Source organism: Bombyx mori, chromosome 25, assembly GCF_030269925.1.
Source record: "Bombyx mori chromosome 25, ASM3026992v2".
NCBI classification, from domain to species: domain Eukaryota; kingdom Metazoa; phylum Arthropoda; class Insecta; order Lepidoptera; family Bombycidae; genus Bombyx; species Bombyx mori.
The window spans coordinates 11,590,619-11,811,153 of NC_085131.1; the positions used below are offsets into that span (position 1 = coordinate 11,590,619).

A 220,535-nucleotide genomic window follows, 5' to 3' on the forward strand; every position below is an offset into this window, starting at 1 on the left:
TTAGCAGCCATTCGCGATCGATAAGCAAAGTTTAAATGTTTAATTAACAATTCTACGAGCTCAGTAGTTGTAGGGCGCCCATGTTTGATTATAACTATTGGACATAAATTTACATAAAGTCTAGTGGTAATTCAAATTTAAGTTTAGTTCGATTTGGAAGTTGGCTGGCGTGATGAAATAAAAATCGGTGGTAATATTAATTTGAGGTCACGTACAAATTATGAGATTTCTATCTGTAGCTATCTCTGACTGTCTCGGTGGAGCAGTGGTTAGCTCCTCTACCTGTTGCGCCGAGAGTCGTAGGTTCGATTCCCATATCGGGCAAACGTTTGTGTGATGAACAAGTTTGTTTTCTCTCTGTCATCATCATTATCATTATCCTGCCCTTCTCCCAGTCACCTGGGATCGATGCAACATGTTTTCTCCTTCCATACTCTTCTATCATATACTATTTCTTCACTCACTCCCCTTTTACCCATATCGTCTTTCACGCAATCCATCCATTCATTCTCAGATCTATCTCTTCCTCTATATCCTTCAACATTCGTAGTTAACATTCTCTTACCTCATTTTCATTTCGTCTCATCACATGTCCATACCATCCCAAACGCGCACTTCTCAGCTTCTTTGTCACAGGTGCCACTTTCAGACTTCCTCTAACATATTCATAAAACAAATATGTCAGTATAAAAGTATATATGACAGTTTCTGGTACTAATCCCACAGGGAATCCTAAATAGGGGCAGGATGACCGCTCGCCGGACTCTGTTGCGACCGCCTGGAGAGCACTGCGCCGAAATGGAGGCTGATGGTACAAAAAGCCACGAAGCTTCCAGGGACACGACCTTCAGTAATGAAGTATGCGACTAACAAAGAGAAGTAAAGAAACATGCGTGATTTGTTCCCAGTTGTTTATTATTATTATGTTTATTATACCTACATATATATAGATATGCTCTCCTGAATGCATTCTTATTTAGACAAAATTATATTAACTCTACAATGTTCTAAATCGTTTCATATTAAGTAATTAGCTATTGATATGAAGCTATTATTATTATGTTTATTGTGTATTTTATCAATAAGTAAATTGATTAGATTGTACTCTTCTACCCACTTATGTAAAGCTCTCCCTCTTTAAGAACGGTTAGCCGGTAGATAACTCAATTGTTCAGTTAAGTTCGCCATTTTATAACTTTTCGCAATACATAATTGTATAGTATTAACTGTGTGTACAATAAAGAATAAAGGAAAAAAATAGAAAAGAAGTTTGGGCGAGAAACAATTAGGGTTTGTTTTATTTGAGTACACACAACAATAATCATATACCCAACACAAGCTTTTGAAAGAAAAATGTTAGCAATAACTCTTGGACGACCAACAAGAATTATTGAGAGCACGGCATCTCTAGTAGTAACTTGGGGCTTTATTACACAACTTTGCACTTGTATACGGCAAACAATGAACTTGCTTCGACTTGAATACTACCGGATTACCTTAGTATGTTTGCAGGGATTCTGGATAACCTAGCGTTCTTAAACGTCCCTTATTTCAATTTGAATTTTAAATCATATGGCTATGTTAAGTAAATTGCAGTTTGCAGTGAGATACGAACTTAATAGTTTTTTTTATAAAAAGTTAATTGGTTTTCGATGTTTCACTAGCAAAGGTGATAAACCGGTCGAAGTCCTATTTTTATTCCAGAATATTCTACTCTATGATCGGTAAAAATAGGTAGGAGGTATCAACACACCCTTACTTTATCTTACCCTCCTAAGTAGTCTTTTGTAGATTCCTCATTGCAAAGAACACAGTCATGGTCATACTATTATATGAGTCACCTCAAATAATACGTAATAGACATATGTATATCGAAGTTGACTGTGATTTTTAGAACAGATACAAAAATATAGATTGCTCAGAATGTTGTTTTGCAAGAATTCATTTTTTTCTACACCAGCTGGGAATGTGGGGTAGAAATCGATTCATTAACCTGATAATCATATAAGATTAGAGTTATACGATTGCTTTTATCTGGCTTATTTTATTGGAAAGCGTTTTTGCTGGAGCTTACCACGGCCTAACTGATGTTAAGCGCCTATTCTCAAGTGAAGTCACTACATAGTATAAAACAAAGTCGCTTTCTCTGTCCCTATATCCCTATGTATGCTTAAATCTTTAAAACTACGAAACAGATTTTGATGCGGTTTTTTTTAATAGATAGAGTGATTAAAGAGGAAAGTTTATATGTACAATAACATCCATTAAATAGTGGAGAAATCAATAATAAATTACAGTTTCCGAAGCGAAACGAGGGCGGGTCGCTAGTTTGATATAAAACTATACCGCGCATTCAAAAGCTCTATCAAACTAAAAATTCAGTTTCTTGTCATTCCGAAAATTCACCAGAACTGCTTTGCTCTACAATAACAAATTTCCACAAATTACATCCACCTCGCACGAGTCCTTGACAAAAACAAGAAATCGATGACCAATTACGTAGAAAAACAAAACTAAACGACCTCAAACGGTAAAGTCAAAGGAAACTCGGAACGTTACAAAGGGTTGGAAGACTTCTGTAAGTGGGAGAGATCGTATTAAAAATGTAAAAACGGAACCCAAACGGAATCTTAAGCATTGTTTCATATTCCCGGGGCGGTCTGCTGTCGACAAGGAGCGATGCGATGTGGGTCCTTAAAACTGTAAAGACGTGGACTGACGCAACGCAACTGTAGCACAACTGTTTTAGTTGAATAATGTTTAGAGCAATTCTAAACATGAAGTTTGTATAACAATTTTTTGAATTTTGAAACCGAATAATAATTTTGACAACACAGTCATTGAAAGTCAATCAAAAATTCAGGTCGTACGTGCACGTGTTGTAACTACATTAAAATAAAATAAAAATAACCTTCTCCCTGAATATATATAATTATTGAAGCGATTAGGCAGCGGCTTGGCTCTGCCCCTGGCATTGCGGACTGCCATGAGTGACGGTGACCACTTACTATCAGGTGGGCCGTATGCTCGTCTGCGTACAAGGGCAATAAAAAAAACGATTTTTAAAGGATATTTTGACTAAGAGATAAACAGACGAATTCATTACAGTTTATAAAGTATATACTGTAATTTTCCGCGTAGGACCGACCGCAGTGTTGACACAATGTCTGGGAAATATTTGAATTATTGAATTGGGTACGCGCACAAAGGATTCTAATTAAAACATGATCATCATAATTGAAATTTACGTTGAGACGCCATAAAATTGGAAGTTATTTAAGACGCTTTCGTGAAAAAGATTTTAGTTACATTAATTATTTACTAGAGGTCCCGCAGTAGTCGAAATTCGACTATAATTAATTGGAATTGTAAGTTTGTACACTATTATGATTGTATTTTATACTTCTATAATCACAAATTGTGCCAAGGCTACACTATAAAAAAATATTAGTAAAGACAAACAATATTTAATCTATTCTCAATTTGACAACAGACGTCAAGAACAAAAGTTTGACAATAAATAGTATGCATGCTTGTGTGCGTCAAATACATGGTATGTAGTGTGTGTAATGTTTTCTATATTGATTTAATGTATCTTTTATGCATTATTAAAAAAAATTTAGCATTGTGCACTTCTTCTCTATATTCTCTATAAGTGTGGAAAATTTCATACTCCTCCGTAAGCGCAATTTTCGTAAAAAGGGATACAAAGTTTTTGCTTCACGTATTAATATATAGATTTTAAGACATCTTTTTTACTGACACAAAGCGCCCAGCCGTCTCGCGGTCATGACATTTTTAGTTCATTTCTCAAGATGGGTAGTAGAATTCGCATTATGATCTGGTGTCTGCTCATAATATTATTATCTATACTAATATTATACAACTGAAGAGTTTGTTTGTTTGAACGCGCTAATCTCATGTACTACTGGTCCGATTTGAAAAATTGTTTCAGTGTTAGATAGCCCATTTATTGAGGAAGGCTATAGGCTATATAACATCACGCTGAGACCAATGTTTCATAATCGTTTTTTTTACCCTTATGAGAGCTTCCGCTGTGTGCGCTGCAGAAACGGTTAAAGTTTTGCTAAAATAATGTATGAGAGAATTGTTCCCCTTTAAAAGATCTAAAAAAAGTCCACGACAGCGTATGTCTATATGTTGGCTCACTATAACGTTTTTTATGCTACCAAATTTGTTCAAAAATAAAGCATTATTCTTAAGCTATTCCACGCGGACGAGGTCGCGGGGATTAAAAAGTTATTTCGTGTCTTTGTAGTCGCACGTATAGACACCTCCTTAGTTTTAAGAACTTTTCTTACACGTTCGATAGTTCTGTCGCCGCAGTACTTACTTGCAAGCTACACAGGAATTTCTACAAGTCTGTCAAAAATTGAACTGTTCAGACAAAGTCGGTTTAGCAATTCAGATCGTTTTCAGAGGAACATCAAGCAACATTCTTTCTGCTTGTTATCTATTTGTGTACTTATAATTACTTGTACGAGCCTAAGGAGCTCCTTCGATTACGCGCGGATTGGAAACTAACATCTTTACTAGTGGTAGGACCTTCTGTGAGTCCGCACGGGTAGGTACCACCACCCCGCCTATTTCTGCCGTGAAGCAGTAATGCATTTCGGTTTGAAGGGTGGGGCAGCCGTTATAACTATACTCGAGACCTTAGAACTTATATCTCAAGGTGGGTGGCGCATTTACGTTGTAGATGTCTATGGGCTCCAGTAACCATTTAAGACCAGATGACAAAAGCATGCTCACATGTGAAGCACTATGATGCAGTAGAGCCAATTACCAGTTCAAGGTTAGGAGCAAAAAGAAAATCCGTTCTAATATTACACTTTTTATATATACCACATCGTAGAACAAAAAAAAAAAATGCGAGTAGTAATTCTAATTCTATCCACGTAAAATTTTGCGTAAATTATAAATTTGCGTATCTAGATTTTAAGCAAAAGACCTACGTAATAGTTTCTGTTACCAGTAGGTACTAGTTGTCGTGTCTAATCGATATTAATATAAAATTTTCAGATCATTAATTAAATAGAAACTGCACTGCACTTTCTGCTATGCACAAACTCATTTATAATAACAGAGTTTGCTCGGAGTTTGAGATTTTTAATAATATATTAGCACTTAGCTATGACCATGGTCGTTTGTATGAGAACACAGAGAATATTATGTGCAGGACTAAAATTTTCCTCGTAACATGAAGACTTACTCTTTCTATACTTTAAACTCAAATGTGAATTGGGTTTTGATTATAGATACAATAATTATAATTCAAACTACTATTACTGACCGTCTGTGACGAAGAAAAAAGTATTCGACATGTCGGAAATTTTTATTTATTTAAAAAAATGGTATTTGGTATAGTACAGTCTCGAATGGTGAATTTCTTCGAACACGTTTCGCGACGAGATGACCGGTCCATAGAACGCCTTGTTGTACAGGGAAGCGTTGATGGTACAAGACCGCGCGGGAGGCCACCAATGCGATGGACCGACCAAATTAAAACTGCAGTGGGAGGTCCCCTAAATGAGTGCAGTAGAATGGCCTCGAGCAGGGAGAGATGGCGCGACATCGTGAGACGCATCAAGTCTGCCCCTTCCAACACTACATGACGATCACGACCACTCTGTCAAGAGTGACACGACTGAGAAGAAGAAGAAGATGTCGGAAATAATAAGTGCTACACTAAATAATAAAAGCAGTATTAATTGTATCCACGACATGCGGAAATCGATGAAAACACAAGAACCATAATTGCTAGAACTTAAAACAAAACTTCTATGGCTGTTATTTTTAGTTGAACGAAAGAAATACATTTATTTAGTAATGAAAAAAAAAGACGTGTGACACTCGGGGACTGCCGCGGTAAAGCTATTGCGAAGCATTTTTTATCAACTTATGCAATTACAATCAGACAATAATAATTTAATATTAAAACAATAATAAAAATAAGACCACGCTATATTTTTAAACATTAACAAAAGCATAACATTAACTGTCCCCTTCACAATCATAAGCTAGACCGCGTGAGAGAGAGATGGGCAGACTTTTCATGATGCTCATGCAGTGCGACGACACGCTGCGCGCTTATTCACAAACACTACACCAGCGCTACGTGTAGGCGTAGTGGGGGTGTCAGGTTATTTACGTTACGGAATTTCTTGATTCAGACGCTGCGCTCAAGGCCCGCGATAGAAGCTATGCAATAGCTTAAAAACAAATATTCAAAATTAAAAGAACAAAAATATTGACACGAAACGGCTGAATCGTATGCTGCAGTTTTGGAAGACGTAACCCACTGAGTTTCTCACCGGATCTTCTCAGTGGGACGCGATTCCGATTCGATTTTCTTCTTCATAACCTTTAGATAAATATATTTATTGTTAGCAGAATAAAAACTTCAGAACAACAGTATCCATTGTGAGCACTTTAACATTAAATAATTCTGTCATTCTCACAGTCTAGTTGTAGTAGTTACGTTACAAAAAACAATTTTCACTTAAATGAAGTAAAAACAAAAGGCGTAGATAATTCGCTTGGCGGCGCGGCGGCGTCAGGCCCGGCGGCCATAGCTTTAAAAAAGTTAATGAAAAAGTAAAACTGTTCTCACTTCCGTTGTAGGCTGGCTTGTAGGTTTTATGCCGGTTTATGACGGGAAAACGTAAGATTGAGTAATATTTGATTAACAAAAGTTAGTTTTATAGGTTCAGCCAAATGAGTGTGTCCCAAAATAAATGTTACGTATTTTTTACATGTTTTTATTATGAAGCATTTCTATTTCTAAAAGCAGAAAGTTCATAATCACATATTACATAATCAGGTCATAAATTCTGTCACATGTTTAAGGTAAAATAATTGAAACAAGTTTATTCATTATGTAACCATTCATTTACCAAAATGAACTTAACAAAACATAGATTCTTATGACACTAAAGTTTATTCAAAATGACCTCCGTGATTTTGAATACAGGCCTTCAATCTGCGCGGCCAGTCGTCTATTGCAGCACGAACGAGGTCCATGTCAATATCGGCGGCTGCCTTAATCAAGGATGTCTTGAGTGACTCCAAATTGGGATGAGGCTTTGAGCACGCCTTTTCCTCCAAGTATTGCCATATCTTGTAATCTAACGGATTGAAATCTGGACTGGAGGAGGGCCAGTCTTCGTGCCGGATGAAGTCGATTTCACGCGCCGCCAGCCAGTCTTGTGTGCTCTTTGCTCTATGAACTGGCGCCGAATCTTGTTGGAATACCCAGTGCCTGTTATTGAACATGGTATGAGAAACAGGTTCCACAAGGTTCGTCAGGACTGTATTTTGATACACAACTGCATTCGTTTTTACACCTTTCTCACAAAAATGTACCTCTGTTAAGCCCCAATAAGAAACTCCCAACCATACCATGAGCGAGGATGGAAAATGACCTCGTTGGACACGCGGAATACGGTTGCTCGCTTCTTCATTACTGTGTGCGTACACCTTATCATTTTTTTGTTGTAGCTCTCTTCTACGGTAAAAATTTTTTCATCCGAAAAAAGAATTTCCCGATATTTTTTTCCCGCGTACCGCTTCAACAAAGCGCGGCATCTCTTCAGTCTCAGGTCCATTAGACGAGCATTCAAACGATTTCCTGTTTTTCTTCGATATGCCCGAAGCCCTAAGTCTTCATTTAACACCCTTTTCACCGTGGTTCTGCTTAACCCCATCTGAAGGGCCAACAGTTTCTGCTTACGTTTGGGATTTCTTTGAATTCGCGCCTTCACAGCTTTTATCACTGCTGGAATCCTAACAGACCGAGGGCGACCACTTCTTGACCTGTCATCTACACTAGAGTCTTCATTGTATCGTTTGATGGTACGATAAACGAATCTTTTGGTTATATTCAAATTTTTCAGTATGTTAAAAATTTGAATTGGCGCGTAACCGCAACGATGCAACGCAATAACTGCAACACGGTCTTCTTTAAGCGTCCACTCCATATTTAAAAAAGAAGTAAAATTCTAAATGTATATTATTTTTATTTTCATGAACAATTCGAAATTCGAATTTAATAAACTTTTTTGTGGCCAGCATTCTAAAAGAAAAGTTTTTACTGTGTGACAATACTTATGACCTGACTAGGTATTGATTGACCTTTAAAAAAATAATTGGTTAAAGAAAAAATAACACTAAACAGCTAAATAACATTAGTTGAAACGGATATCGAAAATCAGAAAACAAATATCAGAAATTTGACAAGAAAGGACCCTCTGAAAAGAGAGGAAGAAAGAAGACACGAAGAAAGAATGAAGAGAAGAAGGAAGAAGAAGAATCCCACCCACCATCAGCTCAGACCTAAATCAGTGCAATCCCGCAGCTCATCACCCCTGCCTCGATAGACAGGGAGTCACATGCCCTCACAAGGGGACGCGAAGACCCGATAGTAAAAGTGGTGTATTCGCTAGTGAGCACATATCTAAAGATTGTACAAGTGAAGTTACAAATAAAGCAATATAAAATCAAGTGAACTATTGCAATCTGTGTATTTATTTCGTTGCAGTTGGAAGCGACGTCTACAAATCATACGATAAATTTGGAAATAGTCGATGCAATACAAAAGTAACATTTTAGAAAAAAAAAAAAAACTTTTTAACCAAAACAAAATTATAGTACGATGAAATTAAGAAGCCCTTTGTTGTATTCTTAACAGAGTCGCAATGAAGCTTCACTCAATGTATACTGTACCAACACGCATAATTTTGTAGAAACATAGTCCAAAACTTAAGATTTTTGGGAAGCCAAATGTAACGAAAACTTCAGTTATACTTCTGAACCTAAATTAATTTTGGAAATTGTGTATAATTATAAATATAATTTTGGAAAATGTGTATAATTAAAAATACATTCAGTATGTTTTTTTTTTACCACACATCGTCTTTTCGCATTAAAAGTGTACAATTTCCTAAAATATTCGAAATGGAGTTAATATGCGGAATCATTTATTGGTATCACCAGTATTTTTCTCATAAATACTGTCAAAAGAGCGTAGTTTAGTTTTATTTTTTATTTATTTTTAGTTTACCTTTTTTTTGACTACTATTAACAAAATTAATACATAATTTTATCTTACTTTAAAAGACAGATAATATAACTGGTAAAAAATAAATGTTGCAAAGATGATTAATATTAAAAATATCACTTGTTAAACCTTTAAGACACTCTTCCATAAAATTAGTAAGTTTGGGATTGTACAGTTTTAATGCGAAAAGACGCCATGTGGAGGACTGGACCAGAACCTACCTAGTATTAAGTGATTCCAGACATCAAGTCAAAGTATGAATTACCGTTAATACAACTGTCATACCAACCTTCAAACCATAGGATATGACTGCTTTACGCTAGGAATAGTAAGAATAGTGATATTAGCCCTATTTGGAGGTGGAGTCGAACCTCACTTCTCAGAGTAAGCGATGGTATGCAAGATGTGGTGGTATCTTGTTACCATTTAGCGGCAGGTGAAGCGAGAGCTCATCTATCGGTTTTGTGTTATGAAACAAAAGATGGAGCATGGCTAAGACGAGTCATTTTAGTGAAGTTCATGGATATCGAAGGTAAAAAAAAACATCTAAATTTTTTACTTTAATTTAATTGGCAGGGCTTCAATTCTTCAAATTTTGAAGTGATAACTTCTTATGAGAGGGTAAGCCGCATCGTTACGTAGGTAACGCGTTACGACGCCAGTCTGTCTGGCGTCCCTTTCTCTCACGCATGTGGCAGCGGTACTGAGAACGTATGTAACTCCTAACTGTTTATATATCTTTTTCAATTGGTTTTTTTTTTTTTTATTGCCCTTGTAGGCAGACGAGCATACGGCCCACCTGATGGTGAGTGGTTACCGTCGCCCATGGACTTCAGCAATGCCAGGGGCAGAGCCAAGCCGCTGCCTACCAAATTATGTTACAATTTTCCTTACATTAGCATATTAATAAACATAAAATTTAAGTAATAATCTATGCTTTTCTCAGGTTAAACAATTTAAATATTACCTAAATAGTTCAATTTAGATTAGTTTAAGTTAACGCTTCTTCCGGGCGTCCCGAGACGCATAATTTTCATATTAATTTATAATAATAATTTATTTTATTGGTTTTATTTATTTTATTACAAATGTCCGAGTGTGTCACATTTTATCAATGATTTGCAGAAGTGAAGAATACCTAGAACTCTATTTATCTTCAGGTTTAAAATGCTCAGCGCACGTCCCTAGTACTGCCTAACGGTTGAGTAATTAAAATGCCAGGAAAATTGAGAAACAAACCGGGAATTTCCATGAAGCGAATTAACTGTAAGATCAACCGCTTTCGAAGTTAATTAACAAAACAATTTAATACCGAATAATTTGGTTTTCATTTTTTTGGATAAATTTTTTTGGAGTGTCATAATAAAAAAATCGGTTGTCTGTAATGTTGGCTTACTGACGATAGTTGAACGTGACAACGTCATAAGAAAATACTGATGGAATGGTTTCATTTTTCAAAAGAAAATTTTAATTTTATTTGTTTGATAGATATTTTGTATGTATATATAGGTAAGTATAGAGCAGGAGGTAAATGGAAATCACTATTGAATTGATCGTGACGCTTCAATTACTCTCATGACGTTTTCAATGTTCAAATTAGACTCGAATTGACCTAGTATAGTAGGGGAGCCAATGTCCTACGTATTTTTAATAATGTATGTATGTTAATCTGATCGTTTGCATGGTGGTGGTGGTCGTACGTAAGGGTTGAAAATGAAAAAAATAATTTAATCGAGCGCGTCAGATTTTCTAAGGGGGTGTTAAGTGAACCTAAATAAAACTATCATTCAATAATCTGACGATTTCGATGTGACGCAAACTCGTGGCCATTATTATAATGTGCAAAAAAAATCGCCATTTTGAAATACTCGAGCGCGTCGTTCGATTCTGGATTATATAGATAAAGCGCGAGTTTGAAAAGTAAAAGTGATTTTGATTACGTCTAGAAATCGCAAAAATCGAAGTAAGCGAATGACACAATGAACTTAGGTACGATATAGGCCAATTTGTTAAAAACTACTATTATTGTTTCCTAGTCTCCTTGTCTTATTAAATATGCATATCCTTTCCTTCAAGCAGGAGCTATGATTTTGAATTTGTATGAATAGTTTTTCTTGAATTCTTTAAGGTGTATGCGATAATAATCTCTTTTGAACTGTTATGAAGGATTTAAGACGAAAATTATTTGAAATCGGCCCAGCGTTCTCGAGTGATAAAGTTCAAAAATGAACACTCCATTTTTATGCGTTAATAGCTGACCCTGCGGACTTCGTAGTGCCCTAATCGCTAAATAAAAGACCTAAGCTACGTATAAAATAAACTTAAAACAAACAAAAGGAATCCGTCCGACGGGGGACACATCAAAGGAAAAACATAATTGTTATATTTATTTAATACTGAACATTTTCATATTTATCTACTTTTTAAACCTTCTCTGGACTTCCACAAATAATTTAAGATTAAAATTACCCAAATCGGTCCAACTGTTCTCGAATTTCAGCGAGACTAACGAACAGCAATTCATTTCTATATATAGAGATTATTGTTAATTGCCATAAAAATTATAAACATCATACTGTGCTGAGGAGCTAGTATCCTAGATACTTATATACCGCGAAGGTCCGGATTCAATTCTTGGATTCCATTATCTTTATGAATGCTTCTGTTATATATTCGCTACTGTGCTTGAATCGTGTGTTTTTGGATCATTTAACGCATTTAACAAAACCTGAAATCACCTGAAAACCTGAAAAATGAAAACCGTTTTTACACGCTTTATATTAGCTTCACTTGTATGTATGTTCGTATGTATTGTAACTGACTCCTTTAGACGCGATTTTTACCCACTTTAAACGGCCAGATTTCATTCAAACTTTGTTGATTTATCGAGGATCGATGACAATTCAATATTAAAAAATATATGTATATTGAAAAAAATAGAAATTCAACTAAAAAATGAAAAATAAATAATAGTTTAAAAAAACTAAAAAGCACGCTTTATATAAAATTCGACTAGAAAACAGAAAATAAATTTTAATAAATTTAAATTGAAAATAGTAACAGACTAACAAAGAACTCTTACAAAGAAACATACTAAAAGCATAAACTTTGTATCCCTTTTTACGAAAATTGCGCGGACGGAGGAGTATGAAATTTTTCACACTTATAGAGAATATAGAGAAGAAGTGCACAATGCTAATATTTTTTAAAATAATGCATAAAAGATACATTAAATCAATAAAGAAAACATTACACACACTACATACCATGTATTTGACGCACACACGCATGCATACTATTGATTGTCAAACTTTTGTTCTTGACGTCTGTGGTCAAATTGAGAATAGATTAAATATTGTTTGTCTTTATAAATATTTTTTATAGTGTAGCCTTGGCGAAATTTGTGATTATAGAAGTATAAAATACAATAATAATAGTGTACAAACTTACAATTCCAATTAATTATAGTCGAATTCCGACTACTGCGGGACCTCTAGTTCTAATTAAATTATCAACTATTTTATACGACCATTTTGATTGACATTTCACTAATGAAGGAATTTGTTTAACGAAACATAGCTTCTAAGCGTATTACTCCTAATGAGCACGTGTCATAAATATTACTTTTATTATACGCACGTTCATCCAATTTCGTCTGTTATAAAACTCGCGAATGAGTGTCGAAGTTCTTATTAAAATAACTTTGCTAACAAAATAAAAACATCTATGGGTAGTAATTTTTGTTCTGAGTTTAATTATACTTAATGGTTTGTTAATATAGCTTTTTTTTCCTACCTAAGCTGATAGCCTTGAGAGGCTATTTCAGCGTAACCTTAACTAGTAGGTGAGCTCACGGGGCTCAAACCTGACGACGTTGCTAACACGAACCGCGACCCACTGAGAAGATCCGGCGGAACTCAGTGGACTGACCCGCCTGTGGGATTTGAACACTGGCACAGTTGCATCATTTGATTCGTGTACAACGGACGTCTTATCCTTTAGGCCACGACGACTTGAACTACCATATAGTCTCTACGAAAATCTTGAGCGCTCCTCTTCTTTACGAGGCGACTCTCATACTTCCTTCCTTTAGGTTAGAGTTTTAACCTTATTGTTAATCCGGTTAATGCACAATAACTTGACCCCATAAACACCGCTAAGGCTGCGGGTTCTTGAGACATTGAAACGAACGTCGTGTTTAATATATGTTGTCTATATGTTGATTATGGAAAAGTTGTTGATCATAGAAGCAGTAGGTCACGATTCGTTGACCCATCCATATACAGCATTTTGACATGCAATTTATCTAATCCAATACATAGTTTGCTTGTTCGTCTCTCCTAGTTTCGTAAAAGTCTATGGGATTAACTGTTGAACGAGCAAGACTTCTCTTTGAGTTTATTTTTATTTTTTATTGCATAGATGAGTGGACGAGCTCACAGCCAACCTGGTGTAAAGTGGTTAGCGGAGCCCATAGCCATATATAACGTAAATGCCGTCACCCACCTTGAGATATGAGTTCTAAGGTCTCAATACCTATAGTAACCGCTGAGTTTCTCGCCGTATCTTCTCAGTGAAAGCCGGAAAACCCTCCGGGCCACTAGTAATCTCTCAAACATAAAAAAAAACTATAGTAACAATTTACGAGTATTTGTATGTTGCGATCGTAGACCAGTGTGACGGGTAGCCATCATACAACATAAGATATTTGACAGATGCCTGAATCTCGCTTACGACATTTTCAACATAAGCTTGCATATATACAAGTTCCGAACCACAACATTCGGACCGTTGGTCTATCGAGCAATATCACCCGCTCGGTGGAAGATCTTCCCTTCGTCGTTATTTCCACATCCAGCATTTGCTGTTGGTAGGACGTATTGTGAACCCGCACTGGGTTTCAACATTCTGCCGTATTCTACCGCACAACCTTCATGTCTTCCAGTCTTTTTTTTATTGCTTAAATGGGTGGACGAGTTCACAGCCCACCTGGTGTTAAGTGGTTACTGGAGCCCATAGACATCTATAACGTAAATGCGCCACCCACCTTGAGATATAAGTGCTAAGGTCTCAGTATAGTTACAACGGCTGCCCCACCCTTCAAACCGAAACGCATTACTGCTTGACTTCAGAAATAGGCAGGGTGGTGGTACCTACCCGTGCGAACTCACAAGAGGTCCTACCACCAGTCTCGTGAAATACCTGTAATGCAATAAAATCAAAGCTGCGACCCCACGTATCTAATTAACTTTGATTTGCCATAAGGACGGTAGAGGTTATTTTCAAATGATTTTCTCGTGATAACTTTAATCTAGTATAAAGGTCGTTACGTCCATTTGCAACAAAGACGAACGAATAACGAATTTCTTTCTTCGCTAAAATGTCGGTAAAAACTAACTGACAGCTATTTCTGAAATCTAAACAATCAGATTTAATTACTCTGAAGACTTTTCTCGAGGGGCCCAGACTAATCTCCCGTAAAAATCCAAGACGAATGTGACCTAAACGAAAATCTTAATCAATTAACTTCATTTTAGCGTTTTTGTTTCTGTGAACCCTGAAAATTTTATTTAGGGATGGTCCACTTTTATTATTTTTTAAATGAATCTTATCGATCGTCATGACAATAGGCAAACATAATGAAATAATTTAAAAAGTGGTTATACGAGACGTTAATGAAAATTATCTATATTTGTATATTATAGAATATGAATAGTCAAAGAAAAAATACAATTTATGTTTGACAAGCGAATTTGTATTATTGGTCAATGGAGAAACAGTCAGTGCAATGCTCTCTCCTCTCTGCTACCACGCAATGAATATAATACAAAACATTTTGATAAAATATGATGACAATATGATGACAGTATGATGACAGTATGATGACAGCATGACGACAGTATCTGGTTACAGTTACTGGTGGTAGGACTTCTTCTGAGTCCGCACGGGTAGGTACCACCGCCCCGTCTATTTCTGCCGCGAAGCAGTAATGCGTTTCGGTTTGAAGAGAGGGGCAGCCGTTGTAACTATACTGAGATCTTAGAACTTATATCTCAAGGTGTGTGGCGCATTTACGTTGTATATGTCTATGGGCTCCAGTAACCACTTAACACCAGGTGGGCTGTGAGCTCGTCCACACATCTAAGCAATAAAAAAAAAGTATGATGACAGTATGATGACAGTATGACCACAATATGATGACAGTATGACGACAGTGTAATGACAGTACGACGACAGTGTGATGACAGTATGATAACAGTATGATGACAGCGATAGATGACAGTAATGCCAGGTGTACAGCTGAAGATACCTTTCAAATTTGTTTGAAAATATTTCGTACAAGCTGTCAAAACTAATATAGGTCTGACCCACCATAAATTAATTAAAAAAAATTAAAACTACTTTTACGTTTATTATTATTTTCGTGTGATGATAATTATTATATATTTCCGTCGTTTCTGGTATTTCGAATAGTTTTCGGGGTCATGGAGTCGTCGCGAGCGTCGTGTCGTGAAAACCGAACAATATGTCACCTATATTTAATAGATTTTTTTTAATATTTTTATTACATAGATGGGTGGATGAGCTCACGGCCCACCTGGTGTTAAATTGTTAACTGGAGCTCGTAGATATCTATAATGTAAATGCCGCCACCCACCTTGAGATATGAGTTCTAAGGTCTCAGTATAGTTACATTAGACAGTGTTTGAATTTTTTAACGGTCACTAGACTCATATCGAGCCTTTCCCGGGAATCATTTCTCGAAATAAAATGCAATGTTCTGTGCAGGAATGAGGAGGCTCTAAATAAACCTTGAGCAATACAAATCTAATATTTAAATAACACGCGAATAAACAATTTTATTTCCGCATTCAAAGGTCATTTGAACACGAATTGTTTTATTTAACGTAATTATTATTCAAAGAAGGGTCCATTTCTGTGTACTTTATTGGTCAGTTTTACGATATTACAATCCGCAGCCCGCATTATTTAAATTCCATGAACATTTCGAACGTAAATAATAATGTCCGCTTATGGAATCTTCGTACGAAAGTTTCATTATAAGAGATGTTTAATAAATGTAAAATATTTAATGATCAAAAGTCTATTATGGAAATTTCGTTCCACACATTGAACTTTAGATGTTACGAATATTTCGTATTTATATGCTTTTTTATTGCTTACAACGAGCATAAGAGCTGACAATCCACCTGCTGTTAATTGGTTCCCTAAGTCCAATACTATCATAAACTGAATGCATCTACTCACGTTTGAAATATGTGATATTATTCTATTGTCACATGTCTTTCTTACAGACCAGAACGCACGAATGCTATACTCAAGAAATAGGTAATGCGATGCTACATTTCCCCCCCTACTTAATCATTTGTAGCCTTAGGAGTTATTCCACCTACGTTGGGACGCGCTCACGGGCCCAACCTAAGAGATTTGCTAACATTAACCATAGCAAGAGTAGTGCTTCGCTGAATCTACCACCAAATCGGAATTGCGACCCACAGATCCGGCGAGAAACTCAGTGGGGTCGATGCTACGGTGCGAGCTTATAATTAATCCTATTACCATAAAAATCAGAATGCCCCGGATCCTTGAAGAATCTTGAAGGAAAAAATTATCGAGCAGATAATATTGTTACTATTAATAAGTCAGAACTGGGCCGACAGATTCAGGGCCATTAAATTTATGATATAAATTGATGGACATGAACTCTATGAGAAAGATCTTGAATCTACATTTAGATATGTGTTCGAAGTCTTTATTGCAATCAAATGGTGACGGCTCTACTGTTCAAACTTGAACACGGGATATTTCGAGGCGAATATTATATAATCTTTACTGGTGGTAGGACGAGCTCACAGACCACCTGGTGTTAAGTGGTAACTGGAGCCCATAGACATCTACAACGTAAATGCGCCACCCACCTTGAGATATACGTTCAAAGGCCTCAAGTATAGTTACAACGGCGGCCCCATCCTTCAAACCGAAACGCATTACTGCTACCCGACCGAAATAGGCAGGCTGGTGATTTTTAAAAGTCTATGAATTTGATCTATAATTCACATTCATATTACAATTATATTTTCCCCATTGCTTTAAGTTATATCTCAAAAAACACAGCTCGCACTCTACCCAGTATCATTTCGGCAGTTTACTGCTCCCAGACCTCGCGTTATCAATACGTTTTCCCAAAACGGACATTTGAAAGGTACTCCATTTATTAACGCGCTCCTTATTTCGTCTTGTTTATTTGTCTTTGTTGCGCAGTATTACTGAAGTTTTTTGTTTTTAAATTGAATATAAAGAAAAGTAATGAACCACGTGCCACTTTTTAAGCAAATGTCTGGTGTCGTGGGACACCGGTTAGGAACGAAGTTCCTTATTATAAAAATATTAATCGTTCTATTCGAGGTATAAAGAAAATAAAACTGGAGGTTTCGCAGCAGCCCACGGTCATTCGGTAACGTGCGGCTTATTGTGGTACACTTCATTCACGGTTGTTTGCATAAGAGTTAGTGTATTGCGCAAACGAACGCTCTGAGATCGTGGTCAATGAATCCGAAGATCCGACGAGAAACTCAGCGGGCTGATGTTTAGGTTAGGTTGCACGTCGAACTCTTTGCCGAGTTCGATGAGTACGGTTACCGGGGTCCCTAGGCCTGCTCCTAGTGTTAGAGCTAAAGACGTCTAATGCAAGGGTCATTGGATCTGATGGATCCGTAAGGACATGGCCCCATCAGTGAATACTGTGCTGCCGACTCCACGAGTCAACAATCATATACATTAGCCCAGCCCGACGTCCCGATATATAAATATTTGTATTAAAAACGATTTATCTTTGTTCATTTATTTCTTTCTTATTGTCTTCAATAACTAATGTCGTAATATTTTTATGAAGCTTCCACCCGGTCATTCATCTATGTAATGACTTTGATTACAAAGATTTTATTGTAGAATGCTTTAGTCTAGAGGCGGCTAATATTTCTGTTTATATTTTTTTAACTAACCGTTTTAATAGAAATTATTGAAATTTTGGTACATTATAAAAAACTGTTTTGTATCACGATACGCAATAATATTTACTTGTAGATTATAAAATATCATATCGAGGGGCAAAAGGGTATTTGGTTTAAGCGACATTTCGCTTAACACGAGACATTTATCTTTGTAATTGATGTAGGTAGCGTTTTATTAACATCAACAGATTGTTTATAATTGAACTTCAAGTTTTTTTTATTGCTTAGATGGGTGAACGAGCTCACAGCCCGCCTGATGTTAAGTGGTTACTGGAGCCCATAGACATCCACAACGTAAATGCGCCACCCATCTTGAGATATAAGTTCTAAGATCTCAAGTATAGTTACAACGGCTGCCCCACCCTTCAAACCGAAATGCATTATTGCTTCACGGCAGAAATAGGCAGGGTGGTGGTACCCACCCGCGCGGACTCACAAGAGGTCCTACCACCAGTAATTACGCAAATCATAATTTTGCGGGTTTCATATTTATTACACGATGCTATTCCTTCACCGTGGAAGTCAATCGTGAACATTTTTTGAGTACGTATTTTATTAGAAAAATTGGTACCCGCCTGAGATTCGAACACCGGTGCATCGCTCAACACGAATGCACCGGACGTCTTATCCGTTAGGGCACAACGACTTCAGAGTAAGTTTACTTTCTTCAAATAGCTGAGTTTTTTTTGTCATGGCATTTTCTCCAAATTGTACAGTTTAAATGCCTTTCCTGTAAAGTTGTAAAATGTCGCTTAAGCCAAATAACGTTTCACCCCTCGATAATATAATTAATTAAATTTTTCATAAAGCACAATTACAACAAATCTTGTTAACATCTGTATGTAATTGGGTATTGTATTTAATACAATAACTTTAAGTATTTCTTAGGAATTTATTTTTAAATGTAAGCGGCTATCTACAATAAATTACAAAGAGAAGTCATTAAAAGCACAAATCATGTTAAAAACCCCTCAAATAATAGTATTTAAATCTCTATATATAAAAATGAATTGCTGTTCTTAGTCTCGCTAAAACTCGAGAACGGCTGGACCGATTTGGCTAATTTTGGTCTTGAATTATTTGTGGAAGTCCAGAGAAGGTTTGAAAGGTAGATAAATATGAAAATGCTCGGAATTAAATAAAAATAACAATTTTGTTTTTCCTTCGATGCGTCCCCCGTCGGACGGATTCCTTTTGTTTGTTTTAAGTTTATTTTACACAAAAGTTTAGGTCTTTTATTTATCGATTGAAGCACTACGAAGTCTGCCGGGTCAGCTAGTAGTATTTAAATATCTCTGCTTTTACTTTAAAATATTGTATTAATAAAATGTACATGTCCGTTCGCACAACTATCATCGGACACAAAGAATGACCTCACAATAGCAGCGATTCAGATATATACTCAGGTAAAGGCTCTATAATCCGTAAACAAAAATTTCGTATACACGTTTTGACGTGGCTAATCCACGTTTTGCGTTACGATAAAAAAAAAGAGGTCAGTGACCGAAAGATTTTAATTCTTCTCGAGCCCTCTCGACAAAGGCCGCTCCTTTCATTAATAACACATGAGATCATCGCGTTTCTATCAAAGTCCTTTCGCGATCGCTTTACTTACGTCAATTGCGCCAATATTGTTTTGTGTCGTAAACTCGATTGTTGTAATTTGCTCCCCGTAGCCTTTATACGACTCAGTTTACTCGTTTCTCTACTATTCTTGTGTTATTTTTATTGAAAATTGTTCTCGTGTTTTCGCTGAAACAATACTTTAATAGTGCCAACTGAGTTTTTTTTAGTATGTCATCAAGAATATTTAATAAACTACCTATAAAAATTTTGAAGACAATAGATTTACAAGATTTGAAGCAAAAATTGCAAGTATTTTTATTAGATAAGGTATGTCAGAATATTTAGACGATAACTTTAGATAATTTAGATAATAAAGTAGAATAGAGTTCAATAATTATAATTTAAGTTTTTTTTATTTTTATGTAGATTATACTTACACCTAATATTTGTACGCTTTACTAGCAGGACATAGTGATACATTTATTAATATTAACTTATTAATCTTTGTTAACCTATGACCACAAATAATAAATAAATAAATAAATAAAAACTAATTAGAGATAGCTTGTGTTCTTATTGTTACGCCGATATGAGTAACGCCATCTATCGCCGAATAGTCGAACGAATATCGAAGGATCTAGTAGCACCTAAAACGCTCGAGAACTTCAACGCCATCTATTGTCAGATAGCGGAAACACAATACTCGAAATGTGTTGAATATTCTCGATAATTCTAGGGATGTGGTCTCGACTATAAAAGCGTTGCAGAGAGGGCACGCAGTTAGCAATCGGAACTACTCGAAGCGAAACAGCGAACGGATCACCTGAAGCGAAGCGGAAGAAGCGAATAGCAATTTTTAAAGTGTTTATTGGGTTTTTTAAGTGTTCTAAGTGCTAATACAGTGTTGTAACTTGTAATTCGGTAGATTTTTTATTTATCCCGAATCCCAGCGCGTAACATTATTTATAGGTTAATAGCAGAATTAAATAAGTTATAAGCTAGTGAAGCTGTATTATTCACAAGTTTTCTTTAAAAAAACATGATTTGTTCTTAACAATCTGGGTAGGCCTGAAACAACCTGAACATTTCAATATGTGTCGTGCTTAATTTTTTTGTTGGAAACCACAATAGGAAGGCCTTCCAATGAGCGGGTAGACTTGCTCGGTAGACCGACGGTCCGAATGTTGATGTTCGGAACTTGTAATAAGCAAGCTTATCTTCAAAATTTCGTTAGCGAAATTCCGGGATGTGTCAAATATCTTGTGTTCTATGATAGCTACCGCCACAAAATCTGGAGAGATTTGCATCATTATTAGATTACACTGTGTGCGTCCATCCATCAGATTTCACAAATATTGGTTATTTGATTATTTTTCAGTTCTTAGTTGTCTGTCAACTGAGACGAATCTAATGAGACATCATATTATGTTAACGGTGGACAGCGGCTTGGCTCTGCCCCTGGCATTGCTGAAGTCCATAGGCGGCGGTAACCACTCACCATCAGGTGGGCCGTATGCTCGTCTGCCTACAAGGGCAATAAAAAAATCGGTTGTCTGTAAAGTCGGCTTACTGACGAGAGTTTAACGTGACAACGTCATAAGAAAATACTGATGGAATGGTTTCATTTTCCAAAAGATTTTTTTTATTTTATTTGGATATTTTGTATGGACAATTGACACCACATTCACTTTTCACTGAACTTCATACTTGACGAAAACATGTAAATTATTGCTATATAATGTATTATTGTATAGCAGCTGTCCATGCGGATGCATCGCTCACTCAAGTAGGAGCGCCTTAGAGCGAGGTAACGCCGTATGAGTCATGTTTTTTCGTGCGTGCAGCCGGCTCCATCGAATTATAAGACGTTGTCACGTCAAAAAATATACTAGAAAGGTAAGCTCTAAAAAATGCCAAAAACATAGGCCTTCATACATGATACGCTTGAAAAACAATAGACATAAAAAAATAGCACGAAACAGGAAATGGTCCGTTTTCTTCAAATCGGTCACTATCTTCGTCGAAACGCACCCACAGCATGCGTGAAACAATGAAATCGGCAATGTGTTCGTGCGTCTAAGCTAATACACGAATGGTTTTTTTCGTGAGCAGCCTTGAAATATTACACCATACGATTCATACCCCACCCTGTATATATGCGTTCGAGTGCCAAGCAAAAACTAACAGATCAATAACCTGATATTTGTTGTGTGAACTTGTTATAACGTTTAGGGCTAATACATACCGTAAATCACTATTCGTAAGATACGTTTGAAACAAAAAAAAATCTTCAGAACTATTTAAAAAGAAACACAATGATCTTCCACCACAAGTATGTATATTTGTACTATTTTGAGCATCTCCCAAGGTTTTTACGGGTGGTAGGACGTCTTGTGAGTCCGCGCGGGTGGGTACCACCACCCTGCCTATTTTCTGCCGTGAAGCATTAATACGTTTCGGTTTGAAGGGTCGAGCAGCCATTGTACTGTAAAAAACTGAAACCTTAGAACTCATGTCCCGAGGTGGGTCGCGGCATTTACGTTGTAGATGTCTATGGGCACCGGTAACCACTTAGCACCAGGTGGGGCGTGAGCTCGTCCATCTACCGAAGCAATAAAAAAAAGGTAATCTTTATATATGTATCTAGCTTCCAATATTATTAATCAGGTTACATCTCGAAGGAAGCGGTTGCTGTCGGTACACTACAGCTAATACTAATTACTTAGTAGCTTTTGGGCTTATCCGTATTTATTCTCAAGGTACATAAACAGAATTAGTATAACTATAACTAGTTATATCAAACGCATTATAAAAATGTTGGTAATGCTTTTCGGATTCGCGGTAGAAGTGGTTTAAACGCTGGTACTAATGTTTTTTTTTACTGATTAGATGGGTGGACGAGCGCACAGCCCACCTGGTGTTAACTTGAAACCTTAGAACTTATATCTCAATGTGGGTGGCGCACTTACGTTGTGGATGTCTATGGGTTCCAGTAACCACTTAACACCAGTGAACTCGTCCAACCATATAAGCAATAAAAAAAAAAAGTTACATGTAGTTAATGTGTCACGTGTCCAAAATTTTTTCCACAGTTACATTACCACGGATGGGTATCCCAGGGTTCACAAATTAGCTTTGATTTGAGCAAGTAGCTCAAAAAAGCCTGAATCAGCATTAAATTTTAAGATTATTAGCGCCGACATAAGTTTTCGTGAACTTGATTTAAGAATACTATCCCTAAACAGTGTTCAACTTCGCGAATTATTATTGACTAGCGACCCGCCCTCGCCTCGCTCCGGAAACTGTAATTTATTATTGATCTCTCCACTATTTAATGGATGTTATTATATATATAAACCTTCCACTTCAATCACTCTATCTATTAAAAAAAACCGCATCAAAATCCGTTGCGTAGTTTTAAAGATTTAAGCATACATAGGGACAGATATAGGGACAGAGAAAGCGACTTTGTTTTATACTATGTAGTGAAGTATTATTGTTTATATCTGTTATTATTCGGTAGTTCAGGTAGGTACAGAACGAGGTTAACCAAACTCTATTTGGGTCGACGGCCGCACGAGGCGACATCGCGACCCATTTACAAAAGATACACTTTCAACAATTTCCTCAGCTAAACAAACAAAAATTTGTCTTGCGACTGTGTAGGTAGAGAGAGCCCTTTCATCTATTTCGTCTACGCCACTTTAGCTAATACAGGAGCGTCTTAATTGAAAAGCGGTCATCTGGTTGTTAGGATAGGTACATAATTATTGATTGCTTTTATAAGATTTTATATACATGTATATTTATTTGTACAAGTGGTCCCCCCGTAGTCGAAATTCGACTATAATTAATTGAAATTATAAGTTTGAATATTATTATACTTATTTAATCACAGATTTCGCCAAGACTACACTATAGACAAATAATATTAATTTATTCTCAATTTGACCACTAACTTTAAACAATAAGAAAAGTTTTACCCTAAACAAATAGTATACATGCGTGTGTGTCAAATACATGGTAGTGTGTGTAATGTTTTCTTTATTGATTTAATGTATCTTTCATGCATTATTTTAAAAAAATATTAGCATTGTGCACTTTTTCTCTATATTCTCTATAAATGTGGGAAATTTCAAACTCCTCCGTCCACGCAATTTTCTTAAAAAGGGGTACAAAGTTTTTACTTCACGTTTTAATTTAAGGATTTACAACGTAATTTTCACTGACTGCAAGGCGTCGGCGAACTTGAAAATTTGTACACGCATTAAGGACCAATGACAATAAAGTAATTTTGTAAATTCGCTTAATATCCTTACCAGTAATAATAGGATAACATAAAAGGCATTAATTATTAGTTCGTTTTCCTATTCCAGGTAGGCGTGTTTTTAATACGCTTTTATTAGCTTCAGACGTATGTATGTTATGTAACGGAATCTTTGAACATGATTTTGACCCCTTCAAAACGTCGGATTAACTCGAAATTTGGCATACTTATTAAGTACCGATGACAATTCAATATTTAAAAAAAAATTGAAAAAATTTAACTAAAAAATAAATAAAAAATATATAGGTTAAAAAAACTAAAAAAATACGCTGTTATAGAAAATCCAACTAAAAAATAAAAAATAAATTTTAATAAATTTGAATTAAAAATAGTGTAAAAAAAAACTATTTTATTGTAAAAAAGCCATATAAGATTGCCCTTGCCAAGCCATTGCCCATATAAGATACGAGCTCCAAGTTCCAGGTCAGGTTTTTTGTAAAACTCAATCAAAATCACATTTAACATTTAGTCTTCTTAAAAAAAGATCTTTTTGTATTTAGAGCGAAACCTGACCCTTTTCAATGACCCAAATTCACGAGCCTTTTCTAGTATTAGTATTACATGTTATTACTTTTTTATTGCTTAGACGGCTGAACCAGCTCACGACCCAGCTGCTCTTAATGGTTATTGGAGCCCTCAAAATACCACTACTCATCTTGAGACTTGAGGTCTACGTCTCAATTGCTTAGTAATTACGCATCTTACAATTTAAAAATTATTCGTGAAGATGTCTTAAGTACGTATATCATTTGAAAAATTGGTACCTGCCAATGGGATTTGAATACCGGCACGGTCGTATCGATAGGAGTATAAGGGACATCTTAAATTTTAGTCCGCGATATCTTTTAAAAACTTTATTTAAAATAACTTAAGACATGCGTGGATGAAGGGCATATGATACGATTCGTTAATTTTGAGAAAACGGGCAACAAACTTGATACTTGTGCTTTTTCTTCGTACGTAACTCCTTCATTACATGCAATTTCTAAAAATATCATTTAAACCCGGAGTATTAAGGTCTAATATGCTCTATAAGTACATAACACCTTCGATCAATGTTGAAACTCAAAAATCTTAAAAATGGTACTTAACCCCTTCATCCACTCATGTCTCCAATTAACTGTAGTAAAATTTTGAGTGGTTACCACGTGGCAAGAGAAGAGCTGGTCGCCCTGTACACACTTGGCGACGCACCGTGGACAGCGAGATGAAGACTGCCGTCCTGACCTGTTTGCTTAGTGCGAGTTTTTTAACGTTTTCGATAGCGTAAAAGTTAACGCATTTTTTTTTTTATTGTTTAGATGGGTGAACGAGCTCACAGCCCACCTGGTGTTAAGTGGTTACTGGAGCCCATAGACATTTGCAACGTAAATGCGCCACCCACCTTGAGATATAAGGTCTAAGATCTCAGTATAGTTACAAAGGCTGCCCTACCCTTCAAAAAAAAGGAAAAGGGTTTTGTCGGCGATGCCCCATTCCATTCCACATTTAATGTGGATTTCAGCAATGTAAGGGGCCTACATAGTAACCTCGACGCCGTACACCACCATCTTGAGACGGCGCAGCCTGCCCTCCTTTTTCTGACGGAGACACAGATATCTGCTCCGGATGACACTTCGTACCTTGAATACCCCGGCTACGTATTGGAGCACAACTTCCTGCGTAAAGCCGGGGTGTGTGTATTCGTCCGGGCTGATGTCTGTTGTCGCCGTCTACGAGGCCTCGAACAACGGGACCTGTCCATCTTGTGGCTGCGCGTAGATCACGGGGGTTGTACCCGAGTCTACGCGTGCCTGTACAGGTCCCACAGCAGTGATGCAGGTTCAGCTCTGATAGAGCATGTGCAAGAGGGGACTAACCGCGTGCTTGAGCAGTACCCATCTGCGGAGGTGGTGGTTCTTGGAGATTTTAACGCTCACCACCAAGAGTGGTTGGGGTCCAGAACCACTGACCTCCCGGGTCGGGCTGCCTACGATTTCGCCCTGGCCTACGGCTTCTCCCAGCTGGTGACACAGCCCACCCGTGTCCCAGATATTGAGGGGCACGAGCCCTCTCTGTTGGACCTTCTGCTGACCACCAATCCGGCCGGATACAGTGTGGTGGTCGACGCTCCACTTGGATCGTCTGATCACTGCCTTATCCGTGCTGCGGTACCGATCTCTCGTCCTGGTCGTCGAATGACGACCGGGTATCGAAGAGTTTGGCGGTATATGTCAGCAGATTGGGATGGGTTGCGTGAATTTTACGCATCCTACCCATGGGGGCGGCTCTGCTTTTCCTCTGGTGATCCTGACGTCTGTGCGGACCGACTTAAAAACGTGGTGCTTCGGGGGATGGAACTGTTCATTCCTTCTTCCGAGGTGCCCGTCGGGGGTCGCAGTGGACCCTGGTATAACAATGCCAGTCGGGACGCTGCACGCCTCAAGCGGTCCGCATACGCGGCATGGAATGATGCCAGGAGACGCCAGGATCCTAATACCTCAGAGGAAAGGCGGAAATTAAACGCCGCTTCTAGGTCCTATAAGAGGGCTATTGCCAGGGCGAAGTCGGAGCACGTTGCCAGAATTGGCGAGCGGCTGAAGAGCTATCCCGCCGGGAGCCGTGCTTTCTGGTCGCTCGCTAAGGCTGCAGAAGGTAACTTCTGCAGGTCTAGTCTCCCACCACTACGCAAGTCTGATGACAGTCTGGCCCATAGTGCGAAAGAGAAGGCTGACCTTCTGGTCAAACTCTTCGCCTCGAACTCGACTGTGGACGACGGGGGTGCCACACCACCGAACATCCCCCGGTGTGACAGTTCCCTGCCGGAGATCTGCTTTACACAGTGTGCAGTCAGGCGGGAACTCCAACTCCTGGACGTCCATAAGTCGAGTGGGCCGGACGGCATCCCTGCTGTGGTTCTGAAAAGGTGCGCCCCTGAGCTGACGCCTGCGCTAACGCGTTTGTATCGCCTCTCTTATTGCACTAACAGGGTTCCGTCTTCATGGAAGACCGCCCACGTCCACCCTATCCCCAAGAAGGGTGACCGGTCGGACCCATCGAGCTATAGGCCTATCGCGATAACTTCCTTGCTTTCCAAGGTGATGGAGCGAATTATAAATATACAACTCCTGAAGTATCTTGAAGATCGCCAGCTGATCAGTGACCGACAGTACGGTTTCCGTCACGGTCGCTCAGCTGGCGATCTTCTTGTATACCTTACTCACAGGTGGGCTGAAGCCTTGGAGAGCAAGGGCGAGGCTCTTGCTGTGAGCCTTGATATCGCGAAGGCCTTCGACAGGGTCTGGCATAGGGCACTTCTGTCGAAGCTACCATCTTACGGAATCCCCGAGGGTCTCTGCAAGTGGATCGCTAGCTTTTTGGATGGGCGGAGCATCACGGTCGTTGTAGACGGTGACTGTTCTGATACCATGACCATTAACGCTGGCGTTCCACAAGGTTCGGTGCTCTCCCCCACGCTTTTCATCCTGTATATCAATGACATGCTGTCTATTGATAGCATGCATTGCTATGCGGATGACAGCACGGGGGATGCGCGATATATCGGCCATCAGAGTCTCTCTCGAAGCGTGGTGCAAGAGAGACGATCAAAACTTGTGTCTGAAGTGGAGAACTCTCTGGGGCGAGTCTCCAAATGGGGTGAATTGAACTTGGTTCAATTCAACCCGTTAAAGACACAAGTTTGCGCGTTCACTGCGAAGAAGGACCCCTTTGTCATGGCGCCGCAATTCCAAGGAGTATCCCTGCAACCTTCCGAGAGTATTGGGATACTTGGGGTCGACATTTCGAGCGATGTCCAGTTTCGGAGTCATTTGGAAGGCAAAGCCAAGTTGGCGTCCAAAATGCTGGGAGTCCTCAACAGAGCGAAGCGGTACTTCACGCCTGGACAAAGGCTTCTGCTTTATAAAGCACAAGTCCGGCCTCGCGTGGAGTACTGCTCCCATCTCTGGGCCGGGGCTCCCAAATACCAGCTTCTTCCATTTGACTCCATACAGAGGAGGGCCGTTCGGATTGTCGATAATCCCAGTCTCACGGATCGTTTGGAACCTCTGGGTCTGCGGAGGGACTTCGGTTCTCTCTGCATTTTATACCGTATGTTCCATGGGGAGTGCTCTGAGGAATTGTTCGAGATGATACCGGCATCTCGTTTTTACCATCGCACCGCCCGCCATCGGAGTAGAGTTCATCCGTACTACCTGGAGCCACTGCGGTCATCTACAGTGCGTTTCCAGAGATCTTTTTTGCCACGTACCATCCGGCTATGGAATGAGCTCCCCTCCACGGTGTTTCCCGAGCGCTATGACATGTCCTTCTTCAAACGAGGCTTGTGGAGAGTATTAAGCGGTAGGCAGCGGCTTGGCTCTGCCCCTGGCATTGCTGAAGTCCATGGGCAACGGTAACCACTCACCATCAGGTGGGCCGTGTGCTCGTCTGCCTACAAGGGCAATAAAAAAAAAAAAAAAAAAAACCGAAACGCACTACTGCTTCACAGCAGAAATAGGCGGGGCGGTGGTACCTACCACAAGAGGTCCTACCACCAGTAAAAGTATGCAGTTGGAACGTTTGCCTACGTTTGCCGCTAGGGGCGCTGTTCCAGCTGCATACAAATTAGCGTTAACTTTTACGCTATCGAGAACGTTAAAAAACTCGCACTAAGCACACTGGAGCGATGTTAAAGAAGAATCGCAAGACAGGGTGAAGTGGAAACAACTTTTTTTTTATGATTGAAGGATTACTGGTGGCCCGGAGACCTTTCCGGTTTCACCAGGACAGGTGGGCGAGCAAAGGCTCCGCCAGGAGGGGTTGGATTTGCTAACAGCTACCCGAGCGCCTCCGAAGGAGACCTAACAACTCCAGAGTAGCTGCTTCGCGAATGAATCTACTACCGGATCGGAATCGCGACCCGCTGAGAAGATCCGGCGAGAAACTCAGCGAGCTGATTCATGGGTTAGGTTGCACGGCGAACTCTTTGTCGAGTTCGACGAGTACGGATACCGAGGTCCCTAAGCCTGCTCCTAGAGCTGAAGGCATCTAGTGCAAAGGTTATTGGATCTGATGGATCCGTAAGGACGTGTCTAGGGCGTCGACGGTGACTGGCTCCTGCATGATCAGGATTCGGGCAGTAGTCAGCGGCGGCTACGATAAGGCGATTATCATGACGCATAGCCTTATCGAAGTACCGTTCCGACGCTGACTTCATGTATTTCTGGATAGATTCGAGGCCCAGGTCGTCGTATAGGTCAACGTTCCTCACGAACCACGGAGCTCCGACGGCTAACCTGTAAAAGCGGGATTGTAGAGATTGAAGGGTGTCTATGTGTGGGAAACAACTTGTGAGGGCCCTACATATACCAGCGGGATACCCTAGGACTATTACCAATAACTTCTATATTTCACATAAAATTCGTGTATTTTTAGCTATTAATCATAATGTTTTTAGGCGTTAATAAAATATTTGAGTTTGGCGCATTTTTATTTCATATTTTTTCCTCGGTACAGTACTAAACCCGGTTTAGGGGTACGTTTGACGTGATAAACACAGATGTCTGTCTGCAAGGGTCGCGCGCTTCAGGAATATGCGAACACTTTTTGTAATACAAATGTTTTTTTTTTTGTGTAAACGGGCAGACGAAGGCTCCCTAATGCGAAGCCGCGTAGAAGGGATGTATACCTACATATACTAATATCATAAATGTGTAGGTTTGCGTGTTCGGATATTTTAACTCGATGACGTAAAAAAGGCCTGAACCAACTCAGATGATATTAGGTACACATAAAAAGAGATAAAATCTATACATGAAATAATCGGCCGTCTGGTGTTGTGGTAAGTGACATGGTCACTACACAAGGGGGTCGCGGGTTCGAATCCCGCCAAAGGAAGATATTTGTATGATAAATGTCTTTTCCAGGGTTATGGATGTTTATTAAATATATGTGTGTGTATAATAAAAATCTTACATTTATTTCCGTTATCTGGTGCCTGTAATACAAGTTCTTTACGAACTTAGTACGGGACCAGTTAATGTGGCGTGATTGTTAGTAAATATTTATTTATTATTATTATTATTTTATTTATTATTAATTCAGTGGATTACATATTAAATTATAGAAAAAACATCCTCTTTATTAAATACGACATCGTGTTCTCTGACACGATGTAACAACAGATCTACTTATAATTACGGGTCTTGATTACTTGTAACGTGTTTCTTTATTTCTGAATTACAAATTTAACATGATTGAAACGTAACAAATGTTTTCATTTATTTATTGCTTAGATGGGTGGACGAGCTCACAGCCCACTTGGTGTTAAGTGGTTACTGATGCCCGTAGTAATCTACAACGTAAATTCGCCACCCACCTTGAGATATAAGTTTTAAGGTCTCAGTATAGTCACAACAGCTGCTCCACCCATCAAACTGAAACGGATTACTGCTTCACGGCTGAAATTGGCAGGGTCGTGGTACCTACCCGTGCGGACTCACAAGAAGTCCTACCACCAGTAATTACGCAAATTATATTATTTTATAATTTTCCGGGTTTGATTTTTATTACACGATGGTATTCATTCAGTCAATCGTGAACATTCCTTAAGTACAAATTTCATTAGAAAAATTGGTACCCGCCTGCGAGATTCGAACACCGTTGCATCGCTAGATACGATTGCACCAGACTTCTTATCCTTTAGGCCACGACGACTTCATTTCTTTTTCATGTCTTTCTATGGCTTGTATTCATGGATACAGACAATACCAAGTACGGTCAACTAAGAAAGGGTTGAGTACGAACCTGAATTATACGCATTAAAACTCTTAATGAGGACGATTTGTTTGTAGAAATTTTAGGAAAAGTTAGGGGAAGCTTAAAAATCCGCAATATATTAAATGAGCGTTGTTGCCAACCCTAGGAACAAGTGCTGACCTGAATACGAGACTACACTTGCGTAAAACTAGTCACCAAAAATCGTAGCGAAGTCGTAGCAGAGCCGCAGTGCCGTATATAATATTTGCAATGGCGGGCCACATTCAACTGTTTCTGCGGAGCAAAGTTGAAATTTCTTTTGTTTTAATTTTAAGGTTAGAGTTTGTGAACTTAGAGAATAATTTCAAATAGTTTACTTTTCGCAAACTGTATAAGATGCTGTGTTGTTTTTTAGTAAAAAAAACTAGCTGACCCGGCAGACTTCGTAGAGCCTAAATCGATAAATAAAAGACCTAAGCTTTTGTATAAAATAAACTTAAAACAAACAAAAGGAATCCGTCCGACGAGGGACACATCAAAGGAAAAACAAAATTGTTATTTTTAAAATTCCAAGCATTTGCATATTTATCTACCTTTTTAGCCTTCTCTGGACTTCCACAATAATTCAACATCAAAATTAGCCAAATCGGTCCAGCCGTTCTCGTGTTTTAGCGAGACTAACGAACAGCAATTCATTTATATATAATAATATATAGACAATACTTACCTAATCGTTAGTAGCTTTAGGGACTGTTACAGGTGGACTGGTAGTTTGAGCCCCAACCTGAGATACCTTGCAACATCTGCCCTAACAAGGTTAGTATTTCCTGAATCTAGCACCAGATCGAAAACGCAACCTACTGAGAAGATCCGGCGAGAAACTCACTGGGTTGTGTGTCTATTTGGTAATTATCTGTCATCTTTCAAGGTTTCTGCGGCACCGAAGTATGTTTGGTTTATAATAGCTATGTAGGATTGGTAAGAATGAAACTTATAAATCAAGTGTGGAAATTGTGGAATGTACCGTTAAGATGTGAGTGATAAAAAACGGTAAGAAAGGGATAATGACAAACAGAACGACAGAGAAAAGGAAGTTAATTCTCAAAATATATTCGATATTTGAACTAGGTTTCTTGACATTTCCAAACATTTGCACACATCACTCAGCTTGAACATAACCAATCTAGTCAGAAGTAGTTCGTTCGCGCTATCATCCGATTGAATTCTTAGCTAGACTGAAGGCAAGCTTAGTTATCCCTCGGGAGTCCTGACCTTTTCCATTTTGCGTCGTAACGATGTCACAGCTGCCGAATCCAGGATACAAGAGAGTTAATGTTATTGTCGAAATGAGGGAAGAGTTGAAATACGTATGGCTTTTTTGTAAATAAAAGTCAGACGAACATTTTATGGTAATCTTGAATTCAGGGTGTTACTTTGTGTATGGGTGTGTGTACGGCACACGAATTTAAATCTAATATATAAAATTCTCGTGTCACAATGTTCGTTCCCATACTCCTCCGAAACCGCTTGACCGATTCTCATGAAATTTTTTATGCATATTCAGTAAGCCTGAGAATCGGCTACTATCTATTTTTTATACCCCTAAGTGATTAGGGCTGTCCATCCCTAACATATTATTTTTATTTGGACATTTTTTTTGTTAGAATGAGGTATTGTGTAGTTGAATGAGGTTTTGTTATTTTTATTATATATTTCCTCATCGTTCACAGCACTACATACCTCTTTCACTCATTTACCACATCCTTACACACTTACAATAAGTTATTTTTTTTTTTCTACACTAGAAATTCCCTAGAAATCTTATATATGGCAAAACAATGTTTACCGGGTCAGCTAGTATGTATGTGCTTATTTGTGTTGTTTACGAGCATCTTCGAGAATAACAGGGATTTAGACCGTCTTATCCGGATAACAATTATAAGTCGGCCGGTTTGAAATAATATAGGCTGTTACGGAGAGTCGTGTCTACGTCTGACTTTTTATTAGCTCACGTTTCATATAGCTACTGATGGCAATGAACTTCATGACAGGAATACCGGTCGCCATTTTTTTTTTTGTTAATATTGTACGTATATTTTTATATCTTAAGTAATATATTATAATACTAGCGACCCGCCCTCACTTCGCTTCGGAAACATTAAAACACACATGAAACAAAACAAAACAAAAAAAAAATAATAAAAAAAGTAGCCTATGTTCATCAGGGACAATGTCGGCTTCTAATGGAAAAAGAATTTTTCAAATCGGTCCAGTAGTTTCGGAGCCTATTCGAAACAAACAAACAAACAAATCTTTCCTCTTTATAATATTAAGTATAGATATAGAGTAGTATATAAAGTTACATTAAACATTATTGCTGAACATGAGGTATTCCTTCGCCTTAATATAACACTTAAATAGTAAAAATATTATGTAAAATACGTTGTTATATTGAACGTACATTTACCAAGAAAATATGAGCGCAAATTGGGTTTTTGTGAATAAATGCGAGTAGTGTGAGAAAGTTTGTAAGCAATAAGTTTTGTTTGGGTACGCCTTTTAGTCAATAAGTTTGTTTTAAATTTTTCTATGTACCTAATTTATTTTTCTAGTCTAGCTCAGCGTAACCTGATATTTTGTTTTTTTTTATTGCCCTTGTAGGCAGACGAGCATACGGCCCACCTGATGGTGAGTGGTTACCGTCGCCCATGGATTTCAGCAATGCCAGGGGAGAGCCACGCCGCTGCCTACCTAATTTAAAGTACTAGTGTACTCTAAAGCAATGAAACCGTGGTATTGGTGATATTTTTAACACCTCAGGAACATGGGAATTAGATGTTCGGAAATTTCAGCACTAAGAAGAACAATGAGGCCTCAACCATATGGAAGTCCTTTTTTTTAATTGCTTAGATAGGTGGACGAGCTCACGGCCCACCTTATGTTAAGTGGTTAACCGAGCCCATAGACATTTGCAACGTAAATGCCGCCCCCCACCTCGAGACATGAGTTCTAAGTTCTCAGTTTTTACAGTACACTGATCTTTAGTTAATGTCAGTAATGTAAATTATTCTTAACAATACTAAAAATTAAAGCCCTGGAAACAATCGAGCTGTGCTTAAAAGTAATTACGACATTGTATTTTCTTCAGTGTTCGCGTGTCGTAGAAATAATTAAAACAAAATTTTTTTTTCAATCTTATTCAATATTGTCATTACAATATTACAGAGCACGCAGCACAATAGTAGGGGAGCCCAAGGGGGGATTTCAGGATTTACTAAAGCGCAGCAGATTAATATACAAGTGGATACCTTTGAATATGAACCTCATAAATAAGGCCGCGCGTCCAGAATAAAGGATCAGATTAATAATAAAAAAACAAAATGTGTGCAATTCACACGTGGTAGAAGTGAAACCTTCCAAAATTAAAATACAATTATCCTAAACGTCATAAGTATATGTAAAATTTTGTCATTAGTAAATAATTGTAAGGTAGCGCCCTCTGTGAATTGATATTTTAATTTCACGTATAAGCCTAAATTAAAATTCACTACAAGAGCTTTCATACACACGTTAGTATTAAAAAATCTCACAGATGGCGCTGTATTAAATAGTATGTATATTTCTGTCTCATTCTTTGCTGGCTTCATCCTACACATTTTTGTATTTGTGTCTCTTACCTGTCGTTTTTTCCGTTGCATCCGGTTTGAAATCACAACGATTCTAAAGAAGTTTTCACTTCAAAATTTATCATCAGAAATTCTCGAGCGCGTCAGCTTAAGATAGGTTGAGTTAATTACCTGCTAAAAAGTGTATATTCCACTAATCTGACAATTTGAAAGTGACGTAAATAAAGGGGGAGGGCTACAAAGTTGTAGAAAAAAAAACGTCATCTGGACATTCTCGAGCGTGGCTCAATTTTTTTTTATTTTGATGGATTCAAGGATAACGAAAAATATATAATCTGACGATTTCCACAAGCCGTAATAAGAAAAATTCGTCGATAAAGTTGAATGCGTGCAGCTGCGTCATGCCTAAATTATTTTCTTGCAAATACAAGGATTTTACCTAAAAAACATATTTTTTTATTTGTACGCTATTTCCTGAGCTTTCCAATTAATGAAGGTCAATGATTAAAAAAAAATATTGTTTTTGTCAGATTAAGCGAATCCCTTTAGATAATCGTCAGATTATGAGACAGCACGTCTAGGACATAAAGATGAACCATATATGTCTTAATCTGACGCGCTTGAATATTTCAAAATGGCGATTTTCTTTTTCATATTTTAATAATGGCCGCGAGTTTGCGTCTCATTGAAATCGTCAGATTCTTGCATGAGAGCTTTATTTAAGGTTCGCTTAAGACCGCCTAAGAAAATCTGACGCTCGATTAAATTTTTTTTTTTCATTTTCAACCCTTACTTACGACCACACCCAACATGCAAACGATCAAATTAACATACATACATTATTAAAAATATGTAGGACATTTATGCTATCAATATCTGACGCGCTCGAGTATATCCATGCAACAGTTTTTATTTATTTACAAATTAGAAAATGTATAGCCGCTTACCCCACCGATGAAAAGGTATACATTATATGACATTTTTTTTTTATTATCATCTACGCTTCGCAACCCAATAGGTCTCTATGACGCTCGAGTAAATCCCCATTTAGCATCGTGGGCTCCCCTACTACAAGCAAGGGTCGCTCGTGACCATGAACACTCTAAAGCATTTGGAAACGATACAAAGATAGTTTTCAGTTTTCCAATTACGACAATTTCCTTAAAGTCCGCGTCTATGTGTTTTTATTTATTTATTTATTGCTTAAATGGGTGGTGTTATGTGGTTACTGGAGAACATAGACAATTCAACGTAAATACGCCTCCCACTTTGTGATATAAGTTCTATGGTCTGAAGTATATTTGAAACGCATTACTGCTTCACGATGCGATGCGATGGTATCTATCCGTGTGGACTCACAAGAGGTCCTACCACCAGTCTATGGTGCGGGTTACGGTAGCCATCTAGGACACAAGATATTTGACAGATGCCTGAATCTCGCCAAGGACAATATCAATATAAGCTTGCATATATACAAGTTCCGAACAAGTAACCTCTGGACTGTTGGCCTACAGAGCAAATTCGCTTGGTGAAAGCTCTTTTTCTTGGTCGTTATCTCCCAAACCGCCATAATATTTCCTTTTTTTAAACATGGTAATTCGTTCCATAATCACACCACACCCAAAATTGAATAAGTCTAAAAACATTTAGACGCTTTCAAAGCGCTTTAATAGACACTCTACGTAATAAAATGTCGTATTTAACTTCGCGAAGATAAAACTTCGCACCTCGGAAAAAGTTATCTGAAATTGGCCATCAGGTTTTATTCGTCTCTGGAACCTGGGTTTTTTTGTGAATCAATCGTCGGACTAAACGAAAACCGACGGAGCGAACTGAACACGGATTTGTGTCAATCGTCAAACGATATCATGTGGATTATTGATGTCGCAAAATAATTTCGATATGAAGGCTACGATTGTTTATGGTATCTTATACGTTACATTATTATTATGATTATTTTTTATTGCTTAGATGGGTGGACCAGCTCACAGCCCACCTGGTGTTAAATGGTTACCAATGCCCATAGACATCTACACCGTAAATGCGCCACCCATCTCGACATATAAGTTCTAAGGTCTCAGTATAGTTACAACTGCTGCCCCACCCATCAAACCGAAACGCATTACTGCTTCACGGCAGAAATAGGCGGGGTGGTGGTATCTATCCGTGCGGACTCACAAAAGGTCCTACCACCAGTAAAACATAACTACATGTCCACATTATAACATGTAAACGAATCTGTCTATTCTCTTTCTTCTCTTTCTTTCCCTTTCCTTGACAGACCACTGCCTCTTTAGGCAACGTAATTCCAATAACATCATCAATCAACAAAGTTATATTAGAGTTCCACTACACGCAGCTTTTAACACCGATAAATCAAAACATATCGTCAATTAGTTAAACGCCATTAAGATTTCGGCCATAACTCTTGTTTGGTTCAAATCGTGTTGGCGTCTATGACTCGTGTATGCCCATTTATGCAAAATAATAAATGTACATTTTCGCGCCGTATAGTATTTTGCTCTCACTGAGTTGCTTTATCGTTTTTACTGGAATTTTTTATGTTAAGCTGTTTTTTTTTTCAATGTTTATACAATGTTTATTTTCCTCTAGCGCAGTATCGATTTTAATCGAGGATAAGTAACAAATTGTCGCAATTGCTTTTGAGCGGTACATGATTTTACAACGTATATATGTAAATTTTAAATCGTAAAATTTTATCGATAAGTGTGTATTTACACACTATACACTGTAAGTATACTTTACATTTCTTTCGGGTTCTCGTATCCGGGAGGAGCTTTCGTGATAAACATTTGAAATTCTTCACGAATACTATTCAATGGGCCTTTGGGGGAAATTAGATTATATAGTAGGTACCACCGCCCTGCCTATTTCTGCCGTGAAGCAGTAATGCGTTTCGGTTTGAAAGGCGGGGCAGCCGTTGTAACTATACTGAGATCTTAGAACTTATATCTCAAGGTGGGTGGCGCATTTACGTTGTAGATGTCTATGGCTCCGGTAACCACATAACACCAGGTGGGCTGTGAGCTCGTCAACCCATATAAGCAATAAAAAAAAAAAACTAGTCTCACTAGTTTCCTGTACTACGACATACCCGTATATTCACTAACATTGTACCGAATACTCCGTTCAAGTGATTCAATCACATAAAACGCTGAATCGCTCTAGTAATTAAATGTTTTTTTTTTTTTTTTTTTTATCTATGCTCCAGGGAGTTTTAAAGGTAATTAATTTTGCTTCGTATACTTACCTCGTGAAGTCACTCTAGAAGCTTCTGTTAGGCATAGAGTTATTTGTTCATCCCAAAAAACGTATCACACAATGCGATTTAGAAAATAGACCACCCACCACCTCTGAATAACATATTCTCTGAAGCGACATCAAATTCACTGGCCTCCAAAATATCGCCTTACTTATTATAGAATAGACGGCGAGAACTGGAAATCATTAATAATAAAATACCAATGCGTTTTAATGATGTTCCTACTAAAGCTTATAGCGCGAAATGGTATTGTACAAAGTCGAAGGCTCCGTCACAAGCGGCTTGTTATTTAAAATCTTGTTCCACGCCGAATTACTCTGCGCCGGTATCTGTCTAGTTTCTACTTAATCTGTGTCCAGTGTTGAATTGACTCTCGTTAGGGGCGCACGTGCCTATCGCGCGCTTTTGACTTTCCGGAACACGTGACGATCAAAGTTAAAAGTTTATTTATTTCTTTATTTAAAACGTATTTACGTGTTTTATTGTTTTTAGTGAGCATTCCAATGTGATTGTGAAGTTCAACTCGGGAATGTGTGTTTGGTGATTTTTTTATCTCTTATTTTGGGAAAGCATTAAGATTGTGAGTAGCTTTACTTATTAAAAAAAGAATTTATTCTAATTCATGTAAAATAATTTATTTTGTTTGAAGTGTTTAATAAATGCGTTTTATCTTAAATCCGATTTTGAAAAAATGTTATACTTTTAAATATTTTCGGACCTTGAATGTAATAAAATAAATATTTGCATTTGTTTATTTTTAGGTTTTAGTATTTATTCATAATGCTACAATTTCCCAGTGAAAATTGGAATTGAAACAAATACTACTATTGCAATAAACACGAATAATAAACTAGCTATTGTGAACCAAACTATGTATTAATTTTAAATATTACTAATGTTGAAATCTCGAAAGTGGATTTTTGTGGGTACGTGTATGGTCAGTTTTTTTTAGGATTCAACATCTAGCCTATAATTTTCAGCTAAATAATAATAATAATAAAAGTAGAATCGTTTGTTAGAAACATAAAAACACGAGGACATTAACAAGGATATACAGAAAAAACAATTTTTTTTTTTTTTCTTTTTTTTTTTTTTTTTTTCCTTCCTAAGCTGATAGCCCTAGCGGCTATGTCAGCGTAGCCCTAACTTTAGTAGGTGAGCTCACGGGGCTTGAACCTGACGTTGTTGCTAACACGAACCTAAGCAAGAGCCGTGCTTCGCAGAATCTACCACCGGATCGGAAACGCGACCCACTGAGAAGTTCCGGCGAGAAACTCAGTGGGCTGTGTCTGAGAGTTAATTTACTCGTCGAGCCCTTCGTCGCAAGCGACGGGTTCGACGAGAACGGTGACCGGTGCTTGAAGTACCTAAAAGCACCGTTAGTGGATCGGGAGGATCCGAGATGACGTGTTTTGGGCGACGTCGACTGTTTTCCATTCTGTCCGCAGGATCGGGAATGTAGTTACCGGCGGCCACGATGAGAGGGTTCTCGTGTCGTGCCGCTTTATCGAAGTGGCGCATGGACGCCGACTGCAGATACTTTTTTTATCGTTGTCAGCTTAGAAGCTTAGAAGTGACAGTTTAGCATTATCTATCCGAAATGGATGCAATGAACAGTTATTATTGCTATAAATAATTAGTTTATTAATTAATTAGCTTATTAAATAAATATTGATATACTTACTTGACTTTGAAATGATGAAAAATAAAACGCCTTTTTGTGGGCAATGGCAAGAAATGTCAATAAAATGTAGACAGACTACTAAAGACGTTTTTCCTTTTGTCTTATTCGGGTAAAAGACGAATTTAAAAACGATATTCGGCGTGATGACATCTCTTTTACATAAATACCACGCCGCGCCAGTCCCAGGGTCACTTACTAAAAAGTTTAAAGTTCTAGCATATCGCACCTTTAAAATTGAAGTGACTAAATATTTCAAGAAAATTAGGTTTGTTTTTCGAACTTCGACTTTATAAAATTAATGGTCTATTTTAGTTCAGAAAAGGACAAACGTACTCTTTCTGTCTCTTTTAAATCAATCGCATACCTTAAAGTATTATAATCAAAAAACTAAAAAAATTCTAGTTCTTCAATTACTTGTGGTTTTTTTACTGGTGGTAGGACCTCTTGTGAGTCCACGCGGGTGGGTACCACCACCCTGCCTATTTCTGCCGTGAATCAGTAATGCGTTTCGGTTTGAAGGCTGGGGCAGTTTTGTAACTAAACTTGAGACCTTAGAACTTATATAACAAGGTGGGTGGCGCATTTACGTTGTCGATGTCTATGGGCTCCAGTAACCACTTAACATCAGGTGGGCTGTGAGCTCGTACACCCATCTAAGCAATAAAAAAATAAATAAAAAACTAAAAAAAATACAATTCTACAATTACATTTTTGGAGCTTAGCAATAAAACGCGAATTTTGAATTGAACCACTTCAATTCTAAAGGTGCGATATAACGTTATGAGTTTGAACGATTAATGATTTTTTACAACTGATTTCTCGCGTTCACTGACCCGACGACGTGGATATTTGCCTGCCAAATCATTGATCGATACGGTACTTTAAAAAAATAAACACGTTCTAGATCGCTATACGAGCTTATGAGCCATCTGGTGTTAAGTAACCAAAGTTTCAGCCGTACTTTGTAATCACTGTCTCATCCTTCAAACTTAATGACTTCATGGCGGCAGTAATAGACAGGGCGGCATAAATAGGCTCACCTTTTTTGTCACGATGAAATCGCCAGATTTCCGTTCTCCACTGGGGATGGGGCGCGGGGCATGTCGGGTCGAACTGACTAAAACCTCCTGTCACTCAACAACCCACTTCCGAACTCGTGAAAAGGCAAAGGGTGGAAAGTGAAGTGTTTAGTGCGGAGCTCTCCCATCACTCTCCCCCTCGGGACGCCGGACCGGCGGTCGACGGCGCCACGACCCCCAACCCTCTCAGTCGGCAGGCTATCCGAAGCCCGCCTTGATGGCGCCGTTTAGACTAGGCTATCCTACGGAATACCCCAATGGGTCAGAACCTGCGTGGGTCGAGGATAGTCGGCCTTCCATCACCCAGATGTTCTTGCGTAAAACGCGTGCAGAGCAGCTTGCACGTCGTCTTCTTAGGCCCCACTCGCCGGTCCCCAGACCGTAATGTCAGGGGGGCCCGCTCTCCGGCACCTAGGCATCTTTCGTGCGGGTAGATAAGTATACTAATGTTAATTCAATATTTACATAAACGAATGGTTTATATACCTAATAATAATTTACCTTTTCTTCTTCTTCTTGTCCTTATTCCACGTTACTTGGGGTCGGGGCAGCGTGTCCTTTTATCCTGCTGCATAGGTGTTTGGCATAAGTTTTACGACCCACCGCCTGCCTGTTATATCCCCATATATTTATTGCAACGTTCTACGAGGGTTTTTTTTTCTGTTTTTTCTTTCTGTGTTTGTTTTAGGTACGCAATTCGTTTTCGTTTCTGTGATTTGCATTTTGTTATTATAAATATGAACACTAAAATTTAAATTCTCAAATACCAAAAAGACTAATTTACCTACCGCAGTAGTAATTAAAAAATAACCGTCTCTATAGAAAGCGAAAACTGACATTTAAAAAAATATTGAATTCTTGTCTATTAAGTCAAAACAATAAAATTATTGTTTTTATAGTTGTTCGATACGTATGACAATTTAAATTTAAAAAAGTATTCTGAATGATTACATGTCAGGTTAAAGTATTCTTTATATTTTTTATTACTCTTTACTATTTTTTATTTACCTGCCTGCCAGGAGCACCGAGGGTCTGGCTTCACCCCAACTGGAAGGCTAGCTCACGGGGCTGAGCCTCAAAGATTTCTAAGAATTCTGCAAATATCTGGCCAAGCAATACTAGTGCTTCGCTGCATATACCAATGACTCGGAATCGCGACCCACTGAGAAGATCCGGCGAGAAACTCAATGGCTTGCATCTGTGGGTTAACTTACATGTTTAACCCTTCATCGCATTCGACGATGCCGGTGAGGGGTGCTTGGAATGCCTAAAATAACCGAGAATGGATCGGGAGGTCCCGAAATAACATGTCTAAGGCGACGATGGGTGTTTGTTGCCCCGTCGTCTGGGTCAGGGATGTAACTTACTATTCTATATGTTTGCTTTTCACTCAAGTTCTCCTAAACGGGTGGACCCAATTTGTTAAGATCAATTAAAGAAACATTTTGGGCACGTTTAAGTGTTGGTCCTTCGATAGATTTACAATTGGACCCGGTAGGCGGTTCTGCAATCGCGTTCTAGATTCAAGATAAGAAGATCAGATTTCAAGGTAGTTCTACGTCTTCCGGGCCCTTTAGCTTTAATGTGTTACAATTATACGATATTTAAATAGCTTTATTTATTATCATTAATAGATTAGAATAGATTAGAACCAAATGAGAAGAACTAGTCCGTCAATTTAGAGCTATAAGCAATGATATTTTTTTGAGATCCAACTTTAACTATCTACTATCAAAATGATTAAGCTGATAGCCTTGAGACTCGAGAGGCTATGTCAGCGTAACCGGGCGAGTAGGTGAGCTCACGGGGCTTGAACCTGACGTTGTTGCTAACACGAACCCAAGCAAGAGCCGTGCTTCGCAGAATCTACCACCAGATCGGAAACGCGACCCACTGAGAGGATCCGGCGAGAAACTCAGTGGGCTGTGTCTGTTTTTGGGTTGAGTTTGGTTGAGTTTAATTCTATATCATATTCGACTACCAATAACGCTAAAGCAGATGAATCAAAATGAAAGCCTTTTCCAGAACGTACCACGTGTCATCGTTGAAGTATAGTTGCATTTGAACCCGCAAAGATAAGTACGGAATTTGATATTTATTTACAGCATATTAAGGGTGAGATTAGATCGTTGAGGATATATGATCTTTTGGGGTCGAAGGTTCCGAGATCGGTATAATGTAGTAACAAATCTAAGGATTTTATTAGCGTTTCGGAAATGCCCCGTAGCCTTATAAGAGCTGACAAAGGGAAACTGGGCGAGTTTGACTTTTCTCATTTTTTAATACATTGCAGCGTCCTTTTGTGTCATACATGCGCTCAATTACCGTATTATTCCAAATTTATTAGGAAAAAAAGAATATTTTTTTTCGATAATTTGTTCGTAATCATTGTTTACAAAGAATTTGAATTTCAATTCGTCGTCATGGCCTAAAGGATAAATAAATAATAAATAGGGGTATACTTGTATCGAGCGAGTACAATTTTTTCTAATGAAATACGTAATTAGCTCATGTTCGTGAATTACTTTTACAATGACGGAATTAAGATCTTAAGAACGAAACCCGCAAAATTGTTATTTTCCCAGTACTTACTATATAATTGAGATATAGATGACAAGCCTCAATGACCGTCTTGTTTATGAGTGATTTACTGGTGGTAGGACTTCGTGTGAGTCCGCGCGGGTAGGTACCACCACCCCGCCTATTTCGGCCGTGAAGCAGTAATGCGTTTCGGTTTGAAGGGTGGGGCAACCGTTGTAACTATACTGAGACCTTAGAACTCATTTCTTAAGGTTTGTGGCGGCATATACGTTATAGATGTCTATGGGCTCCGGTAACCACTTGGCACCAGGTGAGCAGTGAGCTCGTCCACCAATCTATGCAATAAAAAAATATCTAAAAAAATATTTTTTGCATACTCTTATTGGCGGCAAGCTGAATTGATAGAAAAAGGTCTTACTTTCCTATATGATCTGGGAAGTGCCTTAAAAATCACTGCAAAAATATGTTAGTTTTTCGTGTAGGTTTTTCATTGTTACCCTTTTTTGGGTCTAGCTCCCTCAGTCCGGAAACAAAACATACGATTATTAACTCCATTTCCAAAAAAAAAAAACTAACTTTTACCAACAAAAAAGGCCTCTAAATTCTTATTAATAAACGCTACATTTCTACATCTAAGTAATGAATACATGCGCCCTTATGCTTCGATTATCCGTGTATGTAAGGCCAGCCGGATAAAATATTCAAAACGTACACTGCCCGGCTCGCTAATAAACTCATTAGGGAAGGCCAACACGCAATTAGCCGGATCTCTTCATACATCTTATGTACGAGGTTTTTAATCAAATGAGGCAGGCTATCTGTTTCTAGTGTCGCCTTCTGCATGTTTCTTTTGTAATTTTACTAGCTGACCCTGTAGACTTCGTAGTGCCTCAATCTATAAATAAAAACCTAAGCTTTTGTATAAAATATACTTAAAAAAAACAAAAGGAATCCGTCCGACGGGAGACACATCAAAGGGAAAACAAAATTGTGATTTTTATTTACTTCCGAGCATTTTCATATTTATTGAAACATTTTAAACCTTCTTTGGACTTCCACAAATAGCTCAAGACCAAAATTAGCCAAATCGGTCCAGCCGTTCTCGAGTTTTAGCGAGACTAACGAAGAGCAATTCATTTTTATATATAGATAGATAGATAGATTAGTTTGTAGGGATTTAACGACGAATGGAAGATCTTTCACCGAGCGAATGATATTGCTCGATATACCGACGGCCCAAATGTTGTTGTTTGGAACTTGTGCGGAGCACTTATTGAATTTCTTTTTTTGCTCGTTTTCTTTTTCTTCTCTTTTTTTCTTTTCTCCTTTCGTCTTTTCTTTTTTTTTTTCTTTTTCTTAACTCACGGTCCAACTGGTATAAAGTGGTTTTCGACTACATACACATAAACAACTATAGCGAATAATATATGTTATATATATCGAATAGCATAGACATCAACAATGTAAATACGGTTAATTTTGCCAAAATCAATCATACGTCCCCTTTTGATGGGTGATAAAGACGCTGCGGCTTCGAATTCATTTCTCCAATTTTTCTCCAGGCTTTTGACGATGATTAGTAATAATGATTTAAAAGTACCCACTATTTAGGTTTGATTCAAGTTATAGTCTGTCAGCTCCGGTTGTGGAGAGCATCTTATTGTCCTCCGTAGCTTAATAGGTCTACGGTGATCGAACACAATGAAATGGTTCATTTTAGAGCTACTATCAAATTTGTCCTTTGGGCTGTCAGACCATTGTCTTGATTAAAAAGATGTCAGAACAAAATGAAATGACGTGAAAACAACAAACAAAATATTTCATAACAGACCTACCTACCTAGCTTTGATTTAAAATACATTGGAATTCGGAAATATACAAACGCCAGATATATTTTTTTGGAGTTTACTCCTTAAGAATCGATTTACATATATAGGCCCGGGGTATGAAAATTATGGGGACCAAAATCGTACTAGAGAGTATAGCATGTCACACGAAATGCGTTATGCGCCTGATTGGCTCCTGATTGCGTGATGCGTGCGCGCGCCAATCAGGAGCCAACGCGCGGCCGCGTTATCGCAGGTGACGCCGGGCTGCTGCGCCGGCAGTCCGCCACAAAGCCTCGTACTGATCGCGCGTTTCTCTCATTATTGTATTTTCATATATTTGTTAGTCGTTTGTTTTGTGTCTCGTTAATTTGTTAATAATCTGTAGTGTATCGTGTTGTCGTAATATAGAACTATTTCTCGTATTGTTTCGTTTAATTTACCGACATCGTTTTGCTTGTGGCCGGACGCCGTTCGGGTTCGATTCCTGAACGTATCAACTGTTAGTGGGTTGATACCCGAATATAACCCGCTACAAATCATTTATTAATAAAGCTTATTAAATATAAACAATTCCTTCTATCAGTGAATGGACAACTTATATATTAATTGTAAAAGTGAATTATATAGACTTACTTAATTACCGCATCCACGTGTTCCGCAACTCCCGGATCATTCTCACTAGAATACGTAACTTCCATATTTTACTGTATTCAACTGACACAAATTTATATTTATATCCAGTAAACTCCAGTCGTGCGTCGGAGCGGACACACACACTTTTTTTTTAATAGATTTTATGACCTAGTAACTAAGACCATGTCTTATTTTAATTTATATTCATATTTTTATGAAAAATGATATTATGGAGTGAAATGAAATGAAGATGATTAATTTGAGACATTAATCAACTGACATGAAATTAAATGAAATGAAATGGGATGAAATATAATCTCAGTAAAATGATGGTCATTTACTAAGATTTTTTCAGTGGACTTTTTGGAGGATCCCGAGAAGTTACGTCCAGCAGCTTTGTTTCATTTTCCCACATTTGTGCACTTTCACAGACATTAAACAGTTAATAAACCACCATTATTACACATTTGAACCCGAAGAAACACTAAATAGACAAAATAAAACAAATCACACAACTTCACTCCTCGCGTTCCCGCCAAAAAGTCAACGCCAAATATTAGAGCCCAATGTTGCCAGTATTGAGAATAGGAGATATCATACATATACCAAACAATTAGATAATGTTAATTCTCGGAATTTTAAACTCCACCATATTGTTTCTTTCGGTGACCAAAATGTTATTTGCGGACGATAAAATCTTTCAACGCTTGCAGGAAATAAATATCGTAATTATAGCAGCAATGTAAACTAAAACACTTAAGTATTTCGTACTTAGAGGTAATTTAGATTATAATTAATGATTTATAATATTTAAATAACCATGCCGTTGACCCGTACCTTTTTAATAGCCCAGCTAAATAAAAAAATATTAGAATAAAACTGTTAAATTTTAAAGCAAATACACATACAATTGTTGTAAATATTAAATAGAGTCACAAAACAATAAAGCAACCCTATTATTGTGACGTACTGTTTCAAACTCAAAGTGACCTCAATTTTGATCTCGGAGATGACACTTTGTAAACCAGTTGACTGTTGAAATTGTTTTAAATAATTACACAACTATAAATATATCAAATTATGTGTGGCCCGCGATTTCACTCGTGCTTAATTTGTATTTTTAAATTAATGAACACATTGCGTCAGATAAATAAATAAATAAATATTTATTAACAATCACGCCACGTTAACTGGTCCCGTGATAAGTTCGTAAAGAACTTGTGTTACAGGTACCAGATAACGGAAATAAATGTAAGATTTTTATTATACACATACATATATTTAATATACATCCATAACCCTGGAAAATACATTTATATTTATCATACAAATATCTTCCCTTGGCGGGATTCGAACCCGCGACCCCCTTGTGTAGTGACCATGTCACTTACCACTACACCAGACGGCCGTTAAAATATAATTATGTAGATCGTTCCGTTGCTGCCTAAAAGAATGACAAACCAACACGTTTCATTATTCTCCTTTTTTTTCTTGTAAATGATGGAAAGAAATGTTTCTATTATTTTTTTATTGATAACCCTATTCAATTTTTGGTAAACCACAAATATCTTTACCAACCACCGTCTATTTTTCAACATGACACAATATTTGTCTTCTGCACTAGCGCACATCTTCAAATAGGATCCAAGAGACCGAACTAAGATTTTCCTTGTTTCTAAATGGTAAGACGAATGGTATTCTCGTTGCCGTGAACCTCTGGTATTATTCAGTAAAGTAAATAGGTAAATAACATGTAAATGAAACATAAAAATTTTATTACAATTCTGTGAATAGAGCATTTTTGTTAATACTGAGCAAAATAAAAGATATAAAAAGATAGACCGTGAATAGCATAGCAACCCACGCAAAATCATGTTATATCAGTTTAGACAGTGAATTACCATAAAATTTTCGCGATTTTTATTTTCGTATTGAAAATAATATATGGATAAATCTAGAAATACGTAATTATGAACTACTTTTTAGGTGTTTATCCAAATTTATGTTTGGCTATGTAAAAGACTAATACATACAATACATCGAAACTAGTGTTCGCTCTGTCAATTAAAATTTGACATTAATCACTGACGCCTCGTGATTTTAATTCTCGCTCCAAATCTATATATTAATACGTGAAGCAAAAACGTTGTATCCCTTTTATACAAAAATTGCGCGGACGGAGGAGTATGAAATTTTCCACACTTATAGAGAATATAGAGAAGAAGTGCACAATGCTAATATTTTTTCAAAATAATGCATAAAAGATACATTAAATCAATAAAGAAAACATTACACACACTACATACCATGTATTTGACGCACACACGCATGCATACTATTTATTGTCAAACTTTTGTTCTTCACGTCTGTGGTCAAATTGAAAATAGATTAAATATTGTTTGTCTTTATTAATATTTTTTATAGAGTAGCCTTGGCGAAATTTGTGACTATAGAAGTATAAAATACAATCATAATAGTGTACAAACTTACAATTCCAATTAATTATAGTCGAATTTCGACTACTGCGGGACCACTAGTATTTTGAAAAATATGATATGATATTTCAATTTTTTTTATTGATTGCAAGCTTGGCAATAGCTAATTAAAAAAAATTTAGTCTGTTTTTCACATATAAGAAAAAACGGTAGACCCACTTAATGAGTTTGTCTTTGGCTATTTTTATACATACTAAGAAATTGATATTCATGGCCTCTTTGATTCGCTTGTTTTCTTGCGTATTGCTATACATTTTCATTATAAATACATAAATTAAATTTACCTAACATCGTCTGTTGTATAACTCTAGAATGAGTTTCGAACTTTTTAATAAAATCATTTTGTTTGGAATGTGTATGGCTAATAAGCACTGATGTCTTCTAATTATTGATTTGAGTTAATTCATTGTTTTATTATTATTATTTCAGCGACAGTTGAACGAGCTCACGGCCCACCCGGTGTTAAGTGGTTACCGGACGCGATAGTAATTTTGACGTCGTTTGCTGTCGCCTACCTTGATGCTTGAAGTGAAACTCTTAATTTTATTATATGCTGGCTGTTATCTATTCTTCTTCTTCGCATGATTGCTTTGGGACATAAACCTTTAAAGTACTTAGCAGTAAAACGCATACATCCTCCTCTTATTACTGGTGGTAGGACGTCTTGTGAGTCCGCACGGGTAGGTACCACCACCCTGCCTATCTCTGCCGTGAAGTAATGCGGTTTGACGAGCGGATAGGTCGTTGTACTGTTAAAACTGAGACTTTACAGCTCTTATCTATGCGCTCCGGTAACCACTTAACACCAGATGGGCCATAAGCTCGTCCACCAATCTAAGCAATAAAAAATAAACTACATTTTATTCAAACTCTAGAATCGACAAGTGGACGTCATAGTACAATAAAGCACCAACCACGATGAGATGAGATGAAATTCATCTAGTTAAATATATCACAGAATATATTATATGCTTGAGCTACAACGTTATTTAGTTAACTCTAAGCGGATAATGAAATAATTTAATTCATAACATAGGGGAGAACCCAATTCACTAATAATTTCATAATATTATCTAAGTTTTGGATTGACAATTTGAAGGTGTTATACAAATTAAGTTCTGTACAAATCAGAACGATAAAACAGTCTTATTACAATGAAATACAATGCGTATAACATATTATTGTTGATACAAAAATATCGAAAATCACAACCTTGAGACGCGGCTCAAGCCTCAAATTTACCCATTGCATCGGTATTCAAACGTCGACTTTTATATAACAACCTATTCGTTCATGACCACGAAAACTGTATTCGAAACAAATAATATTAAATCGTAAAAGTATTTTTAAATATGTCTATGACTCGCGAAAACTGGAAAAATACAATTAAGTGTAAAAGTATTTTTAGACTAGCGCTATAACGTGTCCTTTTTCAAACAAAACTTGCTTCACTACTCAGCTGTAGACAGCAACTTGGCTATGCCGCTGGCATTACTGACATTCCAAAGGGATGGTAACCCCTCATCATCAGGTGGGCCGCATGCCCGTTCATCATCAGCCCGTATCTCTCCACTGCTGGATGTAGGCCTCTCCCATAGTCCGCCACAATGAACGATCCTCCACCTTCCGCATCCAATCTTTTCCAGCATATCGCTGCAAGTCATCGGTCCAACGGGCAAGGGGACGCCCAACGCTGCGCTTACCTGTACGCAGTCTCCAGTTCAGAACACGTCTGCTCCCGTTCGTCTACCCACAAAGGCAATGAAAAAAAATGCCTATATTCTGTACCAAACGAATTTCTACCTATGATAACGAAATAAAAATGAATTTAGCTTAGAAGATAAGCGCGAACCAACAAACCGATAAATACACAGACAACAACGCTAACAAACGTTGATTTATATTTCATTAGTCTTCTTTGATTACACCCTTTCTAATTAATTGAATACCTTCTACGCTTAATCCTACTGTTTGTATAAAAACATTTTTACGTAATTAAATAGCAAACAACCGAACATACAATATTCATAATATTGGTTTATATTACGTAATGTTTAAGCCAATGCGAATGCAAATTGTTCTCAGAGACGTGATTTCAAATGTTGGGAGATCGAGATGGAACTTGGAATAGATGGAATTTGAAACAGCACGCGAGGCAGTTTCCTTGTTTCGTTGAGGAAATTGATTTTTTTAATCCTACCGTCAAACTTTGTTTGGCTGGTCGAACCATTTCTCCACGTTCCAATGTTCTAAGAGGCTCTAATTTGTTCCGGCTGTGAAATTGTTACGTCACCATGATTAATTACTTTAAGGTCTGCATGAATACTCTTTGCTTTTGTTTACGATGTGTGGATCATCTTTAACGAAATATGTTACTACGGAGTCGTGTCGTGATTTTGCAAGGCACGTTCACGATTTCAATGAAGTTTTTTTATTGCTTTCGTAGGACGAAGAGCATACGCCCCCCCCTCCCTCCTGATGGTAAATGGTTACCGTCGCTTATGGACGTCAGCAATGCCAGGGGCACAACCAATTCGGTGATTATCTTTGAGTACTCTCCGCAAGCTTCGTTTTGTTATACTGGACTTTGAAAAACTCTTTTTAAAAAAGATTTTATTCACTTTGAAGATACAAAATTCTACTTAGAAAGAGTGTGGCTCATAGTAACGACGCAGAGTGACTGACTTCGAGCCAACGGGGCTCTAGTATATGTTAGGCCGGAAAGTGCTGCTAGAGGCACTTTTCGGTCTTAGGTAAATTAATTAATATACTAGTTAATATTATAACAGCTCCCCCTTTTAAGCGAAAACTTACGGCTTTCCGAAGTTTTCGATGATTATTTTAATATAAAGTTTTAATGGATTCTTATTCGCGGTTGGGTATTTAGTTGAATATTTTCTTGTGGGGGTGTGTTTATTTGCGTCGTGTTTTCGTTTGGTTTAGATTTACGCACAAAAGCCACGCACTTTCTATGACAAAAATAATAACATATAAAAATAACAAATAGTATTACAAATAAGTATGTGACAATGGAATGGGGAGTGCTTATCGAAATAGATTCGTTCTGAGATTTTAAATGTTTTAAGGTTTGTAGCATGTTATCAGCTTTGTTGATTATTTGGTCTAAATTATTCGATTCTAAGTTATGCAGTCCTATAATAGATTCGGTATAATTATAATTTTCAAACACTGCTGGGTTACAACATGTATCGTTTACTAAATTGAATTCTGAGTGTATGTGACTGAATTTATATTCAGGATAACTTTTACTTATTAATTTTATGTTTTTGCAGAATCCAGTGCAGTTTGGTTTCAGGGATAATATGCCTGTTCCTGAAACTATATATTCGGTAGTTTCGTCTGTGCACTCAATGTTGAGTTTAGTGGGTTCAGATAGTGTGAAGACCCATCTATTATTATTTAAGGATTGCCATATATTGGCATGGCCGTATAAAAATTTAGTTTTACACTGTTTCGGAAGTGATTTCAAGACTTTTGTCATTATTTCTGTTTCACAAATGGGGTAGTCTTGTATGTCTATTTCATCTAATTGTTTACAAATATGAGTTTCCTTATTAATAGATTTACATTTAGAAAGATTATCGAGTTTAAGATACTTCGATTTTCTCTGATTTAAGGCCACATAAGAACATGTAGGTAGTATTAGTGCAAAAGATTTGGATGTTACATTATGGGGTACTGGTATAGGTACTGTCTTATACAAAGTATAAGTATCAATGAGTACTAGAGGAATTTTAAGACTAAATATAAGCTTATTTTCTAAAATACATGTAATAATTTCCGAGAGATTTATAAGTACATATATGTTTTCTAATTCTAAACTTACAGCTAATTCCGAATATCTAGGTAGATATTTAACATTGTTAACAAGGTCATAATACAAATCTTTGGGTGTTATGACTGATGGATGTAGCGTATTGGTTTTTGAAAACAAAATTGAGTTTATGATGTCTTCTAGTTTATAGGACAAGTTTAACATATTTGATTGAATAACATTTATCATGTCATGTATTGTAGATTTAAACAACAAGGCATTACTTGCCTTTGTTAGGTTTTTAATACTGGAAGATAGGTTTTCAATCATTTTGTTTAATTTATGTTCATTAGTGTTGATTTCAATTATGGATTCGTTGAGTGTTATAATTGCCGACTTGGAGATAAGGATATTTTCTTTTATCAAATCTAGAGTTTTTCTATTATTATCTTTAAGTATTTGAATGGCTTTATTATACCTTATAGCATCATTCTCATCCATGGTGCCTATTATATGTTTAAGAATAGTGCCGATGCCGGAAATCCACGCAGACCTCTTTGATTTACTTTGGATAAGATGAGAAATGGCATGGTAGTCCCTTGAGATATCATTGAACATAGATAAAAGGGGCATGAACATATTCTCGCACTCTAGGTCGTCAACCACATTGTTTTTAGTACAGAAGTATCTGGCTGAATGCAAAACCGTCTGAATGTTATCTATATGGGGTTTAATGTAGTCTATGTCCATTGGTACTAATACATGTAAATAATCACTAATTAACCTAACAGATCCCGAGGGATTAAAGTAGATGCCAGGGCTTTTCGTAATTTGTTCGATATTGGTAATTTCTCGAGTGCGTGATAGGCCTTGACATGGTGCCGACAGGCTGTAAGAGAATGTATTTATTATTATTTATGTTTTACGATAAATGTTTTTAACTTAAAGGCTACTGAGTTAAGTTATACTAGAGAGGAAATAAAACTAATAAAATAGTTAATCATATTAATTACACAATCATACTTATTAGGTTTCAACTTCTGCATGTTTAATTTCATCATAATGATGTCTTACGTGTCGTCGATTTATGAGAAGGGAAAGTGTGTGGTTTCCATGTATTTTTACCACTTTGTATGGTCCTTTCCATAAGGGTGATAATGCTTTCCGTAGACGTAAGTGGTTTTTTAGATATACCATATCACCGATTTTATACGTGGAAGGGCGAGACCTTCGGTCATAATAGGTTTTGGAGTTTTCTTTTGATTTCTGGATATTTTCTAAAGCTTTATCGCGTGTTAATTTGAGGCGATGATTTAGCATTTTAACATATTCATGATAGGTACCACTAGGACTAGGATCGTAAATAGAATCGGGTAGATAGGGTTTATGGCCGAAGAGTAATTCGTAGGGTGTGAATTTTGTAGTAGTATGTACATTAGTGTTGTAGGCTAGGACATAGGTGTAAACATATTTGTGCCAGTTGGTTTGATTTTCGTTAACGTATGATTTTAAATATTCTTTTAGTGTAGAATGGCTCCTTTCCAAGGCTCCTTGTGTTTGAGGATGGTAGGGCGAAGACCATAATTGTTTGATTTTGAGGAATTCACAAGTTTTCTTAAAAAGGTCGGCGGTGAAGTTTGTACCCTGGTCTGTTAATATTATTTTTGGTATTCCGAAAAGGGATATAAAATGTATGAGACATTCGCAGCATTCTTCGGCTGAGGCATTACTAATAGGGTAGGCAGTAGAGTATTTTGTTAGGTCGTCTTGCAATGTTAATATATATTTAAGCTTAACTTGACCAGTTTCTGGTAATGGTCCGACGATGTCTAAGGCGATGCGTTGAAATGGGGCTGTTGAACTAGAGGTTATCTGCATCGGTTGCCTGTTTATTTGTCTTAGCGCCTTATTCGTTTGACACTGTATGCACTTTTTCACATAATTTTCAATGTCTGATTTCATATTTTTCCAATGATATTTTTCTTTAATACGATTATACATTCGTGATGTGCCTACATGACCAGCGATGGGAAGGTCATGATTTTCTTTAAGGATTTTTGAAATCTCGCTAGGGGCTGGAAAAACTACTGAGTTTTTGTAGATTTTAATTGTAATATCTGTGTTGTGGAATAAAAAAGCAAGAATGTTATATATTTTAGAATAAGTTGGTTTAAAGAATGGATCATTAAAGTCTGATATAGCAATATTCACTGGAATGTCCTTTTCTATAAGTAAATGATTTCGGAGATTTTGTAAGGATTTAAATAGTTGAGGGTACTGAGGAGTGTCGAAATGATATACTTTTGTGAATAAAAAATAATAAGATTTATCTTTAACATTCAGGTTAAGGAATGAATGTAAGGTTCTTTCTTCATTAAGGAATTCAGAGATATTTTCTTGGTTATTCAGGATTTCTTCAATGTATGGATTAGTTTCATCGAGGTCGATGGATGTTGGAATGACTATGATTTTTGAATCGGTTGATAGTAATGAATTTGCATGTTCGCAAATTTTAGTATTGTAAGTATGGTTATTATTTGATAAAGTTTTCAGAAAGTCTGTATAGGATTCACAATTTGGTTCGGGACTCGGAAGGTTAATTGATGGATTTCTTGGTAGGTTTTCATCATCAATCATAGGGTTGGGAGTACTGTTAGTCGGAGGATTTATGTTATCATTGTTATTAAGATTGCGGTCATCTATTTCATTTTCAGGATTGAACGGACTGTTTGGTAGGAGATCGATATCTTGAAGGGGTTCTAGTGAAGGTAAGTTGTAATCATCAGGGTTAAAAGGACTTGACGTAAGTAAGCCGTCTAGAGGAAGTGTTTCAAGAGGAGGTTCACTATTAGATGTGTTAGAGTGATGTGGATTTTGTTCGGGTACAGGTTGAGAAGAGATCAGAGGGTCAGAAATAGGTAAGACGGGAATTGGGTCAGAGTTTATATTATTTAAGCTTCTGACAGGGTTGACGGGGTATCTGGATAGTGCGTCTGCAGCTGAATTTAATTTGCCTTTTTTATGGGTTATTTCGTAGTCATACTCTTCTAATTTCAATCTCCATCTTTGCATCTTGCTTGAGGGGTCTTTGTGGTTAAAAAGCCACTTAAGTGGATTATGATCGGTTATGATTTTGAATTTTTGACCATATAGGTAAGGTCTAAAAGTTTTGCACCCATACATAATTGCTAATAATTCTTTTTCTGTAACATTGTAATTTATTTCACTTTTGTTTAGGGTCCGGGATGCGTAAGCGATTGGCTTATCTCTATTTGGATCTCCTTGCGAGAGGATAGCACTAATTGCGTAGTTAGAGGCATCACAGGTGAGGGTAAATGGTTTAGTAAAATCGGGATATATGAGGAGAGGAGGAGAAATTAGACGATTTTTGAGTGTTTCAAAAGCGAGTTGTTGTTCGTTGTTCCAAGTGAAGGTGATATCTTTCTTTAATAGGGAAGTTAATGATTTAGCTGTTTTTGAAAATTCTGGAATAAACTTTCGGTAGTAAGACATAAGCCCTAGGAAAGATTTTACATCTTTCGGGCATTTAGGAACTGGAAATTCAGATACGGCTCGGATCTTAGCTGGGTCAGGTTTGACTCCTTCATCAGTGATCAGGTGGCCAAGGTACGAGACTTCCTTTCGAAGGAATTCGCACTTATCGGGTTGAAGCTTAAGATTGAATTCTCGTAGACGTTTAAATACACTTTCGAGGTTATTCATATGAGAGTCAAGGTCATACGAGTATATTACAATGTCATCAAGATACACAAAGCAGCGAGTGCCTTGCAGACCTGAGAGGACAGAGTTCATTAATCTCTGGAACGTTGATGGTGCGTTCTTGAGTCCGAATGGCATTCTTTTAAATTCAAAATGTCCTTGTGGAATACTGAAAGCGGTTTTAGGAGCATCTTCGGCAGACATTTGGATCTGATGAAATCCAGAGGCAAGATCCAACGTGGAGAAATATTTTGATTTTCCGAGTTGATCTAGAATTTCATTTATGTTGGGGATAGGATAAGAGTCACCTATAGTGATGTCGTTTAGTTTCCTGTAATCGATAACAACTCTCCATTTACGCTGGCCGGAGGCATCAAGTTTCTTCGGGACTACCCAAATAGGAGCAGACCATGGAGACATTGATGGTTGTATAATGTCATCTTTAAGCATTTTCTCTATTTGAGTTTGAACTTCATGTTTGTGACATTCGGGAAATCTGTATGATTTTACATGGATAGGATCATTGGTTGTGGTTTTTATGTTATGACGTAGTACGTTAGTTGATGTCAATGGTTCACCAGGTAAGTGGAATATGTCTGAATAGTCAGAGCATATTTGGTAAAGAGAATTAGATTCTTCAAAATTTAGGTGTGATACTCGAAGTTGATTTAGGACTTCTTTAGTTCGTTGGAAGGTATTTTGGGTTTGAACGGTATTTATTGAGTATTGTTCTGAAGTTTCTTTTGAATGTAAGACAGAAGGTTCTAGTGGAATCAAAGTTATGTTGAGGTTTGAAGTTAGAGTTTTAGGAGACTCAGAGATATTTACTACAGTTAAGTTTATTCGTTTGTTTTCTTTTACTTTAACTAGGCAATTTGCGATTAGGATATCCTTTAATTGAGTTTGATCTAATACAAGACCTTGTTTAACTTCAGGGTTTGAAACGGAACATTCGATTATCATTTCTGATCTAGCAGGTATAGTATAAGTTGGTTCATTAAAACGGAGTGGTAAATATGTTTTATTTAATTTAAGTTGATTTTTAGTATAGTCAATCATGCAGCCGAAATGATTCAGCATATCTGATCCGATGATGCCGTCATAAGGCAGATGAATCTTGTCTATGACGTGGAATTTGTGATTTATTGAGTCATGGGATGAACTATTTAGTTTCATTTTTAATGTGAAATGACCCATTGTCTTTGTAGTGTTCACTTCTGGTTCGATACCCTTTAAAGTTATTTGTTCTTCTATAAGTTTGGGGAAATTTTGGAAGCAAGAGTATTTTAATAAACAGATTGCTGAACCTGAATCAATGAGTAAAGAAAGTGGGACTTCCGATATGGGTGAATCGATCATGACGTAAGGAAGTAATTTTTTTGTAGGATCGACGTTTATTTCGAATATTTTATTGGTTTCTGTTTTAGACGACTCAGCGGATTTAGTGGATTCAGGGGACTCAGTGGACTCAGGGGACTCAGTGGACTCAGGGGACTCAGTGGACTCAGTGGACTCAGTGGACTCAGTGGACTCAGTGGACTCAGTGGACTCAGTGGACTCAGTGGACTCAGGGGACTCAGGGGACTCAGGGGATTTAGGATATGTGTTTGATTTCTTATTATTAGGTGACATTATGGTCTTAGTAGGAGCAGCGTCGAATTTGTTAATATTGTGGTGCCTCGCACGACACCTATACGGGCCACCTACTCGTTTTTTGGTTTAGCGTTTTCGTGTGCGTTGTCATTGTTTTCAAGTTCAGTGTAATTGTTCTCGTAATCGTTTGTGTTATTTTTGTATTCACATTTATCAACAAAATTTACGCGTTGTGGTCTGAAACCGGAAGTAGACGGATTTTCGAATTCACGAGCACGATTTTTAAATTCTCTCTTTTTGCAATTTTCAATAGAGTGTCCGGAGGATTTACAGTATCGGCAAAAGCTATTATTAAAATTATTATTACGGTTAAAATTATTAGGATTAGGACGATAGGTCTGTGGACGATAGGGAGTTTGATTAAAATTATCAATTCTGTTAGATTTAGAAAACCTATTTTCCGTATTTACAGGGCGTTTGTTGAACATGCTTTGTTGAATGCGCTCTTCGGAAATTGCAATATTGATAGCTTCATTGAGAGTTTTGGGAGACCTGCATCTCACAATCGTTGCTATTCGGGGATTAAGTCCCATTAAGAAGTGGTGTAGAGCCAGGTCTTCCATGGCCGCTGTCCGACCAGGGAGTTCTTTTACTTTTGTGTTCGAAAGGGAGATTTCTGTTAAAAGTTGAGATAGATATGTCTCGATTCGTAGAGCGTATTGACCAACATTTTCTTGTGTCCCTTGTCTGCTTTCTTGAAGGTCGGTTAAAAGATGTGAGTAATGTTTACGCTCACTGAATTGAGCTTTGAGAAACTCCTTTAACTGTTCCCATGTCGAAAACTCTTTGATGGAACAGGCAATTTCTGCTTTTCCATTTAATTGGCTAAGGATATACTTGAACAATATGTGTTTCTGTGATTCTGATGCTAAATCATATGCGTTGTCGCAATTAACTAAAAATGAGTTGAGGGTATCGCGGCTACCATCGTAACATTTAACAAATTTAAACAGAGTATTTAGGTCGAGTTCGGACATAGTGAGGAATGCGGCGGTCTTTCTTGTGACACGGGGAGATAGAGTAGGCGACTTAATTTCTATGTTGCTTGCAACCTGTTCCGGTTCTGGAATTGGTAAGCTTAATTTACTTTCTTCAGTTTTAGGCACTTTTGGCATAGTATTTAAATTTAAATGTAGATAGAGGAGACGGAACAAATGGCAAACTACTACAACATTACATGGATTAGAATTCAATTACAAAAATTTGACAACCTTAGTTATAAAACGCAACAATGTCCGGAGACTTACAGAGTCAGCAGTATGTAGACGGCGGATATCGGCGCGACGAACAGGAGCATTCCGCAGCGATAAGGCAGGTAACAGGTAACAATTGCTTCGGCCTTGGATTGTTCACGATGAATTTTATTTGCAAGATTTTACGACGCACAGCCACCAACAGGATACAGGTTCTAAAGATGTTGCAGGATGAAATAGTAGATAGATTTCTTCGCAGGAGATTAAGGTAAATGTAGTACGCGCAGATCTTTTCCAGGATTTCCACGGGATGATGAGATTAGTATGTTCAGAATACTAGTAAGTAAATATTTTCTTTTCACTTATTTCACTTATTTATTTAGTTATTTTCACTTTTAGTTGTTATTTTTCACTTTTAATAGTTATTCTCACTTTTATTTTCGGAAGACGTTCCGGGGATTTTTCTTTTTCAAATCCCTTGAGCTGCCACCAATGTTATACTGGACTTTGAAAAACTCTTTTTAAAAAAGATTTTATTCACTTTGAAGATACAAAATTCTACTTAGAAAGAGTGTGGCTCATAGTAACGACGCAGAGTGACTGACTTCGAGCCAACGGGGCTCTAGTATATGTTAGGCCGGAAAGTGCTGCTAGAGGCACTTTTCGGTCTTAGGTAAATTAATTAATATACTAGTTAATATTATAACAGTTTGTAAAATGACATGTCATAGAGCTCGGTAAGCACCGTTCATTCCAAATGTTACATTACGAGTAATTGTTAATCGAACGAACCCGATGGTACTGTGAGGGGCGACCGCGGGCTATACTCCAATCAAACGCTACTCCTCAAGAGGGCCTGACAACAGAAGTCGTTGGCGAAAACGGCTATGGCAGCCCACTATTTTCTTTTTTTTTTTTATTGCTTAGATGGATGGACGAGCTCACAGCCCACCTGGTGTTAAGTGGTTACTGGGGCCCATAGACATCTACAACGTAAATGCGCCACCCACCTCGAGATATAAGTTCTAAGGTCTAAGTATAGTTACAACGGCTACCCCACCCTTCGAACCGAAACGCATTACTGCTCCACGGCGGAAATAGGCGGGGTGGTGGTACCTACCCGTGCGGACTCCCAAGAGGTCCTACCACTAGTTGACTTAGACGATATCGCTGGAGTTCTAGGGCACCATTAGACGAAAATCAACCACATCACAACACCATTGAACACTAGCACACCGTTTTATCCATTATTGATAGGCTCTACCGACGGCATTAACTATTAACTCGAATCGTGGCGACTAATTCGCTTCAATTCACTTATTTCAATTTGATTATAGTCGTATGTATAAGGCGCGTACGTTTCCTTTAATTGATTACACCAATCTAAATAATTACTACAAATCGTACGACATTTATTTTATATGTTTTTAAATAAAATACTACTTATTCAAGATATCTTGAAACAAAAAAAAATATATAAAAAAATTGTGTGGACCTTAGAACTCATATCTCAAGGTGGATGGCGGCATTTACGTTGTAGAATTCTATGGGCTCCAGTAACCACTTAACACCAGGTGGGGTGTGAGCTCGTTCACTCATCTAAGCAAAAAAATAAAATAAACAAATAGTTGTGTGTACGCATCGATCTATTACCAAATCGATGTGTGTGCGGTCTGACAATGGGATTAATTTAAACCTACCGTTATGGCAATAATATCCTTAAGCATACTACATAGTTTGAACAGATATCCGCTATTTGAGTATAATTAAGGCTACCGCGGGCTGGCAATTTGTTTCTGTGCGATTTTATTTGATACACAGTTCACGGTTCATTTCAAGAAATTATTTTCAAAGTTAAAGTCCTCACGTCGTTATTTCGCCTTCTTGATATGTGAAGTCAGTTTTAATTTCATAATAAAATCGCCAATTTATGTATTATTAGAGCCGTCACACCCTTCGAGCTGGAAGGCCTGGTTCGCGGCAGATATAGACAGCATGTTAGTGCCAGTAAATGTTGACTGTAGATTGACTAGTATAATACTTTCTTTTTTTCTTCTTCTTCTTCTCAATTGTGTCACTCTTGACAGAGTGGTCGTGATCGTCATGTAGTGAAGGAAGGGGCAGACTTGATGCGTCTCACGATGTCCCGCCATCTCTCCCTGCTCTTCTTTTTTTATGATTGAGGAATTACTGGTTGCCCAGAGGCCTTTCCAGTTTCACCAGGGTAGGTGGGCGAACAAGGGCTCAGTCAGGAATACTCTGAGAACGTTTCTCCCATTTCGCCGGTCAATCCCTTAGTCGTTTACGACATCCACGCGAAGAGATGGGATGCTGCTATTCTAAGCCACCAAACTGCTGTCACTCAGCTTGAAAAGTATGATGTAAGTATCCATGATGTTGCAAATTCGGAAACACCAGCTAACACGCAACGAACATGATATGCGATTTTGAACTTTTCGCAACAACTTTAGGTGCGAAACTCGTTCGAAATAGAGATTGGACAGTATGACAACTGAGTGTCGAATGAATCAGAAGTTACACGGCCTTGAGTTGAATGACCTCCAAATCGGAATGTGCTAAAATAATACTTAAATATATAAGAATAAAAAAGCAAATCAACTATTAAACATTCGAGTTTCGCTTTATGAATATGAATTAAATGACCATAAAACGTTTTTTGCCTAAACACAACCGTGGAGTACTTAATTAACCAATGAACACACAATACAACTATGTACGAGTTATTACGAAACACTAAACGCCCTGTGATTGGACAAAAAGCACAAAAAAGGCTACATTACGAAATTTTGTTAATGTTTTAACAACTCCATAGTGTATTCGATGTTTGAATAATGAGCACAAAAATAATTATTGTGCTTGGTTCTTTTTTGTAGTTGAACGTTTTCATTGATGCGACTAAACGCACGGTTGCCAGTCGCCGCCCCTTTTTCATCGTCAACAGTCAACGGTCACCGTCCTCGTGGAATTCGTCGATCACGACGAAGAGTTCGACGAGCGAACGGACCTATAGACACAGCCCGCTGCGTTTCTCGCCGGATCTTCTCAGTGAGTCGCGATTCCGATCCGGCGGTAGACTCTGCGAAGCACTGCTCTTGCTAGGGTTAATAATAATAATAATAATCTAAATACCATGGAAACCGTCTACAACAACAGACGTGTCAAAAATTGCAAAATTAAAATTTATTTAATTTTACCTAAATTTTTACAAATATTTACAGAAAAAATACAAATAATTAAATTTTAAAAATGATAAAAACAAAAAGAGAAAGTGTAAAGTTGGATGCAAAAATGAAAATAAAGAATTTAAAGAAAACTGCAATGTGACACGTCCATGTCGACGACAACTGCATTAAGGAAAAACCCAAGTCGACAGTGTAGACAGGTGACCTGTGGCGCACAAAGAACATCACCATGTATTCCGTCGTGTTCGTCGGATGGCTCTCCAAGTCCGACGAGAATTGAAAGTTTATCCAGCGACGAAACACAGCCGTCCCCTGCGCCGCCAAGACCTGTGCGCCGGGGCCGCCCACCATTGGCACGCTTGGGATCAACGAGGCGAAATGCCCCGTCTACGGTCCCCGCTACCAGTGGTGTAGTGCGCTCTCGCATGCGTTGGAACGAAAATATAAATATAAATGTCATGCGAGCGTACTATGAGGCTACGGAGGGAGAAACCAACCTTTCTGCGTATCGCTCAAAAATGTTTTCTGTGTTTCAGACATTGTGCCCGACCGTGAATGTTTCGACACAACGACTGTCAGATCAGGTGAGGGCTATCCAGCGGCTTAGGCTGTTGGACCAGTCTCTTCTTGATCGACTACGCTACGAAGCGCTACCTGTTCCCATCGAACCACAAGAAAACCAAGTGGTAACTGACACCGTCGCCCCAATAATACAACACGATGAGGAAATTCAAGAACAGGTTTGTGCAAGTAACCAGGACTATGAGCGTTTGAGTAGTGCTTTGGAGGATTCTATTCAAGAATATAGGTTAGTCTCCGCCTGCTCTAGACCACGATTACCACGTTTGCCTATACATAGACGTAATGTTTCGCTTGTAGGGGCCCTGGACTCTATTCTAAAACCCTATTTAGAATCAAGTACGGATCTAATTGATACGCACTCACTTCTGTACTGCGGTGCGGTAGCGGTTTGTCGTGTAGCTGAGGTTAAGTCTCCAAATTTAACCCAGACAGCCTATCGACCCCCTACTAAACCACAATGGCAGTGCAGAATTGAGAAGCGAATTGATAGGGCCAGGATTCTTATAGCAAAGCTTATGTGCTTCCAGAAAGGAAATACTCGTCCACGGGTTATGTGTTTCGTCGATCAGGCCTTTGCCGGAACTGGAATAAGTTCAAACGAATACATGACCTGTATTATTGAGCGCATAGACTTCTGGAAGCAAAAAGTTTATGCTTGGGCAAGCCGTATTCGTCGGTATCGTCTAAGATCTGAGCGATACCATTTGAATAGAGTTTTCCAAAGAGATCAAAGAAGTGTATACAGAAACTGGGAGTCGTCTCAATCCCAAGTGACCGATGAGCCATACAATGTCAACGAAGAGGACATGTCAACATTTTGGAATAATATTTGGTCGATACCCATTGGTCACTCTGAAGGGGAATGGATACAAACTGTCAGGCGGGAATGTGAATCGTATAAAGAGATGGATTCAATAACAATTTCCGCCGTTGATGTTTCTCGTGCAGTACGTTCGATGCCAAATTGGAAAAGTCCGGGACCGGACGGACTGCACAGTTACTGGATCAAGTGGATCCGAAGTTCACATGAACGCCTGGCAGCTCAATTCCAACAGGCCCTTGAGTTGGGATCACTCCCAGATTTCATGACATCTGGTATCACTTATTTGATTTATAAATCTGGCAATACCTCGGATCCCAAGAATTACAGACCAATTACATGCTTACCTACTATCTATAAGCTACTTACATCCATTTTGAGAATCAAAATTCAAAATCACATTTTTAATAATAACATTTTATCACCTAATCAGAATGGATGTAAGGCAGGGTCTCGAGGTACAAAAGATTTGCTACTCATTGACATGACCATTACTCAACAAGTTCGGCGGAGTAAGAGGAACGTTCATATGGCTTGGATTGATTATAAGAAAGCGTATGACTCTGTGCCTCATACATGGCTAATGAGAGTTTTAGAGCTATATAAAATAAATCCCATACTATGCTCCTTTCTTAGCTCATGCATGGGTCAATGGTCTACGTTTCTTAGTCAACCAGGTCAGATGACTTCTTCTGCTGCCCCGAATTTAATAAGGATTAAGCGGGGTATCTTTCAGGGCGACAGTCTGAGTCCTTTGTGGTTTTGTTTGGCGCTTAATCCTTTAAGTACATTACTTAAAGATTCAACGCTAGGCTACCGACTTCGCAGAGGAGCTGAGGCTATATCACATCTCTTGTTCATGGATGATCTCAAATTATTTGCTTCCAAAAAACCAGACTTAATGAGTTTACTTAAAATAACCGACAATTTTAGTAAAGCCATTGGGATGGAATTTGGTGTTGATAAATGTGCGTTCATAGATGTACAGAGAGGTAAAGTTGTAAGCTCAGATTGCTTACTACTTAACCATAGTGTGGTCCTCAAGTCTCTTTGTGAATCGGAAACTTACAAGTACCTTGGTATGTTTGAAGTGCTGAATATTGTTGACGCAGATATGAAACAATCGTTTAGAGATCGGTTTTTTGGTCGTCTTATAAAGGTCTTAAAAAGCCATTTATCAGGCGGAAACAAAATCCGAGCGTTTAATGGTTGGGTCATGCCTATGTTAACATATTCCTTTGGCATACTAAGGTGGACGCAATCAGAGCTGGACGTACTGGACAGAAAAGTCAGGCGATTGTTAACGGCATACAGAATGCATCATCCACGTTCGTCTGTAATGAGGTTGTATATTCCTCGGAAATGTGGGGGTCGTGGTATTTTGAATGCCAAGGATCTACATAACCGAGAGATATACAACCTTAGGGAATATTTCCTTAAGATGAACGTGAATATGTATCGGGATGTCGTTGCAGTCGATAAGGGGCTAACTCCGCTATCCTTAGCTAACGGGAATTGGAAGAGGCTGAAGGTAGAGAGTATTTCAGATCGCATAACTGTATGGAGGAGCAAGGAGTTACACGGTAGGTTCTACCGGGCTCTCACAGGGCCTGATGTAGACCAATTAGCTTCCGTGGCCTGGTTACGATTCAGTAACCTCTTTGGGGAAACTGAAGGTTTTATCTTTGCAATTATGGACGAAGTTATCATGACGAACAACTACCGGAAATATATACTAAAGGATGGGACGGTCGACATTTGTCGGGCATGCCACCGTCCGGGAGAGTCTATTAGACATATTGTTTCTGGCTGTTCTCGGTTTGCTAACGGCGAGTACTTGCATAGACATAACCAAGTGGCTAGGATTATCCATCAACAACTTGCTCTGAAATATGGTTTTCTTGATTCTGCTGTACCTTATTACCAATACCAACCTCAACCAGTTCTTGATAATGGTCATGTTACGCTCTACTGGGACCGATCTATTATCACGGATAGGTATATTGTTGCCAATAAACCTGATATTGTGATAATAGATCGATCTGCGCGTCGAGCAGTGTTGGTTGATGTCACCATTCCTCATGACGAGAACCTCGTGAAGGCAGAAAAGGACAAATTAATAAAATATTTAGACCTGGCCCACGAGACCACCGCCATGTGGCATGTTGATTCAACCATCATTGTTCCAATAGTTGTATCGGTACACGGCTTGATAGCGAAAAGTTTCGATCAACATCTTAAGAAACTTTCGTTATCCAGCTGGGTTAAGGGCCTAATACAGAAAGCAGTTATCCTCGATACTGCACGCATTGTGAGGAGGTTTCTCACTCTGGAGTCCTAACCACTGGTGGCTTGTGTCGTAGACACCGCCATCAGCGGCAATCTATTTTTATATAGTGTTTTTTAAAAATTGTATTTTTAATATCTTTTTTAAAAAATATTATGTAATTAATAAGATTTTAAATAAATATAAATAAATAATAATAATAATAAGCCCATTTAATTTCCAAAACACAAATAGAAAAAAAGAAAAAACACCTTATCAAATAAAAATTACAAAATTAAATATAAACTTGTGCTTGAAACCCCATTCGGGTATAGGCCTCCTCCAGCTTGCTCCACTCTTCCCTATCCTTGGCTTTGTTTCTCCATTCTTTTCCAGTTACTGCTGTTATTTCGTCGATCCATCTGCTTCTTGGTCGTCCTCTTCTTCTTTTGCCCGCTGGTCCTTCCCATGTTGTAATTTCTAATGTCCATCTTTTATCCGTATATCTCGCAAGATGTCCTGCCCAGCGCCACTTTTGTGTCAGAGCGTACCTGAGAGCATCTATCAGCTTTGTTTTCTCTCTAATGTATTCGCTTCTTATCCTTTGTATTTTTCTTATATTCAATATACTTCTTTCCATCGCTTTCTGACAGGTCGCTAATTTTGTTTTTATTTTTGTGTTGTAAGTCCATGTTTGGCACCCATATTGCTAGGGTTAGTGTTAGCAAATTCTGTCAGGTTCAACCTGTCAACCCTCACCGTTCGCGAGAAGCTGAAATAGCCCCTTTAGCTACTAGCGAACAGGTAGGGAGAAAACTAAAAAGCTGTATCCCGGACGTGACGTAATTAGTCATCTGTGTAATCGATTTTGTTAGGTGATAATAACGCCCGCCGTCGGATAAGATACATTTTTTTTTTAAATTTTACATTAGATTCTCATTAAATAAAAAACGTATTTAATCCACATCATCATCAGCACTTGTATATAAGTTTCATTTAAATCCATAATACTTGTATTTTCCGTAAAAATAATACTCAATTATTATAATAATAACTTCAATGAAGCAATAAAAACAAAAAAATAAGCATAACACAAAAAGTCCTTTTTTTTGTCTAAGTTACATAATGTCGTTTTGGTCGCCTAACTCAGAACTGTATCTTAAATTAGACTTAGAATAAACTTGAATTTTATCGGCACCAATTTATAACTGCCTTGAACCCTTAAGGCCTCGAATAGTTTTTGAATCAACATGAACGAACGGAAAGGTCAGCCTTAGAATATAAATAAAAATATTAAAATGTGAACAAAGTAACTCAATTTGTTATAATTAGGGACGCGAACATTCTTGAGCATCGCTTCGCTGTTCTAGTATATTGTTTCGATTCTCGATCGGTGTTGATGCGTTAATTACAGATGTTTAGTATCTGGAACACTGGATATGACCTAGGAGATGTATGGAAATAGTATTGCACGGTAGAGGGGGAAGAGGTCGACCGAAGAAGACATGGATGGAGTGTGTGAATGACGATATGAGAGAGAGAGGAGTGAGTGTTGAGATGACGGCTGATAGAAGAGAATGGAAGAGAAAATTTTGCTGTGCCGACCCCACGTAGTGGGATAAGGTGGAGAAAAAAAAGAAGAAAGGATGACCTATGTATTTCTTAGGATCTAGATTGTTTATTTATTTATTTATTACATATTACAGGTGGTAGGACGTCTTGTGGGTCTGGACGGGTAGGTACCACCACCCTGCCTGTTTCTGCCATGAAGCAGTAATGTGTTTCGGTTTGAAGAGTGGGACAACCGTTGTACTGTAAAAACTGAGACCTTAAAACTCATGTCTCAAGGTAGGTGGCGGCATTTATGTTGTAGATGTTTATGAGCTGCTCCTGTGACCACTTAACATCAGGTGGGCCGTGAGCTCGTCCAGTAACCTAAACAATAAATAAAAAACGCGCTCCGCTACTTCTCCCGCGTTCAATTTTCAATTCAAAAATAATTAAACCGGTTGATTTTTTCCGGTATAAAAAGTTGCTTGTGTCAGTCACTCCTTGTTCCTTATGCGACTAATCGATTTGCATATGCGTTGATACGTAAAATCACGAATCGATGGACACAATGCCGTATTTAATATAATAGAAGATACCGGTGTCGCTTGGGTCATGACATCTACCAATGATTTAAGTATCCTATTTGTTATTCCGTGTTACAAAAATATTAGTATAAGTCCATTCAAGTATTTTTAAGACTGTATCAAAAAGGATATGTAAGAGAAGATTGGGAGTGCATAGATGACGTATGATAGATCTTCATTTAACGGGATTTAAGTATCCTAGTTGCTATTCCGAGTGATTAAACTATTTATAGATCTTTATAGTCTTTTTAGGACTGTGTCAAAGAGGATATGCAAGAGAAAGGTGTGAGTGCATACATGACGTATGATAGACTTGAATGGAATGAGAGGAAATGCTTCACCGACCCCACATAGTGGGATAAGGACAAGAAGAAAACTATTATTGAAGTCTCAATTAAAGAACGGTTATCGGACGTACCACTGGTTCGTGGTATATAGGTAGAATAGTGGTACTACCACCAGCTAATGCCTGTTGACATTCGTAGGTGCTCTCCGTTCTCTGGCAAATTCCAGAGTCGCTTTTATGACACCCATTGGAAGAGATAAGGATGCTATTCTGCTATTCTAGAGCACAAGATAACCCAGCCAGCACGTCCTGCGACATTCGAATTCATGTAGAAGAACCACAATAGCACCAAGGAAACGCGTCAATAAAAAACAGGTGCCTCACATAAAATCGATCCGCAGAAAAAACAAACAGCCCACTGAGTTTCTCGCCGGACCTTCTCAGCAGGTCGCGTTTCCGATCCGGTGGTAGATTCTGCGAAGCGCTGCTTTGCTAGGGTTAGTGTTAGCAACGATGTCAGATTTGAGCCCGGTGAGCTCAGCTACTTGGCTGAAATGGCCTCTCAAGACCATTAGCTTAGGTAATAATAATATTGCCTTTAATTAGGTTGGAATCTTTTGATAAATAAACAGACACAGATTAACCTCGTCGAGCGTGTGGTAGGTACTCTTCCTCTCAGGAGGCGCCGGAGTCCGACATAACCCGGTCCGTTACCCCCCTCGACCGGGTATCCGTAAATGGATTCCCCAGCGTTAAAAAAAAAAGGTACATGTGACGCTGCTTTTTTGGCGCCATTGAAGAATCAAATTAGTTTCCAAATCTTGTGATATTTACCAGCCGTGACCTCGAGATAGATGTTGAGATTGTATTGGCATAACGGCCTTCCTATATTTTGCCTACAAATTAGTAAAACTTTAAAAAAGAATGATGGTACCGGACCGCCCGTGCCCAAACCCGGCATACACGGCAATAAAGGTTTTAGTAAGTGTAAAATAAAACTCGTTCAAACAAAGCAATAACTAAGCTATAGCTATAGCTCTTTACTGGTGGTAGGACCTCTTGTGAGTCCGCGCGGGTAGGTACTACCAGCCTGCCTATTTCTGCCGTGAAGCAGTAATGCGTTTCGGTTTGAAGGGTAGAGCAGCCGTCGTAACTATACTTGAGACCTTAGAACTTATATCTCAAGTTGGGTGGCGCATTTACGTTGTAGATGTCTATGGGCTCCAGTAATCACTTAACAACAGGTGGGCAGTGAGCTCGTCCACCCATCTAAGCAATAAAAAAAAAATATATATAAACGAAAATTCAAACTCAATTTAGTTGCCTATTATTTTAGCTTTATCCAATGTAAATTAAGCGCTATATCTGTTTGGATAAGGCTATTTTACAATCGAAGTTGTGGGGTTTAAACGAAAATCCTGGCACGTAGAAGCGCCCTTAAGCTTTTTTTTAAATAAGCGGTCTTCTGAAAGTTCGTTTAGCTTAAACGACTATTCCTACTCAAGATGAGAATTAGGGACGGGGTAGAAATTTTTCTCTTTCGTGATGCGATGTTTGAAAATATACTGGTCATTCCGTCGTACCAACGCTCTTGCTGGACTTGAATATCTAAAGAGACTGTTGTATGTTACTCCAGGGTACTCTAATATTTCGGTCGTATTAACTGAATGAAAATCTTGTGAGCTCATCCTTATTTTTCTTCTCAGTCGTGTCCCTCTTGATAGAGATCGTGATCGTTAATGCGCCACCCACCTTGAGATATAAGTTCGAAGGTCTCAAGTATAGTTACAACGGCTGCCCCACCCTTCAAACCGAAACGCATTGCTGCTTCACGGCAGAAATAGGCATGATGGTGGTACCTACCCGTGCGGACTCGCAAGAGGTCCTACCACCTGTCTAAGTCTTGATGCGTCTCACGATGTCGCGCCATCTCTCCCAGCTCGAGGCTATTCTACTCTCATTTAGCACACAATTAGGGGACCTCCCATTGCAGTTCTAATTTGGGCGGTCCACAACATTGATGACCTCCCGCTCGGTCTTATACCATCAATCCTTCCCTGTACGTAGTCACAGTTAAAATCTAACGGCTTCATACTTCTTAGACTAACCGAATATGCACTTAATTATAAACTGTTTTTGGTGTCCAGACAGCGGCGGTCAGGCTCAAGCAACAAACAAATTCCGTTGAGCCGTAAAAACTGTTAGAGCTCATGTCTCGAGGTGAGTGGCGGCAATTACGTTGTAGATGTCTCTATAGGCTCTGGTAACCCATTCATACCAGATGAGCTGTGAGCTCGTCCATCAATCTAAACAATCAAAAGTCTAGTTCAACTTTCAAAATAGTGATGCCTGTGCTGTGGAACCATTCTGAGTGCTTAAAAGCTCTTCAAGCACCGATCATCATCCTCGTCGAGCTAGTTATATATGCGTCCGGCATTAATTCATCTACAACATGAATTAATTAAGTATAAATGACATACCGGTATAAAATAATGATATTGCAAAAAAAACATTTTTACTGGTGGCAGGACCTCTTGTGAGTCCGCACGGGTAGGTACCACCACCCTGCCTATTTCTGCCGTGAAGCAGTAATGCGTTTCGGTTTGAAGGGTGGGGCAGCCGTTGTGACTATACTGAGACCTTAGAACTATATCTCAAGGTGTGTGGCACATTTACGTTGTAGATGTCTATGGGCTCCAGTAACCACTTAACACCAGGTGGGCTGTGAGCTCGTTCACACATCTAAGCAATAAAAAAAAAAATGCGGTCTTTTGTATTCGGCCTAAACGGTAACATTTCATTAAGCTTTGGTTTACAGATACAGCACCCCGGGGATCGACTCAATGAGGTAGGCATGATGTTTATTTGAGTACTACTAACGCCTTGATGAATTAATTAGAAGTCGGTTCTGACTTGCGCCGTAAAAATGGACCAAAAAGAACGCTTGCTCCGTTAGTTAGGGTTGACAAAAAAATTTAATTAATTAAATATCGGTATGGGTGAAAATCTTTGAGTAACGTAATATTTTTTGGTGTGTAAGAGATATTGGCCGGTAGTTACCACAACGGGAAGATTTTTTTTTCTTGATAACATCTAACTTAAATCAAAACGCATCAGTGATGTTTCTGGTTTAATATACATACTTGTTATAAATACATTTAAATAAGTATATATTTAGAAATTAGACTCCCAAACAGAGAGCAAATGTATATAATAATTCATCACACGAATGCCTGCTCAATGTGGGAATAGAACCCACGGCACTCAGCTCAGCAGTCAGAAGCGATAACTGCTGGACCACGAAGACAGTAAAAATTATCAACCACATTAATCAAGATAGAGTCATACAAATTCTAACACACTAGTACAAACATGTGAAAGCACAAAAGCACTTTACTGGTGGTAGGACCCCTTGGAAGTCCGCGCGGGTAGGTACCACTACCCTGCCTATTTCTGCCGTGAAGCAGTAATGCGTTTCGGTTTGAAGGGTGGGGCAGCCGTTGTAACTATACTTGAGACCTTAGGACTTATATCTCAAGGTGGGTGGTGCATTTACGTTGTAGATGTCTATGGGCTCCAGTAACCACTTAACACCAGGTGGGCTGTGAGATAGTCCATCCATCTAAGCAATAAAAAAGATGTGTGGTGTCGTGGGACACCGGATAGGAACGAAGTTCCCAATTATAAAAATATTAATTTTAAGTTCTATTCGAAGTATGAAGAAAGATAGAGAGACAGACAGACAGACAGAGAAACATGCGACGCCGCACAGCTTACAATAGCTTACTATAGCAAAAAGTGTCGTGACAACTTTTCGTAAGAATTTTTTCCGTCTAGCCCCCTTTCACAACGCGCGATAAGGAACTTCGTTCCAAAAAAAAACATAAAAAAAACGTTTTTGTCAGTTCAAGCCAAAAGTGCATCTACATACCAACGTGCATAGTATTAATTCTGATGGCAGCCCTAATGCAGCATACGTTTGATGTAGCCGCAGCATCAAACAAGCAAGATTAATAACTTTATTCTCGCATAATATTTAATACAAAATCTATCTTCTCCAAAGAGTCGAGAATTTTTTGTATCTTTCAAAAAACAGTTATCGACTCTTTTTTTTTTTCTTTCAAATGTCTTAACTCAAAATTGATGCGTTCGATAAAACTTCGATACTCAGTCGATTTCTGTTTTGTAATCGAATTGATTATTAAAATCGATTCGGTTTCCGTTCGTTGGGATTACGTGAATTGAGGATGTAAGGAATTTGTTAGAATGATAACACACAAGAGGTATTCGAATAAATAGATTAGTAACAAATTTAATAATGAATATCATTCAATGGTGATTCTCAGGTAAACATTTGAAATTATGAAATATGAATAAACTATGGAGGGTAGGTACATTTTTTTTTCCTACCTATTCTAGTAACCTCGAGGGGTTATTCTAAATTCACCGAACTAGTAAATGAGCTCACGGGGCTCAAACCTGATGACGTTGCTAACACGAACCCTAGCAAGAGCCGTGCTTCGCAGAATCTACCGCCGGATCGGAAACGAGACCCACTGAGAAGATCCGGCGGGAAACTCAGTGGGCTGTGTCTGTGGCTTAATTTACTCGCCTAGCCCTTCGTCGGGTTAGACGAGAACGATGATCGGTAGATGTAGGGAGAACAATCTCAATGTATTAAAAACTATCATTTTCTACCGAGATTATTAATAAGACTGTCTACGTGAGATTGTATCATACTAGATGACCGTGATAACGCCATCTTGTTGTGTCTTTAAAGCGGTTAGTTGCCCTCAATTGAGAAAAATAGTATTATTATTCGAGAATAGATGTCGGGAAGAGTTGATTATTGAAAACACGAATAAAACAAGATTTTCGCTATAATAGCTAGATCGATTTATCGCCCCCGAAATCCCCTGTATACTAAATTTTATGAAAATCATTGGAGCCGTTTCCGAGATTCAGATGATATATATACAAGAATAGCTCGTTTAAAGGTATATAATACCTATAATATAAGATAAGAAAAGATTAAATCTGTTTTCAGACTACTCTATACTATAGCATAGCCATATAGTATAGCAGCCTATACTTAACCAATAATATATAGTACAGTACGGTGTGAACGTGTCCATAACAATAAATGGAGTACGATACTGTTGTGCTATGAACTATATACTATATGCTATTAAATTATAACGTAGTCTGAAAGCGGCTTTATACGCAAGTGCTTTCCGTCGCGGTCTGACAATATGCATCCGAATTAAAGGTACAAATTTTAAATTCAACGCACCTCATACTTTGCCAAAATTACAAATTCAAATTACAAACTACGAGTAATTACCTCAAAACCTCCTATTATTTTTTTAAACTCATGTATTATGAACACAATGCTGAGAATATAATAATATTACAATGTCTTTTCGATACTATTCAAGAACTTCTGTTACCGTATGTTGTTTGTATTCGAGGAATTAAATCCTCCTGGCTTGACTGAAAGTCGTTGTTTTCTAAAGAAAAAGACGCTTCGTGTTTTAGTATCACGCGATGCGGGTGTTCAATTTCACCGGGTTTTTTTTTAATTGGTCAAATGGTAAATTAGGTAGGCAGGTTTGGCTCTGGCGTTGCTGAATCCATGAGCGACGGTAACCACTTACCATCAGGTGGGCCGTATACTCCGTCTGCCTGCTTGGGCAACAAAAAATAAATGAAAAAAATTTGGTGGACAAGGTTCAAGACCCGTCTGGTGTTAAGTGGTTAACGAATCCCGACGACAATCAACGACCTAAATGCAACCCCCACCTTGAGATATAAGTTATAAGGCCTCAGTGTAGTTACAACGGCTGGCCTACCCTTCAAACCGAAACGCATTACTGCTTCACTGTAGAAATAGGCAGGATGATGGTATCTACCCGTGCGGGCTCATAAGAGGTCCTACCACCATTAATTACGCAAATTATAGTTTTGCGTTTATTTTTTAATATTAATAAAAAAACTATGATGGACTTATACGGAAACACACGTATTATAAATTCTATTAATAAATTAATTCGATCAACTTACGTAAGGGTTGTCGAGGCGTCTATTGTTCTGGAACTCTGTCGAACACCGGGAATAATGTCGGCGTTGCCCGTATATGCGAAATTCGTGTATCGAGTGCACACGTAACGATAGATACTTTTGTAGGGTTTTAAATTTAATATTCACTTTTATAATTGAGATTACTTTTACCAGGTAACCGTATTTGTAAGGTTCGACGTGATCCCTAACTCACACATCAGCCCGCTGAGTTTCTCGCTGGATCTTCTCAGCGGGTCGCAATTTCGATATGATAGTAGATGCGTTCACGAAGCAACTGCTCTTGAGTTATTAGGTCTCTTTCCAAAGCGCTCGGGCTATTATTAGCTAATCCCAAACCTTCTGGTTGAGCCTGTCGTCGCCCACCTGCCCTGGTAAAACTGGAAAGGCCTCCGAGCCACCAGTAATCTGTCCTTACTAAAAAATACTTTAAATTTGTTAAAATAAAAAAATAAATTTCATATCCTTACCACCGGCGCGTACAGTTTGCAGGCATTAAGAAAATGACGGCTTGTTCTTTCCCAAATAAATGTACATCACGCATGTAATTTACTACACATTGTTTAATCAAAATTTATTATTAATGACTTGAACCAGAACAAGTTCAATCAACATTTATTAACGATGACTTGAACTATAACAAACAGGTCTGCATTAACGAACTAATCAAAGACCTGCTTGCACTACTGTTGATGCGTGAACCGCAAATTGAAAGATAGATAGATGAAGTTGACGTTCAAACTATGACTTGATCGAGGAGAACTTTGCGCTTGGTACATACGTCGTGTAAATAATGAAACGTGACAGACAAAAATACAAAAGATACTCTAAACACGCCACGGCATTGACAATCACAGCGTCGCCTCATGACGGATTACAATTCAAAGCGTAATGATACCGATTCGTCCAATAATGTATTTGAAAAAATAATACAAAAAAGTACTGTCACGTTTTCGACATTTCAGTGCGTTCGGGATTCGCGTCACGCAGCTGGAGACGTCACGCGTTTGTCACGAAAATTCATCCCGAAAAATTGTTCGAATCGCCGCGCCTCGCTTCTGTGTTCCGTGAGCCGACATTCTTTTGCAACTGTGTGTCGATGACGGACATTATTGAATTAGTCTTGTTTTATACATTTAAATACGATGCTAAATATTTTCTTGTTAAATTGTTATTCAGGCTTATTGGATTTTTTTTTTATTGCTTAGATGGGTGGACGAACTCACAGCCCACCTGGTGTTAAGTGGTTACTGGAGCATAGACATCTACAACGTAAATGCGCCACCCACCTCTAGATATAAGTTCTAAGGTCTCAGTATAGTTACAACGGCTACCCCACCCTTCGAACCGAAACGCATTACTGCTTCACGGCGGAAATAGGTTGGGTGGTGGTACCTACACGTGCGGACTCCCAAGAGGTCCTAACACCGGTGATCAAGTTTGCAGTTTGGCTGGCTAGGGCTGGATGAGAAATGGTTAAGATTGTGGTCAGAGGCGCGCAATTGGAGAAGCTTGTGTTCAGCAGTGGATTACTGTAGGCTGATAATCTATATAATATGCAAACGTGAAGCAAAAGCGGTGTGCCCCTTTTTACGAAAATTGCGCGGACGGAGGAGTATAAAATTCCCCACACTTATAGAGAATGTAGATAAGGAGTATAGAATGCTAATTTTGTTTTTATTATGCATAAAAAATACATTAAATCAATTAAAAAAACATTACACCCACTTACTATGTACATGTATATACTCTTTTGTTTATTGTTAGTCTGTGGTCAAATTGAGAATAGATTTGTGTTGTGTGTCTTTAATATTATTTGTCTATAGTGTAGCCTTGATGACATCTGTGACTATAGAAGTTTAATAGTCTTTGAAAATAGAACCATAATAGTGTTTAAACTTAAAAATTCAATTAATTATAGTCGAATTTCGACTACTGGGCACCACTAGTGACGATAAATTAACTGAATTTAATTACTTATAAATATAGTGTAATTCGACCAATCTTGAATGCGAGATAGACGCGAGATGCGAGGTAGAATTTCATATCTACTGCAAGTCGATAAAATTTAGAAAAATCGATAAATCTTACACTACTAACACTTACAGTGTTAGATTTTGAAAGAGACGACTTAATCACGCGACTTGTTATGAATGTACGTCACTATAATGACGAGAATTGTATGAAATATGATGTAGAGAGCGTTCGTGTGTAATTACGTGTTGGACCGTGACGCGGCTATGATGTCCATAATGGTGCAAGGTTCAGTCTTAAGAAAGACGGCGTGTGAACTCGTCAAAGCACAGACTTTATGAAAACAAACAGCTGTAGTTTTAATATTGCTTAGATGGGTGGACGAGCTCACAGCCCACCTGGTGTTAAGTGTTTACTGGAGCCCATAGACATCTACAACGTAAATGCCGCCACCCACCTTCAGATGTAAGTTCTGATGTCTCAGTATTAGTCTAGTCGACAAGTTAAAAATGGTGTTAATTCGACATACTACTGCTAAAATTATGTGGTTTAGCTCATTCGATTCGGAATAATGTCTAGACCATTGTGCTAAAAAATTGAATTAGCACATAAAAAATTCCAAAAGTTATTAACAATTAAACACCTTCAAAAAATAGCGTTTCGTTTATGGCTTATTGTCCGTAAACTATAAATATTTTCGAAATTTGAAAAAAAGATCCTTAAAGAGGAGGAAATTTAGTAAAAAAAAGTTCCAACTCCCGGAACTGTAGCTCCATTATTTATAATTTTAATTTAACACTGAAAATAGCCCGCCGCGCGCCATTGTTAGGTTGCGCGCACGGCCTCGAAAGCGAGTACGTCACTTAAAAAAATTTTTTTCAAGTACTTAAAGTTAATTGAAAAATCTAAAAAAATTATTGCATAATCTAAACACTTTAAAAAATTTATTACCTTTGGAATTTTTTATAAAAACATATTTTTCAATATTCTAGACGATTGTTAATTAAGAAAAAAATTTCCAATTTCCATCATCCTTCTAAACAAAAAAAAATGTGTAAATAATTACCTTAAAATTATTTCGCTTCGTGGACCTCTTCTTATAAATATATTAAACAAGATTGCGTCGTCTAAGTTATGAAATTGTTAATATTTTGTTAATAATAATTTTTTTAAGTTAACAAAAAAGAAAAAGCACAATTATGTTGTAAAGAATTTTTTTTTCTTTATTTACTATTATATTTTCTTTTTTATGTCAATAAAAGACATCTTTTAATAAAATATATACTATATAATAAAATATATAATAAAAAGGAAATCATAATAATAAATAAAGAAAAAAAAATTCTTTACAACATAATTGTTCTTTTTCTTTTTTGTTAACTTAAAAAAATTATTATTAACAAAATATTAACAATTTCATAACTTAGACGACGCAATTTTGTTTAATATATTTATAAGAAGAGGTCCACGAAGCGAAATAATTTTAAGGTAATTATTTAAACATTTTTTTTAGTTTAGAAGGATGATGGAAATTGGAAAATTTTTTCTTAATTAACAATCGTCTAGAATATTGAAAAATATGTTTTTATAAAAAATTCCAAAGGGAATAAATTTTCTAAAGTGTTTAGATTATGCAATAATTTTTTTAGATTTTACAATTAACTTTAAGTACTTGAAAAAAAATTTTTTAAGTGACGTACTCGCTTTCGAGGCCGTGCGCGCAACCTAACAATGGCGCGCGGCGGGCTATTTTCAGCGTTAAATTAAAATTATAAATAATGGAGCTACAGTTCCGGGAGTTGGAACTTTTTTTTACTAAATTTCCTCTTCTTTAAGGATCTTTTTTTCAAATTTCGAAAATATTTATAGTTTACGGACAATAAGCCATAAACGAAACGCTATTTTTTGAAGGTGTTTAATTGTTAATAACTTTTGGAATTTTTTATGTGCTAATTCAATTTTTTAGCACAATGGTCTAGACATTATTCCGAATCGAATGAGCTAAACCACATAATTTTAGCAGTAGTATGTCGAATTAACACCATTTTTAACTTGTCGACTAGACTATATAATTACAACGGCTACCCCACCCTTCAAACCGAAACCCATTACTGCTTCACGGCAGAAACAGGCAGGGTGGTGGTACCTACGCGTGCGGACTCACAAGAAGTCCTACCACCAGTAATTACGCAAATTATAATTTTGCGGATTTTGATTTTTATTACACAGTGTTATTCCTTCACCGTGGAAGTCAATCGCGAACATTTGTTAAGTACGTGTTTCAATACAAAAATTGGTACCCGCCTGCGGGATTCGAACATCGTTGCATCACTAGCTTACGAATGCACCGGACGTCTTATCCTTTAGGCCACGACGACTTTTAAAAACTAACACACAACTAAGTATCTGTGTGTGGGTTGATAAAACTCTGTGATTTTGACACGCGTTTAAGTGAAGCGAAGTGTTCACCGCGGCTTCAAGACGTATTAGTGAATACATTTGCATTAATTTACACCCATAATACGGAGCTGTATGTAGATAAAAGCTTTATTTATGAGAAACATAGTACAAAGCTACAGATAGTATTACAGCTTATTAATTTAATTGGAGCGGGTCGCGTTTCCGATCCGGCGGTAGATTCTGCGAAGCACGGCTCTTGCTAGGGTTCGTGTTTTTTTATTTATGGCTTTGATGGGTGGACGAGCTCACAGCCCATAGACATCTACGACGTAAATGCGCAACCCACCTTGAGATATAAGTTCTAAGATCTCAAGTATAGTTACAACGGCTGCCCCACCCTTCAAACCGAAACGCATTACTGCTTCACGGCAGAAATAAGCGGGGTGGTGGTACCTACCCACGCGAACTCACAAGAGGTCCTACCACCAGTAAGCCTCGCAACCTAGTTAGCAACCTTGGTTTGGTTCATTTCATACAATAAACAGAGAAAATATCACGAGAAAAACAATATCACCTAATCTTCAAAGCGAAGAATTACGATTAAATAAATGCAAAAACCATCCTAAGACTATTCGACGACACCCACAAGAACATAATACGTTTTAAATGGACGGCTCACGGATACAAAATAATACAAAAAAATGTATATACCTATCTAATAATAGCTCCGTGTCAAAACTTACCAAACCACACATCCTTATGTGATTTTGAGACGAATAATTAACGGTCGCTCAGTTGTGGTGTGGGAAAGTGCCGGTCTAGCAAGTTTCCCTGCGCGTACATTTTGTGCCAACTATCCTGCAAACTGTCAAAAAGTTGTCGGACCTCCAAAGATGTCGGAAGCCTGCCGGAGCGACGCGCGCCAAACAGAAATGCCAAGTGGGCCCCCTTGTAAACACAAACATGAAAACAATATGAGCTCAGTCTTGCGACCTCTTTTTTTTAAGGAATTTTATGACCTGGTAACTTAGACCTTTAGGTCAAGTCTTATTTCAATTGGTAATCTTATGTTTATGAAAAATGATACTGTGAAGTGAAATAAAATGAGTTGAGATGATATGGTATGAAATATAATCTCAGTAAAAAAACTTTTTATTTATTGCTTAGATGGGTGGACGAGCTCACAGCCCACTTGGTGTTAAGTGGTTACTGGAGCCCATAGACAACTACAACGTAAATGGGCCACCCACCTTGAGATATAAGTTCTAAGGTATAATTACAACGGCTGCCCCACCCTTCAAACCGAAACGCATTACTGCTTCACGGCAGAAATAGGCAGGGCGGTGGTACCTACCCGAGCGGTCTCACGTGAGTTCCTACCACCAGTAATTACGCAAATTTAAATTTTGCGGATTTTGATTTTTATTACACGATGTTATTCCTTCACCGCGGAAGCCAATCGTGAATATTTGTTAAGTACGTATTCCGATAGTTGTTGCTAGAATTGTGAAACACACTCAGGTTTTTTTGCCAAAAAGCATCATTAAAATGACAAAATGGATAAACAAAAACATGAAAATTAGTTTAATCTGTCTCTTTGATCATTTTTTCCTTTGTTACGGCCTTACCTGAATATCAAAATGTAAGTTGAATATGTTGACCCAAAATTTGTACCTGTTTTATTTAATTATTAAAATGAACCATTTATTTCTATTATTTTACAATTGAAGTGAAGTACGACATTGCTTCGTCTGAATAAAATTGTAACTAACAAACCATATTTTGAATTTTGAAACTGGTGTGCCGATGTAGTTATGATCGTCTCAAGAAGACTTGGATGGACTATTTCAAAAGGATATACGAAATAAGGGTGTGAGATGACGCATGATGACTTGAACGCCCCTCCTGGCTGAGCCTGTGCTCGCCCACTTATCCTGGTGAAATTAAAAAGGCCTCCGGGCCACCAGTAATCCTCCCATCACAAAAGACTTGAACAAAAAAAGAAGATATACTTCTCCAACCTCCCGTAAGACCAAGAAAAAGAAGATGCGAGATTATTTTATACGCCAGCATATCATTTAGCGTTGTAGTAGTATTTCGAACGATAGTATAGTATTTAGCGTCCTTAAATGAGAAAGAGAGAGAGGATCTATTTAATTGTATATCAAAACACAATTAACATTGAAAATAAGTCAATATGTAGGCGTAATTTGTGCAATAGACGGTTTTATCACTAAAAACGATCTCTTCCAGACAGCGGTTTTCAATTAGGGAAATTCAAGAAAGAGACGACGGATATGTTGGTACACTGCAATTATTATTTACAATTTCAAAGATTTCTTAGAATGAACAAAACCTTTGAAATTGTTCTTTAAAAATTAAGTAAAATAAGTGCATATCTACATGGCTGACGAGCTAAAGATAGTGAGTTCGCATCTACATATGTGTATTGTGTTTCATATTTCAAGGTGGGTGGAGATATAATTGTGATCCTCTATCTGACTATTGACTATTGATGTGACTATTTGTATCAATAGCATCAAGATGGATCACTCTCGTATGCTAATCTAGAACAAAAAACCCACCTTTTCTTTTTTTTTACTGTAAACCAACTGTGCTGTAAAATTAAAAAAATATACAAACTAGCTAGCCCGGAAAAAGTTGTTTTTCCATATAAATTATTTCTAGGAAATATTATTAACCTAGATACCGATTGCAGCACCATCTGCCGGGCTGATCTGTAAATTTAAACCATTCTCGACTCCACCTGAAGGTACACAGAAAGTTTCATTAAAATCGGTCCAGCTGTTTAGGAGGGGTTCAGTGATAAACACACGCACAGAAGAAATATATATATAAAGATATTTAACACTAAGCTCCACACGTCATTACGGATCCTCCCGATCCATTAACGGTGCTTTTAGGTACCACAAGCACCGGTCACCGTCCTCGTCGAACCCGTCGCTTGCGACGAAGGGCTCGACGAGTGAATTAGCCCATAGACACAGCCCACTGAGTTTCTCGCCGGATCTTCTCAGTGGATCGCGTTTCCGATCCGGAGGTAGATTCTGCGAAGCACTGCTCTTGCTAGGGCCAGTGTTAGCAACATTCTCGGTTTGAACACCATCTACTCACCTACACATCGAGGAGAAGCTGATATAGCCTCTCAAGGCAATCAGTATAGGTAAAAAAAAAAACTAAACTCTATTGAACATATTTGTGTCTGAGTTGTACTTTGATCTGCATTTACGTTTTATTATCCAACATTATACTGGACACGATCATTTCGATTATTTGAGTACGTATAAGTCGTTTGACAATCTGAATGTCGGACACACCGCTCGTAGCCGGCACCAATTATCTTTCCAGAACGTTCCAACTCAAATATAGTACCTTGTTTGTTTTAGTGAAATATTTGTTTGTGTTGTTTCGTCTTAATTAATGCCTTATGGACATAACGAGGGTCACGGGATACAATTAAACGTGAAGGATCACCTACTAAGGCAATGCGATCGTAAAGTGAATAACTATTACAAGCAGCCGGTATTGGTGTGGTCCATCGGCACTTGGAATCACTATCAAGTTGATTAACTGTAGATGAAAACCTAAGTCTAAACAAACTGCCAGATCAGATCCTATAAGGTCTGTATGCCATGAAACCTAAAGTCGAAAAAATTTTTCCAGATAAAGACGAGGCTTTCTACCATCTGGCTACGTAAAGTTCTGAATTACTTTGGCCACATTGCCTGAAAAGATGACGGCAACTTGGAGAAGCTAATGGTGACTGGCAAGATGGACGGAAGTAGACCATGAGGTAAAGGCTAGATACGTTAGACTGACCAGATCCGCAAGTATCTCGACCCCATAAATCAATCTCATAACACGAACTTACAAACGAAATGCTTTCGTGCATATTCGAACAACAATGGTAGGGGAACTCGCCACTAACTACTACAAACACTACGCCCCGTGGAGAATATTTCCACGCTATGTTTATTCCCTCGACGGAACTGAAATAACGTTGTTCGAAGAAAAACGAGCGTACGTGAATATATTCACAATCATTCGAATAATGAAACTCAATTTGAAGTTAAACACATAACTATGCAATATGTTTAAACATAGCTCTGCGATACGGAGTTATTGTATGGTCTGTGCTATTTAATTTTCTTTGATATTATAGGAGTCAACAATGGGACTTCTCTGAAGGGGCCTCATGTTTCTAGCATGGTTTGGCCACACAGTCGAAGATAGGTCCTAGATCGTATTGTGGTACGGAGTTATTGCATGTTCTATTCTATTTAATCTCTTTGGTGTTGTAGGAATGTATAATAAGACTTCTCTAAAGGGGCCTCATGTTTCTAGCACGGTTTGGCCACACAGTCGAATATAGATCGTAGATCGTATTGTGCTACGGAGTTATTGCATGTTCTATGCTATTTAATCTCTTTGGTGTTGTAGGAATGTATAATAAGACTTCTCTGAAGGGACCTCATGTTTCTAGCGTGGTTGGTCACATAGTCGGTGATAGGATCGTATTGCATAACTACTACTCCAGCCTTCAATTCAAACATGACTACTAGTAATACACAGGATGCATTTAGCTATGGAAGCTCACAATACTCCGTAACACCAGCAATTGGTAGGACGTTCTGTGAGCCTGCACGGGTAGGTACCACCACCCTGCCTATTTCTGCCGTGAAGCAGGAACGCGTTTCAGTTTGAAAGGTCGGGCAGCCGTTGTACTGAAACTTAATTAAATAAAGAAGTCTCCAGGCTGGTAGCGACATTTACATTGTTGATGTCTATGGGCTCCGGTAACCTTAACACCAGATGAACCGTGCCCTCGTTCATCCATCTAAGCAATAAATGAACAAATATACAATCGATCAGATTGTGTATTTCAGTAGCCACTCTACACCGGCAGATCCGTGAGCTTGTATTTTCATATACTTTAAGCACTTATATTGAAGCACAAGTTGTCACGTGTACTTGTGTGGAACGATGCGACTGTGCCAGTATTCAAACCTCGCCAGCAGGTATCAATTTCTCTTATGATATACATAAATAAAGTTATGTCCACGCGCAGTGAAATAAAATTCCATACCCGCAAAAATTGTAAATTTCGTGAACGCTATACAATTATATATATATAGACCTCAAGTCTCAAAGTGGATCGCAATATTTAGGTGGTGCTGTCTACGAGTTTCAGGGGCCTTTTGGTAGACCATGACTTTGTACATCCGTGTCTTCTTCTTCTTGTTCTTGCTTCGATTTCCTCAATACTGAGGGTCGTGACCACCTCCTCGCAACAAGAGGTTATTCCGAATCATTCTAAGCCATTTGATTCTATCTGCCGCCGAGTGTAGAGTATCGTGTAGTGTATCGTAAACTTTCTTACAATGTGGCCAAGGTATTTCAGAACTCTACCTAGGCAAATGGTAGAAAGCCTCGTCTTTATCTGGAGTTCTTGGAGGATAGACACGTTGGTGCGAAGCGCTGTCCAGGGAATTCTAAAAAAAACAAAAAAAGACTTAATTCCGTGCTAAAAGTTTCGACAAATTTGCTTTTGTATTCAGTTATACCTTCTTAAACTTGCTCAGTACAACAAGCATTTTCTTTTAAATTAAATCAAGGAGTTTAGACGGATTTATATCACTGTCCCACGAAGAAAAGTATTCTTTGTCACTGAAGCTGTAAGAAAGTTGCGACACTTAACTCTTAAACTGATTTTTCCTTCTTCTTAATTGCAAGCATTACTTACAAAAGTGTCGACCCAGTGCTATTTATTCATACTCGTATTAGCAATGTTATTATTATTTATTTCTTAAATGAGTGGACGAGCTCACGGTCTACCTGGTGTTAAGTGGCTACCAGAGTCAACGACGTAAATACGGCGACCCACTTTATCGATCTCTGGTAGCCATATCGCAGGGAATACTAAATTGGGGCCGGGTGACCGCGTGATTGGTTCACAGTTGTGATTATTATTATTATTTTTTATTGCTTAGATGCGATAAATAATAGATAAATGCGCCACCCACCTTGTGATATAAGTTCTATGATCTGAAGTATAGTTACAACGGCTGCCCCGCCCTTCAAACCGAAACGCATTACTGCTTTACGGCTCGAATAGGCAGGGTGATGGTACCTACCCGTGCAGACCCGCAAGACGTCATACCACCAGTAATAAATAAATAAACTAGATCCTACGAAATACATAGGCCATATCCAGTGTTCCAGATACTAAACATCTGTAATTAAGGCATCAACACCGATCGAGAATCGAAACAAGATACTAGAACAACGAAGCGATGCTCAAGAATGTTCGCGTCCCTAATACCCAGGGTACCCACCCGTCTATTATTTTTATTTTATTGCCTATGTGTGTGCACGAGCCCACAAAAAAAAAAGACTCACAAGAGGACCTACCACCAGTAAACTAAACTTACTTAACTTTTGACCGCCACTTCTATTGCTACTACAAAATAACAAATTCGCAGTCACGTAAGTTATATCCTAACACTGGATTTTTACAAACTTTTGAGTACAGTTTTGTAAATAAACATTGTCATTTTCCTATACTGAATAAAGCCGTTCTAAAGAATACAGTTTGAGCGATCCTCACAGAATAGGGAGTGTATATAGGCCCTGTATTACATATTTACGATCCATTTAGTATCCGTATTGAAAGAAGGGTCCTTTACATTTCGTTCGGGGTCCTCGTGTCCGGGAGGAGTTTTTCGAGATAAATATTTGAAATTCTTCACGAATACTATTCAATGGGTCTTCGGGGGGAATTAGATAGAATCAATGCCGGTGAGATTTTGTTTGTGGAATTTTTGATGTAACGCAAAGCCTCTTGTCAGGTGTCTGGTGCATCATCATCCTCATACCGGCTTACAAATCCGTAATTTACTAGCATGTGAGAAGTTTACTCTTGGACCACTTAAGATTCATTATATTTTGCTTAGGAAACGCTTGCCTTACCCCGTTATGCAGAATAACAGACAGACTTTGCTCTGGTCTGCTGCGCTGCACATATGCTCGTATACAAACGAAGCGAAACAGAGAACGGATCACCTGAAGCGAAGCGGAAGAAGCGAATTACGAATTGTTAAGTGCTCTGTAAGTGTTCTAAGTGTTAAGTAGAGTTTTAATTTATACTTCGGTAGAATTTTTTACGTGACAACGTCTTATAATTCGATGGAGCCGGCTGCACGCACGAAAAAACATGACTCATGAGGCGTTCCATTTAAGGCTTGAAGTGCAAGCGAGAGCGCGCAACGAGTGACAAAGAGGCACAATCGGCCTCCGCGTTCGGCAGCGTTCGACATCTGTCTCTCTCCTACTTGAGTGAGCGATGCATCCGCGTGGACAGCTGCTATACAATAATACATTTACATGTTTTCGTCAAGTATGAAATTCAGTGAATGTGGTGTCAATTGTTTATAGCAACGATAATTGCGATAATTGAAAAATGAAACCATTCCATCAGTATTTTCTTACGACGTTGTCACGTTCAACTATCGTCAGTAAACCGACTTTACAGACAACCGATTTTTATTTATCCCGAACTCCAGCGCGTAACAATACCAACACAATCACACTAAAACCAAACATAAGATCATACAGTACATTAAAAGATCCGAAAGCTTCGTTATATAGAAAGCGATACTTAATTGTGTTGTACTACAATCACGTGTAATAATACCATTCGACAAAGAATACATTAAGTGTGAAGGGACAACTTTACACCCACGAGCTATTACAAGCCCTTAACAAGGCCGTACTCAAATATCATGTGTTAATAGAAAGTTCGGGTACACACGTGTGCACAAGCGACGCTAAGATATGTAAGATTTATAGTATTTGTAATTTAGGCAAAATGTCGTGATTTCTTTTATTTATATGGGATCTTCTATTCGCGTTGGGCCAGTGAAACAGTTGATGGCCTCACACAAACTTGATTTTTATTCCGTCTTTCTTAATACAAATAACTAAAATATAAACTTCCTACGTCTTCAGAGTTACACTGCGTCTGTTTTTCTTAAGGGATTTTATGACCTGGTAACTGAGACCTTTAAGTCATGTCTTATTTTAATTTATATTCATATTTTTATGAAAAATGATATTATGGAGTGAAATGAAATGAAGATGATTAATTTGAGACATTAATCAACTGGGATGAAATTAAATGAAATGAAATAAGATGATATGGGATGAAATATAATCTCAGTAAAATGGTGGTCATTTACTAAGATTTTTTCAGTGCGCTTTTTGGAGGATCCCGAGAAGTTACGTCCAGCGGCTTTGTTTCATTTTCCCACATTTGTGCACTTTCACAGATATTAAACAGTTAATAAACCACCATTATTACACATTTAAACCCGAAGAAACACTAAATAGACAAAATAAAACATATCACACAACTTCACTCCTCGCGTTCCCGCCAAAAAGTCCTGCGTCTGTTTGCCGTTGCGTCCGTTAACTATCCTCCTTTCACTTAAAAATAAAACTATGTGTTCAACATTCATTCGCCGTCTTTCTTACTTTCTAACACGACATCTCCTATCTCTCTCACACACTCATGCTCAATATCTGTCATTCATCCACACCGTTCCGTTCCTACATTTACTAAGGTAAAAAAGACGGTAGAAGTAAAAACTTTAAAAGTATTGTGTCTCATTGACTCGTAAGCTAAACCCTACATATTATTATGGTGATGATATAGACCTTTCATTTCATCTGGTTTCAAACCACAATGTTACTAAAGATATTTTTGTTATTGCGTCTCACCTGGTGTTATGTAATTACCGAAGTCCATGGACATCAATAACGTAAACGCCACCACCCACTTTGAGACTTGACTTCTAAGTCTCAGTTTTTACAGTAGAACGGCTGCCCCACCAAAGGGATTTAAAGAAACTGGAATGCATTGCTGCTTCACGACAGAAATAGACAGCGTGACGGTATCTACCCGTTTGGGCTCACAAGACGCCCTAGTGATTGTGCAAATTATAATGTTGGCAGGTGTGATTTTTATAACACAATATTATTCCTTCACCGTGGAAGTCATTCGTGAGCATTTGTTAAGTACGTACTTCATCAGAAAAATTGATGAAAGATTTTCTGCTTCACCTGTGGATTAGTAAGTGGTAAGTTCTTAAATTGATTTCCACTGTACGCCACCTTTAAAGATGAACTTAGCATAAGCGCTTCCGTCCTAACTAAACAGTCATTAAGCCGATGTCACAACGCTAGGCAACGATTCACAAGAGTTCAACTTTCACGCGTCTATTGACAGTTCATTAATCAAGCTAAAATTTGTGGTAATACTAAAAGCAATAACGTGTTATCCGAATAACGTATTCAGAAATAAAGCAGTGTCGTTTTTGCACTGTAACTGTTTTATTTATAAAGTTTGTAATGTCATCGGTACGAGGCAAATTGGTTTTTAAGCAATCCCTCGAAGTTATTTCACGTCACTTAAGTGTGTTTTTGATTAAGTTTGTTTTTGGAATATGTACATTTTTTTTTGTCATTGCATAGACGAGCGATTATCGAAGCCCATAGACATCAACAGGGCAAATTTTGTCATCCACTTTGGGACATGAGTCCTAAGTCTCATTTCTATAGTACAGAAGCTGCCCCGCCTCTCAACCCAGAACGCATTACTGCTCCACGGCAGAAATAGGCAGAGTGTGGTGTTTATATTATGGTTTTTGTTTTACGGCGTAAATATGTTAAGGGACTGAATATAGATTGTAGTCGTTCACTCTAGACATATCTCTTTCTCTCTTCTTCAACCCGTGTTGAGCAGGTCTCTTGGAATGCACCCCATTCTCTTCGGTCTGTTGCCTTGCGCATTCAACCCCCTACCAACCACTTTGACCAGGACATCGGTCCACCTCATTGGCTGTCTAGAAATCTGTGAAAGGCCAACTGGCCACTGGTGGTAGGACCTCTTGAGAGTCCGCACGGGTTGGTACCAACGCCATGTCTATTTCTTCCGTGAAGCAGTAATGTGTTTCGGTTTGAAGGGTGGGGCAACTTTTGCAACAATACTGAGACCTTTGAACTTATATCTCAAGGTGGGTGGCCCACTTACGTTGTAGATGTGTATGGGCCTCAGTAACCAGTTATGAGGTAATAAAGTTAAAAAAAAACATACAGTCGAATTGAGAATCTCCTCCTTTTATGAAGTCGGTTTAAAAAAATGTAACAACAGTCGAATTCAGCCGGAAACAATGGAATGTGCGCCATTGCACATATACATAAATAAAGTTATGTCCACGCGCAGTGAAATAAAATTCCATACCCGCAAAAATTGTAAATTTCGTGAACGCTATACAATTATATATATATAGACCTCAAGTCTCAAAGTGGATCGCAATATTTAGGTGGTGCTGTCTACGAGTTTCAGGGGCCTTTTGGTAGACCATGACTTTGTACATCCGTGTCTTCTTCTTCTTGTTCTTGCTTCGATTTCCTCAATACTGAGGGTCGTGACCACCTCCTCGCAACAAGAGGTTATTCCGAATCATTCTAAGCCATTTGATTCTATCTGCCGCCGAGTGTAGAGTATCGTGTAGTGTATCGTAAACTTTCTTACAATGTGGCCAAGGTATTTCAGAACTCTACCTAGGCAAATGGTAGAAAGCCTCGTCTTTATCTGGAGTTCTTGGAGGATAGACACGTTGGTGCGAAGCGCTGTCCAGGGAATTCTAAAAAAAACAAAAAAAGACTTAATTCCGTGCTAAAAGTTTCGACAAATTTGCTTTTGTATTCAGTTATACCTTCTTAAACTTGCTCAGTACAACAAGCATTTTCTTTTAAATTAAATCAAGGAGTTTAGACGGATTTATATCACTGTCCCACGAAGAAAAGTATTCTTTGTCACTGAAGCTGTAAGAAAGTTGCGACACTTAACTCTTAAACTGATTTTTCCTTCTTCTTAATTGCAAGCATTACTTACAAAAGTGTCGACCCAGTGCTATTTATTCATACTCGTATTAGCAATGTTATTATTATTTATTTCTTAAATGAGTGGACGAGCTCACGGTCTACCTGGTGTTAAGTGGCTACCAGAGTCAACGACGTAAATACGGCGACCCACTTTATCGATCTCTGGTAGCCATATCGCAGGGAATACTAAATTGGGGCCGGGTGACCGCGTGATTGGTTCACAGTTGTGATTATTATTATTATTTTTTATTGCTTAGATGCGATAAATAATAGATAAATGCGCCACCCACCTTGTGATATAAGTTCTATGATCTGAAGTATAGTTACAACGGCTGCCCCGCCCTTCAAACCGAAACGCATTACTGCTTTACGGCTCGAATAGGCAGGGTGATGGTACCTACCCGTGCAGACCCGCAAGACGTCATACCACCAGTAATAAATAAATAAACTAGATCCTACGAAATACATAGGCCATATCCAGTGTTCCAGATACTAAACATCTGTAATTAAGGCATCAACACCGATCGAGAATCGAAACAAGATACTAGAACAACGAAGCGATGCTCAAGAATGTTCGCGTCCCTAATACCCAGGGTACCCACCCGTCTATTATTTTTATTTTATTGCCTATGTGTGTGCACGAGCCCACAAAAAAAAAAGACTCACAAGAGGACCTACCACCAGTAAACTAAACTTACTTAACTTTTGACCGCCACTTCTATTGCTACTACAAAATAACAAATTCGCAGTCACGTAAGTTATATCCTAACACTGGATTTTTACAAACTTTTGAGTACAGTTTTGTAAATAAACATTGTCATTTTCCTATACTGAATAAAGCCGTTCTAAAGAATACAGTTTGAGCGATCCTCACAGAATAGGGAGTGTATATAGGCCCTGTATTACATATTTACGATCCATTTAGTATCCGTATTGAAAGAAGGGTCCTTTACATTTCGTTCGGGGTCCTCGTGTCCGGGAGGAGTTTTTCGAGATAAATATTTGAAATTCTTCACGAATACTATTCAATGGGTCTTCGGGGGGAATTAGATAGAATCAATGCCGGTGAGATTTTGTTTGTGGAATTTTTGATGTAACGCAAAGCCTCTTGTCAGGTGTCTGGTGCATCATCATCCTCATACCGGCTTACAAATCCGTAATTTACTAGCATGTGAGAAGTTTACTCTTGGACCACTTAAGATTCATTATATTTTGCTTAGGAAACGCTTGCCTTACCCCGTTATGCAGAATAACAGACAGACTTTGCTCTGGTCTGCTGCGCTGCACATATGCTCGTATACAAACGAAGCGAAACAGAGAACGGATCACCTGAAGCGAAGCGGAAGAAGCGAATTACGAATTGTTAAGTGCTCTGTAAGTGTTCTAAGTGTTAAGTAGAGTTTTAATTTATACTTCGGTAGAATTTTTTACGTGACAACGTCTTATAATTCGATGGAGCCGGCTGCACGCACGAAAAAACATGACTCATGAGGCGTTCCATTTAAGGCTTGAAGTGCAAGCGAGAGCGCGCAACGAGTGACAAAGAGGCACAATCGGCCTCCGCGTTCGGCAGCGTTCGACATCTGTCTCTCTCCTACTTGAGTGAGCGATGCATCCGCGTGGACAGCTGCTATACAATAATACATTTACATGTTTTCGTCAAGTATGAAATTCAGTGAATGTGGTGTCAATTGTTTATAGCAACGATAATTGCGATAATTGAAAAATGAAACCATTCCATCAGTATTTTCTTACGACGTTGTCACGTTCAACTATCGTCAGTAAACCGACTTTACAGACAACCGATTTTTATTTATCCCGAACTCCAGCGCGTAACAATACCAACACAATCACACTAAAACCAAACATAAGATCATACAGTACATTAAAAGATCCGAAAGCTTCGTTATATAGAAAGCGATACTTAATTGTGTTGTACTACAATCACGTGTAATAATACCATTCGACAAAGAATACATTAAGTGTGAAGGGACAACTTTACACCCACGAGCTATTACAAGCCCTTAACAAGGCCGTACTCAAATATCATGTGTTAATAGAAAGTTCGGGTACACACGTGTGCACAAGCGACGCTAAGATATGTAAGATTTATAGTATTTGTAATTTAGGCAAAATGTCGTGATTTCTTTTATTTATATGGGATCTTCTATTCGCGTTGGGCCAGTGAAACAGTTGATGGCCTCACACAAACTTGATTTTTATTCCGTCTTTCTTAATACAAATAACTAAAATATAAACTTCCTACGTCTTCAGAGTTACACTGCGTCTGTTTTTCTTAAGGGATTTTATGACCTGGTAACTGAGACCTTTAAGTCATGTCTTATTTTAATTTATATTCATATTTTTATGAAAAATGATATTATGGAGTGAAATGAAATGAAGATGATTAATTTGAGACATTAATCAACTGGGATGAAATTAAATGAAATGAAATAAGATGATATGGGATGAAATATAATCTCAGTAAAATGGTGGTCATTTACTAAGATTTTTTCAGTGCGCTTTTTGGAGGATCCCGAGAAGTTACGTCCAGCGGCTTTGTTTCATTTTCCCACATTTGTGCACTTTCACAGATATTAAACAGTTAATAAACCACCATTATTACACATTTAAACCCGAAGAAACACTAAATAGACAAAATAAAACATATCACACAACTTCACTCCTCGCGTTCCCGCCAAAAAGTCCTGCGTCTGTTTGCCGTTGCGTCCGTTAACTATCCTCCTTTCACTTAAAAATAAAACTATGTGTTCAACATTCATTCGCCGTCTTTCTTACTTTCTAACACGACATCTCCTATCTCTCTCACACACTCATGCTCAATATCTGTCATTCATCCACACCGTTCCGTTCCTACATTTACTAAGGTAAAAAAGACGGTAGAAGTAAAAACTTTAAAAGTATTGTGTCTCATTGACTCGTAAGCTAAACCCTACATATTATTATGGTGATGATATAGACCTTTCATTTCATCTGGTTTCAAACCACAATGTTACTAAAGATATTTTTGTTATTGCGTCTCACCTGGTGTTATGTAATTACCGAAGTCCATGGACATCAATAACGTAAACGCCACCACCCACTTTGAGACTTGACTTCTAAGTCTCAGTTTTTACAGTAGAACGGCTGCCCCACCAAAGGGATTTAAAGAAACTGGAATGCATTGCTGCTTCACGACAGAAATAGACAGCGTGACGGTATCTACCCGTTTGGGCTCACAAGACGCCCTAGTGATTGTGCAAATTATAATGTTGGCAGGTGTGATTTTTATAACACAATATTATTCCTTCACCGTGGAAGTCATTCGTGAGCATTTGTTAAGTACGTACTTCATCAGAAAAATTGATGAAAGATTTTCTGCTTCACCTGTGGATTAGTAAGTGGTAAGTTCTTAAATTGATTTCCACTGTACGCCACCTTTAAAGATGAACTTAGCATAAGCGCTTCCGTCCTAACTAAACAGTCATTAAGCCGATGTCACAACGCTAGGCAACGATTCACAAGAGTTCAACTTTCACGCGTCTATTGACAGTTCATTAATCAAGCTAAAATTTGTGGTAATACTAAAAGCAATAACGTGTTATCCGAATAACGTATTCAGAAATAAAGCAGTGTCGTTTTTGCACTGTAACTGTTTTATTTATAAAGTTTGTAATGTCATCGGTACGAGGCAAATTGGTTTTTAAGCAATCCCTCGAAGTTATTTCACGTCACTTAAGTGTGTTTTTGATTAAGTTTGTTTTTGGAATATGTACATTTTTTTTTGTCATTGCATAGACGAGCGATTATCGAAGCCCATAGACATCAACAGGGCAAATTTTGTCATCCACTTTGGGACATGAGTCCTAAGTCTCATTTCTATAGTACAGAAGCTGCCCCGCCTCTCAACCCAGAACGCATTACTGCTCCACGGCAGAAATAGGCAGAGTGTGGTGTTTATATTATGGTTTTTGTTTTACGGCGTAAATATGTTAAGGGACTGAATATAGATTGTAGTCGTTCACTCTAGACATATCTCTTTCTCTCTTCTTCAACCCGTGTTGAGCAGGTCTCTTGGAATGCACCCCATTCTCTTCGGTCTGTTGCCTTGCGCATTCAACCCCCTACCAACCACTTTGACCAGGACATCGGTCCACCTCATTGGCTGTCTAGAAATCTGTGAAAGGCCAACTGGCCACTGGTGGTAGGACCTCTTGAGAGTCCGCACGGGTTGGTACCAACGCCATGTCTATTTCTTCCGTGAAGCAGTAATGTGTTTCGGTTTGAAGGGTGGGGCAACTTTTGCAACAATACTGAGACCTTTGAACTTATATCTCAAGGTGGGTGGCCCACTTACGTTGTAGATGTGTATGGGCCTCAGTAACCAGTTATGAGGTAATAAAGTTAAAAAAAAACATACAGTCGAATTGAGAATCTCCTCCTTTTATGAAGTCGGTTTAAAAAAATGTAACAACAGTCGAATTCAGCCGGAAACAATGGAATGTGCGCCATTGCACAGCTCAAAGTATTATGTGCGCATAGCAACATTGCGAGTGCGTAGATACGGGAGATGATAGCATACACATACCTACGACATTACAAAAATGGAAATTGAACTGTAACAGACTATAAAACGCATGAAAGAAAAGAAAAGGAAATGGTAAACATCTTACCAGAGACTTATTTTTGGTTATTTTTGTTAGAAAATACGAAACCCTTATTCATATACTTGTAAGCTTGAGGGTAGATATTATCTTGTTGAACACCAAGTAAAACAATGGCACTATTTGATTCCTGATTTAATCAACAATATGTTATCTTAACAAGTCACTTTAACACTTGTCCAACTTTAACCAGTACGTACAACAGTCACTGAATCACACAACGTAACGAGGATATAGTAAGTGCACCAGGCAAGCGCAGTCCAACGAATGTTCATTTCAAGGCACGTTCCGCCTTTTTATACTAGCCGGCGCAGCTGGCTTATGAGTCACTTCTGTTGCAGCTGTTGTTTACGAGTGGAACGACACGGCCGGCGCGCCTGGCTTGTGTGAGTCACTCCTATTGCACGTGCTATATAACATAAATATCGTTAACGCCGTCATACTTATAGTTTCAATTATATTCGTAAATGTTATTGAATATCGTGTTTCCTTCGAATCACGCCGGTCGTAAACGTAATTAGAACTAATTTCGCGTTAACTATTTTCATTTAATTACATCCATTTCTAATCAAATAAATTACAGCGTATTTGGGACATAAAAAGGTAAGTTTTCAGCAAATTTCGTGAAAAAAGATTTTTGTTTGAAAAAGATAAAAATAAAAAACCAAAATCTTGGTTTTTTTAATTTTTTATATAAATTTTGAGGTTATGTGAAAAAAGTGCAAATACAAAAGTGTTAGATCTTTTTATTACCTACAACTTTGCCATTTGACTTTTTTCCATAGGACTTTTAGTTTTGCCGGAAATCGAGAAAAACCGTTTTTTACCCTAAACCTATCCCCCCCCAACCCCTTCCCGACCTCAGATCGCCCGTAAATTATTTTTCCTTTCAATTTTATAATATTCCTCTCCTTTTGTAATGAGTTTCGTCCTACTATTATTTTTTTTGGTTTTAAAAATTATCGACACTGGTCTAAGCGTATACTTCAAACACCAAAGCCGTCAACTGAGCGGTAGGCTCTGCGTTGGTGACCAGTGACAACAAGCAACACAAATAATCTAAGTCGGGTCATGAGACAAAATTGTTCAACGAGATACAAAAGTAAATATATACAGTCTAGGCGAGGGTAATGTATACATATAAATGAAATTGAAGTGTCTGTTTGCAATATTGAAATAACTGCGTTTTACTACATGCTATGCGGCACATACACCAAAATAACATTTTTTACAATTTTTGTCTGTCTGTTTGTTCCGGCTAATCTCTGAAACGGCTGGACCGATTTTGACGAGACTTTCACTAATAGGTAGCTGATGACATAAGGAGTAACTTATGCTACTTTTTTTAGACTAGCTTTGCCCCGCAGCGTCACCTGCGGTACGAAAATAACCGCGGGTAACATCGCGGGACTCGATTATCAATAATAAAATTTAATGTTTCCGAAGCGAAGCGAGGGCGAGACGCTTGTAAGAAATAAAAACGGTAAGCGAACTGTGCTCTCCCTTGTTATTATGTCGATCGTACTTAATCTGGGACTGTATTAGCTGTCGTGATCTATTGAACACCACTACCTCGCCCGGAAAACATTGTCAGCCAATCCGACATACGAGTATAGATATGTTATTTCTTATACGTAGCGAAATATCGGCACATCCGCTTGTAAACAAACCGGTTTCTTCACAACACATATAATATTACGATAAAATAATCTTTCGTGTTTTGCAAACTTATTTTATAGGCAGGTTTATAATGGCGTTTTAACGGTTGACCTTACTCGAAGCTGTTTATGTAAATGAAAAAATATCCTCCGAGAAATAAATGGTAAGATTGCGTGCGTTAGGAATTTTATCAAGAAAACGTATGAGCGTTCGTTTTTGCATTAGTTTTGAGTTCTTCAAGCTAGACTCGCACAGACGACACACTACTTATAGTCACTCATTCGACTGACAGCTTGCATTGCTATTAGTTGTCCCTCGAAGAAATATATCCACAGCCAACCCGAAAAGAAAAATTCCCCCTTTTTTTTCTCTCCTACCTAAACTGATAGATAGCCTTGAGAGGCTATTTCAGCGTAAACTTAACTAGTAGATGAGCTCACGGGGCTCAAACCTGGCGACGTTGCTAACATGAACCCTCGTAAGAGCCGTGCTTCAAAGAATCTACCACCGGATCAGAAACGCGACCCACTGAGAAGATCCGGCGAGAAACTCAGTGGGCTATGTCTGTGGGTTAATTTACTCATCGAGCTCTTCGTCGCAAGCGACGGGTTCGACGAGAACGATGACCGGAAAATTCCCCAAAGCCATCTTATAACACGGTACTTCTACAACACGATAACGGGATTTTTGTTTAAAATTATTTAGAAAATTACATTATGCACCATGAACACACAATATATCCGAATAACCGAAATTTTACTGCAAATTTTTTCGTAAGCTAAATAACTATATACAGACATAATTAAGATGTTTTATTCAGAAAAATATACTGTCCTTTTTGTACTGACTTCTAGTCTCATATAACACGATTTCGTACAGCACGGGGCGTTTTGGGAACGTATCTACCGTGTTATAGAAGGATTCTCTGTACACTAGAGATGTTTACTTGAAATTCTACTAATATTTTACATGCGATAGTTTCTAAGAATGAATGTTTCTGAGTTTTTTTAGCAAAAACTACTGAGTAGATTTACAGTACAATTTTGTAGCTTATATTACAGAAGAGCACATATGGTGTATGTGCTATTCTGTAATATATATACAATAACAAGATCAATACACGATACGCACGTGATTAGCTTCAAGGAGTCGATATTTTTCATACTATTAGCAACAGACACGACGGAGCGTAAATTAAAAAGATGTGTGGTGTCGTGGGACACCGAATAGGAGCGAAGTTCCTTATTATTAAAATATTAATTTTAAGTTCTATTCGAGGTATAAAGAAAATAATTATTCGGGTATACCTACATTTTTTATAATGATTTTTTTATTGATAAAAATAAAAATAAAAATAAAAACTACTTTACAAAGCTATCAACTTTATTTTATTCAACATGATTTATAAAAAATATTTATATAATAATAATGATATACAAAGAAACAGCTATTTATATGAATAATAATAATAATCGTCATCACGTAGACTATACATTAGAAACTGTATAGCCATCATACTAAGACTATACATAAATAATAAAAATCTTACGTTATGGACGTTTTTTCCCGGTTAGGGTGCCCCTCCGCATCGTCCCATAAGGAACTTCGTTCGAAAATATCAGACAAATGATCAAAAATGAAATAGGTTCAGAACTGACTACTTTAGAAATTAATCAAACGTAATGGTGTAAATAGTTGAGATATAACAAACATACCTTTCACATTTGAATATTCCAAAGTGGCCCAATGACTTCTCCTGTGTTATATCTACCGTAAACACATACGCGTGACAATAAAAAATATACTTAGTAACCGTATAGCTTGAACAAAAATACCCTAAACGGATTCCAATTCACACTCCATAGTATAATAGTCAGATTGAATAAGCTTTTTTTAGGAAGAAAAGTTTATTGGTGGCCCGGAGGCCTTTCCAGTTTGACCAGGACAGGTGGGCGAGCAAGGGCCCAACCAGGAGGGATGGGATTTGCTAACAGCTGCATTAAGATTAAAACTTAGACCGACGAAGTCATCTAAAATAAAGTAACAACACGTTAAAGTTAAGGGCTTTTGTGCTTACGTTTAAATTAATGAAGAAAATACAGTATAGGACAAATTCCTAACACTTTTAGAAATCAACATTGATAAGTATATGAAGTATATGCATAATTACCACACACTGTAGCGATTAATAAGACTCAGATTCTATACATAATTCAATTATATTTGAGTCGAAACCTTTAAGGTCAAGTTTACAATCCGTTAATGAACAAGTATGAAGTTTATAAGAATTTATTATATAAGAATGTCCGGTGTTGTAGTTAGACATAAAAAACAGCAATAGCGATTCTATAGAATCGAACACGGATGTGGGTTTTCGATGGCCAATGAGTCAGTGTTTTACGACTAGTCCAGTGTAATGAGGTCGTTTTTTTATTGTTTAACTGACCAAGCTAAAGGCCTGTCTGGCTTTAGAACTCATAGACATAGCAACACGTATGCTGTCCTTCATTCGACATGAGAATGGTGCCCGGTCGTCGTTCTCGTCGAACTCGTCGCTCGCGACGAAGGGCTCGGCGAGTAAATTAACCCACAGACACAGCCCACTGAGTTTCTCGCCGGACCTTCTCAGTGATCGCATTTCCGATCCGCTGGGAGATTCTGCGATTCTCTTATGCACAGCATTGCCTATTACAAGTGATATAAGGATCAATGAAGAAAACCACAACACCGCAAAAGAAGTTTCACTTCTTTCACGTGCGTGCATCAATATATTTAATTATTATTATTATAACTAACACTCGGAAAATGTATTTTTTTCAGATAGAAAATGAAATGGGCTTATAAAAAAATAGTGACCTGTCATAGATATTATGTTTTCATAATACTCTGTGGCACCTCCACTTCACAATATAGCCATGAGCTTAGTGGAGACAGCTGTCAGAGTTGTTATCAAAGTTTTACTGAACCCGAGAGCTATTTGTTCAGTACGACATTTACTTGAGATGTATCGTGTTTATTATGCCAGTCCCTTGTTAAACAGGAATTCGATATATTTCCTGACAACAGAATAATAAAATCGGTTTTTTTTTCCGCCATCGTTTTTACGCGCAAATTCATCACGGAATAATTGACCTTGAGCGATTTGCGAATTTTATTGACGATCGATATACGTATTGTTCAATCAGTACTAAGTATTATCTGGTACTAGTATTAATACTATATCGGATCTAGATCGGATCTATCAGATATAGTTAAGCTGCTTTCAGACTACGCTATACTATAGTGCCATATAGTATAGCAGCGTATACTTAGACTATAATATGTAAATAGTACAGTGTGAACGTATCCATAACAATGTATGGTGCGCGATATTGTTGTGCTATGAGCTATATACTATATGCTATTATACCTATTATAGAGTAGTCTGAAAGCAGCTTAATAGACTGTGAACTCTGTATCAATACACTATCGATACGATCTAAATGATTATTGATCGATCCGCACTCACTATTATCTAGTACTAGTATGAATATCATATCGAATCTAGATCAAATATATTGATACAGAATTGACTCTGTATCTTTATACTAAGCTGGATTGCTTCTAAAATTCACTTGACTTCGCTGTTCTATGATTTGACACGTTTCGTAGCTTTCATTAAAATACTATATTGATTAATCAGTTAAATTGCTTATGACTTAGATTGTTAGAGGCCCAGAGGGCTTTCCAGCATCACTGAGATACGTACACGGGCTAAAATAGGACAGGTGGAATTTCCTTAAAAAAAATTTTTATTGCTTTGATGCGTGGACGAGCTCACAGCCCACCTGGTTTAAGTGGTTACTGGAGCCCATAGACATCTACAACGTAAATGCGCCACCCACCTTGAGATATAAGTTCTAAGGTCTCAAGTATAGTTACATTACCCAAGCGCCTCATAAAAAGGTCTTCCAGCTCAAGCGCAACTGTTTCGCGAGCGCACCTACTATCGCATCGCAATCAGGACCCGCTGAGAAGATTCGTTCGTCCACTCTCTACTAGATGGCGTTATTTGCTGTTTTCGGGTTTGTTCGTGATATTTATACTAACTACAAAGACACGCTGATTTTAGATATCGGCAGGTGAAAGGCTATGCTACTAGAGTGGTTACCGTCGCCCATGGACTTCAGCAATACCAGGGGCAGAGCCAAGCCACTGCCTACCGCTTTTTTGCAACTTTACAGGAGAGCCATTTAAAGTTTAAGATTTGGAAAAAATATCATAACAAGAAGACTTCTTTAGCTATTTGAATGGTGTAAACACAATTGACGATTATAAACATCGGACTTTTGATGCTGATACCAAATCAAACGGACATTACATGGATAAATGTTGCGTATTACCCGAAATGTCGCTTAAATCACCCCTCGATATGAGTTCTTTCACCCCTCAATATCATTGTACAATGCTCTAAATGAATAGCTACAACAGCACGAGTAAGTTTAAAAAAAAATCGGTTGTCCGTAAAGTTGGTTTACTGACGATAGCTGAACGTGACAACGTCATAAGAAAATACTGATGAAATGGTTTCATTTTTCAACTATCGCAATTATCGTTGCTATAAACAATTGACACCACATTTACTTTTCACTGAACTTCATACTTGACGAAAACATGTAAATGTATTATTGTATAGCAGCTGTCCACGCGGATGCATCGCTCACTCAAGTAGGAGAGAGACAGATGTCGAACGCTGCCGAACGCGGAGGCCGATTGTGATTCTTTTTCGCTCGTTGTGCGCTCTCGCTCGCACTTCAAGCCTTAAATGGAACGCCTCAGAGCGAGGTAACGCCGCATGAGTCATGTTTTTTCGTGCGTGCAGGCGGCTTCATCGAATTATAAGAAGTTGTCAGGTCAAAACTTTTCTCTAATAAGTCTAATATTAGCTCCCTAAGTGTATTAATTCAACGTACATTTTCATCTTAATTAAGAAGTGAGTTCATTGATTGACCCATGAATTTGTAATCACAACATACATTCAACAAGGAAGTTTTCAGAAACGAAACTCAAGTAAAACAATCCCAATTCGTACAGTCGTTTTCGTGTTTAAGTAACGTGAATAAAATTTAATTTATTAATAAGTTATTATGTAAAATTACTCACTCGTGCGAGAACATTAATTTACACGAGAAAATTTTATTATTACGATACTTTAAATTGGAAAGGTTCTTCTGTTTTTAGAACGAAGTTCCTTATGGGACGATGCGGAGGGGTACCCTAACCGGGAAAAAAACGTCCGTAACGTAAGATTTTTATTAGTAATACATACAGTGTACGACTTAACTTTGTAATGACGAACAAAAAATAACATTATTTTTTTAATATCCATTGATAAGATCTCGGAGCGTTCGTTTGCGTAATACACTAACTCTTAAGCAAACAACCGTGAATGAAGTGTACCACAATATGTTAGCACGTTACCAAATGACCGGGGGTTATTGCGAAACCTCCAATTTTATTTTCATTATACCTCTACAGAACTTAACTTCGTTCCTATCCGGTGTCCCACGACACTACAGATCTTTTTTTTTTTTTATGTGAGCTTCATTTATTATGGTAATGGCTTGGGTTTCTCAAATATATCACAACGTAAATGCTGTCATATGCTTCTGGACATAAGGTCAAAGTTTCAGTAGTACGACGGCTGTTCACGCAGTTATTGTAAAGATTGATGCACATGTAGCGAACGACCAGGGGAAGATCTTCCGCAGAACGTCTGTCATTTCTCGGCGGACCGCCGCGTCGTTCCGAAAGCTTTCGTCCGGAACTCGTATGTTTTATGTGAAAGCTCATATTTAGGAATAGACATTAGTAAAGTCCCTGGCTTAGCCCCGTAAGCTCGCCTATGTATGTGAACATGTATGTAAAGCATAGCGCGGCGAGGTTATTAAGAAAAAAAAGATGTGTGGTGTCGTGGGACACCGGACAGGAACGAAGTTCCTTATTATAAAAATATATTAATTTTAAGTTCTATTCGAGATAAAAAGAAAGTAATTATTCAGGTATACATTTTTTATTATGATTTTTTTATTGATAAAAATAAACATAATTACATAGATGTCAGAGAAATTAAAATAAATATTGTTATTTTAAAAAAAAATTAATTATACTCAATAATCTCATAAATAGAAAAAAACAAAAAACAAAATTTAAATAAAAAAAAAAGATTTATTTCTAAATTTTCTATTATAATTATTAAAATAATAATAGCCGTAATCACGTAGACTATACATTAGACACTATATAGCCATCATGCTAAGACTATACATAAATAATAAAAATCTTACGTTACGGACGTTTTTTCCCGGTTAGGGTACCCTCCGCATCGTCCCATAAGAAACTTCGTTCCAAAAAACTTATAAACTTTTCTATTGCGGTTTAGGTGTCAATTATTTCACTTAATAACATTTAATACATATAACCGGTTTGTTAGCGATCACCGGGCGAAGCATTGATCTGGCACGTGCGTCAGTGAAGTTGCCAAATATAATTTTATCAAAATTTCTTGTTATTTATTTCTCATTCAATTTCAAACCAGTTTCGCTGTCGCCAGTACTTTTGCTATTTGGTATAGGTATTCAACGTTCCAATCGGTGAATCAAATCTTTTTTATTGCACGTATTTTAGTGAAATGTAGAGATCGCAAGTATTGCGGAAAATATCAACTTTGTAAACAAGTTTCGCGTAAAATATTATTACCAGTTAGGGCTCAAGATAAATAAAACCTCCCATCGGAATATTGGTTTAAAACTCAATTTAACATTACGATAATTAAGGGTAGACTTGAAATGAGGTGACTTCTCTTCAGATTTTATTAAACGACCCGACCACGTTACGAATATATGTACAGTGACCATTATTTTTGTATAAAAAAACAGGACAAGGAGCACACAAAAAAAACAACAACATTTAGTTATTACATGACATTGACGTTAATCGATTTTTACAGTAGTCTATTAGTCTACTCTATCGGTAAAACTGGTTGTGGATTACACTAAAAGATCGTCCAAAATTAATGTACACAGACCGCCCTGCCTCTTTCTGCCGTGAAGCAGTAATGCGTTTCGGTTTGAAGGGTGGGGCAGCCGTTGTAACTATACTGAGACTTTAGAACTTGTATCTCAAGGTGGGTGGCGCGTCTACGTTGTAGATGTCTATGGGCTCCAGTAACTACTTAACACCATGTGGGCTGTGAGCTCGTCCACCCATCTAAGCAATAAAAAAAAAATTATCAACAGGTCGAATTCCTCGCTCGGATTCATTTGATAAACAATAATATTGAATTTAATGCATTTTCTTGTTGTTTTGTCACCTACACGTTAGCCTCTCAAGCCTATCAGAATAGGTAGGAAAAAGTAAAAAAAAGAGTGAGAGATCGCACAATACACGCCCTATCAAGGATAACTGCTTTCTGTAACCAGGCTCCTAAACTACCGGGACATTATTATTCTATATCAACAATAACTTTCGCAGTATTCATGGCGATTGGAACGCACTGTATGCCATGAGAAGATTGATGACGTGGGTGAGAAGGGATTGTTGACAGCTGATAGAGGAAAATTGAAGAATGGACCGTGTCTTAAACACGCTGCGTATACTGTTAATAGGTTGGAGGAAATAACTGATAATGTATCACAAAATGCAGAAAATATCTTATATCTTTAAACGAGCAATTCTTGTATATTATAATATATATGTCGTGGATAACGACTTTTAGTTGTCGTGGATAACGACTTTTAGTAATATTAAGACGGTGGTTTTGATTATTATTTTAAATGATGAGATGTTGTTTTGATAAATATCACAAAATGAAGGGTAGACTACGTAACGCCACAGTATAAAATGGCGGTACGTGGACAGAGTCGTGGCATTCCGTGTCAGACAGTAATTCCGTCCGTCTCAGTCAGTGAGTCTCTGTCAGTCAGTCAGTCGGTCAGTCGGTCTGTCGGTATATGCAACGAAACTGTCGGTTTATCCTGTCATTGTGAAAGTTGTGTGTGTTGAGTTTCAATAATTGTTATTCAAAAAGTTTTATTAACTAAACTGAGTTCAATCGAATACGAGTGATGACGGAACCTACCGCTCAGCCATCACTGACGCGTGCTGACATATATATAATCTGAATCTCGGAAACGGATCCAACGATTTTCATAAAATTTAGTATACAGGGGATTTCGGGGGCGATAAATCGATCTAGCTACGATTTATTTTCAGAAAATGTTGTTTTAATCGTGTTTTCAATTTTCAACTTTATCGATTGACTCTTCCCGACATCTATTGGTGAATAATAATACTATTAAGCTATTTCAGCAGATGGCGTTGTTAAGTCATGCGAAGCCAATGAGTGTTTGGTTTAAGGTTAGACCAAGAAAATGAATTGTTTATTTATATTATTTCTGTCTTTTTCATATAAAATATAAAAAAAAATACCGAGAAAAGCTCGGTCATCGTCTAGTTATATTTAAGGCATAATATAATATTTTCTTCGGATTTCGGGAGTCATAGACGTAATTAAAACCATTTTAACGGCTTAAATCTGCGCATTTTATTGTCATTATAATCGAGGGGTGAAGGCTGTTTAGTTTAAGTGACATTTCACTTATTCCGCGACGTTTCTCTTTTTAATTAAAGTGCCGTTTTATTTGGTATTGGCATCAACGATTCGATGTTTTTAATTGAACTTAAATTAAAGCTTCAATTAACCCATTCAAATAGCTAGAAGCTAGATTAACGATTTGTTGCTTTTTTATTTTATTTTTTATTGCTTAGATGGGTGGACGAGCTCACAGCCCACCTGGTGTTAAGTGGTTACTGGAGCCCATAGACATCTATAACGTAAATGCGCCACCCACCTTGAGATATAAGTTTTAAGGTCTCAAATATAGTTACAATGGCTGCCCCACCCTTCAAACCGAAACGCATTACTGCTTCACGGCAGAAATAGGCAGGGTGGTGGTACCTACCCGTACGGACTCACAAGAAGTCCTACCACCAGGTTGTTGCTTAAACCAGTTTTGTTTGTCTGTGTCGCGGTGTAAATTCACTGCTAATTAATGCCCGAAACACGTCATTACGGATCCTCCCGATCCGTTAACGGTGCTTTTAGGTACCACAAGCACTGGTTACCGTCCTCGTCGAACCCGTCGCTTGCGATGAAGGGCTCGACGAGCGAATTAACCCATATACACAGCCCACTGAGTTTCTCGCCGGATCTTCTCAGTGGGTCGCGTTTCCGATCCGGTGGTAGTTTCTGCACTGCTTTTGCTAGGGCCGGTGTTAGCAACACTCCGGTTTGAGCCCCGTGAGCTCACCGTTAGGGTGAAGCTGAAATAGCCTCTCAAGGCTATCAGCATAGGAAAAAAAAAACAACCAGCTGTAACTAAACGTAGGTCATATCATCTTCGTTGTTTACCCCCCTCCCAAATCACCCGACAAAAGTAACGCGACTATATTATATCCTTTTTTTATTTCGACTGGTTGCCCCCTCGTTCCGCGTTCACGTAATATTGAAAGAATCCCGGTATTAAGATAATAGAACGAGCGAGATTATTTTAATTACAAATTCTTTTTTCGTTTTTCTTGCGTTTGTCGGCGCTTTTTTCATTATTTTTCGGATTTCGTTTTCTCGAATGCTGCCGCGAATAAGTCGAGAGCATTAGGTTGCTTGAGCAATCGGAGTGCTTACGAGCGGTGAATGCGGGGAATGGGGTTTTTTATAAAAACGGTATTCACGAGCTCAGATTCAGATCATGTGTATGTGTATTGAAATGTTGGATCGACGCTAAGAATTAATATGACGGTGCCAGGGATGGCTGCACGGAAGTTCCGTCGTCATTCGTATTCGATGGAATTCAGTTTGCTGCAATAAAAGTCAATAAAGCCTTTTGAATAATAATTATTGAAACTTGCAACAAATAATTTTCACAATGACAGGGTAAGGTGACAGTTTCGTTCTGACTGACCCGACCCTGTCCAAGTACCGCCATTTTGTACTCTAGCATTACAGCGTCTAACCTATTTTTTTTTTAAATATTTATTAAAAAGATTTTTTCATTTCAAATAATGATCAAAACAATGTCTTAATATTACTTAAGTCGTTTTCTACTACAAAATATATATTTTTGTACAATCCTCCTTGCGTCGATAATCCTCAATGCCGAGGGTCGTGGCCTCATGAGGCTTTCTTGGGAAAATACACATGGCAGTGCTTTTGGAAGAGATTCAGTTCTTCGAGGGTGCTGAAGCCGTATTTGGGTCCGGCTAAATAACCGCCGCCCGACATTTGGCGTTGATTCTTTTACGGTGGAAAGTTCGAACTCCAACTCAACCCTCCTCTTTTCTCATCCGAGTTTGGGACTGGCATTGGCAGAGTTTTATACAATAGCGGGCGAGTTTACGATCTACCGGTGGGAAGAATTTGGGAGCCTTTTTTTTCCTACCTATTCTAGTAACCTCGAAAGGCTATTTCAGATTCACCAAGCTAGTAGGTGAGCTCATGGGGCTCAAACCGGAAGTGTTGCTAGCACTGGCTCTAGCAAGAGCAATGCTTCGCAGAATCTACCACCGGATCAGAAACGCGACCCACTGAGAAGATCCGGCGAGAAACTCACTGGGCTGTGTCTATGGATCAATTTATTCGTCGAGCCCTTCGTCGCAAGTGACGGGTTCGGCGAGGACGGTGAGCGGTGCTTGACGAACCTAAAAGCACCGTTAATGAATCGGAAGGATCCGTAATGACGCGCTTAGGGCTTGGGAGCCCACGCAGGTACCAACAGCCTGACTAGGCGACGGCATTAACGTGGTTAATGTCTATACACTCCGGTAAGGACCTAACACCAGGCGGACCGTGAACCCATTCGCAAATACTCAACATTCGGTGCCAAAACATAAAGTTTACGGTTACCCTTATTTAAATACAAACTACTGATGATTTTATCTAACACACATCGAACCAAATTCATGAACCAAGTCACGCACAAAACAATTGGCAGTTTATTCAGGCGTCAACGTTTCAACTTGTTATTCATTATCCAAGATTATTGTCAAAACGTTGTCAATACAACATTATAAGTCTGATAGACGTGATATATATACAAGTATGTACAATCATTAATCCTCATTACAATTTGTACGACATAACACACTATAAACCATCGACCTCATATTCATAAGGTCGGATATCATGTGTATTGTAGAATAATATGACTATATTTATAGCGTTTTCAAATAATTGATCTAAAATTGTATTTATTACCTTTTTCGATTTTCTGGACACAAATAAATAAAAGTAATTTATTAATTATATTATTTCCCGGGTTTCGAATACCTTTATACTTTACTTGTCCCAAGATAATCGTTAGTAGCCTAAGGGGCTATTCCAACTACTCACGAATCGATAAGTGAGCTCAACTTGAGAGAATTGCAAGAGCAATGATACGCTGAATCTACCACCGGATTGGAATCGCGACCCACTGAGAAGATCCGGCGAGAAACTCAGTGGGCTGTGTCTATGGGTTAATTTACACGCCGTGCCCTTCGTCGCAAGCGACGGGTTTCACGTGAACGATAACCGTCACGTGCCAACTCAACGATCAAATATCTAATCACGTTATAGTATAAAACAAAGTCGCTTTCTCTGTCCCTATATCTGTCTGTCCCTATGTATGCTTAAATCTTTAAAACTACGCAACGGATTTTGATGCTGTTTTTTTGTAATAGATAGAGTGAATGAAGAGGAAGGTTTATATGTATAATAACATCCATTAAATAGTGGATAAATAAATAATAAATTACAGTTTCGGAAGCGAAGCAAGGGCGGGTTGCTAATAGTATTATAAAGTGTAGATAATGTAGTATATGACAAGTCAATTACGTGAATATTGAGCATCGTTTGCTTAATTTTCAGGGTATTTACCCTGAGGGAAATCACTCACTTCGCTCGTCTAATGAAGCCAGCGTATATTGAATTTCGTCGTATCGAAGCTACCGTAAACAGTGCACACTTTAAATAAAGTTTTGACGCTGTTCGAAATAATAAAAATACATAATAATATGTCGTGGATAACGACTTTAGTAATATGAAGACATTGTTTTGATTATTATTTTAAATGATAAAATGTTGTTTTGATAAATATCACAAAAATGTAGGGTAGACGCCGTAACGCCAGAGTGTAAAATGGCGGTACGTGGACAGAGTCGTCTCAGGCAGTCAGTCAGTCTATCTGTCAGTCTGTTAGTATGTCAGTCCGTTTCAGACAGGTCATTTTTTTTTTTTTTTTTTTTTTTTTTTTTTTTTTTTTTTTTTTTTTTTTTTTTTTTTTTTTTTTTTTTTTTTTTTTTATTGCCTTTGTAGGCAGACCGGCATACGGCCCACCTGATGGTGAGTGGTCACCGTCGCCCATGGACTTCAGCAATGCCAGGGGCAGAGCCAAGCCGCTGCCTACCGTCTATTAGTATGTCAGTCAGTCTCAGGCAGTCAGTCAGTCTGTCAGTCGGTCAGTTGAAACGAAACTGTCGGTTTACCCTGTCATTGTGAAAATTATGTGTTGGGAGTTTTAATAATTATTATTCTAAAGGTTTTATTGACTTTTATTGCAATAAACTAAGTTCAACCGAATACGAATGATGACGGAAACTGCCGCTCAGCCATTCCAGGCGCCGTCACATATTTAAACTCTATTTGTGTTCGAGCTCGTAGCCCACCTGGTGTTAAGTGACTATTGGAGCCCGGGTACAAAATTGTAACCGGACCTTCTAACCGAAATTTTTTTTAAATTTTTTTATTGCACACATGGGTGGACGTGCTCACAGTGCATCTGGTGTTATATCCTATGGCTAGCGGAGCCCATAGACAAAGTAAATGCCACCACCCACCTTGAGATATGAGTTCTAAGGTCACGGCAAAATAGGCAGTGTGATGATACCTATCTGTGCGGACTCACAAGAGGTCCTACCAGCAGTAATTACGCAAATTATAATTTTGCGGGTTTTGATTTTTATTACACGATGTTATTCCTTCACCGTGGAAGTCAATCGTGAAAATTTGTGAAGTATGTATTTCTTTAGAAAAATTGGTAGCCGCCTGTGGGATTCGAACACCGGTGCATCGCAACATACAAATACAAATACGACTTCAATAAGTTATCATCAGAAATTCTGTAAGTCGTATTGGGTTCGACAGTATTGAACCAGCAATTTCTTAATCGCAACCATGACTAAATCACAATTTTTATATTCAAAAATTTTATTAATAAAACTCGTTTATTTATGATTTAATAAAAAAAGCCGTTTCATACACAAATCTTTTACATTCGACACGCTAGAATTATAGAATACTAGCGACCCGCCCTCGCTTCGCTTCGGAAACATTAAAACACACATGAAACCAAAAAAAAAAAAAAAATAAAAATTTAAAAAAGTAGCCTATGTTCATCAGGGACAATGTCGGCTTCTAATGGAAAAAGAATTTTTCAAATCGGTCCAGTAGTTTCGGAGCCTATTCGAAACAAACAAACAAACAAATCTTTCCTCTTTATAATATTATTAGTATTAGTATTAGTATATTAGTATTAGTATAGATATAGATAAATGAAGGCGATTTGCGAATTCTCAACGTCAAAAACTAACACGAGAAACGCCAAAATCGTCCTTACTGTGCTGCTCCAGGCTGCTCCGTTGAAAGTATTTTTTTCTTTTCCAACGAAAATAAAATAACAGACCTTATGTCGCTCGAGGGATGAAATATCGGGAATCGATTAATTTCACCACTGAGCTCATTTGTACGACCGCGGAGTAATATCTATTCACAGCCGAAGTAATTTGTTCTGTAATAGACCGGAGATAAACGGAGCATGTTATATTGTAATTTCGCTTGTGGCTCCCTAAACACTCTTACGTATTATTCAATTTATTTGTTACGTTTTCGTTGAGTTAAGAAACGCCTTAATATATGTATATTGTTTTTTATTGCTTAGGTGGGTGGACGAGCTCACAACCCACCTGGCGTTAAGTGGTTACTGGAGCCCATAGACATCTACAATGTAACTGCGCCATCCACCTTGAGATATAAGTTCTAAGTTTTCAGTATAGTTAAAACGGCTGCCCCACCCTTCAAACCGAAGCGCATTACTGCTACACGGCAGAAATAGGCAGGGTGGAGGTTACCTACCCGCGTGGACTCACAAATAACCCTACCACCACTAAAATGTAGTTGTGTATTCTTTACCGATGATCAGCATATGATAAGTCTACAACCAAATCATAGAATAGTTTTAAACGGCGGCAGAGACCATATTAATCAAACATGGCCTCGTTTTTTTGCCCTTGTAAGCAAACCAACCAACTGACGTCAGTAACACTAGGGGTACTGCTAAGCCACTGCCTACGTTTCTACACATTCTTCAAAATAATGGACTTTTTGCATATTATTGTGAACTCATTACCCAATATTTTTAGTAAGCAAATAAATTAAATGATCACTCTACAATAACATTAATGTAATTAAACTAACAATGTAAGTCCCTGAATTTCCTTAATGATATCAAATTGGACTTCACAAAGGAAATTGATTGACTTCTGATTGACTTTTACCTTTTGGGCTTGATAATCTCGAACATTGGACATTAATTTATTGTCGACAGATCGTTTGGTTGTGAATCGATCTGACAGCTTCTAGGTAAATTAATTGTTTAATTAATGTTAATAACGTGTTTACAAATAATTTGTTTAAGACCAATTATTCTATTGAAATAGATACGTACTTAACAACAATTCACGATTGACTTCCACGATGAAAGTATAACATCGTGTTATAATAAATAATAGTTTAAAAAACTAAAAAAATAGAGTTTTACAGAAAATCCGACTAAAAATAGAAATTAAATTTTAATAAATTTGAATTAAAAATAAAATAATAAAAATAAATAATAAAAATTTGAATTTTTTTTTCTTAACATTAAATTCGGTCCTTACCGACGACAATTACTAAGGAATAACTATGCCAAATTTCGAGTTGATTCGTCGTTTTGAAGGGGGTCAAAATCGTGTTCAAAGATTCCGTTACAAACTAACGTACATACGTCTGAAACTAATAAAAGCGTATTAAAAACCAAACCCGCCAAATTATAATTTGTGTAATGATTGGTAGTAGGACGTGTTGTGAGTTCGCAGCGGTAGGTACCACCACCAGACCTATTTCTGCCGTTAAGCAGTAATGCGTTTCGATCTGAAGGGTGGGGCAGCCCTTGTACTGTAAAAACTGAGACCTTAAAACTCATCTCAATGTGGGTGGCGGTATTCACTTTGTAGATATCTATGGGCTCCGGTAACCACTAAACACCAGGTGGTTAGCAGACCCTTGAGCCTTGCCCTTGACCCATCTAAACAATAAAAAAAAGATGTGTGGTGTGGAACACCAGATATTGTTAATGTAACAAGAAAGCCATGCCCAAGAATGGCGGGCAATCTGCGGAAACAGAATCGGGGAGGGACTTTGCCAAGTCGAAAACAGACAGTGTTGTGCGAGAAAATTAACAAAGTTTAACAAGTTTCATTGAAAAAATACAACTGTGTTCCAAAAAAATTATAAAAACCGCGGTTAAACTAAGTTTCAATGTGTTTTTTTTTCACAATCCGATTCGTTATTCCAAACAGTTAATGTATCAAGATAGTTTGCGGTAATGATTTTGTGTTTACTGTGAACTTTGAAATGAAATACAAGGAAATTACTCCATAGAGCGCTTTGTCGTTCAGGACAAAGAAGAAGGCACCAGACCGCGTGAAAGAGTGCCCATGCGATGGAGAGACCAGATCAAGTCGACAGTTGGCGGCTGCTTGCATAAGTGTACCAGGCTCACCACTAACCGGGAAGATTGGCGATTACTCGTGAGGCGCATAACATCTGCCCACAGCAATGATGCTGGATGACGACCACGACCGCTCTGACAAGAGTGATACGGCATACGTATGAACTTTGGTAACTGTTTGAAAATTGAGACGCTGCACGATCATCAGACTCGGTGCCATACGGCCATACACTAGAAACAATGGGGGAATCTCACATTAACGATCCCCCCAGGTCTTTGTCACTCCCATAGTAATAATCTCCCCACGTCATTGCCCTTCTGGTTACTGCAGTCCTGGGAGCCTCCTTTTTCCTTCATCTACCATGAATAGATAGACGGGGCTGCGAAAATATTGTATAATTTAGCCTTGCCTAGCACTATTAATAATGTAGGTCAAGGCATAGAGGACCACAAGAAGAATGTTCGCGTGACCTATCTACCATATGACTCGAACTACAAGTCTCTCCATCGACTTTTGTTTCCAAACAATATGCCCAAGTATTTAAGGGTTCGTAAATGCACACGTAAAAACTACATAATATTAAGTAAACATAACTATATAATATTAAGTAAACATACTAATTATATTAAGTAAGTGATAAAAACTGTATTAAAAATTATACTAAAATCAAATAATTATTTAAAAAAAACACACACCTACATAGGCTTAAGTTATGTAAATTTACTGGAAATTAAAAGGCTTTATTATTATTTTCATATGTTTCCCCTTTCTCAGTTCAGTCTGTCGACAGAACCGGTAGTACTGTATAAACGGGCTTTTGGCCAAGTAATACACATTAGCTATGAGTTAATAATTATGCTAGTTTTTATTGCGTGTAATAAGTTTGGTTTTCTTCAAGCTGCAAGAACTTTCTTGCTATTCTGCATGTATTTAGGATAGCTGCCTTTTGAAGAGATTATTATTATTCTTATATTGTGTTTCTCGAAATACTTAAGATATTTCGGTATAATGAAGATCACGGGCCTATGCCAAGTGAGCTTCATTTTCTACTTGGAGAATATTTAAGTCTTCCTGCATGAATTGACGGACTATACGGCATGTGTTTAATATTGCGGCTTTTTGCATGGTCATGTACGCGTTTTCTGCTATGTCTAATATTTTTAAAGATTGGAGTAGGTGTTTAGGTATAACGCCTGTACTGGATAGCACCAGTGGGACAATGTAGACTTTGTTCATTTTCCAGATTCTTAAAATTTCTTCCTTTAATTCTGTATATTTATTTACTTTTTCAGCTATTGATTTTTGTATATTATTGGTGTTAGGAACTGCTATGTCTATTAAATGCACTACTTTATTTATTTTATCAATTAGAGTTATATCTGGCCTATTATTGTGTATAGTTTTGTCAGTTAGTATGGCTCTGTCGAAGTACATCTTGTGCGTGGCGCCCTCCAGCACAGGTTTTGGGGCGTATTGGTAATATGGTTTCAGTGTGCTTTCTAATAATTTATATTTCAGAGCTAACCTTTGGTGAACTATGTGAGCTACCTGATTGTGCCTATGTGTGTAATCGGTTTGTGTGAGTGTCGGACAAGCACTTGTTATATGTTGGATGGTTTCGGAATGACGATTACATTTTCTGCATTTATCATTTTTTAAATTAGGGTCTTTGATTATAAATTTTCTATAATTTTTTGTATTTATTACTTGATCCTGGATCGCGACCATAAAACCCTCAGTTTCTGGGAATAAATATCCTAATTTAAGCCATTTGTTTGAAGCTTCTGTATCAATGTGATTTTGTTCTAGATCTTTTGCTGATTTATATTTTATGTATTTTTGTTTCAGATTTAGTGGTGTATATTTATCGTCTAATTCTTCAATAGCTTTGTATATAGTACTAGTATCAGATTTTTTATTAAAGAACTCGCGCAGATTTTTTAACTGATTTTGCCATAGTATTTTTAAATCTATCAGTCCTCTTCCACCTTTCTCTCTTTTTACTGTCATTCGCTCTATTGCTGCTTTTGGGTGTAGGTATGTTTTGTTAAAGTAGTTCTGGTTTTTATTTCTAAACGATTTATGTCGGTTTCTGTCCATTTAAAAATGCCAAAGGAATACGTCAGAACCGGTATAGCGTATGTGTTTATAGCTTTAATTAGATTCTTAGAATGTAATTGTGTTTTACATAATTTATTTAATCTGTGTGAGTATTCGGTGGTTAAATTTTGTTTAATTTTTATATGATTAATGTTGTTTGATTGCTGAAAGCCAAGATATTTATATGTTTCGTTAGGATCCATTACTGCAAAATTGTTAATATTTATTGATTTACTAGTTGAAGGTTGAATTTTACCCTTTGTTATATGAATGATTTTGCATTTATCTAATCCGAATGTCATTTTAATGTGTTCACTGAATTGCGATGTTAAATTTAATAGGTTTTTGAGGTCTTTTTTCGATTTGGCAAACAATTTGATATCATCCATATACATTAAGTGGGTGATTGCTGTATTGGAGGTTAATTTGTATCCGTTATCAGTGTTATTGAGAGTATTAGACAATGGATTGAGGGCTAAACAGAACCATAACGGGCTAAGGCTGTCTCCCTGAAAGATGCCATTCCTAATAGGAATCTCATCTGTGCTTACCGAATTGGTCAGATTGGAAACGTGAAGAGTAGTTCTCCAGTCAAGCATGGCACTCCTCAAGAAGTCAACAATAAGCGGATTAATTTTGTAGATCTTTAGGACTTGTAACAACCAAGAGTGAGGCACACTGTCAAAGGCTTTTTTATAATCTATATAGGCTACATGTATATTTCGTTTTTTGTTACTGGCATGCTTAAGAACTGTTGTGTCTATTACAAGTTGTTCTTTGCATCCTTGATGATTTTTCCTGCATCCTTTCTGCTCTTCTGATAGAATGTTGTGGTACTCTAAATGGCTATTGATTCTATCGGCTATACATGATGTAATGAGTTTATATATAGTATTATTATTATTATTATTATTATAAATGCACACGAGGACAACCTTATTTTGAAATTAAACTCTTCAAGGATGGAAACGGACATACGAAATCCACAGTCCAGTTGTCTATGTCCTAGGCTTGCCCTTATGCGCATTAACCACTAACATACAACAAACATACATACCTTGATATAATTACAGGCTGCGTTAGTAAATTATGTATACATATTTACTAAAAAAAATTAACATTTCCTTTATTTTTGTTGCAGGTACTAAAAAAGAAAGATAATTTTCTTTAACGCTTGTAATCAACCGGTACCTCCGAATCTGGAATTAGCAGGTTCTTTGTAAGTACCATTACTTTTTTGGTTTATTAACTTCTGTATTATGTTATCAATGCTACCTTCTCAGGCAAATGCGTTTGACTATGGTTTATGGGACATCAATAATGCTAGGATTCTAACCAAATGGTTAACTCTTGCTGTGATGTTGTTTGGAAGCCCACTTTGAATGATGGCTGTGCTAGAGGAAATAATGGGCCATCGCAATCAATTCCTCAAAAACTCTCTTAGAAGATAAATAATGTTTCTCCAAATCAAAATGTTAAAATTCGTGGGGATTATCAACGATCCAAATGACATTCCTTCTTCAAATTATCGTCAAAATGAAGTAGCTGACATTTAGAAGCGCTGATTACTGATATTATACTGATAATTGATCAAATAAGTTTAATATCTACTCAAGAACATCGAAGCTATACGCACTTTTAATTCTTTTTTTTTTTTTAAACCATTTTTAAATGATACGCAGCCACATACGCCTCCACACCGTTGTCAAAGTGTTTGTTTTTTCTTGCAGTTTTCTTATCTCATTGCGTGACTAACGTATCTAGTAACACAGTAACGTATCTATTACGCGGCTTAAAATAAATCAGAACCAATGTTTTTTCCTCATTTTCTGTTAATGGTTTCCTTCCATTGCCGATTCTTACAACATATTCTAAGTCACTTACTTACTCTAATAACATTTAGATACACTAATAAGTCTTACGAAGGGAAGTGTTATTATTAACAGACTTCAAAAAAGTTTGTTACCTCATAACTTTTGACTGGGTGAATCGATTTTGATGATTCTTTTTTTTATTAGAAAGCTGACGCTTTCCATGTAGTCCCATTTCAATTTACTCCAGTTCTGATACTGGTATCCAATAGAAAACCATATAAGTTTTAAATTTGCATTAAGTACGTGCGCGACAAATAGATGAATAACTAAATGTCACACCAACCGATTTCGATGGTTACCTGTTGTTTTTAGTGTATATTAATTTGTTTTGGAATATCTTTTTTTTCTAGTTCCATTTCAATTTAGTCCAGTTCTGATAATGATATCCATGAGAAAACCATATAAGTTTTAAATTTGCATTAAGTACGTGCGCGACAAATAGACGAATAACTTAATAACTCAATATCACGCCAACCGATTTCGATGATTATTGTTTTTAGTGTATATGAATTTGTTTTGGAATATCTTTTTTTTTCTATTTTAAGTCGGTTTTTGTTAGAGCATGTCTATTTACAATTATTTGACTTAATGTGTTAACTTCCTCGCGGCTCACTCGGAGTTAAGCATTGATGCCAACACACATCACAAAGCAAATACCACATCCCCTTGAGCCAATTTTTTTTTTTTTTTTTTTTTTTTTTATATCGACTTATCACACCCTCCAAATCAGAACGTATAACTGCTTACCAACACAAATACAGGTTGCACGTTAGTATCTACCCGTCCGGACTTCACAAGCTAAGTGTATTGTACCAGTAATTTATAAATTTCGTAGGCTTTGCGTGCGAATTTGGAAGTCGTCGTGGCCTAACGGATAAGACGTCCGATGCATTCGTGTTGAGCGATGCACCGGTGTTCGAATCCCGCAGGCGGGTAGCAATTTTTCTAATGAAATACGTACTCAACAAATGTTCACGATTGATTACCACGGTGAAGGAATAACATCGTGTAATAAAAATGAAACCCGCAAAATTATAATTTGCGTAATTACTGGTGGTAGGACCTCTTGTGAGTCCGTGCGGGAGGGTACCACCACCCTGCCTATTCCTGCCGTGAAGCAGTAATGCGTTTCGGTTTGAAGGGTGGGGCAGCCATTGTTACTATACTTGAGACCTTAGAACTTATATCTCAAGGTGGGTGGCGCATTTACGTTGTGGATGTCTATGGGCTCCAGTGACCACTTGACACCAGGTGGGCTGTGAGCTCGTCCACCCATCTAAGCAATAAAAATAAAAAGAACACACTTTAAACACCTTTTCCTAATCAAAATTTATACACGCTTACAAGATTTAAGTCCCGTATAATCGCATCATTCGATTTACATCTGAAACATTATCCTTATAGGAATACAGTATGACGGGGCAAATCAACTTCTTTATTTAGTAAAATCTTAATCAACAGTTCAAATACAATGGGTGTGTTCCCGAACTCATGAGATCCTCCTAGGTTCGAGCCTAAGATTTGGCAAGTATTAATTTTCTTTTTTTTATTGCGTTGACGGTGGACGAGCTCACGTTCCACCTGGTCTTATGTGGTTACTGGAGCCCATAGACATCTACAACGTAAATGCCGGCACCCACCTTGAGATATGAGTTCTAAGGACTCAGTATAGTAACAGCGGCTGCCCCACCCTTCGAACCGAAACGCATTACTGCTTCACGGCAGAAACAGGCAGGATGGTGGTACCTACCCGCGCGGACTCACAAGAGGTCCCACCACCGTAATTACGTAAATTATAATTTTGCGGGTTTGATTTTTATTACACGATGTTATTCCTTCACCGTGGAAGTCAATCATGAACATTTGTTACGTACGTATTTCATTAGAAAAATTGGTACCCGCTTGGGATCCGAACACAGGTGCATCGCTCAACACGAATGCACCGGACGTCTTATCCTTTAGGCCACAACGACTTCTTTCTGAAAGTCTTGCACGTAATTCGTACAGGGGTATTCTGTGTCATGACCGATCGGGACTATTTATGCCATAAAGGAGGTTTACCATCCATTACTGAAATTAAAATTACAAATAAATATTAGGTGTTTCTTAAGGCTTTTAAAGTCAACGAATATCGCAATCATCACTGGAATATAAAACGTTCAAAGGATATTAAAATAAATATACATTTCGGATAAAAGATAATCATAACATTATACAACCACTCATGCAAAGCAATAAACGTTAGGATGGAAACTGGCCGACATTCTTGCGAATGTTGTAGTCATATTACAAATTTATTCTCAGAATTTGCAAATTAACCAGCTGCCAAACTACTTGTATAGTGACGCGCGAATAATCTCTGCACCTTAGGTATTAATATTTACATTTGACTCTAGCATTTATGACAATCATTTTTGAACCTAACCACTATATATAAATATGTACATAATCTCTATGAAACCACATTCGTATATTACCTGGTGGTGAGTGGTTACCGTCGCCCATGGACTCCAGCAATGCCAGGAGCTGAGCCAAGCCGCTGCCAGCTGTTAAATACTCTCCGCAAGCCTCGTTTGAAGAAGGACATGTCATAGCGCTCGGGAAACACCGTGGAGGGGAGCTCATTCCCAAGCCGGATGGTACGTGGCAAAAAAAACTGGAAAAGCACTGTGGATGAACGCAGTGGCTCCAGGTAGTATCTATGTACGGTGAAGAGCGGTGTAATAATAAAAACGAGATGATGGGATCATTTCAAGCAATTCCTCAGAGCACTCCCAACAGAACATATGGTACAAAATACAGAGGGAGCCGAAGTCCCTCCGCAGACCCAGAGGTTCTAAATGATCCGTGAGTAATTACACCGTGCTGCCCATACAAACAACTTATAAATAAAATATTATGTGCCGCTTCCCGAATTCTCCCTATCCGAGCTGTATACGACGACTGACCTATTTCTCAGAGTTGGAACTTACTTAAATATAAAAATGAAACAAGGACGTGGACAGAAATAACCAAAAGACTGAGATCGGCCAATGACAATGGCAACGAGCAGGGTTTGTAAAATAGATGTCTGCTAGATCCAAAAATTATTTGATTGGTAAGCGCACCTCTAAAGGTACAATATGAGCAAACTCCCCTCCAAGGTGAACCTACATTTCAGTAAAGGTCGCAAGAATAGGTACTGGGTAAGAGAAACATATAATGCCCAGTCCAAAGACCAAAAAAGATAAAAAGAGACAAACAGAGGAATTTTTATTTTTAGTATTTAAACTACACATTTAAATTGAGGATATTACTTCAATGGAAAAATGATTTGAAAAGAGTCGTTGGTATTTGAGGAAGCTGGGTTCGTATCTCCGTATCTTTTGTCAAAAAAGCCCATAGAACCAATCTCGAAGGAATTCGTGTAACAGCCCGAAATTCCATCAAATGTTAACTCTGCAATTCGTCAGATTTTTCCATTCAAACGTAACATTACAACGGCAAATGTAATTTTCCTTATTCATAAACTGGTCTTTGCACACGAGAAATACTTGTACGGTACTTATATCTATCGCATATTATTTTTCGTGGACCACCCCGCCGTGTCCGTACCTAATTTCAGAACACGATATGAAAGTACTTCACGGGAGAACCAAGCGTCGCTTTTTTTAAAAAGGGAAACGAGAAATTTTCAGTTCCGAATTTGTGCCTTCCGGTTCGCGAGTTTGATGAATCCCTCGAGTGTTGAGAGAATTAAAGTCGATAAGGAGCTAAGTGGGTTAACAGCTTGTTTATTTACTAAAATTTCTATGAACCATAATCCACCTGAACTGTAAAGTTTTTAAATTTAATTTCAAGGACTACATGTCATGAACAAACCTCATTCTAAATCGACACAGCAAAGAAGAATAGTTTTGGAAGTACACTGTATTGAACCTTCGACGAAGATGTTTTTTTTTTTGGTATTTTACATATACAGATCCATGTTCTAAGGTTTTGACGTGATAAGGTCTTATAAATCGATAAAAAAATGTCAGGTTCTGCCTAAGCCTGCAAGCGAGAGCGCGGAACAAGCGAGAGGCACAATCGGCTCAACTTTTAGCTAATCGAAAAAGTTGTAATTTTCAGTGAACTCCTTCTCCTACAAAATAATGATAATTCAGTAATCATCAATGTTTCCTTATGACGTTATCACGTAAAACTATCGTCCGTAAACCGTCCAAAAATAATCTTCCATCGAGCGGGCGATATTGCCCGGTAGACCGACGACCCGAATACTTTTTTTATACCTATGCTGATAGCCTTAAGAGGCTATTTCAGCTTCACCCTAACATGTAGGTGAGCTCACGGGGCTCAAACTGGAAGTGTTGCTAACACTGGCCCTAGGAAGAGCTGTGCTTCGCAGAATCTACCACCGGATCGGAAACGCGACCCACTAAGAAGATCCGACGAGAAACTCAGTGGGCTGTGTCTATGGGTTAATTCGCTCGTCAAGCCCTTCGTCGCAAGCGAATGGTTCGACAAGGACGGTGACGGGTGCTTGTGGTACCTAAAAGAACCGTTAATGGATCGGGAGGATGCGTAATGACGTGTTTTGGGCGTCGTCGACTATTTGTCATTCGGTCTACAGGATAGGGTATGTAATTCCCAGCAGCCACGACAAGAGTGTTGTTCGGAACTTATCTTGAAAAAGTCGTAAGCGAGATTCAGGCATCTGCCGAATATCTTGTGTTCTATGATGGCTACCCACCACATCGGAATGGCGTATGCTTTTTGTGAGACTGGCAAATTAGGAGTGGAATTCGTGGACCACGTAAAGCGCAAACAAAGAGACACTCCTTCACCAAAATAAGAAAGAAACTCGGTGATTACACAAACGCAAAAATCGAGACTGTCAAAAATAAAATAATATTTGAGAAGGAACCTGTTAGAGAGATGATACATTCATATTTGGTGGAATTTGTAAATTTATCCGTTAATGTATGAATGAATGAATCAGGGGCTATTAAGACTGGTTTTCGATATTGGTCAGGTTACACATAATAACACGAGTCGAATTTGTAACAGAAACGAATGCGGAGAAAAAATAAACGTAGCAAAAAAACAAACGGCTTTGAACAACAAGTTTCGCACGTTAGTGGCCTGAACCACACCACGACTCGACCACACAATTTCTAAGTATAAAATATTTATAACTATACAATATTTTTGACTCTAATTTGTACAGTTCAATTCGCCTCTGTTTTTTTGGGCAGGCAGGTTGGATTTGAGTTAATTTTAAGCTGAGGAGACAGAAGTCGGAAAAGGGTAGGTAGCGCTGGTTCATTCAAACTAACTTCATCATCCATCTGGATGTCGAACTGCTCTCAATGAGCTTCGACGGTACCACAAGTTCTCCGGAATACTTCGCAGGTTCATAACCAGCTTGCCAAGAGCAAGCACCCGGAACCCAGTTGCTATCTATCACAAAGAAAGCGCGCAGGACAATGACCGAAGAAACATTTATTGAGATAACCCCAAATTTGTGACCTAAAAGAAGGAGACGAAAAAAGATATTATTACTAGCTTTTCAGTTTTACCTATGAAAGTGATCACCAAAAGTGCATGGCTAGTAGTAGTACAGTACAAAAACCCATAATTATCACAATTTTTTGGCTCTAATAGCTATATGATACTTAGTATTTATTGACAAAGGGAAGAACTTCGACGAAGCGGCTGAACTTGCTCGGTAGACCGACGGCCCAAATGTTATGTTCTGAACTTGTATATACAATATGTACATATGTGAAATTATCTTTAAAATGTCCTTAACGCATTCAAGCATATGTCAAATATAGATACCGCTACGTATGATCTATATATTAATACGTGAAGCAAAAACTTTGTACCCCTTTTGACGAAAATTGCGCGGACGGAGGAGTATGAAATTTCCCAAACTTACAGAGAATATAGAGAAGGAGTGCAGAATGCTAATGTCTTTTTTAAATTATGAATAAAAATACATTAAATCAATAAATAAAACATTACACACACTACCATGTATTTGACACACTCACACACTCATATATACTCTTTTATTATTGTTTAGTCTGTGGTCAAATTGAGAATAGATTAATATTGTTTGTCTTTAATATTATTCATAGATAAGTTTCATACTTCAGTGATATTATTTATCTAAAGTGTAGCCTTGGCGATATTTGATTATAGAAGTAAAGTTTTTGACATTAGAACCATAATAATATTCAATCTTATAATTATATTAATAATTATAGTCGAATATCGACTTCTGGGGGACCACTAGTAATTATAATTAACCCACTGAACTTCTCGCTGAGTCTTCTCTGTGGGTCTCGATTCCAGTCCGGTAGTAGATTGAGCGAAGCACCGCTCTTGCTAGGATCAGTGTTATCAATTCTCTCAGATTCAGCCCAGGAGCTCACCTACCGGTCCGTGAGTATTTAGAATAGGGCCTTAGGCTGCCAAGGATTACGAAGGGGTAAAAACTAGACCTACTAGACTACATACTACAACTTTAGAAAGTCTACAAAAATAGCATTGAACATTTATTTACTCGTTCTAATTTTGATAATACAAATAAAAAAAATTCACCACACCTTACAAATCAAATATATTCGGTTTCTAAAGAAATACAAAACTTTAAAATAATGCTCCTTGTAGCATAAAGGAGCGGCTTTCCTACAGAATATACAACTTGACACGGCTCATTAGAATCTTTATTAACTTGCAGTATAGTTGTCATTGCGAGCTTTCGCTCATAAATATTACTTATTTACTGCATGTAAGTTAATACGATGTCTTTTCTTCTGATAATGAAGTTGTGGATGAATAGCATCACGAACTATTCTTGCTTCTTCTAATAACAAAGCACGTTCGATTTTTAAGGGCATGAAACTATGATATTCTCCTGTGTTATGGACGTCAGAAAAAAAATGTATTTCGTAGGAGATTCAACAATGCACAATCAAAATTCTAATACTAATAATACAAAAGTTAATCAAAGAAAAACCTAAAAACTATATCTGCTTCCTCTAAAAACAGTTTGAGCTCGTCCACCCATCTAAGCAATAAAAAAAAAAAAAAACAGCACGTTCAATATTTAAGAGTATGAAGCTGTAACATAATCATATGCTAATGTTAATGGAACTACAGGAGATGCATCAGCTTTCAAATAAATAAAATCATCAAAACCGATTCACCTGGAAAAAAAATCTAAAGTCTAAGAGAGAGAGAGAAAAAATCTGAGAATTCAGAGCCTTCAACTTTTTTTTGTTTGTTTTGAAGAAAGGGAAAGGCATACTACGTTGGTTACAACCACATTTAATTATTGTTAAGTTGATTGCACAAATTTATATTACGCTCAGGAATGTATTCTTCGTCTTTATTAAAACTAAAGTACATTTTGACTTTTTGAAGCAAATTAGGCTTTCAATATCTTCGAGAAAGGTCTTATAGAATCGTAACAAAAAGAGGATAATAATAATGACTTATTTCATTAAAGAATATAGCATCAAAGAAAACGCTTTTATCTTGAAATTCGAGAAGTGAATCAATCAGGCCCTCTTTCATTTGTTTCAAATTACATTCAGACACAATTGGATATTCCGGAGATTTTACTGTATTTTGTGCCTCATAATTCGTGACTTTTTGTTAGGTTACGATAAATCTATATAATATTTCTGATTCTGGCGGTACATAACATGAGTGAATCGTGTCTTACAGTTCACAAATGCAGGTCTTGTTTTTTTTTCTAAAAAAGTATATTCAAGCCTTGATAAGACTTCGAGATCAAAGTCTCATGTTTTTATTATAGCGGATGTCCTATCAATTAAATTAATGGGAATACAACAAAATGGAAAGCAGTCGACGTCGCCCCAAACACGTCATTTCGGATCCTCCCGATGCACTAACGGTGCTTTTAGGTACCTCAAGCACCGGTCATCGTTCTCGTCGAACCCGTCGCTTGCCACGAAGGGCTCGACGAGTAAGTTAACCGTCAAACACAGCCCACTGAGTTTCTCGCCGGATCTTCTCAGTGGGTCGCGTTTCCGATCCGATGGTAGATTCTGCGAAGAACGGCTCTTACGAGGGTTCATGTTAGCAACGTCGCCAGGTTTGAGCCCCGTGAGCTCATCTACTAGTTAAGGTTACGCTAAAATAGCCTCTCAAGGCTCTCAGCTAGGTAGGGAAAAAAAGGGAATACATGGCTGCTACGCGGCAGATATAGGATGGTGTCGTCTGCTCGCGTTGAATTACAGCACTGCTACGCGGCAGATATAGGATGGTGTCGTCTGCTCGCGTTGAATTACAGCACAATCTATTTTAGATCTTAGAACTCATATCTCATGGTGGGTAGCGGCATTTACGTTGTAGATGTCTGGGGCTTCGATAACCACTTAACGCCAGGCGGATCGGGAGCTGGTCCACCCATCTAAGCAATAAAAAATAAAAATAAAATATTTTCTATACTAATATATTAATATTATAAAGCTGAGGAGTTGGTTTGTTTGAACGCGCTAATCTCAGGAACTACTACTGGTCCGATTTGAAAAATTCTTTCAGTATTAGATAGCCCATTTATTGAGGAAGGCTATGTAACATTATGGTAATACCAATACAAGTAGAGTACCAATAAAGAATGTTTCACAATCGGGGTGTTATGACATCCTTAACATTCTATAATAAAAAAAAATTTCACTTTCTACGTAAATGAAGTGGGGGTAAAATTTAGCGTTATGCCAAAGTAACTATTCCACGCGGACGGAGTCGCGGGCAAAAGCTAGTCATATATATAATATGATATAATAATTATTCTATCAGCCCACAAACCTCCACTGCTGGACAGAGGTCTCGCCCAACCCTCATCACAAAGATCAGTCCTGCGCTGCTTGCATCCATCGGATTCCCGCGAACCTCAATAGGTCGTCAGTCCATCTTGTGGGAAGCCTACCCACGCTACGACTTCCGGTAGGCGGTACAAGAACAAAAACACACTCAATCTTCACTAATTATGCAAATTTATAAATCGTGCGGACTTGAAGACGAAAATGCCCACGATACATTAGCAGATTGTCCATTTTCCTTTGCCATAAATAGGCCGAGCTAATGAGTTTTTCTCGACTTTTCCACGTTCGAGATCAAAACAGCTATTTTTAATACGCTTTTATTAGCTTCACACGTATGTTAGTGTGTAACGGAATCTTGAACATGATTTTGAACCCCTTCAAAACGTCGGATTAACTCGAAATTTGGCATACTCATTAAGGACCGATGACAATTCAATATTTTAAACAGTTTGATCCGTTATTCTTAATAGGATAATCAGGATTAGCTATTATTTGTTTTCCTGAGACCTCGGAGTGTCTGCGTCAAGACCAAGAAGGGAAACTACCAGACGCGCCGATCAACTATTTCTCGGATAAGTTACCGACTAATTCAGAAGAAATTTTTGAAAAATTGAAATAAAAATTGAAATAAAAGCCTTTTTTTGGAGTTTACTCCTTTAGAATCGATTTACATATATAGGCCCGGGGTATGAAAATTATGGGGACCAAAATCGTACTAGCATGTCACACGAAATGCGTTATGCGCCTGATTGGCTCCTGATTGCGTGATGCGTGCGCGCGCCAATCAAAATCGTACTAGCATGTCACACGAAATGCGTTATGCGCCTGATTGGCTCCTGATTGCGTGATGCGTGCGCGCGCCAATCAGGAGCCAACGCGCGGCCGCGTTATTGCAGGTGGCGCCGGGCTGCTGCGCCGGCAGTCCGCCACAAAGCCTCGTACTGATCGCGCGTTTCTCTCATTATTGTATTTTCATATATTTGTTAGTCGTTTGTTTTGTGTCTCGTTAATTTGTTAATAATCTGTAGTGTATCGTGTTGTCGTAATATAGAACTATTTCTCGTATTGTTTCGTTTAATTTTTTATATCCAGTAAACTCCAGTCGTGCGTCGGAGCGGACACACACACTTTTTTACTATTATTTATTATATAACAACACGTGCGACCAGTGAAGGAATAATACCATGTAAAACTAGACCAATAAATTTATTTGCGTGTTTACTGGTGACACGACATTCCACGTTAGATCCGGACGGTTTTTTTTAGGTTCTTAGCTCGCTTCTGCGATAAGTATCAAGTATGGAATTTACGATTTACGTATAAAAATAGTGTAAATAAATATATTTTTCACTTTCACAACAATCCAAAATTGTTTTTTTTTAATTCTTTAAACGTATAAAAACAATGTGAATTTGAAAATCCAGTACCGTAATAAAAAAAACTTTTTTTTTATTTTAATTTTTTTTATTTTGTTTTTGTTTAGATTGTTGGACGAGCTCACGGCCCACAAGGTGTTAAGTGAATACCGGAGCCCACAGACATCTACAAGGTTAATGCCACCACACACCCTGAGATATGAGATGTCTCATTTTTTGAAGTACAACGACTGCCTCAACATTCGAATCGAAACGCATTACTGCTTCGCGGCAGAAACAGGCAGGGTGTTGGTATCCGGGGGTACCGGGGCGGACTCACAAGAAGTCCTACCACCAGCAAAACGAGTGATGAAATCTACACAACGTAAATAAATACAATAGCTATTTGCTTAAAACTACATCCAAAATTAATTCGTAAACGGTACTATTATCTACGTAACCAATGATATTTTATATGTAAAAAGAAATTATGGCGTGATTGTTAGTAAATATTTATTTATTTATAAATAAAATCATTGTACGTAACGGTAACTTTATCGTGAAACAAACAATCTGATATTTTCGTTTGTAATATAAGCAAAGGGTAGCGTTCGTTCTCTGACCGAAATTCGACCTTATTCTTTGACGCCTCAAGATTTCGATACACTTGATGCTTTAGTTTTCCTTTCTTACATTTTTTCTTGTAATGGAAATAAACAACTGTTTACAAATGCTTATTTTGTTACATGAACACTAAAGTTCATCAATAGCTACCAAACAAAGACTGAAAGAAAATTTGAAAATTGGTTGGCATTGATTTTATTTATTTATTTATTCAGCGGACTTAACGCCTGAGGCATTCTCTACCGTAGACAGTCCTGTGGTAGGTGCATTCCTTTTTGATTGTATGACCGAATTAAATCGATTTCAAACACCAAATGACTATGAACTGTGAACTATGAGAAGGCAAACACATCCAGACTTCAATAATATTTATCTCCTCATAAAAACATACTTAAACTTAAAATTGCCTTAAAATTACATACAGTGAAATTATGTAACACACCAAGTAACAGACAGACTTTTCCACATTTTCCAAAGTTCCGTTATTAATATCGAGGATAATTAGAACCATTGCCTACTGAAATAGTTTAATAATGGTAATTTAAATGCTAATGTATAATAAGGTTGTACTAAAAACTGAGACTCGGAGCTCAAGTTTCAAAGTGTGTGCGGGCATTTGAGACGGTCTATGCGCTCAGATACCCGATTAATACCAGATGGACCGAGAAATTGTCCACCCATCTAAGCGATAAAAAAATAAAAACAACCGAATGCTGGCCTCTGGTGTATGTGCGTTAAGTCATCTATACTATAATAATATTATAAAGAGGAAAGATTTGTTTGTTTGTTTGTTTCGAATAGGCTCCGAAACTATTGGACCGATTTGAAAAATTCTTTTTCCATTAGAAGCCGACATTGTCCCTGATGAACATAGGCTACTTTTTTTAATTTTTTTTTATTTTATTTTTTTGGTTTCATGTGTGTTTTAATGTTTCCGAAGCGAAGCGAGGGCGGGTCGCTAGTAATAAAATAAACCCATAGATACAACCCACTGAGTTTCTCGCCGGATCTCCGCAGTGGGTCGCGTTTCCGATCCGGTGGTAGATTCTGTGAAGTACTGCTCTTACTAGGGCCAGTGTTAGCAACACTCCCGGTTTGAGCCCCGTGAGCTCACCTACTCGTCCGGTTAGGCTGACATAGCCTCTCAATCTATCAGCTTAGTTAGGGGAAAAAGGGGGAAACGATCCAACATAAACAAGATTTTATTTAATGCACAACAATTGATTTTGATGATATTTCACATTTTATAGAACCGAAGCCGATCGTGGTAGTTATCGTCTTGTTTTCGTCACAATTGACTGATCTGAGCGATATTCTATGTCAATTAAAACTGTTTATTTACCCAGTCCAATGAATAGCAAACTGTTTTCCGCGTGGATTCGAACGACAACAACGCTGTCTATATATATTTTTTATCGATAACTCTATTGCCCATCGCTTTTATATTTAAATACTGACACTATCGTGCTTTTGATGTCGATAAAAAGCTACTGCGTGAATTTTTTGTCGAAGCATATTCCGGGGATTTTGTACGCACGTTTTTCTAAAATTCACGTATTATTTTAAGCTCAAAGCTGCTTTAATTTGATCGACTCGGTGGTGTAGTAGGGTCGTAGGTTCGATTCCCGCATCCAGAAAACTTTCATGTGATGAACAGGTTTGTTTGCTCTTCGTCCGGGTGTTTATTATCTAATCTATACTAATATATAAATCTACAGTGCTTTTTACGGATGTTCTGTTATAGCTACTGAACCCTGCATCCGATTAACTTGAAACTTGGTATCCATGTAGAAAATATATTTACATAATGAATAGGCTAACATTTATATGAGTGTTGGACTCCCTACGCCAATTGCGGGGGCGATAATGATGCGAATCTTTGTGGGGGTGAGAAATAATAATGTTAATTTTAAATGGCTAGCGAAGCGGACGGCTATAGCTAGCTATCTATATAAATTTAACGTATATAAGTATGAATGTCAGTCTCTGGTAATCATAACACAGAGAATCCGAATTGAGGACCGGGTATCCATGTGTGATTTGTTCGCAGTTATTAATTAAGTTGTAAACTAATTTTTACTAAACTAGGTAACGTTAGAGTTGGTAAGGCGCTTTGTCCAACCGTAGCATCACTGCCTATTTGTGCCAGCCATTGTAGCCGTTGTATAAAACGGAGACTTAGAACTCATTTCTCAAGGTGTATGGCAATATTTACTTTCTTGTTAACAACGAACTCCGACACAAACCTCGTTTGGAGAATAACATTATTTTTTTTATTGCTTAGATGGGTGAACGAGCTCACAGCCCACCTGGTTTTAAGTGGTTACTGGAGCCCATAGACATCTACAACGTAAATGCGCAACCCACCTTGAGATATAAGTTCTAAGGTCTCAGGACATGTCATAGCGCTCGGGAAACACCGTGGACGGGAGCTCATTCCAAAGCCGGATGGTACGTCGCAAAAAAGATCTCTGGAAACGTACTGTGAAAGAGTAGCACGTTCTCTCTTGCGCCCCGCAGCCAGCTTCTCCAATATGTTGCACACGCAGCAGTCGTAGTCGTAGCCTTTACGATATTGCAAATGACTTTCTGCCGCCAAGTATTTAATAACTATTTTTTTGTATGTCAAAATACTTGCTCGAAGTCCCGTCTAGATAAATGATATTAAAATATACAAAAAACAACACGAGCAAGCTTCCTCTCATGAAAATATTGCAAACTTTGATGAAATGAATTGTACTACTGACCTAACCTTTAATGCATATGAATTACAAAGTAGCTTCACCCTTACCCACCTTTAATACCTCACAAATTTTGAACAGAACCATTACATAATAACAAACAGAGCAGTTACATTTTATCTGTATGGCAACACAGCAATGGCATAAAGCAAAATTGTTTACGATAGGTCCGCTGGCCTTGCTCCGGTGCGACCTCTAACGTTAACTTAAATAAATAATTTTGTTCTCTTCAACACGAAATATTGCTTAGCATTTCGCTTTTATAACGTACACAACTACATTCATTTGGGAGTAATAACAAAAATTACATAGCACCTCTTATTATTTTATATTGGCGCGCAAAAGTACCTACGCCATTTTGAATTTTGATTACCGTAATTTAAAGGTTATTATTATTTTACTTAAATAGATAAGCGGATTGGTGAAGATTTAGACTTTGCTTTTATATATTTTGATAAATGAAATGTTAATTTAACACCCGTTGTATGGTATTGGATTGTTTACGAACATATAAACTCGATGCAATATTCGCAAATATATAAAAAAAGAACTCAATTGATGACGTGAAGTAATATAGCCATCGAAAATTATTATACAACATTATTTAGTTTCTATTATTCAATGAATGAATACTCCTCACGTGGGGTTGGCCAACCGCCTCGACCAAACACTAGCCCTAGCAAAGGCAGTGCTTCACTGAATCTACTACCGGATCGGAAACGCGACCCTCTGAGAAGATCCGGCGAGAAACTCAGCGGGCTGTGTCTATGGGCTAGTTCACAGGCCAAACTCTTCGTCGGAGTCGATGAGTTCAACGAGGACGGTGAGCGGTACTTGAAGAGCCTAAAAGTACCGAGAGTGGATCCGGGGGATCTGTTTTGTGCGACGGCGGCTTTGCTTTGCCCCGTCGCTTTGGTCGGATATGTAATTAGCGGTGGCCACGATAAGAGGGTTATCGTGCAGCGCTGCTTTTTAAAAGTAGCGTTCTGACACTTTATCTATATGAGTAGATGTCAACTCAAATCGCATTATCACGTGTCAATGTCACATCATTGGTAGGTATTCGCACAGTTTTTTTACATTATTATATTCTTAAACATATATTGTATTGCAGATTATTGAAACACAATCGTTCTTATTGTAATCGTAGTCATTGCCATGCATTTTTTTACAAAGGTCGACCACTTTTTAAATCAACAGCAACAACAACAACACAGACATGATTAGGCTGCGTTGAGCGCTTTTGGCTCATCGAGGACATGCAAGGAATAGTTAAAGGGTCAAAAAAATAATAATCTAATATTAAAAAATAAATAAATAATAATTTCATATTTAAAAAAAAAAGACATGCCCGCTGAGTTTCTTGCCAATTCTTCTCAGGACGGAGGCTAGTTTTTGTGAATTAGCGGTAGTTCTTTTGACGTTCAACAAGTATGTAGGTACTTTCAGTTATGTTGAATACAATTTTTTTGATTTGATTTGATTTGAACTGTAACAAGCCTTGTGTTGGCGAAAAAGTATACGAGTATTAATTTATTACTGCGCATATATACTTATCGTTGAATAGAGTTTTGTCTATACATAATTGTGCTCACGGCTTATTAGGTTTTAATTGGTCACCTCTGACATGAGTTTTAAGTCTCCCTTATAATGTAGACGGGCTGCCCCACCCTTCAAAACGGAGTCCAAGAAATAGGCAGCAAAGTACATACTCAGACGGGCTTACATACAATAATTACGCTAATTTACAAATTCTGCGGGCTTGATATAAATTACGCAATGCTATTGATCATCGAAGTTTTTTTTTTTTTTATTGCATAGATGGGTGGACGATCTCATGGTGTTAAGTGGTTACTGGAGCCGACAGACATCTACAACGCAAATGCGCCACCCACCCACAGGTCTCAGTATAGCTACAACGGTTGCCCCACCCTTCAAACCGAAACGCATTACTGCTTAACGCAGAAATAGGCAGGGCGGTGGTACCTACCCGCGCGGACTCACAAGAGGTCATACCACCAGTAATTACGCAAATTACAATTTTGCGATTTTGCAGGTTTGATTTTTATTACACGATGTTATTTATTCCTTCACCGTGGAAGTCAATCGTGAACTTTTTTTAAGTACGTATTTCATTAGAAATATTATTATTCCCGCCTGCGGGATTCGAACGCTGTTGCATCGCTAGATACGAATGCACCGGACGTCTTATCCTTTAGGCCAGCCACGACGACGACAAAACCATTTAATATATATTATAAATCACTACACTGTCAGTCAATTGACTTGCCCAATTTTAGCCGTCCCATTTCATAGACCATTCATTTTAATTGACAAACTTGATGAAACTTACCTTAAAGCGCGCCACGTAAATCCCTCGGTCAAACAAACATTGAACTTAACCAAAACACAAGTTTAATATAAAAGTTAAGTTTAGTTTCTGGTACAGTGTAACCCATGTCAGAGGTTACGGAACTAAATTATTTAAACATCTAAATGTGGTTCAGACAACTACTAATTAACGAAGGACAACCTCGATTCGTCGTCCTAACAGTTCCATTGACGTTTGTACGAAAAATTTTAATTAGTGACCCAGATCAAGAGTACATTTTGATGGGCTTGTTTGTATTGGAGAATAGAACAATAGTTTGGCCATTGCTTCAATTCATTAAAAAAAAAACTTACATATGAATAATGATTTTCTCGCGAAGCAATCATTTTTTTTTTTATTGCTAGATGAGTGGACGAGCTCACAGCCCATCTGGTGCTAAGTGGTTACTGGAGCCCATAGACATTTACGACGTAAATGCGCCACCCACCTTGAGATATAAGTTCTAAGGTTTCAAGTATAGTTACAACGGCTGCTCCACCCTTCAAACCGAAACGCATTACTGCTTCACGGCAGAAATAGGCAGGGCGGTGGTACCTTTTTTTTTTTTTTTTTAACGCTGGGGAATCCAATTACGGATACCCGGTCGAGGGGGGTAACGGACCGGGTTATGTCGGACTCCGGCGCCTCCTGAGAGGAAGAAGGGGAGAAGAGAAGGACCGAGGTCCTTCACCTCCCCCAATTTCTCACAGGAGACTACGCCTTGAAAAAGGCGCGCGAAGCACTTGCCCCGCAGAACGACTACCGACTAAACCCCATCGAGCTCCACCACACCGACTACACGAAACTTACGGTACCGCGATGCGCGCCCTACCCGTGCGGACTCACAAGATGTTCCTGTTTTAATTGATTGTGGGGCTACAGTTTAGATCAGCATCTAAGATTTTATCGATAACTTTCTTGATCTTCATAGAAAGTCATCGTCCTTCTTCTCAGTTCAAACTCGGTCCTGTCACCTTGACAAACGTCAAGTTTGAATAATCATTACTTTTGCTACCATCAGAATGTTTTTATTTTTTATAAGCTACGTTAAAATTTCAAGTCCGTGAAAGCACTACGTGACGTCACATAAATTAGACAGTTACTAATTTATAATTGAGGAAAATGTCGAGTTACGTCAAACAGGCAAGACTTTTTACAACTATCAAATGGCGATGTCCTTGTATTCTGTTGAGTTGTGTCGAGGTCATTGGACCTCTTGTCTTGAGGTGCTTGGCTTCGGTTACTTGTATAACTAGGCTGTGACCACGAGATCTCACATGCTTAACAATTTCTTCTTTAGCGGTTTTGCTTAATTCATCGTTAAGGTATTGGTGAACACATGTTAAGTGGGAAATGATTTTCAAAAATCCTTTGTTACACTCCACCTTTTTTTTATTGCTTGGATGGGTGAACGAGCTCACAGCCCACCTGTAACGAGTTACCGGAGCCCATAGACATCTACGACGTAAATGTACCACCCACCCTTCAAACCGAAACGCATTACTGCTTCGCGGCAGAAATAGGCCGGGTTGTGGTACCTACCCGCGCGGACTCACAAGAGGTCCTCTACCACCAGTAATTACGCAAATTACAATTTTGCGATTTTGCGGGATTGATTTTTATAACACGATGTCATTTATTCCTTCACCGTGGAAGTCAATCGTGAACTTTTGTTAAGTACGTATTGCACCAGTTACAGTTACAAATCAAATCAATTCAAATCAAAAAAGTTTTATTCAACATAAATGAAAGTACATACTTGTTGAACGTCAAAGGAACTACCGCCAATTCACAAGAATTAGCCTCCGTCCTGAGAAGAATTGGCAAGAAACTCAGCGAGCATGTCTTTTTCTTTTTTTTTGAAATATTAATTTTTTTTTTTTTTTAAATATTAGTTTTTTTTAATATTCATTTTTACAATAAGTAATTATAACATAACAATTATTACAATATTGAAATGCCTGGAGCGTGCAACTCATTCCCACTTTGTGAAATCTTCTAGTTACAGTGGGCCTGATATCGATTTCATAGATTTAAGATCAACTATTGCTAAATCCACGGTCCTATTTATTGGTCAAAAGAACGTCTCAATGGTATCTCTGAATGCCGCGACACTGTGCTGGTGGGAAACCAATGACAGAAGCCGGGCTGTTATCGATCAATAACGTTTGTTAAGTCTCCTCAAAGTCCTGGGGAGCTTTGAAAAGTTCTGTCTCCCTCGGGAACCAAAACGATGTTTCTTTAATTCGGCTAATGTCCTGGTGACGTAACTCAGTGAAATCCTCCGCATTAAGACGCCTAGCGAGAATTTATTCTTTAGATATTATTTTTGAAAAATATGAAAATTGTATTTACAATCTGTCTCTCTGTTAAAAAACATAAGTATTTAAGATCTGAATCTACTTTTCTCGTGTTTTTTTTCCTCCTACCTATGCTGATAGTTTTGAGAGGTTTTTTTTTTTATTGCTTAGATGTGTGGACGAGTTCACAGCCCACCAGGTGTTAAGTGGTTACTGGAGCCTATAGACATCTACAGCGTAAATGCGCCACACACCTTGAGATATATAAGTTCTAAGATCTCAGTATAGTTACAACTGCTGCCCCACCCTTCAAACCGAAACGCATTATTGCTTCACGGCAGAAATAGGCGGGGCGTTGGTACCTACCCGTGCGGACTCACAAGAGGTCCTACCACCAGTTACAGTTACCTATAGTTACAGTGGGCCTGATATCGATTTCATAGATCTATGATCAACGAATCAAAATTATATCAGCTTCGCCCTAACATGTACATGAGTTCACGGGGCTCAAACCGGAGTGGGGCTAACACTGACCGTAGCAAGAGCAGTGCTTCGCAGAATCTACCACCGCGACCCACTGAGAAGATCCGGCGAGAAACTCAGTGGACTGTGTCTATGGGCTAATTTGCTCGTCGAACCCGTCGCTTGCGACGACGGGACGGTGACCGGTGCGTGTGGTACCTAAAAGCACCGTTAATGGATCAGGAGGATCCGTAATGACGTGTTTTGGGCGACGTCGACTGTTTACCATTCGGTCTACAGGATCGGATATGTAGCTTCTAGCTGCCACGACAAGAGAGTTCTCATGTCGTGCCGCCTTCTCAAAGTGGCGCAATGATGCCGATTGTATATACTTATTCTCGTGCTACCAGCTCCCATAACACAAGATATTTTGGCCTGCAGATGCAGAATGTCAAAATAAACATTTTGGTTTCCATATAAATTCACACACGAGTGCTCGCGTTAAATAGCCTGTATTCATAACCGATTTTATTTGGATTGACGAAGGTGCCCCTCCGTCAAAGTAGCCTTATCAATTCCACAAAACAATACACATCAAATACTTAATGCGTTATGTCCTATAATATGTTTATTTAAGTATTCTTTCCTGAATAAATATTGAATGGGGCCATATGTTTGTGGCCACCGGTCATTGAAGCGTGCAAGTAAGTGAATAAACATTTAGCCTGAATAAATATTTGTTAGTACGGGAGACGCACAATGGGGTTATTGTGTTAAGTAATGGTGATAATAGAGTACTTTTATTGCTTCAGATTGTGAGAGAGTTCGGTGGTGGGTCTCTCTGTTTGGCGCCGGTGTGGTCGTTTCCAATTAATTTATTGTTAAAGCAAATTAAACTTAACCACTTCCTCGGATTTCGTAAGACTTGGACGCATTTGAAAAAGGTTTTAAAGTCGAATATCGCTTTTAGTATTATAATTAGCTAAGCGATCGATTCTCTCGTTGATAAAGGAACTGACTCCAACAAACAATCGACCCAACCTGTGGCTCAGTAAATAGCTACTAACTAATAAAAATCAAACACGCAAAATTTTAATATGCGTAATTAATAGTGGTAAGACCTCTTGTGAGTCCGCGCGGGTAGGTACCACCACCCTGCCTTTTTTGCCGTGAAGCAGTAATGCGTTTCGGTTTGAAGGGCGGGGCAGCCCTTGTAACTATACTGAGACTTTAGAACTTATATCTCAAGGTGCGTGGCGCATTTACGTCGTAGATGTCTATGGGCTCCAGTGACCATTTAACACCAAGTGGGCTGTGAGCTCGTCCACCCATCTAAGCAGTAAATAAAAAAAAACGATCAGAAATAAATATAGAGAATAATCAAATAAAGGATCTATAATAAAGAGTGTTATATATTTTTAAGTATTATTATCGAATACTTAAAAAAATCTAATCAAATCAATAAAAAAATCAATCTAAAATGTTTTGGCGTTACACGCATTAATGTTATCAGCCCACACGGAGAGACACCATCCGCAACACATCAGGTGGAACTCACACACCACAACCCCGAATGGCAGGCGGCTTGACGCGTTAGTCGATGATCTCGCCTTCGATATCGTCGCTCCGCTAACCCCGACTCACTACCCGCTAAATATCGCGCATCGCCCGGATATACTCGACATAGCGTTATTAAAAAACGTAACTCTGCGCTTACACTCGATCGAAGTAGTTTCAGAGTTAGATTCAGACCACCGTCCCGTCGTTATGAAGCTCGGTCGCGCTCCCGATTCCGTTCCCGTCACGAGGACTGTGGTGGATTGGCACACGCTGGGCATCAGCCTGGCTGAATCTGATCCACCATCGCTCCCGTTTAACCCGGACTCTATCCCGTCTCCTCAGGATACCGCTGAAGCCATAGACATCTTAACGTCACACATCACCTCGACATTAGATAGGTCATCGAAACAAGTTGTAGCGGAGGACTTCCTTCACCGCTTCAAATTGTCCGACGATATTAGGGAACTCCTTAGAGCTAAGAACGCCTCGATACGCGCCTACGACAGGTATCCTACCGCGGAAAATCGTATTCGAATGCGTGCCCTACAACGCGACGTAAAGTCTCGCATCGCCGAAGTCCGAGATGCCAGATGGTCTGATTTCTTAGAAGGACTCGCGCCCTCCCAAAGGTCTTACTACCGCTTAGCTCGTACTCTCAAATCGGATACGGTAGTAACTATGCCCCCCCTCGTAGGCCCCTCAGGCCGACTCGCGGCGTTCGATGATGACGAAAAAGCAGAGCTGCTGGCCGATACATTGCAAACCCAGTGCACGCCCAGCACTCAATCCGTGGACCCTGTTCATGTAGAATTAGTAGACAGTGAGGTAGAACGCAGAGCCTCCTTGCCACCCTCTGTTGCGTTACCACCCGTCACCCCGATGGAAGTTAAAGACTTGATCAAAGACCTACGTCCTCGCAAGGCTCCCGGTTCCGACGGTATATCCAACCGCGTTATTAAACTTCTACCCGTCCAACTCATCGTGATGTTGGCATCTATTTTCAATGCCGCTATGGCGAACTGTATCTTTCCCGCGGTGTGGAAAGAAGCGGACGTTATCGGCATACATAAACCCGGTAAACCAAAAAATCATCCGACGAGCTACCGCCCGATTAGCCTCCTCATGTCTCTAGGCAAACTGTATGAGCGTCTGCTCTACAAACGCCTCAGAGACTTCGTCTCATCCAAGGGCATTCTTATCGATGAACAATTCGGATTCCGTACAAATCACTCATGCGTTCAACAGGTGCACCGCCTCACGGAGCACATTCTTGTGGGGCTTAATCGACCAAAACCGTTATACACGGGAGCTCTCTTCTTCGACGTCGCAAAAGCGTTCGACAAAGTCTGGCACAATGGTTTGATTTTCAAACTATTCAACATGGGCGTGCCGGATAGTCTCGTGCTCATCATACGGGACTTCTTGTCGAACCGCTCTTTTCGATATCGAGTCGAGGGAACCCGCTCCTCCCCACGACCTCTCACAGCTGGAGTCCCGCAAGGCTCTGTCCTCTCACCCCTCCTATTTAGCTTATTCGTCAACGATATTCCCCGGTCGCCGCCGACCCATTTAGCTTTATTCGCCGACGACACGACTGTTTACTATTCTAGTAGAAATAAGTCCCTAATCGCGAAGAAGCTTCAGAGCGCAGCCCTAGCCCTAGGACAGTGGTTCCGAAAATGGCGCATAGACATCAACCCAGCGGAAAGTACTGCGGTGCTATTTCAGAGGGGAAGCTCCACACGGATTTCCTCCCGGATTAGGAGGAGGAATCTCACACCCCCGATTACTCTCTTTAGACAACCCATACCCTGGGCCAGGAAGGTCAAGTACCTGGGCGTTACCCTGGATGCATCGATGACATTCCGCCCGCATATAAAATCAGTCCGTGACCGTGCCGCGTTTATTCTCGGTAGACTCTACCCCATGATCTGTAAGCGGAGTAAAATGTCCCTTCGGAACAAGGTGACACTTTACAAAACTTGCATAAGGCCCGTCATGACTTACGCGAGTGTGGTGTTCGCTCACGCGGCCCGCACACACATAGACACCCTCCAATCCCTACAATCCCGCTTTTGCAGGTTAGCTGTCGGGGCTCCGTGGTTCGTGAGGAACGTTGACCTACACGACGACCTGGGCCTCGAATCAATTCGGAAATACATGAAGTCAGCGTCGGAACGATACTTCGATAAGGCTATGCGTCATGATAATCGCCTTATCGTTGCCGCCGCTGACTACTCCCCGAATCCTGATCATGCAGGAGCCAGTCACCGCCGACGCCCTAGACACGTCCTTACGGATCCATCAGATCCAATAACCTTTGCATTAGATGCCTTCAGCTCTAATACTAGGGGCAGGCTTAGGGACCCCGGTAACCGTACTCGTCGAACTCGACAAAGAGGTCGACGTGCAACCTAACCCATGCATCAGCCCGCTGAGTTTCTCGCCGGATCTTCTCAGCGGGTCGCGATTCCGATCCGGTAGTAGATTCATTCGCGAAACAATTGCTCTTGAGTTGTTAGGTCTCCTTCGGAGGCGCTCGGGCAGTTGTTAGCAAATCCCACCCCTCTTGGCTGAGCCTTTGCTCGCCCACCTGTCCTGGTGAAACTGGAAAGGCCTTCGGGCCACCAGTAAACTTTCAATCATAAAAAAAAAAAAAAAAAAAAAAAAACACCATCCGTTTCTTTGTTAAGCATCCTTAAAAGTATAAAATCACAATACGTTTCTAATTTTTTTTCCTACCTAACCTAGTAACCTCGAGGGAATATCCTAGCTACACCGGACGTGAACACGTTTTTAATATTGAAACACGTATTTGTAAACATTAGTGTGGCAAACATAGCGACATCTATCGCCGAATAGACAGAAACTTAATGACGTAATGCAGTAATTTTAAAATTTATGTATGGGTATCTTTTATTAAGAGATGAATAAGATGTCAAGGATTCTTTCGGCTGTATCTGTTTATATTTATACCAAAATGCCATAGAACACAACGCAAAGCTATGACATTTTACATTACAAACATTAATTAAAATTGGCAATATTATTCATTACAATGCCATTATTATTTAAAAGCTCGCATCAATGTTCGTTTAACAAAATTTAAAAGCCATTCGTTCGTGCGATAAGCCGGTAACTTCGTAATAACAAATGATAAAAGGAATTAAGGCCAAGACAATAAAAACGATATTAAGGATGACCCACACATGAGTGATGAGGAGTGACAGACTTTTTGTTTGAATAAACTTTTTTGTCGCAAACTAAACTAGGTAATATTTTTAGGTAAATCTGACAGAGAAAACTAATGATAAACTGCACTTATTATTAGAGATTTTTTAGGTGATGCGTAATTTTTATAATTATGGTGACGCGAGACCCAAATTAAATAAGTTGTGACTCACCCATGGTCTCCGAATTTTCACTCTCCAGCGAAGGTTTCTAAGGGGGCCTTTTTATTGTGGTAATTAGAACTTATTTAAATAAATGGGAACGTAACAATGATACCTATTATGTATGAGTATATGAGAGACGGCGTCACTTAGTATATTATTATATTAATACGTGAAGCAAAAACTTTGTACCCCTTTTTACGAAAATTGCGCGGACGGAGGAGTATGAAATTTCCCACACTTATAGAGAATATAGGGAAGGAGTGCAGAATGTTAATATATTCTTTTTAATTATACTAACTAAAACTAAACTCACCTACACGTCAAGGAGAAGCTGAAATAGCCCCTCAAGACTATCAGCATAGTTAGGAAAAAAAAGATAAAAACACCGAGCCCTTCCTTCGGTCGCCCAGCTCTCCAAAGTCCGCCTATAGGCAATTTGAATTAGAAACTGTGTGACTGGTTGATAGGGAGACAAGAGGGCTCAATTTTGCACCACCTGCTTATTTGGTGCGAAACTCAGCCCTCGCTCGCTCGCTGACGGTGAAGCTTATGAATCAAGGATTACTGGTGGCTCAGAAGCCTTTCCAGTTTTACCAGGACAGGTGGATGAGCAAAGGCACAGTCAGGAGGGGTGGGATCGGGCAGATGGTAGTTGTAGTTGTCTATGGGCTCCAGTAACCACTTAACACCAGGTGGGCTGTGAGCACGTCCACCCATCGAAGCAAAAAAAAAAATGCTAACAGCTGCCCGAACGCCTCCAAAGGAAACGTAACAACTCCAAGGCAGCTAATCTAGAAAATCTACTACCGGATCGGAATCGCAACTCGCTGAGAAGATCCGGCGAGAAACTCGGCGGGCACGCTGCGATACTCGGCAACGACCAGTCGGTACTGATTGGAGCGACAGACTCCAAGCCGCCTCTCCTATCCTAGAAACGAATAAACTGGGATAACCAAAGAGCGTTTAGTGATGATAAACTATTGTTACGCGCTGGAGTTCGGGATAAATAAATATCCACCGAAGTATAAATTAAAACTGTATTTATCACTTAGAACACTTAAAATGCTTTAAAATTCTCAATGCGTTTCTTCTGCTTCGCTTCAGGTGATCCGTTCGCTGTTTCGCTTCGAGTAGTTCCCATTACTAACTGACTACGTGCCATCTCTGCCAACGCTTTTATAGTCGATACGACATCCCTAGAAACGTCGAGAGCATTCCTCATAAGTCACACACACACATCGAAAGTACTTTTCGACGACTTACACGACATGTGTGCTTCCGCTTTCTGACAATAGATGGTTTTGTACTTCTCGAGCGTTCTAGGTACTACTAGATCCTCCGATATTCGTTCGACTATTCGGCGATAGATGGCGTTACTCTTACCAGTGTAACAGTATGTTATGATTCTACGTGGTAGGGTACCACTACACTGCTCGTTTCTATTGCGAAATAATCATACACCAGTTTGTAGACTGTTCCCTATAGAATACAATTGGGTAGTGATATTTCCGTTGTGAAACTTATGACCGCTGTTCACAACTTCATGCCAACTGAACATCGAGCTCAGCTGCCCATGGAAAGCAATAAAAAACCCAATATAAGACTCGATGGACGAGATAAAAATTCAAAATTTTTTAAGTCCAAAAAAAAGTCAGGTACAAAGAGAAAAAAATCTCAACTTAAAGTAAGATCCTAACGTTTCACGGGAGCAAATCGTAAATCGTAATAACGTATTAGCTTAGCAAGATTACCGTTTTAATAAATCACATGAAATCAGAATGAGGATCGTCCTTTTTTCTTCGGATAATTTCGGAGTATTGTCTAAGAGTATTACCCGACAGCGATCGTAATGATTTTCCTTAAATCGGATTCGGTGAAAATTTTGTGAAAGCGAAAATGAGTTTTACTGTTCCTCTTCTAAGTCTGAGTAACATAAATAAAAAAAAGAAGCCTATTAAATTTAAATTCTTCACGTAAATTATATCGAATATGGTTTTGATCTCTGAATAGTTTTCTGATAATAATGTCGGACGACTGGTCTATACAATCCAGTCTAGACTTCGACCTAATATCTCAAGGTGATATTTATAGGCTGTTCTGACCAAAAAAAAAAGACATGCCCGCTGAGTTTCTTGCCAATTCTTCTCAGGACGGAGGCTATTTTTTTTTTGTGAATTGGCGGTAGTTCTTTTGACGTTCAACAAGTATGTACTTTCATATATGTTGAATAATTTTTTTTTGATTTGATTTGATTTGATTTAATACCAGGTGGGCCTATATAATATACAGCAATAACAAAAACTAACTACTGCCTTTTTGTTGCATGCAATTCCACTTAATTTTAATGGGAAATCTCATAAACATCGGAATGAGTTTGTGATAAAGCATCTTCAGACTCGTAGTGGAAGTCCCAGTTATATTAAGTATGTGTATTAACCAGGTACCAGTGTGTTGATAAAGGAGATAGAAAGAGCCTCAAAAACAACAACAAAAAATTGACTAAAACAAATACGTACATTCCACGGGGCGTGCGTTTGTGTGAGTAAAAAATGCATAACAACAAATAACAAGCAATTAAAGACCATCACGACGAAGGTCTAATGTTAATGGATCCATATTTTGTTGTGTCTAATGTAAACGAATTATATTTTTGTGAAGTAACATAACATATTATTTTATACTAAAAATTGAAAAAAAAAGATACGTGTAGTTAATCTAGTCATTATAGCGCACTCGATGATTTTATAATGATCTGATAGCAGTTTTTTTATTGCTTAGATGGGTGGACGAGCTCACAGCCCACCTGGTGTTAAGTGGTTACTGGAGCCCATAGATATTTACAAGGCAAATGTGCCACCCACCTTGAGATATAAGTTTTAAGGTCTCAGTATAGTTACAACGGCTGCCCCACCTTTCAAACCGAAACTGATTTTCTGATTCATGGCAGAAATAGGCAGGGTGGTGGTACCCACCCGCACGGACTCACAAGGGTTCCTAACTAATACCGACAGATAATATTCCCTATACGCAATAAATTCTACGTACTATACACGAAAGTATTTTCCGTATTCGATCATCTAAAAACATAACGTTCAATTTGAAATCTAAATAGCGACTATCTTTCCGAACTAAAACTAACATACAATACGTGAAACTTCAAAAGAGATAACGCATTCCGTGACAAACGTACAAACGACAAGAAACAAAAAGCCTTTTACTTCAATACGGATAATCCTTGACGGATTTAATGTTATCAAACTTGGTCCGGTACACGGATAACAAACAATTGCCCGGCCCTTTCGTCCGAGTGATAAATAGCCTGATAACTTCGATTTTGTTACGCAATTGAAGTTTCGCCCGTAAATTTTGTTTAACATCTCACCGATCAAACACACACTTTTATACGTGTACGGGCCAGCGCGTACATCATATTGCATACCAATGCATTTTATATCTGACGTGCCGCTGTTTAAAAAAAGGCAAAAAAAAATCTTAATAAATTATAGGAATTTACCATCCTATTTTTCCCCTTGAACCATTCCAATATTTTTTACTCGAGACAATACAGAAGAGATAGAAAGAGAAAGAGAGAATATACGTTATTTCACACCAAAATACAATTAACATTGAAAAAACAGTAAAAATACTAGGTTAATCTCTTCTCATATCATACTTTGACAGAATCCCTGATAGATCGAATAATAAGTTGTATCTTCAGTTGTATCTTCTTCTTCTTCTTCATCTACACACTCACACGCATAATGACCTTCTTAAATGATAACACCTAATGATCTCTCAACTCTTGTCCGCAGCATCTGTTCACGACTTAGCCTAACCTAATATATCTTAAGAAGGAGGATATTATTATTATTATTATTTATTTAAAATCTTATTAATTACATAATATTTCAAAAAAAAGATATTAAAAATTCAATTTTTTTAAATCACTATATAAAAATAGATTACCGCGGATGACGGTGTCTAAGACATAAGCCACCAGTGGTTAGGACGCCAGAGTGAGAAACCTCCTCACAATGCGTGCAGTATGGAGGATAACCTCCTCGCAATGCGTGCTTTATATTATTGCTTTATATTATGCGTGCCTCCTATTATTAATAATTATTATTATTATCCTCGATAAGGATAATAATAATAATTATTATTATTATTATTACTTACATGATATATTCACTCAAGAGGATCTCTCATAAAACATAATCACGTTCTTATGAAATTATATCTTCAAAGAAAACATTATAAGTTAAATAACAACCTCGCTTCAGCTACGTATGCGAAATTTAGTAGGTAATTTCTATTCCTGGAAGCTCTTCGTATAACGAAATATCCAACTTAGATTAAACCGACAGAATAATCTTACGATACGGATGTCAAAAAAATATTTCTAGTGGATACAGCGCATGTACAGAATACGTATATTAGATCCGGTCTCCGAAAATAGAATTTATGTTATATGACGGTAATATTATACTGAGAACTCATATCTCAAGGTGGTTGGCGGCATTTAAATTGTAGATGTCTATGGGCTTCGGTAAACACTTAACACCAGGTGGCTGTAAGTTCATCCACCCACGTAAGCAATAAAAAAAATATATCCACAAACTCGTAGAAGCTCGGCTGTTATCCGACTTGGCGGATTCACGACAAATAAACTTAACAAAAACAAAATACCTTAAAAAAAAAACCAAAAATAACATTTATACAAACAAAAATAATGTAGTAATGAAAAAGTAATGAAACTATTATATCGGGGGGGGTAAAGGTGACTTAAGCGACATTGTGCAACTTTACTGGAAAGCCATTTAAAGTTTAAAATAGGGATAAAAAAATCATAACCAAAAAACTTCTTCAGCTATAATAAAGCAATAAAAAAATTGGAAATCAATTAGAAACATCGAAATGTTGACGCTGATACCAAATAAAACGCATCTTTAATTATAAATATAAATGCCGCGTATTAAGGGAAATATCGCTTATATCAAATAGCCTATCACCTCTCGATATTGTAAACGAGATTCTCGTGGTAAAGAAGAAAACTTTATCGTTCTTCAATTGTTTCGTTTCGTATCTAATTGCAATCGCGGGATGATAGTTGATGGTCACGCACTTCAAACACAGCGAGTGATTTAATCGAAACTTCGTGTAAACTTCAATTTGAAATACTGACCCTTGAACCCTTCTGACCAACACACAAGGGCTGGCACTTTTTGATAATGTCTCTTTTTTTTTTTTTCCTACCTAAACTGATGGCGTTGAGAGGCCATTTCAGCGTAACCCTAACAAGTAGGTGAGCTCACGGGGCTCAAACCAACTCAAAAGTTTAAAATTTCCGAACGCATCATACAGAACGAGAGAGAAAAAGCCCTTTCGCTCGGTTACCGGTATTCATCATTCGCGTGGTGGCGACGGCGCGACGTGGGTGACGCGTCGTGTCTCGACTCCCGCGCCATGCTAGTGCTTTTTTCCAAAATCGGTGCAACAATGTCTCAAACATGGAACAGGTTGTCTCCAAAATACCTCGAACAGTTACTGTTTTTGAGCAATCTTGATGCCAAAGAGTTTTTTGTTTAAAGTAGGTACTTAACGTGACGCAAAACGTTTATAATTAAAGATTTTTTTCCTTCTCAATTTTATTTTAATTATTGTCCTTCAACGTTAATTGTTCTTACGTGAGTTTCCTCAGAAAAAAAGTGCCAAAAGTATCGATATCAGTAAGTATCGATACTTTAGGAGTATTCATATAAGTTGTATCGAAACAAGATTTGAGTACTATCGAAATGAGTAGGTATCGATACTTTGATGGTATCGGAACATCCCTACGCCCGCGTAGGTGAGCTCGCGGGCTGAACCTGAGAGAATTTGCTAACACTAGTCCTAGCAAGAGCAGTGCTTCGCAGAATCATTCGTTTGACAGAAAAACTACTATACAAATCTATTTGTGTTCTTGACCTTATATCTCAATGTGACTTACGTAGTTACTCGGCTAACACCATCTAATGCTTAAGATAAAACATAGTCAAACGAGTCAGGCCACATAAGTGATCCTTGGACTAGAACGATATCACATCGGGACAATTGATGACAGATGACATGTAGGTCTCAAAATTACATTGATAGGATAAGATATATTATATCGTACAATAACTAACACATCGATTTAACTAGATGAATTAAGGTGCATTACAATCAATCGCGTTAGTCTTCCAAATCCTTAGACTAATACAGCAAAGCGTTGCTACAAATTGTAAGTCTTTCGAGGATATCCTCCTGCCCTTCTCCCAGTCACCTGGGGCCGGCAAAACGTTGTGTCCTTCCATACTCCTCTATCATATACCATTTCTTTGCTCACTCCCCTCTTACACATATCGTCTTTCACGCAATATAGCGTATCCAATATACATTCTTACAAATAAATATATAATGCAAATACAAATTAACACACTCTTGCCCTTCTTACTGATCACGCGATTTTGTTAGCTTCGTATTGTCTATTTTCCTGTATAACAAAACTTTTAGACAAAAAAGAAATGTTATCCAACATTTCGAAAAAAGTATCCATCAGAAACATTTTTAACAATATTCAAATACCGACGAATAGCATCATAGTGGTCCGCCAACACAGAAACTCTAGAATATTCGTAACGTTTGAAATAATGTTATGAAAATAATATGTTAAGGTTGGATATAGTTTGAATATCATCCATCGATTTGAGTTCAATCGATCGACTAATAGCTCAATTAGTGACGTTAACTATTACTTTACATTTAAAAATTATTAGCTGGCACTCACAATTTCTTTCTTCTTCATATCAGTCTTGGCAGGGCGGTCGTGGTCGTCGGTCAGTATCATTGCTGTAGGCCAGCGGTCGGGAAACCGGGGTAAATTACCCCAAATGGGGTAGAATGAAATTTTGGGGGGTAAAAATGAAACTTTTGTGAGTAAAAATTTGAAAAATTGAAGTGAAACTTCTTTAGAATCGTTAAGTTTTTAGTTAGGTATTGTTTTCTTTTCGAAGTTATCGTGGGGGCTATAATATGAAAGATGCTAAAAAGAAGCGATTTGGTTTTTTTTTTGTTCTTCGCCATAGGGTAATATCAATTTACACAAAAATATTTTGGGGTAATAATTAAAAAAGTTCCCCGACCGCTGCTGTAGGCAGACGTTATGCGTTTCACGAGTAATCGCCACTTCTCCCGATTTGTGATGAGTCTGGTACAATCATGCAAATAACCGCCCATTGCCAACTTGACTTGATCGGTCCATCGGCAACCTTCTACGTGATTTGGTGCCTTTTACTTTGCCCTGAACTTTGGGCCTTATCGTTACATTAAACCGATTCTTTAATTTTAATTGAGAATAATAATAAAATAAATAATATATATATCATAATATCGATAACCCTATTGTCATAACAATTACACTTTCCTTGTTTGATGGATATCAATGGAAGTTCGTTGAAGAATTGCATTAAAAATCTCACGGTCCTTTGCTTTATATCGTAATTAAATATCTTTGTTTGCTAACAAGCGCGAAAGACGAACGAGATTCTATCGTTCAATAATGCGATTTGTTCAACAATCCGTCACGAACATTTTCCGCGGTAAAAGAATGATTTTGAGTAAAAAGAAGGATTTTTTTTTTTAAATCGGAATGAAGGAACGAAGGAAAGAAATTATTTATTCGCTAAGCATAGTGAAAATAAGTAGATAAGTTAAAAGCAACGTGTATGCTTTGTCATTATTTGACATACGAATTTTAGCTTAGTGCAAGATATTATGATATTACCTATATAATTTACGCTTCATTCATGCATAATTCAACAAATAACTAAAAAATCCATTAAGCGACGAAATTCTTTTGAATGTCTTGTCAATGTTCTTAAGAAAATCATTTACGTGATAATTATTTTCACTAATAAGATTATCTTTTAGTTGTTTTCTTAAAATGAAAATCGTCTTGATCTCTTAATTTCTTTGGTAGCTTATTAAATATCGTGGCTTTTGAACCTCACGTCCCGAGGAGCGCGGGATTTGCGTTTCAGTGGGTACTTCGCTATGGTTATAAGCTACAGTTATTTTAACACCAAATGTGAGCTCTATCTGACAATTGGACTGCTATTGCTACTGCTATCGACCAATTTTAGATGCATTTTTTGAAATGTTTATTCGGACATAAAAGTATCAGATTTTTTTTAAAAGATGTCATAGCAACTTCAGCCTGAAATTGTACCGCCCCGTTTCTTCTTGTCGGTAAAAGGTGACTAATTCACCAAAAAAATGCGATCAACAAGGTTGGTAGGACGAATTGTGAAGTGGCACCCTTAGACGAACCTACCACCTAGCCATTTCCGCTGGATTCTGACAGATTGAAGGGTAGAACGACCGTAAACTAGATCACGAATCTAAGGAATTAAAGTTCACAAATTAATAACATCGCACAATAAATATTTAGTAATATCTTATCGCGGATCAAACATTTCCAAACTTGTATATAAAGAATCTTTTGTGTAACAAAACGGAACTATGTCAACGGTCATTTAACCTTTGCACTTATACCTTTAATAAATACTGCAATACCATGTCCGATCAGTCTTGCATCAGTGACGCCCGGGGCACAAAATTGACCTAAATTCCATCTAAGATCGTTATAAGTTTTATGTATAAGGTTAAGGTTTTTATATCTCAATTATCTAACATTATAAGAGATGTACTTGTTAAAACTTAATAATTTATAACATAGTTAAAGTACTGATCGATCCATATATTTACGAGAATAACTCCGAGACAGGTTCGTCTGATATAGACATATTATAGCCGTCTGTTGAAAACCGTTTATTTCAGAACACAAAGCCGGTTCGTACGTGCCAAGAATTTCAGGAAACACACTACAGATTAACGCAGTCTTTCCAAGTAATGAGGTTGAACTCTGTTTCAGTGACGTATGATGTGATGATGGTGATCCCTCAGGGCGCTATCTATGGAATATTGAGCCTAATCGTAAATACAGAGGCTTTAAAATATCAGTGAAAAATTGTCGACGATCCAGATGACCCTCTTCTGTATATAAGTCAATTGAAGTATTTCGGACTTGAATATAGCAAATGGGTATAATATTCTAAAAATTTTTATTGTCTTTGCAAACAGGCAAACATATATCCTGTCTGATGGTGAGTGGTTACCGTCACTCATGAACGTCAACAGGACACAACTTTTTTTTTTATTGCTAGATGGGTGGACAAGCTCACAGCCCACCTGGTTGTTAAGTGGTTACTGGAGCCCATAGACATCTACAACATAAATGCGCCACCCACCTTGAAATATAAGTTCTAAGGGTTCAGTATAGTTACAACGGCTGCCCCACCCTGCAAATCGAAACGAATTACTGATTCACGACAGAAATAGGCGGGGTAGTGGTACCTACCCGTGAGGACTTACAAGAGGTCCTAACACCAGTAATTACGCAAATTACAATTTTGCGGGTTTAATTTTTATTACACAATGTTATTCTTTCACCCTGGAAGTCAATCGTGAAAATTTGTTAAGTACGTATTTCATTAGAAAAATAGGTTGCATGCAGATACGAATGTACCGGACGTCTTATCATTTAGGTCACAACGACGACTAAGCCGTGGCTCACCATTAAAATACCCAGTCTCCAATTAAATCGAAAAAAAAAACGTTTTTTTTATGTTGGCCCACCCGTTCTGATTTAGCGACAAGCCCTTATGACCAACATAAAAAACATCCATACCAAAGGAATGTAAACAAGTTTTAAAATAATAAGAAATTAATGAGATAAGAACGCGTATGCCTCGTCCAGTTATTAATGAAGTTCTCGAAGCGTAATTCCGCTTGTTCGTTTTCTGACGATCAATCGTCGATGATTCAGCTTAGCCTTCGTCATCGTCTCCCATTCGATCCACAAATCACAATGCGAACGATTCTTTAGCAGCGTTTGATTCATGACGAGTCACGACGCCTATTTATTAAGCCAATGAATACTCGATCCGGCGAGCATGATTTTTCTTTCCGTCACAACGGAATCCCGCATTATCTCGCCGCGGATTAGATAATGGAAAAGTTGCGGATTAAGTTGAGTAGGGCCGTGATCATATTAGATTTAATCCATTTATGGATATTTTCGCGTTAGTATTTTAGCGTCGATATTATTGGTGGTAGGACCTTTTTTTTTATTGCTTAGATGGGTGGACGAGCTCACAGCCCACCTGGTGTTAAGTGGTTAATGGAGCCCATAGACATCTACAAAGTAAATGCGCCACCCACCTTGAGAGATAAGTTCTAAGGTCTCAAGTATAGTTACAACGACTGCCCCACCCTTCAAACCGAAACGCATTACTGCTTCACGGCTGAAATAGGCAGGGCGGTGGTACCTACCCGCGCGGACTCACAAGAGATCCTACCACCAGTAATTACGCAAATTAAAATTTTGCGGGTTTGATTTTTACTACACGATGCTATTCCTTCACCGTGGAAGTCAATCGTGAACGTTTGTTGAGTACGTATTTCATTAGAAAAATTGGTACCCGCCTGAGATTCGAACACCGGTGCATCGATCAACACGAATGCACCGGACGTCTTATCCGTTAGGCCACGACGACTCCTCTTGTGAGTCCGCGCGGGTGGGTACCACCACCCTTCCTATTTCTGCCGTGAAGCAGTAATCCGTTTCAAGTCGAAAGGTACGTCAGCCATTGTATGTACTATAAAAGTGAGACCCAGAACTCTTGTGTCAAGTTGGAGATTAACTTTTACGTTGTTGATGAGCTCCTGTTATCATCTAACACCGGGTCGATCCTGAGCTCGTCCACCCGTCCAAACAATTAAAAATGGATTTAAGAGGTATTCAGGGTATAGAAACTCACTGGCCTCACAGGGTATAGAAACTCACTTTTCTTACCAGAACAAGCACTTTTAACTCGACGCCATCTCGCAATCGTATGCTTCGATTTTTCAAACTTTAAACATTAAAATTACCTAATTTTTAATTTATGTATTTAAATAATTCAATATTAAATTAGATACATTAGAGTCTTAGTTTGGTCCATAACTATGTCGTCATCGTCATTAATTGCTTTAGCTTCTACGCTGGGAGGCGTTAGGGTACCTCGCTCACAAACGCACCGCCTTGAACGATTTGTAAGACCCCATTCGATGTAAAAAAATTAAATGAGAAGCACTAACATTCAAATAAAATGAAAATTCAAAATTGGTTGATTCACTCAGAAAAAAGATGTGAGATAACAACACTCATGAAAAATAGCGTCGAATTGAGAACCCCGTCCTTTTTTGAAGTCGTTTAGAAAGTACAGTGATATCTCCCATCGGCCTGTTTTAAATTTCCTGATTTCTTACAAGATCATCTTCAACACAATAAAACTTTTACGCCCACATTACAGGACTTAATATTCTTCATCCTACTTTCGTATTTTGTTACAGGTTACTAGCTTTTTTATGATTGAACGATTACTGGTGGCCCGGAGGCCTTACCAGTTTCACCAGGACAGATGGTCGAGCAAAAGCTCAGCCAGGAGGGGTGGGATTTGTTAACAGCTGCCCGAGCGCCTCCAAAGGAGACCTAACAGCTCAAGAGCAGCTGCTTCGCGAATGAATCTACTACCGCAATCGCGTCCCGCTGAGAAGATCCGGCGAGTAACTCAGCGGGCTGATGCATGGGTTAGGTTACACATCGAACTCTTTGTCGAATTCGACGAATAGGGTTACCGATGTCATTACCATCACTTATAATGTCTGGCGACAGGACGATAAACACAAAACTAAGATTAACCCTCGTGTGTGAGTGAAGTTAAGTTTTTTACCTACAAATTTCGAACAACATTCGGTTTTTGCATCGAACTAGAGATCTGCCCTTTGAAATTGGAAATATGGATGTATCCATATACAGTACCCGGTGATAGATATTGTACCTCGGCCTTTGTTAAGAGTCAATCGGCTTCGTAGAGCGCTATCTCTGTCGCACGAAACACGAAGAAGATCTATGTATAAGCACCGCGTAATGATTTCGAAAAAATTATCGAACAAATTAACAATTACACATACACTACATCTTGTTTTCAGCAATTGTATACAGAATATGGACGCTATATTTAAGAGAACAGAACTGTATGACAGTTTTTTCCCCCTTCGTAAGCGGAAAACCCGAAGAAAAATTACATGAAATTTATGTAGGTTTACTGAATTATAACCGTTGCTCCGTAAATATTTGGCGAGCATATATAACCCTTGACAATAATTCAGCTACTTTATGATGCAGATTTAGTAGTAGGGTTGCTCGGTTAGCTAGGGCTGCTAGTTTTATTATATTTTAATTTTATCGAGATAGAACAAACGAACCGATACATAATGTTTAAATTGTAATGTTTAAAAAAAAAGTAATAAAAAAACTAAAAAGAAAAGTTTAAATGACATACCAAACTAATAATTATTATTATTTCATTTTTTTATCCTGTCGGTACTGGTCAGGACATTGGAGTGAAATTATAAAATTGTTGTATTGACATCGGTCTTTGACGCGTGTACAAATTTTCATCTTAATCAAACGGTCGTTGCAGATTACGTTCAAAAATTATTCAACACTACTCAACCACGTAACCACTCAACATCAGTAGCTCGTTTGCCTACAAGGGCAAAATAAAAAAAAACAAGTTTATAGAAGCGTGTTCAAAAAACACTTTTAAGCTATTGCATAGCTTTTATCGCAGGCTTTGAGTCCGGCGACCGAATCAAGAAATTCCGTAACGAAAATAAAACCTAACTCCGCCTACCATGTAGCTCGCGTTCAACACATTCACACGTTGCGCTTGTGTAGTGTTTGTGAGTAAGCGCGCGGCGTGACGTCGCACTGCATACGCATCATGAAAAGTCTGCCCATCTCTCTCTCGCGCGCTCTAGCTTTTGAGTGTGAAGGGGACAGTTAATGTTTTGCTTTTGTTAATGTTTATAAATATAGCGTGGTTTTATTTTATTATTGTTTTAATATTAAATTATTATTGTTAAAGTTGATAAAAAATGCCATGCAATAGCTATACCGCGGCAGTCCCCGAGTGCCACACGTGTTTTTTTTTACATTTATAGCTTCTCAAACTATTATCATGAAAATCCGATTAGCTGAGTCGATTTCAATATCACCGGGAATAAACAGCGGCTGCTCTTTTTGAACAATCATACTTGATATAGTCTCCAGCATTGGACTGCACGAGTTTAAAAGAGATGAGAAAATACCCATCGAGCCTGGGAACAAAACAACAGACGACCACACATCAGGCATTACACAAACGATGAGTCACTTGATGAAGTCAGCACTCATTTATCATTTCTACTAATAAATATATATTGCCACCTTTAATCGTATGAAGCGAGATGTTTCGTAACTCAAAAATCGTTGGATTATCCAGTAAGTAAATTAATCGAAAATGATCTTTATGTCTTTCGCGGTTATGACTATATTCCGCTAAAACGTTACTTGAACATACAGCGTTATAGTTGTGTTGAAAAGAATTAATGTCATTTTAATTCAACAAAACACTTCTGTGTTTGAATTTCGGTTCTGTTAACAACAGAAGTGAATTTAGATTTTAGTTAATAAATTGATTAATAAATCTATATATTAATACGTGAAGCAAAAACTTTGTATCCCTTTTTATGAAAATTGCGCGGACGGAGGAGTATGAAATTGGTCACACTTATACAGAATATAGAGAAGAAGTGCACAATTCTAATATTTTTTTTAAAATAATGCATGTAAGATACATTAAATCAATAAAGAAAACATACATACCATGTATTTGACGCACACACGCATGCATACTATTTATTGTCAAACTTTTGTTCTTGACGTCTGTTGTCAAATTGAGAATAGATTAAATATTGTTTTTCTTTATTAATATTTTTTTATAGAGTAGCCTTGGCGAAATTTGTGATTATAGAAGTATAAAATACATAATAGTGTACAAACTTACAATTCCAGTTAATTATAGTCGAATTTCGACTACTGCGGGACCTCTAGTTTCGATAAATACGCATTTTATTTCTTAAATTGATTACGATTATAATAATATTAACGGACTTTAAGTAGCTTAGTACACACGCCTTCCATAAGAAAAGATAATGTTAAAAAAAACCATTAAATAATTTTAACGAATAATTTACGATATTTGATCAAACTTGTCCAAACATTTTATCTATTTAATGATTAATGAAATTGAATGATTAATGAAAACTATTTGGCATGTTAAATAAAACACTGATATTTTCATAGCGCCATGTTTTTTTTGTCGGTGGATGATCGAGCTCGCGGTTGACTTGGTGTTAAGTGGTTATCACATCACAACGTGAATACCTTCGTCCATCTTGGGTCAAGAGTCTATCTTTCAAACACTTTGAGAACGCAGTGCTCTATACTACACCCCCCCCCCATGTTTTCGTATTAAACAAATGTGTCTGGTGACATTTAAATCGAAATAAATAGTTTGAATTTGATCTAACTACTATATTATAAATAGCCACAAACCATCTCTTATGAACTTGGTACAATCGGGCGACTATATTGCCTATTTACATCGATTATTTACTTTAGTAGGGTTAGCCTGAAGCCAATTTAAGCTGTCGTTCCGGCGTAATCCGACCCGGCGGGATGTATTCAATTGAGCATAAGTGCCTATTTGCATAATACAAGAAATCGTAATGTTAAGCCTCTATATATAAATACGGAGGTGAGGGAATACGCAGGCACGTGTTTTGGTTACATAACGTCATATTAAGTCAGCATGCGTAAATTCATCACTCAATATAAACGAGCTAAATACGATTTAAATAAAAAGTTTATGGAATAAACTAAAATGAAACAGCCCTCTCACTTTTCCTCTACCTTGGGAGCTATGCTGATTCTGATTTCAGTTCGGACTGACTTAAAAACGTGGTGCTCGGGGAAATGGAGTTTCTAGCCCGGTGACGCTGATTTGGTCTCTCTAGACCATCAGCTTAGGTAAGAAAAAAAATGGAGTTGTCTATTCCTTCTGTCAGTAGGAATACTTAGCTCAATTCGACCCTTAAAGACACAGGTTTGCGTGCTCACAGCGAAGACGGAACCTTTTGTCATGGTGCCGCAATTCCAAGTATCACTGCAACCTTCCATGAGTATTGGGACATTTGGAGTCGATATTACGAGCGATGTCCAATTTCGGAGTAATTTGTAGGGCAAAGCAAGGTTGTTGTTAATAATATTGGGAGTTTTCAACAGAATGAAGCAACACCTCACGCCTGGACAAAGACTTAGGCCTCGCGTGGAGAATTGCTTCCTCTGGGTCGGGGCTCCCATATATACCAGCTATTTCCTTTTGACTCTATACAGAAGAGGGTCATTCGGATTGTCGATAATCCCATTCTCAGAGATCGTTTGGAACCTCTCCGTCTGCGGAGGGACTTCGCTTTTCTCTATATTTTGTACCCTATGTTCCATGGGAAGTGCTGTGAGGAATTGTTTGAAATGATACCATCATTTCTATTTTAACATCGCATAGCCCGCCGCCAGAGTTCATTCATACTACCTAGAACCATTGCCTTCGTCCAGTGTATTTCCAGATATCTTTTCTGCCATGTACCATCTGGCTTTGGAATGAGCTCCCCTCTACAGTATTTCCCGAACGCTATGACCTGTCTTTCTTGAAAAGAGGCTTACATAGAGTGCTCAGTGGTGGGCAGTGGCTTGGCTGTGCCCCTAGGATTGCTGACGTCCATGAGTGACGGTAACAACTCACCGTGGGCCGTATGCCCATAGTAAATAAACTCATAACTATTTATAGAACAATGACGTCACAACATTGTAGAACGTAATATTAAGTATCTACATATTTAACCTCGTAGTAATAAATAGCGCTGCCTAGTAATTAGGAGCAGTGAAAGTAGTAAATCCCGTTATGAATATTACAATAGTATACGTCGATTCATCTTTTTTTTTTTCGGGAAGAGAGCTGTAGCTGCAGATGTAAGGAGCAGACCACGGGCCCAAAGATAAGATCGATCCATCTGCGTTAACCAGTACATGTTCCATGTAACGAAGACGAAGCGGGTCCTCCCGATGCATCACAAAGTTTCCCTCGCAGCTTTTCGTTGTTACAGACGACTGATTTCTCTGAAGTTGCGCGAAATGCTTAACGTGACTTTCAGCTCTATATTTTGCGATTTAAACTATCACGTTAATAGGCTTTTATTAGCTTCAGACGTATGTATGTTAGTATGTAACGGAATTTTTTAACATGATTATGACCCCCTTCAAAACGTCGGATTAACTCGAAAACTTTTTCAATTATATTTTTAAATTCATTATTTAAAAATATAATTGAAAAAGTTGAAATTCATCTAAAAAATGAAAAATACATAATAGTTTAAAAAACTAAAAAATTTTAATAATTTCTTACACTGTTTAATTTAAATTTATTAAAATTTATTTTCTATTTTTTAGTTGGGTTTTCTATAAAAGCGTACTTTTTAGTTTTTTTAAACTATTATTTATTATTTCATATTATTCAACTTCAGTTTAATCTCATTAATCGTATAGTCGCAAATAGTCTTGTATCTCAAGTTATTTGGAATAATAGGGGTATGAAATTGCCGTTTTTTTTTTGTAATAGGTACTTCGAATTGATATAGAGCCTTCATAGTTTAAGATTTTTGAGTGAAACCTTTTTCAAATGGTACTTATGGGGTTATTCTTTTAAAAAATGTGCAACATTCGATTGTCGACTTTCAATTGTTTTCTTTTATTCAACTTAGACAAGAAAGATGAATACTTCGAAAATTTGAGTGATTTCTGAATACGAGTTCCAACGCGGAACTAACGCTGCAGAAACAGCTCGCAATATTAATGTTGGGATTGCTAATGAACGCATCGTGCGATTTTGGTATAAATGCTTTCGTGATGGAAATTTTGATTTGAAGAACGAGCCACGTGGAAGAGCACATATGAATAACAATGAATTGAACGAGGTGGTGGAAGTCGATCCGAGCCAAACTACCCAGGAATTTGCGGCATGGTTTAACGTTACCTTACCAACAATATTGACTCATTTGCGTCAAATCAATAAAATATGAAAAATGGGTGCCTGATGTTATATTTTTTTTTTTTTTTTTTTATTGCTTAGATGTGTGGACGAGCTCACAGCCCACCTGGTGTTAAGTGGTTACTGGAGCCCATAGACATCTACAACGTAAATGCGCCACCCACCTTGAGATATAAGTTGTAAGGTCTCAGTATAGTTACAACGGCTGCCCCACCCTTCAAACCGAAACGCATTACTGCTTCACGGCAGAAATAGGCAGGGCGGTGGTACCTACCCGCGCGGACTCACAACAGGTCCTACCACCAGTAAATGGTAACCACCAGTGATGATTTAACTGATCGGCAGAAAGAAACGCGTGTTGAAACCTATGTTGCCTTGTTGAATCGATACAGAAATGAAGGAATATTCGATCGCATTGTGACATGTACTGAAAAGTGGATTCTTTACGATAACCGTAAGGAAAAATAAACGAATTTCAATTTTTCAATACAAATCGGCAATTTCACACTTTAACCCCTAACATAATAATATGTATTTGTGCAAACTTTTGCCTTTAAATTTCGCGCTCGGTAACTTCAGTCCAGTTGAGTTTATGTCAAACTTGGACTTGTATATTTAAAACTTTCAGCTAGTTACGATGTATGCATATGCCACCAGCATTATAAACCGCTAACAAATGGCTATTAATAAATAATACACACAAGATAACCTTGTTATAATTGTAATTAACTATACTGAGACCTTAGAACTTATATCTCAAGGTGGGTGGCGCATTTACGTTGTAGATATCTATGGGCTCCAGTAACCACTTAACACCAGGTCGGCTGCGAGCTTTTCCACCCGTCTAAGCAATAAAAAAAAATTGTGGTGGGTTCCTGCTCCTTCCATAGCAGAATTTCAGAGGCGATTTAGTTCCTATGGGCTACTGAAGCCCTAGTTCGGGATAGTTGACCGCCGCCTATTGCTCGACGTTATATTTTTATGGCCGGGTAGGTGGCATACCGACGCCAACCCTCCTCTTTTCTCATCCGGCTTTGGGGGCAGCAATGGAAAAGGTCACGACCCTGAGCACTGAGGAAAACGACGCACGGAGGAGGGGAATTGTAATTAAATTTATATGTGCACTATATTTATATGTTATACTAACGAAATACCATTTTTATAAACTAAATTAATAATTGAATTAGAGAATTTTAATCAGAACTAAGAATTCTTAAGAATTATAATTATTTAAATATTTAATAAGAAAATTACGTAAACTAAAATGTTTTAATTTAGCAAAAAAAGCTATGAATCTGACCTTAGATTTACATTTGTATTTGCAAATACTTTTAAATTAGTTTCATTATCATCAGAATTTTAATGTGATCATGTGTCCCTCGTGGTCAAAGAGCTTACAATAAATATTTGTCGAAAAACTCGAGGAACTAGTAAAGATTTCTGTTTATTATCTTTGTAACAGAATAATGTAGATATCCCTGGATTCAATCGTCTTGTTGATCCACTGGTTGGTAATTCGTACTATGGTACTAAAGTGTATCAATTTAATTCCCGGTCTTTTGCGTGAATTTTCACATTATCCGACATTTTCACATCACATCTCACAACACTAGTCCGCAGCATCTGTTCACGACTTAATCTAACCTAATCTATCATAAGAAGGAGGGAGCCTGGAGATCAGTAATAAAGGTCTTTGAACCTAGCACAGACTCCAGCTCTTTCAAAGGTTTACAAAATAAATTATAAGGTTAATTTCTATTTGTATTTGTACTATACCTTTAAGAGAGAAATAAAATAAATTATTGTAATTATGTTTAAAATCTTACTACTTAATATATTTTTAAGGGATTTTACGACCTGGTAACTAAGACCTTTAGGTCATGTCTTATTTTAATTTATATTCTTATTTTTGTGAAAAATGATAATATGGAGTGAAATGAAATGAAATGAAGATGCTTAATTTAAGACATTAATCAGCTGGGATGAAATTAAATGAAATGAGATGAGATGATATGGGATGAAATATAACCTCAGTAAGAGATTACTGAAGTTTTTTCAGTGGACTTTTTGGAGGATCCTGTGAAGTTACGTTCCAGCGGTTTTGTTTCAATTTCCCACATTTGTGCACTTTCATAGATATTAAACAGTAATCAACCACCGTTATTACACATTCAAACCTGAAGAAACACTAAATAGACAAAAAATAAAACAAATCACCGAACTTCACTCCTCGCGTTCCCGCCAAAAAGCATATTAAGTAATGTTTTCCAAAAAAGGTATAAAAAATACAATTTTAAAAAAACACTATATAAAAATAAATTACCGCTGATTATTATTAATATTTATTTATATTTATTTAAAATGTTATTAGTTACATAATATTTTTTTAAAAGATATTAAAAATACAATTTTTTTAAAACACTATATAAAAATAGATTGTCGCTGACACAGGACTCCAGAGTCGTAGTCTGGACGCGATCGCCCTGTCTCAAATGCGTCATAGTAAAATAGGAGGAAGTCTTAGTTTTGTAGTTGAGAATATAATTTTTTTTAACGAGTATCGTCATCAAAAGCACCTTCTCAGTGGATGAAGAAGTACCGTAAAATATGAATATTTGAAGCAAGACTATGTTCACAATACTTAGCTGAGCGGGTCCCTATAGAATGTTTATCTTAAAGCGTTTACTGTCAATCAGGATTAAATCTATGTTTAAACTAACACAAGTCGTGCCCCGCGTTTTCGCTCGCGTAAATTTTTCTGTTGTTTCCTCGTGACAAAAAGTAGCTTGCGACCCTTTCTGGTTTATACCAGCGGACACTCTGTCGTATTTGATATATCAGACATACCCGGCATTGCCAGTTGTGAGGTATCATGGCGAAATTCTCCTATAATCTTCATCCGGGTTAAAGACCATACTTGTGTGAAATTTTATCGAAATATGTATTTTTTTTAATTGCTTAGGTGGGTGGACGTTCGCACGGACCACCAAATGTTAAGTGGTTACCGGAGCCCACAGGTATCTACAACGTAAATGCCACCACTTACCTTGAGATATGAGTTGTAAGGTCTCAGTTTTTACAGTACAACGGCTGCCTCACCATTCAAACCGAAACGCATTACTGCTTCACGGCGGAAATAGGCAGGGCGGCGGTAACTACCCGTGCACACTCACAAGACGTCCTACCACCAGTAATTACGCAAAATATAATTTTGCGGGTTTGATTTTAATTACACGATGTCATTTCTTTACCCTGAAAGTCAATGAAGAGCATTTTTTAAAACATAACTTATTAGAAAAATCGGTACTTTTCAGCGGGACTCGAACACCGATGCATCGCTAAATACGAATGCACCGGCGATCTTATCCTTTACGCCACGACGCCGACTACATTTTATTACGATTAAGTGACAAACAACCACATGTGCAAACATATCGACAATCTAATATATAAAATTCTCGTGTCACAATGTTCGTTCCCATACTCCTCCGAAACCTCTTGACCGATTCTCATGAAATTTTTTATGCATATTCAGTAAGCCTGAGAATCGGCTACTATCTATTTTGCATACCCCTAAGTGATTAGGGTTGTCCACCCCTAACATATTTTTTTTTATTTGGACTTTTTTTTTTGTTATGAGGTATTATGTGGTTGAATGAGGTTTTTTTATTTTTATTATATATTCCCTCATCGTTCACAGCACTACATACCTCTTTCACTCATTTACCACATCCTTACTCACTTACAATAAGTTAGGTTTTTTTTCTAAACTAGAAATTCCCTAGAAATCTTATATATGGCAAAACAATATTTGCCGGGTCGGCTAGTGTTAGTATAGTTTTGCACGAAACATCAACGTGACTCGAATATTAACTGTAATGCAGATTAACGTATTGTTGTAACTTTATTAAGACGGGTTTCTAGGGTGTACCCGGTATTTCGATGCGCGTTTCTCGTTAATATTCACTTGTAAATGATGATCACACATTTCTTATACATTGGAAAACTCAAACGTAATTAAATACTACTATTTCGATTGAATCTCGCTTCCTTTGTTGCCGTTTCATTATTTCCGACGATTGGCATAATAGCACGAAGTTAAAATATATTGGTGAATAACTCCTTAGTTGAACGAGACTAGTGTGGACAATACACGTTATTACGGATCCTCCCGATCCATTAACGGTGCTTTTAGGTACCACAAGCACCGATCACCGTTCTCGTCGAACCCGTCGCTTGCGACAAAGGGCCCGACGAGTAAATTAACCCTCCGACACAGCCCACTGAGTTTCTCGCCGGATCTCCTCAATGGGCCGCGTTTCCGATCCGGTGGTAGATTCTGCGAAGCACTGCTCTTGCTAGGGCTAGTGTTAGCAACACTCCGCTTTGAGCTCCGAGAGCTCACCTACGCTAGGGTAAAGCTGAAATAGCCTCTCAAGGCTATCAGTATAGGTAGGAAAAAAAACTGGGCAATAAGGGCGGGTTTGAAACTGTAATACTAATTTTAACACGTTCACTGTCAAGTTTTTTTTTATTGCCCTTGTAGGCAGACGAGCATACGGCCCACCTGATGGTGAGTGGTTACCGTCGCCCATGGACGTCAGCAATGCCAGGGGCAGAGCCAATCCGCTGCCTACCGCTTCATTGTGTAGGTCTCCGATGCCCTACGCGGCGCACTGTAGTAATTATGTCGAATTTTCTCTTCGATCTTCGTATTCTTGTTCTATATCGTTCCCTCACTGCCGAGGATCGTGACCACATGTGACGTTCGTCCACTGTGTTCGATCATGGGTGGCATGGACCGCATGGTACAGACTACCACCAACTAGTTCTCTTACTAGATCTGACCATCTTTCCCACTTCTGCCCATGGCGCGCTTGCATTCTATGCGACCCGCAATTATGAGCTTCTCTAATCATGTCTGGGAGACCGCATGATGTATCCGAAGGAGCTCATAACACGTATTAAGTCGCCGGAATATCTAGTAGACGTTGCGAAAGACTAATCCGAAGATATAAAGAATGAATATATTTCTATGAGACTTAAAAGACTTTAACATACATTAACATACAATGAAAGGTAAAGTTAGGCAATCCAGGCGCTTAGTAACAGAAATCTAACGCCCATAGACATCAACAACGCAAATACCACCACTCACCTTGAGACATGAGGTTCCAAGTCTAGTCAACAAACACCACCATTCACCTTGAGACATGAGGTTCCAAGTCTAGTCAAATTCTATAGTACAACAGCTGATGCGCCCTTCACACAGAAACGTATTACTGTTTCGTGGCAGAAATAGACTGGGTTTCTAAGACGCCCAAATTTCTATCAGCCCACAGACGTCCACTGCTGGACATAGGCCTTCCTCAAGCCTCGCCACAAATGAGGCGATTCGTAGGAAAACCACGGTAACCGACATATCCCAAAGGATTGCGAAGTTGAAGTGGCAGTGGGCAAGGCACATTGCTCGTAGAATGGATGGCCATTGGGGCCGGAAAGTTCTTGAGTGGCGACGCCCAAAATCAATACTAATATATAAATCTACAGTGGTTTTTACGGCTGTTCCGTTATAACTACTGAACCACGCATCCGATTGACTTGTAACTCGGTATCCACGTAAAAAATACATGTACTTAATGTATAGGCTAATATTTATATGAGTGTTGGACTCCCTACATCAGCTGCGGGGGCGTTAATGATGAGAATCTTTGTGGGGGTGAGAAATAATAATGTTAATTTTAAATGCCCAGGGAAGCGGACGGGTACAGCTAGTCACTAATAAAAACAATTTATTTTTTATGTCTTAGATTGGTGGACGAGTTCACAGCCCACCTGGTGTTAAGTGGTTACTGGAGCCCATAGACATCCACAATGTAAATGCGCCACCCACCCTGAGACATAAGTTCTGAGCTCTCAGTACAGTTACAACGGCTGCCCTGCCCTTCAAACCGAAACGCATTACTGCTTCACGGCAGAAATAGGCAGGGCGGTGGCACCTACCCACGCGGACTCACAAGAGGTCCTACCACCAGTAAAATGATATTTTCCAATTAATTAAAATGTCAATTTGTTTTGTTACAGAAAATCTCACTACCCAACATGAGTAGACTTCTGTAGACTATTCAGGCGGCTGGCTATGGTTCGTTCTGATGGAGATTTCGACTGACGAATGAAGGAAGCGAACGGGAGCATGGTTGGACCGTAGGATGCGTCTCGTGTCGACGCTACTATACGCAACGCTGCTTCTGTGCACTCGGGTTTGCGCCTTCATACCCGGTATTGACGGTAAATTAACTAACATTTAATAATAAGACGAACAGATCTATCTTAATCTCGTTAAGCTTCTTTTTCATACCTTTATCCCACATTAAGTAAGGTCGTCGCAGCATGTCCTATTATCATTCTGCATAGGGATTTGGCATGAGTTTTACAAACGGGCTTATGTCTCCGCATATCCAAAGTGACCATAGGTAGGGACTTTTATTTATTTATTTATAACTTTATATACTAAACAGTATAAAGGCGAACTTAATAACTTAATGGACTTTTCTGTTCCTTCTTTTAGTGTCTCTTTTAGTTCATCCGTTTTTGGTCCTTATAGGTATTTCATTTGGTTATAACCCTTACTGAGTTAATATAGGCAATAAATTTCATAATCATCACAAGAGTAATATCCCCACCGCAGTAGATGCCAACGATCCGCCCATTTTTCCAGCTCGATGAAGAACAAAAAATTCGGTAATACGGAGAGCATTAACAAAACAGTGGAAATCAGAGGATAATAATACTAAATGTTTCCTGTGGGAATCTCTTTTGGACTTTTTACTCGTATTGTGTGATGTGACTTTTTGATTAAAATTCTCGATCAAAAGTACAAAACTTTCTAGGTAAACATTTTTTCTAACAAGTATTTTACAAACAATATTCATGATGAAGGAACAAAATTGTATGATAAAAAGAAACGCGAAAAACCATTATCTGCGAGTATACGTGTGTGGCGGTAGCTATCATAAAACACAAGACAGATGACTGAATGGCGCTAACGACATTTTCAAGATAAGTTTGAATAAATTACCATACGGAATTCGAAAAAATATTAATTTATATTTTCACGTCTATTCGTAAATCGAATTTATTAATTTTCATGATTTCTTTAGTTACCTATTAATAAACTCTACATTCTTCTATTCTTAGTAATTATTAAATTAGCGAATTAGTAAATTTGCGGGCTATTAAATACGTATTATGTTTCTGTATTAAAAATGAAACCTGCCAGCGGGATTTGAACACAGGCATCGTCGCATCGCTCGATACGCTTACACCGGACGTCTTAACCATTAGGCCACAACATTAAAATAGTAACACAAATGAAATGTAACACAGAATTCTATCTCGTGTCTGCAAGTTGGCAATGCAACCAAGCACTAGATGTCAACAAAAAAAAAGTTCGCACGCGTGACCAATGGAACCGCATCCGTCTTCTTCTTCCTACCTATGCTGATAGCCTTGAGAGGCTATTTCGGCTGCACCCTAACGTGTAGGTAGGCTTACGGGGCTCAAACCGGGAGTGTTGCTAACACTGGCCCTAGCAAGAGCAGTGCTTCGCAGAATCTACCACGGGATCGGAAACGCGACCCACTGAGAAGATCCGGCGAGAAACTCAGTCGGCTGTGTCTATGGGTTAATTCGCTCGTCGAGCCCTTCGACCGGTTCGACGAGGACGGTGACCGGTGCTTGTGGTACTTAAAAGCACCGTTAATGGATCAAGAGGATCCGTAATGACGTGTTTTGGACGGCATACGTATCTATACAAGAACTGTATGACATTCAAATGCTTCAGGTCCCCTCTCACACCAAGAAGCACTTGAAGGTGGAAACACAACATTCCTCTGCGACACAACCCCTGACTCCTCGGGAGATGAGTTCATGATATTAGTCTGGTACAAAAACAACATTCCCATCTACAGGTGAGTCTAAGTCCCACGTCAGTGAGTAATTTTAAATTAAATCAAACAAATCCTAATTAGAACTACATTTACGGTTCAATCCCACGTTTTTTTATTATCATTTTATGATATCCAATTGCACTAAATGTTTTTCGTCTGCGACTACGGTAATTGTAGAGTATTCGAAGCGTTGGGAATGACGTGATGATAATAAAATATGTGAGATTAAGCCGTAAAAGTAGATGTAAAGTAGATGTAATCAGCTCTACGACTCGCTAAAGCCGAAGAAAATACTGTAGTGAAATCTGGGCGCTGTAATTATCGCTACGTGCAAATGTTAGGAGTGTCTCTAAATTTAGTTCTGTGATAGAAGTCAGTTGTATTCTTATAAGGCTGTCTGCTCCTTCAAACCGAAACGCATGTCTGCTTCAGAGGTCAGATAATGCCTTGTTATCAATATTATTTTGACGTCTAAGCACCTCACTAGCACCTCTTCGGGCTCACGGAAGGCTTTTTTTATCATGTTTTTTTTATTGCTTATGTGGGTGGACGAGCTCACAGCCCACCTGGTGTCAAGTGGTTACTGGAGCCCATAGACATCCACAACATATACGCGCCACCCACCTTGAGATATAAGTTTAGTTTTAGTTACAACGGCTGCCCCACGCTTCAAACCGTAACGCATTACTGCTTCACGGCAGAAATAGGCAGAGCGGTGGTACCCACATGCGCGGACTCACAAGAGGTCCTACCACCAGTAAAAAAGTCATGTCTACCAATCATTAAAGCTTCAAAGACACGAAAGCTCTGTCGGATTAAAACGGACAAATTCGAGATCCTAAAACATTTTAGCTTATTAAAAGGACCTTGCTAGTTTAATACGCTGTAGATACAGATGGTTTTTCTTCGCAAACTTCATTTAGTAACTCGAAGTGTACACTCCGGCAAAGGACTCTTAGGGAACTCAAAACTGTCGTTTCATTACAAACGATCGTCATTTTTCATGCTCACGATTCCGGCAAATGAATCATTCATCATAGCGGACCGCATAATATATTACTGTTCGGAGTTTACGAGTGTTTGTTAGTGCGGAAGTTTAATTGACACACACTGATATTCAGTGATATTCAGAATGTACATATGTAGACAAATCGCTTTTTTTATTGCTTAGATAGGTAGACGAGCTCACAGCCCACCTGGTGTTAATGGAGCCCATAGACATCTGCAACGTAAATGCGCCACCCACCTTGAGAGTTCTAAGGTCTCAGTATAGTTACAACGGCTGCCCCACCCTTCAAACCGAAACGCATTACTGCTTCACGGCAGAAATAGGCGCGGGGTGGTGCTACCTACCCGTGCGGACTCACAAGAGGTCCTACCACCAGTAATTACGCAAATTATAATTTTGCGTGTTTCATTGTTATTACACGATGTTATTCCTTCGCCGTGGAAGTCAATCGTGAACATTTGTTAAGTACGTATTTCATTAGGAAAATTGGTACCCGCCTGCGGGATTCGAACACCTTATCCTTTAGGCTACGACGTATTCAACAGTATGTAGTACAGTACAGTACAGTCGCCTGTAATATAGCTACAACAAAAACACACATAAGTACGATCCTGCTTATATCTGCCTCGAAATAAACTTGCGCTTCGGCTACAAGTATAGCTCGGCCGCTACGCAATAATAAGCTTTATCTGCAGGCTGACAGTCCCAACGACATTCATTTTGGGTGCTTCGATGCCGCAGCATTTTCATTGGCGTAATAAAAAAAAAACTTCTTTTTTTAATTAAATTATTAAAAATTAATTGCTGCGTTCATCGACAGTGCGTTTCCAGAGATCTTTTTTGCCACGTACCATCCGGCTATGGAATGAGCTCCCCTCCACTGTGTTTCCAGAGCGCTATAACATGTCCTTCTTCAAACGAGGCTTGTGGAGAGTATTAAGCGGTAGGCAGCGGCTTGGCTCTGCCCCTGGCATTGCTGAAGTCCATGGGCGACGGTAATCACTCACCATCATGTGGGCCGTATGCTCGTCTGCCTACAAGAGCAATCAAAAAAATCATCGATAGATGCACACTCTTCTAAAACAGTTTCATTGTTTAAAAAACTAGTCAAACCCGACCCTATTTGGTGACAGATACTAAATTTCACTAATGATCCGATCGCTACCAACACAGGTTAATCCGCTTGGCTAATCCTAAGATATATCCTGAAGATTTCATCATAGTCGGTCCAGGATTTTCGGAAACATCACACTGACTTAAATATACATCCCTACTAATATATAAATGTGAATGTAAGTTTGTTTGTTACGCTTTCACGCGGAAACTACTCAACCAATCATCATGAAGCTTTGTACACATGTTCTTGGAGGTATTAGAAGTAACATAGGATACTTTTTATTAAGATTTTTTTTTTTATGAACAATTAAAAAATTGTTTATCAAAAAATCTCAAAATCTAGCTTCTTCAACGCCATCTACCGGTTCAGTAATGAAGTTCCAATCCTGAGTACTGTAAATGAAGTCGCGGATATTTAGCGTTATGCCAAAGTAACTTTTCCACGCGGACGAAGTCACGGGCAAAAACTAGTAGAATATAATCATCTTTTCAAATTTAAATTACCCTCTTGGCCTCCAAGAAGAATGCTTGCAAAAGTTACCTTTTTAAAATTCCCAAAAATACGACCAACTGTACAATTCACAGCGTACTTTTCACTTAGCTGAGCGACTGGATCTGCGCCAAATTTCGGGCTTAGTAAGTTCTTTTGAGTCTCGCAAACAAAAATTTCAACATTTCAATTCAAGTCTGGTCTAAACTGGATATAGACTGTCGTAAACAAATAGAACTGAACGTAAAACTCACTTCTATCTTATCCCCTAAAACATACAAAACTAAACCCCGTGGTTTCCAAACAAGGGAATTAAGCTTTTAACTAAACCCTGTGGCTTCGAAGCAAAGGTAATTAAGCTCTTCCGGAAATTGACAACATCATTCGGAACGTTGGTCTACTGAGCAAAAATCAGTTGAGCTCTAGTCATTTCTTCTTCTGGTATTTTAAAAGGATTAACCGGATAGGCAGTAATATTGTACGAGTATTATACCATTTTTAGCAACGGCTTAATAATTTGAATAAATAAAAAAAATACAAAAGTGGGTTGGAACGATCGACACAGAATATTAAATCTAAGACAAGTGAACGCTGCGCGCGCTTCCAGCAAAAGTGATCCGAGGTGGCGTGATGTCCCCGCTGGTCGGTCGGTTGCCCCTCCAGATGACGAGTTGCCCCTCCAGATGACGTCACGAGTCCACGTGAGTGCTCGTCGTCAATGGCTCCGCCCATCGACTTTGACTTAAGAGGAAGTCGCCTCTAATACCATAGTACCACCATCGACATCGGTATTTATTGAGGGTAGGGCGCAAGTCATCCCCATCTTGCCTATTTCTGTCGCCAGGATTACTTCGTTACAAAATTGCATCATATACATACTTCATACATAATATCATTAGATGCATTTAGAGAGATTTAGACTTGAAGCTCATCAGTCGAGACAGGTAGCGGCGTTCACATTCTGATCTTCAGGTATCCATTAAGCACCAGGTTTTTTTTTTTATTGCTTAGATGGGTGGACGAGCTCACAGTCCACCTGTAAATGCGCCACCCACCTTGAGATATGAGTTCTAAGGTCTCAGTATAGTGACAACGGTTGCCCCACCCTTCAAACCGAAACGCATTACTGCTTCACGGCAGAAATAAGCAGGGCGGTGGTACCTACCCATGCGGACTCACAAGAGGTCCTTTCACCAGTAAGAAAGACCGAGGTAGACCCCGAGCTCATTCAGCCTTTAAAAAAATCAAGTTTAGGTGGTAGGAATCATCATTCTTCCAGCTTCGAGATCCCCGATCGGGAATGGGCGGACTCCACGTTCAACGCGACAGGTCGGATGTCGGCGGACGTCCGCAGCCAACCGACAGCCATCACGGTGTCTGTACTCACAGAAGATGACCAGGCCGTCTATCACTGCAGAGTAGACTTCAGATTGTCTCCAACGCGCAACATCGGCGTTAACTTGACCGTTGTTGGTAAGATTCTTTTTTGCTTTTATTTTGGTAAAATGCATTAATTTAATATATACAAATAAAACGTAAATTGTGTTCTTTCGTTATCTGTATTTTGTTGAAAGAATAGTTTAAAAACAACAACAATAAAATACAGTTCAACAGCAAACAGAATTAACAATTAATTTCGTTTTTTTTTTGTTATTCTGTTAAGGACGAGTGTTAAACAATGCATCTTCTTCTTATCGGCCCATAGAATACATAATCGACCATAACCACTGACAACCAGAGCTTATATTCTTTAATATGAGACTCAGATTTTCTCTTTTGTTTTGTTTAATGATATTTCGAAAAAAACCGACTATCTTCAATTTTTTTAATTGGCAGCCCTGTGGCCGATAATGGCTGCCAAAAAAAAAAAAAAAATCGTTTGACAAAAGGAACGAAAAAACTCTTAGTCTTTGTCTATTAATACCTAATTATTTTATGATTTACGAACAGTGCTTACTGATAATAGAACCGATAATACCACCATCACTCTACGATTAAATAATTAGCCAACGATTTAATTATGTCTAGGCATACATATGTATCTGAGAGCTTAAAGAGACAAATAAGTCCCTGTAACGCTATTTGGAATTGGTTAGGGCGATAAACTATTGCTCTGCCTCAATATATATGCTTCCGAGTATCTGAAATATTCGTAGATATCACGAACCTATTAATCGTGGTACCACGTGGTACTAATCCTCGTATCTATTTTTTTCGGCTTCGCGTTGTGACAATGTCGGAACGGTAAACGAGAGGTTAGATTTTAAATTTAATTTGAAAGAAATAAAATCTCTATCGGATAAGTTCTATTATATATTTATGATATTTCTAAAAGGTTACACTGAGTGAAATATGTTTCTTTTCACGGTCACTTTGCGAATTATGCAGACGGAATTAAGTTGAAGTAAATATTATACAACCAATAATTTACCAATAATAATATACATAGTTCATGTGACCATATTAATATAGAAATATAATTCATACAAAGCATAAAAAGTGACCAAAGTTGAACTAGGTGTTCAGCTTTAGTCACATTTCACAAGGGGTTGAACCTTCATTCCTAAAAGAAAATCAATTAAATGAACATTTAGTATTATTTTATTAGAAACAGGTCACTGACCTCGTCGAAGCGTGCACACGCTTAAAAACATGATACTATACCTATATAGGTATTGTGCAGGTATAGTGTCATGTTATATCAGATATCTGAATGATTTTTCTGTGTGTGACTTACTGAACTCGAGAAAGGAATAAGAGGGAGAATTACCTAGAAAAATAATGAGTCATAAAGCCTAGTAGCTTATAATTGAAAAGAAATAGTTATAGTCAAAATACAGCCAATCTCGCATTCCTCTGTCATGTAACATCTATCGGCAATTTTTTATTTCACTAATTATGAATAATAATAAAAAATCACCTCTCTTACATATTTATGGTTATTTTTATTGATCAGACTAGTGAAACCAGTCAGATTCCGCTCTCACCTTGACTTAAGTGTTTATAAAACATACATTTTTTTTAACGTCGCGCGCCATCTGTAATTTGTTGATCGTACTAGATTATACTCTGTATGCTAATTTGACGTATACAATATTAAAATTAGAAAATTGATCAAAACTCATCGAATAGTTTTTGCGTGAAACAAACACTTGCAAACTTTTGCAATATGATTTAAAATAGAAATGAAAACATTTAATTCCAACGAGAAAAACCTAATATGGTCACCCTACACTTTGTGCCCACACCGCATCCATCATGGTGACGGCGTGTTTATTTTAAAACATTCCGTAACTTTAAATCGTACCGTAAACATCTTAAATCGCTTTAATCATGCTCGATGCACAAATGTCAATTACATTAGTCCAGTTTACTTTGTAATTGTTGATAGAACGCACTCTTAAATCAAAGCATTGTTACAGATCTAAGGGTTCTTCAAATACATAAATATTAATGAAGACCTGTTAGATGTTTCCATTTCTAGTCGATAAGTGTAAACACAGAAAAATGTTTAAGATCGACTGGCTTAAAGAACTTAACAAAAAGGATTGAGAATCATCAAACATTTATCGCCAGCGATACCAGACGGCTAATTTGGTCTTGAATGGCTACTGTTTGAATTGCCACTGACCTTAGCAAAAGCCAAACCACTGCAGACTCCTCACAAACATCATTTGAAGTAGGCAGACTCACAAGACGTGCTACCACCAGTAATTACGCAAATTATAATCCTTTGGTTCTATGATTTGCATTTTATTGTTATTTCTGCGATAAAATATAGTTCCTTAAAACTTGTTCTTTGGTTCACAGTACTGCCAAGTCCTCCGTTTTTCATGGACGAGCTTGACAATAAAGTAGAGCGCACAGTCGGCACTTACCACGAAGGCGACACTCTGGTACTGAAGTGTCTGGTGATTGGAGGTAAATAGCATGTAAATAGTTTTAAATTGTGTTTTTTTTTTCTTTCCCTGCCTAATCGTTGGTAGCGTAAGGGACTATCCCAACTTCACGTGGACCGGTAGGTGAGCTCACGGGCTTAACCTGAAAGAATTGCTAACATTAGCCCTAAGAAGAGCAGTGCTTCACTGAATCTACGACCAGATCGGAATCGCGACCCACTGAGAAGATCCGGCGAGATACTCAGTGGGTAATAGTTATATCTCAATGTGCACTTACCTCGTCAGCAACATAGAGACAACACATCATGAGGACTCATTAACGGTGATGAATTTACGCCTAGGCCTCAGAGATCCGGGCCTCCAAGAAAAAAGTTCAAAAGTACCAAATACCCTTCACATACCTAAGCTAAGAAAAAAAATGCTGTTTCTCCATAGCTATAATTTATCACATATGTTTGCACATTGCTACTTCCTACAGAAGTTTCTAACGTCTATGTTCTAGTAAGAGCAGTGGATAGAGATGATCTGAAAGGACATGTCTAAAATGACAGCGACTGTTCGGTGTTACTAAACTCGTCAATTGTCATTAAACAAACAATTTTTTTTTTATCTCTGCCTATCTATACGTATAGACAACTTTATAAATCAGACCATTAAGAACCAATGCACGGTATTTCCCTTATCGACGAACAAGTTAATTAACATAGTTCACAGTGAATTCTTGTTTATGAAGAACTTCAAAACCAATTACTGACAGGAACTGAGATGTTTAAGCCAATGCAAACGTAATGAGCAGGCTCTCGGATAATAGTTAAGGCAATTTATTCGAATGCAGGTTTTTATTTATCAATTATCCGAACGTTACTTGATTGCTGTCGATCGATTTAAGGCCTTAATAACATTCGTTTTATGACCAATTAAATAGTCAGATTGTGGATTTGTTAAATGAGATGTAGAGAATTGAATGTCCGTATCGTGATTATTGATCTATGGACGAACTAGTTCATAATAGCCTTGTTATCGCATCACAATACCATCACCTTGATACATAAATTCAGTCGTAATTATAGACAGAATTCAGTTTTTGGTGTCAGTGACATCTGCATAACAAGGTCACCAACAAATTGTGTAGCACTTGTGATGTGCTTTATGCTGTCTTTAGCGCCATCTTGTGCTGTTAAGAGTAAATTGAGCCTTGTTTAAGAGATAACAGATGGCGCTAGTGTACCTTGCATCTTTTTAGTTTCGTAAAACTTAACTCGCAATTTGACCATACATTTTTGATCGAATATTTCTTCAACAATTGTCTTAATATAAATATAATTTCCAGGTCGCCCTCCACCCCGATTGAGCTGGTATTCTGGTAGCAACTTGGTAGACGCATCTGATGCAGACAGTGACATTCCCTCGGTGAGGGAAAATGAGCTTTATCTGCCTTTGACACGGGCCAACGCGGGTTCGATATCCTGCAGAGCCAGTAACACGAATTTAGCGCCACCTGTTGAGTCTAAGCTGGATATTGAACTATATTGTGAGTTCTCTTTTGCTCTACTTTAAATGTACGTCTGAAATACAAAGCGCAGTGTTCTTTTTTTTTTGAAATAAACACCCTAATCATGAAAAAAATTCAAGTTCCATCTTATTTTAAAATTCCCTAATGCTACGCACACACAACAAATACGTAAAAGAACTGAAGACATAAATTTGATTTTATAGTAACAATTAATTAAATGGAAACTTTGAATTGTGCGGTTTGAAACTAGAGCTTAATCTCTAAGTAATTAGTGCCACATTTATTCAACATTTATGCGACCTTTAACAAGAATTTGTATTCCGATATCAATAGCTATGTGTGCTTAGTGTGAGTTTTTTAAAGTTTTCAATAGCGTAAAATGCATGGATGGAAATTCGTATGGAGGTGGAACAGCGCCTCTAGCGGCACACGTAGGCAAACGTTCCAACTCCATACAAACTCGAGTTAACTTTTACGCTATCGAGAACGTTTAAAAACTCGCACTAAGCACAATGTTGGAACAGCGCCCCTAGCGGCAAATCTAGCCAAACGTTCCAACTCCATACAAACTTGAGTTAACGTTTACGCTATCGAGAACGTTAAAAAGCACTCGCACTAAGCACACTGCTTCGACATTCCAGTGCCGGCGTACAACGTGTCCATCCACTGGGTGTGGGGCACGGCGGACGGCGTGCTGCGTGCGGGGCACCCCGTGTTGGCCCAGTGCACCGCGCCCGGCTCCTACCCGCAGCCCGACCTGTCCTGGTGGCTGGACCAGAAGCACTTGACGCGACATAGCAATCAGGTACGGGACTACCCGCTGTTTTCTGCTGAATACCCACCTATATTGAATACTAGCGGCGCGCTCCGGCTCCGCTCGGGTCTTTAACAAAAATTTCAACGACATTTGACGTTGTTTTATTTTTTTAAATAAAAGAAAACTTATTACGGCATAACTATAATAGTTAGACATACGCTATCGCGACACTTTTTGTAAATAATAATGTGTTCTACAAAGTCGTAGTACATTATTTTATTCTATCATCAATAGTTTTCGCAGCACGCGATGTAAAGAATATTTTAGGTAATTTTTTTACACCTTGGGTTACATTATTGGAGTTTTAGTAAGGATCCCTAATTTTTTTCAAAAAAGATAGCCTATGTCACTCTGGAATAGTCTAGCTTCCAAACAGTGAAAGAATTTATCGAATCGGTTCAGTAGTTTCGAAGCCTATTCAATACAAACAAACAAACAAACAAATCTTTCTTTTTTATAATATTAGTATAGACAAAACAATAAGTTACTAAGTAGTGTTTAAGTGTTAAATGGGACTTTTTGGCGGGAACGCGAGGAGTGAAGTTGTGTGATTTGTTTTATTTTGTCTATTTAGTGCTTCTTCAGGTTTAAATGTGTAATAACGGTGGTTTATTAACTGTTTAATATCTGTGAAAGTGCACAAATGTGGGAAAATAAAACGAAGCCGCTGGACGTAACTTCTCAGGATCCTCCAAAAAGTCCACTGAAAAAATTACAGTAAATGACCACCGTTTTACTGAGATTATATTTCATCCCGTATCATCTCATCTCATTTTATTTAATTTCATCCCAGTTGATTAATATCTCAAATTAGTCATATTCACTTTATTTCATTTCATTTCACGTCATATTATCATTTTTCATAAAAATAAGAATATAATTTAAAATAAGACATGACTTAAAGGTCTTAGTTACCAGGTCACAAAATTCCTATAAAAAAAAGCTTTAAATGAAAGTACGGTCAATGAAAGTAAATCCGGTGCCAAGTAACTACTGGAGACCATAATCATCACTAAGTGATTGATTACCTCTACCCACCTCGTCGATTACCTTGTAAAAATCAAATTTTCAACGTCTTGTCGTCAGTTATCAGGGCAGCTCCCATTACCCAGTATACCTTAAGGCTTAACAATGAATACCTCGCTGTACACATCCAGAGTTGGGTGAGCTCATCCAGCACGGCGATATCGTATCTCGAGCTACATCCGTCGGTGGGCGACGACGGCGCTACGTTAGCGTGCGTAGCCACCAACCACGCGATGGCTCCCAGTCGAAACTCCAAGGCTGATGTCATCACCCTTAACGTCACATGTGAGTTACCCATCAATTATTACATGTAAACAAACGAACCGTAGTGATTAACCATCAGACATAGCCCACTGAGTTTCTCGCCGGATCTTCTCAGTGGGTCGCGTTTCCGATTCGGTGGTAGAGTCGTCGAAGCACTGCTCTTGCTAGAGCCAGTGTTAGAAAAATGTCTCTAGGTTAAAGCCCCGTGAGCTCACCTAATGGTTCTGTTATAACCCTAGTATGAATGCTATTTGGCTGACAGCCCTAACCAAGCTGCACGATCAGCATTCCCGAGCTCTCCTGTTCCGTCCGCCCCGCAAACGGGCAGTCTTCTCCTATCCCCCGACCTGAGCGGTCGACTCCCAACTCTAAATCAGTGCGCGTGACTGTCATCGGACCTCCATAACTTTGTATTTATTTATTTTTTATTTAAGTAGCGAAACCCGCTATAACAGTTCGGTGAATCTAGTATGACCCCTCGAGGTCACTAGAATAGGTAGGCAACCAACAAAAAAAAAGTGATTAATTAGGATACGCGACAACTTCAAGAGTACCAGATGAGAAAGCTAATATAAACTTCATTCTGTGAGCGTTGGTTTTGTTCTTTGAACAATCGTCTAACCCCCTTTTCTTTCAAACTTAGTATTATTAAGAAATGCTTCATTAACTAGGCTTTGTTTGAGTTTAAAAACGCACGCCTTATTGAAGTCAACAATGATAAAGCCGTTGAATTTGTACGATTTCAGATAGTCCATTACTAGAGGTAGTTAGAGTGGGTGACGGTAAACTGAATGAGGTGGTCGAATTGGATCCTCTGCACTTGGAATGCGAGGTCAAAGCAAATCCGCCGGCGTACAAATTTATATGGTATTTTAATGTAAGTAACTGTTGAATATTATATCTAAAACATTTCAATAATTTAATGTAAGTTTATTGTTTAATAAAATTTTCGGCCCAATAACAAAATTTCATATATAATAAACGAGGATTTTTAATGATTAACGAATGTCCATTGTACCACTGCTACGCATGCGCTAAATTCGCACCACTATTACTATAATCATGTACTGACCCCACGTTGGATTTTTTTTTTATTGCTTAGATGTGTGGACGAGCTCACAGCCCACCTAGTGTTAAGTGGTTACTGGAGCCCATAGACATCTACAACGTAAATGCGCCACACACCTTGAGATATAGTTCTAAGGTCTCAGTATAGTCACAACGGCTGCCCCACCCTTCAAACCGAAACGCATTACTGCTTCACGGCAGAAATAGGCGGATTTGCGGATGGCGGATGGATTCTTCAGGATTGCACCAGCAGTAACTCAGGTGGTTATTTCGAAAAACCAATCCACTATTACACAAGAAAACGCTCTTGCCTTCCAAAATAATAAATACCGCAAAATAATAAAACCAACAGTGTGCTCAGAGCGAGTTTTTTTAACGTTCTCGATAGCGTAAAAGTTAACTCAAATTTGTATGGAGTTGGAACAGCGCCCCTAGCGGCAAACGTAGGGCAGACCCAGTCTTTATTCCGTTTATAAAAATCGCGCTCCGCAAATACAAAACTTTACATAGCTAATTTCCCTCAAGCAGCCAATATTGTGCCTCATAATTACGTCTCAATTGCAGGATAGTGAAATAAAATCGAATAGCGTGTGGGGGGAGAATGTTACCAGCCAAGTATTGTACGTTGAGGAAGCGACCAGGGAACACGCCGGCCGATATTCGTGTGTCGCCGTCAACTCTATCGGCGAAACTAGAGCCGAAAGCTTCACTGTGACCGTGCTTTGTAAGTACATTTCCTATTAACGCGTTTATTGTCAACTTAACGGCGCCGTAAAGGATCGGGAGGGCCAAATAAACAGCGCTGTGATGCGGGGTATGATCAATCTCTTCAAATGACTTTACTGGTGGTAGGACCCCTTGTGAGTCCGCGCGGGTAGCCCGCCTATTTCTGCCGTGAAGCAGTAATGCGTTTCGGTTTAAAGGATGGGGCAGCCGTTGTAACTATACTGAGACCTTAGAACTAATATCTCAAGGCGGGTGGCGCATTTACGTCGTAGATGTCTATGGGCTCCAGTAACCACTTAACACCAGGTGGGCTGTGAGCTCGTCCACCCATTTAGGTAATAAAAAATAAATATATAAAATGAATAGCGCGAACCCTAATCCAACACTTGATGTTATAATCGCTAATTTACGGTATATGTCCATATCCGTTACGTAAAGTTATCACAACGGTCGAAACGGTGATGCATAAAAAAACATAGTTGCAAGCCTATTTACTCGACCATATACATATCGAGGCGCCGTGGCATCGTGGCATTAAATGTCCAAGACACTTACGAGGGCTGCACTAAAAGTATCGGGAATGGAATATTTCCACTGTTCCTGTCATATTAAAATCTTTTTAATTGAAAACTCCTTGGTTTTAAAAATCGAATACCATTTATTTATTTTAAAAAAGATTCTCGGTCTTGTCACGAGGTTTTGTCAAACTTATTTAGTCGTTGAGAAAATTGAATTGACTCGAGAAAATTCAAGAGCGATGATTTATTATGACTTTCAAAGTGGTTTAACACAAAAACAGTGTGTTGACCGGATGATTTCTGCATTTGGTGATGAAGCCCCATCCAAAATCACAATTTATCGCTGGTTTGCTGAGTTTCAACGTGGACGTGTCAAGCTTAATGATGATCCCCGTCAAGGTCGTCCAAAAACTGCAGTCACCCAAGAAAACGTTGATGCTGTGCGTAAGCTGATTGAGGAAGATCGACATATGACATACCGCAAAATTCAGGCAACTTTAGACATTGGCATGAGTCAAATACAAATAATCTTGCATGAATAATTAGGTGTAAAAAGTTGTTTTCCCGATGGATACCGCATTCGCTCTGTGAAGAGCAAAAAGCGGCTCGCGTTACTTGGTGCGTCAGAACTCTCGAAAGATTCCACGCAGGATCCTCAAATGCTGTATACAACATTGTATCAGGTGACGAATCCTGGATATACGCGTACGAACCCGAAACAAAAAACCAGTCACGAGTTTGGGTGTTCGAAAATGAGTTAAAGCCAACAAAAATTGTTCGTTCACGGAGTGTTGCAAAAAAAATGGTGGCCACGTTTGTCTCCAAAACCGGCCATGTTACGACTATTCCTCTTGAGGGACAAAGAACGGTTAATGCAGAATGGTATGCTAGCATTTGTTTGCCACAGGTCGTTTCTGAACTCCGTAAAGAGAACTGCAACCGCCGCATCATCCTCCATCACGACAATGCGAGTTCTCACACCGCGCACAGAACAAAAGAATTTTTAGAGCAAGAAAACACAGAATTATTAGACCACACAGGGCCGTACAGCCCCGACCTAAGCCCTAATGATTTCTATACTTTTGTGGTACCAACTATAGTTTTGTTGCAGTGAAATGATACCACTAATTACAATTTTATATTTAATTAAATAGCAATCAATTACAAATGTTAATAGCGAAGAACCAGCGTATGTTTTTGACTCGAACTGAACCGAATGAAAACATTTTGCGAGTACCGACGAATACTATATAAAGTGCGATGCTCCAGCGCAGGGCCGTACTCAGCGCAGGGCCGCACTCAGACTCGCTACAGCACTCCCCTCCGAGATCGCTACGGCGATCGAAGTTCTGCTCTAGCTAACCCTGGTAGTAGTCCGGGAATCGCACTCGCCTTCCACTTCTTGTCTTCTTCTCGGACTCTGGTGCAGGTAACAAAGTGGCTGCCGGGGATGGAGTAGAAGGTGTATCTGCAACATTTATAGCTTCTCGAGTTATAAAAGCTGGCTTCAGCCGATCTAATGAAACATTGACCTTTCTACCGTAGACTTCAACCTTAAAAAATTTTTCGTGACGTTTCAACACTTTGTGTGGACCAGAATAGGGCGCTTCAAGGGGTCTGCGAACATGGTCCTGTCTCACGAAGACATGGGTACAAGTTTGCAGATCTCTTGGTACGTAAAATGGTCCTTTTCTATGCCATGCCGCTGGTGTTGGTGTAAGGCTAGACATCTGTTTAGCTAGGCGTACCGCGAAGGAAGTAACATCACTGGTAGTGTGATCTTCGTATGGAAAGAGAAATTGCCCTGGTAAGCGTAAAGGTTCCCCATACACCAGCTCGGCAGCAGAAGATTGAATGTCTTCCTTCCAAGAAGTACGGATACCGAGCAGCACCAGTGGTAAAGATTCGGTCCATTGGCTAGTACTGTGGCACATTATTGCTGCCTTCAGCTGGCGATGGAGTCTCTCAATCATCCCGTTAGAGCTTGGATGGTAAGATGTCGTACGGAAATGCCTGGCTCCCACCATGGACGTGATGGACTTGAAGAGAGCTGATTCGAACTGTCGACCCTGGTCGGTGGTAACTTGAGTGGGACAGCCGAACCTGGATATCCATCCTGATACGAGAGCAGTTGCGCAAGCTTCAGCAGTGATCTCCATCATCGGTATTGCCTCAGGCCATCGCGTAAAGCGGTCGATGACGGTAAGACAATATCTGTAATTAGCAGAAGGGGTTAGTGGTCCTACAATGTCGAGATGGATACAGGAGAATCTCGACGTGGTCAAAGGAAAACTGGAAAGTGGGGCTGTTGTGTGACGGGTAACTTTGCATCGCTGGCAGTGCAAGCAATTCCTCGACCAATCTCTGCAGTCACGACGTATTCCAGGCCATACAAATCGTTCGGTCACAAGTCGGACTGTAGCAGCACCACCTGGATGGCTAAGACCGTGCAGTGAGTCGAAAACCTGCTTCCGAAAATCAGGTGTGACGTAGGGTCTTGGCGGTTGCACTGACATGTCACAGTACAGTTCCGTGTATGATCCAGCTGGAGCTATCTTCCGTAGCTTTAGTGACGATCCCTTGTTGAGTAGGTTTTGTAGTTCGGGATCTGATTCTTGTGAGAGGGCTAACTGATGGAAGTCGATGGCTTGTACCTCCTCTATACGTGACAACGTGTCTGCCACAATATTCTGCGTACCAGGTATGTACCTTATATCAGTGGTGAACTGTGCGATAAAATCAAAATACCTGTACTGTCTTGGAGAACAATTATCTTTTGACCTAGAGAAAGCGTAAACAAGTGGTCGGTGGTCAGTGTATATACTAAAGTTTCTAGCTTCTACCATATGCCTAAAATATTTAATTGCTTCGTATATTGCTAGTAACTCCCTGTCATATGGACTATACTTCCTATGACTCGGACTTAATTTTTTGGAGAAGAACCCGAGTGGTTCCCATTGGTCTCGTATACGCTGTTGCAAAGTCGCTCCAATAGACACGTCAGATGCGTCAGTAACTATAGACAACTCAGCTTGCATATTGGGATGTACCAGAAGTGTAGCCTGAGATAATGCTCTTTTGCATTCTTCGAAGGCTTCCAGCTGTAGTGGGGTCATGTGGACAGGCTGTGACCCTTTTACCTTCTCTCCTGCCAACATACTGTGTAGAGGTGCTTCAATAGTCGCTGCATCAGGAATGAACCTTCTATAGAAATTCAACATACCGAGAAACCTTCGGAGCTCCTTTACTGTTCGTGGTACAGGAAATTCCTGGATAACCTGGACTTTCTCTTGAAGAGGACGTGTACCTTCAGCAGAAACATGATATCCGAGGAAACTAACTTCATTTCTACCCCAAGAACATTTGGCTGGGTTGATTAGAACGCCATATTCCTTAAGTCTGGCAAGTACCTGTCGCACATGGGTCATGTGAAGATCACGTGACTCGGAAAAAATTAACAAATCGTCCATGAACCCATAGCAGAAGTCATTTAAGCCTGTGAGCACTTCATCAATAAACCGCTGAAAAGTTTGAGCTGCGTTTCTTAGACCAAATGTCATGTACGGGAACTCAAACATGCCAAATGGTGTGGTGATCGCTGTCTTGGGTATGTCAGAGGGATTTACGGGAATCTGATTATAAGCTTTAATAAGATCAATTTTTGAAAAGATAGTACATCCAGAAAGCTGCTGACTAAAGTCCTGAATGTGGCGTACAGGGTATTGATCGGGCACGGTACGAGCATTTAGTGCACGGTAATCACCACAGGGTCTCCAGCCATCATCCTTCTTTTTGACCAAGTGCAACGGTGAGGACCATGGGCTTGACGAACGCCTTGCCGTGCCACATGCTAGCATGTCGTCAAATTCTTTTTTGGCGTGTCGCAAGCGTTCGGGATCCAACCGTCTAGGTCTACTCGTAACTGGTGGTCCAGACGTAGTTTTAATAAAGTGCATAGTGTTATGCTTAGGTGTACTTACAGTACCCGCAGGTCGTGTAACTTCTGGGAACTCACGTAGAAGCTGGTGAAATACTGAATCACCGGAAATTGTCTTGACCGATGCCACGCTATCCGGAACTTTCTGATGTGATGCTGGCACAGCTAGTGAAGTAGTCCCATCTATAATTCTGTGATTACGGCAGTCAATTAGCAGGTTGTAAAAATTTAAAAAATCAATACCAATAATTGGCTTTGCAATGTCTGCAATGGTAAATTTCCAAGAGAAAGCACGGCGCAGTCCCAAATCTAATGTTATATGTATCTGTCCATAGGTATGTATTACTGAACCATTTGCGGCAGTTAAGGTATACTTGGCTTGCGTACAGGGTGTTTTCATAGCTGATCTAGGATACACACACAGGTCCGACCCTGTATCAACCAAAAATTGTATTTTAGAATGTCGGTCAGATATGAAAAGTCGGCCTGAATTAGTTGGACAGTCATAGGCCGCTACTTCCGGCTGTCCATGGAGTTTTCCGACTGCCATTGACATGGTTTCTGGCATTTTTTTGCTCGACCAGAGAAATTAAAATGGTACCAACAATGAGGGTGGTTTTCAGGTGGCTGACGTAATCGTGACCGTGACCTAGATCTGTCCCTTTTCTGCCTACTCCGTGACCGTTGGCGTGCATGATGATAACCACGGTTCATGTTTGTAGTGAGCAATGCTACCTGCTTTGTTAATTCACTAATCTGGTTGGCCATAGTCTCAATAATTGTTGTGGGCATACCTTGAGTTGAAGTAGGCGCGGAGTGAGCTGTACTCGCTACCTGGTATGGTGCAGAGGGTGCAAGTTCGTGTATTTTATCCGCCAGGTCAGCTAACTTATCGAGTGGAAGATCTGACTGGGAAGCTACAATAGTCTGTATATTACTCGGCAATCGACTCGACCACAACGTTTTCACGAAATCGTCCGGCACTGAAGGTCCTGCCAGGTTACTCAAATGTCTCAAAAACTGAGACGGTTTGCGGTCCCCTAACTCTTCATGCATTAATAATTGTTTTACCTTCCGTTCTTGAGATGCAGATAACCGTTTAATTAATTCCGTTTTCAGTTTGTTATATTTTTCTTCGGTCGGAGGGTTGGTTATAATATCTTTTACCTCCGATATGTGTCTGTGCTCCAAAACGGCGATGACGGAATAAAACTTTGTGGAGTCCGTTTTGATATTCGCCAACACGAATTGGCCTTCCACCTGCGCGAACCATAGCTCTGGTTCCTCTGGCCAAAACGGGGGTGGACGGAAACCGATTCTCGACGTTTCTAGCGAGGCAGCATATGAGGTACCCTCCGTGTCCAAAAATTCGTCCGGCGTCGCTGCTGGCTGCTTTCTTTGTTGTGGCTCCATGTTCCGTGTTCGTATTCGGCGTCACCAATTGTGGTACCAACTATAGTTTTGTTGCAGTGAAATGATACCACTAATTACAATTTTATATTTAATTAAATAGCAATCAATTACAAATGTTAATAGCGAAGAACCAGCGTATGTTTTTGACTCGAACTGAACCGAATGAAAACGTTTTGCGAGTACCGACGAATACTATATAAAGTGCGATGCTCCAGCGCAGGGCCGTACTCAGCGCAGGGCCGCACTCAGACTCGCTACACTTTCCCTAAAATAAAGAATAAATTGCGTGGACAGAGATTTTCATCACCTGAAGAAGCTGTGTGCTGTGAAGCCTACAAAACGGCCATTTTGGAGACCCCAACTTCCGAATGGAATGGTTGCTTCAATGATTGGTTCCATCGTATGGAAAAATGTGTCAAATTTCGCGGAGAATACTTCGAAAAGCAATAAATAAATTTTTAAATAGTAATGTTGTGTCACTTCGTTAATTCCCGAAATTTTCAGTGCCGCCTATGTATTGAATGCCTAAGAAGCCTCCGTAACGACTGAAGCGCGCAGAACCAATCGCCCGTACATCACAATAACGAATACAATATATATCTACCATCAATTGAATCTTTGTATAGATTTTGAACATGCATTTTTATTTGATTGGATGTTTCAATGATACTAAGTACACATATGGACTTGTTATCTGAAATAAAATAAATCATTCATTCATTCATTCATTCATTCAGATCTCTGGGCATCTTTATCGAATCAAAATCGGTTAAGACCCCCTAATGCTATATTTCGACTAGACAATGGATATTAATTTCAGACCCACCGGAATGCTCCCACCACGGGATAAGATTAGTTAAAGAAGCTTTAAGCTGCAACGTCAAGGCCTTACCGGCGCCAGACACGTACCTGTGGCATATAGAGCCTTCGGATTCGCTGGAGCAGCGCCTCACGACCGGCTCTCGTCTTCTACCTCTCGACCAGATCACGGGCTCCCTTGATAGAAGCTTGAAGGCTAGTTGCGAAGCGAGCAACGGTATAGCCTCGCAGGAACGTGCCTGTGAGAGGACCTTCTCCTTCGAGCAGCTGAGGCCGCGACAGCCTCAGCAGTGCGATCTCGCGTTTGAACACGGCGAGTTCCACATTAGATGTGTCCCAGGTTGATATAATTTTTTTTTATCTTTTCTTTAACATGTAATGTTTTCATAGCTCACCTTTTCTTAAGTTACCGGACCCGGTGAGTTATGAGGTCCAAGTCACAATTATAGAACCAAGGACGACAATCTTACCTTTTAAAAATATAACAGAAGTGGACTAGAAAGTGGTACCATTCCGTGCTTGCTCACGGCTTTGAATTTAGAATACGAACAAGCCTGGTATGCTTTTTTATTAAGGGATTTTATGGCCTGGTAATTAAGACCTTTAAGTCATGTCTTATTATAATTTATATTCTTATTTTTATGAAAAATGATAATATGGAGTGAAATAAAATAAAATGAAGATGACTAATTTGTGACATTAATCAACTGGGATGAAATTAAATGAAATGGGATGAGATGATATGGGTTGAAATATTCTCAGTAAAAGGGTGATCATTTACTGAGATTTTTTCAGTGGACTTTTTGGAGGATCTCGAGAAGTTACGTCCAGCGGCTTTGTTTCATTTTCCCAAATTTGTGCACTTTCACAGATATTAAACAGTTAATAAACCACCGTTATTATTAAACATTTAAACCTGAAGAAACACTAAATAGACAAAATAAAACATATATCACACAACTTCACTCCTCGCGCTCCCGGCAAAAAGTCCCAGTCTGGTATGCGTTTTTATGAGCAGCACAGACAAAAAACTAAATATGGAATAAGGATTTTGTTAGGATTCATGTAAGGTGTACACAAAGAGCCAATATAGCCTATCTATTTATATAGTTTATCTATTTATGACAGCATTATGGTACCTTATTTTTTGTCCCTACTAAAAACTAAGCAAATTTGGCTAGCGCGGTATTGAAATAATTTAAATCCACCACTAATGACATCTCGTATGTTATAATCTGTTTGGCATTGTAGAATCGATTTATAAAATTAAATATTTTGTATGATAATCATTTCGGAACATATCTCGCGGGGTGTTTCGATTTTCTTTGATGAGAGATGTATTTACCTACATTGCAGTCGAAAACGCAACGTATTACGAAGTGTCTGTATGGAAACTATCGACGAGTAACAGCTCTTTAGTCCTCGAGAAACGTGCCCCGATGGGCTTTGGGTCCAGTCAGGCTCTGTCTTCTACGGGAAGCACGTGGCTCGTCAGAGCTGGGCTAGGGAAGCTCGGTGCTGGCGACGAAGCGGGGGCCTTGGCCTGCAATAGATACGGATGCTCAAAGGCTTTGCTGTTGAGGCCTAGTGAAACCCTGCTCAAAGCTGCCTCGCCCCCTTGGTGGAATGGTAAGTTTGAATTTGACATAAGCACCATACATGTCTTACTGTAGTAGGGTAAAAGCCCTTACATTCTATCAGCTGCGGCTACCGAATTTAGGGAACAACATATGGTCCAAGCCTCAGTTGTATTGTAACCACAGGAATTCTACTCTTTAACCTGGAAATCTGGAAATTTACTGGTGGTAGGACCTCTTGTGAGTCCGCGCGGGTGGGTACCACCACCCTGCCTATTTCTACCGTGAAGCAGTAATGCGTTTCGGTTTGAAAGGTGGGGCAGCCGTTGTAACTATACTTGAGACCTTAGAACTTGTATCTCAAGGTGGGTGGCGCATTTACGTTGTGGATGTCTATGGGCTCTAGTAACCACTTAACACCAGGTGGGCTGTGAGCTCGTCCACCCATCTAAGCAATAAAAAAATAATAAAAAAAATTAAAAAAAAACTTGCACGGGACTTGGCGAATGTCTTTTAAAATATGGGTCTTTCAAATCTCATAGTGATTTTTTATTAAATCATCGAAACAGACAAGAACCAATTACCAATTACTAACTTGAGAAATTAATAAAGAAAAAAAAACACACACACAATCTAAGAGTTTGATAGCCTTTGGGTCCCGCGAGTGATCCGAACTGAATGACAAAGGGAGCCTAGGAGTAGCTAGGTGTAGAGAAGTAAGAGCCTCAAGAGAGTAGAAGAGCCTCACAAAATCTTCTCAGTGGATCGCGATTCAGATAAAGTGGTAGATTCAGCGAAACTCTGCTCTTGTTAGGGCTAATGTTAGCAAGTTCTCGCTGATTGAGTCCCATGAAGACGCCTATGAAGTCGTTGAATTTGGAATAGCCCCTTAGGCTGCCAGCTATTAAATAGGAAAGACTTGTTTACAGCGAACAGTACACGATAACCGTCTCTTTCAGTGCTATTATCGAAGGAGGTGTGCATCCCACTGGTGGCTGCGGTTCTCCTTGTGTTGTTTGCTGCGTCCTCGGCGGCGGCGCTGCGGGCGGCACGGCGGGCGCGTACCAAGCCGCCCGTCATACAGGTGCTACAGCTCGATGACGTCACCAGGAACTTTCTAGACAATCTACCTGGTACTTATCCTAATCGATTATATTATGCTGTTTTTGGATACGTTTTTAAGCTATTGCATAGTTTTTATGGCGGGCTTTGAGCGCGGCGACCGAATCAAGAAATTCCGTAACGAAAATAAAACCTTACACCCCCCTCTCCGCCTACCATGTAGCTCGCGATCAACACATTCACACGTTGCGCTTGTGTAGTGTTTGTGAATAAGCGCGCGGCGTGACGTCGCACTGCATGAGCATCCAGAAAAGTCTGCCCATCTCTCTCTCGCGCCCTCTAACTTATGAGTGTGAAGGGGACAGTTAATGTTTTGCTTTTGTTAATGTTTTTAAGCATAGCGTGGTCTTATTTTATTATTGTTTTAATATTAAATTATTATTGTCTAATTATATTTGCATAAGTTGATAAAAAATGCTATGCAATAGCTTTACCGCGGCAGTCCCCTAGTGCCACACGTGTTTTTTTTTCTTACCTATTCTAATAACCTCAAGGGGTTATTCTAGATCCGCCGAACTAGTAGGTGAGTTTGCGGGGTTCAAGTCTGACGTTATTGCTAACACTGGCCTTAGCAAGAGCAGTGCTTCGCAAAATCTACCACCGGATCCGAAACGCGATCCACTAAGAAGATCCGGCAAGAAACTCAGTGGGCTGTGTCTGAGGGTTAATTTACTCGCCGAGCCCTTCGTCGCAAGCGACGGGTTCGACGAGAACGATGAATGGATGGGAATGAAGTACGACCTTAAAAAGTACCACATACGGGCATTTCAATAAGATTACGACTCTATCTAGTGATTTAAGAATAGTCGATTTATTGTTATTGCTATTGTGGGCAAACGAGCATACGGGCCACTTAACAGTGAGTGGTTACTGTCACTCATGGACGTCAGCAATGCCAGGGGCAGAGCCAAACCGTTGCTTCCTGAATATTTGTACAAATATTGTATTTCTTGGCACAAATGTCTTTAATTTTTCTATTTCAACCTACCCACACCTATATTACCTAACTTAATAAGCTTTATCTTTGCGTGCTCACTGCGGATATTCCACGAACGGCTTCTTTACATAACAAAGCTGACACTAGCCATGCTCTTGGGGAAAAAAAGATTATTGCCATTTTATTTTACAAGCTTTTATTTATTATTTGTTTTTTTTTTATTTGTTTGTTTTTTTTGTTTATTTGTTTGTTTGTTTTTTTTTTATTTGTTTTTTTTTTAGTAGTTAATCTTTGCATACAATCTAGCAATAAATCGAATTCATATTATCAAAAAAAAATTGTCGCTTGTGGTATATGTGTGGAGATGTAAGAGTGACGACGTTACAGAGCACAAGCTGCAAGCGTCGTGTAGTCTGCGGTCATGCAGCAGCGGGTACTCGGAGGGCTCGCAGCGCTGGGGACCGCCGCCGCCCGACGTCACCCTCACGCTGCACAGGGAGAGCGCCGTGTGAACTGTACGCTTAGTGCGAGTTTTTTAACGTTCTCGATAGCGTAAACGTTAACTGAAATTTGTATGGAGTTGGAACGTTTGCCTACTTTACGTTTTTTTTTACTTTTTACTTTGCCTTTTTTACCGGTGGCAGGACCTCTTGTGAGTCCGCGCGGGTAGGTACCACCGCCCTGCCTACTAAGCAGTAATGCGTTTCGGTCTGAAGGGTGGGGCAGCCGTTGTAACTATACTGAGACCTTAGAACTTAGAAAATTTACGTTGTAGATGTCTATGGGCTCCAGTAACCACTTAATACCAGGTGGGCTGTGAGCTCGTCCACCCATCTAAGCAATAAAAAAATATAAATAAACGTTTACCGCTAGGGGCGCTTTTCCAATTGCACACAAATTTGAGTTAACTTTTACGCTATCGAGAACGTTAAAAAACTAGCACTAACTGTTGCCCAGTGTTACGTATCGATGGCGTTAACGTACGCCACGATTATTGTGTATCCCGGAACCCGAGAAGGAACCGGCCTTTGAGCGTGGGGCAGGGATAGCCAAATTTTTTTCTAAATCGGTTTGCTTTTCGGCCACCCCGTTGTTTTTCAATGGTTTTGTAACTTAATCGTTTTGCTGTTGTAGACCGAGTTTTATGTACGAAAACAGTAAAGGTCTCGTAAAATGAACAATGAAAAAACAACCAACTCGTCGTTTCAACATAGGAAGTTTATAAATTAGCTCGTTTTGTTGTATCAGCATTCTGGGAAGATATCGCTATGCTACTATCAATATTCAAGAAAGACATACTCCTCAACGAATAAAGAAAGTTCTCGTGACAAAAATATAAAACTTAAAAAAAAATATATCTGTCAATTCGGACGTGTTCTTTGCACGTACATTATCAAAATTCTGCGGACATCTAACCTGTAAAATCTGGATTATTTCAAAGTCAAGTTGTCACCCGCATTAAACATGTCCAGTGAATGTTGTTATATTCACGATCGGTCAGTTTTCACAAAATAAACTCTTGAGAATAAGCACTGAAAACCACCAGACAGTATGCATACTCTTCTAGCGCTGATAATAACTGTGAAGAGCTTATCTACTTACTTCGATCATGCCTAAACGCGTAGCTACAAATCTTACGAGCGCGCAGTTACAAAATGCAATAACATTTTTCTCAGTCACGTTAATATTCAAGGTCAGATTTAGTTGCTAAATAGTTAATTAAAAGTGAAATTTATTGTTGTTGTTATTAAATTCCGTAATACTGCGACAGATTAATTAAATGAATTCGGAAGCATTTGAGTCGTCTATTATCAAAGGTGGCAATCTGTGCATTTGGACAAAAAAAAATTATTGATATTTCAATACAGATTGATTTGAATATAATCGTCTCCTTCAAAGAATATGGTTCAAAACCTGCATTTAATAAAGGTTAATACTTAACCTGTTATTTATCTAAGATGTCGTTCAGAAGAGTTTTGTGACTGCCAATGTCAATAATTCGTTTTTCTGATTTACCAATAATTATCCAAAAGTCACATTGCCGGCTTTGATAATAGTCGACTTATTTGGCAAAATCTAGTTACATACTGGTATAATATCACCATTATATTGGCATATAAGAATAAACAATATATTTTTTTTAATTCGCCTTCTAGTCAATTTGTTTTAAGGTAGGCGATGTGCGTATCTACTTAATCCAATAAAGTTCTGTTGAGATAAGATTTAAGTTCAATTTTCTTCAGTAAACGACTCGTAAATTATATTTTAATGTGCAATTTATTTAAGCCTTACTTAAATTCTTGATAAGTTTAGATAATTGTCCGCCGATAATCTAAATGAGACAAGAATCCTTACGAAAAAATAATCCAAACGACAGTCAACCTGACAGGGATACCTATAGCATGGATTAAAAATGGATATTTTAATTCTATGTGAATAATTACCATTTATATTTTTGCATTAGCACCCTTACCACATTATGTGTTATGTTTTTTCAATAGGAAACTCATAGAAGTAATATGTTTACTCTAAGAAGAAACTACATAATGTTAAAAACTATGCTATGTAAGTTCTTTTTTTCTACGACAGATGGCGTTTTTTTAAATTTTTTTCATGCAGACTTATAAATCGAAAACTATTTTGAGACAAGTTAAAAAATAAGACAAATAATACTTGAATGTTTTATTTAAAAAATGATCGATGATATAAAGTTGGTAACTTCAAATATTGTTTTGCGCAGGTACGTGTAAGATCTGCCCATTACCAATACCGCTTATTACTACCGCGAAACAAACAACCGTAATACCATTCAATAGACACTTCTCTATCTCATGTCAGGAGGCAGGTGTTCGCATTCACATTGACATGTATTGACATGACAATGCCCAATTACCACTTCATAACCGCGTGAGTTCGTTCACTCGTCTTAGTAAAAGCGAATTAAAATTGTCATGAAATTTAATAGTGAAAACTTTTTTTTGTAGGTAATACAATGTCGTCTTTGACTTAATTCTGCTATGATTTCTGTGCAATAATTATGTAGGTTGTTAACTATGGGCTTTCAGTTTATTTTTCGTTTACAAAGTTATTATTTTTGTATAAATTAAAATATCTTGATTTATTTCCTAAAGCGGTGCTACTCTATAATGTATGAATTAAACAAATATGTTTCTTATTCTTTTAAACTAAGACCATTGATTGAAAAGGATTTTAATGTATGTAACATAAAACAATAATGAATTTGTCAAATTTATATTGTATTTTGATAAATTTAATAACATAAACTTTCGCATTTATTATTGTTAATGCATTTAAATGCAGAGATACCTGCTTATCAGAAATATATGGGTAAGACAATTTGTCTATAACATTATTAACGTAGGTATGTAATTTAGTATTTAAAATGGTTTTGAATAGAATTAAGTTTAATACAGATTATAACGTAAGATTAAGATGAAAAATAAATAATTTTAATCTATGGCTGATTTATTTTATCCCTAATATGACGCGTGTGTGATTCCGTAAGTCAGGGTTGTCAAAAATGCTGCCCACGTATAATAGTTGTGAGCCTGGTTACACGTATTATATATTATCATGTCGCTATAAAAAGAGATTAATTCTTATCTAATATAGAGTTCAATTTTCAATGAAAATATCGGCTAGTTTTCCCTTTGAATATTTATAGTTCCATTACGTTTTTGTGACCCGTTCATGTAATATATTGTTTAACCCGTCACTTCCAACAATTTTTTTCCGATTGGCTCATTTTCAATTAAACAAATAGTACCTAATTAGATTCACTAAGAAACTATACGAAAGCTTTGCCGAAGACAGTCTAAATAAATTTACAATATTCAACTATTTTCTAAATAAATTTTGAGCATTTTGTTATTGCTTTTGTTTTTTGTTATTGCATATTACGAGAACCTGCGAATTGGTTCTAAGTGGATAATATATGATCAATACAAATTATAGTAATAAGAAAGACAATACACTAATTTCTTCACCAGCTTTATCTTCGTCTTCTATTCTGTGCACGGTAGCCCTTTGTCCTCATTTAATAATTCTCCGTGCTAAGGGGGTTTGGGAAGCACAAAACGCAGGACCATACTACTGATTTTACGGTGACCACCGTATAAATTAATTTATAGGTAACGCTAATGCTGTTACGCTAACGTACACATTATTATGTCTACCAGCCCGTCTTTGACATACGCTACGTCATACTTCGTTTCATCGGATATAATAAAAAAACTTCAAAGGAGGGGAAAGAGTTGCTAAATCGATATTGTAACGTTTTGAAGGACGGATTGCAAAATCGATTTTAATATTTAGTTCAAAGTGAATCGGTGACTGAATTCGTTGCATTTCAAATTTTTTAACTAATATTCGTTGAATACAAAAATCGAATATTATTCTGTAATCAATAGAAGTTCTTCTTGATGCTGAATTTATTAAAATGTTTCAGTAAGAATTGAAAGTGTTTTTTTAAAATTAAATGTCTGGAAGAAGTCTCTATTATTATTATTTTTTTTCTCGCCACTTATATTGAGACACGAAGTTGGAGTTTCTATAGTATTGTATATAGCAATATTGCTGTTAAGATTAGAACCTACTTTGCTACCAAAATAAATAGAATAATGAAATCTATCACAACTATCAAGGTGTATTTGGCAGGGATACTTTGGAAAGGAGAAGGTATTTAAAAAGATAATACATAACTAGAAGTGACTTGTGCCAATAACCCCTGCTCCAAATTTACCTAGATGTCATCATGTCCCAAAAAAATGTAAACCCAAAATTACTTTCTTTTTTTTTATGGCTTAGATGGGTGGACGAGCTCACAGCCTACCTGGTGTTAAGTGGTTACTGGAGCCCATAGACATCTACAACGTAAATGCGCCACCCACCTTGAGATATAAGTTCTAAGATCTCAGTATAGTTACAACGGCTGCCCCGCCCTTCAAACCGAAACGCATTACTGCTTCACGGCAGAAATAGGCAGGGTGGTGTTACCTACCCGCGCGGACTCACAAAAGGTCCTACCACCAGTAAATTAGTAAATTACCAGTAGTAAATTAGTTTAGTAGTTATATTCTATTCCAATTACGAAGTCCCATTTGACAGATGTTATTATTACGTTATTATGTGTGTGAAATAATTGTATAATGATTTAGATTTATTGTGTATTTTTAAATGATAATTTACGACCATTAACAAAATATGGTTATTATTTCAAATTATGCGGAAAGTGAGGAGTTACGTTCTAAGAAGTGTCAAAAGGGACTTCGTCATTGGAATAGGGTATAGTTAGTGATGTGAGGTTTATTGGAAGAAGACGGAGGAGGTGGCGTGTGCGTTTGTGGTTTGTTGCGTGTTGACCTCCATAAACCTCATCGGAGCGGTCAATAAAACACTACGTATAATTACATGTTTATTCGCGTCTGCGACCGCGGTGGTGCGCTGCACGTTGACCACTAACTGACTCGTATGCTGCTCATTACTATATGCACGATAACTGCATAGTAAGCTAAGCGGGGCGGGGTATCATTCCCCTACAGTGATATTTAGCTTAGTAGTAAAATATTTTAAATTTTTTTTTATTGCTATTTGTATGCTATATATTATTTTTAAATGGAACAGCCAAATAAAAAGCCTAAACGGTTAATATTGTATTTTAATATTAAACGAAACAAAAATGAAATACGAAACACGCATATACATTATTAATCTAAAAAAAATTACACCTAAATGACTAGTGGAAGACTAGGATATCATTACAAATTAAAACTAAATTTGGAGTTTGAATCTTGTCACAAACAGCTTTAGGGATGTCCTTCCGAACTTGCCTTCCGAAATTGTTACAGCAAAACACAAACCAATCAACCAATCAACAATCAATCTTAGAACCTCATCCAGTACAATGGTTATATTAAAATGACTATACATAAGGAACTAGATAATTGAACTTTAAAATTATCCATTCATATCAAAGGGAGATAGATATAACTACTGACCAATGTTATTCTTGCAACTTCACTGTTAGCCAAAAATTAAAATAAACATCAAATAAATCTATTATAAAAATCAAACACTTATAAAATTAAGTTTCGCTATTAAAATAACTATTACGAAGAAAATTAAGATTCCCATCAAGGAGACGTTGTCTTCAGCCGCACCAGGTCACCTCGGAGTCGAAAAGTCTTGGCGGATGTATAGCAGAATGGCCGTGGTGAGGTTGCGGCGACCCGTGCAAGAGCTCACACATGAAGCTTATGTACGTAATCGCCAACCTTAAGGTCTCGATGCGAGAGAGACGTTTTTCGTATGCAAACGTCGGTACCTGAAGATTAGACAAGATTAAACCGCCTATTACTTAATAACCGATTAAAAATTCTCCTCTAAGGTACCTATATTAGATTCGGAAATGAAAATCAGTGTGCTTAGTGCGAGTTTTTTAACTTCTCTATCTCTAACAAGGCATTGAAAATGCTGACTGACTGACGCCAGTCACGTCCGCCCTCGTTCCATTATCTTTTGTTTCTATCGAATCACCTGTCAAGTATCTATCTTAGTCTATGTCTAGTCGTTGTAGGTCTTATGTCCTGTCAAAGAGGAAGCACGCCACGACAGGCGTCTGGTAGCGGGAACTCTCAAATGGAATATTAGTAGAGATTTTTAATTCTTTTTTTCTTTTTTTTGTCCTACTTATGCTGATAGCCTTGTGAGGCTATTTCAGTTTCACCCTAATGTGTAGGTGAGCTCACGGGACTCAAACCGGAAGTGTTGCTAACACTGGCCCTAGCAAGAGCAGTGTTTCGCAGAATCTACCACCGCATCGGAAACGCGACCCACTGTGAAGATCCGGCGAGAAACTCAGTGGGCTGTGTCTGTGGGTTTTTTTTATTGCACTTGTAGGCAGACGAGCATACGGCCCACCTGATGGTGAGTGGTTACCGTTCAGCAATGCCAGGGGCAGAGCCAAGCCACTGCCCACCGCTTAATACTCTCCACAAGCCTCTTTTGAAGAAGGACATGTCATAGCGCTCATTAATTCGCTCGAGGACGGTAACCGGTGCTTGTCATGCCTGTGTAGTGAAAACACGTACCTTCCTACGCAGTTTGTCGAAGGCCTCGTTCAAGTTGAACATTCTGCGTCGCTCCCGTATGTTGGCGGCGCGGCGTTGCGCGACGGAGGCCACGCGCCGCCGCGGCTTCTTGTTGCTCGGCGTGGCGCGGGCGACGCTGCGCCCACAGCCAGCCGCCGACCAAACTAACATAAATACTTTGATTACACAACAGGTTTTTGAAGTGAAACTTCTTATGCGACTTCCAACAAAGTTGCGTTAAACGTTTAACGAATGTGTGATACTCGAACGCGTGCGGGTAGTATACCTGTTACAGGCCAGCGCGAGCATTAGCAAAGAGTAACGTCCAATATATATATTTTAATGAACTATATTATATACAATTTATTTGTTTTTCTACCTATAGGTAATTTAAAATATATATAATATAAATGTTGAAGATGTCGCATCTCTTATACACAGCATTCCCTATTACAAGAGCAATCTGATTTAAGAATGAAAAATGAGGAAAACCACAATACTACAAATCAAAAAAGAAGTTTCACTTCATTCACGTGCACCAAGTTGCATGCGCACGGTTTTTTTTTAATTTTTCCCTACTTACTCGCTGGACTATTCCAGATTCTCGTGGACGGACGGGTATGCTTACAGGCTCCACCTGACAGAATTAGCTAACACTAGCCCTAGCAAGAGCAGCGCTTCGCAAAATCTACCATCGGATCAGAATCGCGACCTACTGAGAAGATCCGACGAGAAACTCAATGGGCTATTTCTATAGAACAACAGCCTGGGTATGAGAGTAAAAAACGTAGGTCAATGCGAACGTGGCATCATGAACAATGTCGCCTTCCTTGAATCTAAGTTTCAGTGTCATTGCAATAGCTACTGGTGGTAGGACCTCTTGTAAGTCCGCACGGGTAGGTACCACCACCCTGCCTATTTCTGCCGTGAAGCAGTAATGCGTTTCGGTTTGAAGGGTGGAGCAGCCGTTGTAACTATAATTGAGACCTTAGAACTTATATCTCAAGGTGGGTGGCGCATTTACGTTGTAGATGTCTATGGGCTCCAGTAACCACTTAACACCAGGTGGGCTGTGAGCTCGTCCACACATCTAAGCAATAAAAAAAAAAAAAAAGCTACTTCTTCTTGCTCTTATCCCATCGTTCGAGTCTACCATACGTCATCTCTGCACTAATAATGTTCTCTCGTATATTTTTCACACAGTACATCCAAGACGTTTAAGAGGACCTCGCATCACCGTCTGCTTTCGTACCTAGGGCGTTTTAAAGACATTAACAAGTTAAGATTTACTGATGGTACAACCTCTTGTGAGTCCGTACAGGTAGGTACCACCACCCCCCCCACCTATTTCTGCCTTAAAGCAGTAATGTGTTTCGGTTTGAAGGGTGGGGCAGCCGTTGTAACTATACTGAGAGCTTTATCTCAAGGTGGGTGGCGGAATTTACGTTGTAGATGTCTATGGGTTCCAGTAACCACTTAACATCAGGTAGGCTGTGAGCTCGTCCAACCATCTACGCTATAAAAAAAGATATAATATACAAGTTCCAAAGACGAACCACATACCCCGATCAGAAATTTCCGCACAATGACCGATTCATTTGTCGTTTCTTCCATCGCTTGCCTGTCCGTGAGCTCTATTCTCCTAAAGCAATAAAAATCACACAGCTACGCTATAACAAATAATTTAATGGTCCAATTCTTACCGAGGTCGGCCGGTGGAAAAGCCAGGATATCGGGGTAAGGCACCGGAGCCGGCGGCGCGTCCCACAGGGGCCCGTATGGTGACACCTCACTGCCCTAAACGCAAAGAACCTTAATAACTTCTAGAAAATTCACGAGAAAACCCCTTCAAAGTAAAATCATGCGAATCACTCACTACAACGGAACGGTTTATATCATAACTAGCTTTTGCCCGCGACTCCGTCCGCGTAGAATAGTTTCTTTGGCATAACGCTAAATTTTACTCCACACTTCATTTACGTAGAAAGTGAAAATATTTTTGAATTATAGAATGTTAATGAGCTATTTAAATCCCTATTTTGAAACATTCTTTATTGGTGCTCCACTTGTATTGGTCTTAGTGTGATGTTATATAGCCTTCCTCAATAACTGGGTTATCTAACACTGAAAGAATTTTTCAAATCGGACCAGTAGTTCTTGAGATTAGCGCGTTCAAACAAACAAACTCTCCAGCTTTATAATATTAATATATATCATAATAATTTACTATCGCATTGCTTATCGCACTTTGATTTGTTTAATTAGACATGTATATTTGTAAAGTCTGACAGCTCTTATACAATTCAATTGAGACTCCCACCTCAAGGTCCAAAAAAGGTATGCACGTTGAATTACTCATCAGATTGACTGGAATCTCTTTTTTTTTTCAACTAAACAATAGTAGATATGTATAATCGCCTAGCAATTAATTATTTTACATATTTTTTATTGCTTAGATGGTTGGACGAGACGGTCCACCTGGTTTTAAGTGGTAACCGGAGCCTATAGACATCTATAACGTAAATGCCGCCATCCAGCTTGAGATATGAGTTCTAGGGTCTCAGTTTTTGCAATACAACGGCTAACCCAGCCTTCAAACCGAGACGCATTACTGCTTCACGGCAAAAATAGGTAGGGCAGTAGTACCTACGTACTGACCCGTACAGACTCACAGGACGTCCTACCACCAGTAATTACGCAAATTATAATTTTGCGGGTTTCATTTTTATTACACGATGTTATTCCTTCACCATGGAAGTCAATCGAGAACATTTGGTAGCATTTCATTAGAAAAAATTTGTACCCGCCTGCGAGATTCGAACATCGGTGCATCGCTCGATACGAATGCACCGGACGTCTTATCCTTTAGGCCACGACCACTTCATTATAAATCAAAAATTATTAAGTATGTATTTAATTTTTTTATTTCTCTTTTCCCATCCTAAATTTATCACTGCAGTGTGAGCAGTGGCTAGTGCGTGTTTTAGTTCTACAAAACCTATTTCATCTTTCCGGGTATTTTGTTTTCTTATACGTAGTGGTAAGCGCGGTGGGGAAGGGTTTTTGCAAATATAGCTTTAGAGGTGTGAAAACAATTGAAAATTGTATTGCACATATTTTTTTTGTACCTAAATGAAATAAGTCGTTTTATTGTTTTTTGAAACATCAAATTTAGAAAATTAAGTGGGGTTACACTGTAATTTTTTTTGAGGAATTACTTCTGATGAAACACGTTAACAGACAGAACTAGGGAAATATCGTGGAGGTGAGCTTATTTCAAAGACGGATAGCACGTGGCAATAAAGTTATTCGGAAAAGCATTGTTAACGAAAACAGAGGTTCCAGACAGTAATGTTCACGATTGATTTCCACGGTGAAGGAATAACATCGTGTAATAAAAATGAAACCCGCAAAATTATAATTTGCGTAATTACTGGTGGTAGGACCTCTTGTGAGTCCGCGCGGGTGGGTACCACCACCCTGCCTATTTCTGCCGTGAAGCAGTAATGCATTAGGTTTGAAGGGTGGGGGAGCCGTTGTAACTATACTTGAGACCTTAGAACTTATATCTCAAGGTGGGTGGCGCATTTACGTTGTGGATGTCTATGGGCTCCAGTAACCACTTAACACCAAGTGGGCTGTGAGCTCGTCCACCAATGTAAACAAAAAAAAAAAAAAAGAGGACGAAGTCTGCTCCGGTGGCGGGGATGCTGATGGTAAAATGGAGATGAGGTGATCATCTCAAAAAAATCCTCAGAGCCCTCCCCATGGAACATACGGTACAAAACACAAAGAGAACCGAAGTCCTTCCGTAGACCCAAATTGGCATGTCAATAACACTTACTCCCGAGCTGGACCACACGTGAGCCGTGTCGCTGCCGTATGACATCAGCGGGAAATGAATCTTGATACTTTAGCACACACCGCCAAACGAATACACCACTGCGTCAACAGTGGACGCGTGACCAGCACGAGAAGAACACCGCAATGAACTAAATCAAAACTGATATCTCTACCACAGCCGAATATCATAAGCACAGCGTTATTAAAGTTTTCGTTTAAGCAAAAATCGACCCAAATCCCAGGCGATACAGAACATAATGAAACGGTTTCATCTCGTGCCACCCCAACGGTGACCGGCAACATATTTCTCGATTCCGATTGGATGTTATAAGGGTGAGTCGAAACATCCCTCGTCCCGATTGGCCGCAGCTGATGCGGTGGGCGGACTATGAAATCCTCGTTCGCAGGATTTCGAAATCATAACGTTATTACATTTTCACTACAGAACCTAACATTGTACGTGAATCGATTGGTCTGAAACGGCTTCCATAGAACTGGATGACTCTTGGTGATTTAAAACAAAAACAGCCTCATTCCTGCTATCTCGATATGAATGAATAAAATATTTTATATAGATAATTAATTATATTATATTTATTATAATTTACATTATCTTCACATATTATTTTCTTAATTGAAATGGCTAGATCCAGTACGGGTCAAACCTCCATTCCTTGAGTCACCGCAGTCTTTTTTTATTGCTATTGAGTTTTCAGTCCACCCAATGGTAGCTGATTATCGGCCTGAGTTTCTCGCCTGATCTTCTCAGTGGGTCGCGTGTCCGATCCGGTAGTAGATTCTGCAAAGCACTGCTCTTGCTAGGGTCAGTGTTAGCATCACTCCGGTTTGAGCCCCGTGAGGTCACCTACTAGTTAAGGTTACACTGAAATAGCCTCGTAAGGCTATCAACTTAGGTAGGAAAAAAACCAAAAAAAAGATGATCGGTACCTATGAACTCTTGCAAAGCTAAGAGCACAGTCAGGCTGCAGCGTATCAAATTACTCTTGATAGCTAATCATAGAGCGGACTTTATACATACTTACTTTCAAACCCTGATTTTTTTCTCTACTTATTTTCTGGTAGCCTATGAGTTTATTCCAAAATCGCGCGGAGGTGAGCTCAAAAAAAAAAAGCTCACGGGCTCAACTAGCCGTAACATCGGTCGGGTTGACGGGAAAATACCACACGGGCGCTCTCCTACCAGCTGATTAGATCTGGTAGACTCCCACTAGCTTTGCCAATAACCGAGGCTATAAGACCGCCGAGGACAGGAAGGTGTATGGTGCATCAGACGACCAGCGCTTCAACCTACAGCAATGAAGAGACCGACTAAAGAGAGGAGAGCCGTGACCGTCATGACTTACACGAGTGTGGTGTTCGCTCACGCGGCTCGCTCACACATAGAGTGCCTCCAATCTCTACAATCCCGCTTTTGCAGGTTAGCCGTCGGGGCTACGTGGTTCGTGAGGAATGTCGATCTACACGACGACCTTTGAATCGATCCGCAAACACATAAAGTCAGTATCGGAACGTTACTTCAATAAGACTATGCGACATGATAATCACCTTATCGTTGCCGCCGCTGACTTCTCCCCGAATCCTGATCATGCAGGAACAAGTAACTGTCGTCGCCCTAGACACGTGTTTACGGATCCATCAGATCCAATCAGTCTTGCATTAGACGCTTTCAGCTCTAACACTAGGAACAGGCTTAGGGACCCCGGTAACCGTACTCGTCGAACTCAACAAAAAGTTCGACGTGTACCTAACCTAACCCGTGCATCAGCCCGCTTAGTTTCTCGCCGGATCTTCTCAGCGGGTCGCGATTCCGATCTGGTAGTAGAATCATTCCCAAAACAACTGCTCTTGAGTTGTAAGGTCTCCTTCGGAGGCACTCGGGCAGCTGTTAGCAAATCCTACTCCTCCTGGCTGAGCCTTTGCTCGCCCACCTAACCTGGTGAAGCTGAAAAGGCCTCCGGGCCACCAGTAATCTTTCAATCATAAAAAAAAGAAAAAAAAAGGAGCGCCTCCAAAGGAGACCTTACAACTCAAGAGCAGTTTTGGGAATGATTCTACTACCAGATCGGAATCGCGACCCGCTGAGAAGATCCGGCGAGAAACTCAGCGGGCTGATGCATGGGTTAGGTTGCACGTCGACCTCTTTGTCGAGTTCGACGAGTACGGTTACCGGGGTTCCTCAACCTGCTCCTAGTGTTAGAGCTGAAGGTATCTAATGCAAGAAAAACGATCCTGTGGACCGAATGGTCAACAGTCGACGTCGCCCTCTACACGTTATTACGGACCCTCCCGATCCATTAACGGTGCTTTTAGGTACCTCAAGCACCGGTCACCGCCCTTGCCGAGCCCGTCGCTTGCGGGCTCGACGAGTAATAAACTCCGATGTGACAAAAAGTTGACGTGGCGGCATTTATCACAAAATACAAAATTTCATCAGAAAGACAGTAAGCCGATTTCAACGAAACAAAATAGGAACATCATCAGTGTAGTCGAAATCAATTATGAATAAAACAAACACTACTCACTGATCTGTGTGCTTAGTGCGAGTTTCTTAACGTTCTCGCTAGCGTAAAAGTTAAGCCAATTTTGTATGCATTTGGAACAGCTCCCCTAGCGGCAAACGTACGCAAACGATCCCATTCCATACAAATATAAGCTAACTTTAACGCTATCGAGAACGTTAAAAAACTCGCACCAAGCCCACAGATCTTGATATTATTTTAATAAAAACATCAAAATCGGTACACCTAGAAAAAAGTACCGAGGTAACCGTACATAAAAAATACAGCCGAATTGAAAATGCACTTATTGGAAATCAATTCAAAATAGAACAAATCCGCTGAACCTGAGTCGCGCTAATGATATTTTCAAGATACTCTTACAGATTATTGTATATTAAGTTACGAACGAGGTTTTGTCCGTCAGTTGCCGAACAACCACACCCGCTAAATGTATAATACGTACCTAGCAATGTTCACGATTGACTTCCACGGTGAAGGAATAACTTTGCTTGGAATTATAATTTGCGTAATTACTGGTGGTAGGACGTCTTGTGGGTCCGCACGGGTGAGGTCCTACCACCAGGGATTTTTTTTGTTTTTTTATTAATTGCTTAGATGGGTGGACGAGCTCACAGCCCACCTGGTGTTAAGTTGTTACTGGAGCCCATAGACATCCACAACGTAAAAGAGACTTGGCCTTAAGACAGCTTGATATTTTTTTTAAATATAACTTTTCTTTGAAACATTTCAGACACACTTGCACTAAACTCGACCGCGATAATCTGTTATTAATAATTGCATCAGCGCAGGCGTGACGGAGAGCAGATGGCTGATTCGTTCTCTATCCGCTAAATTGTGGATATTTGTCATTTTTGACGCGGATGGGGTAAAACTGACGAAATAATCGCATTAGACCGATTCACTAGTTTGGGGTGTTTTGGTTTGACGCTAATTAAACCTTCGTCCGCTGACAGCTGCGGACCTAGATTTTTGAATGCTTAATACAGTGATTCTCAACCTTTTTTGTTGCGGCACATATTTAACGATTTAAAAATTTGGCGGCACACAAAAAAAAAGGTAAAATTTATTTACTTCCTACAACACACTGCATAAATAGTTTATCAAAAACTTTTAATATACGAAATAAACTAAAATATACTTTTTTTTTTGTGGATTTAAATATATATTCATGTTTAAAATATTTTTCTTTTAAAATGATATAATTTAATAATACATATTAACATTATTATGTATTCGCAAAATTTGGCGGACACTTTTGAAATTTGGCGGCACACAAAAGTGCCGCGGAACAGTGGTTGAGAATCACTGGCTTAATATCTACTAGTGGTCCCCTAGAAGTCGAAATTCGACTTTAATTAATTGAAATTATAAGTTTGTTTACTATTATGATTCTGTTGTCAAATAGAATACTTCAATAATCACAGATTACGCCAAGACTACACTTTAGATAAATATAAAATTAAAGACAAACAATATTTAATCTATTGTTAATTTGATCACAGACTTAAACATTAAGAAAAGTTTGACAATAAACAAATATTATGCATGCGTGTGTGTGTCAAATACATGGTAGTGTGTGTAATGTTTTTATTTTTATTGATTTAATGTATTTTTTATGCATAATTTAAGACAATATTAACATTCTACACTCCTTCTCTATATTCTCTATAAGCGTGAGAAATTTCATGCTCCTCCGTCTGCGCAATTTACGTAAAAAGGGATACAAAGTTTTTGCTTCACGTATTAATATGTATATAGATAAATAAAAACCGAGATGTCAGTCTCTGTGATTTCAGCTTAAAAATTTATGTCATTAGCTTCTGAAACTTTCGTCCGTCCGTTTGTTGGAGACAAACTCTCGAAACAAAAATCTGGAATCTATTTTGAATTTAGGCAATACATCAAATTTCGCTAATAATTATATAACCTGACAATATTGAGGGTATCTGTCGCAAACTATAACTACAAAAAGAGTTTTGCAATTTATTAGATTATCTTCTACCTATTACTAAAGCTTTTTTGATTTAAAAAAAAAAAAAAGTGTGTGTGTCCGCTCCGACGCACGACTGGAGTTTACTGGATATAAAAAATTAAACGAAACAATACGAGAAATAGTTCTATATTACGACAACACGATACACTACAGATTATTAACAAATTAACGAGACACAAAACAAACGACTAACAAATATATGAAAATACAATAATGAGAGAAACGCGCGATCAGTACGAGGCTTTGTGGCGGACTGCCGGCGCAGCAGCCCGGCGTCACCTGCGATAACGCATTTCGTGTGACATGCGCAATCAGGCGCATAACGCATTTCGTGTGACATGCTAGTACGATTTTGGTCCCCATAATTTTCATACCCCGGGCCTATATATGTAAATCGATTCTAAAGGAGTAAACTCCAAAAAAAAACAGGAGAACATTTATTAAGAAGTTTAGGATAGCTATGCATATCGACGGTTGAAAGGCAAACATGACTAAGCGACAGTAACTGCTTTGTACATAAATGATAGGCAATAACCATATTCGATGCACAAAAAAAATATTTCTAGGTCTATTAAAATCATTTCAATCCTACAGCTACTAGCTAGATTCTACTACAGCTAGATTCGTTAAAATAAATTTTGTTTTTAGGTATTTCAACTTTAAATTAGTCTACTGTAAAGTTCACGCATTGTCGCTTAGTCACGTTTGCCTTTCAAGCATCGATATATACTTTTCGGAATACAATTTTGGTGGCCCGGAGGTCTTTCCAGTTTCCTGGTGAGACGTTATTATACGTAGTTCTCCCTTATTCAAGAGAGAAGATCTCAAGTTAGAAGTTTGTCAATAGATACTGAAAAGCTTATGAGCTAGTATGCCTGCCCTGATTAACTGGAAGCAATCAACTATCAAGGCTTCTATTATCAAGTGACAATATAGACGTGTGGTCTACTCATCTATAGATAAAGTATACTACCTCTCCAATCATTCAATTGCCTTGCAATGAGAGCAATCTTCACACTGAAGCCTAAGAATATTTCTTCACGTTAATAGGCAGGGAACCGATTGGCCCACAATTGACCAGATCAATCGAGCACCGCCATTACTGTGCTCTTGTTACGACTTAAGGATAGGAATCTATGTAGTTTGATAACAACAAAAATCCAGTATTGGGAATGGATGACGAGTTATTGGAAGTTATAGTAGACCGTATCCATTATTCGTATATTTACATTTAAACAATATACATTGTGGATAATTTGGCCTGTAAATGTTACTATTCCCTCTAACATACTTAAAACATTGTAAGGCTTAAATAAAGTGAAACAGCTCCGTGTCAAATTATGAGATTTAGCAAAACATGTCAAATGAATTACACGGTCCAATAATGCGGAGAAAAGGGGGACACGTTTATATTAATATAAAATGGAAGGCCCTACTCACACGTGTTGACTGCGAGGGTGAAAGTAAAATATGTTTTGATATGATAAATAATACAGACGAATTGGATTGACTAATTGTTTTGCGGAACCTATGCGAATCTGGCTAAATATTTGCTACCTAAATGTCTCTAGTAGTACTTGCTTTATTTCGTAATAATTTAAAAAAGTTATTAAAAAAAGTCTACAATACAAGCAACATTTTTTTATTGCTTAGACGTAAGAATGATTTCAAGACCCATTGGATATAAAGTGTACATACGCATTACTGGCATAGAAGCAGAAATAAACAGGATAGTGGTACCTACCGGTTCGACGTGCGAACGATATGCTTAATGCGAGTTTTTTAACGTTCACGATAGCGTAAAAGTTAGCTCATATTAAAATTTGTATGGAATAGGATCGTTTGCCTACGTTTGCCTCTACGGGCGCTGTTCCAACTACTTACAAAATTGGGTTAACTTTTACGGTTAAAAAACTCGCACTAAGCACACTAGCCTATAGACACAGTCCACTGAGTTTCTCGCCGGATCTTCTTAGTGGGTCGCGATACCGATCCGGTAGTAGATTCAGCGAAGCACTGCTCTTGCTAGGACTACTGTTAGCAATTCTCTCAGATCGATTCCGTGAGCTCACTTACCTGTCCGCGTAACGTTGGAATAGCCCCTTAGGCTACCAACGATTAGGTAGGGAAGAAAAGAAAAAAAATACCTACCCATCATAAGGCTTTTTGCGAGTTTAATTTATGTTACACCATGTTAATTCTTGACTTGATTCGTGAATTTTTGTTAAGTACGTATTTCGTTAGAAAAATCGGTAGGTGCCTGCCTACGGTGCTTAAACACCGGCACAGTCCCATAGCTCGATACGGACGCAGCCAGCGTTTTATCCTTTAGACCATGACAACTTCAAAACAATCAAGCTTCACTAGGGTAAGTACCACCGCCCTGCCTCTTTCTGCCATGAAGCAGTAATGCGTTTCAGTTTGAAGGGTGCGGCAGCCGTTGTAACTATACTGAGACCTTAGAACTTATATCTCAAGGTGGGTGGCTCATTTACGTTGTAGATGTCTATGGGCTCCAGTAACCACTTAACACAAGGTGGGCTGTGAGCTCGTTCACCCATCTAAGCAATAAATAAATAAACTATTAAATCTTGTATCTAGTATATATTTATAGTTAGCTTAACAATCGATTAAGATACCTTAATTATCTTTGGCTAGGTCAATCTTCAAAATATTTCGTTAAATGCTATTGCTTTTAATTTAAACGAGAAACAGATAAGTCAACTACGTAATACCGAATTATTATCAAGCTCGATGGGCGCACGCGCGAAAAATCGCATTTTCAACGCTAACAAACTAATATGTTTTTAATTAAACGAGACCGAAGATAATGGGCGCAGTTTAGACGGCCATCTGTACAATTGGGGTGTCATTGAAAGGAACTGGGGTTGCTACTGTTTAGTTTATTGAAAACAATATAACGTGTACCATAATTTATCTGTGAGCCAGTCCGTGAGTAGCTGGAATAACCCCTTAAGTTACCGGCGATTAAATAGGAAAAAAAACTGTGATTCAATCTGTCTTATGATTGTGATTAAGTTTCAGCCAGTCCCAAGACGTCAATTACTATATACCACCTTCTATAAATCCTACTCTAGCGCCGTCCAGTCTAAATTCTAAGTCCCACACTCGTTATTTTTAATCGGCAATAACCGAGGTACTGAATACCACTAAGGACATACATACTTTCAAAATATCACCTAATTAAAACTACTTTTACGATTTAATCTCGGTTTATTTTCGTCACTAGGCCGTGAAATCGACAACTGTGTAGTAAGTAGGTATTAGAAACGTCGGAAACGATAAAATACGACGCGCGAAAACTGAAGAGAGGTTACTGGAAGTCGTCGCGGCCTAGGAGATAAGACAAATGATATATTAATAATCGTATCGTATCGAGCGCTCCGACTATGCCGGTGTTCAAATCCGGCAACAAATAGCGTATTTGACTTGACGTGTTCAAATAACTTTCACTAGGAAGGAACAAATAACATTGTAATAAAAATTAAACCCACAATTATAATTTGCGAACTTATGAAATGTACCTAACATACAATTAAGTAATTAAGACAGCATAGTGTCAAGGAAGCGTAACATATTCACATTGCCATGAGGTCGTTCAACATTACAAGTAATAAAAAAAATATCTTCTATATCTATAATATCTATAATAAAAATCTATCTATATCTATAATAAAAATCTTTTTTTGAAAACGACTTTATTAACCAAATCTACATCGGTGTACAGCTAATTTTCATTATTAAAACCTGGTAATTTAAAATAATTTTCACCAATTTCAAGATATCTGATTAGCTAGGCACATAAACCAAAGACAGAAGAAGAGAAATACAATGATAATGTTTTTCTTCTTCATTATTTCGTTGTGTCTTCCCACTTGATCTCACTATCTCATCGCGTTAATCCATTCTATTCTATCCCAATAATTAAAAATTTTAGACACCTCAATTATATCAACTCATAATAAAACACTAAATGTAAATAAATTAATTGGTGTATTCTGAGCCGATATCTAATTTGTAGTGCTTTAATAAAATGAGATACATTACGTGACATCGAGCACATGACGACCATAATATAAAACGCATGAAAAAAGAAGTTATAGCATCGTTAAGATCTAAGACAACCGTTTTTACCTACCAACCAAGTTCTAAAGTATAAATTAGCTATAAAAATTTATGTACATGAAAAATATTTTAATCTTCTATTTCATTCAACTACGCTTCGTTTTACACATAATAGAGTCTGCATAAATTATTTGAAGATTTTTTTAAGCTCAACACTGGCAATCATAGCATGGTAAGAAACCGATTGCTATAAGGAAAAAAAAAGAAAAAGACAACACGTGCTTATTTTGACATTTTTGACATATTTTTATTTTGAAACGTAAGTGTATCCCGTCGCGGCTTTGTTGGAAAATACTGAATTAAAATAAAATACAATGGGAAAAAACAAGAAAAAAGGATCAAAGACTAATGTTTTCAAGGTGGCGGGGGCTAAGAGTTTGAAAAAAACTAAAGCCAAAGCAGTGAATTTAGGTCTTAAAAATGTAAGTAATTATTGCCTTAGACCTGACTTTCATGTTGACATAAAATTAAATTAACCCAAACCATCGTTATAAGCATATTACCAACATTTGTCAAAGACCTAAACAAAAACTTGATAAATATAATTTTAGCAAAAAATAAGCCTAGGCTTTAAAGAGACAAACTTACTTAGACTGTGACTATCTAACCAACTTGAGAAAAAAAATCTTTTACAGATCAAGCAAAAGGTAGCTGAAATCGACAAAGAATTTGTAAATATAAATAAGAAACCTAAAGGTAATACTAAAAATAAGAAAAATCTTGAAGCACCAAAGAAGCCACCAGTAAAAAAGAAACAGCCAGTATCAAAAGAGGAACTCAATAAAACGACTGAAGAAATTGAAAAAATGGATCTATAGATAGCGTTAAGTTGGTAATTAATAAAACAACAAAGCAAAATATTTTTATTGGTTGAGTTCAGTTTCTGTATCAAAAATGAATTTACTGTTACATACTGTTATGTTAAAATAGACATTGAGAAAAGAGCCATTACTGTCATACCTGTATATATGTATAAATTAAGGAACATTGAAATGATTCCTGAATATAAACTTGAGTTGCGTGAACTTACTAAAATATGTATTTGAGTCGACTATTATCAAAGCCGGCAATCTGACTTTTGGACAATGATTGGTAAATCAGAAAAACGAATTATTGACTTTGTATTCCATTGGCAGTCACAAAACTCTTCAGAACGACATCTTAGATAAATAACAGGTTAACTATTTACCTTTCTTTAATGCAGATTTGAACCGTATTTTTGAAGGAGACGATTATATTCAAATCAATCTGTATTGACATATCAATAAATTTTTTTTGTCCAAATGCACAGATTGCCACCTTTGATAATAGACGACTCATTTATCGGAAACTTAATTTTTTGGCTCCCACCTAGCTATATAGGTGTAAAAGTGTTCCATTTTTTGCCTACCGTTTGCTAGTAACCTTGCTATGTTAGCATCACTTAATGTGAAGACTAATGTGTCTCAGCCTTGGAGATATGTCTTTGTATTAGCATCTTCGACTTCGGTTCCCTCTGTATTTTGTACCGTATGTTCCATTGGGAGTGCTCTGAGGAATTATTCGAGATGATACCGGCATCTCGTTTTTACCATTGCACCGCCCGCCACCAGAGTAGAGTTCATCCATACTACCTGGAGCCACTGCGGTCATCCACAGTGCATTTCCAGAGGTCTTTTTTGCAACGTACCATCCGGCTATGGAATGAGCTCCACTCCACGGTGTTTCCCGAGCGCTATGACATGTCCTTTTTCAAACGAGGCTTGTGGAGAGTATTAAGCGGTAGGCAGTGGCTTGGCTCTGCCCCTGGCATTGCTGAAGTCCATGGGCGACGGTAACCACTCACCATCAGGTGGGCCGTATGCTTGTCTGCATACAAGGGCAATAAAAAAAAAAAGAGCAATGCTTTTCTAAATCTTCCAATGAATCAGAATCACGGCCTACTGAGAGGATCTGGCAAGAAACTCAGTGGGCTATCTGTCCCACCTTTTGTCTTAGGTTTTTATGCATGGTTAGGTTATTTAAATAGACATATCTGCTATTGGTATAGTGCACACTAAATTGCTGGACAGCAAACCATGTTATTGCACTTTTTTTTATTACTCTTGTAGGCATACAGCCCACCTGATGGTGAGTGGTAACCTCTTAGGCTTAATGGTAGCCTCTTAGGCTACCAACGAATAGGTAGAGAAAATAGAACAATGTATTTTGTATAATGTGCAAAGCCTTGGGTCATTAATGTATGTGCTCTGGGTCGTGATGCTGCTTAATTTTATTCCCAGCCCAAAGACTTTTATCTCATTTTTGAATATGACTATCAAAATCATACTGTTTATAAGCTCAGGGATACACTAAAAATATCTTTATGTCCATAATTTTATTATTATTTTATTAATGTATTGATATGTTTCAATTATGAAAAAAATTAAAAATGAAATCAAACATTTTTATATATGTCTTTTATTGTTAAAAAAGAATCAATAAACTATAACATTACATAACAGTTTTTTTTTTATATATAAGTTAACATGGTTATTTAAAAACTCAAAACCATAACTAGTAACATATCTTTCATTCACACATAATTTGATTATGCATGTGAAAGCTGTAAAAGTGGGATACTATCATGCTCTGATATTGTTCATGATAACACAGTGAATCCAACATGAACAATACTAAGCATATAAAATTTATAAAAAAAAAGAATTACCTATATCAAATCTGTATTTAAACTTCAGTTTATGAACTAGTCGTTAGACTGGCATACAATTACCAGATTTGTTGAAATGCAATTACATATTCAATGTTTAGTTTTGTTAAAATAAAAACATTTTTTTTTTATTAACCTTAGACATTAAATTTTTTACTATTCAAAATAAAATAAAATATAATGAATTAGATCTCGATTTTTTCTGCTAAATTAATCGGTTATTCTTCGTCGGTAAGATCAGGCTCTGCTCTTTCATCTTCGCTGGCATCAGCTTGTTCTAACTCAGCTTCTGTTGTCTCTGCTGGCGCATCAGGGACTACCTGGGGTGATTCTGGCTCTTCTATGATAGGTTCCGGTTCCTCAGCACTGCAATTGGAATTATATTTAATCAAACTGCCACACATTAGCGTGACGGCTTATATATTCTTACACAACACATAAGTAAAGACGTCTGCCGGTTTAAAAAATAGATGTCACTTAATTTAAACCTACAAGTGCTTGAAGAAATGAAAAATAATATTATCTTTTGCTGAAGATGTAAATTATTATTCCCTCTCTTGTAGTGTTTGATTATTTATTAAGCCTCTAAAACGTTCCGCCATGATAGAAACGACTTTATTAATACCATTAAGTGATTATGATTAATACCTAGACTCTGGAACATCTGTAGCGGAACCACTCTGCGACAGCTCTTCCAAACGCGCAGCTGCCAACTCTGATTCTTGCCTTGCGATCTCGGCTAATTCAGCAGCCTGATAACGAAATAAAGTTATAACCCGACAATTTTGATGTTTTTTAAACAATAATAAGATTGTTGAGAACCTGCCACAGACCCAAACTTATCAAAAACATTCAATTTTGGCATCAATTCAAACTAAGCCGCTGAAAGATTTTTATCAAAGGAACAGCGACAATTTTGTGTATAGTGGTTACTACAACCCGTAGACCGAAATTGAGACAAGAGGACGTTTCAATTATATTGTATAACGACTTCCCACCATTCAAGCTGTAACATAGTCGGGACATGTCAATGCCTAGTTACCCGAAAATAGTAATTCCTACACCACATACCGTATTACAACACCACAATAAATGAAGTCTTCAATGTGGATAAAGACCATCATACCTAGTAAAATATTTCTGTATATGTCTTATCTAGCCTTTCCACAGAACCGCCCTCATACCACTTAATTACAATAAAATTCAAGTCCTATTTACCGTCGGTGTGGCGGGTCGAAGCCTTGCATGCAAGAATATAAATACCCTTCTCTGGACTAATGAAAAAGTGGAATTGTAGTTCGGGGTAACCAGAACTATATGGTATAATTTCTGGTATTTCAAAAGTTTACTATGTACGTTTCAAATTGCTTAAAATATCGATTTAAAAGATATTGACATACCTGTCGTGCAAGTTCTGCTTCGCGTTCTTCCTGTGCCTGTTTTTCTAGTTCCTCTAATTTCGCAAGCTCTTCTTGTCTAATTTGTTCAGCCAGCCTCTCCTCTTCTAATCTCGCTTCCTCTGCCATTCTAGCTTCTGCTAGCCTAGCCTCTTCTGCTAATTTCGCTTCTTCAGCCAATCTGGCTTCTTCTGCTAATCTCGCTTCTTCGGCAAGCCTTTCTTCTTCTGCCAACTTTGCCTCTTCGGCCAATCTAATCTCTTCCGCTATACGTTCCTCCTCTGCTAATCTAGCTTCTTCAGCTAGCCTTTCTTCTTCGGCCTTTCTGGCTTCTTCAGCTAATCTCGCCTCTTCGGCCAGACGAGCCTCTTCAGCTAACCGAGCTTCTTCAGCCTTACGGGCTTCTTCTTCAGCCTTACGTTTGGCCTCGTCCGCTTTTCTAGCTTCTTCCTCTGCTTTCTTTTTTTCAGCGGCTTCTCGCTCGGCCTATGGACATACCAGCATTTTAGTTTTACCTCTGATAATTTTATTATTATGTTCGTATTTTCTTTTCTTTTTGTTTGGTTACCTGAGCTTTTCGTTCAGCCTCGCGTTTCGCCTCATCCTTTAAAGCCCTATAGCAATAAAAACAGATTACTATTTTAATAACTTAGCAGTAACTTACAACTATTTATCGAACAAGAGATAAGTATTACACGAAGGAGAATGATCCAAGGAAGGGGAACGGTAACTTACAATAATAGAAGAATACCAACCTATCGCGAATCCCTATTAGGAGGGTCGCAAGTCCGCTTCTGATTTTATCTCATCAGTTTTTATTTATTTTTGCCAAAGCTGTTTGTAGAATACCATTTTACAGGAATTTATCGTGTGCATGATTTTGTCAACGCCCGTGACCTTTGCTTCCTATTTATTGAAGGGCCAAGATTAATTTATGATTGACGTTAAATTAAAACTCACTTTTCTTCGGCAGCTCTGGCTTCCTGTTGCCTTTTTTTCTTGATTTCAGCTAAATCTGCAGTGGGAGCCAAAACCGGTTCGGCCGTGGAGGCTCGGAACCTGGCCTCGCGTTCCGCTTTGGCTGCCTTCAGCTCACGTGAAGGATCTTCCATCATCTGAGGCGCCTGAAATTTGCGGCTCGGCCTCCAAGGTAGCAGTTTAACTGCACCAGGGCCAATGTTATTTTTATTCTAAACAAAAGGATGACCATTGGTGTTATGTTAATAACATTTCACGTCTTGCTTAATGACAATGGTCATCGGTGGTCGAGGTTGATGGAGAGAGCAAGCAACACAGCCCATTGCAGCTGACAATCGACACGTTCATCATTGAAAGCTGTTAGATTAGATGGATCCCAGTACAAGCTCAGTGGCGAAGCCGGTGTGACATTTCTGTTCTATCCAGTCGAGTGCTGCTTGCTACATGCTGTGATATAAATGATGCGATAACTTCCAATGTAACCGAGTTATCTTTGGAGCGTTTGAGGTTCGAAAAATGCTTAGCGGTCAATGTGAGCTCCCACCGCTTGAGAAACTTAACTAAACTTACAAATGACATATAATTATTTTATATAGTGATTTAATTCGTTTATTTATGTGGGTTATTACGATTATGTTAATACAGATTTTAGTCAAGAAGCAAAGCATTATCTGAAGCTCTCGTACTAGAAGCGTGACAATAGGAACGTTAATCGACCAAACTAAAACAACTACAATATTTCAATAAAAACTCTTTATTATTTTTAAAAAATCAGTCGAGTTGAGCGTTCGAGTATTCTCGAACGCAAACAAAACTTTAACGCGGTATTTAAAAAAAAAAAACAACCGCGTGCAAAAATGACTAGGAAAATAAATAAAGTTTCGTACTCGTAATAAAAAATTTGTAACAAAAATAGATAAATATGTTTAAAAAATATAGATGATGTCGGTTAGTGTCGTGGTGCGTTATACCGAGATCAGAGATAGGACGGGGCCAGAGCTACGCGCACTGCGCCGCCGCCGGCTGTTTCAGCGCGTCGCCCGCTGCAAGAGACACCACACGCAGGGTTAGACACAGACTTTATGCTTTAATCATCATAAATTTTAGGAGCCTCAACGCCGGTGGCGATCGACCTTTATTTATGTACTTCTTTTAAATAAGTTAAGCGAAGGAAGCAGTTCTAGCGTCGCGATAGTCTTGAGATACCTGTTGCATTCTCGACGGCCAGACCGGCGGCCGCGAGCCTGTTCTTCGCGTAGAACGAGAGCAGGTTCACGTCATCCCTGATGCTGAGCTCCTTGTAAAGTGGCCTACGGTTGGAGAAGGCCTTCTTACCGGAGTAGTGCACGCACGCGAGGTTGCCGCGTCCTGGCGACAACGACGCGGTTATCACGGGGGTCACACTAGAATTAGACTATTAGTAGGCGTCTAAAAGGTACGAACATGTAATATGGAAGGGAGATACATTAAAACAACTACCGAATAATTAGTTTCGTCAGTATTACTCTTGTTATGCTGCGTATCTACGACTCACCAGTGAACTTCTTGGCTGGCTCGTGATAGAAGGAAAGATTGTGGATGCTATCTGCGACGCTGCGTAGGGGCACCAAAAGCTTAGCAATGTAAGCGTCATTGCTGAAACGGTACGGGATCGGTTCGCCGTATGAATATCTGTAGGTATAATATCGGACGTGATAAACGAAACAGTGCTTCTCAAATGTACAGTCGCAATTTTAATGAAAATAAACATTTAGCTGCTAGGCGAACAACGGTTGTTGGCATTTAACGTTCTAAATTTAAATCAGCGGTCTGTAACGTGAATCATACGTCACAGTAAATAAATTAAAATGTAGTTTGGCTGCGAAAATATTCAACGACATTTATAACCGCAACTATGTGCACATATAATAATTACTGTGTAGATTCTGGATTTTCTATGCTTATTAACAGAGTTTTTGGGTGGACACAATGTTTGCCAAATAATTAACCTTCGCGCACATTGTCGACAATGTCAGTGCCAGGCCTGTCGTTTGATAGACGCATCAATAGTCTATTTTAGTATTGTTACATCAGGCCGGGAAAAACTTGACCTGGCACCAGGAGTAATGCAAGGTTTTGTTATTCGACCCTGAGATCAAGGGCCGGGCAGTCATATTCTCGAATTACAAATACAAATCTCATGGTTATTCTTAAAATAAATTTAGCAACACACGAACGCGTAAACATATTAACGTTATACTGTTTTATCTGAATTTACGCCAATTATTTGTCGGCACGTCGGCTAACTGCGTATTTGATATTATTGCATTTTTATGTGCCCTTTATGACATGTAGGTACATACCTATATCTTTCTTATATAATATGAGAATGTTTCGTAAATTTTGTACATATTACAAGTAAACAAAATAATCGTTTTTGAAAAAGTATCAAATCTATTTTAAACTCCTTGAAGATACGATTGTACTATTTAGTTCTTGTCTCATTTGTTGTCCGCTATTGAGGTGCCCTGTTGGAACCCACCCGCAGCTGGTAGTAGCTGAGTCCAGTGTCAAGTTTCATTCCATTCTGAAACTCATCCAGCTAAAGCTATGCGGCCATAAGTCTCGGCTTTTGATATAAACAAACTTTCTTCGGACTACGTACGTCGGTGACTAGCATTTTTAAGGATCATATCCGTCCCGATTTGATCATGATAGAACTGAAATAGCTATTCAGTGGCATGGAAGTTGTTAAATAAGACGCACAATAACAAACTAAGTTCGAATTTGCATATTTTCGCTGGTAGTGACTCATTTGGGAGGTTAACGCGTTGGGAAGATCTTCCAAATATTCAAATATTGCTTTTTCTGAATTTGTATATAATAAAAATAATAATAATATGCAAATTTATCTTGTAAATGTCGTAAGCGAGATTTAGGCATGCAACAAATATCTTGTGTTCTATGATAGCTACCGCCACAAAGATATTGCTTATAGGTTACATCTGTATTTGGGTAAGAAAAGACTTTTCTATGTTCCCCGCACGCTGTCTAGCCAACTCAAATTGATATTCATGTCTCGAAATCGGAATACTTATTTTCCTTTTTTTCCCTACCTTTTATTCACTGGTAGCCTAAGGGGCTATTCCAGCTATGCCCGGACGGGTAGGTGAGCTCACGGGCTCGACCTGAGAGAATTTGCTAACACTAGCCCCAGCAAGAGTAGTGTTATGCTGAATTTACCATCGGCTCGGAAACGGGACCCACTGAGAAAATCCGGCGAGAAACTCAGTGGAATGTATGTCTGTAGGGAGTACTTTGAGTATGAAATATACTTATATAATGTGATAAAGCATTTGAGATTGATTCGTACTCTGCTTTAGTAATCAGACCAACACGATAGAACATTCTGAGCAGTATTTAATAGTTTTTTTTTTCACTGTTTTCCTATTTTACTAGATCTATAGCTTATTTTGGCATTAAGCCACTCGAAACTGTTATAATTGGAGATCAATATACGATTACGATTATTGTATAAGTCTAAACGTTGGTGTTTATTTTCTAAAATAAAATATTGTATCCGTCAACTAACGTGTTTTATACTTAGGCTGGCCATAAATACTCTTACAATTAAAAATAAACAAAATATTACATTTGAATTTGGAATCTATCATTTTTATATGATTGCTCATTGAGTTTTCTCATTTTGGCGCCAATACATTGTACAATATTTTGCAATATTAAAATGGAGTGGGGTGATAAAGAGAACCGAATCGCTGTGATTGCATTACACAAAGTAGGTATGGAGCCAAATGCAATTTTAAAAACTCTCCATACGCTAGGTATTAGTAAAAGGTTTGTGTACCGGGCTATTAATAGGTGCAATGAGACCTCCTCTGTTTGTGACAGAAAAAGATCTAGCCGTCCACGTAATGTTCGTACAAAAAGGGGGGTCAAAGCAGTAAGGGAAAGAATTCGAAGAAATCCTGTCCGAAAGCAAAAGATTTTATCTCGGGAGATGAAGATAGCACCTAGAACCATGTCGCGTATTTTAAAAGATGACTTAGGACTTGCAGCCTATAAGAGACGTACTGGTCATTTCTTAACTGATAATTTAAAAGAGAATAGGGTGGTAAAATTGAAACAACTACTGAAGCGGTACGCATAGGGAGGTCATAGAAAATTTTTGTTTACGAATGAGAATTTTTTTACAATTGAGCAACGCTTTAACCAAAATGACCGTATTTATGCTCAAAGCTCTAAGGAAGCTTCCCAATTAGTCGACAGAGTGCAACGTGGGCACACACAAGTGTATCAAGATACCATTCTTGAGAAAGTAGTGAAGCCCCTTAACAACACCATGTTCAATAATCAAGAATGGTCCTTCCAGCAAGACTCGGCGTCAGGTCATTAATCCGCTGGATTATGATTTATGGTCAGTTTTAGAGAGTATGGCTTGCTCTAAAGGCCATGATAATTTGGAGTCCCTAAAACAATCCGTACGATTGGCAGTGAAAATTTTTCCCATGGAAAGAGTGCGTGCTTCTATTGATAACTGGCCTCAACGTTTAAAGGACTGTATTGCAGCCAATGGAGACCACTTCGAATAAGCTTGTTATACTTTAAATTGTTTTATATTTATGTATTAAACTAACACACTGTAAAAGTAATAAATGTTATTTACAATAGATTTTTTTTGTTTTCCTTTGTAACAGTATTTATGGCCAGACCAAGTATAATGTCATTGCCTATTTATTTATGAATAACAAGTCAATTTCTAAGGTAAAGGTTCTAAGGCACGGATAGGTACCACTGCCCTGCCTATTTCTGCCGTGAAGCAGTAATGCGTTTCGGTTCGCAATGTGGTTCAGCCGCTAGTATTGTTACAACTGAGACCTCAGAACTCTTGTCTCAAGATGAGTGGCGGAATTTACGATATAGTTGTCTATGGGCTCCGGTAACGACCAGGTGTCTCAGCTCAGCTTGTTCAAACATCTAAACAATTTAAGATAACGTCGCTGTCAAACCAAAAACTGCTATGTGCAAAAACTCTATTTTGAATTATTGAGTAAAAACATTTTCGTATAAATTTTTATATGAAGGTGAATCTTTAAGAACTATATCAAATGAAAGCTATAGATAAATATTAAATCTATAGACACATAACGGTTTTTTTTTATACCGTAGATAGGGCTGTGAACTTTACGAAAAGGTCGACAGCAGATTTTGGTTTGACAACGACGATAAATAAAAAGAGCTTACGAGTAGATGGTGTCGAGTGGTGCTAAGGACTTGGCGCGCGGCACCACAGAGCGAGCCCGGTGGATCAAAGCCGCAGTGTCGGCGCGAATTCGACGGGTCTCATCTTCGAAAGTCTGTGAAACATCCCCCAATTATTATTTCCTATTACTACCTACCTACCAACCTATCGCACAAGCACGTTAACGAAAACGGTACTTTTTTATATGTCGTGGTTAACGACTTTTAGTAATATGAAGACGTTGTTTTGACTATTATTTTAAATGATGAAATGTTGTTTTGATAAATATCACAAAATCTAGGGTAGACTCCGTAACGCCACAGTATAAAATGGCGGTACGTGGACAGAGTCGTGGCATTCCGTGTCAGACAGTCATTCCGTCCGTCTCAGTCAGTGAGTCTCTGACAGTCAGTCAGTCAGTCAGTCGGTCTGTCAGTATGTGGAACGAAACTGTCGGTTTACCCTGTCATTGTGAAAGTTGTGTGTGTTGAGTTTCAATAATTATTATTGAAAAGTTTTATTGACTAAACTGAGTTCAATCGAATACGAGTGATGACGGAAACTACCGCTTAGCCATCCCTGGCGCGTGCTGACATATATATTAAAATAAAAATTGTAACTGAAAAAAAATCACGCACGATCATCCGGCCCCAAATTAGGATTGTCAAAGACTTATATACGTTTATATATATATACATTAATATAGTTAATAAACAACCAGGCAAATAGCAAACAAACCTGTTTAACACATGTATGTTTGACCGATTTGAGAATCGATCAAATAATATTATAGTATAATGAATTAAATTACGATTGTTTTTTTGGATGCTTATTTGCCTTTTGTGGCGAGGCTTGAGGGAAGCCTATTTCCAGTTGTAGACGTCTGTGGGCTGATAGAATAGAATAGTGCCTTTAATGTCATTACCTCTAAGATTCAACAGAATCTTTTTAGAAATTACAGCAATCCGTGTGAATATAACAAACTAGATTGTTCTAAAAATGTTGTCTTAAGCTTTCTATTCTTAGTCGCATACTTCATTGCTGAAGGTCGTGTCCCTGAAAGGCCTTCGTGGCTCTTTGTAACCATCAGCTTCCATTTCGTTTGGTTTTCTGCTTCTCTCTCTCTTAAGCTTAGGTAAGTAAGGCTTAGACTTAGGTTTAGGTTTAGTTATTAGCAAGGTTTAAACTGGCTATTGAATCCCTGTTACCTTGGTTGCTTCGGAGCGCAAGAAGTCATCGACGGCAGAGATGGCCAGTGCTGGGCGGCGTCGGTAAGCGATTCGGTCCAGCTCACGGAGGACCACGGATGGGCGGACCCTGACTCTCACCACGTGATGTGGCACATCAGGGTACGTCACGAGTCGAGTTACCGACCGAGATGTTGGACGGTAAATCAGTTCAGCCTGGAATGTTATTTGGGTAGTTGCATGAATGTTGGGAAATCCTTCTTCAAAAGAGGCTTGTGGAGAGTATTAAGCGGTAGGCAGCGGCTTGGCTCTGCCCCTGGCATTGCTGAAGTCCATGGGCGACGGTAATCACTCACCATCAAGTGGGCCGTATGCTCATCTGCCTACAAGGTCAATAAAAAAATTATAGAATGAGCGATGATGAAAACTTTTTTGTATGATTTAACATCGCATTTATCTAAGTCAGGGATTCAGAACCATGCTGCCGCCACATTTTACATTAAAAATTATATTCCTGCTATTTATAATCATACATTGTACCTGCAATAGGTAATAGGTAAGTAAATAACTTTTAAACTGATATTTTTTCTTTTCTGCTGTCAAATTTTCGAATCGCTAAAAATGTGCCGCGGCAAAAAAGGTTGAGAATCACTGATCTAAGTCTATTAGATGGTACGCAATAGGGATGTTGCAAATGCATTATTTTATGTCTAAAGTTGATTTAGTAAAGATTATTAAAAATTTCAGATAATTTGGAACTTCTCATTCGGCAACATCCCTATTCTGTGACGGAACCTAAAGTGGGGTAGGTGGCAATCAGATGCTGTATTCAAATTACGATTTAGTAATGCATATTGCAGAAACCTCTAATGTAATTAATAAATAAAATGTATTTGGGCTTTTTAGGTGTATCTACATAGGTGATGCTTGTGTGGTGTCGACCATGATGAAATATGATCGGAAAAAAAACCAATGTGCTTTCAACTAAAAGTCAATATTTCTCATAATTCCCTATTTAAATGTAAGTACAGGATAACATACACAATGACTTACCTCTACTTACTTAAAAAGCATGCAATACGATGTTAAAACATGGAATGCATTTTATTTTTTGTTTTTTAATAATTATCATGATCAATTTCATGAAAAGCAGTGAGCGTTTATTTACATCGTCGGGAGTAAAGTTTTCGTGCCAAAAACGTGATCAAACGTGCCATTTTATGGGTGAACCGAGAAACAAACAAGGTCGTTCATGTAACGAATAATTATGTTTCTAAAATAATTTTGTTACGTTTGTAACATGCGGAATTCTCTATGTAATGTAAAATGATTAGTGGATCGCTCATGTGGTACCAGAGTCGTAACGTCACACCGTAACTAGAATATTGCCGTTAATTTTGAAACAACTGATATCGAAAATATAGACCGATTTAAGAAATCGATTTTTTCCCCCCTTCCTATTCGCTGGTAGCCTAAGGCACCTAAGAGTTATTTCAACTTCGCGCGGACAGATAGGTGAGCTCGTGGGCTTACCCTGAAAGAATTTGCTAACACTAGCCCTAGCAAGAGCAGTGCTTCGCAGAATCTACCACTGAGAAAGAAGATCCTGCGAGAAACTCAGTGGGCTGTGTCTGCGTGATTTTATCGTGCAGTTACTTTTTAAAAATGATTAAAAAATTCGGGATGTGATGTCATCGTCAGCGCATAAATAAAATTTACTGTTCAAATCATGCTTTGGATTGAAATTAGAATTGCTTTGAGATTTTCAATAGCATCACAACAAAACTGATATTTGAGCCGTACACAGAGTATACAAAAAATATAGGCACAAAATATATCTGTTTGAATCATGGAGTTAATAAGTACCGTACCTAAGTAACTCTATGGTTTGAATAAAGCCAGTGATGAGGTGATTTAAAAACAAACAAAGGTCAACCATAATTATTTGCTTAAAAAATTGATAATTAAAGATTATTTTTCATAAAAAAATACTTTTCTGTTGTAATCGGTTAGCCTATTAAAAATGGCTTTTCAATCAAAGTAAAATTTAAAAAAAACATCGGTACCCATAACAACGGAATAGGTCCTTGTAACAGTAACAAAACAATTATATTCTGCTTACAACACTAACAAATTTAAAACTCTCTGTATTATTCAGTTAAGGTAAAAATAACTAATTATATTGAAGAGACAAGAACAAGACAGTGATCGTATACATATAACAAACATAATTTGAATATTAACGTTTGTACTGAGAGAATTTCCTATCTTGTATAATACAATCTCTTTTACCAAATTCGGGAAAACCACACTAGATATCTTATGCACGCTACATTAATAGAATCTTCAGCTAGAATAGAACGCTTTTCTTACATTTACGTAAATTGAATAAGATGATTGCAATGCAAGATGCCAAATCATAGGGCTATTTTAGAAAGGAGTGAGATCCGTCTCAATGGCGGAGTGAATCATACGAACTAAGTTATATTTAGCGCTGTTCGTATACTAGCAAGACTCCACTGGAAATGTTATATGTACTACGTACTACTGACGATGGAAAATTCTTGAACCAATCTGAAGGTTGCTTACGACTCATGCGATTAATGACATGTACCCAAAATCACGATAGCTAGTTCATACGCAAATATCTGAAAACGATAATGGAATCTTTGGTATTGATCAAAACCACGGCTAAACTTGTTTGTAAAATTTGGAGTATTTAAAATGTCGGAAATAAACCTGTAAATAATAGGTACGGTCATAGTATTTTTAATTTAACTAATGTTCGCCCGGTTTTTTTTAATTTTACTATAATGACAGTCTTAATTTCATTTTATGTACCTATTAGGTATGTCATGTACCTACCTTATTCTCTTTTTATTTTGTTTTAGCAGCTATTATAGAATTTTAATGTTTCAATATTTTTTGTATTTTTTTTAAATCAATAATGAATCTTAAGATAAAATAATACATGGAAAGAAACCCTAATCAGTGATTATTAACAAACGATCGTTGGGCGAGCACTGTTTTATTTAGGCGCGAACCGTGATTTTTCGTAATAAATATTTCAAATGGTAATTAACACGTAACGACGAACTAAATACATAAGTACCTACTATGATTTTAATAAAAAGCGTTTCAGGGCTGTATGTAATATTTTTATTATTAGGCTTCTTGATATCAATAAGTGGACAGACCTCAGTAGTTCATGAAACTTAATCTGTACTAACAGATTCAGACAAGTGAATTTTGAATATAACTGTACCGTAAAATGGGGCGATTAGGGACAAATTCCAACTTTATGAGCAATTTTAAGGTAGTTGTTGATGTATACAATGCTA

The 220,535-nt window shown here is 38.4% G+C and overlaps 2 protein-coding genes, 2 long non-coding RNA genes and 1 other non-coding gene across 8 annotated transcripts; 2 read left to right on the forward strand and 3 right to left on the reverse strand.

Moving 5' to 3' along the window:
* The first annotated feature begins 38,007 nt into the window (after window positions 1-38,007).
* LOC101742301 (hemicentin-1) lies at window positions 38,008-204,139 on the forward strand. Of its 4 annotated transcripts, XR_009976694.1 has the most exons (16): window positions 38,008-38,231; window positions 114,373-114,450; window positions 161,958-162,161; window positions 163,717-163,843; window positions 167,717-167,910; window positions 170,248-170,358; window positions 171,667-171,867; window positions 172,491-172,654; window positions 173,824-173,977; window positions 174,703-174,833; window positions 175,589-175,748; window positions 182,439-182,777; window positions 183,794-184,066; window positions 184,974-185,147; window positions 186,461-186,739; window positions 203,926-204,139. XR_009976694.1 is itself a non-coding variant. In XM_012691255.4 (15 exons), the coding sequence occupies exons 3-15, from the start codon at window positions 162,083-162,085 to the stop codon at window positions 186,583-186,585; spliced, it is 2,232 nt and encodes a 743-aa protein (XP_012546709.1). In that variant the 5' UTR covers window positions 38,008-38,231; window positions 114,373-114,450; window positions 161,958-162,082; the 3' UTR covers window positions 186,586-189,551. The 4 variants fall into 4 exon arrangements, 3 of the variants coding, with proteins under 3 accessions (XP_012546709.1, XP_012546710.1, XP_021204355.1); XM_012691255.4 differs by lacking the exon at window positions 203,926-204,139 and having other exon boundaries at window positions 186,461-189,551; XM_012691256.4 differs by lacking the exon at window positions 203,926-204,139 and having other exon boundaries at window positions 161,958-162,152; window positions 186,461-189,551.
* Window positions 67,830-67,977, reverse strand: Mir3416 (microRNA mir-3416). Its single transcript, NR_107694.1, has one exon. It is a non-coding gene; the product is annotated as a microRNA mir-3416 (primary transcript).
* LOC134201427 (uncharacterized) lies at window positions 167,978-170,885 on the reverse strand. Its single transcript, XR_009976713.1, has 2 exons — window positions 170,614-170,885; window positions 167,978-170,478 (listed from the first exon to the last, which is right to left on the reverse strand). It is a non-coding gene; the product is annotated as an uncharacterized LOC134201427 (long non-coding RNA).
* On the reverse strand, window positions 191,734-197,176 carry LOC101742020 (protein Fer3). The gene is made up of 4 exons (XM_004927160.4): window positions 197,027-197,176; window positions 194,886-194,979; window positions 193,183-193,346; window positions 191,734-192,416 (listed from the first exon to the last, which is right to left on the reverse strand). The coding sequence occupies exons 1-4, from the start codon at window positions 197,069-197,071 to the stop codon at window positions 192,243-192,245; spliced, it is 477 nt and encodes a 158-aa protein (XP_004927217.1). The 5' UTR covers window positions 197,072-197,176; the 3' UTR covers window positions 191,734-192,242.
* A 1,630-nt stretch (window positions 204,140-205,769) lies between the features above and the next one.
* Window positions 205,770-208,184, forward strand: LOC101741869 (uncharacterized). Its single transcript, XR_209796.5, has 2 exons — window positions 205,770-206,126; window positions 206,340-208,184. It is a non-coding gene; the product is annotated as an uncharacterized LOC101741869 (long non-coding RNA).
* Window positions 208,185-220,535: the final 12,351 nt, after the last annotated feature.

What these genes read in the sequence shown, in the direction of transcription:
- LOC101742301 (XM_012691255.4), top strand. Translation starts at nt 162,083, where the DNA reads ATGCGTCTCGTGTCGACGCTACTATACGCAACGCTGCTTCTGTGCACT. An exon ending in AACAACATTCCCATCTACAG is followed by an intron (nt 163,844 to 167,716) that starts GTGAGTCTAAGT and finishes TCATTCTTCCAG; the next exon opens with CTTCGAGATCCCCGATCGGG. An exon ending in GAAGTGTCTGGTGATTGGAG is followed by an intron (nt 170,359 to 171,666) that starts GTAAATAGCATG and finishes TATAATTTCCAG; the next exon opens with GTCGCCCTCCACCCCGATTG.
- LOC101742020 (XM_004927160.4), bottom strand. Translation starts at nt 197,071, where the DNA reads ATGTCATACGGCAGCGACACGGCTCACGTGTGGTCCAGCTCGGGA. An exon ending in ACGTGTGGTCCAGCTCGGGA is followed by an intron (nt 194,980 to 197,026) that starts GTAAGTGTTATT and finishes CTTTGCGTTTAG; the next exon opens with GGCAGTGAGGTGTCACCATA. An exon ending in TTTTCCACCGGCCGACCTCG is followed by an intron (nt 193,347 to 194,885) that starts GTAAGAATTGGA and finishes TATTTATGTTAG; the next exon opens with TTTGGTCGGCGGCTGGCTGT.